Source organism: Anomaloglossus baeobatrachus, chromosome 5, assembly GCF_048569485.1.
Source record: "Anomaloglossus baeobatrachus isolate aAnoBae1 chromosome 5, aAnoBae1.hap1, whole genome shotgun sequence".
NCBI lineage: Eukaryota > Metazoa > Chordata > Amphibia > Anura > Aromobatidae > Anomaloglossus > Anomaloglossus baeobatrachus.
This window is the reverse complement of record NC_134357.1, coordinates 117,216,005-117,504,362: the sequence shown is the minus strand read 5'-3', so window position 1 is coordinate 117,504,362 and position 288,358 is coordinate 117,216,005. Positions and strand designations below refer to the sequence as shown.

General features: G+C 47.7%; 2 protein-coding genes across 3 annotated transcripts in view; one reads left to right on the top strand and one right to left on the bottom strand.

Moving 5' to 3' along the window:
* Window positions 1–45,251: 45,251 nt before the first annotated feature.
* On the top strand, window positions 45,252–234,565 carry CCAR1 (cell division cycle and apoptosis regulator 1). Of its 2 annotated transcripts, none has more exons than XM_075348798.1 (25): window positions 45,252–45,339; window positions 63,020–63,134; window positions 92,907–93,085; window positions 103,942–103,983; window positions 106,049–106,081; window positions 106,184–106,377; window positions 106,709–106,823; window positions 106,909–107,107; window positions 128,806–128,935; window positions 150,107–150,268; window positions 154,110–154,335; window positions 154,467–154,580; window positions 156,094–156,260; window positions 156,851–157,061; window positions 157,727–157,810; window positions 180,312–180,497; window positions 180,584–180,775; window positions 182,075–182,299; window positions 182,875–182,971; window positions 191,162–191,253; window positions 200,240–200,380; window positions 201,846–201,966; window positions 202,091–202,276; window positions 230,293–230,498; window positions 234,378–234,565. In XM_075348798.1, the coding sequence occupies exons 2-25, from the start codon at window positions 63,059–63,061 to the stop codon at window positions 234,429–234,431; spliced, it is 3,432 nt and encodes a 1,143-aa protein (XP_075204913.1). In that variant the 5' UTR covers window positions 45,252–45,339; window positions 63,020–63,058; the 3' UTR covers window positions 234,432–234,565. The 2 variants fall into 2 exon arrangements, with proteins under 2 accessions (XP_075204913.1, XP_075204912.1); XM_075348797.1 differs by having other exon boundaries at window positions 182,875–182,983.
* A 16,853-nt stretch (window positions 234,566–251,418) lies between these two features.
* STOX1 (storkhead box 1) overlaps window positions 251,419–288,358 on the bottom strand; it is an 80,397-nt gene continuing 43,457 nt past the window's right edge. Inside the window, exons 2-4 of the mRNA XM_075352387.1 lie at window positions 258,083–258,235; window positions 253,251–255,570; window positions 251,419–251,885 (exon numbers count right to left, since the gene is read on the bottom strand). Coding sequence (XP_075208502.1) covers window positions 251,729–251,885; window positions 253,251–255,570; window positions 258,083–258,235 — 2,630 coding nt within the window. The 3' untranslated portion in view covers window positions 251,419–251,728. The remainder of the gene's footprint in view (window positions 251,886–253,250; window positions 255,571–258,082; window positions 258,236–288,358) is intronic.

Here is a 288,358-nt window from a genome sequence, read left to right as displayed (position 1 = left end):
GGACCGCGATTTCGCCATGACGTACTGAGTACGTCATGGGTCGTTTAGCACCATGTCACCATGACGTACTCAGTACGTCCAAGGTCGTTAAGGGGTTAAGGGCCGCTTCTATCTTCAGGTGAGAATAGTTGCAATGGGGGCGTCTTGTGTGCCCTCATATGCAAACCACTTTCTTGGCTTTTGGGAGCGTTTCACTTATTTTCCTAACAGTGTATTAGGCGCAATCCACATGTGGTTGTGTTTTATAGACAATATTTTTTTGATATGGCAAGGGGAAAGCCATTAGTTGGACTGTTTCATGAAACACCTTAATGAAAATGCCAATGATATCAGACTTACTTATACTTCAGCTCAGAAATGACTATCTGGATGTGCAAGTATCCAGGGATATTCATGGATCCCTTAATACTGATATTTATCTCAAAACGACCACACTCAACTCACTTCTTAGACTAGGTCCTCACATTCATCACAAGTGATCAAATCAATTCTAAAAGGTCAGTTCTTGCGGGCATGCCGGATCTGATCCAGTGATGGTTTATTCGAGGTACAGGCCCATGATCTTAAGAGACTATTTAAATATCAAAATTGTTTAAAAGAACAGAAAGTCCTCAGTGGTTGATACCTTTTAATGGCTAACTGAAAAGATGGTAATAATTGCAAGCTTTCGAGACTACTCAGGTCTCTTCATCAGGCATAGTATAACACAAAATCTGAAGAGTCACATATTTATACACAACAGGACATAGAATAGTGCAGTAAAAAAAAGAAAACAAAAAAAAAACAACAAGTTATATGAAACAGAACTATCACTATGGCAGGGAGGCAAACTGTTGTGGGGCCATAAATACTGCTGCAGTTCAGTGAGAAAGTTTTATTGTCCTTTGATAAGGGTCTGGTCCGGGCTGTGATGCGCTCGGATGGTCAGAGGAGCACATCTTTTAACTGATGTAAAAAGACATGAATCCATGAGACACATTCATTCCTTCTCTGAATGTGTCAAAGGTCATCATAAGTTTGTACTCCCATAGTCTCCTATCTCTCTGGGACTTGAAATTTCCTTTCAATACCAGCAATTTCATGTCCATGATGCTGTGGTCTGAGTTACAAAAATGTTTGGCCACAGGTAGATCCATCCTTTTTTCTCTAATTGTGTGGCGGTGAGAATTCATCCTTGTCCTGAGCTGTTGTCCTGTCTCCCCTACATACAGACCCCCAGTTGGACATTTGGTACATATAATTAAGTACACCACATTAGTTGTAGTGCAGCTGAAGGTACCTGGGATCTTGTAGTCCTGATGTGATCTGGGAATCTTTATCTTGTCCGTTGTCAATATTAATGGACAGGTCTTACATTTTTTCTGGTTGCAGGGAAATGTTCCTGTTGGTGTTGGAGAGGACAGGGAGCTTCAATCAGAGACCATCAATCCCCCCTAAACAGTCCTAAACCCTGAAAGACTTGATTATTAGGAGTCATTACACACCATAAATTCATAGTGTTTTTGGGCTGGTTCAAGATGTGGCTCATTTCCTTGCGGCGGATGTGGTGCTTGTCCGCAAATGGATTGGGCATTTTAATTTCATGATTCCTCCAACTTCAAGACGTATAAAATTGTTACTTTATGAATTGTAGGTCAAGCGGCATTATATACTGGGTGAATTGTCCCTGTGGATATATTTACGTAGTCCTCACTTCCCGTGGGTTCAGGGTCCGAGCATGAGAGCACATCAGAGATGTCAAAAATGCCGCTAGAAATAAAAAACCTGTGGATATTGCAGAATTAAAAAATATTCCCAAGCATTTTAAAGAAGTGCATAATTGCAATTGGTAGCTATTAAAATTTAGGGTCATTGATAAAGTCCAATTGGGAATGAGAGGTGGTGATCTAAAAAATGTCTTGGCCAAAAAGGAAAGTCACTGGATTACACTACTCAATATGGTCAAGCCCAAAGGCTTGAATTATATTGTTGGTTTTAAACCTTTCCTCATTTGAGTATTCATCTTACTTGCTGTTTCTTGGGCGTGATTGGTTCCTTGTGCTGCATTTCCTTGTTTTTATTGTTTTTTAATATATCTCCTTTTTTCATCTCTTTTTGTACTTATCTAGAATCTAGCTACATAGATTCTCCACTTCATCATAAATGCACAAATGGATATTGACATCTTATGAAAATCTCTTTCCTTGCCACTAGAGGGTAGCACTACAGTACTCCATTGTGAACTAAAAGACTATAAAGTTGTTATACATTATTATTTATTATATTTTGATGTATGGCTTCTCTGTATATTTGTCTATTATAAATATATTGACTGCATGATGTTTGGCATTGTTATTATATTTACTAAGATGTGCCTTGCCCTCTTGTTGTCCCTCATCAAATATGGTGATTTTGGCTTCCTGTGGGTGTGCGCACTGCCAGTCCTGATGCCTCCTCTTTCCCCCTGACTGGTGTCTTCTCGAATTCACTGGCTGCGTGCATGCACATCCTGACCTCTAGAGCGTCAGCTGCGTCGATGGATGGGGCATCGGGCATGCACTGCTAGACACAGGTGAGCATTGATCTACGGCCATATATTCTGCCAGATTCACTATCCATGCACCTCTCGATGAAGCCCAGACAAAACGCGCGTGGAGGTGCAGAGTGGTGTGATCTCTTGTGGGTGCTATGACTGCCACTGGTTGGTGCACTATAACATTGGTCCTTATACTGTGATTTACCACCGATGGGTTCTCTTAGCCTCCTATATATATATATATATATATATATATACACTCTTTCTTATCCCATGGTCTCATAACCTACTGTTTTTGATGCAGATGTATATATCTTTTTGTGGTTATTTTTTTTTATTGATTTAGTTGGTGTGCACAATACAATTGTATACTGCATATTTAATTATACAATTTTGCGCAAGATGGGACATATGTGCAATAACTAGACTCTATGAGCAATGCTTGTTTGTCTTCATGTCTAAACAAGACAACTGTGGGATACTGTAGCGAATCTCAATGATTTTTCTGACCCACCTTTCATCACACTGTCCTGTTTTTTTTGTTCTACTATTTTTATGGGGTACCTTTTGCACTGTGTGTCTATATTGCAATAAAAAAATCATCTTATTGCATATATATGACTATTAAGACATTTATTGAGTATAATATATCAATTCAAGTTGATTATAGGGATAAAAGATTGATGTGTAGTATGCATATTAAACAACTGGTAAAACCTACTCAGACAGAAGAAAAGAGGTCTAGAAGAACTGTGGGCAGAGAGCAAAGAAACTATCACTAAAACTGCTCAAAAGCATGGTTAACTGGAGACACTATCGAGATTGATAGTAATGAGAGAGACACCAAGAAAAAGGGCAGATTGTATGAGGGGAGGAATAAAATATGACACCTTCCAAAGAGAAACCAGGAAAAATAAGAAAAACTCCCTGAATGCCCAACACGTGAACCTCGCAGAAGCCTATAAGCGATACACTAGAGAATTATTTGCCACTTGGATATAAGTGAAGAAACCTTTCTTAGCATGCCAATCAACCCTCAAAGACAGTTAAGGCAATGAAATTAGCGCCCAGTAAGACATCAAGCAGAGATGAAAGGAATACACAGAGATACTACATGCCAACGCCAGCATAGACCGTCATGGAGATGCGGGGGCCAAGATGAATGAAAACCAGATCTATTAGAAAGTGAAGTTAATTGAAACAAAAAAAGCATCTGGCATTAACGGTACCCATGCATAGATGTTTAATAACCCAGTCCCAATTATCAAACTGATAGCACTGTGCCAGACAATCTGGAACACTTGCAGTCTGACCACAATATTAGCTCCAATAGAGTTGGTTCCAGAAATCCTAATATGATGATGAATGGATCTGTATTAGTGACACTAGCAGTATGTTGTGACATGTGTTCGAGATGATGGAGAAATTACCTTGGCAGCAGAAGATCTCTAGTTCATGTTCACAATTAATAACTATTGTCAGATAATGCTGCTATAATATACCGTCGTACCTAGTGACACCTACCCACAAATATAACACAACTGTCCGTACAATAGAGATATAGAGGATACAATATAGAGAAATTATTTGAGTCCTCATCACTGTCCAGCGGATCTGGCAAAATTCTCGTTTGCCGGTTCATGCAGTCTTTCCAAGGAAATACAATTTAAAAAGAAGTTACTCTCTGCAAATTTATTGTCCACTATTGGTTTCTGGGGTTTCACCAAAACCCAGAGCCTACAAAATGTATAAAATAAAAAACACACTTATAATCGTCTTTCTGTTCACTTCTTTGACCCCTACACAACTCATTGTTACCGGTTCGGTCCTCACAGCATCTTCAGATCACCGCTGCTAACGCTGGGCCACATCATCTGGCTTTGAGGAGGCCCAGTAGGGTTATTTGCAAGTTCACAAAGGATCACAATGTCATGACACTGTGACCTTTCATGTGCTTTCACAGAATCCTCTCAGACTACATAATTCCTGGAAGTGCCATCCCATAAGGAAGCAAATTACAAAAAGTTGCTTGTTTGGCAAATGAAGATCTTTGTAAAATTTGAGTTGAATGCTATTACACTCAAATTTATTTGCTCATTTCTAGTGTCCTCACCTAACTATAATTATTCAGGTCAGTTAAGATGTGACATAGATGAGGACCTCCAATAGATGATCAGTTATGTAGTGTTATTTCATGGATTTCTAGTGATGGCCATACATTTAGTATTAACAATTAGTACAGAAGATGATTTGATGTCTATAGACAGACTGTTACTGAGAATTCATTCTAAATCATGGAGCCGTCCACTTAGTGCGCCACAATGACACAAACAAGATGTTTGCTATGAAGAAACTGAACAAGCAGAACCTTTTTTTGTATGAGTAGCTTTGTTATTTTTAACTATTCCATTAGATGAATAATGATTCATATTTTTATATGGGATATTATTTCATTTAATTTATTTGTGCAGCTTTTGCCTATTTGTGGTTTTGCTTTATAGACTTTTACTGTAGTTGTAGTTACTATTCTTGTATGCTCCTATACGGGTTTTTTGCATTATTATACAATATATCTCGGGGTATGACATCCTGACCCAATGTCTCTGCTTATTTCTTACTCACACTCATCATGCAATTTACACTGTAACAAAAGCTCTCCTACCTTATTTTTTTCTGCTGTAGGAGGAGACTGCGACAGTCAAATGAACATCTATGAGCCTTTACCTGTCCCCTTGGCCCGTAAGTACATTGCGGAAACTGTTCTAGCTGTGGAATACCTGCATAGCTATGGTGTAGTGCACACAGACCTGAAGCCTAGCAAGTAAGTGAACCCTGTAGTATAATAAAGGTGAAGAAAGTTAGAACAAGGCCCTGTCACACACAGAGATAAATCTGCGGCAGATCTGTGGCTGCAGTGAAATTGTGGACAATCAGTGCCAGGTTTCTGGCTGTGTACAAATGGAACAATATGTCCATGATTTCACTGCAACCACAGATCTGCCAAAGATTTATCTCTGTGTGTGACGGGGCCTTAAGGCTTATTACTTGGGCCTGACACCATCTTTTTTCTCACAGCCTCCTGGTAACATAAACTGGTCATATTAAAGTTACTGATTTTCGGCTTTCAAAACTCTGCCTCATGAGGCCAACATCAAAGATCTACAAGTCTCCAATTAAGGACATCATCAGAGAGCTCCATGATAATGAGGTAGGCAGGAGCAGGAGCTCGTTCGTCACTGATCTCATCTATTTCTCCTTCTCTGATATTTTCTCATCTAAAAAACATTTCCACTGATGTTATTTGTCACTAATATTTTCACTGACCATCATCTCATTCTTCTGTTGGTTTCCAGATTCATGGCTCCCCTGATTACATAGCCTCAGAAGTCATCTTACAGGAAGGCTATGGAAGGCCTGTTGACTGGTGGTCAATTGGAATCATCCTATATAAATTTCTTAAAGGACGTGTACTATTTCGTGGTCACTTCTTTTTTCAATTTTATGCCCCCTCGTTCTTATCATCCTGTAGAGACTTATATTTCGTTGGTGAAGAAGGATGTGGAAACTTTTATTAATAGAACCAGGAATGGTGATCTACATATTAAACGTAATCTTACTTCGGATGAATTTCAGGCTCTCCGTACATTGAAGCTCAATCCTTCCATTATAATCAAACCTGCGAATAAAGGGGGAGCATTGGTAATCATGGATAAGAGTTACTATATCAAGGAGATCCAGACACAACTTGCGGATCGCACTACTTATACGCCAGTTACTACTGATCCTTCACCTACCATTAGAAATATCATCTTGGATAAAATCGCTTACTATTCCCAACTTGGCGTTATTGATTCTAAATTGGCAACCTTTTTGAATAAGTCCAATCCATTGGTTCCCGTTTTCTATACTTTACCCAAAGTACATAAAAACCTCTGGCATCCACCTGGACGACCCATTGTCGCTTCAACGGACTCTTTGTTATCTCCCTTGGCGATTACGTTGGACCGGATTTTGTCCCCCTTGGTTCCTACTACTGTCTCGTATTTACGGGACACTACTCATTTTCTTGAACATCTACAGTCATTAGGACAGTTACCCTCTGGCTCCGTCCTGATTACTCTTGATGTTAATTCATTATATACCAGTATTGATCATGTCTAAGGTCTCCAAGCTATGGATTGGTTTCTCCGTACATATACTACATTTTCATCGATTCAAATGAAATTTTGCCTTGATTTATTATCCATAGTACTATACAAAATTTTTTTTATGTTTCAGGATCAGTTTTATATCCAGAACAAAGGTACAGCAATGGGCTCGAATGTAGCGCCGCCATACGCAAATGTATTTATGGCCTACTTTGAATCTTTATATGTCTACTCCCATCCAATTTTTCAGTCACATATGGTGACCTGGAAAAGATTCATTGACAATATTTTTCTTATCTATAATGGTCCCATTGCTGCCTTTGATGATTTTTTTCTATTTATTAATCAACAGGTACCAGGCTTAACATTTACCAAACACATTGGTTTTCACACTATTAATTTTCTGGACACTTCAATCACTGTTGACTCACAGGGCAAAATTTCATCTGACTTGTATGTGAAGACAACTGATAGGAACAGTTTTCTACATTATGACAGTTGCCATCCACGTCATTTGAAGCAACCTCTTCCCCATTCTCAGCATAAAAGAGTGGCCAGGATAGTTTCAGGGGTTTCGCAGCGGTCTCTTAGACATCAGGAAATGCAACAAAAATTCATACAGCGAGGTTATCCCCCATCTATAGCCAGCTATAATGAACAGAGTATGATTATTAAGAAAAAGCGACAAGGTCCATTTGTATCATTTGTTAATACCTTTCATCCCTATCACCCCATTATTCGAGGTATAATCTTGAAATATTGGCAGCTTTTACACCAATCATATCCTGAGGTAGATGAGTTCGCTGTGGCTCCCTTATTTAGTTTCAAAAGACCTCCTAATTTAAAAAGTCTCCTTGTTCAGGCTGACATAGGATCTTTGATTCGTAAACCTAGACAGACTTTTTTGGCTACACCAAAGCAAGGGAATTTCCCCTGCCTTAGGTGTCCCCAGTGCTCCAATATGGTGAGGGGTAATACCTTTACACATCCTTATACTGGAAAACTCTTCCACATTAATCATTTTTTTACATGTGATACATCTTTTGTTGTGTATTTGCTTAAGTGTACGTGCAGTCTTGGGTATGTTGGGGAGACTACCCAGCATATCCGAGACCGCATCGGTAAGCATAAATTCACCATTCGGTGTAGATTAATGATTTTACCTATCCCCCACCATTTTTTGACGCTGGGGCACTCCATTTCACAATTACGGTTTCAGGTCCTCGAACATATTCCCCCGATGAGACGTGGTGGTGACAGGGTTAAGAAATTAAAAGAAAGAGAGTCCTTAGTTTCTTTTTGAGTTTCTAATTGATTAGGGAGCTATCTGAGATTGTCTACTACATATTATACCTATATGTGTATACGTGTGCGTATATGCGTGGATTATGTATATATGTGCATGTATAGCGTGTACGTGTGTATGTATATATATGTATATATATATATATATATATGTATGTATATATATGTATGTATGTGCATCATTTACATGTTTGAGATATTTGACGTTTTGCCATGAACATTGTGTAATATTGGTCTCTATATATAATATGCGTATTGCCTTCATTATATACCTCCATAATTCTTTTTCCCTTTTTCCTTATAATTTACTACATATTTAATAGCTACTTTTTTACTATCGGTTAATATATGGTTAATATCTTTTTCAGACTCGTTAAATCACAGGAACAGTTCCTTGGAGCGGTTTCCCGTCCTTCTTCTCTTGCAAAATCTAATGCGCATAAGCGCGTCACCGGGTTCCACTACACACGCACAGCTTGCGTTCCACTTTGATCACTGCTTGCACTCCATCACATGGAAATGTTTGTTTACACCCACCCCTTTTCACTATAAAAGGCTGCACACTTGTACTCCCTCACTCATTCCCTTCCTGGACACTGATGAACACAGGTAATGAATTGACTTAGTGGGAAACAAGCACCGTGTATCTTTGTATGGAGTTATTTATCCTCTTGTTTTTTCTTTTAGTTCATGATGACCTAATTGTCATTTATTACCTATGATGGTTTCACACTTGTTTACCGGTAAATATACCTTGTGATCATTTGGTGCTAGACCCTATATATTTTTTTCTTGGACTTTGTACTACCTGAATCTTCCTTGTTGTACATTATTGTGCCTCCACATTGTAATTAATTGTTTAGTCACTAACATATGGCACCTGTTTCTATAGTTATAGGGGTTGAGATGGAACTTTGGGTTTCATTCGCTGCTTTTTCTGTCCTTGCAAAAAAATTTTTTTTATTACTGTTCCTTTTGTTGTACAATGCTCTTGCCATACGATTTCGATGGTATTATACATTGTTGCATATTATTAATATGTTGTTTCTCTATATAGATGCATACACTATAAGCGTTCTACTATGATGACAACAGAATATGTTCTAGTATGAATCCATAATTATTCTCCTAGGTAAAGGAAAATTAATATTCAGTTTTCTGTAATTTTTATGTAATGATTGTATCAATATGATAATTTTTGTAATATGTTTTTTCTATTACATAGAGTCATATAAAAAACTATAAAAAACTGAAGAAGGCAAACAGCCGAAACGTTTTTGTTGATTCTTCATGTGAAAAAATATGTTTTCATCAATAAAAGAGTTGTCATTTCATTTTTTGAGTGTCGGAGTTTACTTTTCTAATATACTATACAATTTACTCCTGAGCACCTAAATAAACAGTGAGCATAGCTATACTATTGCTTATATTGACTAATATTTTCACTGACCATCATCTCATTCTTCTGTTGGTTTCCAGATTCATGGCTCCCCTGATTACATAGCCCCAGAAGTCATCTTACAGGAAGGCTATGGAAGGCCTGTTGACTGGTGGTCAATTGGAATCATCCTATATAAATTTCTTAAAGGACGTGTACTTTCGTGGTCACTTCTAACATGAGACTTTTTGCTAAGTTGTCATGGGTAAGTAAATAATCTGAATACTATGTGATGTCATTGTTATTTGGTAAGATTGGTTCTTTGGTTTAATACTTCTTGTGTTAATGCAATACATTTTTGCTTTAATAAAGTAAATGAAGAGGTTTAATAATCTGTTATATTTGATTTTTATATTACAGTTGACTTAACTTGGAGATTTGATAATTCCTCTCTTTTACCTGATGCTCAGGTCATCATAACTGAGCTGCTAAGGAAAAATCCAGCACATAGACATGGGACAGGTAATGTGTATAATAGTATTAATAATGAGTATTTACTAGGGATGAGCGAACCCGAACTGTAATGCTAGGTGTCTGAACCGAACATCCGATGCTAAACACTGAGCACAGACTCAGTGATAGATACTGAGCAGCATGGGTGACACACTTCAATTGTAAATGGCTAGGACTGGCAGTAGGAAGTCTAGCTGGAGTACCTCCGGCTTGATTCATTCCCTTGAAAACGAGGTAAGCAGTGTGAACTTCAACAAGTCACCTGTCACTTCTGGTTGTTGGGCACTCTGTTGGATGGGGTTCCATGGCTCAGTTCTGTTTTAATTGGGTGGTGTGTGGTGGATGTTGGGCAAAGAAAGCTGTGAGGGTCAACCGGGTAAACAGGCTGTTTCGGGGCATTTTTAAGCATTGGGTGTTATATGGTGGATCTCGGGCAATTTTGGCTGTGAGAGTTAACCTGGTAAAGAGGCTATTTAGGGGTCTTTTTTTACAATTGGGTGGTCTGTGGTGGAACTCTGTCAATGGCTCTGTGGGGAAATGGGAATACAGGCTACATAGGGCAAATTTGTTAAACTTCTAGCTCTGTGGGGATATCTGGCAATCTTGGCTGTGTGGGGCAATTGTTTAAAGAGGTTCTGTTGTGACCTCAATTTGAAATTTACACTCTTTGGTAGATTGACAATCTTGACTGTGTGGGTGAACTGGGAATACTGGTTATATAGGGGAAATTGGTTAAACGTATTGCTTTGTGGGGGAAGTCTGGCAGTCTTGACTGTGTGGGTGAATTGGGAAAAAAGGCTCTGTAAGGGCCTTTTTTTAAAATTGTTGGTCTGTGGAGAATTTCCAAAATCCATCTCTGTGGGGTCACTGTGAAAATTTGAGTTTCTTCATTTACTTGCAATATAACCATAATTACGAGGGTGACAGAAGCCCTTTTAAGTTATTTACCTATCCACATTTGTTTGCAGTGCAATTGGCATGCTCTTAAACCTATTCAAGTTTCTTTTTCAGACTCCTAGCCCTTACTACAGCCCGAACTTGGGCTCCCCATTGAGTTGTATGGGGTTCGTTGTTAGGTATCAAGTTCGATGGCCAATCCCGATTTTTTTTTCCCTTGTTGGTTCACCAAACATGAATATCCACGGGTTCGCTCATCTTGTTACACCTCTGTGACCGCCATTGGAGGGCTGTGATCCAATATGTAAATTGTCGAACATTACTTACACCCGTTGGTGGAGACGCTGTACTCCTATGTCAGGGACACCTCGGACATCCTGAAGAGAACTGATGGTCTATCTTTGGAAAGTGATTTAGTATTGGCTTCCAATGCAGAGGCCCTATATACTTGTATTCAACATCAAGATGGCCTTAAAGCTGTAAGACCTTTCCACAAAATAAGCAACTGAGGTATACCTCTGCAGAATCTTGTTCTGGACTTTCTTGAATTCATTTTAATACATATTTTTCTGTTCAAGGATCGGTTCTTCCTCCAAAAGCGTGGCACTGCGATGGGTGCGGCGTGCGTGCCATCGCACGCAAACCTCTTTCTCGGTTATTGGGAGAGAAGGTTTTCAGCGATGGCGCCTGCGCCGCTTCCCAGGCGCAGTGCTGTCTTAGATGCATCAATGCTGTTTTCATCACCTGGAGGGGAAGCGTTCCCAAGCTGCAGAATTTTGTGCCCTTTTTGAACTCTTGACAATCGTAATATCAAGCTGACCTTTAAGAGTGACACAGGGCCTGTATAATATATAAAGGTATTAATTACTCCGAATAGCTCTCTCCAGACGGACATTTTTCGAAAGGAGACATCACTAAATAGCCTGTTACATGCTATATCGGCCACCTATTATCTACAATTTAAGTGGTGCCCATTAGACAATGTCTCAGAGTCCGTCGGGTGTGTTCTACGAAAGATTCTTTTTAGAGACAGTTAGTAGATCTTCAGGAATGGTTTAAAGCTAGGAGTTATAGCGCCAGAAATATTAAGCGGGGCTATTTTCAGGCAAGAGCTACCCTTAGGACTCAAGTGTTCTCACGATCAGGGCAGAAAAAGAGAATATACCAAAAAGCCAATAACTAGTGGAATGAAATTCTAAACATCTTGACCAGACACTGGTCAGTCCTCACAACAGAATCCACTTTAAAGAATGCCCTTTCAGATCGGCCTTTATTGACAGCAAGAAGGGGAAACATTTTAAAGACTTATTAGTGCGTAGTCATTTTGTGTGCAAGACAACACTTCCTTGCTATACAGGAGAACCCAAATGGGTCTTTTTCTCATGTGCCTCATGCTTAGCATGTAGAAATATAGAAAGAGCAAAATCTTTTTCCTCGGCGGAGGATTCTAGGGAATTTGAGATTAGACACTACAACTCCTGCAGTGCCAATCATGTCATATATTATGCCAGATGTAATTGTGATTTGATATATGTGGGCCTTACTTCGAAAGAGGCAAAAGATACGGATGATCTTGACTCCCTTAAAACTATCCCTTGACACTTTAAATTGCATCATAACTGTAACCCCCGATGGGTTAAAAGTGAGAGGGATAACATCTGGGTTCTAGGGGTGGTAACCACAAACGGGCTCTATTACAGCTAGAGTGTCGGTGGATTGTGGTACTAGGTACAATGCCCCCAAAAGGCTTGAATGAGAAATTGTCATTCTCTCCCTTACTGTGATTATAGAACTTTAACCTTCATATGTTCGCTCTCTACCTCATTTTTATAGGTACTATTCCTTTTGTCATTTATTGTACTAAATTATAATTTATGTGTTTTTATTGCTTATTTTAGTCTCATTTCTGACTGGCTGGATCTTTATATGGATCTGTGATCAGATGCAATATATTTTGCTGAATTGGACTGTAACAAAAAATCACTACGCCAATCATATCAATGTTGGGGGAGCATTGCTTGTTGTGGAGAAGTACTAAACACCACCCATTTCGGAAAAGCTTTCAATTATATCTTGAAGACCATTTCTGTGTTTCTTTTTGATTTTAGCAATCTTTGATTGTGTGGATAGGTTTTTATTGTCCTTTATATTTTTCTTCTGTACTGTATAGGACTATCAGGTGGGGTACCTATGTTTGTGTGCTTGGGGCTTTAATTGACTGTTCTTTTTAAATATTTGGGTACATTCAATTTAACATTATATGCATGCAGTATGCCCCTAACACAGACTTGTGACCGCACCTGATTATCTTTGCTAAATATATCTCTTTAAAGGGAACCAATCACCAGGATTTTCGTATATAACCTAAAGCCTGGCCTCCGTACAGAGTGACATGGGCCCTGTGTGATGACACAGGAAGTATTTACTTCACCCACGACACTTCTGGGAGTGCCTGATGACGCAGACCGCTGGTCAAGGTCCCGCCCCCCCATGCGGCCACTACAGAGGCGATCATTACCCATAGATTGTATATAAGATGCGACAAACCACACTGGTGTTGCAGCCCCCTGAGGAAGTTTAGCGAAAAGTGCGTCAGCACCACTTGGCGCTTTCAGCAATGGTAAGTGCCTTCTGGCATCAGGACTCACTCTCTAGCTATTGGCCTTGGCAGTCTATGGATGTTTCTGTTCCATACACAATTCCTGGTGGAACTGTTTTTACAACCCTTTAGTACCACCTAGCGTTCTCTGGTGGTGGAATACTTTAATTTGACCTTTTTACTGCTTTGGCTCTATTCATTACTAATGATTATATTGCCATTATTGGGGTTACCTCTCTGCCAGGCGCGCTGACTGGTGCTGGGACTCTGATTTTCTCTCTTCACATCCTTTCTCACTATACTCTATATTTACTGTCAATATGGCTTTTTATTCCATTGAATCATTAGCACAAGCAATAAGACAGAACCCAAACAGGGAATTTTGGTAGAGGGGACATCTCATTGTATCTCCCTCTATGCAGATGATATCATTCTGTCTTTGGAAAACCCGGCGACCTCTCTGATGGAGGTAATGAAGGTGAGTATTATGGGTCTCTTTCTCTATACAAGATAAATACAGATAATTCTCAAATACTCCCTATAAATGTGCCTAATCAGCAGCTGACCAGTCTAAAGCAACAATTCCCTTTAGACTGGAGGGAGAACTACATATCATACCTTGGTATTCGCCTCACAGCAAGAATAGATGCCCTATATCAAGCGAACTACATTCCATTTGTAGCAAGAGTGGAGGGGGAGTTAGCAGATTTTTCGAAACAGGAAATCTCGTGGGTGGGAAGGGTGGCCACCTTTCAAATGTTTACTTTGCCAAAATTTCTGTACTTATTCCGAACCTTGCCAATAAAGATACCAAAATCCTTCTTTCAGAAAACTCAGCGAGCAATTAATAAGTTCATTTGGAATGGGAAAACACCTCGGCTATCCCATTTGTTACTTAAAAAAACAAAGAAATTAGGAGGACTGGGTCTTCCAGATTTGAGGGACTATTTTTGTGCAACAAATTAGAAAATGGTGGTGCGACGAAGGAACAGCTGCTTGGGTTCAGCTAGAAGCAGCTTATCTTAGGTCGGTAAATCTGAAAGCCTTTCTTTTTGCATCCCTTTTATCCATTGACCAACAAATTTCCCCTTTGACCTCTACAGTAAACTCTGCAGCATTGTGGAAGTCCATGCATAAAGAGGGAAACCATCCCAGCACCCTGTTGTACAAAATAGCCCTACTAGAGACTTTGGAGTATTTAATTCAGGATATGGATGTGGGGATCTGGATAAGCAAAGGCCTCACAGACATATCACTGTTGCTGGCTGACTCGGGGATTCACTCTTTTGAAGCTTTACATAAGAAATACTCAATTCCAAATAACGAGTTTACAAATACCTCCGTATCAGACATTATTTGCAATCTTCCCCACTGTTACGGGTGAGAGTTAACACAGGTCTTACCCAAATTCTAGCAAACCAAAGCAACTCAATGAAAGGTTTGAAACCGATCTATTCTTTTATGAATGATAGGGAGGTGTTTGTGAAATCAGCTCCATTTATTTCGTGGGAGGAGGACCTGGGAATAAAGTTCTCAGAGGAAGACTGGAAATGTGCTTTAGCGGTAGCTAATAAAACCTTACGTTGCAGTTCACATATAGAGGCCTATATGAAGACAACACTAAGGTGGTATTATACTCCACAAAAACTTAATACATTCTTCCCCAAGGTCTCAGATCGTTGTTGGAGGGACTGTGGAGGTAGGGGCTCACTATTGCATATATTATGGGATTGTCCAAAGATACACCCAATATGGACATCGATGTTTAATCATTTGTCCTCGGTTATGGGAAAGGAGATTCACCCCTCACCGGCATTAGCGTTATTGCTGTTAAATACTCAATCGAACCTACCTAAAAACAGAGCATTAATAGCACATGTTGTCACAGCGACCAAACTAGCTATAACGAGACACTGGAAGAGCTCAACATTACCAACAATAGATGACATAAAAGCAGACATAAATTCTACTTGCTCTTTTGAAAAAATGTTTGCATACACAAACAACTCTATCCAGTCATATCTTCAGATCTGGGGTCCCTGGCTTGATAATCCGCTGAATCTGATATGGATTTAGAAGTCCGCCGGACATAGGTTTTCGTAGGTCACAGGAATGCTGCCCTTCTTTTTCTTTGTTCTTTCTATTCTCCTTTCTTTACTTGTCTTCTACTCCTATTGTTTAGTTGGTTCATGTTATTGAAAAAAAAATTGTTTACATGATCAGCCATGTAATGGCGAGATGGAAATATTACATTTGCTGTATAGTTGTAAATTTAAAACTTTCTTGAATAAAATTGAATTGTTTAAAAAAAAAAATATGGCTTTTTATTCCCTCTTGATATTAATGTTTTGTGAGGAATAAAGATTACTTTTTTAATGAAAGGGGATGTTTGCTTTTAATTATTTATATGTTACCTCTGGGCTTATATTTGTTCCAATCTGGTTCTATGGTTTCTTGATAAAACTCTGTGTAAGGCTGTGTGCCCATGATGAGTCAAAACCACAGTCTTAGATTTCCAGCAAAGTGGATGAGATTTATAGAAATCTCATGGCCACTGGGCTTCTTTTTTAGACATCGTAAACTGACCTGCGGTGCTTGTTTCAAATCTACAACATTTCAATTTCTCTTGTGGGATCACTGAGTTTTATGTGCAGATTTACCCCATAGATTTACCGCTGCTGAAACCACACGTTTTTAATGCGATTCAGCAGTGGAAAGCCAAAAATAATTGCATGTAATCTACACATGAAGTTCTGTCAAAGCCAAATACTAAGAAATATAAAACACAATACAGCTTAATGTAAAACATGACATATCAAGAGACAAAAAACGTACAGTCAAAACAAAAATCACGTAAAAAAAAATACAAGTAACCAAATTTACACAAGTGCAGAGATGCTGCAAGATCAAAACTCACCAAAAGCTCACTGTGGAAACGTAGCCTGAAGGTACAGTTGTGTTCAAAATAATAGCCGTGTGTTCACAAACATGAGGTTATCTTTATAATAGATAAGTTATTTCCATACATTGAGAACGTTGCACACTGTTTTCTAAATCAAAACATGCAGAGAAATGTATATATATATTTTTTAACGACTTTACAGAAAATATCAAATAATTAACATTGGGCTATTCCAAAAAATAGCAGTGTTTGCATTTGTCTTTACATACTCTAAATCTGTCCTCTTTTTACTTAGGATTTAGCATTCCTGTGAATCACTAACCTTAATTTAGTTGTATAACCAGTTTTTTAGAACTGCTTCACATCTACAGTTAGGTCCAGAAATATTTGGACAGTGACACAATTTTCGCGAGTTGGGCTCTGCATGCCACCACATTGGATTTGAAATGAAACCTCTACAACAGAATTCAAGTGCAGATTGTAACGTTTAATTTGAAGGTTTGAACAAAAATATCTGATAGAAATTGTAGGAATTGTACACATTTCTTTACAAACACTCCACATTTTAGGAGGTCAAAAGTAATTGGACAAATAAACCAAACCCAAACAAAATATTTTTATTTTCAATATTTTGTTGCGAATCCTTTGGAGGCAATCACTGCCTTAAGTCTGGAACCCATGGACATCACCAAACGCTGGGTTTCCTCCTTCTCAATGCTTTGCCAGGCCTTTACAGCCGCAGCTTTCAGGTCTTGCTTGTTTGTGGGTCTTTCCGTCTTAAGTCTGGATTTGAGCAAGTGAAATGCATGCTCAATTGGGTTAAGATCTGGTGATTGACTTGGCCATTGCAGAATGTTCCACTTTTTTGCACTCATGAAATCCTGGGTAGCTTTGGCTGTATACTTGGGGTCATTGTCCATCTGTACTATGAAGCGCCGTCCGATCAACTTTGCGGCATTTGGCTGAATCTGGGCTGAAAGTATATCCCGGTACACTTCAGAATTCATCCGGCTACTCTTGTCTGCTGTTATGTCATCAATAAACACAAGTGACCCAGTGCCATTGAAAGCCATGCATGCCCATGCCATCACGTTTCCTCCACCATGTTTTACAGAGGATGTGGTGTGCCTTGGATCATGTGCCGTTCCCTTTCTTCTCCAAACTTTTTTCTTCCCATCATTCTGGTACAGGTTGATCTTGGTCTCATCTGTCCATAGAATACTTTTCCAGAACTGAGCTGGCTTCATGAGGTGTTTTTCAGCAAATTTAACTCTGGCCTGTCTATTTTTGGAATTGATGAATGGTTTGCAACTAGATGTGAACCCTTTGTATTTACTTTCATGGAGTCTTCTCTTTACTGTTGACTTAGAGACAGATACACCTACTTCACTGAGAGTGTTCTGGACTTCAGTTGATGTTGTGAATGGGTTCTTCTTCACCAAAGAAAGTATGCGGCGATCATCCACCACTGTTGTCATCCGTGGACGCCCAGGCCTTTTTGAGTTCCCAAGCTCACCAGTCAATTCCTTTTTTCTCAGAATGTACCCGACTGTTGACTTTGCTACTCCAAGCATGTCTGCTATCTCTCTGATGGATTTTTTCTTTTTTTTTCAGCCTCAGGATGTTCTGCTTCACCTCAGTTGAGAGTTCCTTAGACCGCATGTTGTCTGGTCACAGCAACAGCTTCCAAATGCAAAACCACACACCTGTAATCAACCCCAGACCTTTTAACTACTTCATTGATTACAGGTTAACAAGGGAGACGCCTTCAGAGTTAATTGCAGCCCTTAGAGTCCCTTGTCCAATTACTTTTGGTCCCTTGAAAAAGAGGAGGCTATGCATTACAGAGCTATGATTCCTAAACCCTTTCTCCGATTTGGATGTGAAAACTCTCATATTGCAGCTGGGAGTGTGCACTTTCAGCCCATATTATATATATAATTGTATTTCTGAACATGCTTTTGTAAACAGCTAAAATAAAAAAACTTGTGTCACTGTCCAAATATTTCTGGACCTAACTGTATGTTCCTTATTATTAGGTGTGCTATGTACAGTATTATTACCTTTAGATACTGAATCTTTTACATATTTATTATTTATATATACAGTTAGGTCCAGAAATATTTGGACAGTGACACAAGTTTTGTTATTTTAGCTGTTTACAAAAACATGTTCAGAAATACAATTATATATATAATATGGGCTGAAAGTGCACACTCCCAGCTGCAATATGAGAGTTTTCACATCCAAATCGGAGAAAGGGTTTAGGAATCATAGCTCTGTAATGCATAGCCTCCTCTTTTTAAAGGGACCAAAAGTAATTGGACAAGGGACTCTAAGGGCTGTAATTAACTCTGAAGGCGTCTCCCTCGTTAACCTGTAATCAATGAAGTAGTTAAAAGGTCTGGGGTTGATTACAGGTGTGTGGTTTTGCATTTGGAAGTTGTTGCTGTGACCAGACAACATGCGGTCTAAGGAACTCTTAATTGAGGTGAAGCAGAACATCATGAGGCTGAAAAAAAGAAAAAAATCCATCAGAGAGATAGCAGACATGCTTGGAGTAGCAAAATCAACAGTCGGGTACATTCTGAGAAAAAAGGAATTGACTGGTGAGCTTGGGAACTCAAAAAGGCCTGGGCGTCCACGGATGACAACAGTGGTGGATGATCGCCGCATACTTTCTTTGGTGAAGAAGAACCAGTTCACATCATCAACTGAAGTCCAGAACACTCTCAGTGAAGTAGGTGTATCTGTCTCTAAGTCAACAGTAAAGAGAAGACTCCATGAAAGTAAATACAAAGGGTTCACATCTAGATGCAAACCATTCATCAATTCCAAAAATAGACAGGCCAGAGTTAAATTTGCTGAAAAACACCTCATGAAGCCAGCTCAGTTCTGGAAAAGTATTCTATGGACAGATGAGACCAAGATAAACCTGTACCAGAATGATGGGAAGAAAAAAGTTTGGAGAAGAAAGGGAACGGCACATGATCCAAGGCACACCACATCCTCTGTAAAACATGGCGGAGGCAACGTGATGGCATGGGCATGCATGGCTTTCAATGGCACTGGGTCACTTGTATTTATTGATGACATAACAGCAGACAAGAGTAGCCGGATGAATTCTGAAGTGTACCGGGATATACTTTCAGCCCAGATTCAGCCAAATGCCGCAAAGTTGATCGGATGGTGCTTCATAGTACAGATGGACAATGACCCCAAGCATACAGCCAAAGCTACCCAGGAGTTCATGAGTGCAAAAAAGTGGAACATTCTGCAATGGCCAAGTCAATCACCAGATCTTAACCCAATTGAGCATGCATTTCACTTGCTCAAATCCAGACTTAACATGGAAAGACCCACAAACAAGCAAGACCTGAAGGCTGCGGCTGCAAAGGCCTGGCAAAGCATTAAGAAGGAGGAAACCCAGCGTTTGGTGATGTCCATGGGTTCCAGACTTAAGGCAGATTGCCTCCAAAGGATTCGCAACAAAATATTGAAAATAAAAATATTTTGTTTGGGTTTGGTTTATTTGTCCAATTACTTTTGACCTCCTAAAATGTGGAGTGTTTGTAAAGAAATGTGTACAATTCCTACAATTTCTATCAGATATTTTTGTTCAAACCTTCAAATTAAACGTTACAATCTGCACTTGAATTCTGTTGTAGAGGTTTCATTTCAAATCCAATGTGGTGGCATGCAGAGCCCAACTCGCGAAAATTGTGTCACTGTCCAAATATTTCTGGACCTAACTGTAGGTTTTCTACATATTTACCCTAATACATACCATATATTTATTAACCCTCATTAATAAGATATATTTTTTTCACCTACTTATTACATGCCAGGTGTCCGCCTGTTTTTCTTTTCTGTTTTTATGTACAGTACTATTTTTTGGGGTCTCTTCCCTATTAATAATAACTTAATAGGGAAGAGAATATTCCCTAATATTAATAAACTTGAATAAAAATTAATATTTTTACTATTCGCGTTTATTATACTTCTTTTGGGTTATTCATACCTGAGGTAAATGCAGCGTCAATAATACAATAAAAAAATGCATGTTTAAAAAAAGCTATGGAAAAAACGCATGTAAACAAAGGTGCAGAACTTTTGCAGCGATATAAACTCCATAAACATTGATCGTGGGAACGTAGCCTAAAAGGATATTTGAAAACCTGGGAACATGTTAGAAGGCGCCACTTACTGACAATATGAATCTGTAGTGCCATCTATTGGAGGAAAGTAAGGTTTATTTCATCAGACCAGTTTCATGAATAGATCTTCCCCAAAATACAAATTTTCACAAGTATAAGAAAGCGCCCATTTCATCTTATCTTTTTTCAAACATTTTTCTAGGGGTTTCCTGTTTTTATGTAAATAAAGCAAAAATGTGATCTCTGCCATAGAATTACAGGAAAAAGTTGTATGTCTTTGTGCAGAGAACCTGCCACATGCATCTACATGATCATCTCTGTAGCAAGCATGGATGGGTTGAAGGTGGTGTTCTTGTACCACAATTTTGTCATTAAACCAAAAGTATTATATTAAAGATACTTTTAATACCCTGTTTCCCTGAAAATAAGACCAACCCTGATAATAAGCCCTTCCATGATTTTTCAGGATTTTGGCAATATGATTTAATCATAAGCCCTACTCCACAAATAAGCCCGTTACAGTTCAGTAAAAAAAGTGTCCAGGCACCTACCGGTATACATGGAAATAGAATACAGCAGGATATATACAGTAAACCCTTCATCAAGAAAAGCAGACATCCCCAAAAGAATTGCATTCAAATGAACCTACAATAATAAGAGTTGGCTAGTGCCGGGCTCTGTCACACAGATGGGGTAGTACCACTGACATTGCGACTTCCCAACCTGAGCATTGGGGCTGCTCCTGGTCACCAGGAGAGCCAACTGCTAAACTTTAGAGGAACGGCAAAGGGCCTTGTAGTGATGCTGATCTGTGTGAGAGACCCCGTCTACCAATGGCACTTGCCAACTCAAATTCTTTTACGTCTAAACAGGGGATTTGGTGAATGTGATTCTTTTCTGGGTGTCTGCTTTCATTGTTGAAGAGTCTACTGTGTCTGTCCTGCTGTACTCTATTTTTTTTACATTGACCATAACAACAATTCAGTAAGCAAAGAGGTGCTTTAGAAAGACGAGAAGTCTTTATATAAATCGTTGAAATCGTATTTCATTCTATCGTGTACAACAACAATCTAAAGTAACCAGTATTCATGAATAAAAATCAAATGTGTCTGGGCAGTGGCTGGTATAAATGTAAAAAAAAAGGCAAAAAAGACCTACTGTATTCACAAATGATATATAGTCATGTACAAATTATGAAAATACATCTTTATTACTTGTATAAAATATCACAAAAGGTTAAAAACAAGAGCAGAACTCCTGTTTAACAGGAAAAACTGGTAGCTATCTAGACACTTTTCAATTTTTATTCATGAATATTGGTTAATGTACACTGTGTGCAGAATTATTAGGCAAGTTGTATTTTAGTGCATTTTTTTTATTATTGATCAACAACTATGTTCTCAATCAACCCAAAAGACTCATAAATATCAAAGCTTAATATTTTTGGAAGTTGGAGTGAGGGTTTTTTTTAAATTTGGCTATCTTAGGAGGATATCTGTTTTTGCAGGTAACTATTACTGTGCAGAATTATTAGGCAACTTAATAAAAACCAAATATATTCCCATCTCACTTGTTTATTTTCACCAGGTAAACCAATATAACTGCACAAAATTTAGAAATAAACATTTCTGAAATGCAATAACAAAACCCCAAAAAAATTAGAGACCAATATAGCCACCTTTCTTTATGATGACACTCAACAGCCTACCATCCATAGATTCTGTCAGTTGCTTGATCTGTTTATGATCAACATTGCGTGCAGCTGCCACCACAGCCTCCCAGACACTGTTCCGAGAGGTGTACTGTTTTCCCTCCCTGCAGATCTTACATTTTATGAGGGACCACAAATTCTCTATGGAGTTAAGATCAGGTGAACAAGGGGGCCATGTCATTATTTTTTCATCTTTTAGACCTTTACTGGCCAGCAACGCTGTGGAGTAGTTGGAAGCATATGATGGAGCATTGTCCGGCATGAAAATCATGTTTTTCTTAAATGATACCGACTTCTTCCTGTACCACTGTTTGAAGAAGTTGTCTTCCAGAAACTGGCAGTAGGTCTAGGAGTTGAGCTTCACTCCATCCTCAACCCAAAAAGGTCCAACAAGTTCATCTTTGATGATACCAACCCATACCAGTCCCCACCTCCACCTTGCTGGCGTCTGAGTCGGAGGGAAGCTCTCTGCCCTTTACTCATCCAGCCTCCGGGCCATCAAGAGTCACTCTCATTTCATCAGTCTATAAAACCTTTGAAAAATCAGTCTTAAGATATTGACCCAGTCTTGACGTTTTATCTTATGTTTCTTGTTCAAAGGTGGTCGTTTTTCAGCCTTCCTTACCTTGGCCCTGTCCCTCAGTATGGCACACCTTGTGCTTTTTGATACTGAAGTAACGTTGCAGCTCTGAAATATGGCCAAACTGGTGGCAAATGGCATCTTGGCAGCTTCACGCTTGATTTTCCTCAATTCATGGGCAGTTATTTTGCGTCTTTTTTTGCCCAACACGCTTCTTGCGACCCTGTTTACTATTTGCCATGAAACGCTTGATTGTTTGGTGATCACGCTTCAAAAGTTTGGCAATTTCAAGACTGCTGCATCCCTCTGCAAGACATCTCACAATTTTGGACTTTTCAGAGCCGATCAAATCTCTCTTCTGACCCATTTTGCCAAAGCAAAAGAAGTTGCCTAATAATTAAGCACACCTTATATAGGGTGTTGATGTCATTACACCACACCCCTCCTCATTACAGAGATGCACATCACCTGATTAACTTAATTGGTAGTTGGCTCTCAAGCCTATACAGCTTGGAGTAGGACAACATGTATAAAAATTATCATATGATCAAAATACTAATTTGCCTAATAATTCTGCACACAGTGTAGATTGTTGTCATACACGAAAAAAAGAAAATCGCATTTCAAGAAATTCACAATGAAATTCAGGGTGTGGAAGAGTTTTGATGATGTTCCAGAATGTGGTGACATGACTATATTTGAAGAAATGTTGATTTTTTTTATTTTTATATTCAAAAAAATAAATGTAGATTGTTGTTCATGGAAAATAAGCCCTAACCCATCTTTTGAAGCAAAAAAATAATACAAGACTGTTTTATTTTCAAGGAAACAAGGTAGTTAGCCAGAAAAATCCAGTTGTAACATACAAAAAGCTTTATCTCAGATGAAGAGAACAGGGTCTGGAGCCACCTAACGGAATTAGAAACTTTACCTTCCTCCCTCCCTTCCTCTCCGTCAAACACTGCTCACCCAACAAACCAGTCTCTTACTTTGCAAGCTGTATGCATATGGAGAGGGATTTTTTTAATATTTTGGTTTTTCTTTATATCCTATATCATGTGACAAGGCTATTTAAAGGGTAAATATTGACTTATATTCAGCTCAACATCGAAATTTCAAAACCAAAAAGAAAAAAGTCATGACGATGTAGAAATGACAGGATGGCTAGACATGCTAGTAGACAGTGAGGTCCACTGCGAATGTCCAGAAATGAAGGAGCCTTCTTCACTTCTGGACATGCGCAGTGCGCCTTTCTTAAGCTTGGACGTGTACACCTAGCTTTAGAGGCGCAATGATGCTGTGAAGAGAGCTGAGGGTAGGCGCGAGACTTCCAGGGAGCTGGCAATGACGCCGCCTTTTGCATATCATGCTATCATGTCCACAAGAGAAATTGTGTAATTTACAGCTTGAAATGCCCTTGTGGCTTAATGTATGAGCTGGCAATGACGCCGCCTTTTGCATATCATGCTATCATGTCCACAAGAGAAATTGTGTAATTTACAGCTTGAAATGCCCTTGTGGCTTAATGTATAGTGGAGAAACAACTCTTAAGATGAAGGAGAGATTATCTAAACATAAATATACTATCTGTCTTAAAATGATGATCCTACCCAAAATACTCTACTTATTTAGATCCATCCCTCTCCATATCCCTATCAAGATCATAAACAAGCTACAAAAAACAATAAACGACTTCATTTGGGGTGGTAAGAGGGCAAGGGTTTCCAAAACTATTCTAACCAAACATAAGGTGAGGGGTGGGATTGGTGTTCCAAGTTTATTGGGATATTACAATGCTAATTTAATCAAACAAAGCCAACGTTGGGTGGGAGACTCATACACATTTCCCTGGGTGGATTTGGAATTATTTTTTAACAACTATCGTCCCCTTAAACATCTTATTTTATCCCATCTTTTCAACCCATCTCTCCCTTCACCTGATCCCCCCATGTTGAGAGCCTCTATACAGGCATGGAAACACCTTGCTAACAAAACTCCTAAAATAAACAAATATAACCAAATTAGAAACTTTAGTCTCAACTTCCTAGCTATTATCGCAAACCAGAAAATACCGACCTCATGGCACAACTCAAAACTAAACAAAATTAGCGACATTCATGATGGTTTGGATTTTATCTCTTTTCTGGATATTAAAATTAAGCATACAATACCCGACTCAGATTTCAAAACTCTTATTTCCATCAGAGAATCCCTGCGTAAAATCCTTAATAATAACAATCCCCTCCCAGAGATAATTGATACATTATTCTGCAACCCAAATAGTGTGCCAATTTGGAAAAAACAAAAAATATATCAAAATTTAATAGAAGATCTAAATTTCGAGAAACTGAAATACATGCTGGATTGGGAGAAGGACCTAAAAAAATCCTTTTCTGAAGAGAATTGGCAGATCGGTTTAAAAGCAACAAATTCCTCAACTATTTGCTCTTCTCTTTTAGAATCCCACTACAAACTTCTCACCCGATGGTATTTTACTCCACTCAGGCTCCACCAAATTAATAAAACAACTCCTCCTCATGCTGGAGGAACTGTAACGGCACCGGTGGCCTACTGCACATTTTCTGGGATTGCCCAATATTAAAAAACCTCTGGATAGAAATATCCAAACTAATTAATCAAATCACCCATTCCAACATAGTTATTACCCCCCAATTAGCTCTCCTCTCTCTAGACCTTGACCAGATTGATCCATCCTTCAAATTTGTTATTATCCACATCTTCCTCACCACCAGATCCCTTATCGCAGCCAACTGGAAAAATCCCCTCCCTCCATCTATTACACAACTTATTGAAGCATTAGCCCAACACAACAATTTTGAGAAACATTATGCCACTATCTATATATATAATTGCCTTATTCTGTCTGTCTGTCTGTCTGTCTGTCTATCTGTCTGTCTGTCATGCTCCAAAATTGTGTCCTTACGGTGACACAAAGCTGATTGGCCGCTGGGCTCGCCATGGCCCCGCCCCCCCACACGGATTGGCCGCTCGCCCAGGCTGCGCCCCCACACGGATTGGCCAGCCGCTCGCCCAGGCTCCGCCCCCCCACAGATTGGCCTCTCGCCCCGGCACCCTGCAGGCATTGGCAATTCGGCCACGCCACGCCCCGCCCCCCTCACGCAATGCACGCTAGCTCTGGCCCTGCCCCCTCCCTCCCCCCGCGCATTCCCCGAACTGACACGGCTGTCACGGAGGTGAGTACTGTACTCCCCCCCACCCCCACCCCCCGGCCCCCGCTCGCACGGGAGTGGTGTGGATACGTTGGTAACCATGCTCGCATGGTTACAAGCGCATCAAGGTCCTGCTGCGGCGGAAGATCCACACGCACACACATAACAGCACACACACAAACATACACACACATCAGATCACACTCACTCTCACACACACCTCACACACACCTCACACACACCTCACACACACCTCACATCGCATCCACACACTCACAGCATCCGGCGATATCGCTTGCTTCTCGGCCTCGATACTGTGCTGTTGTGACCTTCCAGGACCTGACGGAGGATCACATGGCCAGAGGCATGTGGTATCTCCGGATGTTGTGAGTGTGAGCGCGTATGTGCGATATCGTCAGTGTCTGTGTGTGTGAGTGTATGCGATCGGGTGTGTGTGAGTGTATGCGATCGGGTGTGTGTGAGTGTATGCGATCGGGTGTGTGTGAGTGGATGCGATCGGGTGTGTGAGTGTCGGCAGAGGAGCACGGCGTGCTGGAGGAGGCTGGGAGCAGAGAGGCTGATCATGGGGAAGGCTGGGAGGGGGAGGCTGATGCTGGGGGAGACTGGGAGGGGAAGGCTGATGCTGAAGGAGGCTGGGAGGGGGAGGCTGGGAGGAAGGAGGCTGGGAGGAGAGAGGCTGATCCTGGGGAAGGCTGGGAAGGGGAGGCTGATGCTGAGGGAGGCTGGAAGGAGAGAGGCTGATGCTGGGGGAGGCTGAAAGGAGAGAAGCTGAGGCTGGGAGGAGAGAGGCTGATGCTGGGGAAGGCTGATGCTGAGGGAGGCTGGGAGGGGAAAGCTGATGCTAGGGAAGGCTGGGAGGACGGAGGCTGGGAGGAGAGAGGCTGATCCTGGGGAAGGCTGGGAGAGGGAGGCTGATGCTGGGGGAGGCTGGAAGGAGAGAGGCTGATGCTGGGGGAGGCTGGAAGAAGAGAGGCTGATGCTGGGGGAGGCTGATGCTGGGGGAGGCTGGAAGGAGAGAGGCTGATGCTGGGGAAGGCTGGGAGGAGAGAGGCTGATGCTGGGGACAGAGAGGAGAGGCTGATGCTGGGAGGAGAGAGGCTGATGCTGGGATGAGAGAGGCTGATGCTGGGAGGAGAGAGGCTGATGCTGGGGGAGGCTGGGAGGGGGAGGCTGATGCTGGGGGAGGCTGGGACGAGGGAGGCTGATGCTGGTGGAGGCTGATGCTTGGGGAGGCTGATGCTGGGGGAGGCTGGAAGGAGAGAGGCTGATGCTGGTGGAGGCTGATGCTTGGGGAGGCTGATGCTGGGGGAGACTGGGAGGGGAAGGCTGATGCTGAGGGAGGCTGGGAGGGGGAGGCTGGGAGGAAGGAGGCTGGGAGGAGAGAGGCTGATCCTGGGGAAGGCTGGGAACGGGAGGCTGATGCTGAGGGAGGCTGGAAGGAGAGAGGCTGATGCTGGGGGAGGCTGGAAGGAGAGAGGCTGATGCTGGTGGAGGCTGATGCTTGGGGAGGCTGATGCTGGGGGAGACTGGGAGCGGAAGGCTGATGCTGAAGGAGGCTGGGAGGGGGAGGCTGGGAGGAAGGAGGCTGGGAGGAGAGAGGCTGATCCTGGGGAAGGCTGGGAAGGGGAGGCTGATGCTGAGGGAGGCTGGAAGGAGAGAGGCTGAGGCTGGGAGGAGAGAGGCTGATGCTGGGGAAGGCTGATGCTGAGGGAGGCTGGGAGGGGAAAGCTGATGCTGGGGAAGGCTGGGAGGACGGAGGCTGGGAGGAGAGAGGCTGATCCTGGGGAAGGCTGGGAGAGGGAGGCTGATGCTGGAGGAGGCTGGAAGGAGAGAGGCTGATGCTGGCGGAGGCTGATGCTGGGGGAGGCTGGAAGGAGAGAGGCTGATGCTGGTGGAGGCTGATGCTTGGGGAGGCTGGGAGAGGGAGGCTGATGCTGAGGGAGGCTGGGAGGAAGGAGGCTGGGAGAGGTAGGCTGAGAGAAGAGAGGCTGATGCTGGGGGAGGCTGATGCTGGGGGAGGCTGGGAGAGGGAGGCTGATGCTGGGGGAGGGTGGGAGGAAGGAGGCTGGGAGGAGAGAGGCTGATGCTGGGGAAGGCTGGGAGGAGAGAGGCTGATGCTGGGGACAGAGAGGAGAGGCTGATGCTGGGAGGAGAGAGGCTGATGCTAGGATGAGAGAGGCTGATGCTGGGAGGAGAGAGGCTGATGCTGGGAGGAGAGAGGCTGATGCTGGGGGCAGAGAAGCTGATGCTGGGGGCAGAGAGGCTGATGCTGGTGCAGCATGGGGGATGGAGCACGATGGGGGGGTGCGCAGCATCGGGGATGGAGCATGATGGGTGGGTGCGCAGCATCGGGGATGGAGCACGATGGGGAGTGCGGAGTATGGCGGATGGAGCACGTTTGGGAGTGCGCAGCATGGCGGATGGAGCACGTTTGGGAGTGCGCAGCATGGCGGATGGAGCACGTTTGGGAGTGCGCAGCATGGGAGATGGAGCACGATGGGGGGTGCGCAGCATAGGGGATGGAGCACGATGGGGAGTGCGCTGCATGGGGGATGGAGCACGATGGGGAGTGCGCTGCATGGGGGATGGAACACGTTTAGGAGTGCGCACCTCCCCCCAACACACACACACACGCGCGCGCACTGCACAACACACCACACACACACACACTGGGAACCACAAACAACTGCCCTACACAGACACCCACACACACAGACAAAGCTGCACACACACAACACCCAACACACAAACACCGCGGCACACACAAATATACGCGCATACCGCACAACACACACATTGCACAAAACATACCTCCCCCCAAAACACACCACACACACACAAACCGCGCAACACACACACAACGCTACAGACACACAGCGCTCCACAAACAACGCAACACACGCAACACACATACAACACCGCTCTCACCCCCCGTCACACCCAGACAACACCCAGAACATGTACAGCCCCTACACAAACACTTGGTAACTACACACAACAATATATATATATATATATATATAACAAAAATCATACATGAACTACACAATACGTAAATTCTAGAATACCCGATGCGTAGAATCGGGCCACCTTCTAGTTAACAATAATTTCCCTAAATATTTCCGGCAGTGGAATCCATGGAATCAATACCGCCAAGGCGTTACATGAGATCAGATGATCCTACTAATTGAATTCTAACATGTGGTTGTCTTTGTGTTCATCTTATTATTTAGCCTTCAGCTCGGGTTTTCTTATAATATTGAAATCCTCTAGACATTGAAAAATGTGATATATTTCATAGTTCTTAATTATAACTGTTGTATATGTTTAATCCTCATATTCTCTCTCATATTGCAACCAACTTATTAGATGTTCTCCCTTTTACCAGTTTCCCTCCCTTTTTCCTTCCCCCTCTTCCCAGTTTCCCCAATAAAAATTTCACTTCTCTCCTCAACTCCATACTCCTCTTCCTATCCTTACTCCCTTTCCCATTTTTATAGTACTTAAATGGTAAGATTATAGAACATAAGAAAGATTAATGCAATGACAATACAACTCCTTCAAATTTGTACTTCCCCACAAATTTTCAAAATAAAAAATATTTTAAACACATAAATATACTATCTGACAGAAGAATTTACTCTTGCCATTACCAGCACCAGCACATTTGGATAAATTCAAGCATAACATTTCTCAGTTAAGATTTCAGATTTTAGAGCAGGTAAAATTACCAATGAGAGGGGGTAATGGAATAGAAATTTTGAAAAGAAGAGAAATCTACTGGATTGAAAAATTACAGATGCTCGAACCACGTGGTTTAAATAGGGATTTTGATGTATCAATATTTTTATGAATAAGAAAAGGGATCTTTTTGTGATTATACATATGATCTTCTATGCATGTCATTGCTACTCATTGTGTCCTGTATATTGAGAAATAAATGTAAGATTCTAATTGTTCCCATTGTATAATCTTTAAAAGTCAAGGGTACAATTAAAATAGAGACCTAAATTGTGTAGTATATGGTTTAATACGACACATGGAGTCTAGGTAGTTCATGTAACTAAGTTAATTGACGCACAATTTTTTATTTTTTAAGAGCTGGGGACCTTTTCTATTTGAGAGAAGTGTGTGATGAAGTCTTGTAGATTTTATTCTATATTAACAATTTTATATGAATTCAACATCAAAATGTTAGATATATTTAATAAAAAGTAAATTATTCTTTCAGACATTTCATACCCCTGAGTGTAGGGGCGGACTGGCCCACCAGGAGGTCGGGAGAACCCCCGGTGGGCCCCTGCTATTGATGGCCACGCCCCCTAGGCCCCGCCCCCCTACCCCTCCTGGGCCCCTATGGATGTGTGTGAGGCCCCCCCCCGGCCGGTAATTTCACTAATCATATCGGCACATTGCCGATATGATTAGTGACAATCCCATTCCCTCTGGAGCGGCAAGCAGGGAGAGCGATCTCCCCGCTCTCCCTGCTGTCACTGTCAGTGCCGCGCGGCTCTGACTCATCTGCGCAGCGACACTGCAGGAGGAGGCAGTCTCAGAGTGATGACTGCTTCCTTCCTGTGCAGGTGCTGGCAGCATCGCGCTGCGGAGGACGGACCGGCGTCACCCCACTGGCTGCAGCAGCACGTGAGTATAGAAGGCGGGGGCCCCGGGGGGGTGCGGGGGCCCGGAGAGCGAGCAGGGGCCCCGGGGGGAGTGCGGGGGCCCGGAGAGCGAGCAGGGGCCCCGGGAGGGGTGCGGGGGCCCGGAGAGCGAGCAGGGGCCCCGGGGGGGGAGTGCAGGGGCCCAGGAAGGGTGTACGGAGGCCCCGGAGGGGGGGTGCGGGGTCCCGGGGAGTGAGCAGGGGGCCCTCATACTCACCTGTCTGCAGCCTCCCGGTGCCATGTCCGCTCCCTGTACCGCGGCTCCGGCTGTGTGCAGACGGCCAGGACACCTCCGATAGCTGCAGGACCTGGCGCTGATCACCTGATGCGGTCACCTGATGGAATCAGCTGACAGTGATAGTGACAGCGGTGACGCCGGCATTTTACAACCCGGCCGGATAAACTATCAGCTGATGCCGTCAGGAGACTTTATCAGCTGATTACCGCCGGGTCCTGCATTGATCGGTCTGACAGGAGTCTGCACAGAAGTGTGCGGGGTTTTTTTCTTTTTTTTTTGCACTGATGCATCAGCTGATTGTATAAACGGCTTTTATACAATCAGCTGATGTGTGATGTGATTCACATCCTTGATCCTGACACATCATCTGATCGCTCTGCCTTCCAGCAAACGATCAGATGATATTGGATCTGGATTGGACAGCGCGGGACCCTGACCCAGGATTACTGCGGAGGGGGGTTCTTTATTTCAATAAAGATGGAGTCACTAATTGTGTTGTGTTTTATTTCTAATAAAAATATTTTTCTGTGTTGTGTTTTTTTTTTTTATCTTTACTAGAAATTCATGGTGGCCATGTCTAATATTGGCGTGACACCATGAATTTCGGGCTTAGGGCCAGCTGATAATATACAGCTAGCTCTAACCCCATTATTACCCAGCGAGCCACCCGACATCAGGGCAGCTGGAAGAGTTGGATACAGCACCAGAAGATGGCGCTTCTATGAAAGCGCCATTTTCTGGGGTGGCTGCGTACTACAATTCGCAGAGGGGGTGCCCAGAAAGCTTGGGCACCCTGCACTGCGGATTCCAGTCCCCAGCTGCCTAGTTGTACCTGGCTGGACTCAAAAATATGGCGAAGCCCACGTCATTTTTTTTTTAATTATTTAATGAAATTCATGAAATAAAAAAAAAAGGGCTTCCCTATATTTTTGGTTCACAGTCGGGTACAAATAGGCAGCTGGGGGTTAGGGGCAGCCCATAGCTGCCTGCTGTACCTGGCTAGCATACAAAAATATGGCGAAGCCCACGTCATTTTTTTGGAGGGCAAAAAACTCCTGCATACAGTCCTGGATGGAGCATGCTGAGCCTTGTAGTTCTGCAGCTGTCTGCTCTCCTGCATACACTAGTGGAGAATGAAGAACATATTGAAGAAGGAAATGACATTAGATCTTTTTTTTCAACAATCTTTAATGGCATTGTTCACTGATAAAAAACGCATAAAAAAGCAGTGAGCAAAAATGCAGCCAAAAACGTGGTAAAAACGCATCGCATTTTTACCGCGGGTGCATTTTTGTGCGTTTTTCTGCGGCCAAAAACGCACAAAAAACACCTAGTGCGCACATACCCTTAGTGTGCAGAGAGCTGCGGAGGACGGAAGACAGAGGAGAGGCCACCGGTGCTTGGAGCAGATAAGCGCTCAGTGACCCGAAGATGCAGGGAGAGGGGCCACATAAGATGGCAGCTATATGTGGCTATATGGGGAGAGGAGCCGCATTAAGATGGCAGCTATATGGGGAGAGGGGCTACATAAGATGGGAGCTATATGGGAAAAGGAGTACATGGGATGTGATCTGCTGGGGAAAGAGGCCATAATGAGATGAGATCTGCAGGGGAAAGAGACCACATGGATGAGATCTGTATGGGGAAGGTCGTCCATTCCAATTTTAGCAGGGCTCCTTTAGTAATAATTTTAAAAAACTGTAGAAAAATCATTTAATGCAATATGACTGACAGTGTCGGGAACAACTGATGCAGGACAGGAGAGTGACGGTATAGGAGGGGAAGGAGATTTTACTTTAAATTACTTGTATTTTTTGGTTGAGGAAATTGCGTGAAAATGGGTGTGGCTAACAAAATGGGTGTGGTTACAGAATGAGTGTGGGTTTCAAATGGGCGTGGTTTACAGAGAACCTGTTGTTAAAAATTTTAATCCCACCCCTGTCCACTGATCATGGAATAGATCTATACAGTAATTTAAGAGCTGGTTCTTCCATCTTATGTGATACTGATTCTAAACAAAACTATAGGAAAATTCATCCTGTACAAGGTGAAGAGAATATCCTTTTGATCTGAAACTTGTTATCTCCTCATGTAGCTCTTCATGTTCCAGTTTCTTCGAGGTCTGGCCTATATCCATCACCAGCACATCCTACATCGGGACCTAAAGCCGCAGAATCTTCTCATCAGTGTTACCTAGGGGAGTAACTGGCTGACTTTGGTAAGTGCGGTCTGATAAGACCATTTTGTGCACAGCAGCTGAAACAACGGGCTAATCTAATATATAAAGCTCAATGTATGTGTGTGTATATGTGTGTGTGTATGTCCGCTAAAGGAATTCGCACCGTTGCATTTACAATCACGAAATTTTGCACAGACACTCCATGTGACTCAGGGAACGTCATAGACTATGTTTGGCCGGGAAAATTTAACCCCGTGCTTTCCAGTTACGCTACAAAATCCTACAGCCATTAAACTTAATGGAGCTGGGAGCTATAGGCTGCTATAGGCTATAAATAGCAACTGTCAGTGTTTGCTATAGGAACAAATTAAACTTAGTGTAAGATAGGATAGACGGATAGAGAGAGACAGAAAAAGACAGAGACAGACTGGGAAAGAGACAGACTGGGCAAAGAGACAGCCGGAGAAAAAGACAGCCGGAGAAAGAGACAGCCCTGGATAAAGACAGACGGGCAAAGAGACAGCCCGGCAAAGAGACACCCCGGCAAAGAGACAGCCAGGCAAAGAGACAGCCCAGCAAAGAGACAGCCGGGCAAAGAGACAGCCGGGCAAAGAGACAGCCAGGCAAAGAGACAGAGAGAGACAGATACAGAGATTGAGACAGATAGACTGATGCAAATACAGAGATAGAAAGAGACAGACAAGGAAAGAGACACACAGACAACAACACACAGACAGAGACTGGGAGAGAGACAGAGAGACAGTTACTATCCCAGGCAACGCCCGGGTACTACAGCTAGTCTTCTGTAAAAATGCTTGCGTTCCCCATTGACTTACATTATACTTGGGTACTTGAGTCGTGCCCATGTGAGCATCAACTGCTTGTTATCATTAACGAGCATGGTAGTGCTTGTTAGTTATATATAATTTCCAATTACATTATCTGAATTCAATAGGAAGAAGACAGCGCAATGTCTTCAAAAAGAAATTCTGATTCAAAAGACAAGGCAGAAGAGGAAGGTCGCAAAAAAAAAAAATATAAGTCTGGTGCAATAAAGAGACAAGAGACATCAAGGAAGGGACTAGCCAAAGCCGGTTCAGAACCAGGACAGTGGAGGTTATTATGGCAACCAAGAGGTATTGCCAGTGAAACATTTGTGCAGCAAACAGCCTCAACCTCGGAAGCTGCTAGTCAACCAGTTATTGCCAGATGAAGCGACTTCTATAGATACAATATGTGATGCAAAAGAACCTTACACTTTACATACAGTTCAACAGGATTTCAGAGATGAAACTTGTGAGCCAATAAGTGACTCCAATTCAGAGAGTTCTGATTCAGCCTATGATGTCATATCTTCAGATGTGTCCTCATTGCCTGACACTTGCATTGCTTTTAGAGCACCAGATCAGATGAGTATTTTAACTGTAAAGCTGGAATTTATGAAAAAACATGCAATTCAACCATCATCCGACGCAACCCATACATTGCCATTCCATGCACACAAAGTTTACTTCAGAGCTGTACCAGGTGGTAGTGCCATTCAAAGAAAATGGCTTTCTTACTGTGCGAAAAGTAAAAAATTATTTTGCTGTACATGCATGGCATTTTGTAGTAACAGAAGAAGCCATTTTATTAATGGCTGGTTAGTTGAGAAAACACATATTTATGAGCGCATAAAGGAACATGAGGAATCAATCCTACATCAGTCATCTGCAACAGCTTATTTGTCCGCTGTAAAAAACAAAGACATTGAAACAATGATCAATATAAATTTAGTTAATAAAAACAAAGAAAAAATACAACAAAATAGAACAGTTGTTAAGAGTCATTGACATTATACTCTGCATAGCCAAACTAAACCTTGCGTACAGAGGAAAGGATGAAGCTGCTCATTCTTTGCTAAATTCTGATTTAAATCACGGAAATTTTCTGGAGATAGCACTGCTTATTAGCAAGTGTGATAGCACACTGAAAAAACATGTAGATGACGTTGTGGCAATTAGTGAGAAACAAAAAAAGCACACCCACATAGCAAAGGACGTGGTGGTTTGGTGACATTTTTAAGTAAGACTTCAGTCAACCGTCTAATTATAATAATGGGAAAAATGGTGAAAGACCAAATAAGTCAGGATGTGAAAAATGCTGTTAAGTTCAGTGTGGAAATGGACAGCACACAAGATGTTTCTGTTCAAGAACAGTGCAGCCTAATTTTGCATTATGTCAAGGACAGGACAGTCCATGAAAGACTTTCTCTAATTAATGTCAGTAGCACAACTGGGCAAGATCTTTTCTCAGGAATGAAAGAACAATTAGATAACTTTTCTTTGAGTGTTACCAATATTGTTGGTTGTTCTTTTGATGGAGCTGCTAATATGAGTGGATGCTACAATGGTGTACAGGCCCACATAAAGACCATGTCATGCAACTCTGTGTTTACTTGGTGTTATGCGCATATACTTAACCTGGTCATTGTTGATGCTACGAAATCCGCCTATCAGGTAAAATCATTCTTTGGCCTTTTAGAGAAGACAGCTGTCTTTTTCTCAGAATCCTATAAAAGATCTGGTGTATGGACTCAACATGTTAGATCACAGACTGAAGGTCCTGAGAAATTGGCTAGACTTAAAAAATTGCTGACACTCGCTGGTGGAGCAAACCAAGGGCTTTGCATATAATTTTTGGATCCTACCATGACCAATCAAGGCAACTGTACAGCACACTATTGTACTGCTTGCATTACATTTCAACTTGCCCAACTTTTGATGACAAAGCAATAACTGAGGCAACTAATCTACTTCACTGCTGGACAAAGTATGAAACCTTGCTTGTTGCATTTTTGTTTATACAAATTTTTGAAATTGCTAATCCGATTTCAGATTACCTCCAAACTCGTGGACTGGATGTTTTACAGGCATGGCGCATGATCGAAAGTGCCAGAATTCAGATCCTTAGGCTCAGAGATTCCTTCTCTGACCTTATTAAAACAGTCGATTCATTTATTGAAAATGTAGATTCTACACTTGAGGAACACTCAATAAATGTTATTATTGAAAAAGCCTTACCACACAAAAGAATAGGTAGAAAAAAAACTATGCCTGGTGAGTTTGCAAAGGATGAGCCTTCTTCTGACCCCCTGAAAAGTTTTCAGCATCATGTTTTTTATGTTGTCATTGACCAGGCAACAATGAGCATTGATAACAAATTCTCAAAAAACAAAAACCTGATTCAAGATCTAGCGTACTTTGACCCCAGACAGTTTGACCGAATTAGCTATACTGACATTCCATCACAGGGTTTGCAGACTGTAGCTACACTGGCTGAAGTTGATGTTATTCAACTTAAAGTTGAGCTAGTTAGTTTTAAAGAAAACTATTCTGCTCTCAAAAATCCGTGCCCTCCTGTGGATGAAATAGCGCATGAAATAGAGGATGATGAAGAGGAGGTAATTAATACCAAAAAGTTAGCATGTGAAAACTGTCTTTCCTGCTGCTACAGACTTTTATATGACTACAATTTACATTCTGCTGCTTACACAAACCTTTTTGCCGTTTACAAGACACTTCTTACACTTGCTTGCACCCAACTTTCATGTGAAAGAGTGTTTTCAAAGCTAAAAATTGTAAAAAATCGCCTGAGGTCTTCGATTGGACAGGAGCTTTTAGAGTCACTCCTTCTGTTGAACATTGAGTATGACATTTCAAGAAACTTAGACTATGATGACATTATACATACGTATGCAATGTCATCTTCTGTTCTGAAAAAAAAACTTTTGTAATATTGCTGCTGCATGACTGTTAGTAGTGTGTGGTCATTGTTTTTATAGTTCCTTTCACTAACAGTTGAATAGTATTGTATTATAGAGGAGAGGAAAACGTGCAATACAAACTTCCAAAATGCCTATAAAATTCTTTAAGTTTTTCCCAGTGGGGCAAGTTTGGTACTGCTACAATGATGCTGGCTGCTGGGATGCAGATAGATGCAGGTTCAATTTGTGGCACTTATACTTTAAGAGAATGTACCTTGAAAGTATTTATTGTTCTGTTATGGCACTTTATCACACACTGATGTGAATGAGATAACAGTGTTCCTCTTTTGCCAGGAGTTTTTGTTGACTTTGTTATTTATTAATTTTATTGGTTATTTATTGGTTAATAAAGTTGATTCATTTTGAAAGAGTTTGTGGACATATGTAATTCCTATATACAGTACAGTAACTGCATGGTGCTGGCGGGCCCCAAGATTGATTTTTTCCTGGCGGGTCCCAGGTACTCCAGTCCGCCGCTGCCTGAGTCGAATGGATCACTGATCCATGTGGGAGTCGAGCAGATGCGCATCATGCTTCTTGATCACTCAGAGGCAAGTGTGTTAGTAATCTCGGACAATTGTTAATTTATAAGCTCATAATAGTAATGTGTAAACTCCTTTTGAATCAGAAATCCCGATGCGCATTTGATTCTATTTGCTATCATAAGTTTAAAATAATGTCTTATAATCATCAACTTTTGCAATCGCTTTTATCTCACATATAGGAGTAATCCATTTGAATAAATAAAATAAAATCCATTGTAAAAAATGTTTAAAAAATGCATGATAGTGTATGTATGTATGTAAGAATATCGAATTTAATGTTTATTATATGATCAACAAAGAGAAACCAAGAGCTACTCACCACTGGGAACATGCAATGCAGATTTTGGAGAAATGAATGATATGAACTATGCAGTTGAAATAGAATGCGTTACAGATGTGGTTTTAGTTAAGTCCTCAACAAAATCTGAAGCTTGGACTTCTAAATGGATAAGGATCTTTTGAATATATATAGCGCAAAATGAATCTCTTTGGAAATGTGTTTCTGTTAATACATACTTTGGTACTAATTCTTCATTAGAATATATAAGGATGGTGTCATGCGATTTTCGGTTCTGCACACACCTGCTGACAAGGCGTCATCAGACACTGTTCACACCACAGAGACAGACAAACAACCTGAGGCTTCTGGAGTGTTCAGTCAGAGTCAGGCATCGGCTGGTTCAGGTTCTCTGGTCCACAGCTCTGCAGGAGTTTATTCCTGCAGACTTTTGAGCAGGACCTAAGAGCTTAGGTTGCTAATTGTCACATACAGCTGTCTCCTCCCACGGCTTCCTACCAGTAGGCGACAATAATAGCTTCAGCATAAGCTCCAGCAATACCAGTCTTGGTGGTTATCCGGTGATCCGTGTTGTACTTTTGAGTGGTGTGAGCGTTCCCCTGTTGTGCGTTACTTCCTTCCCTTTTTTGTTGCTCCCCGGTACACATATTGTCTCTCCTGTGTCTTTTCAGTGCTGTGTACACGAGTTTCCATTCACCTTGTCTGTGTCTTTTTGTGGGGTTTGTCATTGATTTCCAGCCCGCCTCAAGGGAGTGGGAGAGGGGGGAGTAAGATCAGAGCTCAGACAGGAGTTAGGCGGCCTTTGCACACTGCGACATCGGTAACAATGTGTTACCGATGCTGCAGCAATAGTCCCGCCCCCGTCGCACGTGCAATATCTAGTGAAAGCTGCCGTAGCGATTATTATCGCTACGGCAGTTTCACACGCTCATACCTGCCGTGCGACGTCCCTCTGGCCGGCGACCCGCCTCCTTCCTAAGGGGGCGGGTCGTGCGGCGTCACAGCGACGTCACACGGCAGGCGGCCAATTGAAGTGGAGGGGCGGAGATGAGCAGGATGTAAACATCCCGCCCACCTCCGTCCTTCTCATTGCAGCCGGCGGCAGGTAAGGTGAAGTTCCTCGCTCCTGCGGCTTCACAGACAGCGATGTGTGCTGCCGCAGGAGCGAGGAACAACATCGCACCTGTCGCTGCACCGGCATTATGGAAATGTCGGAGGCTGCAGCGATGATACGATAACGACGCTTTTGCGCTCGTTCATCGTATCATCTAGGATTTACACACTACGACATCGCAAGTGACGCCGGATGTGCGTCACTTTCGATTTGACCCCACCGACATCGCACCTGCGATGTCGTAGTGTGCAAAGCCGCCCTTAGAGTCACGCTGGGGGCTCAGACCTGGCTACCATCAAGCCTACCTCTGAGTTAAGGGACAGCGCAGGGTCTCAAGTCTGAAGGCCAGCCTAGGGGTCCCTGTCCTGTCATTACATACCCAGTGACAGATGGAGGTTTTTTTTATATATCATTTCAATTTGACTCACTGGTGAAAAATGATGTATAATTCTGAATTGAATAATTTTCTAATTGGATTTTATTTTATTTAATATCAAAATTTATTATGTGTTACAAGTAATTTTTTTCTACCATGTACGATGTGTTTAATATAAATATTCACAGTATTTTATTTATACAAAGGGTTAAAATTGAATTGAAGTGAGATTCATTATTGTGATGTTATACACCTGTAAATAGAAAAACGCCTTGAGGAGAGTTCTATAAATCCCCGTTCTATTTTGTACGTTATATTTGAAGAAGGCTATAAGTTGTAAAGCCCAAACGTGTCATAGATATGGAATGGATATCAAAAATTTGAAATAAAGAAATCAGAAGAGAAGTCTATTGTGAGTGCCAGTATTTTCTGAACACTTGTGGAGAGCTCGCTGATCCACTACTGAGACACCACCTGTGGAGAGTGCTCCCTGGTGATATACTGTACATGCGAGTCAGAGACCTGTGAATTTCAAGGTTTTTTTATTCAATAAACTCCAAACATAACCTAAATTTACTAATAAAGAGAAATAGCAAAGAAAAAACTATTTCAGAATGACTTTAAAAATTAAAAGCATTCCAAAGTGATTGTGATAAGGTGACACATGGTGATTTTAAAAATGAATCTGCATCCTAATGTCCTAAATAGATTGCACCATTAAAGAGTTAATATGCTTCAAATAAAATCTGATTTAAATAAAATCTGAATTAATGATAGTACATTCATCTACCTGTGCTTACAGTTAATGTGCAGCTATGGTCACATTTAATAAAACAAAACAAAGTGTTTTCCATCTGAGTTTGGTCAATGTGTCCGTTTCTGCCAGCAGTGTTTCATCAGTGAATTCTCATATATGAAAATATGAAAAAATAAAGTACAAAGCACATTTCAGACACTGATTCATAGACACGTATGGGTCATTTTGATCCGTGACGGACATCTCTCCATGATTTCTTTTTGTTGTAAACGTGATAAACAAAAAAAGACCGTCTTGGAAACTGCTCCATAGATTATAATGGGTATGTTTTCCAACAGTGAAACTCCCTGACAGAATACATAAGTGAAGAATAGACATCTGAGTGAGGCCTTAGGTTGAATTCAGAAGTCCGTGAAATATCTGAGACATTTGTTTAAGACGTGTGGCCGGTCTGTGAATAATGATTCATATACATCTTTGTTTTGTGGTTAAGTTCATCCTTAAACTAAAAAGTCCACATACATACAGAACCTGATGTATTATTCAACAAATTAATGTATAGACATCATGTATAAGCAACATGTGTGCAAACAAGCTTGAGAACATGCATTTTTATTTATCAGGCAAAATATTTTGCACAATTTACACTAACCTGTAGGTGGCACTGTTCACAATACTATCATATTTAGGACTGAAAATTCCACTAGTTTAAAGAGGATCTTTTTATACATTTTATGTACAGTATGTACAAATCATGATGAAGGGGCTGAATATCCGAATATAATGCTGCTTACACACTATACCTCTCATCTGCTTTCACAGTCACGCTGGGAGATAAGAGCTGTAGTCTACGATCACATACAAAACTCTGCATCTACCTCAGGTACCGGGACATTATTCCCTGTATGATATATGATATATTAGTGTAAAGACCCACAAAAATGAGGATCTGTGACGTGGATTGTGGGCTTCCGCACTATGGCCATATTACCTACCAATACCTCATATATTTATTTATTCTTTTGCACAGAACATTTTATACAGGATGCATCAAGGCCTCTTTTTGTCAGGCCTTGCATACTATAGTTACTGTCCCTGCATGGAGCACATATATATTACTGGCACAGCCCGCTTGCATCTATTGGGATGGGCGTTACTAATAGGTTGCTTACCAGATACTGTGAACCTGCATGTGTGAACAGTGACCTATGCAAGCCACAAGTGTGCAATTTTACCATCAAGCTCCTTTTGCACCTGTGATGTCTCCATTTAATGGCGGTCTTGCTGCATCCTGGCAGTACATTAGTTTTTTGGCCAGGGCAATCTTCTGCCATTAGTCTGTGAGTATTTGCTTAGCTTTTGGAGGATTTAATTCCTCTTTTTTTGTTGTTATTATTCCCTGATGCCTGGAATAGATGCAAAGTGATGTACTGTATGTAATAAAACACATCTCTGCCCTCCTCCCTCTGGACAATAATTGCCAACATTGAGATTTGTGTGACCTGGTTAGACATGAGTATTACATAATTCAATTCTGACAATCTGTGAAGTTTTGGGTTTTTTTCCCCTGCATGATGCCTGCTGCTTATGATTGGTCATCATCATATTGAGGAAAAAATATCTTCCCCCAGAAATCTCTACTTAGTTGTAGTGCAAACTGGCACATAAAGGCTACAGGCTAACATGTCCGAAGTGGAGCGGAGAAATACAAAATATGTTTTCTTCAGCCATTTAATCGGAATGTGGCTAGTTTAGAACATAAAATGTGGTGAAGGGTCCTCTTTAATTAAGGGCTAACGTTTCTACTTAAAGAGAGCCAAATTGACTTAAGGAAATTTATCTTTTCAGGTTGCTACTTCCAATACATGAAACAGGAGTCCCTAATCTTTCCCACTGTGAAGAAGACTACTTATGAAGCCCCTCTTCCATTATTACACAGGCTACAGAGTTCAAACAAAATGGGGGGAAAAAAAGAGTCTCTGCTGCCAAAAAGCATTAAATAGTGCAATGCATTGGACAAGGTATGAAAACATTAGATATTTCAGGAAAACTTAAGTGTAATCATCACACTGAAAACATTTGTGGCTAATACACAGCACAGACAGGTTTGATATATTTTGATAAAGTAATGAGGAAGGTTTCTGCCAAATTCATTGGATGAAGAGAGCAGCTGCTGAAATACTATTACAAAACAGCAAACAGGTATTTGAAGCTGTTGAAGCCTCTGGAGTCCCTTGAACCTGAAGATGTAGGATCCTAGAGGCTTGCAATTGTGTGCAAACGTACTCTTCGGACTCCCTTAGACAATGCTCATAAGCAAAAACATTTGCAATGGGCCCAGACATACTTGAAGGCTAATTTTTAAAGTCTTCTTTACTGTTGAGGGCCATGCAACGCTGGATGGTCCAGATGGAGTAGTGGTTGGCCACCATGTCCCAACAAGGCTGCGACATGAGCTAGGAAGTGGCAGAGTCATGTTGTGGACCGGAGTCATGTGGAAAGAGCTGGTAGGCCACTTTGGGGTCCCTGAAGGCTATTCTGACATCTTACAAAGAAATTAAAGCAGAAACTATCCAAAAACTCACAAGTTCAATGGATGCAAGAATTGTGAAGGTGACAACATAGAAGAAGTCCTGTGTTAACATGTAATTTGGCCTGTTAAGGTGTTTTTTTTAATTAGAAAAGCTTTTAATTTCAGTAAATGTGACATTTTAATGCGTCAAAATCAACAAATGACCATTTCCAGTTCCATACAACCTATAAAATGTTTGGAAACCCTTGTGCAACTTGTGGAACAATGCACTTGGGAGTTTTTTTAGTTTTGAAAAATGAACTGTTATCATTGGGAGATTTGGCCAATAAAATGTGATTTATACTCTGACGGTTGATGATTTGAACATTATACTGACTAATTTGTATCAGTCATTTAGGAAAATTAAAGAAAAACAGCATTTGCATAATAATGTGGAACATGACGTAATATAAATATATATATATATATATATATATATATAGATATATATATAAAACACAGTATAACACAAGTTTTTTTCTGGCTGGTGGGTTCTAGGGTGATTAGGAAAAAATAAACTTTGATTTCTGTATTGAGGGTCAGCTGTACTAAACTAAACAGAGCAGGAAGATTGGTTTCCTTTCTGGGAGACTTGACATGACCGTTACATACTACATTTCCCTGCAGTGTCTTTCCCTGGGCATGTTTTCGGGACCCGCAGCTTTGCTCCCATCCGCTGGATGATGAGTTGCAGTAATATTACAGCTGACACCTACCAGGGATATTTCTGTCATAACAAAGTATTATAACAGAGGCTCTCTAGGATAGACATAACTTTTCACTCTGCATAGGTTCACTGTAGAAAAAAAATGCTGCATCTTACAGTCCTGTCAAAGTGGATGGATGTATAGGTGTCTCAGGTTTTTTTTTACGCTGAGTAAACTGCAGTGCGTCAAAAAATTTCATGCCAGATTGGTGTGTCAGTCTCCGCAAGGAGAATAGCTTCCTCTTAGACCCCATCTTAGCCTCTCATACAGCCAGATCAGATCTCATACTTTGTGCTGACGAGGGGCAATCACCCCAAAACACTGTCTGCAAATTGAGGTTCCGATCTGGCATAAATCCTAAGTCATATGACAATTCTCGTGAAAAGGTCACTTTTGACTTTTAAAATTGCTACTTCCAATAGGTAGCACTAGAGTTCGTCGACATCCTTACTGAAGAGACAATTTAAAGGGAACCTGTCATGTCATTTTTCGATATTAAGCTGGCCAGAATGTGTTTGAAATGATGCTGTGTGCATCACTAACAAGGTTTAAAAAAAAATAAAAGAAAAAAAAATACAAAAACAACTATGTAGTTATCTTGAAAAAAGACTTTATATGGTTAGGTAAATGTATCTCATGTTTTTCATAGGGGTTGTGCTGTTGTTGTTCGGAAATTGTCAATGAACATCAGTCATGCTATTTTTTTCAATTAAATCACCCCCTTTCTCCCCGCATTTGTAATGATTGCTGTGTCCGCCCCAATGTCATGGCAATCTCCCCTGTAGTCCTTGAGAACTAAATCTCTTCTGCCCGGGTATGTTCGTCCCCAGAATCATTATTCTCGCACATTTAGTGTGTTTCGATTACTGACGTCCCTAGGTTCTCTCCCCGCTCTGTGTCAGGACATGGTAAGCGTTCGCGCTTCCGCAGTGACGTCAGCAAGGGTGAGCACATATTTAATAGGGATCCATTTAGGATCCAAAAGTGACGTCTCCTTTTGGTGAACGGAGCAACGTGAGCCGGACTGCTTATTACTAATCTGGTCAGTTTCATCAGTGCTTTTCACACATGAAAATATGTATTCACTGACTAAGGCCCCATTCACACATCAGTTTTTTGCCATTAGTCACAATCCGTCGATATGTAAAAAAAATGATACAGCGCTGGATCCGTTTTTTTCTCATTGACTTGTATTAATGACGGATTGCGACGGATGGCCTCCCGTTTTATTAAAATCCATCTAAAAGTATGATGGAGAAAACGTCCATAGTAACGTTTTTTGTGTGCATCGAAAAAACGGACAGCGACTAATCTGTCGGCGTCCGTCGTTTGTTAGAATGGAAGCTTATTGGCGCAGGATCCGTCACCACCCGGTCATCAGACAGCGCCCGGGCTGTATACTGGCGCACTCCTGATTTTCACAGACCTGTGTGGCTGATTTTGATCAATATCAGACAGGTCTATGTGATTTAGGCACAAAGTCTTTCAGATTATAATATGTACTTGTGCTATCCAGGAAACACACACTTATGTGAAAACCTGAAGTCAAACGATGACTAAAAGGAGACCACAGTGGGTGCACTCACTATATAGTACCAGTAATTTAATGTCAGATAGGCTGTGTAACGCATTAATAGGAGTATTTTGTGAGGCCAAGGCTATCTGACAGGGATTCTGTTAAGCACACCAGGCCCGAAGCCCATGTAATGGCGTCTGCAGCTTATAGTGTGCGCTGCTGAATGTGAGGCCCCTACATGGCGCCCTCAGTCCTCACACTCCACCTGTAGTGTCTAGCTACAGAAGAGGTCACCAGTGAGAGACTAACAATAAAATATTAGCCCCGCCAGCTCTTGGCAGATTAGAGTGGGGCGAGAGGAGCTGCTGTGCATATTACACAACCGCCTCTCCTCACAACGTGCGCTGTAATGGCGACTTCATAAGAAGCGCAACCATTTTATAACATTATGTGTGCGAGGTGACGCAAGGACGCACGCTCTGACGTCACGTACCACGTGCGCCCTTGTGTACGGAAAGAACACTGTACGGATGGTAGCCACGGCGTGACGTCGCCTGCGTGGAGTAGCTGGAAGGCTGCGCGCATGCGCACTCGGGCTCTCACGGCAGACCGGGCAGATACCATGGAGTCGGTGTCAGTGTGCAGCGGATCAGGGTGAGTGTGTGATAGCGGCTGCGGGGTACAGCGGCGTGTAGAAGCTGCAAACTCCTCCCATACATAGGCTGTGCTGCGCTCCTGACATTGCAGGCGCCCTCCGTGCGGATATTCGTGCTGTGGCCGGTTTCAGTGTATATATATATAATGTATGTAGGATAATGTCGCACCGAATCTCCTGAGGCTCTTCTCTCCACAATGGGATTTGTTAGGAAGGATTAACCCTTCTGTTCCCTCTTTAGCTTCAGAGCAATTTTTAATTAAATTGTGCACATTTTTTTTTTTATGCAAATTTTCTTAAATCATTTTACATTAGACTGTTCCATCATCCAACAGATCGCTATCCGCACCTCACTTTATTATTGCGCTTATATAGCGCCCTCATATTCCGCAGCGCTGTACACACACTGTCATCACTGTCACAACCTGCATTCCCTATCAGTCTGTGGAGTATGGGAGGAAACCGGGGAGAGAACATACAGATTGTGTGTGGATGTCGTCTTTGGGGGATGTGACCCCAGCGCTGCAGAATCCGGCCAATCTGTGAAACTCTTGAAAACAAGTTATACGTATCCGACTGGTTTCAATATTATATTGTAGCTTTTTATATAAACTGCCTGATCGGATTTGTTGTCAGATACAAAGGTGTCAGTTTTCCTTAAATTTTTAGGTCGGGGACCTGCTGTTGCTGTACGCTTATGTTGCATTACTGGCACAGGGATAGCCATTGTTCTGCCCCCTGCGGAGCCGCCGCTCTGCCCCTTTGCGCTCTCTGTCCCCCTGCGGAGCCGCATTTCTGCCCCTTTGCGCTCTCTGCCCCCCTGCGGAGCCGCCGCTCTGCCCCTTTGCGCTCTCTGCCCCCCTGCGGAGCCGCAACTCTGCCCCTTTGCACGCTCTGCCCTCTGCGGAGCCGCCGCTCTGCCCCACTGCACGCTCTGCCCTGTGCGGAGCCGCCGCTCTGCCCCACTGCACGCTCTGCCCTGTGCGGAGCCGCCGCTCTGCCCCCACTGCGCGCTCTGCCCTCTGCGTAGCCGCCGCTCTGCCCCACTGTGCACTCTGCCCTCTGTGGAACCGCCGCTCTGCCCTCTGCAGAGCTGCTGCTCTACCCCCACTGCGCGCTCTGCCCTCTGCGTAGCCGCCGCTCTGCCCCCACTGCGCGCTCTGCCCTCTGCAGAGCCGCCGCTCTGCCCCCACTGCGCGCTCTGCCCTCTGCAGAGCCGCCGCTCTGCCATCTGCAGAGCTGCTGCTCTGCCCCCACTGCGCGCTCTGCCCTCTGCGTAGCCGCCGCTCTGCCCCCACTGCACACTCTGCTCTCTGCGTAGCCGCTGCTCTGCCCCCACTGCGCGCGCTGCCCTCTGCGGAGCCGCCGCTCTGCCATCTGCAGAGCTGCTGCTCTGCCCCCACTGCACACTCTGCCCTCTGCGTAGCCGCCGCTCTGCCCCCACTGCGCGCTCTGCCCTCTGCAGAGATGCTGCTCTGCCCCCACTGCGCGCTCTGCCCTCTGCGTAGCCGCCGCTCTGCCTCCACTGCGCGCTCTGCCCTCTGCGGAGCCGCCGCTCTGCCCCCACTGCGCGCTCTGCCCTCTGCGGAGCCGCCGCTCTGCCCCCACTGCGCGCTCTGCCCTCTGCGGAGCCGCCGCTCTGCCCCCACTGCGCGCTCTGCCCTCTGCGTAGCCGCCGCTCTGCCCCCACTGCACACTCTGCTCTCTGCGTAGCCGCCGCTCTGCCCCCACTGCGCGCGCTGCCCTCTGCGGAGCCGCCGCTCTGCCATCTGCAGAGCTGCTGCTATGCCCCCACTGCGCGCTCTGCCCTCTGCGTAGCCGCCGCTCTGCCCCCACTGCACACTCTGCCCTCTGCGTAGCCGCCGCTCTGCCCCCACTGCGCGCTCTGCCCTCTGCAGAGCTGCTGCTCTGCCCCCACTGCGCGCTCTGCCCTCTGCGTAGCCGCTGCTCTGCCCCCACTGTGCGTTCTGCCCTCTGCGGAGCCGCCGCTCTGCCCCCACTGCGCGCTCTGCCCTCTGCGGAGCCGCCGCTCTGCCCCCACTGCGCGCTCTGCCCTCTGCGTAGCCGCCGCTCTGCCCCCACTGCGCGTTCTGCCCTCTGCGTAGCCGCCGCTCTGCCCCCACTGCGCGTTCTGCCCTCTGCGGAGCCGCCGCTCTGCCCCCACTGCACACTCTGCTCTCTGCGTAGCCGCCGCTCTGCCCCCCCCCCCTGCGCGCTCTTGTTAGAAGTCACTAGGTGACAGGCATCCTTTCTTCACTGCTCACATCGGTTTTAAGTTAACGTTATATGTGTTGTTTCAGATGGGGAAGGGACCTTTTTCTTTTTCCTCAGTGAGGATTACGCTACAGTATTCTTGTCACAACAAAACTGCACCAAAACGGCATCTTGTCCCAGAAATGTAAAGAATAAAGAACAAAAAACGTTTGTAATAATGGTGCGTTTTTTATGCAATTTTTCAGTAGAATCAAGCCAAAAAAACGCAAGAAGGTAGAACATGCTGCAGAAGTTTGTGACAGATAAACTGCAGACAAAAATACTGCAACGTGTGCACAGCACATCTGAATTCTCATAGACTTTGTTGGGAAGTCAAAAGTCAGAACTTGCTGACATCAAAACTGCACCAAAAATTGCGACAAACTGCAGCGTGTGCACATAGCTTATTTGTAAATGAGCTGTTACGATCTATGGCCCGGACACTGAGCTCCATGAGAATCTGCCTCCGGGGCTTATTCTATATGAAAGAGGGCGTTACCAATGTGAGACATGTAATGACTGACACTCTGATCTCCTGAGTTACATATCTCATACTAGTAATGCTCACTTTAATATAAGATAAATAAAATAAGCTCTAGATGCAGATTCTCGGGAAGATCAGGGTCCAGCCCATAAATCTTAGTTTATTTACATTTAAGAATATATAGACTTCTCTGGATTAAGACATCGGATCGCAGATATCAAGGTAAAATTTTATTCACCTTCCTATGACTTACATGCCCATATATACGGCTTAGGATGGTTGATCCTCCTGACAAACTCCCTTTAGGCTATGTGCGCACGTTGCGTTCTCTGCAGTGCAGAAAAGAATGCCCCCTCTGGCAGACTGGACACTGCGTTTGTAAAAAAAATTGCATCCACGACGCATGCATTTTGGATGCTTTTTCCATGCATTTTGCATGCGTTTTGGATGGATTTTCGACAGTGCGTTCCCCCGGCAATTCAGCCCTGCTACATGCCGGCTGACAGCAGACAGTCACGCGATGATAATGAACTCGGGTGAACTTCACCCGACTTCTTTGTCATACCGCGGCTCTGTCTGTGGCGTCCTGATTGGCGGAAACTGCTAATCCCCTGAGTGACTGAAGTGAGCAGCGCGATTAGCGCTGCCGTCACTCAGGTTACCCGCAGCTAGCTGGAGTCCTCCACCCGAGACCGCAACTCACTTGTGACTTCATCGCTGATCGCGCGGCTCACTTCAGTTGCTGCGTGCAGCTGACAGAGAGCGGTCTAGTCTGTGACCGCTCTTGTCAGCTTCATGTAGCAGAGCTGAGAGTGTTGCGGGACCTCGTGTTGATTACGTCGGACCTGGAGGGGTATTTGAGGATTTTAATAAAGTGGTGAAAGAGGGTGGGGTTTTTTTTGTCTTTTATTCCAAATAAAGGATTTGTGTTTATTTTCTTTAACTTACAGATTAATCATGGAAGGTATCTCGGGGAGACGCCTGCCATGATTAACCTAGGACTTAGTGGCAGCTATGGGCTGCTGCCATTAACTCCTTATTACCTGGATTGCCACCGCACCAGGGCAATTCGGGATGAGTCGGGTAGAGTCCCGGGACACAGGCATCTAAAGGATACGACAATTCCGGACGGCTGCTGGCTGATATTGTTAGGCTGGGGGGCTCCCCATAACGTGGCGCTCCCCATCCTGAGAATACCAGCTTTCATCCGTGTGGCTTTACCCTGGCTGGTATCAAAATTGTGGGGGACCGCACGTCGTCTTTTTTTAATTATTTATTTTATTTATTGTACTGCACGATATAGACCCGCCCACCTGCGGTTGTGATTGGTTGCAGTGAGACAGCTGTCACTCAGCGTGGGGGCGTGTCTGGCTGCAACCAATCATAGGTGCCGGTGGGCGCATCGGGGATCGGTGAGTATGAGAGAGGGGGAGAGACTGACCGACGGACAGAGAGAGGGACAGACAGACCGACAGAGAGAAACAGACAGAGGGAGATTCACCGACATCCACAGACAGAGATTGACCGACATTGACAGAGACTGAAAAGACCTGCGTTTGCTTGTCAAAAAAGCATGCGGAACGCAACAAAAATGCAGTCCAAGTACATTTTGGTTGCGTTTTGACTCTTATTATTGATTTCAATAGGTGGAGAACGCAGCTACAACGCACAAAAGAAGTGACATGCTGCTTTTTTTCCGCAGCGATTTTGGGCATCCAAAACGCTGTGTTTACAAACGCAGCGTGCGCATTGATTTTTCGGCTTTCTCATAGACTTTGCTGGGGAAGCTGAACGCATGCAATTTGGCACTGAAACTCTGCAGTTCTAAACGCAACGTTTCCGCGGAAAAAACGCAACGTGCGCACACAGCCTTAAGGGTATGTACATGGGGAACATATCTGCTGTTGTTGAACCGCACAGTTCACCTGTTTGAAGTACAAATTATAAAGTCCCCTGTAACATCCAGAGCAAAAATGGACACCCTGCAGATTTCAGATCCACAGAACCAGTCAATTTATAAAGCTAATATTCTCCACAGTGGGTGCAGGAGATTACACAGCCCTGCTACTGGAGCCATAGAGAATTTTTTTTTTATCCAAAAACACAAGTAAGGCTGAGGTCACTCGTCCTGTAATCATCCATTAGAACGGATCCTGCAGAGATCCATTGGCAAAAAAATTCTGCAAACACAACTTTTTTTTGTTTGATATTAAATAACCAATGTCTGCTGGATCCGTTTTTTTTTTTTTCCTTGTTTTTTTTACATTGCAGTCTATGGAGATCAGATTCTCCACAGAATCCCATATTAAAAAAACAGATACGGCAAACATCATTTTTCCAATGGATCTCTGCAGAATCCATTCTAACAGATGATTACAGGACATGTGAACTCAGCCTTATATTGTAAACTGTCACATGTATAGGAGTAGACAACAGCTGCAGGCTTATACAGTCATGAAAAAGTTTGGGCACCCCTATTAATAACCTTTTTTCTTTATAACAATTTGGGTTTTTGCAAAAGCTATTTCAGTTTCATATATCTAATAACTGATGGACTAAGTAAGATTTCTGTATTGAAATGAGGTTTATTGTACTAACAGAAAATGTGCAATCTGCATTTAAACAAAATTTGACCGGTGCAAAAGTATGGGCACCTCAACATAAGTGACATTAATATTTTGTAGATCCTCCTTTTGCAAAAATAATAGCCTCTAGTCGCTTCCTGTAGCTTTTAATGAGTTTCTGAATCCTGGATGAAGGTATATTTGACCATTCCTGTTTACAAAACAATTCCAGTTCAGTTAAGTTTGATGGTCGCCGAGCATGGACAGCCGCTTCACATCATCCCACAGATGTTCAATAATATTCAGGTCTGGGGACTGGGATGGCCATTCCAGAACATTGTAATTGTTCCTCTGCATGAATGCCTGAGTAGATTTGGAGCTGTGTTTTGGATCATTGTCTTGCTGAAATATCCATCCCCTGCGTAACTTCAACTTCGTCACTTCAACTTCGTCACTGATTCTTGCACATTATTGTCAAGAATCTGCTGATACTGAGTTGAATCCATGCGACCCTCAACTTTAACAAGATTCCCGGTGCCGGCATTGGCCACACAGCCCCAAAGCATGATGGAACCTCCACCAAATTTTACTGTGGGTAGCAAGTGCTTTTCTTGGAATACCGTGTTTTTTTGCCTCCATGCATAACGCCTTTTTGTATGACCAAACAACTCAATCTTTGTTTCATCAGTCCACAGGACCTTCTTCCAAAATGTAACTGGCTTGTCCAAATGTGCTTTTGCATACCTTAGGCGACTCTGTTTGTGGCATGCTTGTAGAAATGGCTTCTTTCGCATCACTCTCCCATACAGCTTCTCCTTGTGCAACGTGCACTGTATTATTGACCAATGCACAGTGACACCATCTGCAGCAAGATGAAGCTGCAGGTCTTTGGAGGCGGTCTGTGGATTGTCCTTGACTGTTCTCACCATTCTTCTTCTCTGCCTTTCTGATATTTTTCTTGGCCTGCCACTTCTGGGCTTAACAAGAACTATACCTGTGTTCTTCCATTTCCTTACTATGTTCCTCACAGTGGAAACTGATAGTTTAAATCTCTGAGACAACTTTTTGTATCCTTCCCCTGAACAACTATGTTGAATAATCTTTGTTTTCAGATCATTTGAGAGTTGTTTTGAGGAGCCCATGATGCCACTCTTCATAGGAGATTCAAATAGGAGAACAACTTGCAAGTGGCCACCTTAAATACCTTTTCTCATGATTGCATACACCTGCCTATGAAGTTCAAAGCTCAATGAGGTTACAAAACCAATTTAGTGCTTTAGTAAGTCAGTAAAAAGTAGTTAGGAGTGTTCAAATCAAGAAATTGATAAGGGTGCCCATACTTTTGCATCGGTCAAATTTTGTTTAAATGCGGATTGCACATTTTCTGTTAGTACAATAAACCTCATTTCAATCCAGAAATATTACTCAGTCCATCAGTTATTAGATATATGAAACAGAAATAGCTGTTGCAAATACCCAAATTGTTATAAAGAAAAAAGGTTAACATTAATAGGGGTGCCCAAACTTTTCCATATGACTGTACTTCGGACCTGCTGAGCAGGCAGAGGGCAACATGTACTGGATGTTGATATGGATATAGTTCCTCTCCTGACTATAGTGTATGACTTCTCTGGTTTGATGGTGTCAATCCAATCCTGTCCTGGGTGTGATGATGCAGATAACTGTTAATATATGTCTAATATGTCCAAGTTAGAAAGTTCTTCTTGGCATAAGGTGTGAGTGCTGATGATTCTGCCGAAATCTGTAACATAGCGTTTTCTACACTGAATGCTTTACAAGTTATGCCAAGTGCGTGGAGCTATGTACTGAGTGAACACGGCAGCGGCTGACAGATGACTTTGAACAATGCCCTTCATCAGGCTCGCCTCATTAAGCTAGGTGTGTATGGTTAGGTGTGGACACTGTGATTACTAGTAGAAACCAGCTCTAAAGAGCTATGAAGGAGGCTGCAGCTGTAGAGTAATGGCGACGGTCCATACGGCAAACACCGCAAGGGACCCTGGTGAAGCGGCACAGAGTATTTTAGCAGACCGGGTGGCATTGATATTTTCAGCCGAAGGTCTTGTTCATGCTGCATCTCTAGAATTCCAACTAAATCCCCCTTTAAATTGGGATTCTCACAAAACGTAGACCTGAAACTAGACTGTAGTGACCCAAACAGAGTTTAAATACTCTAAATTTATTTATTTATTTTTTTTATCCATGCTTATCACCTCAGCACAGAAAAGTATCACAAGATGTTTTTGTGCCTGTCTGAGCGGATATATGGACCTCCGAGGCTCCTGAGCCTTGAAACGTGTTGTATCCAATAAGACTGTCAATGAAGGCATCTTCACCAACCTGACCAGTAGGTCACCTGTGCCGATCTTTGTGTGCCTGTTGTGTGGAATCCATCAATAAGAAACAGTAGAACAATTCCAGCGGAAAAAGCAAGGATAAAATCTTCATCCTTTATTAGAAACCATTGAAAATATATAGCAACGGCACTGGCAGGAAACAGACCCCTCAATCCATCAATACCCCTACTACTTCTTCAAAGCTTTGTCTCCCCAGTAAGGTTTGGCACTGGGGATACTGGTAACGACAACATCCAGACATTTGTTTCTCTTGTTCCCTTATTGGGATTTGTCCCATTCAGAACAACTGTCTAGGCCTGGGTGAGCTTTATACCTGATATTTATACCTTATCTATCTAGATTGCGCTAACCCTTAGAGCGCCTTTTTTTTTTATTAGTTCCCACACTCTATGAATTTGCATCTGAACAAAGACAAAAAAACCCCAACATGGCGTTCATTTAAAGGGGTAGTCTACAAATCACCATATTTGCCCTCATTAATATAACAACAACTATAGTCCCCTCCGATGCCGCCACTCGCTCTCCCGTTGTTTAATGCAAAGTTGTTGCGGCACACGAGCCCCACGACCAGGCCTCGTCTGCTTCGCTCTTCACCTTTTGTTGTATCAAACATCCAGAGGAAGTCAGAGTTGCGGCCGTTCACTTCCTATTACTATATGGAGAAATTCACTGCAAACTCTTATTTCAAAATTAAAGGGAATTTGTCAGCAGGTTTTTGGTACGTCATCTGAGAGCAGCATGATGTTGGCAAAGAGATTCTAAATCCAACAATGCATCACTTAGGCTACTTTCACACATGCGTTGGACGGCTTCCGTTGCTATCTGCAGCCTTGAGGAATTACAGTAACCGTTGCAGGAAACTGTTATATTCCTCATAGACTTCTATTAGCTACGGATAGCAACGGATGGCCTTGTGTTGCATCCGCTGTACAACGCAGCGTCGTTATTTTGACGCTGCGTCGGGCGGAAGGAACGCTGCATGTAGCGTGTTTTTGTGTCGTTAAAATATTCCGTTGGAATCTGCCACGGTGTCTAATGATTGTCTATGGTGGCGGTTTCCGCCGCTATGCGCTAAGCGACGGAATCAGCTGACTGATTTCGTCACGTTCTACTGCCCATGCTCAGCATGTCCAGCAGAACGATCAAAATCATTTAAAATCACTCCTGGTCTCTCCCCCCCCCCCCCCCCCCGCCCCCCCCCCCCACTCTCTCATACTCACCGATCACGGGCGCGGCGCTGCACAGTTGTCACAAAGCTCCGGCGGCTTTTCCTCTTTTGAAAAAGCCGGCTGCTCATTATTCCATCTAGTATTCACTGCTTCCCCCGCCCACCGGCGCCTATGATTGGTTGCAGTCAGACCCGCCCCCACGCTGAGTGACAGCTGTCTCACTGCAACCAATCACAGCCACCGGTGGGCGGGTCTATATCATGCGGTACAATAAATAAATAATTAAAAAAAAAACGACGTGCGGTCCCCCCCCCCCAATTTTGATACCAGCCAAGGTAAAGCCACACAGCTGAAGGCTGGTATTCTCAGGATGGGGAACCCCACGTTATTGGGAGCCCCCCAGCCTAAAAATATCAGCCATCGGCCGCCTGGAATTGCCGCATCTATTAGATGCGAAAGTCCCGGGACTCTACCTGGCTCATCCCGAATTGCCCTAGTGCGGTGGCAATCGAGCTAATAAGGAATTAATGGCAGCAGCCCATAGCTGCCACTAAGTCCTTGGTTAATCATGGCAGGCGTCTGAGACACCGCATTTCATGATTAACCTGTAAGTGAAAGTAAATAAACACACCCAAAAAAATCCTTTATTTGGAATAAAAGACAAAAAAAACACCCTCTTTCACCACTTTATTAAAGTCCCCAAATACCCCTCCATGTCCGGCGTAATCCACACGAGGTCCCGCAACGCATCCAGCTCTGTTACATGAAGCTGACAGGAGCGGCAGTAGAACACCGCCGCTCGCTGTGAGCTCCACGCAGCAACTGAACTGAATCGCACTGTCAGCAGGGACGTCCCTGAGGTAATGCCGGTGTGTGTGTGTGCAGGCATGATGGGTGCGGTAGTGCCTGCGTGTGCGGGGATGATGGGTGCGGTAGTGCCGGTGTGTGTGCGGGGATGATGGGGGCTGTAGTGTCGGGATGTGTGCGTTGATGATGGGGGCTGTAGTGTTGTGATGTGTGCGGTGATGTAGGCGGTAATGTCGGGGTGTGTGCGGTGATGTAGGCGGTAATGTCGGGATGTGTGCGGTGATGTAGGCGGTAGTGTCGGGGTGTGTGCGGTGAAGATGTGGGCGGTAATGTCGGGATGTGTGCGGGGATGATGAGGGCTGTATTGTCGGGATGTGTGCGGGGATGATGGGGGCTGTAGTGTCGGGATGTGTGCGTTGATGATGGGGGCTGTAGTGTTGTGATGTGTGCGGTGATGTAGGCGGTAAGGTCGGGGTGTGTGCGGTGATGTAGGCGGTAATGTCGGGATGTGTGCGGTGATGTAGGCGATAGTGTCGGGGTGTGTGCGGTGAAGATGAGGGCTCTCTCGTCTAAAGAAAACTTAACGCAACGCGTTATTTCACAGGAATCCGTGGCCTTTATTATCACACTTTTTGCAAGGCATCCGTCACATGTGTTACACAACGCATTGTGATGAATGCCGTTCAACACAAGTGTGAAAGTAGCCTTACATTACTGGGTGCAGCTGTTCTGACACAATCAGAATGTTTAGATTTAGCCATGTGGCACAGCTGAGAAAACTCTATAGCCCACACCAGACTCTCTGTAGAGATTGTACATTGACAGTGAGGTGTCAATCAGAGCAGGGGGGGCGTGCCGGACTTCTGTGCCTGACATTGTAGTCTGAGCAATGAAAAGTCTGCTGCTTAAACAAACATAGCAAATAAACAACAGATCAGACTTGACAAGACAGGCATCCCAGAATTGTATGTGTTAACCCTTAAGGCTGCTTTACACTAGACAATCTATCGTGCGATAGATCGTTGGGGTCACGGTTTTTGTGACGCACATCCGGCATCGCTGGCGATGCCGGCCTGTGTGACACCTCCTAGCGACGCAGTAACGCTCACAAATCGTGAGTCGTGTACTGGTCGCTAGGTTCCATAATATCGTTTAATTTAGTTGTTCATCATTTCCGTGGTAGCACACACCGCTCCGTGTGACACCCCGGGAACAATGAACAGCAGCTCACCTGCGTCACCCGGCCGCCGCCGGCTATGTGAAGGAAGGCATATATAGCCTGGGTCTCAGCGTCCCATACACGGTAAGTTTTTTAACTACATGAGAGGACACACACAAGCTAGGGACCCCAACGTAGAGAAATACTTTGGCGTAGTGTTGGGGCTCTTCTGCATTGATCAATTCAGTAGCTAAATTTCTCTTTATTCATATATTCGTGGCAGTAATGCAGGTTCCATTTTTCACATTTCATTCTTACAAATAGCTATTGAATTTTTCATGTCAGTATTCATACAGCAGTTTCTGCTATTCCATGTATTCCCCTTCCATAGTCACTGGTGTGCATACCTTATCTCCCCATAGTGATGTTTTTTAGGTTTTTTGCACCCAGTTCAGACATAGAATGGAGTTCCAAACGTTATTCCTTAATGTTAGTAGTTTTTCGTTTGTGAACCCTCCCCATACACACCTATTGCCAATCCACATTATACGCATATATAGCCTGGGTCTCAGCGTCCCATACACGGTAAGTTTTTTAACTACATGAGAGGACACACACAAGCTAGGGACCCCAACGTAGAGAAATACTTTGGCGTAGTGTTGGGGCTCTTCTGCATTGATCAATTCAGTAGCTAAATTTCTCTTTATTCATATATTCGTGGCAGTAATGCAGGTTCCATTTTTCACATTTCATTCTTACAAATAGCTATTGAATTTTTCATGTCAGTATTCACACAGCAGTTTCTGCTATTCCATGTATTCCCCTTCCATAGTCACTGGTGTGCATACCTTATCTCCCCATAGTGATGTTTTTTAGGTTTTTTGCACCCAGTTCAGACATAGAATGGAGTTCCAAACGTTATTCCTTAATGTGAAGGAAGGAGGTGGGCGGGATGTTTACGTCCTGCTCATCTCCGCCCCTCCAATTCCATTGGCCGGCAGCCGTGTGACGTCGCTGTGACGCCGAACATCCTTCCCACTCCAGGAAGTGGACGTTCGCCGCCCACAGTGTGGTCGCACGAGAGGTAAGTATGTGTGACGGGGGTTACCGACTTTGTGCGACACGGGCAGCGATTTGCCCGTGACGTAAAAAGGACGGGGGCGGGTACGATCGATTGTGAAATTGCACAATCGGTCGTACCGTGTAAAGCAGCCTTTAGAGCATTATATCTTCGGTTTACATAGCAAAAACCTGCTGACGGATTTCCTTTAATTGTAGCCATGGTACATACAAAATAGGTGAAGGTGATGGGGAACAACTTTCCGATCTACAAAAAAATTATATAATTTCTTAATAATATATACAAAATAACACATGCTATAATAAAAAAATATATAATATAAATAAATACAGAAACACACACACACACACATACAACATGTACAAGACTTTCCGACTTTCCTCATGGGCTTGGAAACAGGAGGCATGTCCTGCAGCAAGGGGTATACAGTAAATGACGAGCATAGTCCTGAAATACATAAATCTGTCACATTCACCTAATATAGTGCTGTTGGCTATGATTTTGGTTCAGCACAGAGGAGTGAATACCAGCGCTGTACACATGGTCACAATCCATCATGTGTATATTTGGAGACATCTCTATACCGTACAGTGTAGATAAAGTACGTCATTTCCAGAGACTAATTTACAAGATACCGTTTAAAGGGAACCTGTCATCAGAAATTTCGCCTAAAACCTAACAGATTCCCCCTCTGCAGCTCCTGGGCTGCATTCTATAAAGGTCCCTGTTATGATTGTGCCCACTTTCTGACCGAAAAAAAGTGTTTATAAAGTTGTACCTTTTTGGCTTCTGATTCTGTAAATCCGTCACGGGGGCGGGCTGCCTGATGGCCGTTATTCTGCCCCCTGGTTCTGTATGCCGCCCCCATCGCTGATTTCAATACTTCTGGACGCCGCCCACTGCTCCAGCCATCCCCGCGCATGCCCAGTGCTCATCTCTCGGGGATGAGCACTGTGCCCAGCGTCACCGCTGGTGACGTGCACGCAGGGTTAAGATTATGGGCGGTGCTGTGATGTTTATTCCTAAGCAACCGCCCATAATCGTGGGGCCGCGCTTTTCCCCTCGGCCTGCTTCGGCCAGCAGCGCGCTTGCGCAGAACGAAGCAGGCCGAGGGGAAAAGCGCGGCCCCGCGATTATGGGCGGTTGCTTAGGAATAAACATCACAGCACCGCCCATAATCTTAACCCTGCGTGCACGTCACCAGCGGTGACGCTGGGCACAGTGCTCATCCCCGAGAGATGGGCACTGGGCATGCGCGGGGATGGCTGGAGCAGTGGGCGGCGTCCAGAAGTATTGAAATCAGCGATGGGGGCGGCATACAGAACCAGGGGGCAGAATAACGGCCATCAGGCAGCCCGCCCCCGTGACGAATTTACAGAATCAGAAGCCAAAAAGGTACAACTTTATAAACACTTTTTTTCGGTCAGAAAGTGGGCACAATCATAACAGGGACCTTTATAGAATGCAGCCCAGGAGCTGCAGAGGGGGAATCTGTTAGGTTTTAGGCGAAATTTCTGATGACAGGTTCCCTTTAAAGCGACACAGAGAAGCAAAACATAACTATGGTAATGAATGAACGCTGTGCGGTTGTAGAACTAATGCCTTTCTCATGGTAACTAGAACAGATCTCCATTTCAGGGGATAACGCTGTAATTAAACAAAGGAATAGAATACTCAGGCAGTGTAAACCCACACAATCCATCGTATAATACAGTCCAATGTATATACAGTATGTGGAGGCAGGGAAGGACAATACAGTGTAGATGAAGTACGGTATATACATTCCATAAACTGATTAACAAGATGCTGGACAACAAGATGAGAATCCTGTCTAGACAATAACAGACGCAGAGATAATAAGCTATTGATTGAAAGCAGCGTATGTAAAGGGAATAAAATCCCTAGGCAGTGTATAGTGACACAGGGAGGGCGATGCAAAGCACATGACTGCGCTGATGAATTTATGCTGTGGTTTGCTGAACAATGCATTACCCTATGCGTTTTATTGTCTAGTCATGATTTTCATCTTGTTAAATTATTAGTCTCTGGAAATGACGCGCTTTAACTACACTGTACGGTATAGGCTGCTTTCACACATCCGGTTTTTGCTGAGCAGCACAATACGGCGCTTTGCAGAAAAAACGCAACCGTTTGTTTTTTGTTTGCCGCCAGTTGCATTTTTTCCGCATAGACTTACATTAGCGCCGTATTGTGCCGCATGGCCTTGCGTTGCGTCCGTTTTTTGCCAGATGCGGCATATTTAGCCCACGCGGCGGCCGGATGGAACGTTGCCTGGCATGTTTTTTTTGTGCGGCAAAAAAAACGCATCGCGCCGGACCGATGCAATGCAGTGCGTTTTACATTGCAAGCCTATGGACACCCCCAGATGCGCTTTTTTGCACTGCGCATGCTCAGTATCAAGCCGCATCCGTCAAAAAACGGGCGGGCCGCATGGAAAAACTTATGCAACGGATCCGTTTTTTTTTTTGCCGCATCAGTTGCATAGGTTTTTGAGCCGGATTGAGCCGCACTGCAAAAACCGGATGTGTTGAAAGCAGCTATAGAGATGTCTCCAAATACATACATGATGGATTGTGACAATGTGTACAGCGCTGATATTCACTCCTCTGTGCTGAACCAAAATCTTAGCCAATAGCACTATATTAGGGTGAATGTGACAGATTTATGTATTTCATGACTGTGCTCATCATTTACTGTATACTGCTTATTACAGGAAGCCTCCTGTTTCTAGCCCTATGTGAAAATATAAAATATATATATATATATATATATATATATATATATATTTATATATTTTTTTTTTTTTTTTTTTTAATATATTGTATATATATTATTTCATTTCCTAGGGACGCTGTGATCAAGATCAGTTAAGTTGCAACGTTATTCCATCGCCTTCACCTATTTTGTATAAACCATGTCTACAATTAAAGGGAATCTGTCACCAGGTTTTTCTACCTAATCAGAGAGCAGCATAATGTAGAGACATAGACCCTAATTTCAGCGATGTGTCACTTACTGGGCTGCTTAGTGTAGTTTTGATTTAAAATCACTGTTTAATCAGCAGTAGATTATCATTAGAGGACTACTTGCTGTACTGCCAAGTAGTCCAGCATACTCATGAGCTCTGTATAACTGCTAGATCTGCAGCAGAGCAAACATTGCTTTTATAAAAAATGACAGCAAACCGCTGAGATAAAGTTTTGGTTTCACTTTCCTGATCTGGAGGGAAATTCTGCTGCTCAGTTTTCTGTGTCCTTTAATCAGTCACCCCAAATTGTATGCTTTTCCTTCCCCAGCAAAGTCTGAGATTTCAGATTTGCTGTGCGCACCTTGATTTTTTTTTGGGAGGGCTGCAGTTTTGTGGTGACCACAAAACTGCAGCATGTCAATTAGTTTTGCATTTTTCACCTGTTGGTATTAAAAAAAAAAAAACAAAAAACGCATGGTCAAAAAAAAGGAAAGAAAATGCATGTTATTTTTTATGCTTTTTTTGCCACTAGATGTGTTTTTGTGGCCACAGGGTGCAGTGTTGTAGTGAACACAAAACTGCAGCGTGCGGACATACCCTGTACATGCAGGTGCCTGATGTGGATAATTACCACAGTGCTGAATACCGTCCATACACATTGGATGAAAGTCGGCCGATTCTGCTGTAATGAGCCAGTTATCTGGTGTATCCAGTTTTGTGCACTTAACCGTCACTTTAATGTTTATTTTAGAAATCAATAGCGCACATGAAAGTAAGCAACTCTGTGATATATCTCATCAGAGATGTCCGCCGCTTTCTCTTGGACTGATCTTTCACACTCAATTTAGGGAATTATCTGAATTTCGTGAAGGCAGACTTTATTACTGAGATAGATGACAGTTGGTGCTTCTAAAATTGTATGGAGGAGGAGCTAGGGACAGAGGCAGATGCTGCACACACTCCTGAAATGACAGTTAGGCTATGTGCGCACGTAGCATTCTGCCCTGCAGAAATTTCTGCAGCGATTTGAACAGCACACGTGCGCTTCAAATTGCTGCAGAAAGAGTCCGTAGTGAAAAAAAAAAAAAGCCGATTCCATGCGCTCTGACTGCAGCCCCTTCCATAGACAGAGCGGGGGCTGCATGCAGAGCGCAGGAAAGAAGTGACATGTCACTTCTTAGAACGCGCGGTTCGGGCAGCAGCCGAAGCGCTGCGCTCTAAAACGCCACGTGCGCACGTCTCCTGCATAATCTTCATAGATTGTGCAGGGGATGCAGGACGCATTCAGTTACGCAACGTGCGCACATAGCCTTACAGTTCTCTATAGAATCTTATGAGCACCAACTGTCATCTATCGCTGTAATAGAAAGTCTGCATTCACTGAACTCAGATTTTACCCTTGAACTTAGAATTTGTGAGAATACATCCAAAGGAAGAAAGAAGTAGCTTTCTCTCAAAATGTATTAGTTTCATGTTTTTACTTGTACTGTTGATTTTCTTGGGAAAAAGAAGACTAAAGGGGGCTTTACACGCTGCGACATCGCTAACGATATATCGTCGGGGTCACATCGTTAGTGACGCACATCCGGCGCCGTTAGCGACATTGCAGCGTGTGAGACCAAGGAGCGACGATCAACGATCGCAAAAGCGTCAATCGTTGATTGTTGACACGTCGCTCCTTTTCATAATATCGTTGCTGCTGCAGATACGATGTTGTTCGTCATTCCTGCGGTAGCACACATCGCTACGTGTGACACCGCAGGAACAACGAACATCTCCTTACCTGCGTCCACTGGCAATGCGGAAGGAAGGAGGTGGGCGGGATATTCCGGCCGCTCATCTCCGTCCCTCCTCTCCTATTGGGCGGCCGCTTTGTGACGCCACAGTGACGCCGAACGCACCTCCCCCTTGAAGGAGGGATTATTCGGCGGTCACATCAACATCGCTGAAAAGGTATGTGCGTGTGACGCTGCCGTAGCGATAATGTTCGCTACGGCAGCGATCACCAAATGTCGCATGAACGACGGGGGCGGGTGCTATCACTCGCGATGTCGCAGCGTGTAAAGCACCCTTTAGTCTTTTATGGGAACCTGTCAAGTAAGAAAACGATATTTGCAGGTATGGGGTTATTCTACAAGTTATTAATTTTCTGATGCCGTGCGGCTGCTGTACTGAGAGCCTGGCTCTTGGGAAGAAATGATCCTTATTCCTCTGATCAGCCTTGGGCTTTCAGCCGTAGAGGTGCGACCGGCACGGTTTCTGTCGCCAGTCAGTGCATAGTGATCAGCGGCTCTAACCATACTCCCAGCACTGACTGACAGCCGGCTCACCATTGCATCAGTACAGCGCCGACTGTCACCCAGTGTCGGGGGCGCGGTTATGGCCACCGCTCACTGTGCACAGACTGGTGACAGAAATCGCGCTGGTCTATGACTGAAAGCCTGAGGCTGCCGAGAGTAATAAAGATCATTTCCTCTAAGTAGCCGGGCTCTCAGTACAGCGGCCGCACAACATCAGAACGCTATTAACCTGTAGATAAACCCCATATCTGTTAATAAAGTTTTTTTACATGACAATCTTTAAATACATTTACTGACACTTTCACAAATAACGATTCTTCATCAAAGATAAGTTGCAGAAAATTTCGCTGACAACTTAAAGGTGTGCTCCAGGTAAGTGTTAATGTTTGATGAAATTCTCCAGTTTTCTGAAGCTTTTTTCATTTTCCCTTTATACATAATGTGACAGATTTGCTTTAGCACCTAGCGTGATAAATGTACATGTTTTTCTTTCAGGTTGCAGGCATAATCCCAGTCTGACGCGCTCCATTCACCATGGCTCAGTTTGGAGGACAGAAGACCCCTCCTCCATGGGCCACTCAATTTACAGCAACTGCAGTGTCTCAGCCAGGTAACTTGTGACCGCTCCTCATGGACGGCCTGATCGTCTCTCCCTATTTATATGTGGCATTTAAATTATGTTGCCAAGCACACATACCTGGATCATATCCAATCTGCAAGAAGTTCAAGTATAGGAATAGGTCTTGCTTGGCTGCAGCCATTAGTGACTTTCGTGGCCTGAACTAATAAGATTATAAGTGCAGCTTGTAATTAAATGGAAAGCGGCATCACCAAGAATATTCATGTGAGAGGAACTCAGGAAAAGAATAGATAAGTTACAGACTCCCTGTCAGGACAGCATAACGGGATGACTGATGGATTCTCTCTTAAAGGGTGTTGTCAGAGAATCTTTGTCTCCGGGCACACTGTTATAGAAAACCAATTCTTTTATACTCGCCCTCCCCGGGTCCAGTGCTGCGTCTCCACTGCTCTTCATATCTGGTGTTGACTGCAGCACTGACACCAACGCTGCAGTCAATCTGAGAGCTCAGCGGCTCTGATTAGGGCATTTGTCTGCACAGGCAGAGCCGCTAAACTCACTGATTGTCTGCTGTGCTATTGACATGATGTCAGTACTGCAGTCAAAACCAATGTGTGCAGTGGCAGAGACTCAGACTCACAGGTGGAGGACCGTGGGAACCTCCAGCTGTGACCGCAACTAACCTGACTGATGAGGCTCAGTCTCTGCCTGATGAGGCTCAGTCTCTGCCTGATGAGGCTCAGTCTCTGCCTGATGAGGCTCAGTCTCTGCCTGATGTTTCAGCGAGCGGTCATGTTCTATGGCTGCTTCCTGTCACTTCAGATGTAGCAGAGCCAGGATCATCGTGGGATCTCATGTGGATTACATCGGACCTTCAGGGGTATTCAAGGGGAGATCCTGTAAGAGAAAGTTGTAATATTCTGGCCATTGAAATTGCAGATGTGTAATTGTTGCTTTTGAATTCTTATGGACTGCAGCACATGGACGACCTATGTAATGTTACATCTCTGTGGTTAGTGCATAGAGCTAACATGTACCAATGTCCTATACAGTGTCAGGATCCTGGAATACATTGAATGGACACTTGTCTAAACAAATTTTGCATCTTTCTTCATCGTTTCTTATGGGAGACCCAGACCATGGGTGTATAGCTTCTGCCTCCGGAGGACACACAAAGTACTACACTCAAACGTGTAGCTCCTCCCTCCGGGCTATATACACCCCCTGGATGACAATCTAACCAGTTCAATGCTTTGTGTTTCAGGAGGTCACACACACACATGCATTCTCTGATTTTTAATTTTTAAGATTTTTGATTTCAAAGACATGGAAAGGTCAATCTGCCGCAAGTGGGGCACTCCGGAAGTGGATCTAATGGCATCCCAGCACAACAACAAGGTTCCGGTTTACGTGGCTCGCTCCCACGATCCTCAGGCCTTCGCAGCGGACGCGCTGGTTCAAGATTGGTCCCAGTTCCGTCTGGCCTATGTGTTTCCCCCTCTAGCTCTCTTGCCCAGGGTTCTGCGCAAGATCAGAATGGAGGGCCGTCGGGTCATCCTCATTGCTCCGGACTGGCCCAGGCGAGCTTGGTACCCAGATCTGCTCCGTCTGTCCGTAGAAATGCCGTGGCATCTCCCGGACCGCCCAGACCTTCTCTCTCAAGGTCCGTTTTTCCGCCAGAATTCTGCGGCTCTCAGATTGACGGCGTGGCTCTTGAGTCCTGGATCCTGACGGCTTCAGGCATTCCTTCTGAGGTCATCTCCACTATGACTCAGGCTCGGAAGTCTTCCTCGGCCAAGATTTACCACAGGACTTGGAAGATTTTCCTGTCCTGGTGTCGCTCTTCCGGCCATGCTCCTTGGCCGTTCTCCTTGCCGACCATCCTGTCCTTTCTACAGTCCGGTCTGCAGCTAGGACTGTCCCTCAATTCCCTCAAGGGACAGGTGTCGGCTCTGTCGGTATTATTCCAGCGGCGTATCGCCCGACTGGCTCAGGTGCGCACCTTCATGCAGGGCGCATCTCACATCATTCCTCCTTACCGGCGGCCTTTGGATCCCTGGGATCTTAATCTGGTCCTCACGGCCTTAAAGAAACCCCCCTTTGAGCCTCTTAGGGAGGTTCCTTTGTTTAGACTTTCACAGAAAGTGGTTTTCCTAGTAGCCATAACTTCTCTCAGGAGAGTCTCTGATTTGGCTGCGCTCTCTTCGGAGTCACCTTTTTTAGTGTTTCACCAAGACAAGGTGGTTCTCCGTCCGACTCCGGATTTTCTCCCTAAGGTGGTGTCTTCTTTCCACCTTAACCAGGACATTTCATTGCCTTCCCTTTGTCCGGCCCCTGTGCATCGCTTTGAGAAGGCGTTGCATACCTTGGATTTGGTGCGGGCGCTCCGAATCTATATGTCACGCACCGCCGCTTTTAGGCGGTGCACCTCACTTTTTGTGCTAACCACGGGTCAGCGCAAGGGTCTCTCGGCTTCTAAACCGACCCTAGCTCGTTGGATTAGGTCGGCCATCTCCGATGCCTACCAGTGTTCTCAGGTGCCCCCACCGCCAGGGATTAAGGCGCACTCGACCAGAGCTGTCGGTGCCTCCTGGGCTTTCAGGCACCAGGCTACGGCTCAGCAGGTTTGTCAGGCTGCCACTTGGTCTAGTCTGCACACCTTTTCGAAGCACTACCAAGTGCATGCTCATGCTTCCGCAGATGCGAGCTTGGGCAGACGCATCCTTCAGGCAGCTGTCGCCCACTTGTGAAGTTAGGTTTTGCCTACTTCTCAGTTTCTTTATTTCCCACCCATGGACTGCTTTGGAACGTCCCATGGTCTGGGTCTCCCATAAGGAACGATGAAGAAAAAGAGAATTTTGTTTACTTACCGTAAATTCTTTTTCTCATAGTTCCGACATGGGAGACCCAGCACCCTCCCTGTTGCCTGTTGGCAGTTCTTGTTCCGTGTGTTTCACCGGCTGTTGTTGTAGACAGAGGTTCCGGTTTTTCCGAGTTTAACTCTATCTCTACTTATGGGTGGATGTCCTCCTTCAGCTTTTGCACTGAACTGGTTAGATTGTCATCCAGGGGGTGTATATAGCCCGGAGGAAGGAGCTACACGTTTGAGTGTAGTACTTTGTGTGTCCTCCGGAGGCAGAAGCTATACACCCATGGTCTGGGTCTCATTACCAATTTATTACCCACAACAAATCCACGGTCCTCCAGCGTCGCATCCAGCTCTGCTGCATGCAGGTGACAGGAGCAGCAGAAGACACAGCCGCTCCTGTCACCTGCACGCAGCTAATGAAGAGAGCCGTGTGATCGGCTGAGCTGTCACTGAGGTTACCTGGATCCAGCGGTGGATCCAGCGGTGGCCGCGGGTAACCTCAGTGACAGCTCAGCTGATCGCGCTACTCACCTCATTTGCTGCGTGGAGCTGACCAGAGCGGCGGTGAGTAGCGCGATCAGCTGAGCTGTCACTTAGGTTACCCGCGGCCACCGCTGCATCCACCGCTGGATCCAGGTAACCTCAGTGACAGCTCAGCCGATCACACGGCTCTCTTCATTAGCTGCGTGCAGGTGACAGGAGCGGCTGTGTCTTCTGCTGCTCCTGTTACCTGCATGCAGCAGAGCTGGATGCGACTCTGGAGGACCGTGGATTACGCCGGACAAGGAGGGCTTTGTTGTGGGTAATAAATTGGTAATGAGGGAATTTGTTAGTGTTTTTTATTTCTAATAAAGGATTTTTCGGGTGTGTGTTTTTTAACTGTAATTTACAGATTAATCATGGAAGGTATCTCGGGGAGACGCCTGACATGATTAATCTAGGACTTATTGGCAGCTATGGGCTGCCAATAACTCCTTATTACCCCGATTTGCCAACGCACCAGGGCAAATCGGGAAGAGCCGGGTACAATCCCAGATCTGTCGCATCTAATGTATGCGGCAATTCTGGGCGTCTGCTGGCTGATATTGTTAGGCTGGGGGGCTCCCCATAACGTGGGGCTCCCCATCCTGAGAATACCAGCCTGCAGCCGTATGGCTTTATCTGGCTGGTATTAAAATTGGGGGGGACCTCACGCCGGATTTTTTAATTATTTATTTATTTATTTTACTGCACAGTATAGACACGCCCACCGGCTGCTGTGATTGGGTGCAGTGACACAGCTGTCACTCAGCGTGTGGGCGTGTCTCACTGCAACCAATCATATTTGCCGGTGGGCGGGGAAAAGCAGGGAATACGAGATTGTTTAATGAGCGGCCGGCTTTTTCAAAAAAGGAAAAGCCGCCGGAGCAGTGTGAACGCCGTGCAGCGCCGGTGATCGGGGATCGGTGAGTATGAGAGAGGGGGGGGGACACTTCAGTCACTCGGGGGATTAGCGGTCACCGGTGAATCCTTCACCGGTGACCGCTAATCAGGACGCTACACAGACAGAGCCGCGGAGTCGCTGTAAACTTTCTAGCGATGCATGCTGCACAGCGGGAAACAAAGGACCTAGGAATGGTCCTGAACGATTTGTAGCGATCACAACTTCACAGCAGGGGCCAGGTCGCTGATAGGTTTCACACACTGCAATGTCGCTGGGGAGGTCGCTGTAACGTCACAAAACCGGTGACGTTACAGCGATGTTGTTTGCAATGTTGCAGTGTGTAAACTCAGCTTAAGAGACCAGGCAGATCAAGCTGCAGTCTCTAGCAAATGTATTTCACTTCAGTGTTGGACTCAGAACTACACTGCTCAGTACTGCTGTGCAATTTCTTTATGCTGCTTTTCAGTGTGCTAAAGAGGAGGCATCCATATGTGTACTCTATACTCGAGATATCACAGCAGCTCGTCTCCACCCACTAGCTCAGAGACAACTGGAAATTAGAGAGAGCGCCTGCAGTGAGGGATATTGGTGAAAATGCATGATACACATCATATAATGGACAGAAATAGTGTTACTCCTAATCTACTCACATGAAAGTCTATTCTAAAGTTACTTGTAATCACAGGTACATTTTACTTTTTTTATATATATATATATATATTATTGCCTCTGTCTGTCTTGCTCCAAAATTGTGTCCTTACGGTGACACAAAGCGGATTGGCCGCTGGCCTCGCCATGGCCCTGCACGGATTGGTCGCTCGCCCTGGCTCCCCCCCCCCCCCACACGGATTGGCCGGCCGCTCGCACAGGCTCCGCCCCCCACACGGATTGGCCTCTCGCCCCGGCACCCTGCACGTATTGGCAACTCGGCCACGCCCCGCCCCCCTCACGCAATGCACGCTCGTTCTGGCCCCGCCCCCCGCACGCATCCCCCGAACTGACACGGAGACACGACTCCCAGGTGAGTACTGTACCCCCGGGAGCCCACACCAGCATACGCCGCCAACCCAGCCGACACAAACCCTCGTATTGCTGGGGTTTGCCGCCGTATGCTGGTGTGGGCTCCCGTGCGAGTGGGGGACGGGATGCGCTGGTAACCATGGTAGCATAGTTACCAGCGCATCAAGGTCCTGCAGCGGCGGAACATCCACACGCACACACATAACAGACACACACACACACACATCAGATCACACTCGCTCTCACACACACCTCACACACACATCAGATCGCATCCACACACTCACAGCATCCGGAGATATCGCTTGCTTCTCGGCCGCGATACTGTGCTGCAGTGAGCTTCCAGGACCTGCCGGAGGATCACATGGCCAGAAGCATGTGGTATCTCCGGATGTTGTGAGTGAGCGCGCGCGTATGTGCAATATCGTCAATGTGTGTGTGTGTGTGTGTGTGAGTGTATGCGATCGGGTGGGTGTGAGTGTATGCGATCGGGTGGGTGTGAGTGTATGCGATCGGGTGGGTGTGAGTGTATGCGATCGGGTGGGTGTGAGTGTATGCGATCGGGTGGGTGTGAGTGTATGCGATCGGGTGGGTGTGTGTGTGAGTGTATGCGATCAGATCTGTGAGTGTCGGCAGAGGAGCACGGCGTGCTGGAGGAGGCTGGGAGGAGAGAGGCTGATCCTGGGGAAGGCTGGGAGGGGGAGGCTGATGTTGGGGGAGGGTGGGAGGGTGTAGGCTGATGCTGGGGGAGGCTGATGCTGGGGGAGGCTGGAAGGAGAGAGGCTGATGCTGGGGGAGGCTGATGTTGGGGGAGGCTGGGAGGGTGTAGGCTGATGCTGGGGGAGGCTGATGCTGGGAGGAGAGAGGCTGATGCTGGGGGAGGCTGATGCTGGGGGAGGCTGGGAGGGGGAGGCTGATGCTAGGGGAGGCTGGGAGGAGAGAGGCTGATGCTGGAGGAGGCTGGGAGGAGAGAGGCTGATGCTGGAGGAGGCTGGGAGGAGAGAGGCTGATGCTGGGGGAGGCTGGGAGGAGAGAGGCTGATGCTGGGGGAGGCGGAGGCTGATGCTGGGGGAGGTTGGGAGGCGGAGGCTGATGATGGGGGAGGCTGATGCTGGGGGAGGCTGGAAGGAGAGAGGCTGATGCTGGGGGAGGCTGATGCTGGGGGAGGCTGGGAGGAGGGAGGCTGGGAGGAGAGAGGCTGATGCTGGGGGAGGCTGATGCTGGGGGAGGCTGGAAGGAGAGGCTGATGCTGGGGGAGGCTGATGCTGGGGGAGGCTGGAAGGAGAGAGGCTGATGCTGGGGGAGGCTGATGCTGAGGGAGGCTGGGAGGTGGAGGCTGATGCTGGGGAAGGCTGGAAAGAGGGAGGCTGGGAGGAGAGAGGCTGATCCTGGGGAAGGCTGGGAGGAAGGAGGCTGGGAGGAGAGAGGCTGATGCTGGGGGAGGCTGATGCTGGGAGAGGCTGATGCTGGGAGAGGCTGATGCTGGGAGAGGCTGATGCTGGGGGAGGCTGATGCTGGGGGAGGCTGGGAGGGGGAGGCTGGGAGGAGAGAGGCTGATGCTGGGGGAGGCTGATGCTGGGGACAGAGAGGCTGATGCTGGGAGGAGAGAGGCTGATGCTGGGAGGAGAGAGGCTGATGCTGGGAGGAGAGAGGCTGATGCTGGGAGGAGAGAGGCTGATGCTGGGAGGAGAGAGGCTGATGCTGGGAGAAGAGAGGCTGATGCTGGGGGCAGAGAGGCTGATGCTGGTGCAGCATGGGGGATGGAGCACGTTTGGGAGTGCGCAGCATGGGGGATGGAGCACGTTTGGGAGTGCGCAGCATGGGGGATGGAGCACGTTTGGGAGTGCGAAGCATGGCGGATGGAGCACGTTTGGGAGTGCGCAGCATGGCGGATGGAGCACGTTTGGGAGTGCGCAGCATGGCGGATGGAGCACGTTTGGGAGTGCGCAGCATGGCGGATGGAGCACGATGGGGGGTGCGCAGCATGGGGGATGGAGCACGATGGGAGGTGCACACCTCCCCCAACACACACACACACCACACACACACTGGGAACCACAAACACCGCCCTAGACAGACACCCACACACACAGACAACGCTGCACACACACAACACCCAACACACAAACACCGCGGCATACATAAATATACGCATATACCACGCAACACACACACATTGCACAAAACATACCTCCCCCCAAAACACACCACACACACACAAACCGCGCAACACACACACACACAATGCTACAGACACACAGCGCTCCACAAACAACGCAACACACATACAACACCGCTCTCACCCCCCGCCACACCCAGACAACACCCAGAACATGTACAGCCCCTACACAAACACTTGGTAACTACACACAACTATATATATATATATATATATGTATGTATATATGTATAAACAAAAATCATACATTAACTACACAATACGTAAATTCTAGAATACCCGGTGCGTAGAATCGGGCCACCTTCTAGTATATATATATATATATATATATATATATATATATATATATATATATATATATATATATATATATATATATATATATATATATATATATATATATATATATATATATCTATATCTATATCTATATCTATATCTATCTCTGTAGGATTTTGACAGAACTCAGTATTATTGTGCAGAGAAAACAACCGCTGTAGGGTATATAAAATATTGGAAATGTATGTTAATGCAGTACCTACGACTAAGGACTAATATCTGAAAAGCATCAGGTGTCCTGTATTTTATGGTGTTAAAAAAAAAAAAAAAAATTCAATAAATTGAGAGTTTTATCTATATTGGTGCTGGGCAAACACTTTTTTGCGTTTTATTATGTGTTTGCTCAGGGGGAAGTGTCTACTGGGCAGCTCCGCTCCAGCTCATCGCTGACGATCTTTGCTTTTTTGAGAGTCCTTTTTCCTGTACACAGATAACTGTCAATCTGAGTTTCATTAACTTCTCTTATAGAAAAGCTTATGGAGAAAAACCCCATAGTCAGTGCGCACTGCAAAAGCCCCAAATGGAAATAAAACCCACTATATAGACTGCACAATAATTTACTAAAAACTTTAAAAGGGTTTTCTGGGATTAGCATTTTTCACCCCATTAGACTGCGTTTGGTTAAGATAGTAATCACTAGGGATGATCGAATACCTCAATTATTCGGCTTCGCGAATATTCAACGAATTGGTCGCCGCTATGCAAATATTGGATGCGCAATGTAAGTCTATGGGATGCCCGAATAGTTCCGAATAGTTGTTATTCGGGCTTCCCATAGACTTACATTGCGCATCGAATATTCGCATAGCGGCGACCTATTCGGCAAATATTCGCGAAGCCGAATATTTTAGGTATTCGATCATCCCTAGTAACCACCCTCCCTAGATCCAGCATTGACTCCTTGCTGCTGCTCTGGTGATTGTCACCGCTGCAGCCAATCCCTGGGCTCACTGGCTGTGCTGACGTCACACAAGCTGCACAGCTCAGTGATCGTAGCACTGATGTCACCACTGCAGCTTGTAAACAATTTCCAGAGCAGCAGCGAAGAGGCAACTCTGGGCCCAGGGGAAGGTCAGTAACAGCTGATTTTATTATTTTAACCAAACAGTGAAAAAAAATTTTTTTTCCAAAAAAACCCTTTAACTAGCTAACGAACAACCACTATCATTTTATGTTGCTTAGTCCTGGGCTTTACACCTGTGCCATTGTAAATTTACAGAGCAGGGTTAAAGCTCCTACACAGCCAGGAACCTTGGTGAAAAGACAGAAGCGGTTTATTACCATTTCTTTTGCTGGATTTATAGCACTCAGCTGCTGATGCTTCTGATGGACCTGGGTGGTCTGGTCAGATGATGGCCACGTTCCTGCCGGCTGGCCCCTATGTATGCCCCAATTATAGTGGAGAAGAAATGTTCCCAGAAATGGTTTAGAATCTCTATGTATTTGGGTTGCAAAGAAAAATTCTATACATTTTTCAATTGTTTTTATGTACTTAAAAATATTACAATTTATCCGGAATAAAACAAAGCATTATACAGATATGTCAATAAAAAATTATTGCTACTGAAAAGGAGAGGCAAAACTGAAAAAAACTGGCCGGTCAGTACTGGCTCCTTCAGGGTTAATAGAGTAATTGACTGCTCAAAAACAACGATGTATGTGAATCCAGTCAAAAAATACTGAGTAGTGGGAGAAAAGCAAAAATCCTTCCCCTGGCAGAATGGATTGTGCAGAAGAATGCGAACATGCGCAATCCAAAAATCCTGAATTAATTTACCTTTTTTTTTCTAGGGACTTTTCCTCTTTGTGCAAACTTGACACAGTTATTGTGCTCTGCCATAATGAAAAATGTAATGAAAATAGGCAGCTTCAGAACATAGTCACATCCCTTAATTATAAACTAAAAATAACAGTGTAATTATATGTGGCTGGCACGCACTGCGAAGTGAATGCCTTCAAGGCTAATCCTAAGGAATACTGAAGGTGTTATTCTGCTATCACAAGATCAGTATACACAAATCACGCACTGTATGGGACATATATAGCGCGGGTATCTTGGATTGTATTTATAAAATGTGTTAGAGAAGCATTACCCTGAGCATTTCTAAATGTTGGTCTGTTATATGGCAATCTACTTATGTCTCATCACATTCTCGTTATCGGCTGTTCTCTGGGCCTCGTCTGCGCCACGTGACCCACATCAGAATCAAGCCACGTCTTCTGCGTGAATGGAGTCACTTTTTCGTTGCTTTACAATCAGCTTCACATCAAAATGATTGACAATTGAAATTTGAACAGTTTGAGCCGTCTCTCCCCAACATCATCTGTTGGAGAAAATGAAGGCAGTCCCCATATACATCAGATGTCGAGCCAGTTTTATGTGTTTGCTCGATTTTATTTAACGTGTATAGACGCCTTTCATCCTCTGATCACTAGAAGAGTGACTGTGATAATCACAGAGGACTCTCCTCTTTAGGACCAGTCACACTAAGCAACTTACCAGCAATCCCAACAACGATAGGGATCGCTGGTAAGTTGCTAGGAGGTTGCTGGTGAGATGTCACACTGCAACGCTCCAGCGATCCCACCAGCAACCTGACCTGGCAGGGATCGCTGGAGCGTGGCTACACAAGTTGCTGGTGAGCTCACCAGCAACCAGTGACAAGCCCCCAGCGCCGCGTGGAAGCTGCTGCGCTTGGTAACTAAGGTAAATATCGGGTAACCAACCCGATATTTACCTTGGTTACCACCGCACGGAGCTACACGTGCAGAGAGCAGGGAGCAGCGCACACTGAGCGCTGGCTCCCTGCTCTCGTAGTTACAGCACACATCAGGTTAATTACACGATGTATGCTGCAGCTACATGTGCACAGAGCAGGGAGCAGCGCACACTGCTTAGCGCTGGCTCCTTGCTCTCCTAGTTACAGCACACATGGGGTTAATTTCCCGATGTGTGCTGCAGCTAAATGTGCACAGAGCAGGGAGCAGCGCACACTGCTTAGCGCTGGCTCCCTGCTCTCCTAGTTACAGCACACATCGGGTTAATTAACCCGATGTGTCCTGCAGCTACATGTGCACACAGCAGGAGCCGGCAGCACAGGCAGTGAGAGCGGCGGAGGCTGGTATCAAAGGTAAATATTGGGTAACCAAGGACAGGGCTTCTTGGTTACCCGATGTTTACATTGGTTACCAGCCTCCACAGAAGCCAGCTCCTGCTGCCTGCACATTTAGTTGTTGCTGTCTCGCTGTCACACACAGCGATCTGTGCTTCACAGCGGGACAGCAACAACTAAAAAATGGCCCAGGACATTCAGCAACAACCAACGACCTCACAGCAGGGGCCAGGTTGTTGCTGGATGTCACACACAGCAACATCGCTAGCAACGTCACAAAAGTTGTTCGTTAGCAGCGATGTTGCTAGCGATGTTGCTTAGTGTGACGGGGCCTTTTCATTGGGTAACACAATCAGGAATTTGGGAACTCTTGTGCAGTTAGAAAATCAAGAAGGGCTTTATCTTTCTGTAGACTAAAGCTGGCTTTACACGCTGCGACATCGCTAATGCGAACTCGTTGGGGTCACGGAATTCGTGACTCACATCCGGCCGCATTAGCGATGCCGTTGCGTGTAACACCGATAAGCGATTTTGCATCGTTGCAAAAACGTGCAAAATCGCTAATCGGCGACACGGGGGTCCATTCTCAAATCTCGTTACTGCAGCAGTAACGAGGTTGTTCCTCGTTCCTGCGGCAGCACACATCGCTGCGTGTGACGCCGCAGGAATGAGGAATCTCCCCTTACCTGCCTCCCGGCCGCTATGAGGAAGGAAGGAGGTGGGCAGGATGTTACGTCCCGCTCAGCTCCGCCCCTCCGCTGCTATTGGGCGGCGGTTCAGTGACGTCGCTGTGACGCCGCACGGACCGCCCCCTTAGAAAGGAGGCGGTTCGCCCGTCACAGCGACGTCGCCGGACAGGTATGTATGTGTGACCGGTCTGGGCGATGTTGTGCGGCACGGGCAGCGATTTGCCCGTGTCGCGCAACAGATGGGGGCGGCTACCCACACTAGCGATATCGGGACCGATATCGCAGTGTGTAAAGTAGCCTTTAGGCTATGTGCGCACGTGTGCGTAATTACATGCAGTTACGCTGCGCTTTGTAGCGCAGCGTAACTGCATGCATCCTGCGTCCCCTGCATAATCTATGGAGATTGTGCAGGGGCCGTGCGCACGTGGCGTCTTAGAGCGCAGCGCTTCGGCTGCTGCCCGATGCGCGCGTTCTAAGAAGTGACATGTCACTTCTTTCGTGCGCTTTGCCGGCAGCGCCTGCTCTGTCTATGGCAGGAGCTGCATGCAGAGCGCACGTTCTCTGCCGGCACCATGCGCTTCAGAACTGAGCTTTTCAGCTGCGCTCTGAAGCGCACCTTTTAGGTGCGGTGCAGAGCGCACACGTGCGCACATAGCCTTAAGGCCACTTTACATGCTGCGATATCGTTACCGATCTCGCTAGCGTACGTACCCACCTCCATCGTTTGTGCGACATGGGCAAATCGTTGCTCGTGGCGCACAAAATCACGCAGACCCGTCACACTACTTACCTGCCTAGCGACGTCGCTGTGACTGGCGAACCACCTCCTTTCTAAGGGGGGCGGTCCGTTCGGCGTCACATTAGCGTCACTAAGCGGCCGCCCAATCAAAGAGGAGGGGCGGAGATGAGCGGGACGTAACATGCCGCCTACCTCCTTCCTTCCGTATTGGCGGCAGCCGCAGGTAAGGAGATGTTCTTCGTTCCTGCGGTGTCACACATAGCGATGTGCGTCACAAAGCGGCCGGATGTGCGTCACAAATTCCGTGACCCCAACAAGATCACTTTAGCGATGTTGTAGCGTGTAAAGCATCCTTAAGGGTATGATTACACTGACAGACTGCAGCTTTAAAGGGAATCTGTCAGCTGTTTTTTGTTACCTCATCTGAGAGCAGCATAACGTAGGTAAAGAGATCCTGAATCCAACGATGTATCACTTACATTACTGTTTGCAGCCATTCTAATACAATCAGAATTGTTAGATTTAGCCATGAAGCAGAGCTGAGAGAGCTGACCCCGCCCACACCAGGCCCTCAATAGAGATTGTACATTCACAGTGAGGTGTCAATTAAAGCAGGGGGCGTACCAGACTGCCTCCCAGCAATGATAAGCAGCAGGGCTTAAACAAACATGGCAAATAAACAATAGATTAGACCTTGACAAGACAGACATCCCTGAATTCTGTGTTTTAATCCTTGCAAGCCTGCTTCAGCTTACATAGCAAGAACCTGCTGACAGATTCCCTTTAAGCCTCTTTCACACGTCCGTGAAAATCACGCACGTTTTTCACGGATGTGTCATTGGTGCATATTGTCGTTCGTGTGCCGTGTTTATGGCACGTGTGTTCTCCGTGATAACACACACAGAGAACTGGAACTTTCTGCTCACCTGTCCCTGGCGTTGCTGTCCATGGTGCTGATCTTCGGTCTCCGGTCCTGCCAGCTCCCTGCTGATGCTGCTTCCAGCTCGCAGTGTAGTGAATATGCAATGAGCATAATGAGCAGAGGTCGTAAGCAAGTGACAGCAACGGCAGAGACAGCAGGATTGGAGAAGGTGAGTGTCCATGTGATGCGAGAGAAAAATGGACATGTCTACGTGTGGAGCACACGGGCACACGTATGCTCCACATGTACACACTGTCCATGGCAAGACACGCATTGATTTTAATGGGTCTACGTGTGCCCATGTCTCCGGCATGTGAGGAAACGGACCAAACACGTACTGGAGACACGGACGTGTGAAGGAGGCCTTAGGGCGGCTTTGCACACTACGACATCGCAGGTGCGATGTTGGTGGGGTCAAATCGAAAGTGACGCACATCCGGCGTCACTTGCGATGTCGTAGTGTGTAAATCCTAGATGATACGATGAACGAGCGCAAAAGCGTCGTTATCGTATCATCGCTGCAGCCTCCGACATTTCCATAATGCCGGTGCAGCGACAGGTGCGATGTTGTTCCTCGCTCCTGCGGCAGCACACATCGCTGTGTATGAAGCCGCAGGAGCGAGGAACTTCAACTTACCTGCCGCCGGCTGCAATGAGAAGGGCGGAGGTGGGCGGGATGTTTACATCCTGCTCATCTCCGCCCCTCCGCTTCAATTGGCCGCCTGCCGTGTGACGTCACTGTGACGCCGCACGACCCGCCCCCTAAGGAAGGAGGCGGGTCGCCGGCCAGAGGGACGTCGCACGGCAGGTATGTGCGTGTAAAGCTGCCGTAGCGATAATAATCGCTACGGCAGCTTTCACTAGATATCGAACGTGCGACGGGGGCGGGACTATCGCTGCAGCATCGGTAACACATTGTTACCGATGTTGCAACGTGCAAAGCCCGCCTAAAAGTGACTGCTAAATCAGTGGTCGTTTAACTGTCTAGACAGGCTGACAGTATTTCCATGCAGAGAGATCGGTGATAAGATCCTTCTGTGCGCATCAGAACATCATTGTTGTTGGCAGCACATCTTGTTTACACAAGTCAATGTGCTGCCGAGACTGATTATTTTTAAGCATGCCTAGAAATAATCTCACCTTGCCTCTTTAGAATGGGTGATAATCATGAAAGTCTTGTTCCTGAGAAAAACATTATAAAATATATGCTGGAAAAATACTGTATAAATATGAAAATCATACGCTCATTTATTTGTACAGCAGGTTGCACCAAAACATACAACTTCCTACATAAAACAAGGCCTCATCCAGCCATCTAATTGCCGAAAAATATTTATGGCTGCTGACCTGCACAGAGGCAAAGAAATGAAGAATTGTAACTGATCGTATAGATGCCACAGCCCGGTGTTATAGGGTTAAGTAAATGTAAAAATGCTCTTGTGACAGTTGTCGTGTAATATCCAGAGAGGATCTGAAGATTATAGCGCACAAGCATGAATGTGTTCAGGAATATTCCCTGCTGAATTCTTCATCAGTCAGCACTTACCTCATGGTCACAGATGTGCCTTGCTGACTAGATTTATGAGTGTTGACTGGTAAGGGGAACAGGTTTGGTGACAGCAATATTCTAGTGTCTGAGAACTGGGCTTGACACGGGGACATTATATCTGTTGATATTAAAGGGAATCTGTCAGTAGGGTCAACCCTCCTATGGCATCTACATGGTCATGTAGGTCATAGGAAGCTAAATAAAATGTTACATTGATATCTGCGATCCGATGTCTTATTCCAGATATAACCGCGTTTTTCTTATATGTAAATGAGCTGTTCCAGGCTATAGGCCAGACACTGCCATAAGAATCTGCCTCCAGAGCCTGTTATTAAAGGGGTGGTTCACCCATATTTATTATTTGCTAGACCGATATTATGTTGTGAAACAATGTTTCTCTCATATGCCTTATGTTGGCAATAGTGCCTGTGAGCGGCACTATTGTGGACCGCTGTTGCCCCATCGCCTGACCCCCGGGCTCCGTGACCTCGGGGATCCAGTGATGTCTTGTCAAGTTACTGATCACGTGACATCACCGCGCCGGCCCCAGTCTCCGTGAGAGATTTTCTGCCGGCGGTGTTTCATCGCTCAGTACAGCCCAAAGTGACAGCCCATCAGCTCCCTGCTCCCTACTCCCTCACAGCAAAGCGCTGCAGGCAGGAGACATGCTGGGCTGTGACGAGCGATGAAATGCCGCCCAGTGACTCAGGAAGACTGCGGCCAGCCACGGTGATGTCAGGTGATCAGGAACTTGACGTGATATCACCGGATCCTTGACGTCACGGAGCCTAGGGGTCAGGCGATGGGGAAACAGCGGTCCGCAATAGCGCCTCTCACAGGCACTTTTGCCAACATAAGGTATTTGAGATAAACCTTGTTTCTCAACGTATCAATCTAGCAAATAATAAATATGGGTGAACCAACCCTTTTTAAAAATAAGTTGGCATTATCAGTGAGATATGTGATGTCCGCTCTCTGTTCTCCAGATCTCACTGCTGAGCTGTGTGTGATTATCACTGACACATATGCAGGCTCCTCTCAGCTTCATCCTCCATCTCACAGGCAGACAGGGTTACTATCTTGTTATAATACAGCAGAGCTGTGAGAGCTACAGCTGCTAGTGTTTGTAAGGAGACAGTCTAAAGCGGGCATTACACACAGCGACATCGCTAGCGTTGTCGCTGGTGAAAGCACCCGCCCCCGTCGGTCGTGCATCACAGGCAAATCGCTGCCCGTGGCGCACAACATCGCTAACACCCGTCACACTACTTACCTGCCTAGCGACGTCGCTGTGGCCGGCGAACCGCCTCCTTTCTAAGTGGGCGGTTCATGCGGCATCACTAAGCGGCCGCCCAATAGAAGCGGAGGGGCGGAGATGAGCGGGCCGAACATCCCGCCTACCTCCTTCCTTCCTCATTGCGGGCGGCCGCAGGTACGGTGATGCTCCTCGTTCCTGCGGTGTCACACATAACGATGTGTGCTGCCGCAGGAACGACGAACAACCTGCAACAGCAACGATAATCGGGATTAGAACGACTGGTCAACGATTAGGTGAGTAATTTTGATCGTTAACGGTTGTTCTTGCGTTTCGCATGCAACGACGTCGCTAATGAGGCCGGATGTGAGTCACGAATTCCGTGACCCCAACGACATCTCGTTAGCGATGTCGTTGCGTGTAAAGCCCGCTTAACTGTTGTGTTGGTTTTATGTCTCGCACTGGAAACGCCTCCTTTTATTTAAGCTCTTGAGGCAAAAATATCTTGCAGATCACTGTTCCGCCCATAGCCTGGAACAGCTCATTTGCATATAAGAAAAATGTGGATTTCTTTGTGATATGATATTGGATAGTAGCTATCAAGGCATCATTTTATTCAGCTTCATTTGACCTACCTGCCTACATAGATGGCTTAGGCAAGTTGATCCTATTGACAGATTACCTTTAAATGGATCTGTTTGACTCTTTCCAGTGATTTTAGGTTTTGTAGGTTCACTCTCCTTGCCCGTATATTGTATAATCCCTGGAATCAGGCAGCTTTGGCACAGTAGGGCTTGAGATCTTGCTTCAACACATGCCATAAATGCTGATGGAGTTTTAAAGAGGGCATGTCACCAGTTCAAAAGTGGCCAGCTTTCCTCTTATGTTATTACTGCTGCTCTTCTGAGTATTCAGTTGTTTTCTTTTTTAAACATCCACCATGTGGTCCTAGAGATATGGGCCTTTTTCTGCTCTTTACAAAAGGGCGTGGCTTACAGGGTAATAATAGAGCTGTATAGAGATGCCCCCTGGGAGTCCTTCGAGCATCACCATAAAAACTAGCAGTAAATAAAAAGGCCCATATTTCTGGAGTCTTATGACGGATTTAAAACAAGAAAAAAGCTGAATACTCGTGGAAGGAGCAGGAATAAAATGAGACAAAAACTGTTTTTGTCCTGGTGATAGGCCGTCTAGTGCTATACGTACAGTAAGGAGAATGTGATCTGTGTCGAAGGACAAGATGTTGTATTCTGCCAAATGCATTCCAAAACCTACGATAAAATGACCGGTCACAAGCTTTATATTACTTTCTTGGCACCACTTGATGCCAGCTGTGATCTAAGATACAAGCAAGCCTCATCTTACATCTTTATCATTTATTACTTACATGCAACATTTTAAAATTAAAAAAGCCTCAAAGATGTTGTGTGAACATTGACAGCACCTTGCTTGGACAACATAATTAGCAATTATTTGTTCACTGAAATGTGATAATTAGTTTTTTCACCTAATATATTACATGATTATATAAAACCACAATGGGCCTGCAAACAGGGCTGTGGAGTCGGTAAGCCAAACCTTCGACTCCAACTCCTCAATTTCCCTTGCACCGACTTAGACTCCACGACTCCGACTCCCACATATATTTCTTATAGTTAAGTGAAAAATTTATTGTAGTACAATGTGAACATCAGACATTTAATCATTTTTATGATACAATAATCAAGATATTCAGATAGAACATAAAATACATTTATTGGAATACAACTTCAGAACACAAACTGTAATAAATTGTAAATATGTAATACACTATAATATACAGTAGATTACATATATATCTTGTGTGTGTATATGTATATATATATCTAAATATCTTGATTATTGTATAATAAAAATGATTAAATGTCTGATGTTCACATTGTACTAAAATAAATTGTTCACTTAAATATAAGCATTATACTAAATGTTATTTCTTTGTCGCTCCTAATTGGGAGACCCAGACAATTGGGTGTATAGCTACTGCCTCCGGAGGCCGCACAAAGTACTACACTTAAAAGTGTAAGGCCCCTCCCCTTCTGGCTATACACCCCCCCGTGGGATCACGGGTTCCTCAGTTTTTTGCTTTGTGCGAAGGAGGTCAGACACGCACGCATAGCTCCACTGTTTAGTCAGCAGCAGCTGCTGACTATGTCGGATGGAAGAAAAGAGGGCCCATACAGGGCCCCCAGCATGCTCCCTTCTCACCCCACTTTCTGTCGGCGGTGTTTGTTAAGGTTGAGGTACCCATTGCGGGTACGGAGGCTGGAGCCCACATGCTGATTCCTTCCCCATCCCCATTAGGGTTCCGGGTGAAGTGGGACTTTACCGGTCTCCAGGCACTGAGACCGTGCTCCATCCGCAGCCCCTGGAGAAGCCGCTGGATATGGAGCTGAGTATCGTCAGGGACAGACCCTGCTCCGTCAAGGTACTCTGTGTCCCCGTGCATACCGCGCGCACACCGCAGCATGGCTGGGTGTGTTAGTGCGCCGGGGACATCAGCGCTGCTGCGCTTGTGCCATTTCCTCACTACAGCTTGGCTGAGTGGGTAGACTTAGGGCGAACGGTCGCGCCGGCCGCTGGGGTCAGTCACACTGCGACGCGGCTGGGACTTGTGGTGCGCCGGGGACGTCCGCGCTGGCCGTGCATATATCACGGCCGCGCTTATTACTACAGTCCCCGGCTTTTGCGGCCTAGTTCGTCTCGTTCCCGCCTCCGCACCTGCCAGTCAGGAGGAGGGCGGGACGCCGTACAGAGCATCAGCGCTGAGGGCTGGAGTCTGTTTTACATACTCCAGCCCTCACACCAGGCACAGTAGGACGCAGTTTCCCGCACTTTGTTTGTGGCACGCCCACGGTCCGCCCCTCTTCACAGGACGCCAGCAGCCATTCCTGCCTGCACGCTGAGCTGGAGAGGGGAGCCTGGGAGACCCAGACACGGGATTCTACGACCTCATACCCGCTTTTCAGTGGGCGGTAAGCAGCCCTCAAGGGCTCACCCCCACTTGTGCCGTTGTGTACTTGGTATTTTGTGTTTGCAAATACTTTTCACTGTACGGTCGCTGGTGATTCTCGGCTATATACCCTCCTAGATTGCAAGGAGGCAACAGCATGTCGTCCGTTAAACGCAAGGGTGCCAAGGCACAGACTTTATATGCTGCCTGTACCGCATGTGGGGCTACTCTACCGGCAGGTTCCACTGACCCCCATTGTGTGCAGTGCTCGGCCCCTGCAGCACTTGCTCAGCCGGGGCCTCTGCTAGACGTGACCCAGGGTGTACCACCTGTGAATGCTGTCCAGGTGACAGGAACGGAGTTTGCAGCTTTTGCTGATAGATTGTCTATGACAATGTCTAAGATTCTTGAAACATTGCAGTCTAGACCAGTAACTCAGACCACGGACACTGTTGAATCATTGCTCCCTGGTCCCCCTCAACTGGAACACTTCCGGGCTCCGGGGGTGTCACATGCACCCCAGGGTGACGGCTCTGACTCGGACGACAGTCCCAGACAGCCTAAGCGGGCTCGCTATGAGGGGCCCTCAACTTCGTCTCACTGGTCAGGATCCCAGCGGGATGAATCTATGGGTGATGAGGCGGATGTAACTGATCAGGATTCTGATCCTGGGACCGCTCTCAATCTGGATACACCGGATGGTGACGCCATAGTGAATGATCTTATAGCGTCCATCAATAAGATGTTAGATATTTCTCCGCCAGCTCCTCCTGAGGAGGAGTCAGCTTCACAGCATGAGAAATTCCATTTCAGATATCCCAAGCGTAAATTAAGCTCTTTTCTGGACCACTCTGACTTTAGAGACGCAATCCAGAAACTCCACGCTTATCCCGATAAGCGGTTTTCCAAACGGCTTAAAGATACACGCTATCCTTTTCCCCCTGACGTGGTCAAGGGCTGGACCCAGTGTCCCAAGGTGGACCCTCCAATCTCCAGGCTTGCAGCTAGATCCTTAGTTGCAGTGGAAGATGGAGCGGCACTTAAAGATGCCACTGACAGACAGATGGAGCTCTGGTTGAAATCCATCTATGAAGCTATTGGAGCGTCGTTGGCGCCAGCATTCGCAGCCGTATGGGCACTCCAAGCTATTTCAGCTGGGCTTACACAAGTCGACACTGTCACACGTACATCTGCTCCGCAGGTGGCACCATTGACCTCTCAGATGTCTGCATTCGCGTCTTACGCGATTAATGCTGTCCTAGACTCTACGAGCCGTACGGCGGTGGCGTCAGCCAACTCCGTAGTTTTACGCAGAGCCTTGTGGTTGAGGGAATGGAAGGCAGATTCTGCTTCCAAGAAGTGCTTAACCAGTTTGCCTTTTTCTCGTGACCGATTGTTTGGTGAGCGTTTGGATGAAATCATTAAACACTCCAAGGGTAAGGATTCATCCTTACCTCAACACAGACAAAACAAACCCCAACAAAGGAGGGGTCAGTCTGGTTTTCGGTCCTTTCGAGGCTCAGGCAGGTCCCAATTCTCCTCGTCTAAGAGGACTCAAAAGGATCAGAGAGGCTCAGATTCTTGGCGGACTCAATCACGCCCAAAAAAGACAGCAGGAAGAACCGTCACCAAGACGGCTTCCTCATGACTCTCAGTCTCCTCTTTCCGCATCCTCGGTCGGTGGCAGGCTCTCCCGCTTTGGCGACATTTGGCTGTCACAGGTCAAAGACCGTTGGGTGAGAGACATTCTGTCTCACGGGTACAGGATAGAGTTCAGCTCTCGTCCTCCAACTCGTTTCTTCAGAACTTCTCCACCGCCCGACCGGGCCGATGCTCTGCTGCAGGCGGTGGCCGCTCTAAAGGCGGAAGGAGTGGTGACTTCCGTTCCTCTTCAGGAACAAGGTCACGGTTTTTACTCCAATTTGTTTGTGGTGCCAAAGAAGGACGGGTCGTTTCGTCCCGTCCTGGATCTAAAGTTGCTCAACAAACACGTAAAAACCAGGAGGTTCCGGATGGAATCTCTCCGCTCCGTCATCGCCTCAATGTCTCAAGGAGATTTCCTAGCATCAATAGACATCAAGGATGCTTATCTCCATGTGCCGATTGCGCCAGAGCATCAGCGTTTTCTACGCTTCGTTATAGGAAGCGAACACCTGCAGTTCGTAGCGCTACCTTTCGGGCTGGCGACAGCCCCTCGGGTCTTCACCAAGGTCATGGCTGCAGTAGTAGCAGTCCTGCACTCGCAGGGTCACTCTGTGATTCCGTATTTGGACGATCTACTTATCAAGGCACCCTCTCAAGAGGCATGCCAACACAGTTTGAACGTGGCACTGAAGACTCTCCAGAGTTTCGGGTGGATTGTCAACTTTGCAAAGTCAAATCTAACCCCGACCCAATCACTAACATATCTTGGCATGGAGTTTCATACTCTCTCAGCGATAGTGAAACTTCCACTGGACAAGCAGTGCTCGCTGCAGACAGGGGTGCAATCTCTCCTTCAGGGCCAGTCGCACACCTTGAGGCGCCTCATGCATTTCCTAGGGAAAATGGTGGCAGCAATGGAAGCAGTCCCTTTCGCGCAGTTTCATCTGCGCCCTCTACAATGGGACATTCTCCGCCAATGGGACGGGAAGTCGACGTCCCTCGACAGGGATGTTTCCCTCTCTCAGACAGCCAAGGATTCTCTCCGGTGGTGGCTTCTTCCCACCTCTTTGTCAAAAGGAAGGTCGTTCCTACCCCCATCCTGGGCGGTAGTCACGACAGATGCGAGCCTATCAGGGTGGGGAGCAGTGTTTCTTCACCACAGGGCTCAGGGTACGTGGACTCGGAAAGAGTCCACCCTTCAGATCAATGTTCTGGAAATCAGAGCAGTCTATCTTGCCCTGCAAGCCTTCCAACAGTGGCTGGAAGGCAAGCAGATCCGAATTCAGTCGGACAATTCCACGGCGGTGGCGTACATCAACCACCAAGGGGGAACACGCAGTCGGCAAGCCTTCCAGGAAGTAAGGCGGATTCTGTCGTGGGTGGAAGACACAGCATCCACCATATCCGCAGTTCACATACCAGGCGTGGAAAACTGGGAAGCAGATTTTCTCAGTCGCCAGGGCATGGACGCAGGGGAATGGTCCCTTCACCCGGACGTGTTTCAGGAGATCTGTCGCCGCTGGGGGATGCCGGACGTCGACCTGATGGCGTCACGACACAACAACAAGGTCCCGGTTTTCATGGCACGATCTCACGATCACCGAGCTTGGGCGGCAGACGCCTTAGTTCAAGATTGGTCACAGTTCCGGCTACCTTATGTGTTCCCACCTCTGGCACTGTTGCCCAGAGTGCTCCGAAAGATCAGGTCCGACTGCCGCCGCGCCATTCTCGTCGCTCCAGACTGGCCAAGGAGGTCGTGGTACCCGGATCTGTGGCACCTCACGGTAGGCCAACCGTGGGCGCTACCAGACCGTCCAGACTTGCTGTCTAAAGGGCTGTTTTTCCATCTGAATTCTGCGGCCCTGAACCTGACTGTGTGGCCATTGAGTCCTGGATCCTAGGGGCCTCAGGTTTATCTCATGAGGTGGTTGCCACCATGAGACAGGCTAGGAAACCATCCTCTGCCAAGATCTACTACAGGACGTGGAAGATATTCCTATCTTGGTGCTCTGCCCAGGGAGTTTCTCCCTGGCCATTTGCATTGCCTATTTTTCTTTCCTTCCTGCAGTCTGGGTTGGAAAAAGGTTTGTCGCTTAGCTCCCTTAAAGGTCAAGTCTCCGCGCTATCCGTATTTTTTCAGAAACGCCTAGCGCGACTTCCTAAGGTACGCACGTTCCTGCAAGGAGTCTGTCATATCGTCCCTCCTTACAAGCGGCCGTTGGAGCCCTGGGATCTGAACAAGGTTCTAATTGCTCTCCAGAAGCCGCCTTTCGAGCCTATGAAGGAGATTTCCTTTTCTCGGCTTTCACAGAAAGTGGCTTTTCTAGTGGCGGTCACGTCTCTTCGGAGAGTGTCCGAGCTGGCGGCGTTATCTTGCAAATCTCCCTTCCTGGTGTTTCACCAGGACAAGGTAGTTCTGCGTCCAATTCCAGCGTTTCTTCCCAAGGTGGTATCTTCCTTTCATCTCAATCAGGATATCACTTTACCGTCTTTGTGTCCGCATCCAGTTCACCAATTCGAAAAGGGTTTGCATTTGTTGGACCTGGTGAGAGCACTCAGGATCTACATTTCTCGCACGGCGCCCCTGCGCCGCTCGGATGCACTCTTTATCCTGGTCGCTGGTCAGCGTAAAGGGTCGCAAGCTTCCAAATCCACCCTTGCGCGGTGGATCAAGGAACCAATTCTTCACACCTACCGTTCTGCTGGGCTTCCGATTCCATCTGGACTGAAGGCCCATTCTACCAGAGCCGTGGGTGCGTCCTGGGCATTACGGCATCAGGCTACGGCTCAGCAGGTGTGCCAGGCGGCTACCTGGTCGAGTCTGCACACTTTTACCAAACATTATCAGGTGCATACCTTCGCTTCGGCGGATGCCGGCCTAGGTAGACAAGTCCTTCAGGCGGCGGTGGCCCACCTGTAGGAAAGGTCTGCTTGACAGCCCTATCACGAGGTATTCTTTTACCCACCCAGGGACTGCTTTTGGACGTCCCAATTGTCTGGGTCTCCCAATTAGGAGCGACAAAGAAGAAGGGAATTTTGTTTACTTACCGTAAATTCCTTTTCTTCTAGCTCCAATTGGGAGACCCAGCACCCGCCCTGTTTTTTCTTAGGGATTTTGTTTTTCGGGTGCACATGTTGTTCATGTTAATAAGTTCAGTTCTCCGATGTTGTTTATCGGATTGAATTTGTTTTTGAAACAGTTATTGGCTTTCCTCCTTCTTGCTTTTGCACTAAAACTGAGGAACCAGTGATCCCACGGGGGGGTGTATAGCCAGAAGGGGAGGGGCCTTACACTTTTAAGTGTAGTACTTTGTGCGGCCTCCGGAGGCAGTAGCTATACACCCAATTGTCTGGGTCTCCCAATTGGAGCTAGAAGAAAAGGAATTTACGGTAAGTAAACAAAATTCCCTTCTTTTTAGTATGTTTTTGTTGAAAACTGTTTTTTGCCACTTACATAGTGTATTACATAGTGCATTACATAGTGTTATATATAACTATGTAAGTGGCAAAAAACAGTTTTCAACAAAAAAATACTAAACAACATTTGTGCAGTCTATGAATTTGTTGTAAGAAATAGAATTGCCTCCATCAGATTCTCCTTCGCAGATGATCTCAAATCTGACCTAATAATTTTCAAGCTAGAGAACAACCTTTCTACACTAACTTTGGTTGGAGGCAAAGCCGTAACCACACGGGCAACATCTCTAACAATTTCCGGGTATAAAGGAATTGCCTCATGCACAGACAGTTTTGATGAACGGTTGAATTTTTCTATTTCTTTGACAGCAAGTGAAAAATTTTACTGAAATCTGGTCAATCTGCTGGTATAGGAGACGGAGTGAAATCTCTTTCCTTGCGGCAACGCTTTGCCTGCTCCGTGTCATGCAAATACTTGTCAAAGTTAAACTCCTCATCTGATGAGGATGATGATATGGCAGCAGTAGCACTGTCAGGCCCCAAGTCCTCTTGCGCCTGGCAGTCCTTTAGCCGCTCATCCTAACTGCTACCTCAGTCAGCTTCTTTTCCTTAAGTAAGCTATTGATGATCAAGCAGTATATGATGACTTGGGTCCACATAAACAGCTGCCAGAAGAATTTATTTTCCAATAGCTGTGTCTCTCTCCGTTTCATTGAAACAGAAATGCCATCTACAATTAAATCTCTTCTTTGGGACAGGCAAAATAGCTTATTCTTCCACTCCCTTATGAAAATGCCAGGAGTTAAATCCTCAGCTTGTACGGTAAATGGGTGATTAAGCAATTCCTTCAATTCAGCCACCTTTGTCCATTGACCTTCATTTAAGGTTACTTGAGGGTTCACCATATCTATAAGAAATTAATTTAGTTTAAGCAATCGCTCAGTCATTAAATAAGTGCTGCCTCACCAAGTGGCTTGATCAACAATTGCCCCTTTCCCAGCACGTCTCTTCAAGCTGGAATCAATTGTAGAGGTTCTGGCGGCAATAACCAATTTCCTCACTTTTCCAATCAGATTTCCAGCATGTCCGCCCAGTTTCACACATCCGGCTTTTCGCCAATTTGGCGGATGCGTCTCATTCCAGTACAGTACGTTACAGTACAGTGGCAGCGCCGCAACTTCCAGATCACATGACAGCATGTGACCGGCGTTTGTCGCGCTGCCACTGTACTGTATACACTGTACTGAAGTGCGCCTCATCCGCCAAACGGGCGAATAGCCGGATGTGTGAAATCCGGGGTCCCTCTTGCAGACTATCTCTTATTGCCAGCTGCAGCGTGTGCACAACACACCGCATGTAATGAATATGAAAGTGTTTTGAAGCAGCTTCAACAATATCATCTAATCCTAAAGTATCATTTTGCTGTTCTGTTGTAATATCTGTTTGTTCCTCAGTTACATGAACAGCACTGGGGCTCCATCTCAAACATACTGAATCCTAAATGTTCTTCTAGCTGTTGTGCATTACTCTCATTCATCAGTTTAATTGTACTTATGTTTGAAGCATTGTCCTTCCAATAGCAAGAAACTGTTCTTTTTTGAGTTTGTAATCTTGCAGAACTTTTTCCACTAAGGCCTGGAGAAACTGGCCGGTGTGATGAGCTTTAGTATCTTTTACTGCCAGTGTCTTGCTAACAATTTCTTTCTTGTCACAAACATATCAAACATTGATGGCAAAATAATTCAGTGAAATGCAGCGACTCTGGTATCCAGCAAAGGCAATGGGTTTCAAGATAGGACATTCAGACACCGCGTTTTGTGAGGATCCGTTTTTGTGCTCAAAAACAGATCCTCACAAAGAATGAGCAGTCAGTTTGTGGCGTTTTTCTAATCTGCTTTTGCTATTGAAAGCATTATCTTTGAGCTCAACAACCTTTCAGGTGATGCGGTTTTTTAAAAAGCTGATCTGCTTTAGGCAGCTGACAAATGTATCCTCAATAAACGCAGCAAAAACATTGTGTGAATGTTGCCTTAGATCAGGAATAGAACAGACATTTATAGGACATTTCATAACTTTCACAAATTCCTATGAAAAATATTCAGCACATCCTGCATTGCACTACCGTCCCCAATTTATTATATATTTTAGGAGTCGGTGCATTTTATAACGACTCCGACTCCACCAAAATGAGCTCCGACTCCGACTCCACAGCCCTGCCTGCAAAGACTGGGCTTATCTCCCACTGCTGAAATGATCTAAATTTTTATTTTTATGCTGACTTGATGTAAGTATCGGCCTGATCAGAGGGCAACCAATCAATTGAATACCTATTAGGGCGGCTAATCAATTGTATGCGTATTATTTTTTAACTGTTCCAAGCATATCTGTGGGATGTTCGTAGTACTCCTTGCCTTTTAATTATTTTGCCCAGCTAGGATCTAAAAACCAAAACTTAGATCTTGGTATCGTCCCAATATTGTTTTTTAAGGCACCATACCCACAATGAGTATTTGGTGAGCGTTTAATGATGCAGATCTTCTATAGCATTTCTGCGCCTATTATGTAAATTAGGTTACACGCATTTTTATCACATTTTTGATGGTGCAGAAAATCTGCACATAACTTGGCGTACCACCGAGAGAGATTGCAGTGTTGCAGATCTCAGAAGCGCATCACAGTTCTGTTTACTCATTATGAAATAAAAGATTTCTATAATCTCGTCCACTTTGCTGGAACTGTAAGACGTTTCGTTTTTGTTTTCCCTTAAAGGGGTTGTCCAATACTTGGACAACCCCTTCTGATCCCACTTGTTTGCCCCATGTTTCCCCTGTGCTGGTGAGGTTCTAACAGTGTCGTGGCTCTCGTTCCCAGGGCTCACGTGACTGCACGCCAGCCGCATGTCCAATCAGCGCCAGCTTCTGTCTCCCCGCCTTCAGACATGAGCAATCAACAGGAAGTGAGAGGCTGCCGTAGCGCTCACTTCCTGTTGATTAACTCGTTTGTCCGAAGGTGATGAGACAGAAGCCCGCACTGATTGGACAAGGGACTCGCGTGACGTCACGTGAGCCCTGGGAACGAGAGCCACGACACTGTTCCAACACTGGAGGCGAGTATAGGCTTTTTATTTGACCTGGGGGAAACATGTGGAATCAGGAGTTGTCGTAGTATTGAGTAAACCATTTAACCGAAATATAGGTGCAATATTTGGGGTTTGCACTCGCTTGATTTTGCGGATCAGCAAGATTGAAACCTATAACTATCAATTCTTCTCGGCTGCAGACTTCAGTGACCCCAGGAACTTTTCTTTATCTCCCCAATAAGTGAGGATAAGTGCTGTCTGATTTAGTTTGAGGGGGTCTTTTCTTCTAGACAAGTATGAGTTACTTTACATGGACCAATCGGCGGCACAAAATGGCCACCAATCAGCAGTAGTTTAAATGCCTATTTGCACAGACAGGTCAACGTAAACAAAGCACACGGCATGATCTATCGTATAATCGTTCAGGGCGCTCAGGCTGCCATAGATCTCATCAGTGCAGGTCCTATTTACACAAAATAATGCCCCGCCAAAAACAATTCTCTTTTTTATGCTCCACAAACGATCATTTCTCCCAATGATTGAGTGTTTTGCTGGTTCCTCAGGCGATCGTCAGTGTGTTTACACAGCAAGGTGATCGTGAAACGTGCGGTTTTAACAGCATTTGTTCACTCTTATCTTGCAGTTTAAGTGCCTCTTACGGATATGAGGAGGTGCATAACAAATCATCCTCTACCCCTTATCGGAGCATTTGTTGCCTGTGACTTGGATGTTTACCAGCAGGCGAATCACGGGGTTCATTTTAGTGCTGATGAATATGATGACCTTTATGAACTCGGCGTAGCTTATACTTTTATTTTTAAGAATTCTTGTGCGTCTTGTGTTGCTTGGGTCACACTTTGACCTGCAAATGATTATTTTATTAAACAAAACTTTACCCTTTGCAAAATTTTATGAAGACGCACCCATTAATGACTGGTGCTGGTTGGCATTCTACTTTCAGAAAATATATGGATATGGGAGGGAAAGTGTCAAAACTGTCTGTCCTGGCAGTGAAAGGGTTACTGTGGAGTAGGTTTAGCTGTGATATGCTCCCCTGAATACTGTGCATCCCAATCCTGTATAGAACGACTGCAGACCCCTGACAGCGCACACGCCCCAATTACTGAATGACCGTTTAGTCAGCTAAACAAATGATGGGAGTCAGCACTAATGCCCGACACACAAAGGGCCGACGAGGGAGCAGCTGGCTGCCCGGGCACGCTAATGAAGGCAGCCATGTGTGCGAAATTGGAATCTGCTCTAGGATTGTGACTCGCCGGCAATCCTGTGCCCTCGGGCTGTGGAAGCTTTCACATCCCCACTCATGAATATGGTTATGGTCAATAAATCCTGTTAATAAGAGAGAACACGCACATTTCCTGAAAACATATTCTCTACAGAAGTCCCTGAGCCCACATTTGCATTTTGTTGCTATTTGAGAGATATAACCCTTTGTTGTACTCCGGCCCGGTGACACGGCAGTATATATAATTATATATATACTAAATGATTTCCTCCATTCGAGCATTGAATATATATATATATAGATAGATAGATAGATACAGGCAATGTATGAAAACCTGGCATTCTTTTTTTTAAACACAAATTTTATTGCAGTTTTCAGAATCATTACAATATATCTAACATTTGAACAAGAATAAATTCACCTGAAAACCTGGCATTCTATAGAACACATAGGCAATGTACGGTATACAATCCCTGTCGTTTTCAGGCAAGGTATGAAATATCTGCGTTCTATACTTTACCTAAACATTACATAAAATGTCTAGGTATTAGAGAATAACAAGAACTGCTCAGGCAAAGTCTGATATAACGCCCAGATTGGAAAATAAACAGTCAAAAAACTAATGAAAGAAGAAATCCTAAATGAACAACAGGATATCTTTACTGGGAAAAACACAAAGAAACAGAAGTGTCATTCCTGACTATTAGTGTTTAGTAACAAACAGTCAAAAACATAAAAGAAGAAATGCAAAATGAACAACAGGATATCTTTGCTGGGAAAAAAAAAAAGGAATCAGAAGTGTCATTCCTGACTATTTGTTGCAGCACGGGAGGCTAGAATGGCATTTTAATGCTAAGGGCAACTAAGCCAGTTTCACAGATCTGCTGCTGCCTGCTCTGTCCACCTACTTTTGGACGGACCACCCCTGTGGTATTCTACACTCCGCCTGTTTGTCATTTAAGTATTCTATAGAATGACTTGGAAATGTATGAACATCTGATGTATTTCATACCTTGACGACCCATTTCCGGCATTGTATACATTGCCTAGGTATTCTATAGAATGCCTGTTTTTACACATTGCCGGTAACATAGATAGAGATATAGATATATTGATATATATCTATCTATATATCTATCTACATGTCCTAGATTCAGTGTTCTTGTATAAATGCGGTGTCATGGAATACGTGCCTGTGTTATTTCTGTACTAACTTGTACTGCTAGTGGTAGTAAAGCCACACCTGACATTTTCCCTCCCTGCCTTAGCTGGTGATGTTTTATGAGCTTGGACACGTTTTATGCAATGCACTAACATTGTATTTTCTCAGCTCCCCTAGGGGTCCAGCAGCCATCATTACTCGGGACGTCCCCCACAATCTACACTCAGCAGTCGGCCCTTGCTGCTGCCGGCCTTAGCACCCCTTCTCCAGCAAACTACCAGCTTACTCAGACTGCCGCACTACAGCAGCAAGCGGCAGCTGCGGCTGCTGCAGCGGCTCTTCAGCAGGTAACTCTATATTCAGTCAAACTTTGAGTAATTTGTTTGGTTTCCCTAATAATCCTGCTGATCTTGTTCACTTACCGTGCAGTCATTATGAGCCGGCCAAGCAAATGTGAATGCTGCAGCCAATCACTGGCGTCGGTGGCGAAGTCAGAATATACAGCACATATTTTTATTTATTTTTTTTATGATGCGCATTAAATAATGTGGCCATTTAACAGATGTGGTCATTATAGATGCAACTAGATCAATCATGTAAAAGATTTTAACTTTTTTTTTCCTTGTTTGTCCCAGTAAAAACACTTTAAAAATTATTTAGAGTACATGGGAATTATTGATCTTTTATTTATTTTTGAGTGGGTAGGGGTTATTGAAGAAAATCTATCCTGTTACTGCAGTAGACTGGAGAAAATGTAAGTATTCTATGTACAGTGCCTACAAGTAGTATTCAACCCCCTGCAGATTTAGCAGGTTTACACATTCGGAATTAACTTGGCATTGTGACATTTGGACTGTAGATCAGCCTGGAAGTGTGAAATGCACTGCAGCAAAAAAGAATGTTGTTTGTTTTTGTTTGTTTTTTTTTTTTTTAAATTGTGAAAAGTTTATTCAGAGGGTCATTTATTATTCAACCCCTCAATCCACCAGAATTCTGTTTGGTTCCCCTAAAGTATTAAGAAGTATTTCAGGCACAAAGAACAATGAGCTTCACATGTTTGGATTAATTATCTTTTTCCAGCCTTTTCTTACTAATTAAGACCCTCCCCAAACTTGTGAACAGCACTCATACTTGGTCAACATGGGAAAGACAAAGGAGTATTCCAAGGCCATCAGAGACAAGATCGTGGAGGGTCACAAGGCTGGCAAGGGGTACAAAACCCTTTCCAAGGAGTTGGGCCTAACTGTCTCCACTGTTGGGAGCATCATCCGGAAGTAGAAGGCTTATGGAACTACTGTTAGCCTTCCACGGCCTGGACAGCCTTTGAAAGTTTCCACCCGTGCCGAGGCCAGGCTTGTCCGAAGAGTCAAGGCTAACCCAAGGACAACAAGGAAGGAGCTCCGGGAAGATCTCATGGCAGTGGGGACATTGGTTTCAGTCAATACCATAAGTAACGTACTCCACCGCAATGGTCTCCGTTCCAGACGAGCCCGTAAGGTACCTTTACTTTCAAAGCGTCATGTCAAGGCTCGTCTACAGTTTGCTCATGGTCACTTGGAGGACTCTGAGACAGACTGGTTCAAGGTTCTCTGGTCTGATAGACCAAGATCGAGATCTTTGGTGCCAACCACACACGTGACGTTTGGAGACTGGATGGCACTGCATACGACCCCAAGAATACCATCCCTACAGTCAAGCATGGTGGTGGCAGCATCATGCTGTGGGGCTGTTTCTCAGCCAAGGGGCCTGGCCATCTGGTCCGCATCCATGGGAAGATGGATAGCACGGCCTACCTGGAGATTTTGGCCAAGAACCTCCACTGCTCCATCAAGGATCTTAAGATGGGTCGTCATTTCATCTTCCAACAAGACAACGACCCAAAGCACACAGCCAAGATAACCAAGGCCTGGTTCAAGAGGGAAAAAATCAAGGTGTTGCAGTGGCCTAGTCAGTCTCCTGACCTTAACCCAATTGAAAACTTGTGGAAGGAGCTCAAGATTAAAGTCCACATGAGACACCCAAAGAACCTAGATAACTTGGAGAAGATCTGCATGGAGGAGTGGGCCAAGATAACTCCAGAGACCTGTGCCAGCCTGATCAGGTCTTATAAAAGACGATTATTAGCTGTAATTGCAAACAAGGGTTATTCCACAAAATATTAAACCTAGGGGTTGAATAATAATTGACCCACACTTTTATGTTGAAAATTTATTAAAATTTAACTGAGCAACATAACTTGTTGGTTTGTAAGATTTATGCATCTGTTAATAAATCCTGCTCTTGTTTGAAGTTTGCAGGCTCTAACTTATTTGCATCTTATCAAACCTGCTAAATCTGCAGGGGTTTGAATACTACTTGTAGGCACTGTATATGGATGGCACAGGATTAACCATTTGCAGTACACCGTCACAGCTCCTCTCCTGATAAACTCTATGGCTGCAGATAGACTCTGTTCTTCCTGGTGACAGCTTCCTTTTAAAGGGAACCTGTCACCAGATCAGCCCTTATATACACCATTGCAGAATACATCATACAAGAGCCCAGGCCGCTCTGTAGAAGGTAAAAATTACTTTTATAGTACTCACCTAGGGGGTGGTCCGGTCCGATGGGTGTTGCTGCCCTCCAGTCCGCGCCTCCTCTCTGCTGCAATTCCCGTCATCCTTCTTCCCAGCATGGATGACGCTTCCTACGTCATCCACTCAAGCCGGCATTGCAGTCTTGTACAGGCGCACTTTGATCTGCCCTACTCAGGGCAGAACAAAGTACTGTAATGCGCAGGCACGAGGAAAGGTTAAAGACCGCCTGAGCAGGGCAGATCAAAGTGCGCTTGCACAGGACTGCAATGCTGGCTTGTGTGGATGACGTAGGACACATCATCGATACTGGGCTGGATGGAAATAGGACGGGAATTGCAGCAGAGAGGAGACGCCGGACAGGAGACCAGCGACACCCATCGGACCGGACCGCCCTTTAGGGGAGTATTATATAAGTGATTTTTACATTTTACAGAGTGGCCTGATCTCCTATATGCAGTATTCTTTTTATCTATCCATCGATAGTCATCACAGGTCCTTAACACCTTTTAGCCGCCGGGCGTTTTGCGTTTTTCCGGGGTTTTTTTGTTTCAAGAAGGGGAGCAAAAAAAAAGAGAGCCGTAACTTTTTTTTATTTTTCTGTCAATCTTGCCATATGAAGGCTTGTTTTTTGCGGGACAAGTTGTACTTTTAAATGAAACCATACGTTTTACCATATAGTGTACTGGAAAACAGCAAAATAAATTCCAAGTGTGGAAAAACTGGGAAAAAAAGTGTGATCGCTCAATAGTTTTTGGGATATTTTATTCACCATGTTCACTATATGGTAAAACTGATGTGTGGGTGTGATGCCTGAGGTCTGTGCGAGTATGAAGGCACCAAACATGTATAGGTTTACTTGTATCTAAGGGGTTAAAATTCACAAGTCTATCCAAAAAAAGCGGCACACGTTTTGCGTCATTTTCCAAAATCTGTAGTGTTCTCATTTTTCGGGATCTATGGCTCAGCGATGGCTTATTTTTTGCATCTCGAGCTGACGTTTCTAATGGTACAATTTCTCTGACGCCTCATTGGGGGGCACAGGACTATGGGTGTTATGCTGCCTATCTATAGGAGGACACTAAGTAGATGCTAAAGCATAGCTCCTCCTCTGCAGTGTACACCCCCTGGCCGGGCCAGGCAGTCTCAGTTTTAGTACACAAGCAGTAGGAGAAAAACCAGTAAAAGTTGGTTTCATGATATCAAAGTGTGAACAGCATGACGAGGAGGACTGTGTAAATACCAATTCTAATTGAACCCCCAAATTTATTGCTTGAATCCATGGATCAAACACCTATTGTGTATTTTGCCATTAAGCTTCTTCTTAGGCTGCTTTCACACATCAGTTTTTTGCCATCAGGCATGCTCCGGCGAAAAAAGTGATGCGACGGATCCGGGGAAAAAATGGATCAGTTGCATCAGTTTTTCCATCCATTTCTTCAGTTTTTTTTGACGGATCCATTTTGATACTGAGCATGCTCAGTTAAAAAAAAAAAAAACTGATCCGGCGTCCGTAATCCGTTTTTCTCTGACGCCTCATTGGGGGACACAGGACCATGGGTGTTATACTGCCTTTCCATAGGAGGACACTAAGTAGATGCAAAAGCATAGCTCCTCCTCTGCAGTATATACCCCCTGGCCGGGCCAGGCAACCTCAGTTTTAGCTTAGTGTCTGTAGGAGACACTTCCTTTCAAGGTTTGTTATTTTTTGAGGGCGACGGTTTCATTTTGGGACCGATCTCCCACCACCATCAACGGGCGGGAATGTGGAGTGTCGCCTCCACGTACCCCCTCCTGCGACGCTGGATCCTGGGCTGGACGACGGGTTCCACAGACACCGATTTTCCAGAGCCCAGGGCAGAGGCACAATTCCTCAGCCCCTCTTTGCAGGCTCTGAGTTGAATATGGCACCTGTGTGACCGGACACAGCAAGCTGACTCTATTTCCACTGCCTGGACTGAAACAGTGTTTAAGGTGAGATCCCCCCTGACTCGTTTCCCAGACAAAGAGAAAAGATGGTGCAGGGAAGGCTCCCAGTACTGCTGAATTTACAGCATTTATTATGAGAAAGTCCCTTGCTGATTGCAAGGAGGAGAGCCCCAGGGATCCTGAACACACAGTGTTAACTTTTCTCTAGCTTGCTGGCTGGAGGAGGGGGAAGTCCCTCGCTGTTTGCAGAAAGTCTTGCACTGATCATTTACCGGTGGCAGGGGGAGGGCCCAGAGCTCAGGAACTCACACTGTTTATTTGCTCTAGCAGAAAGGTCGGCTGATAACCACCAGTGACAAGCTGTGTGCTGACTGGAGGGAGAGGGAGGAAAACTGTCAGAAGCTCCCTTCCCGCCGTTTTTTACTACCCACAGCAGGGGGGGCACACTGACTACTTCTTCGCGCTCTTTTAGCGCTAAGCCCCAACCCCGGCGGCAGCAATAAGCCCCCCTTCTCCAGGAAAGCGTGCGAAGATCTCCACAGAGCTTACTCCTTCCTGAGGACAGGGGCATCGGCTAATTTTGGTGAGGTGCTTGCTTCACTTGTAGCTTTGCTGACCATTGCTCCCCCTCCTGGCATACTCCTATTAGGAACATGCAGAATTCTAAGGGCACTAAGAGTGCTAAGGCCCACATAGTCTATTATTCAGCCTGCACTGCCTGCCACGCTGAGCTACCACGTAAACACACCTCTTCTCTCTGTGAGTCCTGTGCCCCTATAGCCCCCCAAGACCCTCCTGCCACCACCGCTGCAACCGTCAGCCCAGAGCGTAGGGCTCCCAGCCCACCGAAATGGGCACAGTTTCTGTCCCAATCCATGGAAAAACTGTCACAGAACCTGGTGCTGGCTATGCAATGTCGTCCACCACACCCTTCTGGGTCCCTGGACGGAATGCAGCCTGAGGATACCCCTATGGAGGATCCTTCTGAGGTAATCTGGGCACATGCTTCACCGGTTGCAGGGATCAGGAAAAGAGCACCCGGCCGGGTTTCTCCAGCACTCTCTCATGGCCCCCATGACTCTCCCTCGGGAGCACACAGGGCAGGCTCTCCAACACGCTCCACGGCTTCTGAAGAGCTGGAGGAGGGAGAATGCTGTTTGTACCAGGAGGATTCCTTGGTTTCATCCTCCCCAGATGATCAAACTGCAATAGACTCCCTTATAGCAGCAATCAACCAAACTGTGCATGTGGAGGATCCCCCATCCACTACCACTGACCATGCGGCCTCCTTTAAGAGGGCAAGGAAACCCCAAAAGGTTTTCGCTGATCACCCAGAGTTTCAGGATATCCTCACAAAGCAAAGGGTGAAGCCTGACAGGCGCTTCGGTAACCGAAAACTCATGGAGTCCCGGTACCCTTTTGCCTCACCTGCCCCTAAGGGCTGGGCCGATCTGCCCTCGGTCGAACCCCCCCCCCCCACCCCGGTCTCCCGCCTTACCACAAAGATGCTCCTGTCTTTACCCAATGGTTCCTCCATCAAAGACCCAACAGACAGGTGGAACAGGTGGAGCACCTCGTCCGCTCTGCTTTTGAGGCTGCGGGTTCCTCCCTCTCGCCCTCCTTTGCCTCTGTGTGGGTCGCTAAGGCGATCTCGGTCTGGGCAGAATCCCTTAACACTTCGCTTGAGGAATCCCAGTTCACTCATACCTTCACAGACGTAACAGCTCAAATTGCCGCTGCGGCGGAGTACCTCATGCAGGCCTCCATGGACGCTGCTACCTGCGCAGCGTTTGCCACCTCAAATACCATAGCCATCCGTAGAGCTCTCTGGCTCCGACAATGGCGAGCGGACTCTGCCTCCAAGAAGTTTCTCACAGGCCTTCCCTTTTTTCCAGACCGATTGCTTGGCGAACGTCTGGACAAGCTCATTTCTGACGCCACGGGAACAAAGAGTACCTCCCTCCCCCAGCTGAAGTCCAGGATGTCCTTCACCAGACGTCCACAGTCCTCGTTCCGCTCCTTTCAGAACTCATTTGGTTGGTGGACATCCCGTGCTGTCCCCGCCACCAGCCGCGGACTACGCAGGGACCAACCTTCTCAGCTCTCCCCAAAACCCACTTCGTCATGGCAGCCTAGACCGAAACAGTCCGGGACTAGGGAGACTCGTCCACAACGTTTTCCCCCCTCATGACTGCTTTGGCGCCCCGGAAGACACACTCATTGTAGGAGGTCGACTGCGGCTCTTTCATCACATCTGGGCTGCCGCCTCAGACGACAAATGGGTGCGAGACCTTGTGTCTTACGGTTACCACATAGAATTCGGACTCGACCCCCAAGTCTGTTCTTTCTCTCAAAACCCCCAAAGACTCGAAAACGATGCAAAGCTTTTTTCTCAGCAATCCACTCGCTCCAAACAGCAAGAGTGATAATACCTGTTCCAGACGACGAGAAGTTTGGGGGTTTTTATTCCAACCTCTTTGTGGTCCCCAAAAACGATGGGTCAGTTCGACCCATCCTGGACCTCAAACACCTAAACAAAAATGTGCACGTACAGAGATTCAGAATGGAGTCCCTAAGGTCCATTATTGCATCCATGGTCGAAGGGGAATTCCTCTCCTCCATAGACGTCAAGGACGCGTACCTGCACATACCCATCGCCCCAGATCACCAAAAGTTCCTACGCTTCGCAATTCAGGACTCCCACTTTCAATTCGTAGCTCTACCCTTCGGCCTTGCCACCGCACCAAGGGTCTTCACCAAAGTCATGGCGGCCGCCATGAGCGTCCTTCACGCCAGGGGAGTAGTCGTTCTCCCTTACTTGGACAACCTCCTCATCAAGGCCCCCTCCTTCCGCGACTGCTCAACCAGTGTACAGATCACTGTGGACACCCTATCCCGCTTAGGGTGGCTAGTGAATCTAGACAAATCATCCCCGATCCCATCACGATCCATCACCTTCCTGGGCATGTCCCTGGACACCCGTCGGGGCTTGATCTTTCTCCCTCAGGACAAGGCGATCGCTCTTCAACGAGCGGTACGCTGCCTTCTACGTCCTCCGTCTCGCTCCATTCGATTCAGCATGAAAGTGCTCGGCAGGATAGTGGCAGCTATGGAAGCAGTACCCTTTGCTCAACTGCACCTCCACCCACTGCAGCTAGCCCTTCTAGCGGCCTGGGACAAGAGCCCCTTCTCCCTGGACAGACATCTTCACCTGACGCCTTCAGTCAGGTACGCACTCCGCTGGTGGCTTCGGTCCTCATCCCTATCGAAGGGTAGATCTTTTCTCCCAGTGAACTGGCTGGTCCTGACCACGGACGCCAGCCTCCTAGGCTGGGGAGCAGTGTACTGGCACCACACTGCTCAAGGATGTTGGACACCCCATGAGTCTTTCCTACCCATAAACATCCTGGAACTCCGCGCGATCTTCCTCGCGCTCAGAGCGTTCTGCCCTCTGCTAGCGGGTCGTCAGATTCGAGTCCAATCGGACAATGCGACAGCTGTAGCCTATATCAATCGGCAGGGGGGCACCCGCAGCAAAGCGGCTTATCTCGAGGCCCACAAGATCCTCAGCTGGGCCGAATCGACGGGATCAGTGATATCAGCGGTATACATACCGGGGGTAGAGAACTAGGCAGCAGACTTTCTAAGTCGCCAAGGCCTGGCCGCCGGAGAATGGTCTCTCCACCCAGATGTGTTTCTACACATCTGCACTCGCTGGAGCACACCAGACGTGGACCTAATGGCCTCAAGGTTGAATGCAAAGGTACCCGCGTTCATAGCCAGGTCACGCGACACGCAGTCCATCGGCACGGGTGCTCTAGTCTGCTCCTGACACCACTTCCGCCTGCCTTACATATTTCCACCTCTACCCCTGCTGCCACGGGTAATCAGGAAGATCAAGGCAGAGGGAGTCCCGGTGATACTGATAGCACCGGACTGGCCCAGGCGCGCCTGGTACGCCAAATTAGTACAAATGCTCACAGACGCACCGTGGCGCTTTCCAGACATCCCAGACTTGCTGACCCAAGGGCCCATTTCCCATCAGAACTCCTAGCCCTGAAGCTGACGGCATGGCCATTGAGACCTGGGTATTAACAAGAGCGGGATTCTCCCCCGCGGTTATTTCCAACATGATCAGCGCCCGAAACCCTGCTTCATCCCGCATTTACCACCGTACGTGGAAAATCTTCCTTTCATGGTGCAGGGAAACTAACGTCCAGCCTATGACTCTGGCCATCCCCAGAATTCTCGACTTTCTACAGTCTGGCTTGCAAGCGAGGTTGGCTCTCAGTTCCCTTAAAGGGCAGGTCTCAGCGCTCTCAATCTTCTACCAATGCCTCCTGGCTCAAAAACCGCAAGTCAAGACCTTCCTCCAGGGCGTTTTCCCATCTAGTTCCCCCGTACAAACGGCCGCTGGACCCATGGGACCTCAACCTCGTTCTGGACGGTCTTCAGAGGTCTCCCTTTGAACCCCTCAAGGAATCCTCCCTTGCTTTCTGTCCTGGAAGGTAACATTCCTGGTGGCAATTACGTCCATCAGACGGGTTTCGGAGCTAGTAGCACTCTCTTGCCGTGAGCCTTTTCTGATCTTTCACCAGGACAAGGCGGTTCTGCGCCCCCTTCCGGATTTCCTTCCAAAGGTTCTTACCCCGTTTCATTTGAACGAGGACATTGTTCTGCCTTCCTTTTGTCCACACCTAGTTCATAGGGTGGAAAGGTCTCTGCATTCGTTAGACCTCGTCAGAGCTCTCAGATATTACATATCCAGGACAGCCCCCTTTAGGAAAACGGACTCCTTTTTCGTCATTCCTGAGGGGCCTAAGAGGGGACAGGCAGCTTCAAAGGCGACTCTGGCTCGCTGGATTCGCTCTGCGATCCAGGAAGTCTACCGCTTGCAACTCAAGCCCATTCCTAGTGGGCTGCGGGCTCATTCCACGCGAGCAGTTGGCGCTTCGTGGGCCATTCGGCATCAGGCTTCAGTGGAACAGGTCTTTAAGGCTGCGACCTGGTCTAGCCTACATACTTTTTCAAAGCATTACAGAGTCCATACCCAGGTTTCAACTGAGGCAAATCTGGGTAGGAAAATTCTGCAAACTGCAGTAGAGCACCTCTCTCAGTAGGCGCTCCAGGCTGTCTGGGACTGGTTCCTAGTCCTTGGGTTTTGTTGTCTTCTTTTATGTTTCCCACCAATGGACTGCTTTAGGACGTCCCATGGTCCTGTGTCCCCCAATGAGGCGTCAGAGAAAAACGGATTTTTGTGTACTCACCATAAAATAATTTCTCTTAGCCATCATTGGGGGACACAGCACCCACCCTGTTGGGCCTTGGTTCTCTCAGTACCTTATTTGGTTATGACTTTTCTTTTCTCATATTCCTCTGTTGAGAAGTTTTTACTGGTTTTTCTCCTACTGCTTGTGTACTAAAACTGAGACTGCCTGGCCCGGCCAGGGGGTGTATACTGCAGAGGAGGAGCTATGCTTTTGCATCTACTTAGTGTCCTCCTATGGATAGGCAGCATAACACCCATGGTCCTGTGTCCCCCAATGATGGCTAAGAGAAAACAATTTTACGGTGAGTACACAAAAATCGATTTTTTTTGCACAGATGCTACATTTTGATCGCCTGTTATTGCATTTTGCGCAAAACTTGTGCCGTTTTGAATTTGTTTGCCGCTACGCCGTTTACCGATCAGATTAATTGATTTTATATTTTGATCGGGCATTTCTGAACGTGGCAATACCAAATGTGTATTTTTTATTTTTTTATCCCTTTAGTGTGCAATTCGGCGAAAGGGGGTGGTGATTTCAACTTTTAGGTCTTTTTTGTTTTTTTATCATTTTTTAAAACTTTTTTCAAGTTTTGGTTTTTTTTTTTTTGTTTTTTTTTTTTTTTGATTTTACTAGCCCCCTTAGGGGACTATATGGATCGGCAATCTGATCGCTCTTCCATATCTTCGGATCTCAGCTACATTCTGTCTATGCACTATGCCGCCACTGAGAGAAAGTGACTCATGTTAGCTACAGGCGGCATCACATGACCCTGTGCTACCATGGCAACCACCGGAATGCACGTGATCATGCACGTGACTTCCGGAGGGGGCGGGGTAAGTAAAAGTAATGGCCGTGCGCATATACATCTCGCTGCCAGATTTTGGCAGCAAGATGTAAGGGATTAAAAGTTGTGAGTGGAAAGCGATTCCACTCGCAACTAGCAGGCACACTTGTCAGCTGTTGAAATCACCTGATATGTATGCCGCAGCGATGATAGTGACACGATCCATGACGTACCCAGTACGTCATGGGTCGTTAAGGGGTTAAACAATCTTAACCCCGGAATATCCTGCTGGGGTCCCTAAGAGAGTGGGGGTCCTGAGAAATTGCACAGTTTGATTCCCTGTAACACTGGCCCTGACTTAACTAGGACTTATTCTTGGAGTAGGGTGTATTTTCCCCCTCGCCCATGACAGCACCCTTAGTTAGGTGGTGCTGTCATGGGCTCATGAAAATCCTGTTACCGGTAAGTAACGAAGACTTTTTCAAGCATACTCCAAAAATCCTGTAAAATCATGCTAGTGCTTATTTTTGGGGAAACGCGGTACTCGACATAAAAAGACAATACAATTTATATCTGTGGGACCCTGAATATAAAGGCTTGGTTTGTGAGTGTCGCTGTAAAATGCATTTATTTTCTTTTTCTTCCAGCAATATTCCCAGCCTCAGCAGATTTACAGTGTGCAGCAGCAGGTTTGTGACCATTTTTTTTAATTTTTCAATACTAGTTTTGTCATCCGCTACAAATGAATTGCAGCAGGGGTGTAGGTAAAACACGGCCAGCCATTGACTTGTAAGGCCGCGTGCACACATTGTGCATTTGGAGAGGTTTTTACATCAGTATTTGTAGCCAAAACCGAGTGGAGCAAACAAAGGACAAGTATAATAGAAATACGGGCACCACTTCTGCATTTTTTTTTTTTTTACCCACTCCTCGTTTTATGATAAATCTCTTTTTATTGAATTTTTTTCATCAAAATATGATTACATAAAGAAAGCAACAAAGAGTATGAATAAAAAACTGAATAATACATTAGCCACATCCTCCTTATATTATCGACCCGATGACTGAATATGACGGTCGCAACGGTTTATCTCGATATCGTATCGCACAACCACATATTACTTAAGGGAAGCCTCCGGGTCGGTTTGATATTTTCCAACCTAACCTGAATCTCCTCAAGATATGGCTAACTAGACTTCAAACAACAAAGAAAAATAAGTATTCCAAGAGTATTAAAAACAGAAGAAAAGAGGGGGGGAGAAGGACAGAGTAAAATAAGAGACCAAGAGGGATTGGACAAAGGGTTGGAGGGGAAGGTAAGGAGAGTGTGTGGGTATGTGCTGTTACTGAAACAAGGCTTGGAAGTCCGAGGACACCTTGAACAACACCCAGGGTTGCCAAACCTTAATACATTTGTCGTTACTTCCCATCACCATTGCTGAAAATTCCTCCATGTGACAAATATGTGACAGCTCCGTTTGCCATTCCCCGATACCCACTCCTGGTTTTAGCTACAAATATTGAGGTAAAAAACCCACCACATACTCAACATGTGCATTACATTTTACACATAAAGTATATAAATACAAAAAATCCACTTGACAATCAAATTTTCTGTTCATATACACAACAGATCGCACATGGATAGCAGGCTGTCCATTGTAAGCCAATGTACAAGTGCTACTGCAGTTTCCACATGGGCTGTCACAGCAGGCACTAGTCTGGTCAGTTTCGCAGACAATATATTGCTGTTTTAATGATGGCGAGTTCCTCTACCTGTCCACAATGTGGACGAGTGCATGGAAATTCACCTGAACCCAGTCACTTCCTCATTTCTCCGACCTGTCAAGTCCGAGAATGGCGACCTTCATCTGAGCATAGCCTAAAGCTTCGTTCTGAATTCCAGTTTTTTATTTTGTTGTCCGTAAAGGAAACCTGTCAGGTGTAATATTAACCCAGGACCAAGACCAGTTCTGGGTGCATATTGCTATTCCCTGCCTAACCATCCCTGTATACACTAGCATAGATAAAGAGATCTTTAGAAAAAGTATTTCTTAAGATCCCATATGATATGTTAATGAGCGCAAGGACTAGTCACAAGGGCGTTATATTCCCCCAACTAGTCCACCATCTTAGCATGTTGGCACACCCACATGCTATTTAGTGCCCATTGCCCAGCGTCCTCAGTGGTGACGCACGTACCTGTGTCCATTGTCACCACCTCAGACATCGGGTGTAGGCTCAGTGTGCTTCCCTCGGCACTTTTGCTGATGCGCACGTGACCTTTCTGGAGCCGGGACACTTACACCCAGCATCATAGTGCGCATGACCCGAAGTGACTGGGGAAGCGCACTGAGCCTAAACTCTGCATCTGAGGCGGTGATAGCGGATATAGGTACACATGTCACCGCTGATAATGCTGGGCAATGGGCATTGAATTGCATGCCCCTGTGGGTGTACTAACATGCTAAGAGGGCAGACTAGTTGGGGGAAGTAACGCCCTTGCGACTAGTCCTTGCACTCAATCTTCAAGGATCTTTAGAAATACTTTTTCTAAAGATCTCTTTAAGTATGCTTCTAGATGCTGGGACAGTTAGGCAGGGATTAGCAATATGCACCCAGAACTGCTCGTGGGTCTGGGTGTATATTTCACCTGACAGGTTCCCTTTAAGCAAATGGTGCCTATTTTAACATTGTGTATTTACATATTTACTCGCTAACTTTTTTTTTTTTTTTTCCTTCATCCTTTTCCAGTTACAGCAGCCCCAACAGACACTGATAACTCAGGTGAGGCCATGGAGTCGGAAACAAATGTAGGGTGTAGACACCATGACTTGGACTTTTCTCTGGTGGGTTTTTTTGCACTGATCATCCCTTCTTTATCCTCAGCCTGCTGTCGCCCTACCTACAAGTCTTGCCCTATCTACCCCCCAGCAAGCCGCACAGATAACAGTCTCTTACCCCACCCCAAGGTCCAGTCAACAGCAGACTCAACCCCAGAAGCAGCGTGTGTTCACTGGGGTTGTAACCAAGCTTCATGAAACGTTTGGCTTTGTGGATGAAGATGTGTTTTTCCAACTAACGTATGTATTGCGCCATGTTGAAAGAAGAGTACAGAAATATTATAGCATGCTGTAGTTTCTCAACACTATTACTTCTTATGGTGGAGAACCGTGCTTGTTTCTAAGATGTATATTGGTCCTCATCAATGAAATTGTAGTAAAATCCTGGCATTACCGTGAATTGCGGGCAAGTTCAGTGTATTTGTATGGAAGGAAGAGTTGCCTGTAATATTGAAGTCACCTGCAAGTTGTGGCAGTGACATGATTTACCCTGAATTACTGGTGACCAGGTGTCAATAGTCTGTGGGTATAGGTTCTGTTATTTATTCTATACATTTTCTTTTCTCTACAGCGCTGTAAAGGGTAAATCCCCACAGGTTGGAGATCGTGTTTTGGTGGAAGCCACTTATAATCCTAACATGCCCTTTAAATGGAATGCACAGAGGATCCAGACCCTCCCTAACCAGGTGAATGCACGGGATATTAATGCTAACTTCATCTTTCTGTTTCTTTAATATTTTTTTTCAGTATTAATGTTTGTCTACATTGCAGAATCCAGCTCCAGCACAACCTTTAATAAAGAACCCCCCACCAGTGATGCCGCCTGTCCCACAGCAGCCTGCTTTTGGGGTGCAGACTCAGCCCCCGCCACAAGCACAAACTCTGTTGCAGGCCCAAATATCTGCTGCATCTTTAAATCCATTGCTTCAAGCACAACCATCTCCTCTATTACAACCGCAGCCTCCTAAAGGTACTTGTTACATTTACTACACTACAACATTCTGCTTATCCTTAAAGGGAACCGGTCACCAGTTTTTTCACTATTAAAACAAAAGTGTCACCTTCTGCAGCTCCTGGCCTGCATTCTATGAAGGTGCACCTTGTTGCTGGCCCCCCCCTTGCAGACCCCAAAAAGAACTTTATAAACTCTAACCATTTTCTATGCAAATGAACTGTGTTGGCCAGATGGGCAAGCTCTATTTCGGCTCCTGTCCCCCCCTCCTGCCGCTGTTCGCCGTCCTGTCATGATTGACATGGATGACGCCGCAGCCATCATAATCGGCATTGCTGGCGAAGTCTCGCGCAGTACGCTGTGCCCCTATCGTGGGCCGAGCATAAAAACAGTTTATCGCTCGCCGGTGATGTATTTGCGCAGGCGGGTACGAGGATGATGGTGAGGTCAGGCACAGCGCCGCCCTTAATCTCGCGCCTGCGCAAATACATCACTGGCACGCAGGAAACTGTTTTTATGCTCGGCCCGCGATAGGGACACAGAGAACTGCGCCTGCACGAGATTTCGCCAGCAGCGTGGATGATGATGGCAACGGCGTTATCCATGTCAATCATGACAGGAGGATGACGAACAGCAGCAGGAGGGGGGACAGGAGCCGAAATGGAGCCCGCCCAGCTGGCCAACACGGCTCATTTGCTTAGGAAACAGTGAATGTTTATAAAGTTCTTTTTGGGTCCTCTTTGGAGGCCAGCAACAAGGTGCACCTTCATAGACTGCAGCCCAGGAGCTACAGAAGGTGATACTTTTGTTTTAATAGTGAAAAAACTGGTGACAGGTTCCATTTAATACTGTCCTCAAAAATGTAAATAATCCTTTTTGCAAAGCTAAAATATTTTTCAGCATGCATTAGGTTGGCCTTGCCTTACTACGTAGTATGTTACATTGAGCACCACCCAAACTGCTAAAAATAAAAAAAAAACAATATAGGAAACAAAAGGGGAAATTCTTGGTGTAACAGCATCAATATAGGTATACAAGACAATCAATTAGAAAACTGAAAAATAAAAATATAAAGCTATATTAACCTCTTCACCACCAAGGACGAATATATACGTACTTGGCCGTGTCTGACCCTTTATTGCGGGCTCAAGGGGCGACCTTCAATTATTCCCCACACATGTTTGGTGATCTGATCAGCAGGCATGTGCAACTAACAGGCACGAATGGATCCCGTACCCAGTGGGTGACTGCTTTAACTAACTTCCTGCTGTAATACAAATTTACCTACTTAGTTGCCACAGTCAATAGCAAATGCAACTTTTTAGATATTTAACAAAGAATAGAGGCTTTCCTTGTAACCCCATAGCCATCTGTCCTTAAAGGAAATTTGTCAGCAGCATTCTCCCCCCACCTTTTTATATGTGCATGTAGCTTTTTCAAAGGCAAGTCCAGCAATACCATTACATGGCCAGTCCGTTCCTTCATTACTGAGAAATCAGAGTTTGAATTGATATCTAAATGAGGCTGAAGGTTTGTAGATCTGAAGCCTCTGTCACTCGGCTCTATTCCCCGCTCAGCACTGCCGCCTCCTGCTTGACTGACTCTCCTTTGCCTGAAGTCACACAGCATAGAGGTTGTCAGTCAAGCAGGAGAGGGCAGTGCTGGGTGGGGAATAGAGCTGGAGTGACAGAGGCTACAGATCTACAAATACTTCAGTTTCATTTGCGTATCAATTCAAACTCTGATTTCTTTGTCGCTCCATTGGGAGACCCAGACAATTGGGTGTATAGCTTCTGCCTCCGGAGGCCACACAAAGTATTACACTTTAAAAGTGTAACCCCTCCCCTCTGCCTATACACCCTCCCGTGCATCACGGGCTCCTCAGTTTTATGCTTTGTGTGGAAGGAGGCACACATCCACTCATGCATTCTCATTTTATTTATATCGGTTGGAAGAAAAGAGGGCCCCCACGGGGCCCCCGGCATGTCCCCTTCTCACCCCACTACGTCGGCGGTGCTGTTAAGGTTGAGGTACCCATTGCGGGTACAAAGGCAGGAGCCTCATGCCGTTTCCTTCACCATCCCTTAGCGGCTCTGGGAGAAGTGGGATCCTGACCGGTCATCCATTTACTGGGACCGTGCTCCCTCCGCAGCCCCTGTGGGAATCTGCCGGACAGGAGTCTATTCATCCTCAGGGACCGGGCCCTGCATCTATAAGGTACTCTGTGTCCCCATGGGGACTGTGCATGGAGCGCCTTTTTCCCGGACGCTGCAGCAGCTGCTGATTTGTGAAGACCGGCGGACTTCCGCGCCGACCGCGCCTGCTTGTCGGCCGCGGTCTTAAATTTAGTCCCCGGCTTCATCGCGGCCTAGTAGCAAAACTCCCACCCCCGGGCCTGCCTGTCAGGGGTAAGGGCGGGACTGCCGACCTGACGTCGGATGTGAGAGGCGGAGCATCCTGTATGTTTCCTCCCCCTCACTGATCACTGTGGGGACCCCAGATTCCCGCACTTTCCTAGCGCCGCCCACGGCTCCACTCCTCCCCTGAGAGCTCCGGCAGCCATTTTTCTGCCATTCTGCCGGTGGAGGATTATCAGGGAAGAGCTCTGCAGCTCTGGGAGACCTAAGGCAGGGAATCTGGAGGACACACACTCCGCTTTTTAGCGGTCGGTAAGCCACACCGGTCACCCGGTGCTGGTCCCCCTAGGGTGCCGGAATAGATACGTATTCTATATATATATTTCTGTTCGGCCGGGCTGTATACCCTTTCCCATATACCCTCAGTGATCACTCTCCTAGGAGACAACAGCATGTCGTCCACAAGGAGCAAGGGCGCTAAGGCACAGGGTTTTTTTGCAACCTGTACCTCTTGTGCGGCTATGTTACCTGCGGGTTCCACCTACCCTCACTGTGAGCAATGCTCGACCCCTGTTTCTCTTGCTCAGCCGGAGCCTCGGTCACTAGTGGGCCCCTCGGCTCAGGTAGACACCCCTGCTCCCCCTGTCCAGGCGGCAGGGACAGAGTTTGCAGTTTTTGCTGAGAAACTCTGAGTCACTTTCACAATCCATGGCTCAGTCTATGGACAAATGGTCTGCCAAGCTGCTAGAAGCCTTGCAGTCCAGACCGGTCCTTACACAGGCCCCGGGCCCTGTTGGATCGTCTCCTCCAGGTCCCTCTCGGTCCGCGTCACAGTGCGCTCCCGGGGTGGGCCCTATGTCTCACGTGGAGGACTCCTGCACGGACCACAGTCCCAGACCGGCTAAGCGGGCTCGCTGGGAATCTTCCCCGACTTCTTCACGCTGCTCGGGTTCCCAGCTTGAGGACTCTCTGGAGGACGAGGCGGACGGCGCAGCTCAGGGCTCTGACCCTGACGTTGCCCTCAATCTCGATACACCTGAAGGGGACGCCTTAGTAAATGATCTTATCTCGTCCATCAACCAGGTGTTAGATCTATCTCCCCCGCCTCCACCTATAGAGGAGTCGGCTTCTCAGCAGGAGAAACACCAGTTTCGGTTCCCCAAACATACACGGAGTGCGTTTTTCGATCACTCTAACTTCAGAGATGCTGTCCAGAAGCCCAGAGCGGTTCCGGACAAGCGCTTTACTAAGCGTCTTACTGACACACGTTACCCCTTCCCCTCTGACGTAGTTAAGGGTTGGGCTCAATGTCCCAAGGTGGATCCTCCAGTCTCTAGATTGGCGGCTAGATCTGTGGTATCGGTTGCAGATGGCTCATCGCTAAAAGATGCCACTGACAGGCAGAGCTCCTGGTGAAATCCATCTATGAAGCCACGGGCGCGTCTTTTGCCCCGGCTTTTGCAGCCGTGTGGGTACTCCAAGCTATCTCAGCTTGTCTGGCTGAGATTAATGCGGTCACACGTACTTCTGCTCCGCAGGTTGCGTCTTTGATTTCTCAGGCGTCTGCATATTCTTCCTACGCCATGAACGCAGTCCTAGACTGCTAGCCGTACAGCGGTGGCATCCGCTAATTCTGTGGCAGTCCGCAGGGCCATGTGGCTGCGCGAATGGAAGGCCGACTCTGCTTCCAAGAGGTTCTTAACCGGTCTGCCGTTTTCTGGCGACCGATTGTTTGGCGAACGATTGGATGAGATTATTAAGGAATCCAAGGGAAAGGACTCCTCCTTACCCCAGTCCAAACCGAAGAGACCTCAGCAACGGAAAATACAATCGAGGTTTCGGTCCTTTCGTCCCTCCGCCAAGTCCCAATCCTCTTCGTCCAACAGGCCGGAGAAAGGCCAGAGGAACTCCTATGCGTGGCGGTCTAAGTCACGCCCCCAAAAAGCCGCCGTAGGCACTGCCTCCAAGGCGGCCTCCTCATGACTCTCGGCATCCCCGAACCGCATCCTCGGTCGGTGGCAGGCTCTCCCGCTTTTGCGACGCCTGGTGGCCACATGTTCAAGACCGATGGGTGAGAGACATTCTGTCTCACGGTTACAGGATAGAGTTCAGCTCTCGTCCTCCGACTCGTTTCTTCAGAACCTCTCCGCCCCCCGCTCGGGCCGACGCGCTTTTTCAGGCAGTGGACGCTCTGAAGACAGAAGGAGTTGTGATTCCCGTTCCCCCTCAGGAACATGGTCGCGGCTTTTACTCCAACTTGTTCGTGGTGCCAAAGAAGGACGGATCATTCCGTCCCGTTCTGGACCTCAAACTACTCAACAGACATGTGAGCACCAGATGGTTTCGGATGGAATCTCTCCGCTCGGTCATCGCATCGATGTCACAAGGAGACTTCCTAGCATCGATCGACATCAAGGATGCTTATCTCCATGTGCCGATCGCACCCGAACATCAACGCTTCTTGCGTTTCGCCATCGGGGACGAACACCTTCAGTTCGTGGCATTGCCTTTCGGCCTGGCGACAGCCCCACGGGTTTTCACCAAAGTCATGGCATCCGTTGTGGCGGTCCTACACTCTCAGGGCCACTCGGTGATTCCCTACTTAGACGATCTCCTAGTCAGGGCACCTTCTCGGGTGACGTGTCAACACAGCCTTACCGTCGCTCTGGCGACTCTCCAGCAGTTCGGGTGGATCATCAACTTCCCAAAATCCAAGTTGACACCGACCCAATCACTGACTTACCTCGGGATGGAGTTTCATACACAGTCAGCGGTAGTCAAGCTACCGCTGGACAAACAGCTTTCTCTGCAGGCAGGGGTGCAATCTCTTCTTCGGGGTCAGTCACACCCCTTGAGGCGCCTCATGCACTTCCTGAGGAAGATGGAGGCAGTGCCCTTCGCGCAATTCTATCTGCGCCCACTCCAATGGGACATCCTCCGCAAATGGGACAGGAGGTCGACTTCCCTCGACAGGAACGTCTCTTTCTTTATCGTTCCTTATGGGAGACCCAAACCATGGGTGTATAGCTACTGCCTCCGGAGGACACACAAAGTACTACACTAAAAGTGTAGCTCCTCCCTCCGAGCATATACACTCCCCGGATGACAAATCCAACCCAGTTTCATGCTTTGTGTTCAGGAGGTCACACACACACATGCATCCTCTTTTGATTTTTCATTTTTTCTAAAGATTTGGAAGAAAAGCGGGTCCACTGGACTCCCGGCATGTCCCTTCTCACCCCCCTGGCGGCGGTGCTGTTAAGGTTGACTTCAGGGCAGGAGCCCTTCATGCCACGCTCCTTCACCATCCCTTAGGGGCTCTGGCTTGAAGTTAGAGCCAACACGGTTCTCACTGCCTTGCAGGAGACCGGCCTCCATCCGCAGCCCTTTTGCAGGACCCTGCTGGACGGAGCACTGAACCCCCACCCCACCCAGGGACTGGGCCCTGTGTCTCAAAGCTAAGTATAGAGACGTTATTCAGAGGGTCCTTCTGCAATGTGGGGCACTTTTATTGGGGGGGACAGTGATGTACTTTAATAATGCTGCTTTTTACTGTGTTTCCGGCCGGTTCCACGGTTTTTACTGAGAACCGCGCCGATGATGCCTGATTGTCGGCCGCATGCATAACTCTAGGCCCCGGCTTCAGCCGCGGCCTAGTTTCGTTTCGTTCCCCTGCATGTCAGTCATGCAGGGGGACACTGCAGCGTCGCCCGCCGGCCGCTCTGCACAGGGGAGGACACTCCTATCTGAGGAGATGATTCCCTCCCCTGTACATCTCCTTTGCCCTCCGATTCCCGCTCCTGGGTTAACCCCCGCCTCTCCCTCACTCTGGCGCCATTTTCTCAGCGTTCTTAGTACGCTGGTCGGCGCTGGCTGCTCTGCAGAAGGAGTGAATATCTGGCTGGGGGTCCAGGCTTGGTATCCGGAGGGCACACTTAATTGCGGTCTGATAAGTCACAACCTCTGGTTGTGCACTTTTATACACTTTCAGGGCATTCTGAAGGAGTTAATTCTTTATTATAGAACCTCCTCCTCAGCAGCATGTCTCACACTAGGAGCAAGGCTCCAAGGCTCTACATACTCTGCATGCAAGCTCGTATTGCAGACCCACACTGTAATGCCTGTTCTAATGTGGTGGTGCCTCAGCCTGGAGTCTCCCCAGGCTGCACCCCCGGCTTGGGTAGCATCTTTTTCCAATGCTATTTCCCAGTCCTTTGCAGACTCCATTGGACAGTTGTCTCGGACGCTGCTAAGCATGCATCAGCCCCCTTCTCAGGGTGCCTCTGCTGCTCCAGCTCGCTCTGCAGAGCTCACAGAGTCTGTTTCACCTAATCCCAGACCCCGTCCTCCTAAACGGAGACGCAGGGACTCCTCTCCTTCCTCGTCCCACGGCTCTGCCTCACGGGCCGAGTCACAAGGCGAGGAGGATGCCCTTATTGTGGGCTCAGACGCTTCGTCTATGTACCCCATTGATACCGATGGTGATGCAGATGTTAGCGTTTTGATAGCGTCCATTAACTCCGTTCTGGACCTTAACCCTCCAGTGTCAGAAGAACAGGCTTCTCGGGTAGAAAAACACCAGTTTATCTCACCTAAGAGAGCAGGCCACTGTGACTAAACCCAGGGCCTGTCCTGACAAACGCTTTAAGCGTACTTCTGACTTACTGGGGGCTCGGACGCTCTCCATGTACCCTGTTGATCTGTCCGAAAGTGACGCAGATGCTAATGATTTGATTGCGTCCATTATATTTGTACTGGACCTCAATCCGCCTGTTTAAGGGGAGCGCCCCTCTTTGGCAGACAAGCATCAGTATACCTTGCCTAGGAGTACAAGGAGTGTGTTCCTTATCCACTCCAGCATTCAGGTCACTGTGACCAAGCCCAGAGCCTGTCCTGACAGACGCTTCCCAGAGCGTGGTTCTGATGACTGTTTCCCCTTTCCACCAATGGTGGTCAAGGAGTGGGCTCATTCACCAAGGGTGGACCCTCCGGGGTCTAGACTTTCAGCCCGGACAGTTGTATCAGTGGCTGACGGCTCCTCTCTGAGGATCCCACTGTCCGCCAGGTTGTCCTTCTGGCCAAATGTATATATAGGCGGCAGGGGCCTCATTCTCCCCATCTTTTGCAGCAGTGCGGGCTCTCAAAGCCATCTCTGCTTCTCGGGAGGAGATGCATTCCCTCACCAGGGCCTTTATGCCCGAATTGGTTGCCTTAACTTCCAGGCTTCAGTCTTTTCATCCTATAGCTGGAGACTGTCACCGCACTGCAGTGGCCTCGGCTACTTCCCTCGCTATCCGCAGGTTCCTGTGGCTTCGAGAGTGGAAGGCAGAGGCTTCTTAAGAAGTTCCTTGCTGGACTCCCTTTTGCTGGGACCAGTCTATTCGGTGAACAACTGGATGAAATTATTAAGGAAGCTTTTGGCAGGAAGAGTACTTCCATGCCACAACCCAGGAAACCTTCCAGGGCAGGAACCAGTCGAGGTTTCGTTCCCTTCGTTTCCTCTAACTGGTCGTCCTCTAAGCCCTCGGCCTCGTCCACTAACTCAGCCAAGGTCCGTAAACCAACTGGCGCAGGAAGCCGTGTCCTAAGTCGGCAGGAGCTGCTACCACCAGGGCAGCCTCCTCTTGATTATCTGGCCGCGCCAATAACGTACTTGGTCGGTGGCAGGCTCTCCCTCTTGGGCGACGTGTGGTTGCGACACGTCTTCGATCAGTGGGTGTGGGTTTCCCTCTCCCACGGCTACTAAACAGATTTTTTTCTGACAACTCCCCCCTGCTCCAAGGCCGCCGCCTTCTCACAGGCCGTGGCATTCTTGCAGGCCAATGGAGTAATTGTACCAGTTCCCGACTGGGAACGGTTCTGAGATTTCTACTCAAATCTCTTCCTAGTCCCCGAAAAGGACGGTGCTTTCCGACCTGGATCTCATCTCAACAAGCATGTTCAGGTGCGGCAATTTTGCAGAAATCTCTGCGATCAGTCAATGACCCAAGGAGATTTCTTAGCATCCATCGACATCAGAGATGTCTCTCTGCTTGTGCCATTCGCAGTTTCCCACCAGCGTTGGCTACGTTTTGTAATCGGAGAGGAACATTTCCAATCGTGGCTCTCCCCTTGGGTTAGCCACGGCCCCTCGTGTATTCACCAGTTGCGGTTCTGCTCCTCCAGGGGTTGGTAGTGATTCCTTACCTGGACGCCCTTCTAGTCAGGGCTTCATCCAGTGCAGACTGTCAGCGCTCACTCTCAGCGGAGTGTCTCGCTCACTCTCAGCGGAGTGTCTCGCTCACTCTCAGCGGAGTGTCTCGCTCACTCTCAGCGGAGTGTCTCGCTCACTCTCAGCGGAGTGTCTCGCTCACTCTCAGCGGAGTGTCTCGCTCACTCTCAGCGGAGTGTCTCGCTCACTCTCAGCGGAGTGTCTCGCTCACTCTCAGCGGAGTGTCTCGCTCACTCTCAGCGGAGTGTCTCGCTCACTCTCAGCGGAGTGTCTCGCTCACTCTCAGCGGAGTGTCTCGCTCACTCTCAGCGGAGTGTCTCGCTCACTCTCAGCGGAGTGTCTCGCTCACTCTCAGCGGAGTGTCTCGCTCACTCTCAGCGGAGTGTCTCGCTCACTCTCAGCGGAGTGTCTCGCTCACTCTCAGCGGAGTGTCTCGCTCACTCTCAGCGGAGTGTCTCGCTCACTCTCAGCGGAGTGTCTCGCTCACTCTCAGCGGAGTGTCTCGCTCACTCTCAGCGCAGTGTCTCGCTCACTCTCAGCGCAGTGTCTCGCTCACTCTCAGCGGAGTGTCTCGCTCACTCTCAGCGGAGTGTCTCGCTCACTCTCAGCGGAGTGTCTCGCTCACTCTCAGCGGAGTGTCTCGCTCACTCTCAGCGGAGTGTCTCGCTCACTCTCAGCGGAGTGTCTCGCTCACTCTCAGCGCAGTGTCTCGCTCACTCTCAGCGCAGTGTCTCGCTCACTCTCAGCGCAGTGTCTCGCTCACTCTCAGCGCAGTGTCTCGCTCACTCTCAGCGCAGTGTCTCGCTCACTCTCAGCGCAGTGTCTCGCTCACTCTCAGCGCAGTGTCTCGCTCACTCTCAGCGCAGTGTCTCGCTCACTCTCAGCGCAGTGTCTCGCTCACTCTCAGCGCAGTGTCTCGCTCACTCTCAGCGCAGTGTCTCGCTCACTCTCAGCGCAGTGTCTCGCTCACTCTCAGCGCAGTGTCTCGCTCACTCTCAGCGCAGTGTCTCGCTCACTCTCAGCGCAGTGTCTCGCTCACTCTCAGCGCAGTGTCTCGCTCACTCTCAGCGCAGTGTCTCGCTCACTCTCAGCGCAGTGTCTCGCTCCCTCTCAGCGCAGTGTCTCGCTCCCTCTCAGCGCAGTGTCTCGCTCCCTCTCAGCGCAGTGTCTCGCTCCCTCTCAGCGCAGTGTCTCGCTCCCTCTCAGCGCAGTGTCTCGCTCCCTCTCAGCGCAGTGTCTCGCTCCCTCTCAGCGCAGTGTCTCGCTCCCTCTCAGCGCAGTGTCTCGCTCCCTCTCAGCGCAGTGTCTCGCTCCCTCTCAGCGCAGTGTCTCGCTCCCTCTCAGCGCAGTGTCTCGCTCCCTCTCAGCGCAGTGTCTCGCTCCCTCTCAGCGCAGTGTCTCGCTCCCTCTCAGCGCAGTGTCTCGCTCCCTCTCAGCGCAGTGTCTCGCTCCCTCTCAGCGCAGTGTCTCGCTCCCTCTCAGCGCAGTGTCTCGCTCCCTCTCAGCGCAGTGTCTCGCTCCCTCTCAGCGCAGTGTCTCGCTCACTCTCGCCACGCTTCCAAGTCCACTCTGACCCCGACCCAGGAACTTACGTACCTGGGGATGCAATTCGAGACTCTGCTGGCACTTGTGAAGCTGCCCTTAGTCAAACAGCAGTCTCTTCATCTGGCGGTCCGCTCTCTGCTGAGGCTCCGCCGTCATTCCATCAGGCACCTCATGCAGGTGCTGGGTCAGATGGTGGCGTCAATAGAAGCGGTTCCCCTTGCCAGTTCCATCTGCGTCCCTTGCAGCTGGACATTTTCCGCTGTTGGGGCAAGGGACTTCTTCCTTGCACAGACTGGTGGCTCTGTCGCCACAGACCAGGAGCTCTCTAAGTGGTGGCTTCGGCCCCTCTCTCTGTACCAGGGACGCTCCTTTCTGGCCCCGTCCTGGGTGATTCTCACCACGGATGCCAGTCTATCCGGCTGGGGAGCAGTTTCTCCACCACCGAGCACAGGGCACTTGGACTCCGTCCGAATCAGCCCTCTCGATCAATGTGCTAGAAATCAGGGCTGTAGTCCTTGGACTCGCAGCCGCCTAGCAATGTTGGAAGTTCAACATATCCTTCAGTGGACGGAGGACTCCTAGTCCACCATATCCGCAGTCCACATCCCAGGCGCAGAAAACTGGGAGGCAGATTATCTCAGCCGTCAAACCGTGGACAGCGGCGGGTGAGCCCTGCATCCGGCAGTGTTCCGGTCAATTTAGCAGGCAGGGCACTCCGGAAGTGGATCTAATGTCATCCCGGCACAACAACAAGGTCCCGGTTTACGTGGCTCGCTCCCACGATCCTCAGGCCTTGGCAGCGGACGCGCTGGTTCCAGATTGGTCCCAGTTCCGTCTGGCCTACGTGTTTCCCCCTCTAGCTCTCTTGCCCAGAGTCCTGCGCAAGATCAAAATGGAGGGCCGTCGGGTCGTACTCATCGCCCCAGGCCCAGGCGAGCTTGGTTCCCAGACCTGCTCCGTCTGTTCGTAGAGGTGCTGTGGCATCTCCCGGACCGGCCAGACGTTCTCTCAGAGGGTCCGTTTTCCACAACAATTCTGCGGCTCTCAGATTGACGGCGTGGCTCTTGAGCCCTGAATCCTTACGGCTTCAGGCATTCCTTCCGAGGTCATCTTCATTATGACTCAGGCTCGGAAGTCTTCCTCGGCCAGGATTTACCTCAGGACTTGGAGAATTTTCCTGTCCTGGTGTCGTTCTTCCGGCCATGCTCCTTGGCCGTTTTTTCCTTGCCGACCATCCTGTCCTTTCTACAGTCCGGCCTGCAGCTAGGTCTGTCCCTCATTCCCTCAAGGGACAGGTCTCGGCTCTGTCAGCATTGTTCCAGCGGCATATCGCCCGACTGGCCCAGGTGCGCACCTTCATGCAGGGCGCATCTCACATCATTCCGCCTTACCGGCGGTCTCTGGATCCCTGAGACCTTACTCTGGTCCTCATGGCCTTACAGAAACCCCCCTTTGAGCCTCTTAGGGAGGTTTCGTTGTTTAGTCTTTCACAGAAAGTGGTCTTTCTGGTGGCCATAATTTCTCTCAGGAGAGTCTCTTATTTGACTGTGCTCTCTTCGGAGTCACCCTTTTTGGTTTTTTCACCAAGACAAGGTGGTTCTCAGTCTAACTCCGGGCCTTCTCCCTAAGGTGGTGTCTCCTTTCCACCTTAACCAGGACATTTCATTGTCTTCCCTTTGTTCGGCCCCTATGCATCGCTTTGAGAAAGCGTTGCATGCTTTAGATTTGGTGCGGACGCTCCGGATCTCTGTGTCACGCACCGCTGTTTCTTAGGCGGTGCACCTCTCTTGTGTGCTGACCACACGTCAGCGCAAGGGTCTCTCGGCTTCTAAACCGACCCTAGCTCATTGAATAGGTCGGCCATATCCGATGCCTACCAATGTTCTCAGATGCCTCCCCCGCCGGGGATTAAGGCGCACTCGACCAGAGCCGTCGGTGCCTCTTGGGCTACGGCTCAGCAGGTCTGTCAGGCTGCCACTTGGTCTAGTCTGCACTCTCTTTCGAAGCACTACCAAGTGCATGCTCATGCTTCGGCAGATGCGAGCTTGGGCAGACGCATCCTTCGGACGGCTGTCGCCCATTTGTGAAGTTAGGTTTCGCCTACTTCTCGGTTTCTGTTTTTCTTCGTCGCTCCATTGGGAGACCCAGACGATTGGGTGTATAGCTACTGCCTCCGGAGGCCACACAAAGCATTACACTAAAAAGTGTAAGGCCCCTCCCCTTCTGGCTATACACCCCCAGTGGGATCACTGGCTCACCAGTTTTCGGCTTTGTGCGAAGGAGGTCAGACATCCACGCATAGCTCCACTGTTTAGTCAGCAGTAGCTGCTGACTATATCGGATGGAAGAAAAGAGGGCCCATATGGGGCCCCCAGCATGCTCCCTTCTCACCCCACTGGTGGTTTGTAAGGTTGAGGTACCTATTGCTGGTACGGCGACTGGAGCCCACATGCTGTTTTCCTTCCCCATCCCCCTGAGGGGCTCTGAGGAAGTGGGATCTTACCGGCCCCAAAGCCCTGAGGCCGGGCTCCATCCACAGACCCATTGAACCTGCTGGATGTGGAGCGGGAGTGCCGTTCAGGGACATGGCCCTGCACCATTCAGGTACTCTGTGTCCCCGTACACACAGGCACAGCACACTCCAGACTTGCTGGGTGTGCTAGTGCGCCGGGGACAGTAAAGGGTTACAGTCACTGCAGCCTAGCTGAGTGACTTTATTTATGGGGAACTACCGCGCCGGACGCTCCGGGAGCGGCGGCGCGGCTGGGACTTGTAGTGCGCCGGGGACTTAGCGCCGACCGCGCTTTTACGGCGGCGGCGCTTATAAATCCAGTCCCCGGCTTTTGCGGCCTAGCTCCGCTTCGTTCCCGCCCCCACCCTGTCAATCAGGGTAGGGGAGAGACGCTGTACAATCAGCAGCGCCGAGGGCTGGAGCCTTATTTACATGCTCCAGCCCTCTCACTGGACACTGTGGGACGCCGGTTTCCCGCTCTGACTTGGGGCACGCCCACGGCCCGCCCCTACTCACACGAGCTGGAGAAGGACGCCGGCAGCCATTCCTGCAGTCCGAGCTGAGAGAACGGACTCTGGGCAAACAGGCACAGGACTAGGGCGACCACACACCCGCTTATAGGCGGGCGGTAAGCGGCACCTGAAGTGCTGACACTAAATACCGCAGTTTGTCCATTTGTATTTTATGCTTACACTGCATAGGTCGCTATTTTTGGCTATATGCCCTCTTAGATGGCGACACATCAGCAGCAGGAAAGCATTGGTGCTAAGGCACAGGCTTTCTATGCTGCTTGTATTGCACGTACTGAAGTGTTCATGTGTATTTATGCTTGTATGCTATACACTGCACTGTACGGTCGCTAGTCTTGGCTATATTCGCCATAGAATGGCTAGACTACAGCAGCAGAAAAGCAAGGGTGCTGAGGCACAGGTTTTTTTCTATGCTGCTTGTATTGCAGGTGTTGCAGTGTTCATTTGTACTTATGCTTGTATGCTATACATTGCACTGTATGGTCGCTATTCTGGGCTATATTCCCCTAGATGGCTAGTCTACAGCAGCAGAAAAGCAGGCTTTCTATGCTGCTTGTATTGCATGTGCTGCAGTGTGCATTTGTACTTTATGCTTGTATGATATACATTGCACTGTACGGTCGCCATTCTTGGCTCTATAAGTCGGCAGCAGCATATAAGCAACACAGGCTTTCGATGCTGTTTTTACTGCATGTGATACTGTTCCACGGCACTGAACCCCATTGTGTGCAATGCTCCCCTGTAGCACTTGGTCAGCCGGGGTCTCTACTAGACGTGGCCAAAGGAACCACCTGTCAACCCTGTCCAAGGACAGGGATGGATTTGCAATGGGATAGAGACTTGCAGTCCGGACAGGCCATAGGCAATCTGGATCATTGCTCCCTGGCCACCCTCATTGGGAATAAAATCGGTGCTCCGGGGGGGTCCCAGGAGGCTCTCTGTATGATGAGGCAGACGTAGCTCATCAGGACTTTGATCCTGACACCGCTCTCAATCCGGATACACCGGATGGTGACGCCATAAGGAATGATCCTATAGCGTCCATCAATGGAGTGTTGGATCTTTCTCCCTCAGCTCCCCCAGCGGAGGAGTCAGCTTCACAGCAGGAGAAGTCCCATTTCAGTAGCTCAAACGTATATTGAGTATTGTTCTGGCCACGCTGACTTCAGAGAAGCAGTCCAGGAACACCACGCTTCCCAGATAAGCGTTTTCTCCAAACGTATTAAGGATACACGTTATCACTTTCCCCCTGACGTGGTCAAGCGTTGGACCCAGGGTCCAAAGGTGGATTCTCCAATCTCCAGGCTTGCGGCTAGAGCATAGTTGCAGTGGAGATGGGACTTCACTTACAGATGCCATTGACAGACAGATGGACTCTGGTTGAAATCTGTCTATGAGGCTATCGGCGTGTCGGTTGCTCCGGCATTCACAGCCGTATGGGCACCCTAAGCTTTTCAGCTGTTCTTGCGCAGCTGGTCTTGAGCACATGTACATCTGTGCCGCAGGGGCGTCCGTAACCTCGCAATGTCTGCATTGCGACTTACCCTATTAATGCTGTCCTGGAAGGACAGTCGAGGTTTCGGTCCTTCCCAGGCTCGGGCAGGTCCCAATTGTCCTCGTCCAAAAGGGCTGAAAAGCCTCAGAGGGGCTCAGCTGCCGGCCGGGCTCAATGACGCCCAAGGAAGGCAGCCGGAGGAACCGCTACCAAGACGGTCTCCTCATGACTCTCAGCTCTCTCATCTCTCCGCATCCGCGGTTGATGGCAGACTCGCTCGCCTTTGGCGACATTTAGCTGCCACAGGTCACAGACCGGTGGGTGAGGTACAGTGTGCCCACGTGCACAGGACAGAGTTCTGTTCTCGTCCTCCGACTCGATTCTTCAGAACGTCCCCACCTCCCCACCGAGCAGATGCTCTTCTGCAGGCAGAAGGAGTGGTAATCCCGGTTCCTCTTCAGGAACAAGACACGGCTTTCCTCCAATCTGGTTGTGGTGCCAAAAAAGGATGGCTCTTTCCGTTCCGTTCTGGACCTAAAACTGCTCAACAAGCACGTGGAGGCCAGGCGGTTCCGGATGATACCCTCCGCTCCGTCATTGCCTCAATGTCTCAAGGAAATTTCCTAGCATCAATAGACATCAAAGATGCTTGTCTCCACGTGCCGATTGCTACACAGCACCATTGTTTTTCTACGTTTCGTGATAGGAAACGACCATCTTCAGTTCGTAGCTCTGCCATTCGGGCTGGCGACAGCCCCATGGGTGTTCGCCAAGGTCATGACGGCAGTGGTAGCAGTCTTGCACTCACAGGGACACTCTGTGATCCCTTACTTGGACGATCTACTTGTCAAGGCACCCTCTCAAGAGGCATGCCAACTCAGCCTGAATGTTGCGCTGGAGACTCTCCAGACGTTCGGGTGGATCATCAACTTCTCAAAGTCAAACCTGTCACGACCCAATCACTAACGTATCTTGGCATGGAGTTTCATACCCTCTCAGCGGTAGTGAAGCTTCCGCTGGACAAGCAGAGGTCACTACAGACTGGGGTGCAGACTCTCCTTCAAGGTCAGTCGCACTCCTTAAGACGCCTCATGCACTTCCTCGGGAAGATGGTGGCGGCAATGGAGGCGGTTCCGTTTGCGCAGTTTCATCTGCGTCCACTTCAATGGGACATTCTCCGCCAATGGGACGGGAAGTCAACATCCCTGAACAGGAAAGTATCCCTTTCACAGACGGCAAGGACTCTCTGCAATGGTGGCTTCTTCCCACCTCATTATCACAGGGAAGATCCTTCCTACCACCGTCTTGGGCGGTGGTCACGACAGACGCGAGTCTGTCAGGGTGGGGAGCGGTTTTTCTCCACCACAGGGCTCAGGGTACGTGGACTCAGCAGGAGTCCACCCTTCAGATCAATGTTCTGGTAATCAGAGCAGTGTATCTTGCCCTACTAGCCTTCCAGCAGTGGCTGGAAAGAAAGCAGATCCGAATTCAGTCGGACAACTCCACAGCGGTGGCATACATCAATCACCAAGGAGGGACACGCAGTCGGCAAGCCTTCCAGGAAGTCCGGCGGATTCTGATGTGGGTGGAAGCCACGGCCTCCACCATATCCGCAGTTCATATCCCCGGCGTAGAAAACTGGGAGGCAGACTTCCTCAGTCGCCAGGGCAGGGACGCAGGGGAATGGTCCCTTCACCCGGACGTGTTTCAGGAAATCTGTCGCCGCTGGGGAAGGCCGGACGTCGACCTAATGGCGTCCTGGCACAACAACAAGGTCCCAACCTTCATGGCACGGTCTCGCGATCAGAGAGCGCTGGCGGCAGACGCCATAGTGCAAGATTGGTCGCAGTTCCGGCTCCCTTATGTGTTTCCACCTCTGGCACTCTTGCCCAGAGTGCTACGCAAGATCAGATCCGATTGCAGCCGCGTCATACTCGTCGCCCCAGACTGGCCGAGGAGGGCGTGGTATCCGGATCTGTGGCAGCTCACGGTCGGCCAACCGTGGGCACTACCAGACCGACCAGACTTACTGTCCCAAGGGCCGTTTTTCCATCGGAATTCTGCGGCCCTGAACCTGACTGTGTGGCCATTGAGTCCTGGATCCTAGCGTCTTCAGGATTATTCCACGGGGTCGTTGCCACCATGAGACAGGCTAGGAAGCCCACGTCCGCTAAGAACCACAGAACGTGGGGGATATTCTTATCCTGGTGCTCTGCTCAGGGAGTGTCTCCCTGGCCATTTGCATTGCCTACCTTTCTTTCTTTCCTGCAATCTGGGTTAGAAAAAGGTTTGGCGCTCGGCTCCCTTAAAGGTCAGGTATCGGCGCTATCCGTCTTTTTTCAGAGGCGTTTGGCACGCCTTCCTAAGGTGCGCACGTTCCTACACGGGGTTTGCCATATCGTTCCCCCGTACAAGCGGCCGTTAGATCCATGGGATCTGAACAGGGTACTAGTTGCTCTCCAGAAGCCGCCCTTCGAGCATCTGAGGGAGGTTTCACTTTCTAGACTATCCCAGAAAGTGGCTTTTCTGGTAGCGATCACATCTCTTCGGAGAGTGTCTGAGCTGGCAGCGCTGTCATCCAAGACTCCCTTCCTGGTCTTCCACCAGGACAAGGTAGTGCTGCGCCCCATTCAGGAGTTTCTCCCGAGGGTGGTATCCTCTTTTCATCTTAATCAGGATATCTCCTTGCCTTCGTTTTCTCCTCATGCAGTTCATCGGTATGAGAAGGATTTACATTTGTTAGATCTGGTGAGAGCACTCAGAATCTACATTTCCCGCACGGCGCCCTTGCGCCGTTCGGATGCACTCTTTGTCCTTGTCGCTGGTCAGCGCAAAGGGTCGCAGGCTTCTAAGGCCGCCCTGGCTCGATGGATCAAAGAACCAATTCTTGAAGCCTACCGTTCTGCTGGGCTTCCGGTTCCATCAGGGCTGAAGGCCCATTCAACCAGAGCCGTGGGTGCGTCCTGGGCATTACGACACCAGGCTACGGCTCAACAGGTGTGCCAGGCAGCTGCCTGGTCGAGTCTGCACACTTTCACCAAACATTATCAGGTGCATACCTATGCTTTGGCGGACGCCAGCCTAGGTAGAAGAGTCCTGCAGGCGGCAGTTGCCTCCCCGTAGGGGAGGGCTGTCTTCGCAGCTCTAACATGAGGTATTTCTTTACCCACCCAGGGACAGCTTTTGGACTTCCCAATCGTCTGGGTCTCCCAATGGAGCGACGAAGAAGAAGGGAATTTTGTTACTTACCGTAAATTCCTTTTCTTCTAGCTCCTATTGGGAGACCCAGCACCCGCCCTGTTGTCCTTCGGGATTTTTTGGGTTGTTTCGGGTACACATGTTGTTCATGTTGAACGGTTTTTCAGTTCTCCGATGTTACTCGGAGTGAATTTGTTTAAACCAGTTATTGGCTTTCCTCCTTCTTGCTTTTGCACTAAAACTGGTGAGCCAGTGATCCCACTGGGGGTGTATAGCCAGAAGGGGAGGGGCCTTACACTTTTTAGTGTAATGCTTTGTGTGGCCTCCGGAGGCAGTAGCTATACACCCAATCGTCTGGGTCTCCCAATAGGAGCTAGAAGAAAAGGAATTTACGGTAAGTAACAAAATTCCCTTCATTTCCCACCCATGGACTGCTTTGAGACGTCCCATGGTTTGGGTCTCCCAAAGGAACGATAAAGAAAAAGAGAATTTTGTTTACTTACCGTAAATTCTTTTTCTTGTAGTTCCGACATGGGAGACCCAGCACCCTCCCTGTTGCCTGTTGGCAGCTTTCTTGTTCCGTGTGTTTTCACCGGCTGTTGTTGTAGACAGAAGTTCCGGTTGTTCCGGGTTTTACTCTATCTCTACTTATGGGTGGATGTCCTCCTTCAGCTTTGGCACTAAACTGGGTTGGATTTGTCATCCGGGGAGTGTATATGCTCGGAGGGAGGAGCTACACTTTTAGTGTAGTACTTTGTGTGTCCTCCGGAGGCAGTAGCTATACACCCATGGTTTGGGTCTCCCATGTCGAAACTATAAGAAAAAGAATTTACGGTAAGTAAACAAAATTCTCTTTTTCCCTTGCAACCAAGACGTCTCTTCAGTGGTGGCTTCTTCCCACTTCTCTATCGCAGGGAAAATCCTTCCTGCCCCCAACCTGGGCTGTGGTCACCACGGACGCGAGCCTGTCAGGGTGGGGAGCGGTTTTCCTCCACCACAGGGCTCAGGGAACCTGGACTCCGATAGAGTCTTCCCTTCAGATCAATGTTCTGGAGATAAGGGCAGTGTATCTAGCCCTATTGGCCTTCCATCGGTGGCTGGAGGGCAGACAGATCCGTATACAGTCGGACAACGCCACTGCCGTCGCATACATCAACCACCAGGGCGGCACGCGCAGTCGTCATGCCTTCCAGGAAGTCAGGAGAATTCTGCAGTGGGTGGAAGCCACAGCCTCCACGATCTCCGCAGTTCACATCCCGGGCGTAGAAAACTGGGAAGCAGATTTTCTCAGTCGTCAGGGCATGGACGCGGGGGAATGGTCTATTCACCCAGACGTGTTTCGAGAGATCTGTCGCCGCTGGGGAACGCCGGACGTCGATCTCATGGCGTCACGGCACAACAACAAAGTCCCGGCATTCATGGCACGGTCTCAAGATCACAGAGCTCTGGCGGCGGACGCATTAGTTCAGGATTGGTCGCAGTTTCGACTGCCTTATGTATTTCCTCCTCTATCGATGCTGCCCAGAGTGTTACGCAAGATCAGGTCCGACTGTCGTCGCGCCATTCTCGTCGCTCCAGATTGGCCGAGGCGGTCGTGGTACCCGGATCTGTGGCATCTCACGGTGGGTCAGCCGTGGGCGCTTCCAGACCACCCAGACTTGCTGTCACAAGGGCCGTTTTCCATCTGAATTCTGCGGCCCTCAACCTGACTGTGTGGCCATTGAGTCCTGGCTCCTAGCGTCTTCAGGGTTATCTCAGGATGTCATTGCCACTATGAGACAGGCCAGGAAACCAACGTCCTCCAAGATCTATTACAGGTCTTGGCGGATCTTCTTGTCCTGGTGCTCTGATAATGGTTTTACTCCCTGGCCTTTTGCCTTACCCATTTTTCTTTCATTCCTTCAATCCGGAATGGACAAGGGTTTGTCACTCGGCTCTCTCAAGGGACAAGTATCGGCGCTCTCAGTATTTTTTCAAAAGCGCCTGGCCAGGCTTCCGCAGGTCCGCACGTTTTTGCAGGGAGTTTGCCACATAGTCCCACCTTACAAGCGCCCGCTGGAACCCTGGGACCTTAACAGGGTGCTAACGGCTCTTCAGAAACCACCTTTCAAGCCGCTGCGGGATGTCTCTTTATCACGTCTTTCGCAAAAGGTGGCATTTCTAGTGGCAGTTACATCACTCCGAAGAGTGTCGGAGCTTGCAGCGCTGTCATGCAAAGCCCCCTTCCTGTTTTTTCACCAGGATAAGGTGGTTCTGCGTCCTGTCCCGGAATTTCTCCCTAAGGTGGTATCTCCTTTTTATCTCAATCAGGATATCTCCTTACCTTCATTTTGCCCTAATTCCAATTCACCAATGTGAAAAGGATTTGCACTCATTAGATCTAGTGAGAGCACTCCGGTTCTACGTGTCTCGCACGGCGCCCCTGCGCCGTTCAGATGCGCTCTTTGTCCTTGTCGCTGGCCAGCGTAAGGGTTCGCAGGCTTCCAAGTCAACCTTGGCTCGGTGGATCAAGGAACCGATTCTCGAAGCCTACCGTTCTTCTGGGCTTCCGCTCCCTTCAGGGCTGAAAGCCCATTCTACCAGAGCCGTGGGTGCGTCCTTGGCATTGCGGCACCGGGCTACGGCTCAGCAGGTGTGTCAGGCAGCTACCTCGTCTAGTCTGCACACTTTCACGAAACACTATCAGGTGCATACCTATGCTTCGGCAGACGCCAGTCTAGGTAGGAGAGTCCTTCAGGCGGCGGTTGCCCACCTGTAAGAGGGAGTCGTGTCGGCTCTTTTTATCGAGGTATTCTTTTACCCACCCAGGGACTGCTTTTGGACGTCCCAATTGTCTGGGTCTCCCAATGGAGCGACAGAGAAGAAGGGAATTTTGTTTACTTACCGTAAATTCCTTTTCTTCTAGCTCCTATTAGGAGACCCAGCACCCGCCCCTGTTCCCTTCGGGCTGGTTGTTCTTTTGTGTACACATGTTGTTCATGTTGAATTGTTCTTTTGGTTCATGGTCTTCAGTTCTCCGAACATCCTTCGGATTGAATTTACCTTAGACCAATTTATAAGTTTCCTCCTTCCTGCTTTTGCACCAAAACTGAGGAGCCCGTGATGCACGGGAGGGTGTATAGGCAGAGGGGAGGGGTTACACTTTTAAAGTGTAATAATTTGTGTGGCCTCCGGAGGCAGAAGCTATACACCCAATTGTCTGGGTCTCCCAATAGGAGCTAGAAGAAAAGGAATTTACGGTAAGTAAACAAAATTCCCTTCTTCTCAGTAACGGGTGGAGAGATTGGCTATGTAATGGTATTGTTGGACTTTTGTTTGAAAATGTTACATATGCATATAAATAGTTGAGTGTAATATCCTGCAGACAGATTCCCTTTCAAAGGAGTAAATGAGAATCTGGTCATTAGGCCAGAGACAATTACCTTCTTAGTTAATCCAACTATATCGGCAAGTTCAGTCACCTTTTATTTAATGCATTTTGCCAAAGGTGTAAAAGCTGTCTTGTCATGGAATCCTATGCAGATATTTGCAAAGCATTTACTTAATAGTCATCCTGCAATTACTGCCCTGAAAATTACTTATGGGAGGTTGGAGTACTGTTCTTTTGGTTTAATTTTATGTACTATGTTATAGAACCTATTGTATTGTTGTAAATGCTGTTTTCTCATCTGCATCACATACTCATTTTATTAGATTTTTTTAATGAGTTTTAGTAAATATTTCTGAAGGATTTTACACCTTATAGAAAATACCTGCATAGGTTCACTCCTTGTTGATTGAAATCATCTGCATGAAAATGTGTTAATGAGATAAGAGAGATCAAAAATACCCTTCCTCCCCTATAGCCAATGTCATATATTTGTTTCAGCTGCCTTATTGCAGACCCCAGTTCGCCTTGTATCCCAGCCCCAGCCAGTTCGCAGAATTGAACCACCATCAAGATTCTCTGGAAGAACTGATAGAGGAGACTCTCTATCCATCAGAAAAGATGAAAGAAAGTAAGTCATTGGAGATATCTGTAGAAAAGAGCTGGATCGAAGTACATGTAAGGCCAGATGTAGATGGCCGTATATTCTCTCATCTGAGAGAATTGTTTTCATTGTTTATATCACACCTTGATGAAACACTGATAAGAGTTTGATCAGTGTCAGCATAGTGTGATCTGATCATTTTCTCCATTGTGTCAGTCCATCTAAACCGGACTGCTATCAGATGTCATCAGAGTGTAGTCCAATGGTTTCCACGAATATGTTGACTTGCATGGCCAAGTGCAATCCAAATCTTTTTTATTATTAATAATAATATTTATTCACATATATAGCACCATTAATGTCATAGCACTTTACTTACATCAGCAACAGTATCTCACTTGGGGCTCACAATCTACATTCCCAGTATGTCTTTAGAGCATATCTGATCAAACTCTGGCATGCAGCCAGTTCGATGAATATTATATAATATATAATATTATGCTGATTATATGCAGCTGCAGACAATGGAACGAAGCATTGTGTATTCTGAACACTACTAATGTGTGTTTTGTGATAGTGTGTAAGAATACTGAAGTGACGATTAGGGGAAAATATTATGACTTTACAGACTGTATTTTGGAACGTCACACGGATGTCATCTGTGCGCTGTACATGTTTATGACAGACCCATTGACTTGTATGGGTCCATGTGTCCGCGCTGCCGTTTAAAAATGAACATCTCTGTGTGGATCATATGGACACGTGGTCCATGTGAAAACACGAAGGTTTGAAGATCCTCATAGATCTTTATTAGTATGGATGTGAACACGTCTCCAGTACATGTGAAAACAGACACTACACATACTGTAAACACGGACTTGTGAAGGAGGCTTAATGCATTGTTGGAAGCATTCATCCAAATTTGTATTTTACACATATACTCTAAATGCTTGTTAGCAAACGTCAGGTCAGACCTTTTTTGTCTGCTGGTTCTTCAAGGCCAAGTGAGCTCAATGGACACCACTGTACATAAGTATTTAGTATGTGAAGCAGTTTGGCCCTCGAGATCTGATCTCTGACTAACTAAATACACATATTGCATTACATGTGGGCATTTATTGAGCTCACTTTAACAAAACTTAATTTGTAAATCCCCCTTTGTATTAGATGCTTTTTTGAACTGCGAGCCTGACACCTTTGATCAATGAGTAGAAACATTAGTGGAGCAGAACATCAGTACTCTGCTGAGGACTGAAGCCAAGTGCCGCAACACAGACAATGCATAAAGCTGCCGTCTCAAAAGTGTGATAACCTGATTGTTTTGCTTCCTTCTCCTTTAAAATCTTACGTTGATGAAAGTATGTTGTGGCCTTATCCCCGGAAGCCGCGGTAGTTCCGTCCGCAGTTTTTTTCGGCGGACTTCCGCGCCGACCGTGCCTGCTTGTCGGGCACGGCCTTAAATTTAGTCCCCGGCTTCGCCGCGGCCTAGTCGAGCAAAATCCCGCCCCCGGGCCTGCCTGTCAGGGGTTAGGGCGGGATTACCGACGTGACGTCGGCTCTGAGGGCTGGAGCATCTTTGCATGTCTCCCCCCACCCTCATTGACCACTTGGGGACTCCAGATTCCCGCTCTTTGCTGGCGCCGCACCCCCCCTGAGAGCTCCGGCAGCCATTTTTAGCATTCTGCCGGTGGATGCTACTCAGCGGCAAAGCTCTGCAGCTCTGGGGGATCCACGACAGGGAATCTGGAGGACACACTCCGCTCGTTAGCGGTTGGTAAGCCACACCGGTCACCCGGTGTTGGTCCTCCTAGGGTGCCGGGATATATTTAGAAATATATATCTGTTCGGAAAGGCTGTATACCCTTTTCCCATATACCCTCAGTGGTCACTCTCCTAAGAGACAACAGCATGTCGTCCACAAGGAGCAAAGCTACTAAGGCACAGACTTTTTTTCGCGGCCTGTACCTCTTGTGGGGCTATGTTGCCTGCGGGATCCACCTACCCCCACTGTGATCAATGCTCGACTCCTGCCACGCTTGCTCAGCCGGAGCCTCGGGCACTTGTGGGCCCCTCGGCTCATGTAGATCCCCCGGCTCCCCCTGAGCAGTCTGCAGGGACAGAGTCACCGACGTTGGCCTCTTTCGCTGCAACACTCTCCCAGTCACTTTCTCAATCCATTGCACAGTCTATGGACAAATGGTCATCTAAGCTCCTTGAGGCTTTGCAGTCCAGACCGGGCCCTTCACAGGCCCCGGCCCCTGTTAGTTTGTGTCCTCCAGGCCCCTCTCGGTCCGCGCCGCAGTGCGCTCCCAGGATAGCCTCTAGGTCCCAGGCGGAGGACTCCTGCCCGGATCGCAGCCCCAGGCCGGCTAAGCGGCCTCGCTGGGACTCTTCCCCGGCCTCCTCACGCTGCTCTGGATCCCAGCTTGATGACTCTCAGGAAGACGAGGCGGACGTGGGAACTCAGGGCTCTGACCCTGACTTCACCCTTAACCTTGATGCCCCTGAGGGGGACGCCTTGGTAAATGATCTTATCTCGTCCATCAACCAGGTGCTGGATCTCTCACCCCCACCTCCTCCTGCAGAGGAGCCGGCTTCTCAGCAGGAGAAACACCAATTTCGATTCCCCAAACGTACGCGCAATACGTTTTTTGATCACTCTAACTTCAGGGACGCTGTCCAGAAGCCCAGAGCGGTCCCGGACAAGCGCTTTGCTAAACGGCACACTGACACGCGTTACCCCTTTTCACCTGAAGTCGTTAAGGGCTGGGCACACTCTCCCAAGGTGGATCCTCCAGTCTCTAGATTGGCTGCTAGGTCCGTTGTGTCTGTTGCCGATGGCGCATCCCTGAAGGATGCCACTGACAGACAGAGCTCTTGGTGAAGTCTATTTATGAGGCCACGGGCGCGTCTTTCGCCCCGGCCTTTGCGGCCGTGTGGGCTCTCCAAGCAATCTCGGCATGTCTGACTGAGATTTATGCCGTCTCGCGGAATTCTGCTCCGCAGGTTTCTTCCTTGACCTCTCAGGCATCAGCATTTTCGTCCTACACCATGACCGCCGTCCTGGACTTCGCTAGCCGTACGGCTGTGGCATCCGCTAACTCCGTGGCAGTCCGCAGGGCCATGTAGCTGCGCGAATGGAAAGCAGACTCTGCTTCCAAAAGGTTCTTAACTGGTTTGCCTTTTTCTGGCGACCGTTTGTTTGGCGAACGGTTGGATGAGATTATTAAGGAATCCTCGGGAAAGGACTCCTCCTTACCCCAGTCCAAACCTCAGAGACCTCAGCATAGAAAAATCCAATCGAGGTTTCGGTCCTTTCGTCCCTCCGCCAAGACCCAATCCTCGTCGTCCAACCGGCCGGAGGAAGGCCAGAGGAACTCCTATGCGTGGCGGTCCAAGTCACGCCCCCAAAAGGCCGCGGGAGGCACTGCCTCCAAGACGGCCTCCACACGACTCTCGGCCTCATCTAACCAGATCCTCGGTCGGTGGCAGGTTCTCCCGCTTTGGCGACGCCTGGTGGCCACACGTTCAAGACCGATGGGTGAGAGACATTCTGTCTCATGGTTACAGGATAAAGTTCAACTCTCGTCCTGCGGCTCGTTTCTTCCGAACCTCCCCACCCCCCGCACAGGCCGACGCACTTTTTCAGGCAGTGGACGCTCTGAAGATAGAGGGAGTTGTGATTCCCGTTCCCCTTCAGGAACGTGGTCGGGGATTTTACTCCAACTTGTTCGTGGTGCCAAAAAAGGACGGGTCATTCCGTCCCGTTCTGGACCTCAAGCTGCTCAACAGACATGTGAGAACCAGACTGTTTCGGATGGAATCTCTCCGCTCGGTCATCGCCTCGATGTCACAAGGAGACTTCCTAGCATCGATCGACATCAAAGATGCTTATCTCCATGTGCCGATCGCACCCGAACATCAACGTTTCCTGCGTTTCGCCATCGGGGATGAACACCTCCAGTTCGTGGCATTGCCTTTCGGCCTGGCGACAGCCCCACGGGTTTTCACCAAAGTCATGGCATCCGTCGTGGCGGTCCTGCACTCTCAGGGCCACTCTGTGATCCCTTACTTGGTCGATCTCCTAGTCAGGGCCCCTTCTCTGGTGGCGTGTCAACAAAGTCTTACCGTCACTCTGGCGACTCTCCAGCAGTTCGGGTGGATCATCAATTTCCCGAAATCCAAGTTGACGCCGACCCAATCACTGACTTACCTCGGGATGGAGTTTCATACCCAGCCAGCGTTAGTCATGCTACCGCGGGACAAACAGCTTTCTCTGCAGGCGGGGGTGCAGTCACTTCTTCGGAGTCAGTCACACCCCTTGAGGCGCCTCATGCACTTCCTGGGGAAGATGGTTGCAGCTATGGAGGCAGTGCCGTTCGCGCAATTCCATCTACGGCCACTCCAATGGGACATTATTCGCAAATGGGACAAGAGTGCTGCTTCCCTCGACAAGAACATCTCTCTTTCCCTCGCAACCAAAACATCACTTCAGTGGTGGCTCCTACCCACATCTCTGGCCCGGGGAAAATCCTTCCTACCCCCAACCTGGGCCGTGGTCACCACGGACGCGAGCCTGTCGGGTTGGGGAGCGTTTTTTCTCCACCACAGGGCTCAAGGAACCTGGACTCCAATAGAATCGTCCCTTCAGATCAATATCCTGGAGATAAGGGCAGTATATCTAGCCCTATTGGCTTTCCATCGGTGGCTGGAGGGCAGGCAGATCCGAATCCAGTCGGACAACGCCACTGCCGTCGCCTACATCAACCACCAAGGCGGCACTCGCAGTCGTCAAGCCTTCCAGGAAGTCCGGCGGATTCTGCAGTGGGTGGAAGACACAGACTCCACCATCTCCGCAGTTCACATCCCGGGCGTAGAAAACTGGGAAGCAGATTTTCTCAGTCGTCAGGGCATGGACGCGGGGGAATGGTCTCTTCACCCAGACGTGTTTCGAGAGATCTGTCGCCGCTGGGGAACGCCGGACGTCGATCTCATGGCGTCACAACACAACAACAAGGTCCCGGCCTTCATGGCACGGTCTCAGGATCACAGAGCTCTGGCAGCGGACGCTTTGGTCCAGGATTGGTCGCAGTTTCGACTGCCATACGTGTTTCCCCCTCTGGCGATGCTGCCCAGGGTACTACGCAAGATCCGGTCCGAATGCCGTCGCGCCCTTCTCGTCGCTCCAGACTGGCTGAGGCGGTCGTGGTATCCGGATCTGTGGCATCTCACGGTGGGTCAACCGTGGGCACTTCCAGACCGCCCAGACTTGCTGTCACAAGGCCCGTTTTTCCATCTGAATTCTGTGGCCCTCAACCTGACTGCGTGGCCATTGAGTCCTGGCTCCTAGCGTCTTCTGGGTTATCTCAGGATGTCATTGCCACCATGAGACAAGCCAGGAAACCAACGTCCGCCAAGATCTATCACAGGACTTGGCAAATCTTCTTATCCTGGTGCTCTGATAACGGTTTTCCTCCATGGCCGTTTGCATTACCCACATTTCTTTCATTTCTACAATCTGGAATGGACAAGAGTTTGTCCCTCTGCTCTCTCAAGGGCCAAGTGTCGGCGCTCTCCGTGTTTTTTCAAACGCGTCTAGCCAGGCTTCCGCAGGTCCGCACGTTCCTGCAGGGGGTTTGCCACATGGTTCCACCTTACAAACGTCCGTTGGAACCTTGGGATCTTAACAGGGTCCTGACGGCTCTTCAAAAGCCGCCTTTTGAGCCGCTGCGGGATGTCTGTCTCTCCCGTCTTTCTCAGAAGGTGGCCTTCCTGGTGGCAGTCACATCACTTCGCAGAGTGTCTGAGCTTGCAGCGCTGTCATGCAAAGCTCCCTTCCTGGTTTTCCACCAGGATAAAGTGGTTCTGCGTCCTGTCCCGGAATTTCTCCCTAAGGTGGTATCCCCTTTTCATCTAAATCAGGATATCTCCTTGCCTTCCTTTTGCCCTAATCCAATTCACCAGTGTGAAAAGGATTTGCACTCTTTGGATCTAGTGAGAGCACTCCGGGTCTATGTGTCTCGCACGGCGCCCCTGCGCCGTCCAGACGCGCTCTTTGTCCTTGTCGCTGGCCAGCGTAAGGGATCTCAGGCCTCCAAGTCAACCTTGGCTCGGTGGATCAAGGAACCGATTCTCGAGGCCTACCGTACTTCTGGGTTTCCGCTCCCTTCAGGGTTGAAAGCCCATTCTACCAGAGCCGTAGGTGCGTCCTGGGCATTGCGGCACCGGGCGACGGCTCAGCAGGTGTGTCAGGCAGCTACGTGGTCTAGTCTGCACACTTTCACGAAGCACTATCAAGTGCATACCTACGCTTCGGCAGACGCCAGTCTAGGTAGGCGAGTCCTCCAGGCGGCGGTTGCCCACCTGTAAGAGGGGGCCGTTTTCGGCTCTTTTTATTGAGGTATTGCTTTACCCACCCAGGGACTGCTCTTGGACGTCCCAATTGTCTGGGTCTCCCAATGGAGCGACAAAGAAAAAGGGAATTTTGTTTACTTACCGTAAATTCCTTTTCTTCTAGCTCCTATTGGGAGACCCAGCACCCGCCCCTGTGCCCTTCGGGCTGGTTGTTCTTTTGTGTACACATGTTGTTGATGTTGATTTGTTCTTTGGGTTCATAGTCTTCAGTTCTCCGAACATCCTTCGGATTGAATTTACCCTAGACCAATTTATAAGTTTTCTCCTTCCTGCTTTTGCACCAAACTGAGGAGCCCGTGATCCACGGGAGGGTGTATAGGCAGAGGGGAGGGGTTACACTTTTTTAAAAGTGTAATACTTTGTGTGGCCTCCAGAGGCAGAAGCTATACACCCAATTGTCTGGGTCTCCCAATAGGAGCTAGAAGAAAAGGAATTTACGGTAAGTAAACAAAATTCCCTTTTTTTTACCGCTGTAGAATCTGCACAACCCCTGTTTACAATAGGCTGTGCTGTTGCATCTTGCATAGTTTCAGCTGCTTACTGCTTCTGACTGTTGACAGACAGTTCAGGGCTAAAATGATCTGCTCTGTTCAGAGTTCTTGGTGTTAGAGACACCAGCGGAAGGCAAAGAAGGTTGTTGTATAGAGCAGAAAAACTGTATTGAAGTAGGAGGGCACACAGGGGCAGGAGAGAAATTACACGAGTCGTATGAGTATAGGGAGAAGAAAAGACAGCAGAATCAGAAGGATGAGAGATCACATGTACACTCTCTCTTTATGGTTGAGTAGATCACACTGGAACGCCAGTAATTTAAAGGGGTTGACTGTGACTATAACAATAGGTGATTGGGGTCTGACCAGTGAAACCCACACTGAATGGTAGAGAGGTGCAATTTGTTCTATCCCTGTTACAATGAAGCGGCAGTGCATTTTCAATGGGGCTGCTTAGCGCCATGCTCAGCATCTTATATCAGCACCATAGCGAGTGCATAGAGCGCCAGTTGGGAATCTGACCTGCTTCTCAATTTTGCAATAAAAGTTCTTCAATGGGGATAAAAATTACCCCGTCTGCAGGTTAGTGCGGGTCCCAGATTTGCCAATTTAACTCATTTATCGCCTATTTAGCAGATTGTTGAGTAAAAACAAGCTATCACCTATCTCTGTACACCCAAACAGGAATGAAGCTGTTGTATTTGTTGAGATGTAGTAAAGGCAGCAGCATCCATTTCTTTTTTCTTTGTCGCTCCATTGGGAGACCCAGACAATTGGGTGTATAGCTTCTGCCTCCGGAGGCCACACAAAGTATTACATTTTAAAAAGTGTAACCCCTCCCCTCTGCCTATACACCCTCCCGTGGACCACGGGCTCCTCAGTTTTATGCTTTGTGTGGAAGGAGGCACACATCCACTCATGCATTCTCATATTAGTTATATCGGTTGGAAGAAAAGAGGGCCTTCACGGGGCCCCCGGCATGTTCCCTTCTCACCCCACTACGTCGGCGGTGCTGTTAAGGTTGAGGTACCCATTGCGGGTACAAAGGCCGGAGCCTCATGCCGTCTCCTTCACCATCCCTTAGCGGCTCTGGGAGAAGTGGGATCCTGACCGGTCATCCATTTACTGGGACCGTGCTCCCTCCGCAGCCCCTGTGGGAATCTGCCGGACAGGAGTCTATTCATCCTCAGGGACCGGGCCCTGCATCTCTAAGGTACTCTGTGTCCCCATGGGGGATGTGCAGGGAGCGCCTTCTTCCCGGACGCTGCAGCAGCTGCTGATTTGAGAAGACCGGCGGACTTCCGCGCCGACCGCACCTGCTTGTCGGCCGCGGTCTTAAATTTAGTCCCCGGCTTCATCGCGGCCTAGTAGCAAAAATCCCGCCCCCGGGCCTGCCTGTCAGGGGTAAGGGCGGGACTGTCGACCTGACGTCGGATGTGAGGGCCGGAGCATCCTGTATGTTTCCTCCCCCCTCACTGATCACTATGGGGACCCCAGATTCCTGCACTTTCCTAGCGCCGCCCACGGCTCCACTCCTCCCCTGAGAGCTCCGGCAGCCATTTTTTGGCATTCTGCCGGTGGAGGATTATCAGGGAAGAGCTCTGCAGCTCTGGGAGACCTAAGGCAGGGAATCTGGAGGACGCACACTCCACTTTTTAGCGGTCTGTAAGCCACACCGGTCACCCGGTGCTGGTCCCCCTAGGGTGCCGGAATAGATACGTATTTATATATATATATATTTCTGTTCGGTCGGGCTGTATACCCTTTCCCATATACCCTCAGTGATCACTCTCCTAGGAGACAACAGCATGTCGTCCACAAGGAGCAAAGGTGCTAAGGCACAGGGTTTTTTTGCGGCCTGTACCTCTTGTGGGGCTATGTTACCTGCGGGTTCCACCTACCCTCACTGTGAGCAATGCTCGACCCCTGTTTCGCTTGCTCAGCCGGAGCCTCGGTCACTAGTGGGCCCCTCGGCTCATGTAGACCCCCCTGCTCCCCCTGTCCAGGCGGCAGGGACAGAGTTCGCCTCTTTTGCTGAGAAACTGAGTCACTTTCACAATCCATGGCTCAGTCTATGGACAAATGGTCTGCCAAGCTGCTTGAAGCTTTGCAGTCCAGACCGGTCCTTGCACAGACCCCGGCCCCTGTTGGATCGTCGCCTCCAGGCCCCTCTCGGTCCGCACCGCAGCGCGCTCCCAGGTTGGGCCCTAGGTCTCACGTGGAGGACTCCTGCCCGGACCACAGTCCTAGACAGGCTAAGCGGGCGCGCTGGGAATCTTCCCCGACTTCTTCACGCTGCTCGGGTTCCCAGCTTGAGGACTCGCTGGAGGACGAGGCGGACGTCGCAGCTCAGGGCTCTGACCCTGACTTCGCCCTTAACCTTGATACACCTGAAGGGGACGCCTTAGTAAATGATCTTATCTCGTCCATCAACCAGGTGTTAGATCTCTCTCCCCCGCCGCCTCCTGTAGAGAAGTCGGCTTCTCAGCAGGAGAAACACCAGTTTCGGTTCCCCAAACGTACACTGAGTGCGTTTTTCGATCACTCTAACTTCAGAGATGCTGTCCAGAAGCCCAGAGCGGTTCCGGACAAGCGCTTTACTAAGCGCCTTACTGACACACGTTACTCCTTCCCCTCTGACGTAGTTAAGGGTTGGGCTCAATGTCCCAAGGTGGATCCTCCAGTCTCTAGATTGGCGGCTAGATCTGTGGTATCTGTTGCAGATGGCTCATCGCTAAAAGATGCCACTGACAGGCAGATAGAGCTCCTGGTGAAATCCATCTATGAAGCCACGGGCGCGTCTTTTGCCCCGGCCTTTGCAGCCGTGTGGGCACTCCAAGCTATCTCAGCTTGTCTGGCTGAGATTAATGCGGTCACACGTAATTCTGCTCCGCAGGTTGCGTCTTTGAGTTCTCAAGCGTCAGCTTTTCTTTGTCGCTCCTAATTGGGAGACCCAGACAATTGGGTGTATAGCTACTGCCTCCGGAGGCCACACAAAGCACTACACTTAAAAGTGTAAAGCCCCTCCCCTTCTGCCTATACACCCCCCGTGGGATCACGGGCTCCTCAGTTTTCATGCTTTGTGCGAAGGAGGTCAGACATCCACGCATAGCTCCACTGTTTAGTCAGCAGCAGCTGCTGACTATGTCGGATGGAAGAAAAGAGGGCCCATACTAGGGCCCCCAGCATGCTCCCTTCTCACCCCACTTTTGTCGGCGGTGTTTGTTAAGGTTGAGGTACCCATTGCGGGTACGGAGGCTGGAGCCCACATGCTGCTTCCTTCCCCATCCCCCTTAGGGCTCTGGGTGAAGTGGGATTTTACCGGTCTCCAGGCACTGAGACCGTGCTCCATCCACAGCCCCTGGGGATTCTGCTGGATATGGAGCTGAGTATCGTCAGGGACAGGGCCCTGCTACGTCAAGGTACTCTGTGTCCCCGTACAGACCGCGCGCAGACACACTGCAGCATTGCTGGGTGTGTTAGTGCGCCGGGGACAACAGCGCTGCGCGCTTGTGCCATTACTAGCTACAGCTCTGCTGAGTGAGTCAATGTATTGGGAAGTGCCGCGCCGGCCGCTGCTGTCAGTTCACGCTGCGGCGCGGCTGGGACTTGTGGTGCGCCGGGGACTTCCGCGCTGGCCGTGCATATATGACGGCCGCGCTTATTACTCGAGTCCCCGGCTTTTGCGGCCTAGTTTCGTTTCGTTCCCGCCCCCAGGCCTGCCAGTCAGGGGAAGGGCGGGACGCTGTACAGAACGTCAGCGCCGAGGGCTGGAGTCTACTTTACATACTCCAGCCCTCACACTGGGCACAGTGGGACGCCAGTTTCCCGCACTTTGTCTGAGGCACGCCCACGGTCCGCCCCTCTTCACAGAACGCCGGCAGCCATTCCTGTGTGCAGTCTGAGCTGGAGAGGGGAGACAAGTTCTGGGAGACCCAGACACGGGATTCTGGCGACCACACACCCGCGTTTGAGCGGGCGGTAAGCGGCACCTCTGGTGCTGACCCCACTAGTGCCGAAGTGTACATTTGTATTTTTATGCTTACATGCTATACATTGCACTGTACGGTCGCTGGTGATTTTTGGCTATATACCCTCCTAGATTGCTCAGAGGAGACAACAGCATGTCATCCGCAAAAAGCAAGGGTGCCAAGGCACAGGCTTTCTATGCTGCTTGTACCGCATGTGAGGCTACTCTACCGGCAGGTTCCACTGACCCCCATTGTGTGCAGTGCTCGGCCCCTGTGGCACTTGCTCGGCCGGGGCCTCTGCTAGAGGTGACCCAGGGAGAACCACCTGTGAATACTGTCCAGGTGACGGGGACGGAGTTTGCAGTTTTTGCTGATAGATTGTCTGTGACTATGACTAAAATTCTAGAAACTTTGCAGTCTAGACCAGTAACTCAGACCATGGGCACTGTTGAATCATTGCTCCCTGGTCCCCCTCAGTTGGAACAGCTCCGGGCTCCGGGGGTGTCCCATGCATCCCAGGGTGAAGGCTCTGACACGGACGACAGTCCCAGACAGCCTAAGCGAGCTCGCTATGAGCGGCCCTCGACTTCATCACACTGGTCAGGGTCCCAGCAGGAGGACTCTCTGTATGATGAGGCGGAGGTAGCTGATCAGGCTTCTGATCCTGAGACCGCTCTCAATCTGGATACTCCTGATGGTGACGCCATAGTGAATGATCTTATAGCGTCCATCAATAGAATGTTGGATATTTCTCCCCCAGCTCCTCCAGTGGAGGAGTCAGCTTCACAGCAGGAGAAATTCCATTTCAGGTATCCCAAGCGTAAATTAAGTACTTTTCTGGACCACTCTGACTTTAGAGAGGCAGTCCAGAAACACCACGCTTATCCAGATAAGCGTTTCTCCAAACGGCTTAAGGATACACGTTATCCCTTTCCCCCTGACGTGGTCAAGGGCTGGACCCAGTGTCCCAAGGTGGATCCTCCAATCTCCAGGCTTGCGGCTAGATCCATAGTTGCAGTGGAAGATGGGGCTGCACTTAAAGATGCCACTGACAGGCAGATGGAGCTCTGGTTGAAATCCATCTATGAAGCTATCGGCGCGTCGTTTGCTCCAGCATTCGCAGCCGTATGGGCACTCCAAGCTATTTCAGCTGGTCTTACACAGATTGACACGGTCACACGTACATCTGTTCCGCAGGTGGCATCCTTAACCTCTCAAATGTCTGCATTTGCGTCTTACGCGATTAATGCTGTCCTGGACTTTACGAGCCATACGGCAGTGGCGTCCGCCAACTCCGTGGTTTTACGCAGAGCCTTGCGGTTAAGGGAATGGAAGGCAGATTCTGCTTCCAAAAAGTGCTTAACCAGTTTGCCATTTTCTGGTGACCGACTGTTTGGTGAGCGTTTGGATGAAATCATTAAACAGTCCAAGGGTAAGGATTCATCCTTACCTCAGCCCAGACAAAACAAACCCCAACAGAGGAGGGGACAGTCGGGGTTTCGGTCCTTTCGAGGCTCGGGCAGGTCCGAATTCTCCTCGTCCAAAAGGACTCAAAAGGATCAGAGGAGCTCAGATTCTTGGCGGGCTCAGTCACGCCCAAAAAAGACAGCCGGAAGACCCGCTACTAAGGCGGCTTCCTCATGACTTTCGGCCTCCTCTCTCCGCATCCTCGGTCGGTGGCAGGCTCTCCCGCTTTGGCGACATTTGGCTGCCACAGATCAAAGACCGTTGGGTGAGAGACATTCTGTCTCACGGGTACAGGATAGAGTTCAGTTCTCGTCCTCCAACTCGATTCTTCAGAACTTCTCCACCTCCCGACCGAGCCGATGCTCTTCTGCAAGCGGTGTGCACTCTAAAGGCAGAAGGAGTGGTGACCCCTGTTCCTCTTCAGGAGCAAGGTCACGGTTTTTACTCCAATTTGTTTGTGGTGCCAAAAAAGGACGGGTCTTTCCGTCCCGTTCTGAATCTAAAACTGCTCAACAAGCACGTGAAAACCAGGCGGTTCTGGGTGGAATCCCTCCGCTCCGTCATCGCCTCAATGTCTCAAGGAGATTTCCTAGCATCAATAGACATCAAGGATGCTTATCTCCACGTGCCGATTGCTCCAGAGCACCAGCGTTTTCTACGCTTCGTTATAGGAGACGAACACCTTCAGTTCGTAGCTCTGCCTTTCGGGCTGGCGACAGCCCCACGGGTCTTCACCAAGGTCATGGCAGCAGTAGTAGCAGTCCTGCACTCTCAAGGTCACTCTGTGATCCCGTATTTGGACGATCTACTTGTCAAGGCACCCTCTCAAGAGGCATGCCAACACAGCCTGAACGTTGCGCTGGAGACTCTCCAGAGTTTCGGGTGGATCATCAACTTTTCAAAGTCAAATCTGACCCCGACCCAATCGCTAACATACCTTGGCATGGAGTTTCATACTCTCTCAGCGATAGTGAAGCTTCCACTGGACAAACAGCGTTCACTACAGACAGGGGTGCAATCTCTCCTTCAAGGCCAGTCACACCCCTTGAGACGCCTCATGCACTTCCTAGGGAAGATGGTAGCAACAATGGAGGCAGTCCCTTTCGCGCAGTTTCATCTGCGTCCACTACAATGGGACATTCTCCGCCAATGGGACGGGAAGTCGACGTCCCTCGACAGGAACGTCTCCCTTTCTCAGGCGGCCAAGGAATCTCTTCGGTGGTGGCTTCTTCCCACCTCATTGTCAAAAGGAAAGTCCTTTCTACCCCCATCCTGGGCGGTAGTTACGACAGACGCGAGTCTTTCAGGGTGGGGAGCAGTTTTTCTCCACCACAGGGCTCAAGGTACGTGGACTCAGCAAGAGTCCACCCTTCAGATCAATGTTCTGGAAATCAGAGCAGTGTATCTTGCCCTACAAGCCTTCCAGCAGTGGCTGGAAGGCAAGCAGATCCGAATTCAGTCGGACAACTCCACAGCGGTGGCATACATCAACCACCAAGGAGGAACACGCAGTCGGCAAGCCTTCCGGGAAGTCCGGCGGATTCTGACGTGGGTGGAAGACATGGCATCCACCATATCCGCAGTTCACATCCCAGGCGTGGAAAACTGGGAAGCAGACTTCCTCAGTCGCCAGGGTATGGACGCAGGGGAATGGTCTCTTCACCCGGACGTGTTTCAGGAGATCTGTCGCCGCTGGGGGATGCCGGACGTCGACCTAATGGCGTCCCGGCACAACAACAAGGTCCCGGCTTTCATGGCACGGTCTCACGATCACCGAGCTCTGGCGGCGGACGCCTTAGTTCAAGATTGGTCGCAGTTCCGGCTACCTTATGTGTTCCCACCTCTGGCACTGTTGCCCAGAGTGCTGCGCAAGATCAGGTCCGACTGCCGCCGCGCCATCCTCGTCGCTCCAGACTGGCCGAGGAGGTCGTGGTACCCGGATCTGTGGCACTTCACGGTAGGCCAACCGTGGGCACTACCAGACCGACCAGACTTGTTGTCCCAAGGGCCGTTTTTCCATCGGAATTCTGCGGCCCTGAACCTGACTGTGTGGCCATTGAGTCCTGGATCCTAGCGTCTTCAGGATTATCTCAAGAGGTCATTGCCACCATGAGACAGGCTAGAAAACCATCCTCCGCCAAGATCTACCACAGGACGTGGAAGATATTCTTATCTTGGTGCTCTGCTCAGGGAGTTTCTCCCTGGCCATTTGCATTGCCTACTCTTCTTTCCTTCCTGCAATCCGGTTTGGAAAAAGGTTTGTCGCTAGGCTCCCTTAAAGGACAAGTCTCAGCGCTATCTGTATTTTTTCAGAAACGCCTAGCACGACTTCCTCAGGTACGCCTTTCACAGAAAGTGGCCTTTCTAGTAGCGGTCACGTCTCTTCGGAGAGTGTCCGAGCTAGCAGCGCTGCCATGCAAATCTCCCTTCCTGGTGTTTCACCAGGACAAGGTAGTTCTGCGCCCGATTCCGGAGTTTCTCCCTAAGGTGGTATCCCCCTTTCATCTCAATCAGGATATCGTCTTACCTTCTTTGTGTCCTCATCCAGTTCATCAATGTGAAAAGGATTTGCATTTGTTGGATCTGGTGAGAGCACTCAGAATCTACATTTCCCGCACGGCGCCTCTGCGCCGCTCGGATGCACTCTTTGTCCTTGTCGCTGGTCAGCGTAAAGGGTCGCAAGCTTCCAAATCCACCCTGGCTCGGTGGATCAAGGAACCAATTCTTGAAGCCTACCGTTCTGCTGGGATTCCGGTTCCCTCAGGGCTGAAGGCCCATTCTACCAGAGCCGTGGGTGCATCCTGGGCATTACGGCACCAGGCTACGGCTCAGCAGGTGTGCCAGGCGGCTACCTGGTCGAGTCTGCACACTTTTACCAAGCATTATCAGGTGCATACCTACGCTTCGGCGGACGCCAGCCTAGGTAGACAAGTCCTTCAGGCGGCGGTTGCCCACCTGGAGGAAAGGGCTGTTTTTACGGCCCTATCACGGGGTGTTATTTTCCCCACCCAGGGACTGCTTTTGGACGTCCCAATTGTCTGGGTCTCCCAATTAGGAGCGACAAAGAAGAAGGGAATTTTATTTACTTACCGTAAATTCCTTTTCTTCTAGCTCCAATTGGGAGACCCAGCACCCGCCCTGTTTTCTTAGGGATTTTTGTTTTTTCGGGTACACATGTTGTTCATGTTGAATGGTTTCAGTTCTCCGATGTTTCTTCGGATCGAATTTGTTTTTAAACCAGTTATTGGCTTTCCTCCTTCTTGCTCTTGCACTAAAACTGAGGAGCCCGTGATCCCACGGGGGGTGTATAGGCAGAAGGGGAGGGGCTTTACACTTTTAAGTGTAGTGCTTTGTGTGGCCTCCGGAGGCAGTAGCTATACACCCAATTGTCTGGGTCTCCCAATTGGAGCTAGAAGAAAAGGAATTTACGGTAAGTAAACAAAATTCCCTTCTTTCTTCCTACGCCATGAACGCAGTCCTAGACTCTGCTAGCCGTACAGCGGTGGCATCCGCTAATTCTGTGGCAGTCCGCAGGGCCATGTGGCTGCGCGAATGGAAGGCAGACTCGGCCTCCAAGAGGTTCTTAACCGGTTTGCCGTTTTCTGGCGACCGCTTGTTTGGCGAACGATTGGATGAGATTATTAAGGAATCCAAGGGAAAGAACTCCTCCTTACCCCAGTCCAAACCTAAGAGACCTCAGCAACGAAAAATACAATCAAGGTTTCGGTCCTTTCGTCCCTCCGCCAAGCCCCAATCCTCTTCGTCCAGCAGGCCGGAGAAAGGCCAGAGGAACTCCTATGCGTGGCGGTCCAAGTCACGCCCCCAAAAGGCCGCAGGAGGCACTGCCTCCAAGGCGGCCTCCCCATGACTCTCGGCATCCCCGAGCCGCATCCTCGGTCGGTGGCAGGCTCTCCCGCTTTTGCGACGCCTGGTGGCCACATGTTCAAGACCGATGGGTAAGAGACATCCTGTCTCACGGTTACAGGATAGAGTTTAGCTCTCGTCCTCCGACTCGTTTCTTCAGAACCTCTCCGCCCCCCGTTCGGGCCGACGCACTTTTTCAGGCAGTGGACGCTCTGAAGACAGAAGGAGTTGTGATCCCCGTTCCCCCTCAGGAACGTGGTCGCGGCTTTTACTCCAACTTGTTCGTGGTGCCAAAGAAGGACGGATCATTCCGTCCCGTTCTGGACCTCAAACTACTCAACAGACATGTGAGCACCAGACTGTTTCGGATGGAATCTCTCCGCTCGGTCATCGCCTCGATGTCACAAGGAGACTTCCTAGCATCGATCGACATCAAGGATGCTTATCTCCACGTGCCGATCGCACCCGAACATCAACGCTTCTTGCGTTTCGCCATCGGGGACGAACACCTTCAGTTCGTGGCATTGCCTTTCGGCCTGGCGACAGCCCCACGGGTGTTCACCAAAGTCATGGCATCCGTCGTGGCGGTCCTACACTCTCAGGGCCACTCGGTGATTCCCTACTTAGACGATCTCCTAGTCAGGGCACCTTCTCGGGTGGCGTGTCAAAACAGCCTTACCGTCGCTCTGGCGACTCTCCAGCAGTTCGGGTGGATCATCAACTTCCCAAAATCCAAGTTGACACCGACCCAATCACTGACTTACCTCGGGATGGAGTTTCATACACAGTCAGCGGTAGTCAAGCTACCGCTGGACAAACAGCTTTCTCTGCAGGCAGGGGTGAAATCTCTTCTTCGGGGTCAGTCACACCCCTTGAGGCGCCTCATGCACTTCCTGGGGAAGATGGTGGCAGCGATGGAGGCAGTGCCGTTCGCGCAATTCCATCTGCGGCCACTCCAATGGGACATTCTCCGCAAATGGGACAGGAGGTCGACTTCCCTCAACAGGAACGTCTCTCTTTCCCTTGCAACCAAGACGTCTCTTCAGTGGTGGCTCCTTCCCAATTCTCTATCGCAAGGAAAATCCTTCCTACCCCCAACCTGGGCTGTGGTCACCACGGACGCGAGCCTGTCAGGGTGGGGAGCGGTTTTTCTCCACCACAGGGCTCAGAGAACCTGGACTCCGGTAGAGTCTTCCCTTCAGATCAATGTTCTGGAGATAAGGGCAGTGTATCTAGCCCTATTGGCTTTCCATCGGTGGCTGGAGGGCAGACAGATCCGTATCCAGTCGGACAACGCCACTGCCGTCGCATACATCAACCACCAGGGAGGCACGCGCAGTCGTCATGCCTTCCAGGAAGTCAGGCGGATTCTGCAGTGGGTGGAAGCCACAGCCTCCACCATCTCCGCAGTTCACATCTCGGGCGTAGAAAACTGGGAAGCAGATTTTCTCAGTCGTCAGGGCATGGACGCGGGGGAATGGTCTCTTCACGCAGACGTGTTTCGAGAGATCTGTCGCCGCTGGGGAACGCCGGACGTCGATCTCATGGCGTCACGGCACAACAACAAGGTCCCGGCATTCATGGCTCGGTCTCAAGATCACAGAGCTCTGGCGGCGGACGCATTAGTTCAGGATTGGTCGCAGTTTCGACTGCCTTATGTGTTTCCTCCTCTGGCGATGCTGCCCAGAGTGTTACGCAAGATCAGGTCCGACTGCCGTCGCGCCATTCTCGTCGCTCCAGATTGGCCGAGGCGGTCGTGGTACCCGGATCTGTGGCACCTCACGGTGGGTCAACCGTGGGCGCTTCCAGACCGCCCAGACTTGCTGTCACAAGGGCCGTTTTTCCATCTGAATTCTGTGGCCCTCAACCTGACTGTGTGGCCATTGAGTCCTGGCTCCTAGCGTCTTCAGGGTTATCTCAGGATGTCATTGCCACCATGAGACAGGCCAGGAAACCAACGTCCGCCAAGATCTATTACAGGTCTTGGCAAATCTTCTTATCCTGGTGCTCTGATAATGGTTTTACTCCATGGCCGTTTGCCTTACCCACTTTTCTTTCATTCCTTCAATCCGGAATGGACAAGGGTTTGTCACTCGGCTCTCTCAAGGGACAAGTATCGGCGCTCTCCGTATTTTTTCAAAAGCGCCTAGCCAGGCTTCCGCAGGTCCGAACATTCCTGCAGGGAGTTTGCCACATAGTCCCACCTTACAAGCGTCCGCTGGAACCCTGGGACCTTAACAGGGTGCTAACTGCTCTTCAGAAACCACCTTTCGAGCCGCTGCGGGATGTCTCTTTATCACGTCTTTCGCAGAAGGTGGCATTTCTAGTGGCAGTTACATCACTCCGAAGAGTGTCGGAGCTTGCAGCGCTGTCATGCAAAGCCCCCTTCCTGGTCTTTCACCAGGATAAGGTGGTTCTGCGTCCTGTCCCTGAATTTCTCCCTAAGGTGGTATCTCCTTTTCATCTCAATCAGGATATCTCCTTACCTTCATTTTGCCCTAATCCAATTCACCAATGTGTAAAGGATTTGCACTCCTTAGATCTAGTGAGAGCACTCCGACACTACGTGTCTCGCACGGCGCCCCTGCGTCGTTCAGATGCGCTCTTTGTCCTTGTCGCTGGCCAGCGTAAGGGTTCGCAGGCTTCCAAGTCAACCTTGGCTCGGTGGATCAAGGAACCGATTCTTGAAGCCTACCGTTCTTCTGGGCTTCCGCTTCCTTCAGGGCTGAAAGCCCATTCTACCAGAGCCGTGGGTGCGTCCTGGGCATTGCGGCACCGGGCTACGGCTCAGCAGGTGTGTCAGGCAGCTACCTGGTATAGTCTGCACACTTTCACGAAACACTATCAGGTGCATACCTATGCGTCGGCAGACGCCAGTCTAGGTAGGCGAGTCCTTCAGGCGGCGGTTGCCCACCTGTAAGAGGGGGCCGTTTCGGCTCTTTTTTTATCGAGGTATTCTTTTACCCACCCAGGGACTGCTTTTGGACGTCCCAATTGTCTGGGTCTCCCAATGGAGCGACAAAGAAGAAGGGAATTTTGTTTACTTACCGTAAATTCCTTTTCTTCTAGCTCCTATTGGGAGACCCAGCACCCACCCCTGTGCCCTTCGGGCTGGTTGTTTTTTTGTGTACACATGTTGTTCATGTTGAATTGTTCTTTTGGTTCATGGTTTTCAGTTCTCCGAACATCCTTCGGACTGCATTTACCTTAGACCAATTTATAAGTTTCCTCCTTCCTGCTTTTGCACCAAAACTGAGGAGCCCGTGATGCACGGGAGGGTGTATAGGCAGAGGGGAGGGGTTACACTTTTTAAAGTGTAATACTTTGTGTGGCCTCCGGAGGCAGAAGCTATACACCCAATTGTCTGGGTCTCCCAATAGGAGCTAGAAGAAAAGGAATTTACGGTAAGTAAACAAAATTCCCTTCTTTTACTTTATTTTTATTGTTCGATGCAAACTGAATACTGGAGGATGTGAAAATATGAGATGACTGAAGATTGCCGTCTAAAACTTAGTGCAACTTTAGCTCAAGATGACCACAAATATATGTAAAAATCCAGTTGTGAATGTGAAAGAAGTCTATAGCTTTTAAATTGTTGCATCTGTTGGTGATGCAAGAGTACATGCTACAAAACTTGTGTGCTCAGCCTCACTTTGTTGTATAGTCAGCCGTATTTTCTGGTCAGCCACATTGTGTGGTCGGACACGCTTTGCTGCGTGCCGAAGGACGAGCCTTGTTGCATGCCAACGTGCGCACCTTGCTGTGTACAACTGGCGTGAAGTGAAATCTTTTAGTGAGGTGGATGTCATTCTAGAGTACTGTAGCAGTTGTCACATAAGCCGGAGCTCACTTGTACCACTTTCTAAGCTTTGATCATGGCTGGATTACAAGGCCTTGTGGGGCCGGCTGGGAAGAATTTGCCATCTCTAAAGTACATTGCAATAAGGCTGCTTTACACGCAGCGACTTCGCTAGCAATGTCGCTGGTGAAAGCCTCCGTCCCCGTCGATTGTGTGTCATGGGCAAAACGCTGCCCGTGGCGCACATCGCTAGTACCCGTCACACGTACTTACCTGCCTAGCGACGTCGCTGTGGCCGGCGAACCGCCTCCTTTCTAAGGGGGCGGTTTGTGCGGCGTCACAGTGACATCACACGGCAGGCGTCCAATAGAAGCAGAGGGGCGGAGAGCAGCCGAAAGAAAGTGACGCCCACCTCGTTGCCGGAGGACGCAGGTAAGGTGGTGTTCCTCGTTCCTGGGGTGTCACACGTAGCGATGTGTGCTGCCTCAGGATTGACGAACAACCTGCAACAGCAACGATATTTGGGATTAGAACAACGTGTCAACGATTAGGTGAGTAATTTTGATCGTTAGCGGTCGTTCGTACGTTTCACACGCAATGACGTCGCTAACGAAGCCGGATGTGCATCACGAATTTCGTAACCCCAACAACATCTCGTTAGCGATGTCCTTGCGTGTAAAGTGGCCTTTACTCTTCATATCTGTATATACCAAACATCTCTAATATTTCCGCCCATTCATTCAGTCTCTTCTTACAGATCTTTGATAACGACATTCTCTTCCTCATTACTCTGCCTTTTATATATAATAATTCAGCTTCAATTTATTTTGGTATAAACATTTTAAAAACAAATTTGATTAGTGAAAGTTAAAGTAACTAAACCTTCACAAGGTTTTCTGAGTTTACAAGCGATTGATGTGGGTCCAGATTCTAAGAACTTCGTAGCCTATGCTTTCAATTGGATGCATATACCTGTCTGGGAGCGCATTCTGCCAGGTGCTCCAGTCTGCTCAGCTGCACCCCTCTAATGAGGTGTTTTGAGTGAATAGTGGGGGGCCTCAGGACCTTTTACCCCCATAAACCTGCTTGTAATTACTAGGCCTCTCAAATATATACACTTTATAAAGTCTTAGTCACGCTTTAATATCATTTTGCTCAAAATTGAAGTTGCTGTAATTTCTGAAAACCTTAGTCGAGAGAGAGACCGGGACAGACGCAGATCTCGAGACCGATCACCTCAGAGGAAGCGCTCAAGAGAGAGATCTCCACGACGCGAGAGAGAGCGGTCACCTCGCAGACCTAGGCGCGTGGTGCCCCGCTACACTGTACAGTTTTCCAAGTTCTCCCTGGACTGGTAAGAGTGATGGACGCTTATTCCTTTATATGTTTGTGTTTTAATTTGACTCTGTGCAGTTTTGAGTAGCCGAAGGCTAGGCTTATCCGTACATGTGGCTTATAGCAATTTTACTTTTAACAGTGTGTTTGGTTTGTTTTTTCAACCTCTGCTGGGGGTTGGGGTTGTACAGTGCAGATAATGGGGGAATTTATGGTGTAAGCGAGTGCAGTGCTCTCAGATTGAGGAGGAAAATTATCCTAAACACTTCCCGACATGGGACATGTACGTCAAGTTATCTTCCTGTCTTTCAAGCAGGCCGAGCAGCTGAGCCTGAAATTTTCTCTGCAGATTATGGCTGTGTTAGTCAATGTAAAGAATAAGCTTGCTCAAACTGCCAACTTAGGTGCTTTGAAGAAAGGCTTGAGACCAGGGAGATAAAAAAAACTTGAGTACACAAATGAAGAAAACAACATTGTTTTTTGTTGTTTTTTTTTTTTTATTTTTTTCTGTGCCAAAGTTTTTCTTATCTACCTGGCTGTGTTAGGGTCCCGTTACACATAGCGATGTACCAGCGATCCCACCAGCGATCCGACCTGGCAGGGATCACTGGAACGTCGCTACATGGTCGCTGTTGAGCTGTCAATCAGGCAGTTCTCCACAGCGATCAGCCACCAGCGACCCATGTAACGACTGCTCCCTGGACACTCAAAACCGGCGCTCGTTGGTCTCCCGCCATTAAACACGCCGATGGGTGCTGCACAGTGGGAGACCAACGAGCAAAAAATTATCCTGATCGTTGTTGCGATCAGCAACCTCGCAGCAGGGGCCCGCTCGCTGCTGCTTGTCACACAGAGCGATATCGCTGGCAAGGTCGCTGATACGTCACAAAACCTGTGATGTTTTAGCGATCTCGCTAACTATCTCGCGATGTGTGACGGGGGCTTTAGTCAGCCATCATCTGTCAGGAAATAGAGCTGAACTCTGTCCGCTGCTTTTAACTTCTTTAAATGCAGCTGTCCAGTTCTGACAGTGGTATTCACATCGTGTGGTCCAGGGGTGTGCCATTCTGAGCAGCTATCGGGCCCGCCTGTGACGTGAGTTGCCAGTTAGTTGCCATGACAGCCATGGGGGACTTCATCAGACCATGGCTTTCATGATGGTTCTTCTATGAAAACCAGCTCATGACTAGTGTTCATAGGAGAAACTTTTGATTTTTACTATATACTCCAATAGCAAAAACAGCAGAAAGGCACCAGTGTAACTATTTGGAATAGAGTATCTGTGCCAAAATATATACAGGAAACCAATACATACGGTTTAGTACACCATTAAACATATATTCTACAAAAAATAAATGGTACATTAATACATATCTAAATATAAAATGCAAGATCAACATTTATTGAATACATAAATTACATGTTGATAAAAATAATTAAAAAGTGTGAAACCTGCAGTTAGCACCACACCACAAACATTGTGTAACAGGAGGAACCTATGCCTATGTCAAGTGTCCATAAAAGAGGAGAGAATATATAGGCCTAGATACATGCAATGTTATGATTAGTATGAAGCTATGTGAATGCCTATGTAAAGATGTATATACACAGAAATGTATTCAATTTTACATAGTGCATGTGTCCAAAGTCATAAAAAGGTGTATAATTTACAAAGTTGAATAACAAATACAAATAAAAAAATGCAAAGTAATTACTTCCTGCCGAGTGTGGTGCCAGGCCCCGACGTATGTTTCATCATACTTGCCTTCTTTTTTTTCTATTTTGTTTTTTCTGCTGTTGATGAGTCCGTGCACCTCCACCCTAGATGAGCTGGCTGCTCCACCTGCTTCTGCTGTGCTTATTGCATTTGTCTAGACCTATATATTCTCTCCTCTTTTAACACCTCTTTACCTAGGAATATGTCCTTTTTATTTTTTGTTATAATGATTGTACACTTACCTCCTGCTACACAATGTTTGTGGTTTCCCACTTTTTAAATAATTTTTAATAATTTGTAATTTACACTATTCACAAAAAGTTAGGGATATTTGGCTTTCTGTTAAACTTTATGGAAAAGGTCAAATGTTCACACAACGGTGATATTTTATCATGTAAGTTGACATTTAAGTAGAAACTTGCAATGGTGATTTCCTCAACTCAAACAATTTATTGAAAGAAAAGCCAACAGTGGTGAGTGAGTATACCCCCAAAAAATATAAATGTCTCAACTTGTCATGTGGCCTTGAGGATCACTTACAGCTTCACCACGACATCTCATACTGTTTACAAGTGGAGTTATTGTCTGCCGAGGCATGGCAACCCTGTCTTCTTGAAGAGCAGTTCTGAGATCATTGAGGTTCTTCGGTACAGAATTATGAGCTTATACACTGTGACTCAGCTTATCCACAGGTTTTCTATGAGATTCTGAAGAAAGTGCAGGCTACTCCATTTGAGGTCCCCCAAACTCCAGCGACTGCTCCCTAGTGATGCGACCTTGATGAGCTGGAGCATTGTCATTCATGAAATGAAAAAGGCCTGTGTTGTTCATGCAGAGGCACAATGACTGGATTAATGATATTATTCGCTGGGGCTTGTCACTGTACCATTCACAAAGTGTAGAGTAGTTCTCTATCGCCTAGACAATGGCCCACACTGTAACACCAGCACCACCTAAGGCTTGTCTGATGACAACAGTGACTAATGAATAGTGCTCTCTTTGACGTCTCCAACATCGTCGGTGGCCATCATTTCTGCTCAGTATGAATAGACGTTCATCAGTGAACAGCACTGAGGCCCACTGGTCCCTCATCCAGCAAGACGATGACTCCTGCTTCTGGTGGCGTGGTCAGTTACCCTTGCAGGTAGACCACGCTGATGTAAACGGTTTCGAATAGTCTGTGGTGACACTTAGGTGCCTCTCACCTCCCATAAATTTGCCTGGAGTTGTGTGGCAGTCATCATCCAGTTCCGAACGACAATGTTCACAATGAAGCGGTCATCAATATGGGATGTGGCCAAAGAACGTTCACTTCTATGCCTCTCTGTGACTCTTCCAGTCTCTCGTATCTCTGTTGTAACCTCCTGATGACACTCTGACACTCTACGTTCAGTGGTCACTTCCGACTGACTACATTCTGCTTGAAGCCTCACAATGGTGAGGTGCTGTTGATCATTTGTTAGGTGTTGTCTTGGTTTCATGATATCAAAGGGTGAACAGCATGATGAGGAGGACTGTGTAAATACCAATTCTAATTGAACCCCAAAATGTATTGCTTGAATCCATGGATCAAACACCTATTGTGTATTTTGCCATTAAGCTTCTTAGAGAACAGCAAGTTGTGCAAAAAGTACTGAAACGTTGGACAGTTGCGTTAAAGAGTTTAGAGAAGGTCACATGAAGTTCACTTTAAACTTTTTACATTTTACGATCATTGTGAAATTTCACCCGAAAGCCCAAATACACCACTTACATAAGGTTAGGGTTAGCTATTCAGTACAGCTTTACCTTGCATTTTATATTTTTTTTTTTATGTACAATTTTTTTTTGTAGGGTATATATAGTATACTGCAATACTGTAGTAGGGCATTATAAAGTACAAGCCATCAAACTAACTAATTAAACCAATTGATAAATGACATGAGAATAAAAAGAAATGCCAGAATTGCAGGTTTTTGGTCTCCACAACACAGCAAAAAATATAATAAAATATTAAAATGTCATATTTACAACAAAATGGAATCAATAAAACCATCAGCTCGAGATGCTACAAAACGCAGACAGAAATTTTAATTCTAGGAAACAAAAAATATTTTCAATGTGTAAGGTCCATAGTCTTTAAAGTTTTCTTCTTGTAATGCAGCCCTGGATGTGACATGATGGAGCTAAGGCGGCGCTATCAGAACCTGTACATTCCCAGTGACTTCTTTGATGCCCAGTTTACTTGGGTGGATGCTTTCCCTATCTCTCGACCATTCCAGCTAGGAAGTTACAGTAATTTTTATGTCATGCACAAGGAAGTGGATCCACTTGAGAAAAATACTGCGGTTCTGGATCCTCCTGATGTAGACCATACGTACAGTGCAAAGGTATGCTACATATTTTGTTTATCAATCGCCAATGTCCTCTGCTGTGCAGTAAAGTTACTGGAGCTGCTTTGTAGATAGATTTTGGTTTACTGTTAAACAGAAATTATTTTCTTCGGACCTCATTTAACTAGGTGATGTTACTGGCAAGTCCAGCTTTGGAAGATTTATATCATAAATCCTGTGCCCTTGCAGAGGACCCACTGGACATTAGAGAAGGTTTCCAGCACCCAGCAAGACTAATAAAGGTAAACCATTTGCTGGTGTATAGGTGAGGAACTTCAAATTGTGTGATATTAAGGTGCCCATACATAGTAAATGAATGTGAGCGACAATTTTCGGGAGACAGTCCCACCAACTGATGTGTATGAAGGTCTCCTGCCACATCAAGAGGTTGACAAATGGATGGAGTAAGGGACTCTCAGCACAGAATGACTGATCAAACCAAGTACAGGCGCTCGGTGGATCATGGCCAGGCCAATAATTTAATTGCACCTTCCCACCTGCTTGTTTTCCTACTGTCTCCCCACACACCTCTATGATTGACAGCTCTGGCTTCATATAGCTAGAGAAGGGCAGAGATAAATGGAAAACAAAAAGCTGGGAAAGTGCACTTAATGTGGTTTCCACTACTCGGGCAAACCTCTTTCAACCCGTATTATTCCCCCATTTACAGTGATGAAACAAATACTATCCTCCGGCGTCGATGTCTTTCCAGCGTTGTCGGCACTGTCTTTCCTGGTATCATGTAACTGTGGTCACATGATCACAGCAGCCGCTTCACTCTCCCCTCCTTTAGACAAATAGCTTACATACAAGGGAAGTGAGCGCTGCTCTGTCTTCCCCTAGATGTATGTGATACGTCCAAAGGAGGGGAGTGTGAAAGCGGCTGCTGAATAGCTGCTGGGAGCACGTGACCTCACACAGTTACACGATACCAGGAGAGACAGTGCCGACACCACAGGAAGACATCAACACCGGCGGCATTCGTTTTAGTATTTTAAATGGGGATATTTACGGATTGAGAAATGGTTTGTCCTAGTAGTGTATAACCCCCTTTAAAAGATTAGTCCCGCCACAATGCACCAAGCACCTGTACTTGGTTTGAACAGTCATTCCGTGCTGACAGAGTTCCTTTAAGCACAAAGGCATAAATAAGGACTTTAAGGGCTAGGACACATGGCGAGTAAAATGGCCTGAGTGGAACGCTATAAAAAAATGGAAGTCCACTCGGACCCATATTACTATATGGGGTCGTTCCCATCTGCAATTATTTTCTCAGCCCTAATCGGACCGAGACAACAGTTGCAGCATGCTGTGGGTGGAATCCAATCCATATCCATAGACTTGTATGGGTGTAAGTGAAACACCGAACTGCACTTGGATGACACCGGAGTGCAGTGCGATAATCGCATCAGCTGGCAATGGAGGAGCTAAGGAAATTAAGCCCTCCCTTTCCTCTGCAGCGCCTGCCTTCTCCTCCGCAGCTGTGATCCGATCGCAGGATTGGATCAAAGTGGCACGACACTCGGCTCACACTTGCACCACAGCGGGAGCCGTGGGTCATTAGCATATCGCATCCGATACAATTGCATGGGATGCCATACACTTGTGTGGCCCCAGCCTAAGTATAATACTAAGATGGAAGCACTGAGCATTATTTTCTAGTCACCTCAATCTTTAATAGTCATGAAATATTACATATTCCACTGGTAATTGGTTAGTGTATTTTCTGTAATTTTTTTTAATTATTTTTAAAAGTTTTTAGTGGGAATGAAGGGTAAAGATGAGGCTATGGCAATTGGAGGACACTGGTCTCCTTCCCTTGATGGTCCAGACCCTGACAAAGACCCTTCTGTGCTCATGAAAACCGCAGTTCGATGTTGTAAGGCTCTGACTGGCATTGACCTGAGCTTGTGTACGCAGTGGTAAGTCCAGTTCTCACATCTCGGCATGTGTCCTATTTTATCTTCACTTTTCTAGAACCTTGCAGTTACTCTAGTTTCACTAAATGTTGTGTTTCTGTCACCCACGAAGATCAGGTTTGTTGTTTCTCTGAATTCTTAATGTTTTCTGTACATTTTGAAGACTTGTTTTTTTTTTCTTCATGTTCAGCTACAGATCGTCCAGGAGAGACTCATCTTAAACTGTCCTAAATCCAAGTTGTCTTGCCGTGTTTTCTAATGGTATTTCGAGCTTTGTTGAAAATAAGAAAAATCGATGTGTAATTAGTTTATATACTATAGTTTTATAAGAATTTTCATTAGATTCTGTATCCACACTAGCAATTTTTTTATTTTTATTTTATTTATTTCTTTTCCTCTGCTCAAAACAATGCTTCGACTTACCTGAAGAAAATCATTGGCCTTTCTATAATTGTGTTTTTATTTTTTTATTTTATTTTATTTTATAGACCAACCTGAGCTAGCTGTTCATGATGTGCTACAAGAGAACTAGGCTCTTATATTCTATGCATTCTAGATTTTGGTTTTCCAACATGCTTCTTCCCTTGCGACAGGTACCGTTTTGCAGAGATTCGCTACCATCGCCCTGAGGAGACCCACAAGGGGCGTTCGGTTCCTGCTCATGTGGAGACAGTGGTTTTATTTTTCCCGGATGTTTGGCATTGCCTTCCCACCCGCTCAGAGTGGGAAAACCTGTGCCGAGGATACAAGCAGCAGCTGGCCGACAAGCTTCAGGGTGAACGCAAGGAAGCTGATGGAGAACAGGCACTGAACGCTAATCCCTTTTTCTATTTCCGCTTCTCGCAGGCACAGGAACACAGGCACAATGCACTGCACACACTAAACACCACCCCCCAACCCCCTTTAAAAGAACACTTGTTGCGACGTCTGCAGTGTAGTGAATCTCACGTATTCCAGCCTCCTAACATGGAAAATTTAGATTGTTTATATAATTTATTTTATTTCTTTTTTTTTTCTTTGCTTTGTATTAACTTAGAACTAGCATGTTGGGTCAGTTGGATTTACTGATTTTTAGCCCTTTTAACCATCTACCCATCAAAAGGTTCACATTTATCATTTTTCATATTTAAGATGGCAAAAAAAACATACCCCTAAACTTATAAACCATTTTATTTGTAGTAATTTGGAAAGAACACTGGGGGGGGTCTTTAATTACAGACTTGTGTCTTTATAGACGAACAATGTCTGTATATACTGTTATTACTTCTTCTATTTATCATCCCTTTATTTCACAGATCTGGCTTTGATTGACTTAGTGGTCTGTGAGAGTGCTAGAATGTGTGTTTGTGCCTCAACAAAGCTTTAGGAGAAGACAATGAAAATTTGTGACCTTGCTACTTGCACGGACCTGCAGCAGTCATATCATTTGCCAAGGTCTCTTTCCAACCATATTTTTATGTTTGTACTAGGAAGAAGAGGATAAAGATGCCCTAGATGCAAAAGAAATCTGCACTCCGACTCACTGGTCAAAGCTTGATCCAAAGGTGATGAAGGTAAGTCACTTATCTACTAAATGTACTAAACCCAATATGACAATTTCTTTGTCGCTCCATTGGGAGACCCAGACAATTGGGTGTATAGCTTCTGCCTCCGGAGGCCACACAAAGTATTACACTTTAAAAAGTGTAACCCCTCCCCTCTGCCTATACACCCTCCCGTGCATCACGGGCTCCTCAGTTTTATGCTTTGTGTTGAAGGAGGCACACATTCACGCAAGCTCCACATTTTAGTCAGCAGCAGCTGCTGATTTTATCGGATGGAAGAAAAGAGGGCCCCCTACAGGGCCCCCGGCATGCTCCCTTCTCACCCCACTAATGTCGGCGGTGCTGTTAAGGTTGAGGTACCCATTGTGGGTACAAAGGCTGGAGCCACATGCCGTTTTCCTTCCCCATCCCTTAGAGGCTCTGGGAGAAGTGGGATCCTAACCGGTCACCATGCACTGGGACCGGGCTCCCTCCGCAGCCCCTGGGGGAATCTGACGGACAGGAGACTGGGTATCGTCAGGGACAGGCCCTGCTTCTAAGAGGTACTCTGTGTCCCCTTGGGGACGGCGCATGGAGCGCCTGTGTAACAGACGCTGCAGTGGCTGCTGTGTTTTTTTGTGACGCCGGGACTACCGCGCCGACCGCGCCTGTTTGCCGGCCGGCGTTATTAACTTTAGTCCCCGGCTTCTGCGGCCTAGTACAATAACTCCCGCCCCCGGGCCTGCCAGTCAGGGGTAAGGGCGGGACGCTCGACTGGACGTCGGCAGTGAGGGCTGGAGCATACTTAGGTATCCTCCTCCCCCCTCACTGAGCACTGCGGGGCACCAGATTCCCGCACTTTATTAGTTACGCCCACGGCTCCCTCCTCCTCTGAGAACGCTGGCAGCCATTGTTATAATCACTGCTGCCGGTGGAGGAATACAGAACGAGCTCTGTAACGCTGGGAGGCCCAGGCAGGGAATCTGGTGGACACACAACCGCTTTGGGCGGTCGGTAAGCCGCACCAGTTACCAGGTGCTGGCCCCCTTGGGTGCCGAAGTGTATATATATATATCTATATTGTATACATTTTCTCTGTTCGGCCGCATTATATTGCCCTTGGCTATATACCCTCACTGATTACTCTAAGAGGAGACAACAGCATGTCGTCCGCAAAGAGCAAGGGTGCCAAGGCACAGGCTTATTTTGCAACCTGTACCTCTTGTGCGGCTATGTTACCTGCAGGTTCCACCTACCCTCATTGTGTGCAATGCTCGGCCCCTGTGGCACTCACTCAGCCGGAGCCTCAGGCACTGGTGGGACCCTCGGCTCAGGTAGAACCACCGGCTTCCACTGTCCAGGTGGCAGGGACAGAGTTTGCAGTTTTGGCTGAGAAACTCTCTGAGTCGCTTTCACAATCCATGGCTCAGTCTATGGATAGATGGTCTGCTAAGATACTAGAAGCCTTGCAGTCCAGACCGGTAACACAGGCCCAGGGCACTGTGCGTTCATCGCCCCCAGGTCCCCCTCGGTCGGCGCAGCAAAGTGCTCCTGAGGTGACACCTAGGTCCCACGGTGAGGACTCCGACTCGGACCGCAGTCCCAGACCGGCTAAGCGGGCTCGCTGGGGACCTTCCTCGACTTCATCACGCTGCTCAGGGTCTCAGCATGAGGACTCTCTAGAGGATGAAGCGGAGGTCGCAGCTCAGGGCTCTGACCCTGACGTTGCTCTCAATCTTGATACACCTGAAGGGGACGCCATAGTAAATGACCTTATAGCGTCCATCAACCAGGTGCTAGAACTTTCTCCTCCAACTCCACTTATAGAGGAGTCGGCTTCACAGCAGGAGAAACACCAGTTTAGGTTTCCCAAACGTACACGGAGTGCGTTTTTCGATCACTCTAACTTCAGAGATGCTGTCCAGAAGCACCGAGCATTTCCGGACAAGCGCTTTACTAAGCGCCTTAATGACACACGTTACCCTTTCCCCCCTGACGTAGTTAAGGGTTGGGCTCAGTGTCCCAAAGTGGATCCTCCAGTCTCTAGACTGGCGGCTAGATCCGTAGTATCAGTGGCAGATGGCTCATCGCTCAAGGATGCCACTGACAGGCAAATAGAGCTCCTGATGAAATCCATCTATGAAGCCATAGGCGCGTCTTTTGCACCGGCCTTTGCAGCCGTGTGGGCACTCCAAGCTATCTCAGCTTGTCTGTCTGAGATTAATGCGGTCACACGTACCTCTACTCCGCAGGTTGTGTCTTTGACTTCTCAGGCGTCGGCTTTTTCGTCCTACGCCATGAACGCCGTCCTGGACTCTGCGAGCCGTACAGCGGTAGCATCCGCCAATTCGGTGGCAGTCCGCAGGGCCATGTGGCTACGCGAATGGAAGGCAGACTCTGCTTCCAAGAAGTTCTTAACCGGTTTGCCATTTTCTGGCGACCGTTTGTTTGGCGAGCAATTGGACGAAATTATTAAACAATCCAAGGGAAAGGACTCGTCCTTACCCCAGTCCAAACCAAACAGACCTCAGCAGCGAAAGATTCAACCGAGGTTTAGGTCCTTTCGGCCCTCAGCCAGGTCCCAATCCTCCACGTCCAACAGGTCACAGAAGGGCCAGAGGAACTCTTCTGCATGGCGGTCTAAGTCACGTCCTAAAAAGACCGCCGGAGGAACCGCCCCCAAGGCGGCCTCCTCATGACTTTCGGCCTCCCCAAACCGCATCCTCGGTCGGTGGCAGGCTCTCCCGCTTTTGCGACGCCTGGTGGCCACATGTCCAAGACCGATGGGTGAGAGACATTCTGTCTCACGGTTACAGGATAGAGCTCAGTTCTCGTCCTCCAACTCGTTTCTTCAGAACATCTCCGCCCCCCGAGCTAGCCGATGCACTTTTTCAGGCGGTGAACACTCTGAAGGCAGAAGGAGTGGTGATTCCCGTTCCCCCTCAGGAGCATGGTCACGGCTTCTACTCCAACTTGTTCGTGGTGCCAAAAAAGGACGGATCATTCCGTCCCGTTCTGGACCTCAAACTGCTCAACAGACACGTGAGAACCAGACGGTTCCGGATGGAATCTCTCCGCTCTGTCATCGCCTCGATGTCCCAAGGAGACTTCCTAGCATCAATCGACATCAGGGATGCTTATCTCCATGTGCCGATTGCACCAGAGCATCAACGCTTCCTGCGTTTCGCCATCAAAGACGAACACCTTCAGTTCGTAGCACTGCCTTTCGGCCTGGCGACAGCCCCACGGGTCTTCACCAAGGTCATGGCAGCAGTAGTGGCGGTCCTACACTCTCAGGGCCACTCGGTGATCCCTTACTTAGACGATCTTCTAGTCAAGGCACCCTCCCGGGTGGCATGCCAACACAGCCTGACCATTGCTCTGGAGACTCTCCAGAGGTTCGGGTGGATCATCAATTTCCCAAAGTCAAAATTGACACCGACCCAATCGCTGACTTACCTCGGGATGGAGTTTCATACTCTCTCAGCGATAGTGAAGCTACCGCTGGACAAACAGCGTTCACTACAGACGGGTGCACTCTCTCCTTCAATTCCAGTCACACCCCTTGAGGCGCCTCATGCACTTCCTAGGGAAGATGTTGGCAGCAATGGAGGCAGTTCCCTTTGCGCAGTTTCATCTGCGTCCACTTCAATGGGACATTCTCCGCAAATGGGACAGGAGGTCGACGTACCTAGACAGGAACGTCTCCCTTTCACGGGCAGCCAAAACCTCTCTTCAGTGGTGGCTTCTTCCCACTTCTTTGTCGAAAGGAAAATCCTTCCTGCCCCCATCCTGGGCTGTGGTCACGACGGACGCGAGTCTGTCAGGGTGGGGAGCGGTCTTCCTCCACCACAGGGCTCAGGGAACCTGGACTCCGACAGAGTCCTCCCTTCAGATCAATGTTCTGGAGATAAGGGCAGTGTATCTAGCCCTAAAGGCGTTCCAGCGGTGGCTGGAGGGCAGGCAGATCCGAATACAGTCGGACAACGCCACGGCGGTTGCGTACATCAACCACCAGGGCGGCACACGCAGTCGTCAAGCCTTCCAAGAAGTTCGGCGGATTCTGCTGTGGGCGGAAGCCACAGCCTCCACCATCTCCGCAGTTCACATCCCGGGCGTAGAAAACTGGGAAGCAGACTTTCTCAGTCGCCAGGGCATGGACGCAGGGGAATGGTCTCTTCACCCGGACGTGTTTCAAGAGATCTGTTGCCGCTGGGGAACGCCGGACGTCGACCTAATGGCGTCTCGGCACAACAACAAAGTCCCGGCATTCATGGCACGGTCTCAAGATCACAGAGCTCTGGCGGCAGTCGCATTAGTTCAGGATTGGTCGCAGTTTCGACTGCCTTATGTATTTCCTCCTCTGGCACTGCTGCCCAGAGTGTTACGCAAGATCAGGTCCGACTGCCGCCGCGCCATCCTCATCGCTCCAGACTGGCCGAGGAGGTCGTGGTACCCGGATCTGTGGCACCTCACGGTGGGTCAACTGTGGGCACTCCCAGACCGTCCAGACTTGCTGTCTCAAGGACCATTTTTCCATCTGAATTCTGCGGCCCTCAACCTGACTGTGTGGCCATTGAGTCCTGGCTCCTAGCGTCCTCAGGGTTATCTCAAGATGTCATTGCCACTATGAGACAGGCCAGGAAACCAACGTTCGCCAAGATCTACCACAGAACTTGGAGGATCTTCTTATCCTGGTGCTCTGATCAGGGTTTTACTCCCTGGCCGTTTGCCTTGCCCACTTTTCTTTCTTTCCTTCAATCCGGAATGGACAAGGGTTTGTCTCTCGGCTCTCTCAAGGGACAAGTATCGGCGCTTTCCGTGTTTTTTCAAAAGCGTCTAGCCAGGCTTCCGCAGGTCCGCACGTTCCTGCAGGGGGTTTGCCACATAGTCCCACCTTACAAGCGTCCGCTAGAACCCTGGGATCTTAACAGGGTGCTGACGGCTCTCCAGAAGCCACCTTTCGAGCCGATGCGGGATGTCTCTCTATCACGCCTTTCGCAGAAGGTGGCCTTCCTAGTGGCAGTCACATCACTTAGGAGAGTGTCGGAGCTGGCAGCGCTGTCATGCAAAGCCCCCTTCCTGGTGTTTCACCAGGATAAGGTGGTTCTGCGTCCGGTCCCGGAATTTCTCCCTAAGGTGGTATCCCCTTTTCATCTCAATCAGGATATCTCCTTACCTTCTTTTTGCCCTCATCCAGTTCACCAATGTGAAAAGGATTTGCACTTGTTAGATCTTGTGAGAGCACTCAGGCTCTACATTTCTCGCACGGCACCCCTGCGCCGTTCTGATGCGCTCTTTGTCCTTGTCGCTGGCCAGCGTAAGGGGTCGCAGGCTTCCAAGTCAACCTTGGCTCGGTGGATCAAGGAACCGATTCTTGAAGCCTACCGTTCGTCTGGGCTTCCGATTCCTTCAGGGCTGAAAGCCCATTCTACCAGAGCCGTAGGTGCGTCCTGGGCATTGCGGCACCAGGCTACGGCTCAGCAGGTGTGTCAGGCGGCTACCTGGTCGAGTCTGCACACTTTCACAAAACACTATCAGGTGCATGCCTATGCTTCGGCAGATGCCAGCCTAGGTAGGCGAGTCCTTCAGGCGGCTGTTGCCCACCTGTAAGAAGGGGCCGTTTTTCGGCTCTTTTTATCGAGGTATTCTTTTACCCACCCAGGGACTGCTTTTGGACATCCCAATTGTCTGGTTCTCCCAATGGAGCGACAAAGAAGAAGGGAATTTTGTTTACTTACCGTAAATTCCTTTTCTTCTAGCTCCTATTGGGAGACCCAGCACCCGCCCCTGTTCCCTTCGGGTGTTGTTCTTTTGTGTACACATGTTGTTCATGTTGAATTGTTCTTCTGGTTCATGGTTTCAGTTCTCCGAACATCCTTCGGATTGAATTTACCTTAGACCAATTTATAAGTTTCCTCCTTCCTGCTTTGGCACCAAAACTGATGGGCCCGTGATGCATGGGAGGGTGTATAGGCAGAGGGGAGGGGTTACACTTTTTAAAGTGTAATACTTTGTGTGGCCTCCGGAGGCAGAAGCTATACACCCAATTGTCTGGGTCTCCCAATAGGAGCTAGAAGAAAAGGAATTTACGGTAAGTAAACAAAATTCCCTTCTTTGTAAAGCACCATACCTAGTTAAAAACCCATGACTCCAAAACTCAGTGTATCACTGTGCTCATCAATCAAGATTTAAAGGGGTTGTCCTATGAATAACATATATTACATGTTCACAGGACAGTTGATAACTTATTTGGGTGGTGGTCATTCATCAGAGCCCTTTTGGGGATAAAAAAAAAATCCCCATTTTACCAATCTGTGCTGGTCTCATAGGTCAGACAAGCATAAATCAGTAATGTATTATCCATAACATGAAGGGGTGATCATTTATTTTCACCAGACAACACCATTATTGACATTTGTCAAAAATCCACAAAATTGATGTTTAATGTATGATTGCTGCTAAAATTTTCAGACTCTGAGAACAAGAGCCCCAAACATGCCCTGTGTGTCTGGAGCTGTAGTACTTGTACGACCACCATACTGTACAGAGGAGCAATGGTCACACACATGCTCACTACTACTCCAGTCATACATATTTAGGATTCCCATTTTCATGAACAGTAAGGTCCCAGCAGTTAGTCTTCCCAGGTATCATATATTATTGAGCTTGTCCCCTACTTTTACATTGATGGCCTTTCTTTAGGATACATCATCAATAATGATGAGCGAGTTTCAAAACACTCGGATTCGCGATACTCTTAACGATTACTGTCTAATACTCACGTATAGCATTCCGAATAGTGTGTGCAATGTAAGTCAATGGGGAATATTCGCAATGTAATGAGTAACCCGATTCACTACTCGCATGAATGGTGCGGCGATCGGGTTACTTGTTACATTGCGAGGTATTTCCCATTGACTTGCATTGCACACACTATTCGGAATGCATACGCGAGTATTAGACAGCACTCGTTACGAGTATTGCGAATCAGATTATTTTGAAACTCGCGCATCATTAGTCATCAATGTCTGATTGGCCGGGGTCTGACACTTTACACCCCTTCCGATCAGCTGTTCTCAGTTCCAGCAGCAGTAGCCTGAGGCTGGAAATGCTCAGTTCCGGAACGGCTCTGTCTTCTGATAGTGGCCGAGGCCGGGTGTCACAAACCACCGGGGGGGGTCACTCAGAAATCCCCCGCGCTGGCTACCAGTACGTCACAATCGGGGGGTAACAAGTGGGGTCACCCCTCCTTTATACCTCCCGACCGACAGACAGAGCACGTGACGCGCTCTCTAGCGCCCCTCTTATAGTCAGGCCAATTATGGAATTGCCCGACAATAAGCAAGGAGGCCGCTATACTACTTATGCCGATTATTGAAGGGTCCCCGGTGAGAGTAGGGTATATATTCCCCCGACCTCCGCGGGCGGAATATATAAAACCTCCCCGAATCTCACTGGCCTCCCCACAATAATCCTTGGCACAACTCGCTGCCACCAACCGCTTCACGGTAACTATTAGCCGAACACACAGACGTGGGATTCAAGATCGAGATAACAGAACAGCCCAAGATTAATTATATAATTTAATCAGCCTAAAGCACACTAGAAACTACAATATATACAATAGGGAATCTACAGAATATACATATGTCAGAGTACAGTTACAGATAAAGCATGGTTTACAAACAGGTATGCAATTCAATCAGTTACCTTGTGCGTCTGGCCACAGGGGGGCGCTGTAGACCAGGTTTCTAGGAACTCCCACAGATGTTTCCTGCACGTGACCCCCAGCGAAAGAACCCTGGAAAATGGCCGAAGTAGGGTTATCAACCTGGGCAAATCCAGGTCCCCTCCTACCTTAGTGACCTCAGAGGGAGCACTGCTCCACCCCTGGCTGGAGTTATGGACAATCCACAACATGGAATATGGGCCATAACTTTGCCTGGGAGCGTCGTAGGCGGACGCCAATGCTCTCATTGTGACAGTTATGAATTTAGCTACAGAATGAGAGGACTCATGACTCGTCTACTAGTTCCACATTGGCTGATATCACGCCTGGGGTATTTCCCAAGCTCCCGCTCCCATAAAAAGGGTGTGCCAGCATCGTCCGCATGCGGAGACACCATTTTTATGGTTGCCATATTTATCGGAAATATGGCTTGCGAGATATGAACCATTTTTTACTGGAGTCGTTCTGTCTGGATACTTCCAAGCTTGCTAATTAGATAGCAGCTCCTACCACAGGGTCACGGCAGGGAGTCCTCCTGTGTCCATTGTTCCCACATCATCTCATCTCCATATCACAGGAGATGGCCATGGAGGTGTAACACCTTCACAGATGCTGGACATTGAGAACAAGAAGGGAGGGGGGCACTGCCAGGGAGTGATGAGCGATTATGACTGGAAGTCATAATTCATCTTCATATCCCGGGATTTGCCTCACACCTCCCCCCTTTTGAGGGCGCTAGGGGGCAGCACACTCCGGTGTTCCCCCGTGCGCCCGTCCGCGACCTCTCCTTGTCGGGACAGCCCGTCTGCGTTACCGTGGTCACGGCCCCTTTTGTGGCGAATGGTGAAGTTGTATTGCTGGAGCGCAAGGCTCCATCGCAACAATCGCCCATTCGTCCCAGAGACGGTGTGCAACCAGCTGAGGGGATTGTGGTCCGTCTCCACGATGAAGTGGCGCCCGTATAGATAGGGTTGCAGACGCTGCAGGGCCCACACTATGGCCAGGCACTCCTTCTCCATCGTGGAATAGGCCACTTCCCTTGGTAACAGCTTCCTGCTCAGGTACAAGACTGGGTGCTCTTGGCTCGCAGAGTCCACCTGGCTGAGCACCGCACCGAGGCCGAAGTCACTGGCGTCGGTCTGTACTACAAACGGCCACGTGAAGTCGGCTGCCTGTAGCACGGGCGGGCTGGACAGGGCGTCCTTTAGGGCCTGGAAGGCTGTCTCGCAGTCCATTGTCCAATCGACTGCAGAGGGCAGCTTCTTCTTGGTGAGGTCCGTCAAGGGCTTTGCCAGGCTACTATAGCGTGGAACAAACCTCCTATAGTACCCGGCGGTCCCCAAGAAGGACATCACCTGCTTCTTGGTCCTGGGGGTGGGCCAGGATGCGATGGCCTCCACTTTCTCAGGCTCGGGCTTCAGTGTTCTCCCGCCTACCCGGTGACCGAGGTACTGGACCTCGCTCATGGCCAGCTGACACTTTCCCGGCTTGATGGTCAAACCTGCCCGGTGGATCCGCCTGAGCACCTGTGCTAGATGCTCTAGGTGGTCCTCCCAGGTGGGACTGAAGACGGCAATGTCATCCAGGTATGCGGCCGCGTACCCTTCAAGTCCCTTGAGCAGGGTGTTGACCATCCGCTGGAAAGTGGCAGGGGCATTCCTCATCCCGAATGGCATCACCGTGGACTCGTATAGTCCAAATGGGGTAATAAAGGCAGAGCGTTCCCTGGCCTTGCGAGTCAGGGGGATCTGCCAATATCCCCGGCTCAGGTCCATGATGGTCAGGTACTGAGCCCCGGCCAACTGATCGAGCAGGTCATCGATGCGTGGCATTGGGTACGCATCGGCGACCGTGACAGCATTGAGCCCCCTGTAGTCCACGCAGAACCGAGTGGTTCGGTCCTTCTTAGGGACGAGGACTACAGGCGAGGCCCAAGCGCTGTTGGATGCCTGGATCACCCCCAGCTTCAGCATCTCGTCAATCTCCTGGCGCATGTGTTGCTGCACCTCCAGGGAGACCCGATATGCTGAACGCCGGATCGGGGGATGATCCCCAGTGTCCACGTGATGGACAGCCAAGTCAGTCCTTCCGGGCTGGTTGGTAAACAACCCCCGGAAGGGGAGGAGGGTGGCCCACAGCTGGGACCGTTGGTCCTCCAAGAGCTGGTGGCCAACCTCCACATCCTCAATGGATCCACCGGCCCTAACCTGGGCTAGCATATCCAAGAGGGTTTCCGCTTCTCCCTCCTCGGGCAGGTTGCACACGGGGAGCGCACACGCCTCCCGCTCATGATGTGCCTTCATCATGTTCACATGGAAGGGCTTCCGCCTTCCACGGGCAGGGTCCAGGGTGACCAGGTACGTCACAGGGTTGAGCTGCTGGTACACGAGGTATGGGCCTTCCCAGGCTGCCTGAAGCTTGTCCTGTGGTACGGGGACCAGTACCCACACCTTTTGACCCACTTGGTAGGTCCTCTCACAAGCGTTCTGGTCGTACCAACGCTTCTGATCGGCCTGGGCTTGAGCCATATTGTCGTGTACCAGTTGCGTCAAGGCCTGCATTTTGTCCCGGAAGCGCATGACATACTCGATAACCGACACTCCAGGGGTGGCCAAATCCCCTTCCCAAGCCTCTTTCACCAGAGCCAGGGGGCCCCGCACACGTCGCCCGTACAGGAGCTCAAACGGTGAGAATCCTGTTGAGGCCTGTGGAACCTCCCGGTAAGCAAATAACAGGTGTGGGAGATACCGCTCCCAGTCACGCCCATGGGAGTCGACCAACATCTTAAGCATCTGCTTTAAGGTGCCATTAAACCGCTCGCACAGGCCATTAGTCTGTGGATGGTACGGGCTGGCCACCAGATGTCGCACCTGGACTTGCTTACAGAGGGCCTCCATCAGCTGGGACATGAATTGGGTCCCCCGGTCAGTGAGCATTTCCTGGGGAAAACCCACTCGGGAGAAAATCTCCAGCAATGCGGTGGCCACCTTGTCAGCCCGAATGGACGACAAGGCCACTGCTTCTGGGTACCGGGTGGCATAGTCCACTACCGTCAGTATGAAGCGTTTCCCGGAGCTGCTGGGGATGGCCAGCGGGCCGACCAGATCCACAGCCACCCTCCTGAAAGGCTCATCGATGATTGGCAGAGATACTAGTGGGGCTTTGGGGTGTGGCCCCGCCTTCCCCACTCTCTGACAGGTTTCACACGAACGGCAGTAGGCAGCCACATCGGCCCCCATTTTTGGCCAGTAGAAATGCTGGTTTAACCTGGCCTTGGTCTTAGCGATCCCTAGGTGTCCGGCCATCGGAATCTCATGGGCGATCCGCAACAACTCCGTCCGGAACGGATAGGGTACCACCAACTGTCGGTCCCTGGGCCACGCCTCCGGTGAACCCTGCTGGACCGTGGCCCGGTACAGCCGTCCTTGGTCCCAGACCACTCGCTCCGGGTCCGAGTCCGAGGGAGGCTGTGCCGCCTGCTCCTTAAGAGCTTTCAGGCTGTCGTCAGCTTCTAACGCTGCCTGATACCCCTGACTAGATGTGGCCAGAATCGACGAGACTGTCACATCTTCAGTCAGTACCCCGGGACCTGTGTCCTGGCCTCCACCTGACTCGGCTGCCACTTGGTCAGAAGGGGAAGAGCTATCGGACCTCCGGGAGGCCCCTTGGCTTCCAGCACTCCCACTGCGGGTGACAGCGGCCACAGCCGCTGCGACCGTGGGTCGTGCCTGCTCCTCCTCCGTTCCTGACCAAGTCACCGGTTCAGGCAGACCTACCTGGCTTCCTGACACCCCGGTTGTGGGGGAACCATGCACCGAGATCTTACCTGGGAGCACTTCCGCTCCTGGACCGGCCCCAATCTCACCTGCCTGTTCCCCTCCTGCAGCAACAGAACCCCGCTGTGAAATCTCTGGGGACCCCACATTTGCTGTGGTAGCCCCCACCCCACACACTGGTCCTCCCCCTGCAGCACCCTGCTCTCTGCTTATCCCTGCAGAGGGCAACAGATCCCAGCTCACTGGCTGGTTACTTGTAGAGGCATTGTCACACCTTTCTCTGACCCCCTCCCCTGTCACAGCTGCAGCTGAGTGTGTGTCTATGGTGTCTATGCAAGCAGAAATATCAGAGTTCACTCCCTCCTCCCTTACATCATTCATAGATAACACATTAACATTGTTAGGAGTCATGTCAGTACGGGCTGAAGGTTCAGCCCTTGGGGGGGGCCCAAACTGGGAGGTTATCTGCCCCAAATCTGTCCCAAGTAGCACGTTTGCAGGGATCCGATCAGTTACCCCCACCTCCCTCACCCCTCGCCCTGCGCCCCAGTCCACATAAATGTCAGCAACAGGCAGCGCCGGGTCAATGCCTCCAATCCCGGAGACAGCGAGGGTTTTTCCCGGGATCAAGTCTTGGGGGACACCATGTCAGGCCGCACCAGAGTCACCTCCGAGGCGCTGTCTCGCAGTCCTATGGTCACAGACCGGCCGACGGTGACAGGTTGGAAGCTGTCCAGGGACCTACCACCACCCCCACCCACACAATACACCTTGGGCGGCCCTTGGGACGGGGACGGAGCCGGGGCCTTGGGACGCTGAGGGCACATGGCCTTGAAGTGTCCAGGTAGGTTGCACTGGTGGCACCGTCTTGGCTCTGCCACGGGCCTGGAGAGGGGAGTTGAGGGGGACACCCCCTGCAGTCTAGGGGCAGGTGGGGCAGTCGCAGAATTCATCTTACCCCCTCTCCAGGTGCTGCTGGTGGCTGCTCTCCTGGCCTCAGGAGCCCGATTGTTGGTGTAGTCATCGGCCAGGGCAGCTGTAGCCGTGGACCCCTTTGGCTTCTGGTCTCGGATGAACTGGCGGAGATCCTCAGGGCAGTTCCACAAGAGTTGCTCCGTGATGAACAAGTCCAGGATCTCCGGTCCGGTGGAAAGCTGCAGGCCTTGGGTCCAGTGGTCGGCAGCTCGGGCAAGTGCCCGCCGGTGGTCAGCCCAGGAGTCCTTTGGTCCCTTTTGCAGGGTCCGGAACTTCTTGCGGTAGGACTCCGGAGTGAGGTTGTACTGTTGGATCAGGGCCCGCTTGATGGTGTCGTAGCCCTGATCTGCCTCAGCAGGCAAGTCCCCAAGGATATCCAGGGCCTTACCCCTTAGACGGGGGGTCAGGTATTTGGCCCACTGATCCTTGTCCAGATGGTGCTGCAAGCAAGTCCGTTCAAAAGCAGTCAGGAAAGAGTCCAAGTCTCCATCCTTCTCCAGCACTGGGAAGTCCTCAACACGGACCTTTGGAAGTTTGGTGTCTTGAAGGTCACGTGTGGCTGATGAGGGCCGGAGCTGAGCTAGCTGCAGCTGGTGGTCACGGTCTGCCTGTTGCCGTCGCTCTTCACGTGCTGCTTGCCGCTCCGCAGCCTCACGCGCTGCTTGCCGCTCCGCAGCCTCAGCGTCACGCGCCGCCTGCCGCTCTGCCCTGCGCTCTGCCAGGAGTTCCTTGTAGCCCTCCTGGTCTCCAGCCTGGAGAAGGGCCATAGCCATTTGAAGAAGGCTATCCGAGCCTCCCAGGCTCGGTGGAATGGCACGTGGTGATCTGCGGCCCGCTGCGGAGCCTGGTGATTCACTGTCCATTGCAGAGCGGAGGGCTGGCATCTGGCTCGTTGAGGACCCTTGGGTGAGCTGCTCCTCATCTTGTCCAGCAGTGTCAGGTTGTGCAATGTCCTCTGCAGAGCTGTTTTCTGGCGTCGAGCTCCTGGAGGACTCGTGGGCAACCTCCTCATTACTGTCCACAGCACCGTCCTCCCTCTCTTCGGCTCCTGCTTTAGCATTGGCCAGTTGCATAGCTCTGCTCCTGGTGCCATCAGCCATTCTTGCAGACTTTTGGTCACTGACACAGAACTGACACCTGATGCCTCCACACACCTTACAGTATCTGCACTCTGACACTCTAGTGTTGAGCTAGTCTGAAGACCCCAGCAGCCACAGCTGCTGCAGGCAGTCTTTAGTGTCTGGGAGTATGGGTCTCACACTCACACACACTATTATCTCGATCCCACCGCTATGCCACCAATATGTCACAAACCACCGGGGGGGTCACTCAGAAATCCCCCGCGCTGGCTACCAGTACGTCACAATCGGGGGGTAACAAGTGGGGTCACCCCTCCTTTATACCTCCCGACCGACAGACAGAGCACGTGACGCGCTCTCTAGCGCCCCTCTTATAGTCAGGCCAATTATGGAATTGCCCGACAATAAGCAAGGAGGCCGCTATACTACTTATGCCGATTATTGAAGGGTCCCCGGTGAGAGTAGGGTATATATTCCCCCGACCTCCGCGGGCGGAATATATAAAACCTCCCCGAATCTCACTGGCCTCCCCACAATAATCCTTGGCACAACTCGCTGCCACCAACCGCTTCACGGTAACTATTAGCCGAACACACAGACGTGGGATTCAAGATCGAGATAACAGAACAGCCCAAGATTAATTATATAATTTAATCAGCCTAAAGCACACTAGAAACTACAATATATACAATAGGGAATCTACAGAATATACATATGTCAGAGTACAGTTACAGATAAAGCATGGTTTACAAACAGGTATGCAATTCAATCAGTTACCTTGTGCGTCTGGCCACAGGGGGGCGCTGTAGACCAGGTTTCTAGGAACTCCCACAGATGTTTCCTGCACGTGACCCCCAGCGAAAGAACCCTGGAAAATGGCCGAAGTAGGGTTATCAACCTGGGCAAATCCAGGTCCCCTCCTACCTTAGTGACCTCAGAGGGAGCACTGCTCCACCCCTGGCTGGAGTTATGGACAATCCACAACATGGAATATGGGCCATAACTTTGCCTGGGAGCGTCGTAGGCGGACGCCAATGCTCTCATTGTGACAGTTATGAATTTAGCTACAGAATGAGAGGACTCATGACTCGTCTACTAGTTCCACATTGGCTGATATCACGCCTGGGGTATTTCCCAAGCTCCCGCTCCCATAAAAAGGGTGTGCCAGCATCGTCCGCATGCGGAGACACCATTTTTATGGTTGCCATATTTATCGGAAATATGGCTTGCGAGATATGAACCATTTTTTACTGGAGTCGTTCTGTCTGGATACTTCCAAGCTTGCTAATTAGATAGCAGCTCCTACCACAGGGTCACGGCAGGGAGTCCTCCTGTGTCCATTGTTCCCACATCATCTCATCTCCATATCACAGGAGATGGCCATGGAGGTGTAACACCTTCACAGATGCTGGACATTGAGAACAAGAAGGGAGGGGGGCACTGCCTGGGAGTGATGAGCGATTATGACTGGAAGTCATAATTCATCTTCATATCCCGGGATTTGCCTCACACCGGGTATTGCACATCCGCCTCCTTTTGATTAGAATGGGAGGGGGATGTGCAGTACACGGCTGCAGCCGCTCTCAGATGACTGAGCATCTCCAGAACTGAGTATTTCTTTGTCGCTCCATTGGGAGACCCAGACAATTGGGAGACCCAGACAATTGGGTGTATAGCTATGCCTCCGGAGGCCACACAAAGTATTACACTAAAAGTGTAAAGCCCCTCCCCTTCTGCCTATACACCCCCCGTGCTCCCACGGGCTCCTCAGTTTTCATGCTTTGTGCGAAGGAGGCAGACATCCACGCATAGCTCCACAGCTTAGTCAGCAGCAGCTGCTGACTATGTCGGATGGAAGAAAAGAGGGCCCATAACAGGGCCCCCAGCATGCTCCCTTCTCACCCCACTCTTGTCGGCGGTGTTGTTAAGGTTGAGGTACCCATTGCGGGTACGGAGGCTGGAGCCCACATGCTGTTTTCCTTCCCCATCCCCTTAGGGCTCAGGGTGAAGTGGGATCCTAATCGGTCTCCAGGCACAGGAGACCGTGCTCCATCCACAGCTCCTGGGGACTCTGCTGGATAAGGAGCCGAGTATCGTCAGGGACAAGGCCCTGCTACTTTGAGGTACTCTGTGTCCCCGTAGGGACAGCGCACAGAAACACTCCAGCATTGCTGGGTGTGTTAGTGCACCGGGGACCGCAGCGCTGACCGCGCTTGTGCCATCACACACTGCAGCGTGGCTGGGTGTGTTAGTGTTACTGGGGACTACCGCGCTGACCGCGCGCTGCCATTTCACACTGCAGCGCGACTGGGAATGTTAGTACGCCGGGGACTACCGCGCCGACCGCGCTTATAACTCTAGTCCCCGGCTTTTGCGGCCTAGTCTCACTTTTTTCCCGCCCCCAGGCCTGCCAGTCAGGGGAAGGGCGGGACGCTGTACAGGACGTCAGCCCTGGGGCTGGAACATGCTTTGCATACTCCACCCCCCTCACTGTGCACAGTGGGGCACCAGATTCCCGCACTTTCTAGGGCACGCCCACGGCCCCCTCCTCTCCTCAGGACGCCGGCAGCCATTCCTGTCAGCTCTTCTGACGCTGGAGAGGGGAGACAAGCTCAGGGAGACCCAGGCAGGGATTCTGGTGACCACACAACCGCTTTGAGCGGGCGGTAAGCAGCACCTGAGGTGCTGGCCCCACTAGTGCAGAAGTGTACTTATAGATTATATGATTATAGGCTATACTTTACACTGTATGGTGCACGGTTGATTTTTGGCTATATACCCTCCTGGATTGCTCAGAGGAGACAACAGCATGTCGTCCACAAGAAGCAAGGGTGCCAAAGCACAGGCTTACTATGCTGCCTGCGCCGCATGTACGGCCATACTGCCGGCAGGTTCCACTGACCCTCATTGTGTGCAATGCTCGGCCCCTGTGGCACTTACTCAGCCGGAGCCTCTGCTAAGGGTGGCCCAGGAGGAACCACCTGCTAACACTGTCCAGGTGACAGGGACAGAGTTTGCAGTTTTTACTGAAAGACTTTCTGAGACTATGGCTAAGATATTAGAAGCTTTGCAGTCCAGACCAGTACCTCAGGCCATGGGCACTGGGGAATCATTGCTCCCTGGTCCCCCTCATTCGGAACAACAATGGGTGTCTCATAGATCCCAGGGTGAGGTCTCTGACACGGACCGCAGCCCCAGACCGCCTAAGCGAGCTCGCTGGGAATTTCCCTCGACATCATCACATTGTTCAGGGTCTCAGCGGGAGGACTCTGTATGATGAAGCGGAGGTAGCTGATCAGGATTCTGATCCTGAGGCCGCTCTCAACCTTGATACTCCTGATGGGGACGCCATAGTGAATGATCTTATCGCGTCCATCAATCAAATGTTGGATATTTCTCCTTCAGCTCCTCCAGTAGAGGAGTCAGCTTCTCAGCAGGAGAAATTCCGTTTGAGGTTTCCCAAGCGTACGAGTATGTTTCTGGACCACTCTGACTTCAGAGAGGCAGTCCAGAAACACCGAGCTTGTCCAGATAAGCGTTTTTCCAAGCGCCTTAAGGATACACGTTATCCCTTCCCCCCTGACGTGGTCAAGGGCTGGACTCAGTGTCCCAAGGTGGATCCTCCAATCTCCAGACTGGCGGCTAGATCCATAGTTGCAGTTGAAGATGGGGCTTCACTCAAGGATGCCACTGACAGACAGATGGAGCTCTGGTTGAAATCCATCTATGAAGCTATCGGCGCGTCTTTTGCTCCAGCATTCGCAGCCGTATGGGCACTCCAAGCTATCTCTGCGGGTCAAGCGCAAATTGACGCACTCACACGTACGTCTGCGCCGCAGGTGGCGTCCATAACCTCTCAAATGTCGGCATTTGCGTCCTACGCTATTAATGCTGTCCTGGACTCTGCGAGCCGTACGGCGGTAGCATCCGCCAATTCGGTGGCAATACGCAGGGCCTTGTGGCTACGGGAATGGAAGGCAGATTCTGCTTCCAAAAAGTGCTTAACCAGTCTGCCATTTTCTGGCGACCGTTTGTTTGGTGAGAGATTGGATGAAATCATCAAACAATCCAAGGGAAAGGAAACATCCTTACCCCAGGCCAAACCAAACACATCCCAACAGAGGAGGGGACAGTCGAGGTTTCGGTCCTTTCGGGGTGCGGGCAGGTCCCAATTCTCCTCGTCCAAAAGGCCCCAGAAGGATCAGAGGAACTCCGATTCATGGCGGTCTAAGTCACGCCCTAAAAAGACCGCCGGAGGTGCCGCTACCAAGGCGGCTTCCTCATGACTTACGGCCTCCTCACACCGCATCCTCGGTCGGTGGCAGGCTCTCCCGCTTTTGCGACACCTGGCTGCCACAGGTAAAAGACCGTTGGGTGAGAGACATTTTGTCTCACGGTTACAGGATAGAGTTCAGCTCTCGTCCTCCGACTCGATTCTTCAGAACATCTCCGCCTCCCGACCGAGCCGATGCTCTTCTGCAGGCGGTGGGCACTCTGAAGGCAGAAGGAGTGGTGGTCCCGGTTCCTCATCAGCAACAGGGTCACGGTTTTTACTCCAACCTGTTTGTGGTTCCAAAGAAGGACGGATCTTTCCGTCCTGTTCTGGACCTAAAACTGCTCAACAAACACGTAAAGACCAGGCGGTTCCGGATGGAATCCCTCCGCTCCGTCATTGCCTCAATGTCCCAAGGAGATTTCCTTGCATCGATCGATATCAAAGATGCTTATCTCCACGTACCGATTGCTCCAGAGCATCAGCGCTTCCTGCGCTTCGCCATGGGAGACGAGCACCTTCAGTTCGCGGCACTGCCGTTCGGCCTGGCGACAGCCCCAAGGGTTTTCACCAAGGTCATGGCTACAGTAGTTGCGGTCCTCCACTCTCAGGGTCACTCGGTGATACCTTACTTAGACGATCTGCTGGTCAAGGCACCCTCTCAAGAGGCATGCCAACACAGCCTCAACGTTACTCTGGAGACTCTCCAGAGTTTCGGGTGGATCATCAATTTTCCAAAGTCAAATCTGACACCGGTCCAATCGCTGACATATCTTGGCATGGAGTTTCATACTCTCTCAGCGATAGTGAAACTTCCGCTGAACAAACAGCGGTCACTGCAGACAGGGTTGCAATCTCTCCTTCAAGGTCAGTCACACCCCTTGAGGCGCCTCATGCACTTCCTGGGGAAGATGGTGGCAGCAATGGAGGCAGTCCCTTTCGCGCAGTTTCACCTGCGTCTTCTTCAATGGGACATCCTACGAAAATGGGACAGGAAGCCGACGTCCCTAGACAGGAACATCTCTCTCTCTCAGGCAACCAAAGCTTCCCTTCGGTGGTGGCTTCTTCCCACTTCATTATCGAAGGGGAAATCCTTCCTACCCCCATCCTGGGCGGTGGTCACGACGGACGCGAGTCTGTCAGGGTGGGGAGCAGTCTTCCTCCACCACAGGGCTCAGGGTACGTGGACTCAGCAAGAGTCCTCACTTCAGATCAATGTTCTGGAGATCAGGGCAGTGTATCTTGCCCTAAAAGCGTTCCAGCAGTGGCTGGAAGGCAAGCAGATCCGAATTCAGTCGGACAACTCCACAGCGGTGGCTTACATCAACCACCAAGGGGGAACACGCAGTCGGCAAGCCTTCCAGGAAGTCCGGCGGATTTTGATGTGGGTGGAAGCCACGGCCTCCACCATCTCCGCAGTTCACATCCCGGGCATGGAAAACTGGGAAGCAGACTTTCTCAGTCGCCAGGGCATGGACGCAGGGGAATGGTCCACTCACCCGGAAGTGTTTCAGGAAATCTGTTGCCGCTGGGGGATGCCGGACGTCGACCTAATGGCGTCCCGGCACAACAACAAGGTCACGGCATTCATGGCACGATCTCACGATCACAGAGCTCTGGCGGCAGACGCCTTAGTTCAGGATTGGTCGCAGTTTCAACTCCCTTATGTGTTTCCTCCTCTGGCACTGTTGCCCAGAGTGTTACGCAAGATCAGGGCCGACTGCCGCCGCGCCATCCTCGTCGCTCCAGACTGGCCGAGGAGGTCGTGGTACCCGGATCTGTGGCATCTCACGGTCGGGCAGCCGTGGGCACTACCAGACCGACCAGACTTGCTGTCTCAAGGGCCGTTTTTCCATCTGAATTCAGCGGCCCTCAACCTGACTGTGTGGCCATTGAGTCCTGGATCTTGGCGTCTTCAGGATTATCTCAAGAGGTCATTGCCACTATGAGACAGGCTAGGAAACCAACGTCCGCCAAGATCTACCACAGGACGTGGAAAATATTCCTGTCGTGGTGCTCTGCTCAGGGTTTTTCTCCCTGGCCATTTGCCTTGCCCACTTTTCTGTCCTTTCTTCAATCCGGATTGGAAAAGGGTTTGTCGCTCGGCTCCCTTAAGGGACAAGTCTCTGCGCTCTCTGTGTTTTTTCAGAAGCGCCTGGCCAGACTTCCACAGGTACGCACATTCCTGCAAGGGGTTTGTCACATCGTCCCTCCTTACAAGCGTCCGTTAGAACCCTGGGATCTGAACAGGGTGCTGATGGTTCTTCAGAAACCACCGTTCGAGCCAATGAGGGATATTTCTCTCGCACACCTTTCGCAGAAAGTGGTTTTCCTAGTAGCAGTCACTTCACTTCGGAGAGTGTCTGAGCTAGCAGCGTTGTCCTGCAAAGCTCCTTTCCTGGTGTTTCACCAGGACAAGGTGGTTCTGCGTCCGGTTCCGGAATTCCTCCCTAAGGTGGTATCCCCCTTTCACCTCAATCAGGATATCTCCTTACCTTCTTTTTGCCCTCATCCAGTTCACCAGTGTGAAAAGGATTTGCACTTGTTAGATCTGGTGAGAGCACTCAGAGTCTACATTTCTCGTACGGCGCCCCTGCGCCGCTCGGATGCACTCTTTGTCCTTGTCGCTGGCCAGCGTAAAGGGACACAAGCTTCCAAATCAACCCTGGCTCGGTGGATCAAGGAACCAATTCTCGAAGCTTATCGTTCCTCGGTGCTTCCGGTTCCCTCAGGGCTGAAGGCCCATTCTACCAGGGCCGTGGGAGCGTCCTGGGCCTTGCGACACCAGGCTACGGCTCAGCAGGTGTGTCAGGCAGCTACCTGGTCGAGCCTGCACACTTTCACGAAACACTATCAGGTGCATACCTATGCTTCGGCAGATGCCAGCCTAGGTAGGCAAGTCCTTCAGGCGGCGGTTGCCCACCTGTAGGACGGAGCCGTTACGGCTCTATTATGAGGTATTATTTACCCACCCAGGGACTGCTTTTGGACGTCCCAATTGTCTGGGTCTCCCAATGGAGCGACAAAGAAGAAGGGAATTTTGTTTACTTACCGTAAATTCCTTTTCTTCTAGCTCCAATTGGGAGACCCAGCTCCCGCCCCTGTTTTTTTGTGTACGCATGTTGTTCATGTTGAATGGTTTCAGTTCTCCGATATTCCTTCGGATTGAATTTACTTTAAACCAGTTTATAATTTTTTCCTCCTTCTTGCTTTTGCACCAAAACTGAGGAGCCCATGGGAGCACGGGGGGTGTATAGGCAGAAGGGGAGGGGCTTTACACTTTTAGTGTAATACTTTGTGTGGCCTCCGGAGGCATAGCTATACACCCAATTGTCTGGGTCTCCCAATTGTCTGGGTCTCCCAATTGGAGCTAGAAGAAAAGGAATTTACGGTAAGTAAACAAAATTCCCTTCTTCCGGCTGTCTGGTGCTGCCACTGGGACCTAGAACAGCTGATCAGCAGGGATGCGAGGTGTCAGGCCCCAGCCGATCAGACATTGATGACCTATCCTAAGGATAGGCAATCAGTGTAAAAGTAGTGGACAACAACCCCTTTAACACCTATTCAGTGGATAAGCGATATGTTTTTTGCACAGCTTCTTTAACACAATACTAATAAAATCCTGATTCGCAGCTACAAAACGTCCTCTTATTACTGTCAGCTTATTTTAAGTTAGCCGGCTGTCTAGTGATAGTTCTGCCCTCCGCTTTCTCTCATATTCATAGTATATAACTAGTGCTAAAGATTCAAGTAACAGTCTAGTTAGACATGTGAAGTTATATAGGGACTTTGTCATCTGCAACTTTTTGATATATTTTTTTTTCCAATATCTTACCATTTGGTAAGTTGGATTTTTTTTTTTGTGCTCTTCCAGAAACTGAAACAGAACATTTCATACTATTATACCCTGTCTATACCCCATATAGTTTACCAACACTTTACACATTGTATCAAATTATCAGAACAAGAAAGATTTGCGATTGTCTAAGCTAGATAAAATGTTAGTAAACTCCACTTTTGCACTGGTTTTTCAATGTCTAGGTGTGAACAATGGTTCAGTGCCACTGCTCTCCGATGCTGCAACTATGCTGCTGGTCCGGACTGTCAATCAGGAGTGTACCTTTCCCCTCTGGCAAGCAGGAAGCTGTGAGGCAGGGGAGTGGTGCGCTCCTGAAGACAAGTTCAGGAAACACACTAAGCTTTGTTTCCTACATCTGAATGAGTCCTAAATATCTCTCCAGCTTACTGGTTAGTGAAGACATGGAAATGTCAGTCAGAAAACAAGAGAAATAACTGGGTGCTGTTTCACACCAGTGTGAATGGGGGTTCAGTGGATGCCCCCATGGAGATTGGTCGGCATTTCATCTTTGTGATCTGCACCTATTAGACATTTATGGCAGATCCACTGCAGCGCCATAAATGTCTTGTGAGACAAACCCTTCTATTCCCATAGACTTTAATTAGAGAAACCTGTACAAAAATACTCTTATCTTCAAAGAGATTCCTTATGGTTGAGTAGCTCTGGCATATATTTGTTTTCTTTTGTGACCTGGTTTTACCTGTATTGTCTGCTTCTGTGCCCACTAGTGAAGAACTATCCCATTGTCTGAAACAGCGTTAAGAACTATAAATCTCCACGAAGTTCTTTGATTTTTAGTTTGTGTTTCTCTGTGGATGACTTTTACATTTTTTTTAGGTAAATGATCTGCGTAAAGAGCTTGAAAGTCGCAATCTTAGCTCAAAGGGACTAAAATCTCAGCTAATAGCACGATTAACAAAGCAGCTGCGCATTGAAGAACAAAAAGAAGAGCAGAAGGAGCAAGAAAAATGTGAAAAAGAAGACGAGGAGGAGGAAGAGCGTAAATCTGAGGATGACAAGGAGGTTTGTATCCCATTTTATTCAGTGGCATTTTGGTTTTCTGAATTGAAGGTGTACATTGGCCATAATATTCTCTATCTTTTTACCAGGAAGAAGAACGGAAACGGCAAGAAGAAATGGAGCGTCAGCGACGAGAAAAAAGATATTTATTACCTGATGAGCCAGCAATTATTGTACATCCAAACTGGTCTGCCAAAAATGGAAAGTTTGACTGCAGTATCATGTCTCTAAGCGTTCTCCTGGATTACCGGATAGAGGACAATAAAGAGCACTCATTTGAGGTACAGCTGTTACACAGTGACTAGCATGGTTCCGCCAGGCACACTGGAATCCCCAGCGAGTGCCACAACGCACGGTACATCGGGAACACAATACAACGGAAGGCTCTGGTGCTAGAGAAACTCAGATGAGGCTGATCCCTGCACTCCTTCGTGTCCCTGTACAGGTTCTTTCACCCGGTCGCTGATCACGTGCCTATACCAGTCTTTCCCTGGACTCAGCCCTGTCTAGTGAGCAGGGTAGCGGGAACGCTAGTCCCGCTGTAGGTTAATGACAGAGAGGATTAGACTGGGTAAAATAAACAGCAATCATACAAAGCACTCAAAACAGGCAAAAGTAATGAGGAACGTACCAGAGTGGTAAAACCAAAGGGGAATAAGGAAAGGGAAAAAAAAACAACACTGGTTTCACACAGCAAATGATCTCTGAATGACTTCCTAGTCAACAGCTCACAGGTTCCCTCTACAGGCAAGCTAAGCGGAAGCTATCACTGGCATTTACCTGGTCTGTGAGAGGAGTCCTTCTAGCAGAGATAATTAGCAACACTGAACAGCTGGCTCTAGCTTTCATCCACAGTTTAGGAGACAAGAGAAACTGCTTAAACCTAGCAGCACTGGATAAAGTAGACTCTGCACATTCGGCAGTATTAACCTGGGCACGTGTGTATGTAGCCCTGCACAGTGATCTCCTGACACCAGAAATAGGAGGGACCATTCTCCGTCGTGGTACCTTCGTGATAAAAGCTCCTCTTACTCTGTCTTTTGTCAGGCTCACACACACATGTGTAAAAAAAATTGTCCTTTTTCTCATTTGTAATCTGTATGCAATTCATTTTTATACAGCAGCAGTTTTTAATAATTTACAAGTCTAAATACAATTTCCTATGTTACGGCATTGATATCTATTTATAAAAATCATATGCTGTATTGTGGCCCTATATGAAATCCGTTTTTTTTTTGTTTGTTTTTTTTTTTATCCGGCAACCAAATGCCTCAATGGGCGAGTCTCATTCAAAACTGAAAAAAACGTGCTCATGCTGCGATATATATTTCTTTTTTTGTTTTTTTATTAAGTATGACAAAAAAATCACTCATCTTCAATGGTTTGAGTGTTGTCCGTCTTTTCACGCTGCTTTACATGGAAAATCGGTGAACATACCGCAGCACTTAACTGGCTTTGGATTGATGGGGGGGCTTTACAGATTGGATTACCGCAATCTAAAAGTAATAGGATACTCTAGTAATATGCCGTATAACAGATCTTTGCAAATTTTAACTTTTATATCTCGTACATCTTATCAGGTGTCACTATTTGCTGAGCTATTTAACGAAATGCTTCAGAGAGACTTTGGAGTCCGCATATACAAGGAGCTTTTAGCTCTCCCTGAACGTGATGAGAAAAAGGAGAAGAAAATTAAAAAGGAAGAGAAAAAAGAAAAGAAAGATGATGAAGACGATGAACCAAAAACCAAGCGAAGAAAATCTTCAGATGAGAAAGTTAGATCAGAGGAAAGAGATGAAAGAAAGGTATAGACATGCATAGTTTCTTTCTGTAGATAGAGAATGGATGACACAGCAGACCCTGCACAGTGCTTACTAGCTCTTTAATATTCAGCTTGTAAGCACTGATTGGGAGCTGGTTGGCACTGCTGCAGCATGCTGGTACTTGTAATCCCTACCAGTTTTAGCACAGCGCCTACAAGCTAGATAACAGAGGTAGTCGGTCTCCTTGACAACAAAATGTATAGAGAACTGTTAATATCTCAAGAGTGGCTTGAAATTTTAATAAGCAGTAAATTGCAAAAGTGTTTGTTTTTAAAAGCGCTATTTAACAACAATATCCATCTGTGAAGATGCCCTTTAAGTGGGCACAATGTAACCCTAAACTGCTACAGAGCTCTTGGTATTCAGAGCAGTTTAATTCTATAAAACAGATACAGACTAAAAACAATAGTGCCTTATATTAAGATCGAATAGCCCATACCAGCGCACCTTTCATTATTTAGGTGTTTCTTCATTTTTGTGTATGTAATTGTATTCTTTAGGCTTGGCTGTGTCATTTTGTTTGTTCACCACATATAGTAACTATAGTTATTTTATAGAAGGAGGACCGGAAAAGAGAAGATTACCACGACGATGAAGAAATGGATGATGATAACCCAGAAGATTATGAACCCATAGGAGCAGAAGAGGATGATGGTGACTATGAGGGTCAGATTGAAATGATGATGAAGATGGTCATTTTACTGCTGGGTTTTTGGAATTATTGCAGACAGAGTCTGAGGTGTAGATCGTTAACGTTTCCATATGTCATTTCTATTGTCCACCTGATGTGGTTAGTTATTGTGAATAATTTACACATACGATCCTGCAGCAGAAGCGATTGTCTTCTCCATAATTTCCCTTCTTCTTGCTGTGTCTGTTTACTTTAAAGAGGTGGTTCACTACTCTGCAGTAGTGACCACATCCCTATAAAACTGATTTAGGAAGGCTTTTTCCAAATACCTTGTTCAGCCAATTCTGCCTCTGAGCGGCACTATTGCTGTCCACTCTTCCCCATGAAGTGACCCTCCCCCAGGCTACGTAACCTCTGAGATCCATTGATCTCTGGTCAACTTCCAGTTGACCTGAAATCACCGAGGCTGACCCCAGTATTCCTGAGTGACTGGGCTGTGGGCGGCGTTTCACTGCTCATCACAACCCAGCGTCGCTCCTGCTTGGCGCTTTGCAGTGAAGGAGAGAGCGCGCACGAGATGCTGGGCTATGATGAGTGGTGAGGCTCCGCCCACAGCCCAGTCACTCAGGAAGACTGGGGCCACCGAGGTGATGTCAGGTCAACTGGAAGTTGAAAGGACATCATTGGATCTCAGTAGTAACGGAGCCCGGGGGTGGGGGGGGGGTCACTAGATGTGGATGAGCGGGACTACAAGAGCGCCGCTCAAAGGCAGAATTGAATGAACAAGGTATTCCCTATCAGTTTTACAGGGATGTGGCCACTATTGCAGAGTAGTGAAGCTACCCCTTTAACGGTTTGCAATCTCCATTTAAAAAAAAAAAAACGTAGAATTTTGGAGTCGTTGCTGTTCCTAAGTTAATCCTCCTGGAAATGTATGACTAGGTTGGTAGGTTCATACAAATCAGAGTGAAGAGGGGGTTAATGCCGCGCATCAGCCAAAATGAAGATGTAGCACGTTGATGTTATAAACGTATTCTTTTATTCCATCTGTCTACGCGTTTCGAGGACATACCTCCTCTTCAGGACCAGTGCATCAACATAGTATACTATGGAATAAAAGAATACGTTTATAACATCAACGTGCTACATCTTCATTTTGGCTGATGCGCGGCTTTAACCCCCTCTTCACTCTGATTTGTATGCACATCCACGTGGGGCTGCAGCAGACGCCATCATCCTATGCTCTATCAGTGGTTGTGACTATTACAACCTTTTCAGGTGAGTGTATTTTTCCTGATCTACCTCACTGATCTGTTGGTATTACACTATCAGCGCTCCTTATTTCTTTGTCGCTCCATTGGGAGACCCAGACAATTGGGTGTATAGCTTCTGCCTCCGGAGGCCACACAAAGTATTACACTTTAAAAAGTGTAACCCCTCCCCTCTGCTATACACCCTCCCGTGCATCACGGGCTCATCAGTTTTTATGCTTTGTGTTGAAGGAGGCACACATGCACACAATGCTCCACATTTTAGTCAGCAGCAGCTGCTGATTATATCGGATGGAAGAAAAGAGGGCCCCTAACAGGGCCCCCGGCATGCTCCCTTCTCACCCCACTGAGTCGGCAGTGCTGTTAAGGTTGAGGTACCCATTGCGGGTACACAGGCAGGAGCCACATGCCGTTTTCCTTCCCCATCCCTTAGGGGCTCTGGGGAAGTGGGATCCTAACCGGTCATCCAGCCACTGGGACCGGGCTCCCTCCGCAGCCCCTGGGGGAATCTGCCGGACAGGAGACGGAGTATCGTCAGGGACATGGCCCTGCATCTACAGGTACTCTGTGTCCCCGTTGGGACGGTGCATGAAGCACCTTGGCCTCAGACGCAGCTGCGACTGCGGTGTGGATTTTTTGTCTGGAACTACCGCGCCGACCGTGCCGGTTTGTCGGCCGCGATTTATACTTTAGTCCCCGGCTTTTGCGGCCTACTGTGTTAAACTCCCGCCCCTGAGCCTGCCAGTCAGGGAGAAAGGCGGGACGGTCGGTATGATGCCGACAGTGAGGGCTGGAGCACACTTCCCTGTCCTTCGCCCCCCTCACTGATCTCTATGGGCCACCAGGTTCCCGCACTTTTGCGGTGCCGCCCACGGCTCTCTCCTCCCCTCGGAACGCCGGCAGCCATTGTTATAATTCTGCCGGTGGAGGATCTCAGAATCTACAAAGGTTTCCCACTGCTCTGGGAGAGGGGGATCCTAACCGGTCGCCATGCAGGGACCGGGCTCCATCCGCAGCCCCTGGGGGATTCTGACGGACAGGAGACTGGACATCATCAGGGACAGAGCCCTGCATCATAAGGTACTCTGTGTCCCCTGAGGGACGGTGCATGCAGCATCTGTGTTACAAATGCCGCAGCGGTTGCTGAGTGGTTTGTGAGACTGGGACTACCGCGCCGACCGCGCCATGTTTGCCGGCCGCGTTTTTAAATTTAGTCCCCGGCTCTTGCGGCCTAGTACCATATACTCCCGTTCTCAGGCCTGCCAGTCAGGGGTAACGACGGGACGGCCGACTGGACGTCGGCAGGGAGGGCTGGAGCATACGTTGGTATCCTCCTTCCCCCTCACTGAGCACTGTGGGGCACCAGTTTTCAGGTGCTGACCCCCCTTGGTGCCGCAGTGTATATATATATATGTTTATTTATATGGTATATGATCTCACTGTCTGGCAGCATTATTTGCTTTTGGCTGTATACCCTCACTAAATACTCTGCGGACGACATGCTATTGTCTGCTCTTAAAGAGTAAGGGTGCCAAGGCACTGGCTTATTTTGCAACCTGTACCATATTACAGGCAGGTTCCACATACCCTCATTGTGTACAATGCTTGGCCCCGAGGGCACTCACTCAGCCGGAGCCTCCGGCACTGGTGGGACCCTCGGCCAGGTGGTACCGCCGGTTTCCACTGCACAGATGACAGGGACAGAGTTTGCATGTTGGAATCAGCAAATCTCTGAGTAGCTTTCACATTCCAGGACTCAGTCTATGGACAGAGGGTCTGCTAAGATACTGGAAGCCTTGCAGTCCAGACCGAGAACACAGGGCCAGGGAGCTGTGAGTTCATCGCTCCCGGGTCCCTCTGGGTCGGTACAACAAGGGGCTCCTGGGGTAACACCCAGATCCCACGGTGAGAACTCCGTCACGGACCGCGGCCTCTGATAGGCTAAGCGGGCCCGCTGGGAACCTTCCCCGACTTCATCAGGGGTGCGTGTTTCGATCACTCTAACTCCAGAGGGGCCGTCCAGAAGCACAGAACTTTACGGACAAGCGCTTACTAAGCGCCTTATGGACACGCGTTACCCTTTTCCCCCCTGACGTTGTTAAGGGTTGGGCTCAGTGTCACAGGGTGGATTCTCCAGTCTCTAGGCTGGCGGCTAGATCCGTAGTATTAGTGGCAGATGTCCATCTCTCACGAATGCCCTGACAGGCAAATAAAGCTTATGATGAAATCCATCTATGAAGCCATAGTCGCATCTTTTGCTCCAGCCTTCGCAGCCGTGAGGGCACTCCAAGCTATCTCAGCTTCTCTGGCTGAGATTATTGCGGTTGCACATACCTGTAATACTTATATATGTTCTGAGGATTTCGATAGCGTAGGGCAATGACAATCAGAGATGAGTTCCTGGTACAAGATGTTTTATAATATGTAACCACGGTAGATACACAACGGAAAACACAGCAGTACAAATACACAAAATACCTTTCCGAAACGGAGCGAAGGGAATTCCCGGGGCCACGCACCGGACTCCCCCAGGGAGACCACCAGAGCGAACCCCTATACAGGGACTGTCCGGCAATCACCCTGGAAGGCCTAAATGCGCCGCAGCCGGGACACAAGGGGCAAGCGGTAAAAGTCCAGGAGTGTCCGTACGGAATGATTGTCCAGAGTGATTACGAACCAGAGAGAACCGGGCAGAGTGCTGACCGAAGATGGCAGACGAAATCCGGGCACAGCTTAGAGAAACCGGGTAAGGTCCAGAGTCGGTCGGTCGGTAGTCTTTAGGAGGATCCAGAGGCAATCAGGATTAGCAGCAGCAAAGCAGGAGCACACAGCAAGCAGTATACTCAGGCACTGGACTAGGCTTAGAGGCGGCCTTTTAAGCAGCTGGACAGGAAGTAGGGCAACAGAACAGTAACCTCCATGTTAACCGAGGGCAAGCTCATTCAAAAGAGAACTGGAAAACCTGGAAACCTGACAATACCTCTGCCCCGCAGGTTGTGTCCTTCACTTCTCAGGCGTAGGTTTTTTCGTTCTACGCCATGAACGCCGTTCATGGACTCTGCGAGCCGTACAGCGGTAGCATCCACCAATTCGGTGGCAGTCTGCAGGGCCATGTGGCTACGTGAATGGAAGGCAGGCTCTGCTTCCAAGAAGTTCTTAACCGGTTTGCCATTTTCTGGCGACCGTTTGTTTGGCGAGCAATTGGATGAAGTTACTAGACAGTCCAAGGGAAAGGTCTCGTCCTTGCCCCAGTCCAAAGGTTTCGGTCATTTCGGTCCTCAGCAAAGTTCCGTTCCTCCACGTCCAACAGGTCAGAGGAGGGCTAGAGGAACTCTTCTGCATGACGGTCTAAGTCACAAGGCGGCTTCCTCATGACTTCGGCCTCACCAAGACCGCGTCCTCGGTCGGTGGCAGGCTCTCCCGCTTTTGCGACGCCTGGTGGCCACATGTCCAAGACCGATGGGTGAGAGACATTCTGTCTCACGGTTACAGGATAGAGCTCTGCTCTCGTCCTCCGACTCGTTTCTTCAAAACATCTCCGCCCCCCGAGCGAGCCGATGCACTTTTTCAGGCGGTGAACACTCTGAAGCCTCGATGTCACAAGGAGACTTCCTAGCATCAATTGACATCAAGGATGCTTATCTCCATGTACCGATCGCACCCGAGCTTCAACGCTTTCCGCGTTTCGCCATCAGGGACGAACAAATTCAGTTCGTGGCACTGCCATTCGGCCTGGCGACAGCCCCACGGGTCTTCACCAAGGTCATGGCAGCAGTGGTGGCGGTCCTACACTCTCAGGGCCACTCGGTGCTCACTTACCTAGACGATCTTCTAGTCAAGACACCCTCCTGGGTGGCATGTCAACACAACCTGACCATTGCTATGGAGACTCTCCAGGGGTTCGGGTGGATCATCAAATTTCCAAGGTCAAAACTGACACCGACCCAATCACTGACTTGCCTCGGGATGGAGTTTCATACTCTCTCAGCGATAGTGAAGCTTCCGCTGCATAGTCAGCGTTCACTACAGACAGGGGTGCAATCTCTCCTTCGGGCCCAGTCACCCCTTGAGGCGCCTCATGCACTTTCTAAGGAAGATGGTGGCAGCAAGGGAGGCAGTTCCCTTGCGCAGTTTCGTCTGCGTCCGACTCTATCGGACACCGCAAATGGGACAGGAGGTCGACGTCCCTAGACAAGAACGTCTCTCTTTCCCTTGCAGCAAAACCTCTCTTCAGTGGTGTCTTCTTTCCACTTCCTGGGCGAAGGAAAAATCCTTCCGGCCCCCAGCCGGGGCTGTGGTCACGACGGACGCGAGTCTGTCAGGGTGGGGAGCGATCTTCCTCCACCACTCGGCTCAGGGAACCTGGACTCCGACAGAGTCCTCCCTTCAGATCAATGTTCTGGAGATAAGGGCAGTGGATCTAGCCCTAAAGGTGTTCCAGCAATGGCTGGAGGGCAGGCAGATCCGAATTCAGTCGGACAACGCCACGGCGGTTGCGTACATCAACCACCAGGGCGGCACACGCAGTCGTCAAGCCTTCCGAGCAGTTCGGCGGATTCGGCTGTGGGCGGAAGCCACAGCCTCCACCATCTCCGCAGTTCACATCCCGGGCGTAGAAAACTGGGAAGCAGATTTTCTCAGTCGCCAGGGCATGGACGCAGGGGAATGGTCTCTTCACCCGGACGTGTTCTAGAGATCTGTTGCCGCTGGGGAACGCCGGACGTCGATCTAATGGCGTCTCGGCACAACAACAAAGTCCCGGCATTCATGGCTCGGTCCAAGGATCACAGAGCTCTGGCGGCAGACGCGCTAGTTCACGACTGGTCGCAGTTTCGACTGCCTTATGTATTTCCTCCTCTGGCACTACTGCCCAGAGTGTTACGCAAGATCAGGTCAGACTGTCGCCGCGCCATCCTCGTCGCTCCAGTCTGGCCGAGGTGATCGTGGTACCCGGATCTGTGGCACCTCACGGTGGGTCAACCGTAGACACTCCCAGACCGACCAGACTTGCTGCCTCAAGGGCCATATTTCCTTCTGAATTCTGCGGCTCTAAACCTGACTGTGTGGCCCTTGAGTCCTGGCTCCTAGCGTCATCAGGGATATCTCCAGATGTCATTGCCACCATGAGACAGGCCAGGAAACCAACGTCCGCCAAGATCTATCACAGGACTTGGAGGATCTTCTTATCCTGGTGCTCTGATCAGGGTTTTACTCCCTGGCCGTTTGCCTTGCCCACTTTTCTTCTTTCCTTCAATCCGGAATGGACAAGGGCTTGTCTCTCGGCTCTCTCAAGGGACAAGTATCGGCGCTTTCCGGTCCCACCTTACAAGCGTCCGTTAACACCCTCGGATCTCAACAGGGTGCTGATGACTCTTCAGAAGCCACTTTTCGAGCCGATGCGGGATCTCTCTATCTCGCCTTTCGCAAAGGGTGGCCTTCCTAGTGGCAGTCACATCACTCAGAAGAGTGTCTCAGCTAGCAGCGCTGTCATGCAAAGCCCCCTTCCTGGTGTTTTCACCAGGATAGGGTGGTTCTACGTCCGGTCCCGGACTTTATCCCTAAGGTATCCCCGTTTCATCTCAATCAGGATATCGTCTTACCCTCTTTGGGTCCGCATCCAGTTCACCATTGTGAAAAGGATTTGCATTTATTAGATCTGGTTAGAGCACTCCGGCTCTACATTTCTCGCATGGCGCCCCTGCGCCGGTCTGATGCGCTCTTGTCCTTATCGCGGGCCAGAGTAAGGGATTTCAGGTTTTCAAGTCAACCTTAGCTCGGTGGATCAAGGAACCGATTCTTGAAGCCTACCGTTCTTTTAGGCTTCCGATTCCTGCAGGGCTGAAAGCCCATTCTACCAGAGCAGTCGGTGTCCTGGGCATTGCGACACCAGGCTACGGCTCGGCAGGTGTGTCAGGCGGCTACCTGGTCGAGTCTGCACACCTTCACGAAACACTATCAGGTGCATGCCGATGATTCGGCAGATGCCAGCCTAGGTAGGCGACTCCTTCAGGCGGCAGTTGCCCACCTGTAAGAGGGGGCCGTTTTTCGGCTCTTTTTTTATCGAGGTATTTTTTTACCCACCCAGGGATTGCTTTTGGACATCCCAATTGTCTGGGTCTCCCAATGGAGCGACAAAGAAGAAGGGAATTTTGTTTACTTCCTGTAAATTCCTTTTCTTCTAGCTCCTATTGGGAGACCCAGCACCCGCCCCTGTTCCCTTCGGGCTGTTGTTCTTTTGTGTACACATGTTGTTCATGTTGAATTGTTCTTTTGGTTCATGGTTTCAGTTCTCCGAACATCCTTCGGATTGAATTTACCTTAGACCAATTTATAAGTTTCCTCCTTCCTGCTTTGGCACCAAAACTGATGAGCCCGTGATGCACGGGAGGGTGTATAGCAGAGGGGAGGGGTTACACTTTTTAAAGTGTAATACTTTGTGTGGCCTCCGGAGGCAGAAGCTATACACCCAATTGTCTGGGTCTCCCAATAGGAGCTAGAAGAAAAGGAATTTACGGTAAGTAAACAAAATTCCCTTCTTTTCAGTTTATTAGGTTGGTAGTTTGGTGGTGATAGGTGCAGATGTTTCCCTACTCACTGCTGATGTCCAATCAGTTCTGACCGTATCACACAATGCAGAGATAATAGTAATGTACCATTGACAATGAATTCAGGTATTTCCCGGAGGAATAAGAATCAGAATTCTAATAATCGGTGCTCTGACATATTACTTCATGCTGGACCAATGCACTTTTAGGTGGTTTGGTATCTCAAGTAGGTTTTACTGAATTTTTGATCACTGGTATGTCGGCAGGAGAGGACCGACTAAAGCACAATTGTCTTAGCTGGTTCTGGGGTTTCTGTAATTAAAGGACTCAAGCGTATAATGTGTGCAAGTGACTAAAGACAAAAGCTGAAGATGTTTTTTTTTTTTCTTTCTTCTAGATAGAGATGATGACGATGATGACTCTAGCACCAAAGATAAACGTGATGACAAAAGAGACCTCAAATGTAGCAAAGAATGGCCGAAGGATAAGGTACATAATACTGACTTTGGTTATACAGGTATAGAGAAAAAGGTATGGCACCAGGTGACCTGTGAGAACGCGTCTGAAGACGCTAAACAGCTGCAGGCTAAGTGCTGCCCTACCTGTTTCTCCACTGGACGCCATAAAATAAGACATTTTCATTATTTAGTGAGTGCTATAACGTTTTCTCTCTACCTGGTTTGCTATGCACTATTTCATTTTATTATAGAGCAACACGGACACTCATAAGTTATTGCAGCTTATTCCCTGAAATGTATGTATAGTGGCTGACACCAGAAAGTAGTGCCTACCTGTCTTTCTTTGTATTGGTGTTACAGCTGGAGTATAGATGCTTACAACCTATACATTGTATAGATCCTTACAGCCTATACATTGTATAGATCCTTACAGCCTATACATTGTATAGATCCTTACAACCTATACATTGTATAGATCCTTACAACCTATACATTGTATAGATCCTTACAACCTATACATTGTATAGAGCCTCACAACCTATACATTATGAACAGTAAACATTACTAAGATGTATGTAAACATTTTAGATATATTGATAATGTAATTGCATAGTTTGGTGAATATATTTTATTGACTTAGATACTTTACTATATTCTACTTTTGGTTTTACTTCTAACAAACTAACATCAAGACTTCTGCATATTACGGAAAAATGAAAATTTACCTAGAAACTTATTCTCAGGTGTCACCCAATATCCTTCCCTTTGTTTTCATTTTTGCCAAATGGCTTTAGGCAGGGTGGTAACTTGCTAATAGGGGGTCTGTCCACAAGGACCCTCGCTTGCCACAGCAGCAATGTAACGGGACCTCACAAGGCAATTTCTGATTTCTTCAGCGCTCTATTGGGAGACCCAGACGATTGGGGTATAGCTACTGCCTCCGGAGGCCACACAAAGCACTACACTAAAAAGTGCAAGGCCCCTCCCCTTCTGGCTATACCCCCCCGTGGTATCACGGGTTCTCCAGTTTTCAAGCTTTGTGCGAAGGAGGTCAGACATCCACGCATAGCTCCACAGATTTTAGTCAGCAGTAGCTGCTGACTATTTCGGATGGAAGAAAAGAGGGCCCATATAGGGCCCCCAGCATGCTCCCTTCTCACCCGTTGATGGTGTTGTAAGGTTGAGGTACCTATTGCTGGTACGGAGGCTGGAGCCCACATGCTGCTTTCCTTCCACATCCCCCTGGGGGGCTCTGAGGAAGTGGGATCCTGCCGGCCTCAAAGCTCTGACGCCGGGCTCCATCCACAGACCCATTTGAACCTGCTGGATACGGAGCTGGAGTACCGTTCAGGGACATGGCCCTGCACCATTACAGGTACTCTGTGTCCCCGTACACACAGGCACAGCACACTCCAGACTTGCTGGGTGTGCTAGTGCGCCGGGGACAGTAAAGGGTTACAGTCACTGCAGCTTTGCTGAGTGACTTTGTGTATTGGGAACTACCGCGCCGGACGCTCCGGGAGCGGCGGCGCGGCTGGGACTTGTAGTTCGCCGGGGACTGGGCGCCGACCGCGCTTTTACGGCGGCGGCGCTTATAAATCCAGTCCCCGGCTTCTGCGGCCTAGTGCCGCTTCGTTCCCGCCCCCTCCCTGTCACTCAGGGAAGGGGACAGACGCTGAGCAATCAGCAGCGCCGAGGGCTGGAGCCTTATTTACATGCTCCAGCCCTCTCACTGCACACTGTCGGACGCCGGATTCCCGCTCTGACTTGGGGGCACGCCCACGGCCCGCCCCTCCTCACACGAGCTGGGGAAGACGCCGGCAGCCATTACTGCAGTCCGAGCTCGGACTTTCGGCAACCAGGCAGGACGGTGGCGACCATACACCCGCTTATAGGCGGGCGGTAAGCGGCACACATAGTGCTGACCCCAATATATACTGCAGTGTGTACATGTGTATTTTAACTGCATAGGTCGCTATATGCCCGCTTGGAGAGCGACACATCAGCAGCAGGAAAGCAGGTGTGCTAAGGCACAGGCTTTCTAGGCTGCTTGTATTGCACGTACTGAAGTGTTCATTTGTGTTTCTGCTTGTATGCTATACACTGCACTGTACAGTCGCTAGTCTTAGCTATATTCTCCTGGAATGGCTAGACTACAGCAGCAGAAAACCAAGGGTGCTGGGGCACAGGTTTTTTTTTCTATGCTGCTTGTATTGCATGGGCTGCAGTGTGCATTTGTACTTGTGCTTGTATGCTATACATTGCACTGTATGGTCACTCTTCTGGGCTATATTCCCCTAGATGGCTAGTCTACAGCAGCAGAAGAGCAGAGGTGCCAGGGCACAGGCTTCTATGCTGCTTGTATTGCTTGTGCTGCAGTGTTCATTTGTACTTTATGCTTGTATGCTATACATTGCACTGTACGGTCACCAATCTTGGCTATATACTTCTAGATGGCTAGTCGGCAGCGGCAAAAAAGCAACACAGATTTTCAGTGCTGTTTTTACTACATGGGATGCTGTTCATGACACCGTCCCATTGTGTGCATGCTCCCCTGTAGCACTTCGTCTGCCGGGGTCTCTAGCACTTCGTCTGCCGGGGTCTCTACTAGTCGTGGCCAAAGAAACCACCTGTCATCCCTGTCCAAGGACAGGGACGGAGTTGCAGTTTCGACAGATATATTGTCATAAGATAGAGACTTGCAGTCCAGACAGGCCATGGGCAATCTTCCTGACCAACCTCATTTGGAACGGGGGGGTCCCAGGAGGACTCTCTGTATGATAAGGCAGCTCTCCAGGACTTTGATCCTGACATCGCTATCAATCCGGATACACCGGATGGTAACGCCATACGGAATGATCCTATAGCGTCCATCAATGGAAGGTTGGATCTTTCTCCCTCAGCTCCCCCAGTGGAGGAGTCAGCTTCACAGCAGGAGAAGTCCCTTTTCAGTATCTCAAACGGATATTGAGTATTTTTCTGGCCACGCTGACTTCAGAGAAGCAGTCCAGAAACACCACGCTTACCAGATAAGCGTCTTCTCCAAACGTTTTTAAGATACACGTTATCCCTTTTCCCCTGACGTGGTCAAGCGCTGGACCCAGGGTCCAAAGGTGGATTCTCCAATCTCCAGGCTTGCGTCTAGAGCCATAGTTGCACTGGAGATGGGGCTTCACTTAAAGATGCCATTCACAGACAGATGGACTCTGGTTGAAATCTGTCTAGGAGGCTATCGGCGTGTCGGTTGCTCCGGCATTCACAGCCGTATAGGCAACCTCACCTTTTCAGCTGTTCTTGCGCAGCTGGCCTTGAGCACATGTACATCTGTACCGCAGAGGCGTCCGTAACTCCGCAATGTCTGCACTGCGACTTACCCTATTAATGCTGTCCTAAAAGTACAGTCGAGGTTTCGGTCCTTCCCAAGCTCGGGCAGGTCCCAATTGTCCTCGTGCAAAAGGGCTACAAACCCTCAGACGGGCTCAGATTCCGGCCGGGCTCAATCACGCCCAAGGAAGGCAGCCGGAGGAACCGCTACCAAGGCGGTCTCCTCATGACTCTCAGCTCTCTCTCTCTCTCCGCATCCGCGGTTGATGGCAGACTCCCCCGCCTTTGGCGACATTTAGCTGCCACAGGTCACAGACCGGTGGGTGACGGACATTGTGCTCACGTGCACAGGACAGTGTTCTGTTCTCGTCCTCCGACTCCATTCTTCAGAACGGCCCCACCTCCCCACCGAGCAGATGCCCTGCTGCAGGCGGTGGACGCTCTAAGAGCAGAAGGAGTGGTGATCCCTGTCCCCCCTCAGGAACGAGGGCGAGGGTTTGTACTCCAATCTCTTTGTGGCTCCAAAAAGGGACGGCTCCTTCCGTCCTGTTCTGGACCTAAAACTGCTCAATAAGCATGCGAACGCCAGGCGGTTCCGGATGGAATCCCTCCGATCCGTCATTACCTCAATGTCTCGAGGAGACTTCCTTGCCTCAACAGACATCAAAGATGCCTATCTCCACGTGCCAATTGCTACGGAGCACCAACGTTTTCTACGTTTTGTGATAGGAGACGACCATCTTCAGTTCGTAGCTCTGCCATTCGGTCTGGCGACAGCCCCACGGGTGTTCACCAAGGTCATGGCAGCAGTGGTAGCAGTCTTGCACTCTCAGGGACACCCGGTGATCCCTTACTTGGACGATCTACTCGTCAAAGCACCCTCCCTCGAGACATGACAACGCAGCCTGAATGTTACGCTGGAGACTCTCCAGACTTTCGGGTGGATCATCAATTTGGCAAGGTCAAATCGGTCACCGACTCAATCACTAACGTATCTCGGCATGGAGTTCACACTCTATCAGCGATAGTGAAGCTTCCGCTGAACAAGCAGCGTTCACTGCAAACAGAGGTGCAGTCTCTCCTTCAAGGCCAGTCGCACCCCTTAAGGCGCCTCATGCACTTCCTAGGGAAGATGGTGGCAGCCATGGAGGCAGTTCCCTTTGCGCAGTTTCATCTGCGCCAACTGCAAGGGGACATTCTCCGCCAATGGGACGGGCAGTCAACCTCCCTGGACAGGAAAGTCTCCCTTTCCCAGACGGCCAAGGACTCTCTGCAATGGTGGCTTATTCCCACCTCATTGTCACAGTGAAGATCCTTCCTACCCCCATCCTGGGCAGTGGTCACGACAGATACGAGTCTGTCAGGGTGGGGAGCAGTTTGTCTCCGCCACAGGGCTCAGGGGACGTGGACTCAGCAGGAGTCCACCCTTCAGATCAATGTTCTGGAAATCGGGGCAGGGTATCTTACCCTACTAGCTTTCCAGCAGTGGCTAGAAAGAGAGCAGATCCGAATCCAGTCGGACAACTCCACAGCGGTGGCATACATCAACCACCAAGGAGGGACGCGCAGTCGGCAAGCCTTCCAGGAAGTCCGGCGAATCCTCATGTGGGTGGAGGACACAGCATCCACCATCTCCGCAGTTCACATCCCGGGCGTAGAAAACTGGGAAGCAGACTTCCTCAGTCGCCAGGGTATGGACGCAGGGGAATGGTCCCTTCACCCGGACGTGTTTCAGGAAATCTGTCGCCGCTGGGGGGTGCCGGACGTCGACCTAATGGCGTCTCGGCACAACAACAAGGTCCCGGCATTTATGGCACGATCGCGCGATCACAGAGCTCTGGCGGCAGACGCCTTAGTGCAAGATTGGTCGCAGTTCCGGCTCACATATGTGTTTCCACCTCTGGCACTCTTGCCCAGAGTACTGCGCAAAAAATCAGATCCGATTGCAGCCGCGTCATACTCGTCGCCCCAGACTGGCCGAGGAGATCGTGGTACCCGGATCTGTGGCATCTCACGGTCGGCCGACCGTGGTCACTACCAGGCTGGCCAGACTTACTGTCCCAAGGGCCGTTTTTCCATCGGAATTCTGCGGCCCTGAACCTGACTGTGTGGCCATTGAGTCCTGGATCCTAGCGTCTTCAGGATTATCCCAAGGGGTCGTTGCCACCATGAAACAGGCTAGGAAGTCCACCTCTGCTAAGATCTACCACAGAACGTGGAAGATTTTCTTAACCTGGTGCTCGGCTCAGGGAGTGTCTCCCTGGCCATTTGCATTGCCTACTTTTCTTTCTTTCCTGCAATCGGGGTTAGAAAAGGGCTTGTCGCTCGGCTTCCTTAAGGGGGAAGTCTCGGCACTATCCGTGTTTTTTCAGAAGCGTCTAGCACGTCTTTCTAAGGTGCGCACGTTCCTACAGGGGGTCTGTCATATCGTACCCCCGTACAAGCGGCCGTTAGATCCATGGGATCTCAACAGGGTATTAGTTGCTCTCCAGAAGCCGCCTTTCGAGCCTCTGAAGGAAGTTTCCTTTCTCGCCTGTCACAGAAGGTGGCGTTTCTCGTTGCGATCACATCGCTTCGGCGAGTGTCTGAGCTGGCAGCTCTGTCATCCAAGGCTCCCTTCCTGGTGTTCCACCAGGACAAGGTAGTGCTGCGCCCCATTCCGGAGTTTCTCCCTAAGGTCGTATCCTCATTTCATCTTAATCAGGATATATCCTTGCCTTCCTTTTGTCCTCATCCGGTTCACCGGTATGAAAAGGACTTACGTTTGTTAGATCTGGTGAGAGCACTCAGACTCTACATTTCCCGCACGGCGCCCATGCGCCGTTCCGATGCACTTTTTTTGTCCTTGTCGCTGGTCCGCGCAAGGGGTTGCAGGCTTCTAAAGCCACCCTGGCTCGATGGATCAAAGAACCAATTCTAGAGGCCTACCGTTCTGCGGGGCTTCCGGTTCCTTCAGGGCTAAAAGCCCACTCAACCAGAGCCGTGGGTGCGTCCTGGGCATTACGACACCAGGCTTCGGCTCAACAAGTGTACCAGGCAGCTACCTGGTCCAGTCTGCACACTTTCACCAAGCATTATCAGGTGCATACCTATGCTTCGGCGGATGCCAGCTTAGGTAGAAGAGTCCTGCAGGCGGCAGTGACACCCCCGTAGGGGAGGGCTGTTTTGCAGCCCTAACATGAGGTATTTCTTTACCCACCCAGGGACAGCTTTTGGACGTCCCAATCGTCTGGGTCTCCCAATAGAGCGCTGAAGAAGAAGGGAATTTTGTTACTTACCGTAAATTCCTTTTCTTCTAGCTCTTATTGGGAGACCCAGCACCCGCCCTGTTGTCCTTCGGGATGTTTTTGTTGTTTGCGGGTACACATGTTGTTCATGTTGAACGGTTTTTCAGTTCTCCGATGTTACTCGGAGTTAATTTGTTTAAACCAGTTATTGGCTTTCCTCCTTCTTGCTTTGGCACTAAAACTGGAGAACCCGTGATACCACGGGGGGGTATAGCCAGAAGGGGAGGGGCCTTGCACTTTTTAGTGTAGTGCTTTGTGTGGCCTCCGGAGGCAGTAGCTATACCCCAATCGTCTGGGTCTCCCAATAAGAGCTAGAAGAAAAGGAATTTACGGTAAGTAACAAAATTCCCTTCTTTACATTATACATAAAATCCATGGCTCTCAAGGTTAATTATCAACTTCAGCACCTTATTTTTCTAAGGAGGCGGAACATGAACATAAATTGTGACCAGTAATAAGTCCTTGGAGAAAATCCTACAGTGAAACAATACAAATCTGCCATTTCTATCAAAATGGCTTGAAAGAGAAGTGACTTAAGTGCTAAAATACTGTCTCCTCTGGAATAACTGGTGGAGGTTGAATGGAAACTATGGCTCTTCCACGAGCAGTTAACTATTATGGATCTATCTTTTTCTAGATGGGTTTCTTGCGGACACACAATTGCGGGTGAATGAGCCCTGATAAACTCCATGGCCGCCATCCTTTTCGAAGCATCCCCTAACCCTCTAACATTCTATGAAAGAAATTTGACATTAGCCATTACTAATCTTTGTATAAGCTAAAAGTATAGTGGGAATATACACTAGCCACCGTCTCATGTACCAGCACAAACAGACAGTAATTTGTCCATTTGTATATAAAATAGTTAACAATAGTATGGTATTTAGAGCCGTGCAGAACATCTTGTTTAAAACATTAATACCCAGAAGACAAACAAATAGCGTGAAATTACAACTCCATCTGACAACAGCAGATATGGAGTAAGGCACAAGACCATCCTGTACCTGGGCTGAGAACAGATGAACCAGCTAGTGAGTAACTAAGCGTTTCTTAGGAGTCTGCTGTAATAGGATGTAGGACAGAATGTGAGAGTCCACTGGGTCATAGAGCTCCAGAAAAAGCGAAAGCGCCAGAAATCTATCGGAGTAACACAGATGGCGCTTGACTTGAATTATGAAGGGTTAACACTACTGGCTGCAGGAAATTCTTTGCTCATTTAGATCCATCCATCTTCGTGCCTATATAGGATGCTGAAAAAAAGGCGGCCTCTCCCAGAGCCGCTACTCCTAAGGTCGCGTTTAGTATCCACAAGTTGGGCTTTTTTCTTTTAGACTTCAACAAAATAATCGGGGTAAAAGGAGACGTTATGGCCATTGAGGGAAACATCCTCCATATTGTGGGCAGCCCTGAGGATGGTATCTGTGTCGTAATGGAGCGGATTGATTATAACTGGACAGGGGAACCTGGTGGCAGCGGCCTAGTGGGCACCCTGTGCGCTCTCTTAACTGCATACAGTGAGGACAGGGAATGCAGAAACTGCCAGTGCAGCCATTTTTTAAAATGCTCAGTAGGATTGTTTCCCTCTGTCTTTTCAGGAATGTCAGCAACCCTTACATTTGTGTAATAAATGAAAATAAGGCGGAGCTGCTTCGTGACACCGCAATAAACACATCCCTCAGTGTGGGCTCAGTTGCACTGGTGAGGATTAATGATGGCAGGTCGCTTCAGGCTGCAGGGCAAGTGGATTATCACAGCAGGCAGTGACCGTTCCCACTGATCACCCACTTAGTTTTAGGAGTTTTCCAGCAACAATGTCCGGCTGTGTATGCGATGCCTCTGCGGAGCAGTCCTTCCCACCCAAGTACCTGCTGGCAGTGCGATTCCAACCTATGTGCACACTGTAACCTCCCGACGCCTCCTGGCCACTCCTCCAGCCATTCCTTCGCTGTCAATGTGCATGAGAGCTTCACATTCCTGATGACCTGTATAATACTGCTGCGTTGGCCCATTGGGGTTACAGGCAGGCGATCCACCCCCCGAACTCTCCTGCTCTGTAACCCCTCACAAGCCTGGCCAAGCCAGCAACTAGATTTATTGCATTTATGACCAATGTTCTGGCTTTGGGGTCTAGTTTGATCCCCATAACTTAAAAAATTAAATGAGGAAACTGTAAAAAATCATAATAAAAAGTATCCTACCACATTTATCATCTACACAAAGTATGTTACCTAACTATGAAGCCAATTTTCTAACAACAAGCTAGACCGAGATCTATCTGTATATTTCTTTTTAGAGGAGCATGCTTTTTTTTTTTCTTAATTCTAAACTCTTGTCACCAGGGCTTATAAAAGTTACTAAGAACAGAAAACTTTATAATTTTTGCCTGACTTGTGATTCTTTTCTCAGGAGAAGAAACTAATGGTTACAGTGAATAAAGACCTGCTCATGGCTTTTGTATATTTTGATCAAAGTCACTGTGGCTATTTATTGGAGAAGGATTTAGAAGAAATCATCTATACACTTGGACTGCATCTGTCTCGGGCTCAGGTACTGATCTCTGCTATACTCTGCACTACATTACAGTGGACTGGGAGAGCCTGCCAATGACCCCACCATCAGCCATTAGGGGGTTATTGAACAGGCTACTGAGTACTCGCTTTTTTCCCTGCAGCATTTAAGCATTACATAGGCAATTTAAATAATTTTGTTCTCTGTATAATGCACAAATGTGCAAAATCCTTTGGAGCTGAAGATGCTGTTTGCAGCAGTTTGATTGTCTGGCTGATAGAGGGGGTTTGTTCTGGAAACACCGGATACTGTCACTACATGTCCTAAAGTAGCTTAGGAATAGCGGGCAATCCCCCCCCCCCCCCCGCAAGAATCTGTATTAAGCATCCATATACATTAACTGAATGTACAGGTTGCAGGTTTGCCCTATTTTTATTAATTTTATTTTTCTGCGCCTATTTTGTGTTTGCACCAACTTCATCTTTGAAGTCTATTTTTTGCGTTCGCCTATTTTGTTCTCTCCTCCTGTTCGCCATTGTGGACAGGATTTAGATAGGTGTCGATTCACATTGAATTGATGATGCCCTACAACTTTGTAATTCACTTTTTTTCTCTATCTCGTTCCGTTTTCGAGATAAAAATGCTAACTCCATTGTTTTCCACCAGGTGGCGCAATAGGTGGTTTCATTGCGTAGTGCATGGCTACTTTACTATACCTAGACACCTCTTCTATGCCTATAGCTGCCTCCGTTCTCAAGTTAATGGCGGTGGACAGGATATGGGTGGACACACTGTATAGATTGAACAGTGTGTGTATATGTCTGTGTATGTTCATGTACGTATATGAGTGTATATATAGTGTGTTTATGTACAGTATGTAAACACTTTGCAAAATTCATGAACCACATGTCTGCATCCTTAGTTATTCGATTCAGCGTCTCTAGTGCCTACACCATATTTAAGAAAGCTCCTTTTTCTGATGTCTGTGCATAGATGCCATAGAGTGCTTTCACACTGCGTTCCTCTCTCCGTTCAGTGGTCCCGTTAGGCCTTCCGTTCGATTTCCCTTCAAAACAGGATTTGGACGTATGCGCTGATGGGGCCACTGACTATAATAGTGCAGGCAGTTACCATTTGCTTGGTCGTGCACCATTTTCGGAAGTATACGCTTACTAGAGGCTGCGTCTGGGTGTCCACCTCCAGTAAGCATTTACATCTAAAAATGGTGCACGACCGAGCACACGGTGATTCCGTCTCCACCATTATAGCCAGTGGCCCCGTCGGCACATACGTCCAAGTCCCATTTTGCGGGGTGTTTGGACGGATGCTCCAATGGAACCACTGACCGGGAAGAGTACTGCAGTGTGAAGGCGCTCTCAGAGAATAGAAGGATGTATGGATACCGGTACCTTGTGCTAGATGTGTTTTCAGAGCAAAGGGAAACCATGCACTAACAGAAGACAAGAAGCATAAGTGATTCTCAAATTTTATTTTTCTTGTGCAGGTAAAAAAACTGTTTTGTAAAGTAATGCTGAAAGAATCCTGTTACTACCGTAAATTAACGGACACATGTACGGATGACGGAAGCCACGAGGAGCTGGAGTCCAACCAGGAAGATATTCTAGGTACTTATAGTGCCCTACAGTGCACAGATCTGCTGTATTTTTTTGTCTTGTTTTCATGGGGTTTTTTTTTCTTTCTTAATACATGTTTCAAGCTCTGTCTAATATTGCATGACTTCTTGTCTAGGAAATCGATTGCTTTTGCCATCAAAAATTGCAAGATCCGGAGTGCCGACTGTAGAAGAGAAAAGTGGCCTTATTGTCTATAACGGTGCAATGGTTGATATTGGAAGTCTTCTACAGAAATTAGAAAAGAGCGAAAAGGCCCGAGCCGAGCTAGAACAGAGGCTACAGACCATTCAGTCTAAAACAGGTACTAGAGGATGGTAACATGGGTAGATGGAAACTATGTATAAGAACCGTTCAATCTGGCCCCTAATTTAGGAATCGCATTGAATAATGAGAACTGTTGCTGGCCATACATTTGCAGACTCTGCCATTTATTGTAATCAGTTTTTGATTTTAAATCGGTTGACCTCCCTTCGAAAACATTTTTTCTTTTTCGCTCTATTGGGAGACCCAGACAATTGGGTGTATAGGCTATGCCTCCGGAGGCCGCACAAAGTACTACACTTAAAAGTGTTAGGCCCCTCCCCTTCTGCCTATACACCCCCCGTGCTCCCACGGGCTGCTCAGTTTTTTGCTTTGTGCGAAGGAGGTCAGACACGCACAGCACAGCTCCACAGATTGGTCAGCAGCAGCTGCTGACTATGTCGGATGGAAGAAAAGTGGGCCCATATAGGGCCCCCAGCATGCTCCCTTCTCACCCCACTCTTGTCGGCGGTGTTGTTAAGGTTGAGGTATCCATTGCGGGTACGGAGGCTGGAGCCCACATGCTGCTTTCCTTCCCCATCCCCCTCTGGGCTCTGGGTGAAGTGGGATCTTACCGGTCTCCGGGCACTGAGACCGTGCTCCATCCACAACTCCTGTGGAGCCTGATGGATAGGAGCCGAGTATCGTTCAGGGACATGGCCCTGCATCTTGGAGGTACTCTGTATCCCTGTGGGGACCGCGCACGGAATCACCTCAGCTTTGCTGGGTGTGCTAGTGCACCGGGGACCGCGGCGCTGACCGGGTCTATATGTGCCATTACACACTCAGCGTCGCTGAGTGTGTTTATATGTAAGGGCTACCGCACTAACCGCCGCTGCCATGGGACACTGCGGCGCGGCTGGGACTTGTAGTTCGCCGGGGACTTTCACGCCGGCCGCGCTTTTACGGCGGCCGCGTTTATTACTAGAGTCCCCGGCTTCCTTGCGGCCTAGTTTACTTTTCTCCCGCCCTCAGCCCTGACAGGCAGGGGGAAGGGCGGGACGCTGCACGGAGCGAGCAGCTCTGAGGGCTGGAGTATGATTTACATACTCCACCCCCCTCACTGTGCACGGTGTGAGCACCAGTTCGCGCTCTTTCTCGGCCACGCCCACAGCTCCCTCATCTCGTCAGGACGCCGCAGCCATTCCTGTCAGCTCCACCGACGCTGCAGAAGAGGGATAAGTCCTGGGAGACCCAGACACTGTCTCTGGTGGCCTCACAACCGCTTTAGGCGGCTGGTAAGCAGCACCTGTTGGTGCTAGCCCCATGGTGCTGTAGTGTATTGGTACATTATTTGTGTATCATATATACTTTACACTGTATGAGCACAGTGCATTCTGGCTATATACCCTTTTGTGTAACTCAAGGAAAACTATAGCATGGCGCCCACAAAAGGCAGGGGTGCCAAAACACAGGCTTATTATGCTGCCTGCGCCGCTTGTAAGACCCCACTACCGGCAGGTTCCACTGACCCTCATTGTGTGCAGTGTTCGACCCCTGTGCCACTTCTTCAGCCGGAGCCTATGCTAAGAGGGGCCCAGGGGGAGACACCTGTTGACACTGTCCAGGTGACGGGGACTGAGTTTGCTAAACTCTCTGAGACTATGGCTAAGATACTAGAAGCCTTGCAGTCCAGGCCGGTATCTCAGCAACGGGACCCTGTTGAATCGTTGTTCCCGGGCCCCCCTCAGTTGGACCAACAATGTCCTCCCGGGGTATCTCCTACATCCCAGTCTGAGGGTTCTGACTTAGACCCCAGCCCCAGATTGACTAAGCGGGCTCGCTTAGAATTTCTTCAGCGCTCTATTGGGAGACCCAGACGATTGGGGTATAGCTACTGCCCTCTGGAGGCCACACAAAGCACTACATTAAAAGTGCAAGGCCCCTCCCCCTCTGGCTATACCCCCCCGTGGTATCACGGGTTCTCCAGTTTTAGCTTTGTGTGCGAAGGAGGTCAGACATTCCATGCATAGCTCCACAGATTTTAGTCAGCAGTAGCTGCTGACTATTTCGGATGGAAGAAAAGAGGACACATATAGTGTTCCCAGCATGCTCCCTTCTCACCCCTGGATGGTGTTGTAAGGTTGAGGTACCTATTGCTGGTACAGGGCTGGAGCCTGACATGCTGTTTTCCTTCCACATCCCCTGGTAGGGCTCTGTGGAAGTGGGATCCTGCCGGCCTCTCAGCTCTGATGCCGGGCTCCATCCACAGACCCATTAGAACCTGATGGAGACGGAGCAGGAGTACGATCAGGGACAGGCCCTGCATCATACAGGTACTCTGTGTCCCCGGCAGGCACAGACACACTCCGGGCTGGCTGGGTGTTGTAGTGCGCCGGGGACCGCAACGTGGAGTTGGTGTCCCTACAGATTACTGGGGGATTGTTTGTGTTTGGGAACGCAGCGCCGACCCCCTCTGGACCGGGCGGCGCTGCTGTGACTTGTGGTGCGCCGGGGATCCGCCGTCCGCGCTTTTACGGCGGCGGCGGTTATAAATTTAGTCCCCGGCTTTTTGGGCCTAGGACGCCGGCAGCTCCGTTTCGTTCCCGCCCCCACCCTGTCATTCAGGGTAGGGGAGAGACGCTGTTCGTTAGCAGCGACGAGGGCTGGAGCCTGATTTACATGCTCCAGCCCTCTCACTTGGCACAGAGGGAAGCAGGCTTCCCGCTCTTGGCCAGGAACGCCCAGGGCCCGCCCCCCTTCCTCTCTAGAGACGCCGGCAGCCATTACATGCATGCCTGGCTGGAGGAAGGACGCAAGGCTCTGGGAGACCTGGACTAGGGGCTATCTGGCGACCACACACCCGCTTTTTAAGCGGGCGGTAAGCGATTTGTCTGTGCTGGTCCCTCTAGTGCCTCACTGTGTATCAGTGTACTGGGTACATATATATAGATATTGTATTTCTTGCACTGTGAGGTGCGCTTCTGGCTGCATATCCCAGATCGCTCTGTGGAAGCAGCAACATGTCATCCTCAAAACGCAAGGCGGCCAAGGCAAAAAGGGCTGTGTATACTGCGTGTGCTGCATGTGGGGCTAATCTACCAGTAGGCTCCGATGACCCCCATTGTGTGCAATGCTCCGACCCGGTGCTGCTTCGCCAGCCGGAGTCAGGAGAGGTAGTGACCCAGGCTGAGACGCTTGTAAGTTCTGCCCCGGTGACAGGGACGGACTTTGCAGTTTTTGCAGATAATATGTCTGTATCTATGGCAAAAATCCTTGAAACCTTGCAATCTATGCATGGGGCTCAGTCTCTGGGCACGGAGAGGCCTCTGTCCTCAGGTCCCCCTTACTTGGAATGTATCCAGCCCACAGGGGGGTCCCCGGCTTCACAGGCCGAGGATTATGACTCAGATGATGGCCCCAGCCACCCTAAGCGAGCTCGCTGGGAAAGACCCTCGACGTCTTCACACTGCTCAGGGTCTCAGCGCAATCAGTCTCCCTGTGATGTGTCGGATGAGAGTGATCAGGAATCCACTCCTGGAACCCCTCTCAACCTGGATACCCCGGATGGGGATGCCATGGTAAACGACCTTATCTCAGCCATCAATAGGCTGTTGGATATTTCTCCCCCAGCCCCTTCAGCAGAAGAGGCGGCTGCGGAGCAGGAAAAGTTTCGTTTCCTTTATCCCAAGCGTAAATTGAGTGCTTTGTTAGATCACTCTGACTTCAGAGAATCAATCCAGAAGCACGACGCTCACCCAGAAAGGCGTTTCTCTAAACGATCTAAAGATACGCGTTTCCCTTTCCCCCCTGAGGTGGTCAAGCGCTGGACACAGTGTCCAAAGGTAGACCCCCCGATTTCCAAACTTGCAGCTAGATCCATAGTTGCAGTGGAGGATGGCGCTTCACTTAAAGATGCCAATGACAGACAGATGGACCTTTGGTTAAAATCTGTCTATGAAGCTATCGGCGCGTCGTTTGCTCCGGCATTCGCAGCCGTATGGGCACTCCAGGCTATTTCAGCTGGCTTAGCAAAAGTGGATGCTATCATGCATCCAGCAGTGCCGCAAGTGGCGCACCTTACCACGCAGATGTCGGCGTTTGCGTCTTACGCTATCAATGCGGTCCTAGAATCTACCAGTCGCACCTCAATGGCGTCCGCCAATTCGGTAGTTTTGCGCAGAGCCTTGTGGTTAAAGGACTGGAAAGCAGATGCTGGTTCCAAAAAATGTTTAACCAGTTTGCCTTTGTCTAGAGATAGACTGTTTGGCGAGCCATTGGCTGACATCATTAAGCAGTCCAAGGGTAAAGACTCCTCTTTACCACAACCCAGAACATCCAAACCTCAGCAGAAAAAGTGGCAGCAGAGGTTTCAGTCCTTTCGAGGTTCGGGCAAGACACCGTTTACCTCGTCCAAAGGGACTCAGAGGACGCAAAGAAACTCAGATTCGTGGCGGACTCACACACGCCCCAAGAAAGCAAATGGAGGTACCGCTTCCAAAGCGGCTACCTCATGACTTCCAGCCCCCCCCCTCCGCATCGCCGGTCGGGGGCAGGCTCTCCCGCTTTTCCGGCATTTGGATGTCACAGGTCAAAGACCGGTGGGTGACGGACATTTTGTCTCGCGGGTACAGAATCGAGTTCAATTCTCGTCCTCCAGCTCGGTTCTACAGAACCTCCCCACGTCCAGACCGAGCAGATGCTCTGCTGCAGGCGGTGGGCTCCCTAAGAGCGGAAGGAGTGATTATCCCAGTCCCTCCTCAGGAACAAGGGCAAGGATTTTACTCCAATCTCTTTGTGGTTCCAAAAAAGGACGGCTCGTTCCGTCCTGTTCTGGACCTAAAACGGCTCAACAAACATGTGCACGCCAGGAGGTTCCGGATGGAAACCCTCCGCTCTGTCATTGCCTCAATGTCCAGAGGAGACTTCCTTGCCTCAATAGACATCAAAGATGCTTATCTCCACGTGCCAATTGCTACAGAACATCAACGTTTTCTACGTTTTGTGATAGGAGACGACCATTTTCAGTTCGTAGCTCTTCCATTTGGTCTGGCGACAGCCCCACGGGTCTTCACCAAGGTCATGGCGGCGGTGGTAGCAGTTTTGCACTCTCAGGGACACTCGGTGATCCCTTACCTAGACGACTTATTGGTCAAAGCTCCCTCTCAGGAGGCATGTCAGCACAGCCTGAATGCTACGCTGGAGACTCTACAGTCTTTCGGATGGATCATCAACTTTCCAAAGTCGATCCTATCACCGACTCAGTCACTAACGTATCTTGGCATGGAGTTTCATACTCTAGCAGCGATAGTGAAGCTTCCGCTGGACAAGCAGCGGTCACTACAGACAGGGGTGCAATCTCTTCTGCAGGGCCAGTTGCATCCCTTGCGGCGCCTCATGCATTTCCTAGGGAAGATGGTGGCAGCCATGGAAGCAGTTCCCTTTGCGCAGTTTCATCTGCGCCCACTTCAATGGGACATTCTCCGCCAATGGGACGGGAAGTCAACGTCCCTGGACAGGAAAGTCTCGCTTTCCCAGACGGCCAAAGACTCTCTACAATGGTGGCTCCTTCCCACCTCATTGTCTCAGGGAAGATCCTTCCTGCCCCCATCCTGGGCAGTAGTCACGACAGATGCGAGTCTGTCAGGGTGGGGAGCAGTATTTCTCCACCACAGGGCTCAGGGGACGTGGACTCCGCAGGAGTCCACCCTTCAGATCAATGTTCTGGAGATCAGAGCAGTGTATCTTGCTCTACTGGCCTTCCAACAGTGGCTGGAAGGAAAGCAGATCCGAATCCAATCGGACAACTCCACAGCGGTGGCATACATCAACCACCAAGGAGGGACGCGCAGTCGGCAAGCCTTCCAAGAAGTCCGGCGCATTCTAATGTGGGTGGAGGACAGAGCATCCACCATATCCGCGGTTCACATTCCAGGCGTAGAAAACTGGGAAGCAGACTTCCTCAGTCGCCAGGGCATGGACGCAGGGGAATGGTCCCTTCACCCGGACGTGTTTCAGGAAATCTGTCGCCGCTGGGGAGTGCCGGACGTCGATCTAATGGCGTCTCGGCACAACAACAAGGTCCCGGCATTCATGGCGAGGTCGCGCGATCAAAGAGCTCTGGCGGCAGACGCCTTGGTTCAAGATTGGTCGCAGTTTCAGCTCCCATACGTGTTTCCGCCTCTGGCGCTCTTGCCCAGAGTGCTACGCAAGATCAGATCCGAGTGCAGCCGCGTCATACTCGTCGCTCCAGACTGGCCGAGGAGGTCGTGGTATCCGGATCTGTGGCATCTCACGATCGGTCGACCGTGGTCACTGCCAGACCGACCAGACTTACTGTCCCAAGGGCCGTTTTTCCATCAGAATTCTGCGGCCCTGAACCTGACTGTGTGGCCATTGAGTCCTGGATCCTAGCATCTGCTGGATTATCTCAGGAAGTCGTTGCCACAATGAGACAAGCTAGAAAGTCGAATTCGGCTAAGATCTACCACAGAACGTGGAAGATTTTCTTGTCCTGGTGCTCTGCTCAGGGAGTGTCTCCCTGGCCATTTGCATTGCCCAAGTTTCTTTCCTTTCTGCAATCGGGGTTAGAAAAGGGTTTGTCGCTCAGCTCCCTTAAAGGGCAAGTTTCGGCACTATCCGTGTTTTTTCAGAAGCGTCTAGCACGTCTTCCTAAGGTGCGCACGTTCCTGCAGGGGGTCTGTCATATTGTGCCCCCGTACAAGCGACCGTTAGATCCATGGGATCTGAACAGGGTACTAGTTGCTCTCCAGAAGCCGCCCTTCGAGCCTCTGAAGGAAGTTTCCTTTTCGCGGCTGTCGCAGAAAGTGGCGTTTCTTGTTGCGATCACATCGCTTCGGCGAGTGTCTGAGCTGGCAGCTCTGTCATCTAAGGCTTCCTTCCTGGTGTTCCACCAGGACAAGGTTGTGCTGCGCCCCATTCCGGAGTTTCTTCCTAAGGTCGTATCCTCTTTTCATCTTAATCAGGATATTTCCTTGCCTTCTTTTTGCCCTCATCCGGTTCACCGGTATGAAAAGGCCTTACGTTTGCTAGATCTGGTGAGAGCACTCAGAATCTACATTTCCCGCACGGCGCCCATACGCCGTGCCGATGCACTTTTCGTCCTTGTCGCTGGTCCGCGCAAGGGGTTGCAGGCTTCTAAAGCCACCCTGGCTCGATGGATCAAAGAACCAATTCTAGAGGCCTACCGTTCTGCGGGGCTTCCGGTTCCTTCAGGGCTAAAAGCCCACTCCACCAGAGCCGTGGGTGCGTCCTGGGCATTACGCCACCAGGCTTCGGCTCAACAGGTGTGCCAGGCAGCTACCTGGTCCAGTCTGCACACTTTCACCAAGCATTATCAGGTGCATACCTATGCTTCGGCGGATGCCAGCTTAGGTAGAAGAGTCCTGCAGGCGGCAGTGACACCCCCGTAGGGGAGGGCTGTTTTGCAGCTCTAACATGAGGTATTTATTTACCCACCCAGGGACAGCTTTTGGACGTCCCAATCGTCTGGGTCTCCCAATAGAGCGCTGAAGAAGAAGGGAATTTTGTTACTTACCGTAAATTCCTTTTCTTCTAGCTCTTATTGGGAGACCCAGCACCCGCCCTGTTGTCCTTCGGGATGTTTTTTTGTTGTTTGCGGGTACACATGTTGTTCATGTTGAACGGTTTTTCAGTTCTCCGATGTTATTCGGAGTTAATTTGTTTAAACCAGTTATTGGCTTCCTCCTTCTTGCTTTGGCACTAAAACTGGAGAACCCGTGATACCACGGGGGGGTATAGCCAGAGGGGGAGGGGCCTTGCACTTTTAATGTAGTGCTTTGTGTGGCCTCCAGAGGGCAGTAGCTATACCCCAATCGTCTGGGTCTCCCAATAAGAGCTAGAAGAAAAGGAATTTACGGTAAGTAACAAAATTCCCTTCTTCCCTCGACATCATATTGTTTAGGGTCTCAGCGGGGGAAATCTTTGGTTGATGATGCGGAGACAGCTGATCAGGATTCTGATCCTGAGAGCGCTCTCAATCTTAATACTCCAGACGGGGACGCCATAGTAAACGATCTTATTGCGTCCATCCATCAGTTGCTGGATATTTCTCCCTCAGCCCCTGCGGCGGAGGAGTCGGCTTCTCAGCAGGAGAAATTTCGTTTCAGGTTTCCCAAGCGGACACAGAGTATGTTTCTAGACCACTCTGATTTCAGAGAGGCAATCCAGAATCACCATGCTTGTCCAGATAAGCGTTTTTCTAAGCGCCTTAAGGATACACGTTATCCTTTCCCCCCGGACGTGGTTAAAGGTTGGACTCAAGTCCCAAAGTGGATCCTCCAATCTCCAGACTGGCGGCTAGATCCATACTTGCAGTGGAAGATGGGGCCTCGCTCAAAGATGCCACTGACAGGCAGATGGAGCTCTGGTTGAAATCCATCTATGAAGCTATCGGAGCTTCTTTTGCCCCAGCATTCGCAGCCGTATGGGCGCTGCAAGCTATCTCAGCAGGTCAAGCGCAAATTGAAGCAGCCACTTGCACGGCCGCGCCACAAGTGGCATCCATTACCACCCAGACCTCGGCAATTGCGTCTTACGCTATTAATGCTGTCCTGGACTCTGTGAGCCGTACGGCGGTGGCGACCGCCAATTCGGTGGTACTCCGCAGGGCCTTGTGGCTACGGGAATGGAAGGCAGATTCTGCTTCCAAAAAGCGCTTAACCAGTTTGCCAATTGTTGGCGACAGGCTGTTTGGCGAGCGTCTGGATGAAATCATCAAACAATCCAAGGGAAAGGATACATCCTTACCCCAGCCCAAACAGAACATTCCCCAACAGAGGAGAGGGCAGGCGAGGTTTCGGTCCTTTCGGGGCGCGGGCAGGTCCCAATTCTCCTCGTCCAAAAGGTCTCAGAAAGAACAAAGGAACTCTGATGCATGGCGGTCTAAGTCACGTCCTAAAAAGAACATTGGAGGCACCGCTAACAAGGCGGCTTCCTCATGACTTTCGACCTCCTCTAGTAGCATCCTCGGTCGGTGGCAGGCTCTCCCGCTTTTGCGACGCCTGGCTGCCACAAATAAAAGACCGCTGGGTGAGAGACATTCTGTCTCACGGTTACAAGATAGAGTTCATCTCTCGTCCCCCGACTCGATTCTTCAGGTCTTCTCCGCCTCCCGAGAGAGCCGAGGCTCTTCTGCAGGCGCTGGGCACTCTGAAGGCAGAAGGAGTGGTGGTCCCTGTTCCTCTTCATCAACAGGGCCACGGTTTTTACTCCAACTTGTTTGTGGTCCCAAAGAAGGACGGGTCTTTCCGTCCTGTCCTAGACCTGAAACTTCTCAACAAACACGTAAAGACCAGACGGTTCCGGATGGAATCCCTTCGCTCCGTCGTCGCCTCAATGTCCCAAGGAGATTTCCTGCATCGATTGATATCAAAGATGCTTATCTCCACGTTCCGATTGCCCCAGAGCACCAGCGCTTCTTGCGCTTCGCCATAGGAAACGAACACCTGCAGTTCGTTGCACTGCCATTCGGCCTGGCAACAGCCCCACGGGTTTTCACCAAGGTTATGGCTACTGTAGTAGCGGTCCTCCATTCTCAGGGTCACTCGGTGATCCCGTACTTGGACGATCTGTTGATCAAGGCACCCTCTCAAGAGGCATGCCAACACAGCCTCGACGCTACCCTGGAGACTCTCCAGAGTTTCGGGTGGATCATCAATTTTCCAAAGTCAAATCTGACACCGGCCCAATCGCTCACATACCTTGGCATGGAGTTTCATACCCTCTCAGCGATAGTGAAGCTTCCGCTGATCAAGCAGCGGTCACTACAGACAGGGGTACAATCTCTCCTTCAAGGCCAGTCACACCCCTTGAGGCGCCTCATGCACTTCCTGGGGAAGATGGTGGCAGCAATGGAAGCAGTCCCTTTCGCGCAGTTTCACCTGCGTCCTCTTCAATGGGACATCCTACGCAAATGGGACAGGAAACCGACGTCCCTCGACAGGACCGTCTCCCTCTCTCAGGCGACCAAAGCTTCCCTTCGGTGGTGGCTTCTTCCCACTTCATTATCGAAGGGGAAATCCTTCCTACCCCCATCCTGGGAAGTAGTCACGACGGACGCAAGTCTGTCAGGGTGGGGAGCGGTTTTTCTCCACCACAGGACTCAGGGTACGTGGTCCCGGCAAGAGTCCTCGCTTCAGATCAATGTTCTGGAAATTCGGGCAGTGTATCTTGCCCTGAAAGCGTTCCAGCAGTGGCTGGAAGGCAAGCAGATTCGAATTCAGTCGGACAATTCCACAGCGGTGGCATACATCAACCACCAAGGCGGCACACGCAGTCGACAAGCCTTCCAGGAAGTCCGGCGGATTTTGATGTGGGTGGAAGCCACGGCCTCCACCATATCCGCAGTTCACATCCCAGGCGTGGAAAACTGGGAAGCAGATTATCTCAGTCGCCAGGGCATGGACGCAGGGGAATGGTCCCTTCACCCGGACGTGTTTCAGGAGATCTGTTGCCGCTGGGGGGTGCCGGACGTCGACCTCATGGCGTCCCGGCACAACAACAAGGTACCAACGTTCATGGCACGGTCTCAAGATCCCAGAGCTCTGGCGGCAGACGCCTTAGTTCAGGATTGGTCGCAGTTTCAGCTCCCTTATGTGTTTCCTCCGCTGGCACTGTTGCCCAGAGTGTTACGCAAGATCAGGGCCGACTGCCGCCGCGCCATCCTCGTCGCTCCAGACTGGCCGAGGAGGTCGTGGTACCCGGATCTGTGGCATCTCACGGTCGGCCAACCGTGGGCACTACCAGACCGACCAGACTTGCTGTCTCAAGGGCCGTTTTTCCATCTGAATTCTGCGGCCCTCAACCTGACTGTGTGGCCATTGAGTCCTGGATCCTAGCGTCTTCAGGGTTATCTCAAGAAGTCATTGCCACTATGAGACAGGCTAGGAAACCAACGTCCGCCAAGATCTACCACAGGACGTGGAAAATTTTCCTGTCGTGGTGCTCTGCTCAGGGTTTTTCTCCCTGGCCATTTGCATTACCTACTTTTCTGTCCTTCCATCAATCTGGACTGGAAAAGGGTTTGTCGCTCGGTTCCCTTAAGGGACAAGTTTCAGCGCTCTCTGTGTTTTTCCAGAAGCGCCTAGCTAGACTTCCACAGGTACGCACGTTCCTGCAGGGAGTTTGTCACATCGTTCCACCTTACAAGCGGCCGTTAGAACCCTGGGATCTAAACAGGGTGCTGATGGTTCTTCAGAAACCACCATTCGAGCCAATGAGAGATATCTCATTCATTTCATTTCATTTCATTTCGCAGAAAGTGGTTTTTCTAGTAGCAGTCACTTCTCTTCGGAGAGTGTCTGAGCTAGCAGCGTTGTCGTGCAAAGCCCCTTTTCTGGTTTTTCACCAGGACAAGGTGGTTCTACGTCCGGTTCCGGAATTTCTCCCTAAGGTGGTATCCCCCTTTCATCTCAATCAGGATATTTCCTTACCCTCTTTTTATCCTCATCCAGTTCACCAATGTGAAAAGGATTTGCACTTGTTAGATCTGGTGAGAGCACTCAGACTCTACATTTCTCGTACGGCGCCCCTGCGCCGCTCGGATGCACTCTTTGTCCTTGTCGCTGGCCAGCGTAAAGGGTCACAGGCTTCCAAATCAACCCTGGCTCGGTGGATCAAGGAGCCAATTATCGAAGCTTACCGTTCGGCTGGGCTTCCGGTTCCCTCAGGGCTGAAGGCCCATTCTACCAGAGCCGTGGGAGCGTCCTGGGCTTTGAGGCACCAGGCTGCGGCTCAACAGGTGTGTCAGGCGGCTACCTGGTCGAGCCTGCACACTTTCACGAAGCACTATCAGGTGCATACCTATGCTGCGGCGGATGCCAGCCTAGGTAGACGAGTCCTTCAGGCGGCGGTTGCCCACCTGTAGGAAAGGGCCGTTTTACGGCTCTCTTACGAGGTATTATTTTACCCACCCAGGGACTGCTTTTGGACATCCCAATTGTCTGGGTCTCCCAATAGAGCGAAAAAGAAGGGAATTTTGTTTACTTACCGTAAATTCCTTTTCTTCTAGCTCTAATTGGGAGACCCAGCACCCGCCCCTGTTTTTTTGTGTACACATGTTGTTCATGTTGAATGGTTTCAGTTCTCCGAGTTTCCTTCGGATTGAAGTTACTTTAAACCAGTTTATAATTATATTTCCTCCTTCTTGCTTTTGCACCAAAACTGAGCAGCCCGTGGGAGCACGGGGGGGGGGTATAGGCAGAAGGGGAGGGGCCTAACACTTTTAAGTGTAGTACTTTGTGCGGCCTCCGGAGGCATAGCCGATACACCCAATTGTCTGGGTCTCCCAATTAGAGCTAGAAGAAAAGGAATTTACGGTAAGTAAATAAAATTCCCTTCTTGCAGTGGTAATAAAGAAAACAAACTTGAGTATTACTTACCATGCTTGTGTCTACCACCGTAACTCTTGTTTGTCTGCAGCGGTGATGTCAAGTTGGCAGTGCTTTAGTAAATCACTGAACTCAACGACTCATGACGTCTACACTGGCAAAGTCTCTGAGCTCAGTTGTTGGCTGCAGCTTTGTCAACATCATGTTATTGCTGCAGCCAAACAGAGACCTGGGCCGGATAAGTGGTACTAAGTTCAGTTTTTTGTTATAACTATTACAGCTTAGATCATAAAGGATAGGCACATTTCTTTTTGCTGAGTCTTCGGAGCAGAAACTGAGCAAAAAGTCAAGGTTTTGAGATTTAAAGGAAGATATGGAGAATTTACGCTCCGTTTATGCTTGATAAACTGTGGGTACATACCGTATTTTCTTTATCGTTCCTATGGGAGACCCAGACCATGGGTGTTTAGCTTCTACCTCTGGAGGACACACAAAGTACTACACTTAAAAGTGTAGCTCCTCCCCCTGAGCTTATACACCCCCTGGTGAGCAGACCCAGCCAGTTTATCGCTTTGTGTTCAGGAGGCATACATCCACACATGCATTCTCATATGATTTTTTCCTTTTGGAACGAGATGAAGAAGTGCGGGTCCACGTCTGGACCCCCGGCATGTCCCTTCTCACCCCACTGTGTCGGTGGTGTTGTAAGGTTGATTTCCAAGGCTGGAGCCTTACATGCCGTGCTCCTTCACCATCCCTCCTGGGCTCTGGCTTGAAGTGGGAGCCAGCACGGTCTCCATGCTTGGCAGGAGACCGGTCTCCATCCGCAGCCCTTCAGGACCCTGCTGGAACGGAGCGCTCATCCCCAGGGACCTGGCCCTGCGTCTCAGAAGCTAAGTACCTGAGACGTTTATATTTCGGGGTCCCTGTACTTTATTGTTGGGGGAGAGTGTGCTTATTATGTTTTCTGACATTTCCGGCGGGTTCTCTAGCTGTCGCCTGAGAACCGCGCCGATGGTGCCTGCGCGTCGGCCGCGCTGCTCAAATTTAGTCCCCGGCTTCGCCGGAGGCCTAGTTTCTGTTTCACTGCCCTCGCATGTCACTCATGCAGAGGGACAGGCTCGGCTCCTCCCGGCGGCCGTGCTGTACAGGGCAGGGACACTCCCCACTGCAGTGTGTGTCCCCTCCCCTGTAGGTCCCAATGGCCCTCCAGATCCCTCTCTCAAGCAAGTCCCGCCCCCTCTCTTCGCTCCGGCGGCCATTTTTTCAGCGTTCTCTCTGCGATCAGTCATTGCAGCGCTGGTCTGCAGCATCCCTGCTGGGGTGCTGTGCCTGGGGGTCCGGGCTTCGGGATCTGGAGGGCACACAACACCGCTCCAGCGGTCTGGTAAGCCACAACCGGTCTCCGGTTGTGGACCTCTGTATATACTCTCTGGGGGTCATTCTCTGGCAGAGCCCCCACTCCAGCAGCATGTCTCACACGAGGAGCAAGGCCCCAAAGCTTTATGCTGTATGCGCTGCATGTAAGCTCCTGCTGCCTGAACCGAGCACCTATCCACATTGTGATGCCTGCTCTAACTTGGCGGTGCCACAGCCTGGAGTCTCACCCCCAGTGGTCTCTCAGGCTGCTCCTGCTCCTGTGGCTGAACCCCCGGCTTGGGTAGAATCCTTTTCTAGGTCTATTTCCCAGTCCTTTGCTGAGTCCATGGGACTTCTGTCCAGGACTCTGATGAATATGCATCAGCCCCCTTCACAGGGTGCCTCTGCTGCTAGGGGTCTCTCAGGACCGGAGCTCACAGGAGGATTCATCATCAGGGCCCAGACCCCGTCCTCCTGAGAAGAGACGCAGGGTTCCCTCTCCCTCCTCCTCCCGTGGCTCTGATTCCAGAGCTGACTCGCAGGATGAGGAGGATGCCTTTACAGGGGGCTCGGAGGCTAACTCCATGTACCCCATTGATCTGTCCGAAAGTGACTCAGATCTTAGTGACTTGATAGCTTCTATTAATTCTGTACTGGATCTCAATCCGCCAGTATCAGAGGAGAAACCCTCTCTGGCAGAAAAGCACCAGTTTACCTTGCCTAAGAAAGCAAAGAGTGTGTTCTTTAGCCACTCCAGTTTTCAGGCCGCTGTGACCAAACCCAGGGCCTGTCCTGACAAACGCTTCCCAAAGCGTGGTTCTGATGACCGTTTTCCCTTTCCACCTGAGGTGGTCAAGGAGTGGGCTCACTCCCCAAAGGTAGACTCTCCGGTGTCTAGGCTCGCAGCCCGGACCGTTGTGTCGGTGGCTGATGGGACTTCCCTTAAGGATTCCACTGACCGCCAGATTGACCTTCTGGCCAAATCCGTGTATGAAGCGGCGGGGGCCGCGTTTTCTCCGACTTTTGCAGCAGTGTGGGCTCTCAAAGCCATCTCTGCTTCTCTAGAGGAGATGCATTCCCTCACCAGGGAATCTATGCCCGAAATGGATGCCTTAACTTCCCAAGCTTCGGCCATTTCATCCTATGCCATGTCAGCCATGCTGGAGGCTTCTCACCGCACTGCGGTGGCTTCGGCTAATTCCCTCGCTATCCGCAGAATCTTGTCGCTTCGAGAGTGGAAGGCAGATGCTTCTTCAAAGAAGTACCTTGCTGGGCTCCCTTTTGCTGGGTCCCGGCTGTTCGGAGAACAGCTGGATGAAATTATTAAGGAAGCAACTGGCGGGAAGAGTACTTCCATGCCACAAACCAAAGCCAGGAAACCTGCCCAGGATAGGAATCAGTCGAGGTTTTGCTCCTTTCGTTCCTCCAACTGGTCGTCCTCTAAGCCCTCGGCCTCATCCGCCAACTCAGCCAAGGACCAGAAATCCAACTGGCGCCCAAAACCGCGTCCACAGAAGACCGCAGGAGCTGCTGCCACTAAGGCAGCCTCCTCGTGACTATCTGCCCGCTCCAGCAACGTCCTTAGTCGGTGGCAGGCTCTCCCACTTTGGCAACGCTTGGTTTCAACACGTGTCCGATCAGTGGGTGAGAGATATCATCTCCCACGGCTACAGGATAGAATTCTCTTCCAGTCCGCCAAACAGATTTTTTCTCTCAACTCCTCCCTGCTCCAAGGCCGCCGCCTTCTCACAGGCCGTGGCAGCCTTGCAGGCCAATGGAGTAATTGTACCGGTTCCCGCTCGGGAACGGTTCAGAGGTTTCTACTCAAATCTCTTCCTAGTTCCCAAAAAGGACGGTACCTTCCGGCCCATCCTGGATCTGAAGCTTCTCAACAAGCATGTTCAGGTGCGGCACTTTCGCATGGAGTCTCTGAGATCAGTCATTGCCTCAATGACCCAAGGGGATTTCCTGGCGTCCATCGACATCAGAGATGCCTATCTGCATGTGCCAATTGCAGTTTCACACCAGCGTTGGCTACGTTTTGCAATCGGAGAAGATCATTTCCAATTTGTGGCTCTCCCCTTCGGGTTGGCCACAGCCCCTCAGGTATTCACCAAGGTCATGGCAGCAGTGATTGCGGTTCTGCACCTACAGGGGTTGGCAGTGATTCCTTACCTGGTCGACCTTCTAGTCAAGGCTTCATCCAGCGCAGACTGTCAGCGGAGTGTCTCGCTCACTCTCGCCACTCTAGCCCAATTCGGGTGGCTGGTCAATCTGCCCAAATCCACTCTGACTCCGACCCAGAGTCTCACGTACCTAGGGATGCAGTTCGAGACTTTGCCGGCACTTGTGAAGTTGCCCTTAGTCAAACAGCACTCCCTCCAACTGGCGGTGCGCTCTCTGCTGAGGCCCCGCCGTTATACCCTTAGGCGTCTGATGCAGGTGCTGGGTCAAATGGTGGCGTCCATGGAGGCTGTTCCCTTTGCCCAGTTCCATCTGCGCTCCCTGCAGCTGGACATTCTCCGCTGTTGGGACAAGCGGCCTTCCTCCTTACACAGGTTAGTGGCTCTGTCGCCACAAACCAGGAGCTCTCTTCAGTGGTGGCTTCGGCCTCTCTCCCTGTCCCAGGGACGCTCCTTCCTGGCCCCGTCCTGGGTGATTCTCACCACGGATGCCAGTCTATCCGTCTGGGGAGCGGTATATCTCCACCACAGAGCGCAGGGCACTTGGACTCCGTCCGAGTCAGCCCTTCCAATCAATGTGCTGGAAACCAGAGCTGTGCTTCTAGCTCTCCTAGCTTTTCACCACCTGTTGGCGGACAGGCACATTCGAGTCCAGTCAGACAACGCGACCACCAAGGCGGGACACGCAGCCGCCTAGCAATGTTGGAGGTACAACGCATCCTTCAATTGGCGGAGGACTCCAAGTCCACCATATCCGCAGTCCACATCCCAGGCGTGGAAAACTGGGAGGCAGATTATCTCAGCCGTCAAACCGTGGACGGTGGCGAGTGGTCCCTGCACCCGGCAGTGTTCCAGTCAATCTGCCGCAAATGGGGCACCCCGGACGTGGACCTAATGGCATCCCGTCACAAAAACAAGGTTCCCGTTTACGTGGCTCGCTCCCACGACCCTAAGGCATTCGCCGCGGACGCACTGGTTCAAGACTGGTCCCAGTTTCGTCTGTCCTACGTGTTTCCCCCTCTAGCTCTCTTGCCCAGAGTTCTGCGCAAGATCAGAATGGAGGGCTGTCGAGTCATCCTCATTGCACCGGACTGGCCCAGGCGAGCTTGGTATCCAGACCTGCTCCATCTGTCCGTAGAGATGCCGTGGCATCTCCCGGACCGTCCAGACCTTCTCTCACAAGGTCCGTTTTTCCGCCTGAATTTTGCGGCTCTCAAATTGACGGCGTGGCTCTTGAGTCCTGGATCTTGACGGCTTCTGGTATTCCTCCTGAAGTCATCTCCACTATGACTCGGGCCCGTAGGTCTTCCTCCGCTAAGATCTATCACAGGACTTGGAAACTTTTCCTGTCATGGTGTCGCTCTACTGACCATCCTCCTTGGCCATTCTCCTTGCCGACCCTTCTGTCTTTTCTACAGTCCGGTCTGCAGCTAGGACTGTCCCTCAACTCTCTCAAGGGACAAGTCTCAGCTCTGTCAGTACTGTTCCAGCGGCGTCTCGCTCGGCTGGCTCAGGTCCGCACCTTCATGCAAGGCGCGTCTCACATCATTCCGCCTTACCGGCGGCCCTTGGATCCCTGGGACCTTAATTTGGTTCTCACGGTTTTGCAGAAACCCCCCTTTGAGCCTCTTAGGGAGGTCTCTTTGCATCGTCTTTCTCAGAAAGTGGCTTTTCTGGTGGCCATAACTTCCCTCAGGAGAGTTCCGCGCTCTCTTCGGAGTCACCTTTTTTAGTGTTTCATCAAGACAAGGTGGTTCTCCGTCCGACTCCGGACTTTCTTCCTAAGGTGGTCTCCCCTTTCCACCTTAACCAGGACATTACCCTACCTTCCTTTTGTCCGGCTCCTGTTCATTGCTTTGAAAAAGCGCTGCATACTCTGGATCTGGTGCGGGCGCTCCGGATCTATGTGTCTCGCACCGCTTCTATTAGGCGGTGCACTTCTCTTTTTGTGCTAACCGCAGGTTGGCGCAAGGGTCTCTCTGCTTCTAAGCCGACCTTAGCCCGTTGGATCAGATCGACCATTTCGGACGCCTACCAGAGTTCTCAGGTGCCTCCCCCGCCGGGGATCAAGGCACATTCGACCAGAGCTGTTGGTGCCTCTTGGGCTTTCAGGCACCAGGCTACGGCTCAACAAGTCTGTCAGGCTGCCACTTGGACTAGCCTGCATACCTTTTTGAAGCACTACCAAGTGCATGCTCATGCTTCGGCAGATGCGAGCTTGGGCAGACGCATCCTTCAGGCGGCTGTCGCCCATTTGTGAAGTTAGGTTTTGCCTACTTCTTACTTTGTTCGGTTTATTTCCCACCCAGGGACTGCTTTGGAACGTCCCATGGTCTGGGTCTCCCATAGGAACGATAAAGAAAAAGAGAATTTTGTTTACTTACCGTAAATTCTTTTTCTTATAGTTCCGTAATGGGAGACCCAGCACCCTCCCTGTTGCCTGTTGGCACTTTTCTTGTTCCGCGTGTTATCACCGGCTGTTGTCGTGGACAGAGTTTCCGGTTGTTCCGGCTATTGCTCTGTTCTACTTGTGGGTGGCTATTCTCCTTCAGCTTTTGCACTAAACTGGCTGGGTCTGCTCACCAGGGGGTGTATAAGCTCAGGGGGAGGAGCTACACTTTTAAGTGTCGTACTTTGTGTGTCCTCCAGAGGTAGAAGCTAAACACCCATGGTCTGGGTCTCCCATTACGGAACTATAAGAAAAAGAATTTACGGTAAGTAAACAAAATTCTCTTTTCTTCGGCGCTCCATTGGGAGACCCAGACGATTGGGTGTATAGCACTGCCTCCGGAGGCCACACAAAGCATTACACTAAAAAGTGTAAGGCCCCTCCCCTTCTGGCTATACACCCCCAGTGGGATCACTGGCTCACCAGTTTTCTGCTTTGTGCGAAGGAGGTCAGACATCCACGCATAGCTCCACTGTTTAGTCAGCAGCAGCTGCTGACTATGTCGGATGGAAGAAAAGAGGGCCCATACTAGGGCCCCCAGCATGCTCCCTTCTCACCCCACTTTATGTCGGCGGTGTTTGTTAAGGTTGAGGTACCCATTGCGGGTACGGAGGCTGGAGCCCACATGCTGTTTTCCTTCCCCATCCCCCTGAGGGGCTCTGAGGAAGTGGGATCTTACCGGCCCCCAAGCCCTGAGGCCGGGCTCCATCCACAGACCCATGGAACCTGCTGGATACGGAGCTGGGTACCGTTCAGGGACAAGGCCCTGCGACATTAAGGTACTCTGTGTCCCCGTTTGTACAGGCCGCGCACACTCCAGACTTGCTGGGTGTGCTAGTGCGCCGGGGACAGTAGCGCTGCGCGCTGGGGTTACAGTCACTACAGTTTGTCTGAGTGACTTTATGTGTTGGGGACTGCCGCGCCGGCCACCCCTGGAGCGGCGGCGCGGCTGCGACTTGTAGTGCGCCGGGGACTTAGCGCCGACCGTGCTTTTACGACGGCGGCGCTTATAAATCTAGTCCCCGGCTTTTGCGGCCTAGCTCCGCTTCGTTCCCGCCCCCACCCTGTCAATCAGGGCAGGGGAGAGACGCTGTACGTTTATTCAGCGCCGAGGGCTGGAGCCTTATTTACATGCTCCAGCCCTCTCACTGAGCACAGGGGGACGCAGGTTTCCCGCTCTTTGTCTGCACACGCCCAGGGCCCGCCCCTCTCCACAGGACGCCGGCAGCCATTCCTTACATGCAGTCTGGCTGGAGAACGGACACAGGCTCTGGGAGACCCAGACAAGGGATTTCTGGCGACCACACACCCGCGTTTAGCGGGCGGTAAGCAGCACTTAAGTGCTGGCCCCACTAGTGCCACAGTGTGATATTTGTGTACTTTTTTCTCTGTACCATATATATATATATATTTTGCACTGTAAGGTCGCTTCTTGGCTGTATACCCCTATTGCTCTGAGGAGACGACAACATGTCATCTGCAAAACGCAAGGGTGCCAAGACACAGGCTGTGAACGCTGCTTGTGCCGCTTGTGGGGCTAATCTACCGGCAGGTTACAATGACCCCCATTGTGTGCAATGTTCGGTCCCTGTGCCACTTCGTCAGCCGGAGCCTATGGTGGTAGTGGCCCAGGCAGAGTCGCCGGTGAACCCTGTTCCGGTGACGGGGACAGAGTTTGCTGTTTTCTTCGGCGCTCCATTGGGAGACCCAGACGATTGGGTGTATAGCACTGCCTCCGGAGGCCACACAAAGCATTACACTAAAAAGTGTAAGGCCCCTCCCCTTCTGGCTATACACCCCCAGTGGGATCACTGGCTCACCAGTTTTCTGCTTTGTGCGAAGGAGGTCAGACATCCACGCATAGCTCCACTGTTTAGTCAGCAGTAGCTGCTGACTCTATCGGATGGAAGAAAAGAGGGCCCATATAGGGCCCCCAGCATGCTCCCTTCTCACCCCACTTGCGGTTTGTAAGGTTGAGGTACCCATTGCGGGTACGGAGGCTGGAGCCCACATGCTGCTTTCCTTCCCCATCCCCCTGAGGGGCTCTGTGGAAGTGGGATCTTACCGGCCCCCAAACCCTGAGGCCGAGCTCCATCCACAGACCCAGAGACCCTGCTGGAGGAGCTGAGTACAGTCAGGGACAAGGCCCTGCAACGTTCAGGTACTCTGTGTCCCCGCACAGACAGGCCACGCACACTCCAGGCTTGCTGGGTGTGCTAGTGCGCCGGGGGCACTAGCGCTGCGCGCTCGGGTTAGAGTCACTGCAGCTTAACTGAGTGATTTTATGTCTTGGGAACTACCGCGCCGGCCGCTCCGGGATCGGCGGCGCCGCTGGGACTTGTGGTGCGCCGGGGACTCGCGCTGCCCGCGCTTTTACGGCGGCAGCGCTCATAAATCTAGTCCCCGGCTTTTTGCGGCCTAGCTCTGCTTCGTTCCCGCCCCCACCCTGTCAATCAGGGAAAGGGAGAGACGCTGTTCTATAGCCAGCGCCGAGGGCTGGAGTCTTATTTACATACTCCAGCCCTCTCACTGGGCACAGTGGGGACGCAAGTTTCCCGCTCTTGGTCTCAACACGCCCAGGGCCCGCCCCTCTCCACAGGACGCCGGCAGCCATTCCTGCATGCAGTCTGGCTGGAGAACGGACACAGGCTCTGGGGGACTCAGACAAGGGACTCTGGCGACCACACACCCGCGTTTATGCGGGCGGTAAGCTGCACATAAGTGCTGGCCCCACTAGTGCCACAGTGTTACTTGGTGCATTTTTTCCCTGTACCATATATATTTATATTGCACTGTACAGTCGCTTCTTGGCTTATACCCTCATTGCTCTGAGGAGACAACAACATGTCATCCGCAAAACGCAAGGGTGCCAAGGCACAGGCGGTATGCACTGCTTGTGCCGCATGTGGGGCTAATCTACCGGCAGGTTCCAATGACCCCCATTGTGTGCAATGTTCAATCCCTGTGCCACTTCGACAGCCAGAGTCTATGGTAGTAGTGGCCCAGGCAGAGACGCCTGTGAACCCTGCCCCGGTGACGGGGACAGAATTTGCAGTTTTTGCTGATAAGATGTCTGTGACTATGACAAAAATCCTGGAAACCTTGCAGTCCAGGCCAGTTTCTCAGACCATGGACACTGCTGTGTCTATGCTCCCCGGTCCCCCTCAGTTGGAACTAATCCGTACTTCAAGGGGGTCCCAGGCATCACAGGCTGAAGACTCTGACTCGGATGACAGTCCCAGGCAGCCTAAGCGGGCTCGCTGGGAAAGACCCTCGCCGTCATCACACTGATCAGGGTCTCAGCGAGACGAGGCTCTGTATGAGGAGACAGAGGTGGGTGATCAGGAATCTAATCCTGACACCGCTCTCAATCTAGATACCCCTGATGGTGACGCTATGGTAAATGACCTTATAGCGGCCATCAATAGACTGTTGGATATTTCTCCCTCAGCCCCTTCAGCAGAGGAGGCAGCTGCACAGCAGGAGAAGTTCCATTTCCGGTATCCTAAGCGTAAATTGAGTACTTTTCTGGACCACTCTGACTTCAGAGAATCAGTCCAGAAACATCATGCTTATCCAGATAAGCGTTTCTCCAAACGTCTTAAGGATACACGTTATCCCTTTCCCCCTGACGTGGTCAAACGCTGGACCCAGTGTCCAAAGGTGGACCCCCCAATCTCCAGGCTTGCGGCTAGATCCATAGTTGCAGTGGAAGATGGGGCTTCACTTAAAGATGCCAATGACAGACAGATGGACCTTTGGTTAAAGTCTGTCTATGAAGCTATCGGCGCGTCGTTTGCTCCAGCATTCGCGGCCGTGTGGGCACTCCAAGCTATTTCAGCTGGCCTGGCACAGGTGGACTCTATCATACGTCCAGCAGTGCCGCGAGTAGCGTCCCTAACCTCGCAAATGTCTGCGTTTGCGACTTACGCTATCAACGCTGTCCTGGACTCTACGAGCCGTACCTCAATGGCGTCTGCCAACTCTGTGGTTTTGCGCAGAGCCTTGTGGTTAAAGGAATGGAAAGCAGATTCTGCTTCCAAGAAATGTTTAACCAGCTTGCCACTATCTGGAGACAGACTGTTTGGTGAGCAATTGGCTGAGATCATTAAACAGTCCAAGGGTAAGGACTCCTCCTTACCCCAGCCCAGATCGAGCAAACCTCAACAGAGGAAGTGGCAGTCGAGGTTTCGGTCCTTTCGAGGCTCCAGCAAGACCCAATTCTCCTCGTCCAAAGGGACTCAGAAGGAGCAAAGGAGCTCAGATTCCTGGCGGGCTCATTCACGCCCCAAGAAAGCAACCGGAGGAACCGCTTCCAAGGCGGCTGCCTCATGACTTTCGGCCTCATCCCTCCGCATCCTCGGTCGGTGGCAGGCTCTCCCGCTTTTGCGACATTTGGCTGCCACAGGTCAAAGACCGGTGGGTAGCAGACATTTTGTCTCACGGGTACAGGATAGAATTCAGTTCTCATCCTCCGCCTCGGTTCTTCAGAACCTCCCCACATCCCGACCGAGCAAATGCCCTTCTGCAGGCGGTGTGCTCACTAAGAGCAGAAGGAGTGGTGATCCCTGTTCCTCTGCAGGAACAAGGACAAGGTTTTTACTCCAATCTCTTCGTGGTTCCAAAAAAGGACGGCTCGTTCCGTCCTGTTCTGGACCTAAAGCTGCTCAACAAGCATGTGAACACCAGGCGGTTCCGGATGGAATCCCTCCGCTCCGTCATTGCCTCAATGTCTCAAGGAGATTTACTTGCATCAATAGACATCAAAGATGCTTATCTCCACGTGCCGATTGCTACAGAGCACCAACGTTTTTTACGTTTCGTGATAGGAGACGACCATCTCCAGTTCGTAGCTCTGCCATTTGGTCTGGCGACAGCCCCACGGGTTTTCACCAAGGTCATGGCGGCAGTGGTAGCAGTCTTGCATTCTCAGGGACATTCGGTGATTCCTTACTTAGACGATCTACTTGTCAAAGCACCCTCTCAAGAGGCATGCCAACACAGCCTGAATGTTGCGCTGGAGACTCTCCAGACTTTCGGGTGGATCATCAACTTTTCAAAGTCAAACCTGGCACCGACTCAATCACTAACGTATCTTGGCATGGAGTTTCATACTCTCTCAGCGATAGTGAAGCTTCCGCTGGACAAGCAGCGGTCCCTACAGACAGGGGTGCAGTCTCTCCTTCAGGGTCAGTCGCACCCCTTAAGGCGCCTCATGCACTTCCTAGGGAAGATGGTGGCAGCAATGGAGGCAGTCCCGTTCGCGCAGTTTCATCTGCGCCCACTTCAATGGGACATTCTCCGCCAATGGGACGGGAAGACAACTTCCCTAGACAGGACAGTCTCCCTTTCTCAGATGACCAAGGACTCTCTGCAATGGTGGCTTCTTCCCACCTCATTATCACAGGGAAGATCATTCCTGCCCCCATCCTGGGCAGTGGTCACGACAGACGCGAGTCTGTCAGGGTGGGGAGCAGTTTTTCTCCACAGGGCTCAAGGGACGTGGACTCAGCAGGAGTCCACCCTTCAGATCAATGTTCTGGAAATCAGGGCAGTGTATCTTGCCCTATTAGCCTTCCAGCAGTGGCTGGAAGGAAAGCAGATCCGAATTCAGTCGGACAACTCCACAGCGGTGGCATACATCAACCACCAAGGAGGGACACGCAGTCGGCAAGCCTTCCAGGAAGTCAGGCGGATTCTGATGTGGGTGGAGGAAAGAGCATCCACCATATCCGCAGTTCACATCCCGGGCGTAGAAAACTGGGAAGCAGACTTCCTCAGTCGCCAGGGCATGGACGCAGGGGAATGGTCCCTTCACCCGGACGTGTTTCAGGAAATCTGCCGCCGCTGGGGGGTGCCGGACGTCGACCTAATGGCGTCTCGGCACAACAACAAGGTCCCGACCTTCATAGCGCGGTCTCGCGATCAAAGAGCTCTAGCGGCAGACGCCTTAGTGCAAGATTGGTCGCAGTTCCGGCTCCCTTATGTGTTTCCACCTCTGGCACTCTTGCCCAGAGTGTTACGCAAGATCAGATCCGATTGCGGCCGCGTCATACTCGTCGCCCCACACTGGCCGAGGAGGTCGTGGTACCCGGATCTGTGGCATCTCACGGTCGGCCAACCGTGGGCACTACCAGACCGACCAGACTTACTGTCCCAAGGGCCGTTTTTCCATCGGAATTCTGCGGCCCTGAACCTGACTGTGTGGCCATTGAGTCCTGGATCCTAGCGTCTTCAGGATTATCCCAAGGGGTCGTTGCCACCATGAGACAGGCTAGGAAGCCCACGTCTGCTAAGATCTACCACAGAACGTGGAAGATATTCTTATCCTGGTGCTCTGCACAAGGAGTATCCCCCTGGCCATTCGCGTTACCTGTCTTTCTTTCCTTCCTGCAATCTGGGTTGGAAAAGGGCTTGTCGCTCGGCTCCCTTAAAGGGCAAGTCTCGGCACTATCCGTGTTTTTTCAGAAGCGTCTAGCACGACTTTCTCAGGTGCGCACGTTCCTGCAGGGGGTTTGTCATATCGTACCTCCGTACAGGCGGCCGTTAGATCCGTGGGATCTAAACAAGGTCCTTGTTACTCTCCAGAAGCCGCCCTTCGAGCCTCTGAGGGATGTGTCACTTTCTCGACTCTCACAGAAAGTGGCCTTTCTGGTAGCGGTCTTGTCTCTTCGGAGAGTGTCTGAACTAGCAGCGCTGTCATCCAAAGCTCCTTTCCTGGTGTTCCACCAGGACAAGGTAGTGCTGCGCCCCATTCAGGAGTTTCTCCCTAAGGTGGTATCCTCTTTTCATCTTAATCAGGATATCTCCTTGCCTTCCTTTTATCCGCATGCAGTTCATCGGTATGAAAAGGATTTACATTTGTTGGATCTGGTGAGAGCACTCAGAATCTACATTTCCCGCACGGCGCCCCTGCGCCGCTCGGATGCACTCTTTGTCCTTGTCGCTGGTAAGCGCAAAGGGTCGCAGGCTTCCAAAGCCACCCTGGCTCGATGGATCAAAGAACCAATTCTTGAAGCCTACCGTTCTGCTGGGCTTCCGGTTCCATCAGGGCTGAAGGCCCATTCTACCAGAGCCGTGGGTGCGTCCTGGGCATTACGACACCAGGCTACGGCTCAACAGGTGTGCCAGGCAGCTACCTGGTCGAGTCTGCACACTTTCACCAAACATTATCAGGTGCATACCTATGCTTCGGCGGACGCCAGCCTAGGTAGAAGAGTCCTGCAGGCGGCAGTTGCCTCCCCGTAGGGGAGGGCTGTCTTTGCAGCTCTAACATGAGGTATTTCTTTACCCACCCAGGGACAGCTTTTGGACGTCCCAATCGTCTGGGTCTCCCAATGGAGCGCCGAAGAAGAAGGGAATTTTGTTACTTACCGTAAATTCCTTTTCTTCTAGCTCCTATTGGGAGACCCAGCACCCGCCCTGTTGTCCTTCGGGATTTTTGGTTGTTTTTCGGGTACACATGTTGTTCATGTTGAATGGTTTTCAGTTCTCCGATGTTACTTCGGAGTGAATTTGTTTAAACCAGTTCTTGGCTTTCCTCCTTCTTGCTTTTGCACTAAAACTGGTGAGCCAGTGATCCCACTGGGGGTGTATAGCCAGAAGGGGAGGGGCCTTACACTTTTTAGTGTAATGCTTTGTGTGGCCTCCGGAGGCAGTGCTATACACCCAATCGTCTGGGTCTCCCAATAGGAGCTAGAAGAAAAGGAATTTACGGTAAGTAACAAAATTCCCTTCTTTTCGGACTAGACGACACACCCTGGTTTTAGAGGAGGAAAATAGGAAAATAAAATTTTAAGCAAAAAATGTGGTCATGACACACTTATGGGTCGAGGATCTGCTGACACTATTATGGGGGTAATGTCCCCAAATTCTCTACTAAGATACCCCATCCTGGTAATGATCCTCCTGTTTTGTATATATTCCCATCCTGCTATATACCGCCATCCTGGTATATATTCCCATCCTGCTATATACCGCTATCCTGGTATATATTCCCATCCTGCTATATACCGTCGTCATGGTATATATTCCCATCCTGCTATATACCGCCATCATGGTATATATTCCCATCCTGCTATATACCGCCATCATGGTATAGCCCCCATCCTGCTACATAGCGCCATCCTGGTATATGCCCTTATCTTGCTATATACCCCCATCCATCCTGCTATATACCCCCATGCATCCTGCTATATATACCCCCATCCATCCTGCTCTATACCCCCATCCATCCTGCTCTATACCCCCATCCATCCTGCTCTATACCCCCATCCATCCTGCTCTATACCCCCATCCATCCTGCTCTATACCCCCATCCATCCTGCTCTATACCCCCATCCATCCTGCTATATACCCCCATGCATCCTGCTATATACCCCCCCATGCATCCTGATATATACCCCCATCCTTCCTGCTATATACCCCCATCCATCCTGCTATATACCCCCTCATGCATCCTGATATATACCCTCATCCATCCTGCTATATGGCTTGTATCAAGTGGCACACAAAAAAAATAAACGTTTATACTCCCCTTTCCTCACTCCAGGCAACATCGCTCCTCCTCCTGTCAGTGCCGGCAGCAGCGCCGCTGGAGTGTGGAGCTGTCACCGTTGTCTGCAGCATCGCTCGTCCTCCTGTCTGCCTGTCAGCTGACCTGTGTGGAGACTAGCGCTGCACACAGCGATGTGCTCACCGCTCTCTACACAGATCAGCTGGGAGGAGATTGCGATGCTGCAGACAACAGTGTCTGGTGAGTATACTTATTCACTGCCCCCCGCGCTGATGATGATGCGCAGGGAGCAGTGAATATAGCCACACATGATCACTCCAGGCTGTAGTTGCCAGAGGTGATCATGCGGGCCGGCTGTTAATTATGCGCGCACCCCCGCCCATCATTCTGCCCACCTGTCCGCGCCCCGGCTTCAGCGCTGAGAGATGATGGGCGTGCATATGAAATGAGCAGGCCAACATGGTCACGGCAGGCTGCTACAGCCTGCTCATGCCACCGATAACCCGCTCCACCGCAGCACCCTCATTCCCTGCAGCCACATTCAGACTATAAGACGCAAGCCCCACTTTTCCCCAACGTTTGGGGAAAAAAAGTGCGTCTTATAGTCCGAAAAATACGGTAGCCTAAAAAAAGACCACTCTCTTTAGAGCATAAAAATATTATCTGCAGAATACTAATTTGTAAATCTGGAAATTTTATGTTTTATATTTATGATATTGAAGTGTTCAATATATTAGCATTTAAAGGAAATCTATCATCCGCTTTTTTATCTGTAATCTGAGAGCAGCATGATGTTTGGTAGAGACCCTGATTCCAGTGATATGTCACTTATTTGGCTGCTTGCTGTCATTTTCATAAAATCACTTTATCTGCTGCAGTCCTAGAATGATGAGCTCTTAATAACCACTCCCACACCACTAATTCTGCCAATCAGTGATGAGGGCGTGGTTACACAGAGCAGGAGGACTATATGGCACAAGACAACTTTAGTCCTCTAGTATTAATCTCCTGCTGATAAAACAGTGACTTTACTGGGCTGATTGTTGCAGTTTAAAAAAGTGACACATCACTGGAATCGGGCTCTCAGTCCCTACGTTATACTGCTCTCAGATTACGTAGCAAAAACCTGGTGACAGATTCCCTTTAAATCTAATATATATATTTTCATTTAACATTGTTTTTATATTTAATTTGTTACAGAGGAAGATGAAAAATTAATGTCCCAATTAGAATCCACTAATAAAAGTTTGTCTGGAGAGTTGAAAGATACAAAATGTGATCTGAGCCACTTACGTGAGAGCTTGAAGGCCCTGGAAGACTCAAACTGCAAATATGAGGACCAACTAAACAAGACCATGAAAGAACTGTCTGCTAGCATGGAGGGGCTCCAGAGTGTACTCAACAAGGTATGGAAAATCTACCACTGTATAACATTTACATTTTGCTTCAAGATATCCGCTCCTGGTGGTTTAATGTTATAATTAATGGGGGTCGCCCAATAATGTACAACCTCCCAAACAAATCGCCTTGGGGTGGTGCATAAAATAAAAGAAAAAAGTATTCTTACCTCATCTATAGATGCTTCTCCTCCACTCTCCGCCCTGTCACCTCTGATGGAATTGTGAAGGCTGCATCTGATCAGCAGATGCTGATTGCCTGCAGCGGTCACACGACATTATGAGGAGGTAGCAAGGGACACAGCGCTCAGAGTGAAAAATCGAGCGTGGTCCATGGGGTAAGTATACAGGCCATTCGTTACGGGCTTTCTAGAAGTAGATAACCCAATTTATGCCTTCCTGCAAGTGAAGGTCTTTATGCTAATCCATATGATCTGTCTGTTGGGCACACCATTATTCTGGATAAGAGTACATGACCCCCAATCCAAACAGTGCTTTGGACATTATGGCATGTGAATGAATGTCCTGGGAAGGGGTCTGCATGTGTGCAGGGGGCTCATGAGCTTTGCTCTTGCTACACACAGCAGATGCTGGTTATATTGCATAGCTGGTATCAGTCTCTAGCAGCCCGAGCCAAGTTACAGCCGCAGTGATCAATCATTTAAACACCGCTGACCATTTGTAAATGGAAAAGCACATCGATGATCGTGTGACCCGCCTCCCACCACACAATCACTGGGTGCCAATGGCTTATTATGACGGCCGGGGGTCCGCTGAAGACCTCATCGCAGTCCCCTCTGTACTCCTGTGAAGTTCATGCATAGGCTGAGCTCCCTAGGACACCCAGATTTTCACTATACATTGCAATTCTCTGTATTGCAGTACCTAGTATAAGGGATCAAATGATCGCAGGTTCAAGCCCTCAAAGCAGACTAGAAAAAATAATTTTAAAAAGTTTTTAAAAGTATACAAATATTATCTAAAAATTAAAATTGCCTCTCCGTTTTCCTGATAAATATAAGGGGGAATATTTAGCATTGCTGTGTTCGTAAAAGTTTGATCTACTAAACTATGGCATTAATTAACTCGATAAATGTTATAAAGAGAAAATCATAACGCCATAATCGTGTTTGTGATCCCCTTATCTCCTTAAAAACAGTAATACTAAAGCAATCAAAGCATCGTATGTAGATGAAATTGGTGTCAATAAAAACGTCCGCTCACTGTGCAAAAACCAGCTCCATCAGCTGTAACATTTCTATTTTTCTGGTCTCAGAAATTGCAACAATTTTTTATTTATTTTTTTTTTAATTACTTAAATAGGAAAAAAAAAATCAATGAATCAACTGAAAAGGGTTGTCTATGCTAAATTAAAATTTCCTGACAGTTGGTCCAAGGTCTAAAATAAATAACTCAATATTTATCAAGCTAACTCCCCATAGATGGAGAACGGGCCCTCTGGGGCTTTCAGCCAGAATCAGAAAAGATGACGTCTAGTGTTGCATGAGTAGTTGACTATTCGTACTTGCTATGATGTTAGCGAGTACTGTCTGCTACTCGCATATTTGTTACGAGTAGCGGGTGCAATGTAAGTCAATGGGAAATACTCGCTAAGTAGTGAGTAACCCGAAAGCTGCACTATTCGCTACTCTTATAAAAAGTACATCTTTCGAGTTACTTGCTACTCATCGAGTATTTCCCATTGACTTACATTGTGCCCGCTACTCGTAATGCATATGCGGACAGTACTCGCTAATTGCATAGTGAGTATGAATAGTCAGCTACCCACTCAACGCTAATGACGTCCCATTCTTTGGTCACCTGACTGCTGAGGCCTGTGATTGGCTGTGTCAGTCAAGTGACAGGAATGGAAAATAATCAACTGTGCACCTGATGACGTTGCGCTCCAGATCACTGCGGGCAATCACAAGCATCAGCAAACACATGGGTGATGGCTATGTTTAATTTTTTGGACGATTAGAGGCATGTTGGTGTATTTTCTTTCTTTAACATGGACAAACCCTTTAATTTTAAAAAAAATATATAACATTTCAAGCTTCTTGTTAAAAGGAGAACTGTTGAGGTGGAAAAAAATATATATTATATTTTTTTTTTTTTAGTGAGATGCATAATTGCCTACAGTATTTTTTGCATTTTAAAGATCCAAGTAATAATTCAACAGAATGTATTAATACATTTTGTAGGATTATTATCATGCTACTGGGTGTCACCTGCAGGTGTCGCTGTTTTCCCAACCCTCTTTCTACTTTTCATTTTACATTTATTCCTAAAGGGAGGCAGCAAGTTTTTACTGTAGGACAAAGAATAACCTAATCAGGGTCTCACAGCAGATGTTACTGTTAGCACCCTATTGTGTCTTTATAGTTACCTACAGGTCATTAAAGCTGTCAATGACCCGCCACATTTCATCACTTTCACATCACAAATGGGGCATCTACTTACACGTGAATTGACCCGAGTGTCATAGACACTACAACCTGCACTGATCTCCCCTGATGATTTAATGAGACCTTTAATCAGTATTTGGTGACTATTTATCCTGTCACTATGATGATTATGTGGCTCCATATGTCTGATAAACTTGCATGTCCCGGCCTTACTGTCTGTACCCGACCCTGATCAGTGGCCAATGATATACAACAGTGTGCAAAATTTATTTTTTAAAAGCCTGTATAATTTATTGTAACCAAAGTCCAGTCACTAAAGTGCATTAGTCTTAGACAAGATTCAGGTGCCCATATTAAAAATCGTGGCAGCCGCAAATTGTGCACGTGACTGGCTCCATGTGCTCATCCACATGACAAAGGGGAGCTGGAGCTGCCTTGCATTGTTTGCACTATTCTGGTCCATCTTATGGACCCAATTACTGCATGCTGCAACTTTTTCAACGCAATCAGTCCATGGGGGAATTCAGCCAAGTACACTGGTTATAATGTGTTCTTAGTTCTCCATCTTCAGTCTATGGCACACGTGGACGAAGCGTACTCTCATGTAAACAAGCCCTTAGGCTATGTGTGAACAGTGCGTTTTTTCGCGGCGTATTTTGCGTGTTTTTCGGGTGCGTTTTTGGCCTCAAAACTGCATGCACTTCCTTCCCCAGCAAAGCCTATGAGATTTCAGTTTTGTTTGGCTGCATTTTTGAGCTAAAAAAAAGACGTAAATTGTTTTCTGCGTTTTCCTGCGTTTTTCCACCCATGCAATGGAAAAACGCAGCAAAACGCAGTGATCAAAAACGCATGCGTTTTTGCCACATGTGCGTTTTTTGCGGCCAAAAACGCTGCATCTTTGTAGTCACAAAAAATGGCAAGGTGCTCACATAGCCTTAGGCTTGATACACGCACGCATCAGTTTTTTCTTGCACCAAAAAAATGATCAATTTTGATAATGGATCTTTATTTGATTTTCATCTATTTTTGATCTTTGTGTCCATTTTTACCATCAGTGTAGCGTTTTGGGTTTTTTTGTTTTTTTTTCTGGCATTGAAAAATAATAGTAAAAAAAAGTTCTAAGATTAGACAGTAAATCAAACAGCATTATCATGCAGCATGGATGGCATCCATGTACTGTCTGTTGTGGGGGGTTTTTTGACCCACTTACTTGAATGGGATTCTAGAAATCCCGTCCACTGTGCTTGTACTGTACAACGCAGCGGTTTGGACGCAGCTGAGGTAGGCTGCATCCAAACGGCTGCGACTACTGATCGTAGGCACGAACCCTAAGACTGCAAATCACACATGAATGAGCGGTCACATGACAACTACTCACATCGTATGATGGGGAGGGGGGAAACTTTAATTGAATTCTTGCCCTGGGTGCTGGAAAACCTAGATACACTTATGTCTTACTGATTATTTCTGGTGTTCACAGAATCCAGGAACATCTGAAGATCACAAATCTAAGGAGAATGGAGCCAGCTTTTGATGCATCTTTCACTCCTGTCTTGGAGGAAGAAGAATAATGTTAAATAATGTAATTGCAAATTATGTTTTTGGACTCGACAGGCAGAGATGTAGTTTTACGTATTATTTAATGAAATAAAGTTGTATATAGTTTTATGAATGTGTGATGAGCCGCCTCTCCATCATTGACCAGATTAAGCAGAATATACATATTTTGGAAATGTTTAGGATAAGTTAAATAGCAAAATAACAATACAATAGATTGTAATAAAATGGATCCTCTATATATATTTTTTTTCCTTTTTGTTATCCCTTATGCTTTTTATGTACATATTAAAAAGAATCTAATTGGGAAAGATTGACATTTATTTTTATTTGGTCTCTTATTATGTTGAGTAGCTTATGCCCTACTGATGTTAGAAGACTAAGCAATAACACTAACGACATAAGAAGGTGTGTAGCAGTGAGATTACAAGTCCAAATGAGTGATTCAGACTTATCTTTCCATGGAGCAATAGCCAAGTGTATGCTTTAGAGTAAAAGTCAGTAAAATGCCACTCAATATGTACATCTGGCTTCAATTAAAGATTTCTCCCCCTCAGTGCGCAGGCGTCTTTGTTACCTGGATGTTACTCATCTGTGTGTACTCTGTACATACTTTCCGCAAATTACAGTTTGTGATCAATGTAATCATTTAACCCTATGATAACTTGCAGTAAATAAGCCTCACTTATTTAACCCTTTAGCTGCTAGTTTTGCAAATGATTTACCGCAGGACACCTGGACAGCTTTCACATTCTGACCTGTACAAATAATTTCAAAATATAGGTTTCATACAAATCCCCCACTCCCCTAAATCGTTTTCTGAAATCAACACTGCATGGCAAATGGTGAAATCACTGTAAAAATTCTGCAGTGTATATTAATATGCTGTAAATTGAAAATCCACAGCTTTAGCCAATTTAGATTGCAGATTTTGTTTACCCTGTGTAGGGTAAAGATTTCATAGAATTTCCCTGGGTATACACTTGTGCATATGTACCTAATCTGCAAATAACAAATATATATATTATACCGTATATACTTGAGTATAAGCTGACCCGTGCTCTCAACCATGGTCTGACCAACACCATATCCGGGAAGGTTTACCTAACAGACACATGGACAAGTTGTTTTGTATAGGGACGATGCATAACTGTCACGACACACTGGGTCAACCTGGTGGAGGCTGTGACAGTCGCAAACTGTAACATCACACATCCTACCCACGCCAACAATAGCGAGCCCAACATCTATCTGGGTTTCCGCCCCATCATATGCCACTTCCTTTCTCCCCTCCTCATGCTCCTCAGCCTCTGTTGAATTACCCTCCCCATCACTGCCTAGCTGGGAGCTGTGCAGCAGCACATCGGCAAAGCGGCAACATTCTCGCTGAAGCTGATCTGTTTAGGTCACAAACCACACACTGCAGCAGAGCTGTGCCAAGGTATAAAAGAACAGACCAATCAGTGGCTCTCCCCACTGCACCTCCAACCCAGTTTGGTCATCTGCGATCATGAGTGTAACCTGGTGGTGGCTTTAAAGGTTGGCAAGCTGGTACACGTGCCATGCATGGCTCACGTGCTGAGCCTAGTTGTTCAGAAATTTCTGAGAACATACCCTTATTGGCCGTGCCTAGTTGAGAAGGAGTGTCATATTAACGCCCATTTCCGCCTTTCCTCTTGCGCTTTTGATGGTCTTACAGGCCTGCAAAAGCTCTTGAATTTGCCAGGTCACCTACTCATTTGCGACCTGCCCACGCGATGTAATGCTACATATCATATGTGGGTGAGGATTAGTGAGCAGAGCAGCAGCTCAATACCAGCTTCAACATGCCCGTCACACTGAGAGTCTGCCACCACACAACTGTCCAGTGGGTGTGGATCACTGACATTTGTGAGGTTCTGGAGAAGTTTGAGTACTGCCCCAAGCTCGTGAGCGGTGATCAGACTTATCAACTTAACCATCCTGCTGCTATGTCTGTGGAAACAGTCACTGCATAATCTCAAAGAGGAAGCTTTGAGTACCCAGCATGTGGCTATGGAGCCAGATTTCCCAATGGGTGATACTACCCAGCCCAGCCAATATTCTGAGGCAACATTGGGTGATGATGAGAAGGGAGAGAACTTGTTGTTCTGTGCTACCAAGGGCACTCCCAATGCTACACAGGGGACTCTCAACCACAGCTTCATGTCTGTCCAGCATAGATGGGCTGGAGAGGAGTAGGTGGAAGAGAAGGAGGAGGCGAGTCAGCATGAGGACAGGATGGTTATTGTTCCTCCTGGTGGGGACACAGAACCTTTTGCCTGTGTGCAGCTTGGCCCAAATGGCACAGGTCATGTGTAAATGTCTGTGGCAAGACCCTCGCATGATACACATTTATATCTAACAACCTATACTGGTTGGCCACCTTTCTGGACCCATGATACAAAGAGAAATATCCTTCTCTCCTTTTGGAGTCACCAAAGAGTTGCACAATGGAATCCTTCAAGAGGGTCGTCGTAGATTGGTTGCTGAAAACATCACCCTCAGACAATTCTGGTAGCAGGGTTACCGGCCCTTTTCAACACCAAGGATGAATGGGAAGAGACACAAACAGGTCCAACAGAGGTGGGGACAAAATGTGCGCAAACTGGGACATTTTCAATAAATCAGCACATCAGCAAGAGCTATCTGTGCCTGTAACAATGCCAAGGAGGGAGAAGTTGCACAACATGGTGAAGGGGTTCTTAAGTGACCATACCTGCGTCCTCTCTGACGCTTAAGTTCCCTTTAATTATTGGGTGTCCAAGCTGAACACTTAGCCTGACCTTTCCTTATACGCCTTGGAGGTGCTGGCCTGCCCGGCTGGTAGTGTGATGTCAGGTGGTTTTTAGTTCTGCTGGGGCAATAATCACTGATAGGCGAGCACACACACCTTTGCATAGAAAATGCAGACAGGCTTGCTTACTCTGAACAAGGACTGCATTTCTCCACTATTCCTAATCCCTCCACAAGAGCAAGCCAAACTAAATCCCCCCAAAATGTTTATTTTGACTACTGCTGCTGAAGTCCACCCCTTCCTATAAAGCAGTTTCCTTCCTGCGTCAACAATGACTTGGACCATAGGGCTAATTTTTGTAAACAATGGACATTGTGCAGTGAACAGACTAGGGGAGTAGTCATACCAAACTAATATTTGTCATTGGAGACCCTTGTCATGGGTTGTCCCACATTGTGACTGAGCTAAGAGCAACATATTCAATAGCAATTTTACAATTACTGTTGATGACCAACTGATGGCCCTCTGAAAACTTGAATTGAGGGCTGCAGAATTACATGGAGGAGGAGGAGGGTAAAGCCCAACACTACAATGGACACATTGTAAACTTCTAAGGAATATGTATTCCACTATCTGAGTCTTAGTTAGAGAATGACCACCCAAAACATATAAGTAAAAGCAGTCACTCGCAAACGAATGTTACTGGGCCGCCTATGGCCCAGCTGAAATCACACTCGACATCACAGTAGCAGACGGGCAGGCCTGCACCTCCAAGGCGTTTAAGGAGAGGTGTGTTTAGTGTAACAGGCAGCACAAAATGCTAGTAGTACTGCTTTCTTTTGTAAAACGCAACCAGCAACGTATTCATGTGGATGGACAGCACAAGTCAGGCTGTGAACCCCTAAATATTCTGGAAACAGGAACAGTGTGTTTACTGTATCAGGCAGCACTGAGTGCTAGAGTACTGCTTTGTAGTTATTTGCAACAGCCACTAGCAACATATTAATGTGGCTGATCTGTACGCCGCAAGGCAGGCTGTGAACCCCTAAATATTGTGGAAACCAGTGTCAATTCCCTACCTAATCCACAATCTATCCCTCCCTGCTGTGATTTTGTTCAGTGCTATCAGATCTTAAAAAAGCTATTCTATTCTAGTTTCTGGACGGTACTATGGAGGAAGTGACACACACTGCTTTAAACACACTCCCTGCTCGGAAATCTGTCCCTCACTACACTACACTTACCTACACTGCAGGTAGCCCCGAAAAGGGCTTTTTGTGTTGAAACCTACACTCTCCCTAGCAGCTGCTCACTCTATCCCTACACTGATACAATGCCGGCTCCGGACGCAATGTGCACAAAATGGCGGCGGAAGGTCTTTTATAGACCCTATGACGCGGAGCGGCCAGCTAATCACAGTAGTGCCACAACCAAGATGGCTGTGGCATTACTGTGATTAGTTAAGAAGCCCAGCATGTTTAGTGGCTGCAAATCAGGCGCCAAAACGGCTGGGCGGGACATCCGAATATAGCAAGGTGAATACACCATTACTCGCAATAGAACGAATAGCCCGAATACTGCACTATTTGGTACGTCATGGATCGTGTGCAGTTAATCCCTGCCCCCTGTCGTGGGCAGGCTGCGGCGATCCGCGCACATATCAGCTGTTTTCAACAGCTGACGTGTGCCTGCTAGTCGCGGGTGGAATCGCTTCCACCCACGGCCATTAACCCCTTACATCTCGCTGCCAAAATCTGGCAGCGAGATGTATATGCGCGCCCCCATCGGAAGTCACGTGACAATCACGTGACTTTCGGTGGTTGCCATGGTAGCACAGGGTCATGTAGCCTGTAGCTAACATGAGTCACTTCCTCTCAATACAGTCGGCATTGAAAGTAAAGCACTAGATCTGCAGTTCTCAGCTCTGTAGCTGTGATGAGCAGATAGGGCAGAGCGATCGGATTGCTGATCGCTATAGCCCCCTAGGGGGACTAGTAAAATAAAAAAAAAAGTTTTAAAAAAATAAAAAGCCTAAAAGTTCAAATCATCCCTCTTTCACCCCATTGAAAATTAAAGAGTTAAAAAAATATACACATTTGTTATCGCTGCGTTCAGAAATGCCCGATCTATCAAAATATAAAATCAATTAATCTGATCAGTAAACGGCGTAGCGGCAAAAAAAAATCCAAACGCCAAAATTACGTTTTTTGGTCGCCGCAAATTGCAATAACAGGCGATCAAAACACAGCATCTGCGCAAAAATGGTATCGTTAAAAACGTCAGCTCGGGACGCAAAAAATAAGCCATCACTGAGCCATAGATCCCGAAAAATGAGAACGCTATGGGTTTTGGAAAATGGCGCAAAACGTGCACCACTTTTTGTGGACAAGCTTGTGAATTTTTTTAAATACAAGTAAACCTATTCATGTTTGGCGTCTACGAACTCGCACTGACCTCAGGCATCACATAGATATATCAGTTTTACCATATAGTGAACACTGTGAATAAAATATCCCAAAAACTATGGTACGATCACACTTTTTTTTGCAATTTTTCCGCACTTGGAATTTTTTTGCCGTTTTCCAGTATACTACATGGTAAAACTTATGGTTTCATTTAAAAGTACAACTCGTCCCGCAAAAAACAAGCCCTCATATGGCAAGATTGACAGAAAAATAAAAAAGTTACGGCTCTCGGAAGAAAGAGGGGAAAAAAACAAAAAGGAAAAACAATGCCCGGGGGCTGAAGGGGTTAAAAGAATCATGGAGGTTATATAGTAGTTTTTGATGTGAGGTGTATTCCTTTTTGTATCAACCAATTTGAGTGAAACTAAAGATTTTTTTTTAATACAAGATATATTAACCTTTTTATATTATGGGTTAAAAAAAATGTTCTGAGACTACATCTTGTAAAAATTTTTGAATTTGTGCTTGTTTTCAGTGAGCTATTGATTAAAGCCTTAGTTTTAAAGGAGGGTGTACTCATTTATGCAGAGCACTGTATTTCCAAACTGGGGGTGCATTATGTATTTTAAAATGTGTTTCTTTACATCATGGAAACTGATCACAAACTTAATCATTACAAAGCTACATGAACCAAAAGTCTCAATTCTAGATCTTTGCTGGCTGAAACTACTAAGATTTTATGACTAAACCAGATGGTTTTCTTATGGACATTCTATCAAGTGTGGATGCCCACTCAACCATTCATTAGGACAGAGACTCTCAGTCTATGCATGCAGCTCCATGAAGTGCATCTTTTAAGTCCACACTTGAACTATACCAGAATTGAACCAGAAGGTAAAAGCTACAAACTATTACTTGCTGCACATTCCCTTTAATTTTTCCTCACTTTTTAATATGCTTGTATATGCCCTTATAGACTTGACTCCACTAATCCTTACTCAACTTCACTATCCCCAAACCCCATCACACATTAAACATTTATTTCTCTTTTCCTTTTATCCCTTGCCTGATGGTGGCGCATCTCTGACAGAAGACCGTGTCCGTTGTGCGTGGCAAAGGTGTGAAAGGGTGCAAAGATCTGTCCAGCCCTTGAGAGGTTACACCTACCGGAGTGCTACGTCAGGAAATGCTAACCATGTTGCAGTGTCCGCCTTGTAGAGCAAAGTGGAGAGAGAAGGTTCACCCATTGCAACGTGACAGCGAGAATCGGGCATTAAGGAATAACGTTTGGAACTCCATTCTATGTCTGAACTGGGTGCAAAAAACCTAAAAAACATCACTATGGGGAGATAAGGTATGCACACCAGTGACTATGGAAGGGGAATACATGGAATAGCAGAAACTGCTGTGTGAATACTGACATGAAAAATTCAACAGCTATTTGTAAGAATGAAATGGGAAAAATGGAACCTGCATTACTGCCATGAATATATGAATAAAGAGAAATTTAGCTACTGAATTGATCAATGCAGAAGAGCCCCAACACTACGCCAAAGTATTTCTCTACGTTGGGGTCCCTAGCTTGTGTGTGTCCTCTCATGCAGTTAAAAAACTTACCGTGTATGGGACGCTGAGACCCAGGCTATATATGCGTATAATGTGGATTGGCAATAGGTGTGTATGGGGAGGGTTCACAAACGAAAAACTACTAACATTAAGGAATAACGTTTGGAACTCCATTCTATGTCTGAACTGGGTGCAAAAAACCTAAAAAACATCACTATGGGGAGATAAGGTATGCACACCAGTGACTATGGAAGGGGAATACATGGAATAGCAGAAACTGCTGTGTGAATACTGACATGAAAAATTCAATAGCTATTTGTAAGAATGAAATGTGAAAAATGGAACCTGCATTACTGCCATGAATATATGAATAAAGAGAAATTTAGCTACTGAATTGATCAATGCAGAAGAGCCCCAACACTACGCCAAAGTATTTCTCTACGTTGGGGTCCCTAGCTTGTGTGTGTCCTCTCATGCAGTTAAAAAACTTACCGTGTATGGGACGCTGAGACCCAGGCTATATATGCGTATAATGTGGATTGGCAATAGGTGTGTATGGGGAGGGTTCACAAACGAAAAACTACTAACATTAAGGAATAACGTTTGGAACTCCATTCTATGTCTGAACTGGGTGCAAAAAACCTAAAAAACATCACTATGGGGAGATAAGGTATGCACACCAGTGCATATATTCATGGCAGTAATGCAGGTTCCATTTTTCACATTTCATTCTTACAAATAGCTATTGAATTTTTCATGTCAGTATTCACACAGCAGTTTCTGCTATTCCATGTATTCCCCTTCCATAGTCACTGGTGTGCATACCTTATCTCCCCATAGTGATGTTTTTTAGGTTTTTTGCACCCAGTTCAGACATAGAATGGAGTTCCAAACGTTATTCCTTAATGTTAGTAGTTTTTCGTTTGTGAACCCTCCCCATACACACCTATTGCCAATCCACATTATACGCATATATAGCCTGGGTCTCAGCGTCCCATACACGGTAAGTTTTTTAACTGCATGAGAGGACACACACAAGCTAGGGACCCCAACGTAGAGAAATACTTTGGCGTAGTGTTGGGGCTCTTCTGCATTGATCAATTCAGTAGCTAAATTTCTCTTTATTCATATATTCATGGCAGTAATGCAGGTTCCATTTTTCACATTTCATTCTTACAAATAGCTATTGAATTTTTCATGTCAGTATTCACACAGCAGTTTCTGCTATTCCATGTATTCCCCTTCCATAGTCACTGGTGTGCATACCTTATCTCCCCATAGCGAGAATCGGGCAGACACCTGAAAGTAACCCGACCTTGTCTAAGGCGGTGCTATGCAACTGGCCACCGAGGGGTGAGCACGATGGGGCCAGTTTGTGAGAAGTCTAAGAAAAGGGGGAGTGAGCAGTGCTTCATAATGATGGAGCTGAGGTCTGAAAAGATGAATAGCCAGGATCAACAATCTATGGGCATTTGAGGGGCTGACATCTTTCACTCATCTGAGCCGGGTTTGCCCACAAATCAATTTAAGGATGGCGGGAGCAGTGGCTGCGACAAGCAAGGCTCAGCTAGGGCGCAACGCCATGGCAAATAAAAATGCACTGAGTGGCTGAAAAGCCCAAGTGCATCTCTTGTGTCTGATGCCTTATGCGGCCCTCACTCCTAAATTTTGGACGGCCATTAGGCAGCGTTCATACATTTCAGAGGACCATGAGGTAGCCCTCAAATACATTTTGGAGGGCTATCAGGCAACTCCTACTGTTAAATATTGTAGGCCCTCACAGGCATTTCAGAGAGTCATCAGGTGACCCTCACATGAATTTTGGAGGTCCATCAGGTGGCCCTCACTTCTAAATTTTAGAGAGCAAATCAGGCGGCCTTCACCTGTCATTTTTGGAGGGCCATAAATCCATGCTCAAAATTCCTGTTCGGGGATACATATTTTCTTTTCCCTATTAATACCAAAAAGTTTGCAAGTATATATAATACTAGTTGGATGGCAGATAATGCTTCCAGTATGTTTCCCAGCCCCACCCTGTCTTCCACACGGTCTGGTGTCACTAGCCAAGAGGCTGCACCACGTAATCCTCTCCCTGACCCTCCTTCCTCCCACCATGGCGATTACCAGGTGACACATGATCCCATACTCAGATATACCGAGGAGCCCTTTACATTTACATTTATTGATTCTGGCTTCCCGCACATCAGAATATTATTCGTAGTGATGCCCAAATATTTGAACAGCCACGGACAGCAGACAACGGTGTGGAATATCAATTATTGTCTCAAGAAATACATGATGATGAGACGCCGTTGACAACAAGTGATGATAAGTCAACAAGTTAGGAGGACCAGAGTGAGGAAGTGAAGATGAGGTGGTGGATGATGAAGTCACGCATCCAACTTAGGAAATTGTCATGCAAAGCTAGGACAGCGACACAGAAGGCGAGAGATTTGCAGCACTGCAACAGACAGGAAGAGGCAGTGAGGTGTCCAGAGGGAAAAGGCTGGCAACCTTTTTTCAGTGCACTCACATGTGGCAAGCTCCCAGGCCAATGGATAGGTGTTCCTTTTTTCTCTAGTGTATTCCCACACACCCTTCCCTCCCCCCCCCCCAAAAATAAAAAAGTATACGGTTCATGGTTTCTTTGTCTCATCACCATATCAACAGTCATGATGCGGCCCTCACTCCAAATTTTAAGAGGGTATACAGGGTGAAAATCTTTAGAGCAGGGATAACCAAATTGTAGCTAGGGAAGCGCATGTAGCTTGCGGGCCTGTGATGTGTTTCTATTGGCTGTCTGCCAGCTTGATGCAGTAGCACCAGGTTTACAGCTATTAAGAGCAAATCTCTAGATGGACATTTTTATGTGTAGCCCTGCACATGACACTATGCAGTCGGCCAATAACAGTAATGGCAATATCCAACATGGCTACCGCATTACAATGATTGGCATTCAGTCTCTGCCTGTTTAGTGGCTGAAAAACAGCCGTGAAACATGCGGGATGAGGACTAGAGCATGGCGCCTAAGCACCCAGACACTCGATCAAGTACGCAACACACTTGCTCACCCCTACTGACACTTTCTGTCACACTGTTATCGTGGCATTTACAGTGCCTCGTGAAAGTATTCGGCCCCCCTTAATTTTTCAACCTTTTCCCACATTTCAGGCTTTAAACATAAAGGTAAAAATTTTAATTTTATGGTGAAGAATGAACAACAAGTGGGACACAGTTGTGAAGTTGAACGAAATGTATTGCTTATTTTAAACTTTTTTAAAAAATAAAAAACTGAAAATTAGGGCTTGCAATATTATTTGTCCTCGATGTGCAAAACTGGTAAGACATACCCCAAGCGACTTGCAGCTGTAATTGCAGCAAAAGGTGGCACTACAAAGTATTAACTTAAAGGGGCCGAATAATATTGCACGCCCTAATTTTCAGTTTTTATTTTTTACAATAATTTAAAATAAGCAATAAATGTTGTTCACCCTCAATTGTGTCCCACTTGTTGATTCTTCACCATAAAATTTTAATTTTTATCTTTGTTTGAAGCATGAAATGTGGGAAAAGGTTAAAAAAAAAAAAAAAAAAATCAAGGGGGCTGAATACTTTTGCAAGGCACTGTACTTCACCCACAGTCTTTACTCTGGCAATACTCTGGCAATAATCATGGTGAAGGAGTTGGCTTTCTCCTAATAACTGCAATTTGAACCTATTCCCACCTCTGCACTCCCCCATCCTTCCTTCTTTTGAAATGCACTGTCTGTATCCATTCTCCCTCAAACCTCCAAGTGTATTTCTTAGGGTCCGTTCACACGAGCGTATAAATCGGACGAGTGCAATGCGAAAAAAATCTCGCATTGCACTTGGCCCCATGTTAGACAATGCTGCAGCTCAGATCAGCGATTTTTTTTGTCAGCCCTAAACGGAGTGAGGAAAAAAAAAAAATCGCAGCATGCTTCAATTTTCTGCGAGAAACATATCACTCGCACCCATTCAAGTGAATGGGTGCTAGAGAAACATCAGACTGCACTCGGATGTTATCCCAGTGCAGTGCGATATACGCACAGGCTGACAATGGAGGAGATGGGGGGGATTAACCCCTCCCTCTCCTCCGCAGCGCCCACCCTCAGCTTCGCAGCTGTGACTCGATCGCAAGATCCAGTCACAGTTGCATGACACTCAGCTCACGCTCACAGCAGCGCCTGAGCTGAGGATCATTAGCATATTGCATCGGATGCTATACTCTAATGTGTCTGCAGCTATATACCGACCTTCAGGCCCTGCCACCGCCTATCTATCACTTCTACACCTTCTCTCTTCTGAAATTCACACTAACATCATGGGAGACTTCAACATCTCCATTGCCAACCCCAATCGGCACTTCATTGTTTTGGTTTCACAAAAGGGTCCTACACATCCATGGACACAGGCGGACATACACTAGACCTCATCTTCACCTCATCTCACCCTATCTAACCTCACCTCTCCCTATCTGACCACCATCTACTTGCTTTCCCTTCCCTGACCTCTTTACCTGCCCCACAAGTGTAGCAACTCGCATACCCCTGCAGGAACCTCTTACACCTCAACTCTCTCTTGCTTTTCGACTTTTCTTCCACTGTCAACCATATGGTCACTTCATGACACAGACACCATTTTCTACAATGCCATACTGGCATCAGCTAATTACTCGGTCACGCCTCTTGTACATGGCAAAGAGCAACGATTTAAGAGACAACCCTGGCACATCAACCAGGGATGCAGAGCAGAGCTGGAAGAAAAAGCACTCCTAGCAAGACTTGACCTCATTCAGTTAATTCTCACATACAAGTTGACCATCACGTCTGCTAAACATTAATACTTCACAACCTTCATATCTTCTTTCTCCCATAACCCCAAACAGTTATTTGACACTTAGAGAACTAACTAACTTAGAGATTTTGTGATATGAACTTACTGCTTGTAAGGTATTGTCATACTGGCACAAAGATGCTGAATCCAGCCATACCTGTTTTAAAAAGATGGGAAGCTTGGTTGCAGAATCAATCAGAATTTAATCAAAGCTGCAGAAAATCACTGCACTTTGACGGGTTCAATGAGGCGGGCCTTTGTGGGTCGGGTCCTCGACATTTATTCCTCCTTCGGCGTCCTCTTGGCTTGCCCCCTTTTCTTTATTTGAATATTGCTCCGCACCGCCAATTCTGTTGCTGTCGGCGTGTGCGCTTTGCCACAGTAATTCTGTCTTTATGAAAATGGTATCGGAGTCCATGCAAGCACGAACTGCGATCTCGGGCGCCATTGTATTTAAGATACTGTGGTGAAGACTATGAGAGTCATCAGCGCGTGTGTAGATTTATTTAATTTTTTTTATATATCTGCGCATGTGCACCTGCCGCTCAGTCTTCACTGAAGACTCCTAGTCCTGCACCAAATCTGCATCTTCTAGCAAAAAAAATACATCTAAATGCAATGCGGTTTTGATGCGCTTTTTTGCCAGTAGATGCATATTTGGTGCTGGAATTAAGTGTATACATTTCAGCACCAAATCTGGTTTTCTTGGCAAAAAAAAATGCACAAACATGGTTTTGATACAGTTTCAGTGTAGTTTTCTGCCAGAAGATGCAGATTTGGTGCTGAAATTTGTACACGAAATTCCTGCACCAAATCTGCATTTTCTGGAAAAAAAACATGCTGTGACTACAGGGACCTCGTGTGGATTATGTCGGAACTGGGTGTTTGGTATTAATAAATTGGAGAAAAAGGGTGTTTTTTTGTATTTTATTTCAAATAAAGGATTTTTTTTGTATTTGTTTGTTTATTTTCCCCTACAGTATTAGTAATGTGGGGGGTCTCAGATGCCTCACATTACTAATCTAGGGCTTCGTAAGAGCTGTGAGCCTGATATTACCCCTTATTTTAGTCAGATTGCCACCGCGCCAGGGCAATCGGGATGAGCCGGATTAAGTGCTGGGTATTTTGCATCTAATGGATGCAACAATTTTGGGTGGCTACAGGCTGCTATTTTTAGGCTGGGGGTGGGTCTAATATTCATAAACATCCCCAGCCTGAGAATACCAGCCCCCGGCTGTCGGCTTTATCATGGTTGGGTATCAAAATTGGAGGGAGGGGGACCCTCCAGAACACACTGTTTCCCTATTATACAATATGTTCCTGGAGGTTCGGACTGCTCGGGTGGACCCTTCCAATTTCATCTCAAGATGGGAGTCCGACCTGGGTAGACCTCTGCTTCCTTAGGATAGGGCTAAGATCTTGCTCTTCACGCAGAGGTCTTCCATGTGCTATCTGACACAGGAGAGGGGGTACAAGATTTTATACAGGTGCCCATCGGCTGTTCATGTGATGTTCCCCTCAACCCCAGACACCTGCTGGAGATGCTTACAAGAAAGAGGTTCGTACATACACATATGGTGGTCCTGTGAACATATTAAAGCCTTTTGGAGGGCAGCATTTGACCTCATTAACCTGATCTCGACATTTAGGATTACCCCTTCTCCTGAGCTTGCTCTTCTGTCACTCTGCAATCTTTCAATTTCACAGTTTAAAAGGGGTTTGTTCCATCACATCTTAGCAGCAGCGAGGCTCTGATTCCCAGATTTTGGAAGCAGACCCAAGTCCCTTCCAGGGCGGACCTGCTGACAGAGATGAACGACATATTCCAAATGGAGGAACTGGTGGGACAGACCACTGATACTTCGGGTAAGGTCCTTGATTCTTGGTCCCCCTGGATCCTTTTTAGGGATTCCCCAGACCGGGATGCTTGGTTAGCTGGTGATGACTGAGTTGAGATATCTGTGGCACTGCCGCATTGGGGAGGGGGCCTCCTGGGTTGGACGAGACGCGCTTTCCCCCCTCTGACTCTCCTCGTGGTTTTCCCTTTTGAACTCAATCTATCCCTCTGAACTTCCCTCTCATGTCCAAGTGTATCCCCCTTCCCTTCCTATGCTTTTTCTTTGTGTATGTTTTTTTTTTCTGCTGATCCAAATTTTTTTTTTGTTTCTTTTCTTTTGAAGTTAACCACGGTTCTTAGCGGTAACCTATTTCATTACTTAGTTGCTGTGATTATTACGACAATACTGCATTATCTAAATTGATTTTAATTTACGTGTAGAGCATTGTTGTTATACTAAGTAATTACATAATCTTTGTCATGGTATACAATATTGATAATAAACTTCCATTTGAACTAAAATTGAGGGGGGGCTTCATGCCATTTTTTTAAATTATTTAAATAATTAAAAAAAAACAAAAAACGCAGGGGTCCCTCTTATTTTGATACACAGATAAGATAAGCACACAATTGGGGGCTGCATCCTGTAGCCATATGCTTTATTTGCGCTGGGTATCACAATATGAGGGGACCGTAAACCAATTTATCTACTTATTTTTACACTATAGGTATGCAGACAGGTTGTTTCCAACCAATCACAGACGCTGTCACACATGGTGGTGGTGTGGTCTGACTGCAACCAACCGGGACAGTGAATATGTGTAAGTGTAATGACCAGCAGCCCGGAAGTGGTGTTACAGCTGGGTGGGAGATTCAGTAAGTATAACGCTTCTGCATTATTCCCTATTTTCTTTCTTTTTTCCTTTATTTTATTTATTTATTTTTTTTTTTTATTATCCGGGTGGCCGAATCCGAACAGTTACACGGAGTTACCCGAGATCTCAATGTTCGGTGTTGTAGAACGGATACTAGGTATCCAGTATGAATCCTGAACTTTACAGTCTGAGTTCTCCCATCACTACTTGTAAGCCAAAATCAGGTTAGAAAAATGCAAAAGTGGTGCACATATTTCTGTTATACTTTTCCTCCTGGTTTTAGTTGACAAATAGGGAGTTAAAAACTCAAAAAACTCAATGTGTCCATGCGGCTTAAGAGAAAAAAAAATTGCAAAGAAATAAATATAATACTGCAACATCCATAAATCATTTTGTATCTTGACAGTATTTCCTGCATTACTTTAATCTTTCAGTCACTACAGTAACAATAAAAACCGTATTACAAAAATTATATTTTATATACTATTTACAAATCATTTACATGAAAATCAAACCCAAAACTAAAGAAACTAATCTGAATTTACATTACATTTTTTAAAAAATATAAATATTTTCATTTTAAACTAATTTATCTTTGGAGTCATGCATCATGAAAATATACGGCTAATATTTCAGTTTAGTTTTTGTGGAAGCAATATCATTTGGGGTTTTTTTTCTTTTGTATTAGAAAGTGGCAGTGGCATGTGGGATTTGGATTCTAGGCATCACTATAGGCACTTGGGTAAAATCAAAGTGTGTAAGTGTGTGTGTGTGTGTATACGTGTATGTGTACCCATGTGTGTCCATATAATGTGTACGAGTGTTTGTTTGTGTATGTATGTATGTATGTATGTATGTATGTATGTATATATATGTGTGTGTGTGTGTGTGTGTGTGTGTGTGTGTGTGTGTGTGTGTACAGGTGTATATGTATATGAATGTGTATGCATGTGCCTGCATGCGTGTTAGAAGTAAATGGTTATTTTCACCCATAATAAAGGTATATTCACACGTGGTGTTTTTGCAGCTGTTTTGTTTTTTGTTTTTGTTTTATAGAACTAGCAAAGCAAATTAGATTTAAAAAATCTCATCCATACGATTTTTTTTATTTTTTTTCTTTGCGTTTATTTTTGTGTTAAGCTGCTTGGCCGTTTTTGAAATGTGCAGCATGTCAATTATATCTGTTTTTGCAGCATTTTTCACCCATTCGTATGTATGGGAAAAAAATTAGAGTAAAAATGCACAAACTATACACAGGGTTTTTTTCTGCCATGTCATGATTAAGGGCCGAAGATCTGCCTGAAACACGTAGAGGACATCTGGTCTACTCATGCTGTAATTATGGACTTTTTTCTCTGTTTTTAATGTTTTTCTATGAAAAGTCAGGTTTTAATTTTTTTTTTTTGCGGTTACTGGATTCCTTTCATTTGTGTTCACTTATATACAGTATTCTGGAATGCTGTATATAAGGGCTCACTGGTGCTGGCCGCAGCTTATAAAAGGAAAAAAAACCTGGTGCCAGGTTCCTTTTAAAGCAGAGCTTACAAGCTGGGTCTCTGATGCTTCTGGTTTTCTACACATCTAGATCGGAGGCTTCAGGTTTTGCAAAACTGTAGACACCTTAGTGCAGAGCTTGTACTAACTAACCCTGCCTTGCTAATGTTTGATGGGTCCCAAAAAAGTAAATGGTGTCTGTCCTGCAGGGGATCAGGAACTGCAGTCCTCATTTCCTTTTATAATGAAAATCATGACACAGATGTGAACAGAACCTTATACAGTGTGTCCACCTATATCCTGTCCACTGCCATTAACTTGAGAACGGCAACAGCTATAGGCATAGAAGTGGTGTCTAGCTATAGTAAAGTAGCCATGCGCTACGCAATGAAACCACCTATACCGCCACCTGGTGGGAAAGAACGGAGTTAGCATTTTTATCTCGAAAACTGAAAGAGATAGAGAAAAAGAGTGAATTACAAAGTTGTAGGCATCATCAATTCAATACGAATCGACACCTTGCATACAGAAATGCTATGATAAGAACATGTAAAACTCACAAGGCTGCGGACGTGAAGCAATACCTCATAGAGACCTTCCTACAAGTCATTGGGTATGGTGGCTGCGTGGAGTGGCCTCCACGTTCACCTGACCTGACCCCATTGGACTTCTTTCTGTGAGGTCACATCAAACAGCAGGTGTATGCGACCCCTCCACCAACATTGCAGGACCTACGATGACGTATCACAGATGCTTGAGCAAACGTGTCCCCTACCATATTGCACAACGTGCAGCAAGATACAGTATGCTGTCCAGAGTTCAGATGTGCATTGCAGCTGACAGTGGCCACTTTGAGCATCAAAGTTAAATGAGCGCCATATGCGTGACCAGCAATTCAATGGGGTTTTTTTGGGGGGGGGATGGGGTCATGGGTTTCATATCATAGCATTTCAGTATGCAAGGTATCGATTCGTATTAAACTGATAATGCCCTACAATTTTTTTATTTACTTTTTTTCTCTATCTCGTTCCGGTTTCGAGATAAAAATGCTAACTCTGTTGTTTTCCACCAGGTGGCGCTATAGGTGGTTTCATTGTGTAGCGCATGGCTACTTTACTATACCTAAACACCACGTCTCTGCCTATTGTTGCCGCCGTTCTCAAGTTAATGGCGGTGGACAGGATATGGGTGGACACACTGTATATGTCTAAGGAAAACTGATTATCTCGGCAGCCTCCAAAGAGGGGAAATGCTGACATTTCTTTGGAATCCATGAGACGGTAATAGGTAGTTTCTATTGGCTTTAAGAACTGAAATGCTACTTTGTATTTGAGGCACTTAAATTTAAAAAAAAATAATGACAAAAGTCATCATTGTTACTATACATAAAACCAGATTTGGATGTAATCATTATTTTACACAAGTAGAATCCTGAATATTTTGGTAGTTAGCTACAGGTCAGCCGCCTCTTCCTTGGTGTACGGTCTACACATTCATAGCAGGGGTCAACTGCATTAGGGAGCTTGATGCAAGCAGTCCTTCGTTCTTGTTCACAACATTGACGTCAAGGTTCTGCAGAAATGTTCTTTTCTTTAGTTTCTCAAAAATCACAGAATTATTAGATGCCAGACTTATCCGAGTTCTGAGGGAAAAAAAGAAGGACACAAAGTAAGAAAATATTTCTTCAATAACAGAGACTTCACACCCCTTCCACCAGGGGCAGACACAGACAGAAGAGGTAGTTTTGATAAATTATTATTTTGATAGATTGGAGTTTTATGGACACAGTGATAACATAATTTTATGAAGGATTTTTTTAAACTTCTTTATTTTTAATGGGGGAAAAAGAGATAACTCAAAATTTTATATATATTTTTTAAACATTTATTTTAATTTTAGTCCCTTTGACTAAAAGGGGACTTATACTGTGAATCGAACAACCGCACAGTTTATAAAGAAATCACGGTTCTCCAATGGAGCGAAGACTGCAGCTGAGCATGATAGAAAGACTAAGATGGCAGCTATGGTAGCCTTCAGGAAGCCCCCAGCTACCATGATCCCCCAACAGATCCCTGTGGTCGCTTCTTGGGAAGCCAAAAGATAGCCATGGCCATGATATAATTTAATTGTCACTGTAAGAGATGGACAGAGGCATTTAAATTGTTAAAAGGGAACTGGTCAAATGTTTTTTAGTCTCTCAACACATACCACAACCTTTATCTGCTGCTATGCGTTCCACAAGTAATTACATGGTCTCTCCCTGGATCCCCCAAAAGTACCATTTCACTAGGTCTCATGCTGTATTTAAATAAAGATTGTCCGGTCCAATGAGATTCATCGTTGTGATGTCTGTTCCTCTTCTCTGCTCCTAAAAGCCGTACTCCAGCTCGGACTGATGTGAATGACGCATTTCTGTGTCATCCACACAGCAGAATGAATTCTTGTGCCTGCACAGTAGCATCGCCAGCCGCAAAGGCACACTTTGCTCTGCCCTACTGAGGCCGGAGGGCGGCATTTAGGTTAAACAGCAGTGATCGAAAGAAGCTCCCACCACAGGCAGATACCGGCTATTTAACACAGCCGGCATATGCCTGGTATAAAGCAAGCTCAGGTCCTGAACCAGCTTTATAGATCTATTGTATCATAAATCAGTAATATTTTAAAACCTAAAATGTGGCTTTTCTAGTAGTAAGCTGATTTTTTTGGGATTAGTATATAAAGTTGTATGAAAATGTTGTTCTGCATTTGCCCACCTGTACATCAGATGCCATACTGCTGGGAAGTACTTATCTGTGTTAGCCACTTTAAGGCCAAGTTGACACAATACATGCCTGCGGTACAGCTGCTATAACCAACTCCAAGGGCGAACTGAGCATACAAACTTGGGAACTAAATGGTGGCCATACAATGGTGCATATGACAGCTACACTGTCAGCCTAAAAATACTACTACAAATACAATACAACAAACTAAAAGTTTATGGAAGCGAAAACAGTTATTTTCTTACCGTGGAGATTCAATTCCACTGTCTCCGGTAGTGCTATGGTTTTCATTTCGGCTAGCTTCCAATGGATTACTTTTTGCATTGAATAACTTTAAGGTGTGCTCATAACACGTCCTTCCGTCTCCTGATTGTTGCCCTGAGTTCTTCATATGTTTCTCATCACTTCCTTTAATGGAAGTCTGGACAGTCTCTGCCATAGAGTTACAGTCACTGGAATTGCAGTAATCAAATATACTTTCTTCACAAAGCTCAGGTTGGACACATTCTGCAGGATTGGCCTCTACTTCCTGATGATGGAGAACATACTGAGGCAATGGCTGACAAGAACTTCCCTTTACATGCACAGGCCTTTTATAACTTTGGGAACTGTCAGAAGAGAAAACAGATGATGTATAGTCTTCTTGCTGATGGTTGGCTGAAGAAAATTGATGTACTGAAGGTCTGTTTGGGTCCCAGTGACTTGGAGATGCTTCTAGTGCTACATGGTTTTCCTCATGGAGATCATACAAACTGTGCATATCCAGATTATTTTTTTGCCTGCATGTCTCAAGGTTCTGACACATTGCAATATGTTCATCGGTGTCTCCTTCAAAGTAGAAGGAACTTGAGGCATCATCATTGTCCTCCTTCTTGTAAAACATCTGATCTTCCTCGACAAGCTCTTCATTTTGATGAGAATTGGAAAATGCTGTGTATTTTGGTGAATCTTTACTGTTCATTTCACTTGCGGAATAACTGCCATGGGATTCGGACTCATTTTTCTCCAATACACCAATGATGGACCTACTAAAACTTTTTGAAGAACTTACACTTCTACAAAGACTTGCTTGTGTGTGTTGTAATGATTCGTTGATTGAGGTCATCTTGTTACAATAAGACACCGCAGTATAAAGATTCCCAGCTTCATGTTCCCAAGTCCTTTCGGATTTTACCAATAACTTTGTTTGATTGTCACTAAAAAGAGAATTTCCGACTTCCGGCGAACCTAGTACCGAGCTGTGTTCTTTAATGTGCTTAAACTTATCATCTATCCTTAGGGTACTACATTGAGGATAACTTAGAGGATATTCTCGCAGATCATCTTTTTCATTGATCGGCACAATCTGATCAGGGAACAAATCCTCACAATATTCATCTTGAGGTCTTTCAGCTTTTAGATGTCTGGTTCCAGCTTCAACATTGAAGCCTGAACAGTCTAGTGACTTTGGCCGTGGCATATATTTCCTGCCCTTCCCGGATCTGCATTTCCTATCCTCTTTTGTAGACTTGCTTGCACCAACATTAGCATTATCTCTGTAGGAAATACCCTCAAATGGATTGCAGATTTGCTTTTTGTACATAACGCCAGGCTGGTTACCATCTTCGTTACTGGCAGTCAATACATCTGGAACCCGTAAATCATCCATCACAGTGGGCTGGTGCTCTGACTTCCTTACCGCATCTACTTCTACTTGTGTGGTCAACCTTGGGCCACCCATGTCTTTCTTGTTTTTTTCTTTGCTAGCTTGCACTTTTCTGTGGTACTTTGATATTCTATTGTTTTTCTTTTTGCTACTTCCTTTAAGATTATGAGGATTTTTTATTTTTATTATCTCGGTTGAGGTTCCTTTACTATAATACTTTTTCTGATCCTCCGATTTTTGCATCAACATTGTATGTTTCATCAAGTTGTCCACAGTTAGAACAGGGTTAATGCGCTTAATGATCTCATGTTCAATGTCACGAGGAATATTATCTATATTATCTTCATCCCGGACAGGCCATTCTTCAGGTGGAAATTGTGCTGCAAAGCTTACTAACTCTTTTTTGGATTTTTCTTTCTTGGCAACATTTCGCCAGAACAGACTGATTCCAAATTTCTTGCTGCATTTTTCTTTTTCTTTTAGTGAATGTTGTGGCTTAGCTTTAATACACGTGTGGTGGTCCCTTGAGGTGGATGTTGCCTGATTATGGACAGAAGGTTTTGAATCTTTTACTGACTTGTGTTCCTTTCCATTACCCTCGTTGATTGACTGTTGCCCCAGTATATTATGTGTGGAGCTCTCGGAGAAGCAGCTGCAGGACCTGCAGTGCGATACGGACGGAACATTAGCTTTGGTCAGATCAGCACAACTCTCCATGCTGACGAGATAAGTGATGGCTGGGGGAGAGATGGAAATATCCTCAGCTGCCCCACACTTACTGTGAGGCATGGTTTTCCTAGTGATAAAGTACGTCTGAGGTGTCACTATAAAGTAGCCTTCTCCTGTGTGGTATATTTTCCTTTCTTTGATGAGTGTACCGAGAGTAGAATACAGAATCTCCTGGGATGGTGTAGCTATACCTAGAAATGCAAATATTAGCAGTTATATGATGCCTAATATAATAAAACATCGCAAGTGAAGAAAAAAAAAAAAACAACAACAACATTTTAGAAGCTGACACCCAAGAATAATCAATAGCAAAAGTTACCCATCATTGCCTTTTTTCCAAGATAAAGCATGTACTGATGACTTAAAGGGAATCTATCAGGTTTTTGCTATGTAAGCCGAAGGCAGCATGCTGTAGGGGTTAAAAAACAAAATCAACTATGCTTCTCTTATCAGGCTGTGTGCTGTTGTTTACTAAAGGCTTAATCACTTGGTGATTATCATTTCTGTGGCTAGGTGGCTTGTGCCCTCTTGTCCAGCACATCCCCTCCTCTGACATCTCACAGTCAATGTACAATCTCTATTGAGAGCCTCGTGTGGGCGGGGACCGTTAACTCACCGTGCTGCGTTGCTAAATCTAAAACCTCAGATTATATCAGAACGGCTGCAGCCAGTAAACTAAGTGATACATCATTCGATTCAGAGTCTCTATGCCTACATCTGGCTGGTCTCAGATGAGGTAGCAAAAAACTGTTGACAGATTCCCTTTAATGTGTTCTTCTCATCTTGTTAAATGGCTAAAATTGAAAATCTTTATATAAATAAGCAACTTTGCATTTTACCTCTAATTAAAAATTATTTCATTTTCGAGAAAAGCAAGGATTTGTAATTCTATAGTTTACTATGCATTGCCTACATTTCCTATACTTTAGAGCCTGCAGGCACTGCCCTGAAGATGAATGTATTGCTGGATCTAACCAGTTCCAGTAGTGCTCCACTCCTCATACGCTGCAGAAAAAGAGCTGCCTTTGCTTGCAGCACCTGAGAGCAGTCAACTCGATCTGAACTGTCAATCTTCAGGAGCGCACCATCCCATGGCCAGCAGGAAGTAAAGAGGCAATAGAGAAGTGCGCTCCTGAAGAACGACCATGAAACATATTCCCTACTTGTGCTGGATCTCTATAGCACTTAAGGCTGCTTTACACCAGAAGATCTATCGTGCGATAGATCGTCGGGGTCACGATTTTTGTGACGCACATCCGGCATCGCTGGCGATGCCGGCCTGTGTGACACCTCCTAGCGACGCAGTATTGCTCACAAATCGTGAGTCGTGTACTGCTCGCTAAGTTCCATAATACCGTTTAATTTAGTAGTTCATAGTTTCCGGGGTAGCACACGCCGCTCCGTGTGACACCCCGGGAACGATGAACAGCAGCTCACCTGCGTCACGCGGCCGCAGCCGGCTATGTGAAGGAAGGAGGTGGGCGGGATATTTACGTCCCGCTCATCTCCGCCCCTCCCCTTCCATTGGCAGGCGGCCGTGTGACGTCGCTGTGACGCCAAACGTCCCTCCCACTCCAGGAAGTGGACGTTCGCCGCCCACAGCGTGGTCGCACGAGAGGTAAGTATGTGTGACGGGGGTTACTGACTTTGTGCGACACGGGCAGCAATTTGCCCGTGACGCAAAAAGGACGGGGGCGGGTACGATCGATTGTGAAATTGCACAATCGGTCGTACCGTGTAAAGCAGCCTTTACTCTGCAGATTTGCAGTTTTTGAAAAGTATTCGGAACGAAAGCAATGCGTAGTCTCACTGTATGATGCAAACTGTTTAAAGGGGTTTCCCAAAATTATACAAAATTTGCCCTCACGTATGAAATGTAGATCAAATAACAAAAATAATAAATCACTTACCCCTTGAATCCCTGGCCGCCTCAGCAGTAATTGTGTCCCATCTATCTGTCCCCTGACAGCTACTGCAAATCACTGGATTTATGCATGCACTGTGCATACAAACATCACCACGAATTGGCAGTTGTGGCCAGGGAACGATGGAAGGCATCAATTCCAGTACCGGTAGGGACCAGAGGAGGTGGCACGAGATTCAGGGGTATTTGGATTTTTTTATTTTATATTTCCTACCTTAAGGCAAATTTGAAATACTTGGCGAAACACTACGGCCACTTTGGAAGTCAATAAGGAAACATTAAATGCAAAGTATAAATAAACGTATTAATTAAAAAAAAATGCACATTAAAAATACAAAAACCCGGGTCAGTTTTGGACTGCTGAGAAAATAGTGTATGAGTCAGACGGTCATCTAGGTCCTATACCAACCAGAAAATCATGCATGCAATGTTGCTGTATAATAGAGGAGTAAAGCAGGATCAGTACAACATGAATTATTCATTGCATTAATATTTAACTCAGCTATGAGACTGAAATCTGCATAATTGTCTTAGGGCCCATTACATGCATTTTTCAAGGCACTGTTGAGCAGTATGTGGTCTGGAAAAAAAAAATTGTTTTTTCCTAATTAACACAGGTCTATCGCCATTACAATCCTCGCAATAATTATGTAGTGTATCTAGGACACGTTACACCACAAATGTACGTGTCATAAAGACACCACTTCTCCATTCCTCAAGTACATTGCCACGGATATAGATTACACATATTCTAAATACAGATGACAAATGGTCGGCACCTGGATAATGTTTTATCAGCTGCTCCATTAGGGATTCCTGTGTCACCAGAATCTGGGCAGCATTCATATCAGATATAGCACAGCACAATACTTCTGCCAAGGGAATGAACTGAGACTGCGACACGGGATTCATCTGCATGGGAGACACATCACCTGCAAGAAGAGAAGACATAGTAAGGGGGTGTGAAATAAGAATGGAAATAACATTGTGTAATGCAATACACACCTAGTATTGTACCATCATCATACATTCCTAATGTGATCCTATGATCCTATAGGCCAGGGGCAACAAATTACGCTTCATCTACAAACCATCATAGGAAGATATTGCACTAATACTTTTTAGTCAGCAGGCACAGACACAACATACAGCACCATCTGATGGTGTGACTGCAATATACTCCTTTACCTCCTCTACATTCAGTTCCTACTTGTCATCTTAGATGACTTTTTAGAATTAGATGCTCTTTTCCCACCAGAATTACCTTTTGGTGGCTTTAGCTTTAGTTTTGCTAATTCTCTCTGAGATGGTGTATAGAGACTAGCTGCCAAGATGTCTCCCATACACTGCACACACAGACATGAGAGATTCCTGCTCTGTTGGCTCTATAAAAAAAACCTGAAAATAATATAAATATATACCCTGCTGTAACTTATTAAAAGTATAATGCATATAAATAAACATAGGGTACTTAGTAAACACTATTTTTGATCAAAAAAGTGTAAAGCCATCCCACCGCGACAAGGTGTACCCAATCGGGACAGTACCTACACTCTCTAATAATAAAACCTCACCATGTGTCAACAGACATCAATCTTAATAAGGGCAGAGAGTGGACCCAGCCACTCTCTGCCCTTATTCAGATTGATGTCTCTGGACACATGGTGAGGTTTTAATATTAAAGAGTGTAGGTACTGTCCCGATTGGGTACACCTTGTCGCGGTGGGATGGCTTTACACTTTTTTGATCAAAAATAGTGTTTACCAAGTACCCTAAACAGGGTATATGTTTATATTATTTTCAGTTTTGTATTTTTATGCCTTATGGCCAGTGTGAAAAAGAGCTTACAAGCTGCATGCACACCAACTCATACTCAGGCTCACTTGTTTGTTTTCTCTTGTCTCTATATAGAACATATTCAGAGAGAGCAGGTGCAGATGAATACACTGCCGCACTGAGCAGTGTAGCTGCGAATCTAGCCCCAGGATGGGAGAAACACTGACTACAAAGCAGCACTGAGTGTGTCTGGCTGTGCCGCTCTCTTTCATTGCTTTTTACGTTACTCCACTCATTTCTCACTTCATACACTTTAATAACAGTAAGCTGATCCTTCTGTCAGTTTAGTGTCAGGATGGATTTTAGCTGTTTTTCAAAATGGATGACGAGCTCTGGAGACAGTTGGGAACGAGAAATAAAGTGGTGAAATAAGCAGACATCCCTGATGATATTTATACATTACAAGAGTTTCTTGCTTGAACTTTCAATTCAATTCTTCATGTAGGTAACAAAAAAACTACAAAATAACCTTAAATATCTCCCTATAGCCAAATTTCTGTTTAGTAATTCCAATAAAGAAAACACCAGAAAAAATGCACAAATAATTTCTTGTTCCCATTTTGTCATTTAAGGATTTTTAGGATTTCTACCCAGGAGCTGTGGTATGATCAGACCATGTCCCTGTACGGTCAGACACGGCCATTACACAGTACATAGCAGGGGCACATATATAAGAATATCTCAGCACTGGAACATTTTTTATTTTATTTTTTTTTTTAAACACGTCCAATTGTGGAACTTATTATTCCAGGATCTATTGAATAAAATGAGCTTTGCTTGTGGGACAATCCCCTTAAAAGTGAACCTGCCTGCACACAACTTTTCAGGTACCAGTGACTAGACAACCCACTCCGGTGATTAATAGGGGGTCTAACCGATAAGATTTCTGCAGAATATTTGTTAAATCTCCCATACTAACCAATAATAGAAAATCTTCCTTTAAAGGAGAGCATTCACTAGATGTTCAATTTAACCTGAGTACCTGCTCCTATTGGCACTTCTCCACTGAATCCGGAATAGTTTGCCTTTTTCTTCTATGCCAATTTGTTCCAAACATAAGCCTTTCCCTGGCGATAATGGTGCAAATTTTTCTTTCAGCCATGAGACGTATACCACAGAACTTCTTTGCGGGTGCGACCGGGTTTTGATTGACCAAGGTCACTGGAATAATAAAACACCTACAGAGAAGTTCTGTGATATATGCTTAGTTAGTGAAAGAAAAATTTGCACTGTTATCGCCAGGGAAGGGCTTAAGTTTGGAACAGAAGATAAAGAAAAACTATTCCAGAATCAGTTGATCAATGCCAATTGGAGGAGATACTTGGTTTAAATGTAGAGCGGACACTTCCTTGGATTTTAAGTGACTCCTATGATTGATTCTAGAATAGAATTTTTTTCCTCTGTTCGAACGTTAGGCTCCTCTCTGGTAAAAATAGGGCAAATGTTTCTTTCAGACACTAGGCGTATATCAAAGAACTTCTGTGGGCGTTTGCATTTTCCACAGTGACGTTGGTCAATCAAAACACGGCCGCACCCACAGAGAAGTTGTGGTATACGACCAGTGGCCATTATCGCCAGGGAAGGGCTTATCCTTGGCACAAGGGGCACAGAATAAAAACAAAAACTATTCTGGAATCAGTGGAGCAGCGCCAATTGTACGAGGTTCTCTTTTTAAACTTTAAAATATCCAGTGATAGGTTTGCTTTAAGTAATAAAATACAGTTGTAGCGGAAAAATGTAAGAAAACTGTGTTCCCCGTGTGGCACCAGGAGTATATGGAACAGGTCTGATCGTGACAGAGCCACATCTTAGTGGAGACTGGTAAATTACGCTTGACCTTTGTTTTACAGTTTGCCATTGTCAACTTCAACAAAGCCTGTGTATAGAGAGCTTTCCCCGAGCCTTTTATCCCAGGTAGTTGCCAAGTTACCACTTTCAGGTGTATAAATCAGGGAAATGTCTTTGTAAGGAGTAAAGAAAGACAAACTGCAGATCCCTTCCCTCCTGAGCGAGCTTATGTCAGCTCTGAAACCTAATCCTCACCTCTGTGAGACAGGAATGTCCTGAAAAAGCCACTTAACGTAGGTGAAAGGGTAAACGTCAGTCATAACAAGCGTATCCGGCTGCAACTTACTTCACTATATACAATCCATCACTTCCCATCAGAAAGCTCATGGATATGTTCGGTACTGACAGCAAGGCACAATAGAGCTAGGCCCTGACCAGCCACATGCTTTATTTATGGAAACAAAAAATCCTTTGCCCTTAGAGGAGTCTAAGTATAGGTAATGGGCAGGAAATAAAAAAAAATCTATTTCTGTATAAATACTGGTAAGATGAATTTTGGGTTTCCAAAGATTGTGCGCTAAAGAAGAGACTGACATGAAGGTTCAGCTCAAGAATTTTATTGGACTTGTACACACATTGAGTTGTCGTCTCTTTTCTGCAGCATTTTAGAGTACCAACAAAGTATATGAGATTTCTAAAATCTCATGCACATGCTGCTTAAAGGGAACCTGTCAGGTGCAATATGGACCCAGAACCACGAGCAGTTCTGGGTGCATATTGGTAATCCCTGCCTAACCGTCCCTGTATACACTAGTATAGATAAAGAGATCTTTAGAAAAAGTATTTCTAAAGATCGTATATTATATGCTAATGAGCGAGGGCACTAGTTGTTACTCCCAGTGTGCGCCATTGAAATACTGAAAGCGTCTAGCCCTGGGCCAAGCACCGAGCGTACCTGAGCACCCCGATGCTCGCTTGAGTGGTTTTTGTAAACTGTGTTCAGTACGAACGACGAACTTTAAAGTTCATCTGCTCATCTCTCCCCTTTAAAGGCTGTATGTTCACAGCCCAACCATAGCAGATAAATGACTGCCGATCAATTAGCAAGAAGCCAATCTGCAGCCACTTTCCATGCACATAGTAGTATCACTATTATAGGCCCATTATAGGGAAATGATTATTGCTTGGGGCAATTGGTCCTGATAACCAACTATTTTAAATGCACTTAAGCCCCCAATATTTGTTAGGCTAATATTGGCCAAACATGGCTATATCGACAGGTCACATAGGTAAGGATGGTTGACCTCGGGGAGATCAACATCCAACACTGCGGAGACACCATCACATGTTTCTCAACGCAGTGACACTAGAACAAGGCCCCCTGGGAAAATATGCAAAATAAGAATGCAGCAGAGACACCATCACATGTTTCTCAACGCTGGCCGGAAACTAGCCAGGTCTTTCACCGGGAAGGAACAACCACGGGAAGGGCAGTCTCCAGTCAAGGAAACTGCCTATACCAAAACATGGTATCCATCCACAGACAGCTGTTTCATGGTATTTGCCCCTTCATCAGTGTGGAGTAGGAAACTGGATAGTGGGAGCAATGCCTAGTAGAAGACTACATAGGTAAGGATGGTTGACCTCAGGGAGATCAACATCCAACACCGCGGAGACACCATCACGTGTTTCTCAACGCAGTGACACTAGAACAATGCCCCCTGGGAAAATATGCAAAACAAGAATGCTGCGGAGACACCATCACATGTTTCTCAACGTCAGCAGGAAACTAGCCAGGTCTTTCACCGGGAAGGAACAACCACGGGAAGGGCAGTCTCCAGTCAAGGAAACTGCCTATACCAAAACATGGTATCCATCCACAGACAGCTGTTTCATGGTATTTGCCCCTTCATCAGTGTGGAGTAGGAAACTGGATAGTGGGAGCAATGCCTAGTAGAAGACTACATAGGTAAGGATGGTTGACCTCAGGGAGATCAACATCCAACACCGCGGAGACACCATCACGTGTTTCTCAACGCAGTGACACTAGAACAATGCCCCCTGGGAAAATATGCAAAACAAGAATGCTGCGGAGACACCATCACATGTTTCTCAACGTCAGCAGGAAACTAGCCAGGTCTTTCACCGGGAAGGAACAACCACAGGAAGGGCAGTCTCCAGTCAAGAAAAAAGCCTATACCAAAACATGGTAAACATAGGTAAGGATGGTTGACCTGAGAAACATGTGATGGTGTCTCCGCGGCATTCTTGTTTTGCATGTTTTCCCAGGGGGCCTTGTTCTAGTGTCACTGTGTTTAGAAACACGTGATGGTGTCTCCGTGATGTTGGATGTTGATCTCCCTGAGGTCAACCATCCTTACCTATGTAGTCTTCTACTAGGCATTGCTCCCACTAGCCAATTTCCTACTCCACACTGATGAGGGGCAAATATCCCGAAACAGCTGTCTGTGGATGGATACCATGTTTTGGTATAGGCAGTTTCCTTGACTGGAGACTGCCCTTCCCATGGTTGTCCCTTCCCGGTGAAAGACCTGGCTAGTTTCCTGCCAGCGTTGAGAAACATGTGATGGTGTCTCTGCGGCATTCTTCTTTTGCATATCGACAGGTCAGGCCATCAGCCCAGCGTATGGGGGTCTCGAAATAGTGATTGCTGGGGGTGTTAAGGATCCGGCATGACTGATCTCAGACGGTGGATCCTTTTGTTCTCCCTCCGAAGCCACTACTAGAGTGGCTTCACCAGATGGCTATGTCACTGGGAACATAGGCGCACTCGGTTGAGCGCTTTTATGAATGGGAGAAACGTCAGAGATGGCTGTCGGACGATTTTTCTAAGAGAACTTTAGACAACAGACACTAAAATGCCGGTCTCTTATCAGTGTAAAAGTCAAGGATGTTTGTATAATCGGTACATTTCAGAACCCATTTCTCTCCTGAGGATATTCTAGTAATCCATACTTGTGATCCGATATAAGCCTATGTGGATCATCTTTTTAACCAGGGTTCATGCTCGGGTTTGTTTTATCTGAGATTAGTACTGATAACGATGAATACAGACAGAGATGATGTAGCATCTGTATTAAGATATAAATAACAAATAATAAATAATGTAATGCAATATCTTTTCATAGTGAAATTTAGTGTTTTGTGTCCGGTGGAGACGCCTTGTGTCAGTCTCTCCCTGATGAAAACACAACAGAGTTTAACCCGACCTCACCCCATCTGCTCTTCCATAAGTGATCTCAGTACACACAGGAATTTGTAAGGTGATCACTTATTTAAAGTGACAGTGCAGACATTAAGTAGTCTTAACTTTTCTCATCCAATTGATAGGAATGCAGAATCATACATCAAGCTGTGACCTGACATTTACTGAAATGTAGTAAAATAGTTGCAGAAACCCTGCCACGGTTCCATCCATTATGTGATTTCATTTATGTTTTTATTATTGACCTTTAAGAATTTTCCTTGAAGGAATAATCTAAAACATTTGTTCCAGACACTTGTTCTAAGGGTTCATTCAGACGTTCGATCTTCTCGTTTGATGGACCGGGCCTGCAGAAAACTGCAGAGATATGTCCGATTTTAATCCGAGGGTCAGATCAGAATAAGCAATGCAAATCTAAGGGTCTGAAAAAATAAAAATAAATTAAAAAAAAAAAAAAAAAAAAAAAATCTGATGATGTCCCAGCTCTGGCTGCCCATCTCCCATGACAATAACCTTTAGTTTGAGTCTGTTCATCGTCGCTATGTACATGTGATTCCTGAAATTACAGGAAACTAGAGTTAAAATTGGAAGATTTTTATTTGAAATACAGAAAGTGATAGCTTCCCTTTAAGAAATATTAGTGACAGAGTAAGGGTGGGTTTACACAACCTGACTTGCTGTGTTAAATGACAGCCAATTAAAGATGAGAGAACTCAAACTGTAAAGGTCGGAGTTGTACCGAACACTCGGTGTCTAGGGCTTGAAGCCGAACATGGAATTCAGGTGCTGTTCGTATGCTAACCACTCGATCAAGCATCGGGGTGATCGGGTATGCGGAGTGCTCAGCCCAGTGAGAGCCGCTTGCAGTCTCTGAATGGCTCTCGCTGGGGGTCAAAACAAAGTTTTCGGATGCTGTGTGTTATGGATGTATCACGGCCTGTTACATACATAGGTGTCACAGCCAGCTGACAATCCAGTGACAGCGATTAGAAAATCTAAGAGATTGGTAGCACATGTTGTAATCTGGTAAAACTGTCAGATTTTCCTCTCAGTTGTCAGCCCCTGACTTCCTTTATAAATCTCACCCTGGAGTGGTTTAGGTGTGGTTTGTAGTTATACCTGACTGTGGTCTGCAGTGGTCGTCTCCTCTTGTTGTTCTAGAGACTTCTGTGGTAGCTGCTCCTAAGATAACGGTTTGACTTTTATTATCTACCTGTGCTCAGGTGGTAGCATTTGTGTTTCACCTGTATTGTTTTCTTTTCTCTCCCTTAGCATTAGTGGTATTGAAAGGTCCTCATACCTGCCATCCTTACTTAGGGACCAGATCAATGTATGGCCAGGCTGAGGTATTCCTGCTTGGCGACAGGTGAGGAACCTGTACAGGGTTGGTGAGGGTGAGCCCCAGATTGTTGTCTGAAGTCACCACTTCCCCCTTTCCCTAGCGATAGGGCATTCCTTTCTCCTTCCCTTTCTATTGTACTATATGGCCGGTATAGTTTCTATCCCCGGCCATGACACTGTGTGTCCAAAAAAACCCTGCCCCAACGCCCTTGGAAATTCTGTGTTTATGGCTGGCTTTATGTGGGCAGAGAGACGAACTGCCCAATTATTGACTTCCATTATACTCGTTACTCAAGTCAAGCCAGTTAGTTCAGGTCCCCATTGATTATATGGGGTTCGGGGTCCAGGAAAACGTTCAGGTCAAGTCTCGGTCCCGAAACAAAACTTTTAACTAAAGTCTGGCTGAACTCGGCGAACCCCAACATCTAGGGGTCCGCTCATCTCCACTGCCAATCAGTGGTCGTATAATAGCCAATTTCGACAGGCAGACTACATTTCCTATACTCTATGTGGAGAGACTGCCATTGTTCTCAGCAGCACGCCCTGATTATACAAGGCATGTGCTGCCAAGAATCAGGATTTTTAAGCCTGCTTAAAAATAATTTCACCAGAGGAACAACAGTTTTGCTGGTTCTTCGGCTGATTGGTAGCCTGCTTACTCTGAATCCTTCACTGCACTCTGCCTGGTGTATTTTCAGTACTGCCAACCCAAGGATTGCATCGCAATCATTGGCGACTCTCCTCAGCTGAGTGTGACAGCTGCATAGACATGCACACTGTCACATCCAGCTGAGGAGAGTCACCGATGATTGCGATGTGATCCTTGGGTTGGCAGTACCAGTATTACAACAGACATAGTGCAGTGCAAGATTCAGGGAGGTGGGCAAGATTTTGGGAGAGGTGAGTGAATATTCATTCTCTTAATTAGCCGGGGCTTAGAGCAACACAAAGGGATGATAAAATATATGTATCCTGAAATAGGGCTGTACAAACCGTATTCCAGGACACTGTTAGTTTGAGTAGACAACTATGGCTATTTTGGAGTAAGGCTTATATTTCAAGCCTACTCTAAAAACGCTAAACATCCCGCTAGAACTTATTTTAGGGGTAGAGCTATGTTTTGGAGAAACACTGTAGTGAGGAAGTTGGTTGTTCCGGCATTACTTAGTTTCCTAGTGTATTAATTGCAAACGCAATGAGACAGCATAGTGAGCTATAAGATTAAGATTGTTTTTGGTTTTTTTTTGTAGTTTTCTACAAGATTAGTAAAGGAATTCAAAAAATTAAGTCTCAATCATGTATGAAAATATATAGAAAAGATGTGCATGTTTGTTTCACTGTGTTCCACTTTTGTGTTTCCATATTTTTTTGTTCCCTATTGAGTTCGGAGTGGTCCGTTTTTCATCTAAAGTGCTTGGTAGTAAAACCATGATAACTAAGGGTTAACAATTTTTTAAAAGCGGTTTTCGTTATACAGTACAATGTTTTCCAAGCAACAATAACTGGAATTAATTTTGAATCTAATATCCATCCGTGGTCTTCTTTCTCTTGAGAATTACCTCTAATTGTAATCTTTGGACAAATGCTATAAGTTGTTGCATGAAGGCAACCTTTCACCATCTGGTTACCATTGTATGATTCATGCTCCGTTCAGATCTAGTCGTCTGGCTCTATCAGAGGGGCTCCTTGATGTATTTTCCGTTTGTGACTTCCCCATTATAAAATGTATCTGTCATCATCTGATGTCAGTTTTATTTGCTCTGGAAAAATATGACAGCCTACACTGCTATGGTATACAGAAAAAAATGTGTCAGGGAGATCGGGAAGATATTCCACCGCTGCCACCAATTGTCAGGACAATCACACGATTGATGGATGAAGCAACAGCTACTACTGCTACTAGGCAGGTTTTTGGGCACTTTCATAGTAAACGTATACTATATATATACACATCTGGTAACACCCTTGACCAGCAACCATCCAGGGAGAATCCAACACATGTATAGATTATTCTTTGGTACAGTCACTACCAAGCTTCGAAAAACCGAAGAATAACTTTCCACCTCCAATAGTTTTACTACAGGCAGATATGACGCTTGTTACTGGTAACATTGAACCTCACGAGGCTTCATGGGTGCGGTTTATAGAGCAAGAGGAGCAAAGCTATTAAATTTTATATATTTAAGTCATCAATTAGGCAGTGCTTATAGAAATATACAAAACATGTTACAAAGGGGACAAACGCATACACACACAACTCAACTACCCATACCGACCAAGCTTATGCCAAAGGGGCATTCTACAAATACTTGGTACATGGGCACCTATCAACATGCTGAGATGTGAACAGAGCCTTCTTACACACGAACATATATTACTGACCTAGGGAAGGCCATTTGGATCCTGTTTATCAAACAAACTGTAAGGTTGTGGTTAGTGGGGTCTCAATGTGGCTTCTGAAGTTAGAAGGCCCATTTTTGAAGTTGTGAATATGTCCCTGGAAACACGGGCTTAATTGCGAAACAAAACTCCAGTCTGTGAGATGCTGAATGTCCAACACATGAACTAGTTGTATTCAAGTATCTTGTGTTTACCAGCCGAGGCCAACTAACATGCAGAAGCTCGTCATCTGGAGATCTTCCTCTCCTTCAAAAGAAAATAGCCACCAATGCTACCATTCATTCCCATCCTCCTTGATGCCTCCTACCAGTAATCATAACAAGGTTACTCGCATGTCCCTGGACCAAGCTGCCACATGCTTTACATTTCTGCAAATGAGAAAACAGCTGTAGCCCAAATTATGCCTTTTCCTTCCGGACTATACTTCAGCATCTACTGCCTCTGTTTCTACAAGGAACTCTGCACATTTAATTTTTGTTTTGAGAAGGAAAGACATCCACAATCAATACGGATACACACAAACAATGATGGCCTTATTCTGTATGAGAGAGAATATGGCCTCATCAAGACATACCTGCCCACCGTGAATGGCTGCAATCAACTAATGACCAGACCGCCTGGTTGGTGGGATTACCAGGACATGTTTCTCTTCTGCTATCTTCAAACTGGCAGGTGTCAACTTTTTACAAGTTGAAACATCAAAATACATCAACATGACAGTGGTGTTAATGTGTTTCCCAGATGCTGTCGCTGTGAGTTAAGATCTGGTAACCTTTCACCCCCAGTATATGTATGTTTAGCAAACTAATGACCTATATATCAGACTTTTACTGGTCAGGAAAGTCCTTTTTGCAACATTACAGCAGCAGGACACTTCCTAATAGGTAAGAGTCATAAAAAAACTGTTACATTTGTATTAGCGTGAAACCTGGTCATGTAAAATAAAATAAAAAAAACATCGGACAATCAAGATTCTTTTTAAACAGTGCAGGCATTGTGGCTGGTAACAAGGTTTGTTAAAAGCCCTCAAATGTACAGCTGAAAACCCACTGCTCTTATTCCATATCTGGTACAGATGAACCAATGTGACAATGGAGTAAAGAAAAAATCCTCAAACATAACGATACTACGATAACTGAGATTACACTGATTAGTATCCTGGATATTGAACCCAGGAGTAAAGTTGGCCACATGCACACACACACAGACACACACAAGCGCATACACACACACACACACACACACACACGCATGCGCATACAAACACAGACACACAAGCACAGACACACACAAGCGCATACACACACACAAGCGCATACACACACACACACACACACACAAGCGCATACAGACACAAGCGTATACACACACACACACACACAAGCGCATACACACACACAGACACACAAGCGCATACACACAGACACACACAAGCACATACACAGACACACACAAGCACATACACAGACACACACAAGCACATACAGAGAAGCGCATACACACACCCGCGCATGCATACACACACACACAGACACAAGCGCATACACACAAGCGCATACAGACACACACACAAGCGCATACACACAAGCACAGACACACACACACACAAAGCACATACAGTCACACTCAAGTGCACAAACTCATGTGCGCACACACACCACACACACGTGCGCACAAATAAATGCAAACGCAGACATACATGCACACAAACACGCACGCACAAACATGTACACACTCATTAACGCACATACACAAACATATGCAGGTGCACACACAAACTCACAAAAACACACACAAGCACACACATACAAACATATGCACATATACATACACAAACATACACACAGAAGCAGACACATACGCACTCACACAAACGCATCCGAGCTACTTTTGAACCAATAAACATCTGGTGAATCAGCCATACACAATGAAGTCCATATTGTCCGATGGCTTTGAATATCTATGGTCCGCTTGAACAGTCGTTCATGGAAAGATCTGTTGTGGAATAGTGACTGGCAACTGCTTTCAACACAACAATGATTTGTCATTTGTCGGCTAAAACAATTGTTTATTAAATATAATGCAAAAAATGTTTTGATCAACTTTACACTAATTTATATTTGAAACAGGATAAAACAGTTGGAGTAAAGCCGGACGGCATGGATGTGACAAAGCTGTGAAAAAACTGAGTGGAGTGTTAGCTTTAGACAAATGTACATTTTTTGATTGTATGTTGTTTATCAGGGTCATTATTACAAATATTCCAGGTTGATTAAATTAGTCTATTATAGCGACCCTCCAACCTGGAACTGAAAAATAACTAGAGATATCTCATGTATAGTAACCAGAGATGAGCAGATCGATTTGCGTGACTCCAGTCCAGGTCAGTGGTACTTGGTGGCTGGTCAGGAGGCAGCAAATCTCTTACCTTACGGCATCCTCTGCGTGCCATTTGATTTGTCAGGGTTGGCATAACGGCATCTGTGCATCACAACGCGTAAATTACATCGTGCCAGCCCTGGCTAATCAAAACCATGCTGGTGACGACGGAAGGCAAGAGAATCGCGAGCTTCCGATTCAGCCAGCAGTTTACACTGAGCTGGACGCTGGACCAGAGTTCTGCGAATCAAACTGCTCATCTCTAATAGTAACTCTACCTGGTGCCCACAATTTAACTTTTGCTGCCTCCTTGGTCTAAATCAAGCCTACCATGTGCTGGGGGATATGAAAGGCAGGCAAGGCGTGGTGTAGACATCCGCTGCACTTACCAAGCAATTGTGGCAGACTTCAGGTAGGGTGACTATACATGAGAAGTATATACTCATTTTTCAGTCTACGGGCAGAGAGTCACTTTAAATTGTGCTGTCCACTGTCAAGTCATATTTATTTATATGAAGACTGCATTATATATATATATATATATATATATATATATATATATATATATATATATATATATATATATATATATATATATATATATATATATATATATATATATATAAAATTGCCTTATTCTGTCTGTCTGTCTCCAAAATTGTGTCACCGTGACATTGTGTCGTTACAGTGACAACTGTCGGATTGGCCGCTGGGCTCGGCCTGGCCCCGCCCCCCGCATGGATTAGCCGCTCGCCCCGGCCCTCCGCACGCATCGCCCGCTCCAGCGTACACCGGCCCCCGGTACACATGTGCAGGGAGCCGGCATACGCTGACGCCTCGCCCGCTCGCCCCCGCCATACGTTGGCACACTCGGCCCCGCCCCCAGCGGACATAACCTTGCGATGCTGGGATCATGACGGAGCCGGTGTACGCTGGTAACCATGATACACATCGCTTAAGTATAGGAAGCGTTACCCGATGTGTATCATGGTTACCAGCGTCCACCGGCTCCCAGTACACATGTGCAGGGAGCCGGCATACGCTGACGCCTCGCCCGCTCAACCCCGCCCCCGGCACACGTTGCCACGCTCGGACCCACCCCCGGTGGCCCCAGCATGGGGGATGGAGCACGATGGGGGGTGTGCAGCATGGAGGATGGAGCACAATGGGGGGTGCGCAGCATGGAGGATGGAGCACGATGGGGGGTGTGCAGCATGGAGGATGGAGCACGATGGGGGGTGCGCAGCATGGAGGATGGAGCACGATGGGGGGTGCGCAGCATGGGAGATGTAGCACGATGGGGGGTGCGCAGCACACACACCGCCACACGCGCACCGCACAACACACCACACACACACTGGGAACCACAAACACAGCCCTACACAGACACCCACACACACACACACAGACAACGCCGCACACACACAACACCCAACACACAAACACCGCGGCATACATAAATATACGCACATACCGCGCAACACACACACTGCACAAAACATACCTCCCCCAAAACACATACACGCACTCCACACCCACACAAACCGCGCAACACACACAGCACCACACACACAGAATGCTGCAGACACACAGCGCTCCACAAACAACGCAACACACATAACACCGCTCTCACACACCCCCCACCCAGACAACACCCAGAACATTTACAGCGCCCTACACAAACACTTGGTAACTACACACAACATCTATATATAACAAAAATCATACATTAACTACACAATACGTAAATTCTAGAATACCCGATGCGTTAGAATCGGGCCACCTTCTAGTCTATATATATATAAAATATATATAATACAGAGAAATCCACATTTTTCTTATTATGTATATTAGCTATTAAGGTCTATGGCCGGACCCTGATCTCCCTCCAGATATTATAAATAGAAAGGGGTGTTACCATTGTGAGACATGTAGATCAGGAGAGCAGACTGTCAGTCATTACATGTCTCACACTAGTAACGCTACCTTTCATTTATAATAAGTTCTGAAGGCAGATGCTCAGGGAGATCTGTTTCCGGCCTGTAGTTTTTAACAGGAAAATATGGATTTCTCATGAATAAGAGACAGCTTAGGGTATGTGCGCACGTTGCTTTTTACCTGCTTTTTACCTGCTTTTTACCTGCTTTTTCTTCTGCGCTGTTTAATGCCAAAATGGATGTGTTCTTCTATTCAAGCAAAGTCTATGGGAATTTGGGTTTCTTGTTCACACTATGCAGTTCAAACTGCTGCCTTTTTGTGGCAGAACTTTGGTCAAAAACTCAGCTTTGCAGTGCAAAACCCAAATGGCAAAAACAATTGACATGTTGCTTCTTTGAAAAGCTGAGTTTTTGACCAAAGTTCTGCCTCAAAAAGGCAGCATTTTGAACAACATAGTGTGAACAAGAAACCCAAATTCCCATAGACTTTGCTTGAATAGAAGAACACATCCATTTTGGCATTAAACAGCGCAGAAGAAAAAGCAGCAAAAAAGCAGGTAAAAAGCAGGTAAAAAGCAATGTGCGCACATACCCTTAGGAAGGTTGATCCTACTGACAGACTCCCTTTAACCCATGCTGGGCCTTTCATTCAAGAGAGTCCCAGGGATTGTACCTTGTTCCTTGCGTAACCAGCAGACTTCCCCGGTAGCATCTTATCTCCGACTCACTGCATAAATCATATTGCATGCCACACTTACACCGGTGTAGGGGCATATAGATTTTTGGCTGAATATCTCATGCACATATATTTATCTTACTTGCTTATATAGCGCCATTGATTTCTGCAGCGCTTACCAGACGTGATCATCGCTGTCCTCACTGGGGCTCACAAACTAAATTCCCTATCATTATGTCCTTATAGTGTGGGAAGAAACTGAAGAACTCGGAGGAAACCCACACAAAAATAGGGAGAACATACAAACTCCTTGCATTACATGGCCGGCTTCATGCTTTTAAGTCAGTCAGGTGTCCCATTTACTGATCTGCAAACACCATAGATGACAAACGGGATGTGTACAAGCCAAGAACATGAAAGTAATCAGCAGGTTGTATACTTTGTAGTGCCCCTTATCATACTGTCCCTGCAATTGCAGTACGTGAAAGCTGCTAATGACTTCTACTGTTCTTCACAAACGATACCAGAGTGTGAAAAAGACGCTGACCCATCATAAAGGGCAATTACACCGCAGACCTTACATCGGGACATCACATGGACGCCTCACGTTCCCACGCACAACAACGGTTCTCTACGTTTTGGGTCTAATACAAAATACTAATAGGGTCCTTCTATAACAGCCATTAGGAAATGAAAATGAACCCAAACAGACTCATTTATTCCACTATATGTCCTGTCTTAGATTAAGGGGTACTTCACACACAGCGAGATCGCTGCTGAGATCGCTGCTGAGTCACGGTTTTTGTGACCTCATTAGCGATCTCGCTGTGTGTGACACTGATCGGCGATCTAGCCCCTGCTGTGAGATCGCTGCTCGTTACACACAGCCCTGGTTCGTTTTTTTATTGTTGCTCTCCCGCTGATAAGCACACATCGCTGTGTGTGACAGCGAGAGAGCAACAATCCTGAATGTGCAGGGAGCAGGAGCCGGCGTCTGACAGCCTGCGGTAAGCTGTAACCAAGGTAAACATCGGGTAACCAAGGTGGTTACCCGATATTTACCTTCGTTACCAGCCTCCGCAGCTCTCACGCTGCCAGTGCCGGCTCCTGCTCCCTGCACACGCTAAGCTAAGCGGTGTGCGCTGGTAACTAAGGTAAACATCGGGTAACCATACCCGATGTTTACCTTAGTTACCAGTGTCCGCAGCTTCCAGAGGCCGGCTCCGTGCAAGCGCAGCGTCGCTTGCACGTCGCTGCTGGCTGGGGGCTGGTCACTGGTGAGATCTGCCTGTTTGACAACTCACCAGCGACCATGTAGCGATGCAGCAGCGATCCTGACCAGGTCAGATCGCTGGTCGGATCGCTGGTGCATCGCTAAAGTGTGAAAGTACCCTTAAGGTAAAAGGCGAGAACCATCTAGAATTTTTAGAAATCCAATAAGTTCCTGACAAGAGGGCTACAGTTTAATGTGGTGGAGGACTCCAATCTTCCGGGATCGCGGGGATTATTGAAAAGGGGTTATCCACTTTTGTCTAATAATCATTTTTGCAATTGGGTTTCATACAAATAATAAAAATTGCACTATTTGCCTTCCGCACTGGCAACTGCTGGGAGTAGAATGAGTTAACTGAGATTGTGTCAAGGAGCTTGTTTTGCTGGGCAGACAGGAGCGTTATGTTTTTTTCTGAGCCGATTTATGACCATATAAAAGTTGAAAGTGAAGGGAAACAAAGTTTGTCAAAGTCAAATGCAACATTTTTACTGAAATCCTTCTGCAAAAATGCCTTTTAGCCCTGGCTTCATCTGTTAAGGCCACGTCACACTAAGCAACATCGCTGCTAAAGAACAACTTTTGTGACGTAGCAGCGATATTGCAGTGTGTGACATCCAGCAACAACCCGGCCCCTGCTGTGAGGTCGTTGGTTGTTGCTGAATGTCCTGGGCCATTTTTTAGTTGTTGCTCTCCCGCTGTGAAGCCCACATAATAATAATAATAATAAAAGTTTTATTTCTATAGCGCCAACATATTCCACATGTCCTGTTGTGTATAAATATGTGACTCTTCAGATTTTGTGTTATACTGAGCCTGATGAAGAGACCTGCGTAGTCTGGAAAGCTGCTATTATTACCATCTTTTCAGTTAGCCATTAAAAGGTATCAACCACTGAGGACTTCAGTTCTTTTAAACAATTTTTTTATCCCTACTGGCTAACACGGTACAAAGATATATTTTACTTGTAACATATTCCAAAGCGCTTTACAATTAAGAGGGGACATGTACAGACAATATGAGACAATACAAAATAACAAAATTAAGATACCAGGAGGAGTGAGGGCCCTGCTCGTAAACTTACAGTCTATGAGGAAATAGGGGAGACACAAAAGGTGAATGGGGGGGGAGAAAAGCTTGACATATACGGTCCACATATACATCACTGTGTGTGACAGCGACAGAGCAACAACTAAATGTGCAGGCAGCAGAAGCCGGCTTCTGAGGACGCTGGTAACCACGGTAAACATCGGGTAACCAAGAAGCCCTTACCTTGGTTACCCAATATTTACCTTTGTTACCAGCGTCCGCCGCTCTCAGCTGTCAGTGCCGCCTCCCTGTTCTCTGCACACGTAGCCAGACTACACATCGGGTAATTAACCCGATGTGTACTGTGGCTAGGAGTGCAGAGAGCTGGCACTGACAGCTGAGAGCGGCGGATGCTGGTAACGAAGGTAAATATCGGGTAACCAAGGAAAGGGCTTCTTGGTTACCCGATGTTTACCGTGGTTACCAGCGTCCGCAGAAGCCGGATCCTGCTGCCTGCACACATAGCAGAGTACACATCGGGTAATTAACCCGATGTGTACTGTGGCTAGGTGTGCAGGGAGCCAGCGCTAAGCGGTGTACGCTGGTAACCAAGATAAATATCGGGTTGGTTACCCAATATTTACCTTAGTTACCAAGCGCAGCATGCTTCCACACGTCGCTGCTGGCTGGGGGCTGGAACACTCGTAAAGGTGAGATCTGCCTGTGTGACAAGCTCACCAGCAACCCGTGTAGCGACGCTCCAGCGATCCCTGCCAGGTCAGGTTGCTGGTGGGATCGCTGGAGCGTCGCTAGTGTGACATCTCACCAGCGACCTTCTAGCAACTTACCAGCGATCCCTATCACGTTGTATCGTTGTTGGGATCGCTGGTAAGTTGTTTAGCGTAACTGGGCCTTTAGAGCAGAAATTACTAAGCAATTATACCTGTACAAATATTAACTTGGGCAGGCTACGCATGAGACTCTTCCAGGACTACACACACAGATGGCTAGCCGCACCTGTGCCGCAGTCAAGGAAAGCGCCGAGTGTCGGAAAATACGTCGTCTTTAGAGGCATAGCGCTCTTGAACTACACATGACGCGTCTTTTTCAGGGACTCCGCTGCTTGCAGTGCTGTTTGTTCACCCTCATAGCAAAAATATAGTGCACTGGGGCTATGCGGTGTGAGCTGTAGATTGGGAATTACAGCTTTTTGTGTGAATTCATCTAGGTGTACAGACACTCATTTAGTAGCTGCACCATTTTCTTGGATTGGTGCTCCTGGTAGTGGCAGATTGGTAGGCATTATTGCTCCGACTGGGGTGCCCCTGGTGAGTGCTATTGGTGGGGTTAGTATGGCGCTTGCAGCAGCTGTTGTTCTAGCTGGGGTTAACATGAAGCTGGCATGTGCTGTTGTCCCAGCTGGGGTTAGCATGGCGCTGGGGGGTCCTGGTGCTCTAACTGGGGTTAGCGTTCAGGTGGCACTGGCTCAGGTTTGCATAGCCCTGGAGAAGCCATTGTTCGTGTCTGGAATTTTGTTGGCTCTGGTTGGGGCTATTACCCTGGCTTGAGTTTAGGTAATCCTGCCAGGTGCCATCAGCCTGGCATATATGATCTAGCTGGCCTGACCTAAATGTGGTGGCCCTTTGTAATTTGCACCTAGTAAAGAACTGTACCCTCTTGGTTGGGAACCAAAAAGTTCAGTTTTTATATTTCAAAATATACACATGATCGGTCATTACAAGGTACAATGTATGATTCGTATAGAAGTATGGAAATTCTTTTTTTGTGCATGGAGATGGAAATGATTCTTCCTCCTACACCAGAAAAGTAAGTCAATTCAAAAGTGGTGTAAACTTTAGACAGTCCTAAAATCTGATATATAAAGCTGAGTGTGTGTATATGAATGTGTGTGTATATGAATGTGTGTGTATATGAATGTGTGTGTGTGTGTGTGTGTGTGTATGTGTGTATATGTGTGTGTGTGTGTGTGTGTGTGTGTGTCCGCTAAAGGAATTCGCACTGTCGCATGTACAATCACAAAATTTTGCACAGACACCCCTTGTGACTCAGGGAACGTCATAGACTATGTTTTGAGGGGAAATTGTACCCCCATGCTTTACAGTTATTTGCCAAAAAACCTGGTTACATTAAAGTCATTGGATCTGGGAGCCACAATGCACCAAGAACTTCAGAAGAATGTGCAGCCATGCCTTTGAATGGAATGTTGGCATGTCACAATGCAGCCAGGGAAAGAGACAGACAGGGAAAGAGGCAGACAGAGAGGGAAAGAGACAGAAAGACAGAGATGGGCAGACAAAGAGACAGACAGACACAGATAGACACAGGGAAAGAGACAGACAAAGAGACAGAAAGAGAGAGACAGACAGACACTGGGAGAGAAACAGTTACTATCCCGGGCAACGCCGGGTGCTACAGCTTGTCTAAGATATATAAAGCTGACTGTATGTATGTAATGTATGTACGTACAGTACAGACCACACACACACACACACACACACACACACACACAACAGACCAAACGTTTGGACACACCTCATTCAAAGAGTTTTCATTATTTTCATGACTCTGAAAATTGTAGATTCACATTGAAGGCATCAAAACTATGAATTAACACATGTGGAATGAAATACTTAACAAAAAAGTGTGAAACAACTGATAATATGTCTTATATTCTAGATTCTTCAAAGCTCATCAAGAGAATGCCAAGAGTGTGCAAAGCAGTAATCAAAGCAAAAGGTGGCTACTATGAAGAACCTAGAATATAAGACATATTTTCAGTTGAAAATAAAGAAAACTCTTTGAATGAGAAGGTGTGTCCAAACGTTTGGTCTGTTGTGTGTGTGTGTGTGTGTGTGTGTGTGTGTGTGTGTGTGTGTATGTATGTGTGTATGTATGTGCATGCGTGCTAAAGGAATCCGCACCATCGTATTTACAATCACAAAATTTTGCACAGCCACCTCATTTGACTCAGGGAACATTATGGACTATGTTTTGGGGGGAAATTTGATCCCGCACTTAACAGTTATTTGCAAAAAACCTTCTTACATTAAAGTCAATGGAGCTGGGAATTGATCTGTTATTATAGACTCCTATTATGGACAAAGAAAGAGAGAGAGACACACACACACAAACACAAACACAGAAAGAGACACTTTGAGAAAGAGATAATATTTTGGCTGTTTTGACAGTTAGCCTGGATATTTATCAGGTGGCCTATAGCAACTAAGCACAGCTCTCCTTCTAATTTTGCTACAGGTCATTAGTAGGAGCTGTGATTTCTTCCTATAGGCAATGAAGGACATTCTTTAGTATAAGAAGCTTAAAGGGTGCTTTACACGCTGCGACATCGCTAACGATATGTCGTCGAGGTCACGTCGTTAGTGATGCACATCCGGCGTCATTAGCGACATCACAGTGTGTGACAGCTAGGAGCGACGATCAACGATCGCAAAAACGTCAAAAATCGTTGATCGTTGACACGTCACTCCTCATAATATCGTTGGTGGTGCATGTCGCTGGTTGTTTGTCATTCCTGCGCCATCACACATTGCTGTGTGACACCGCAGGAACGACAAACATCTTCTTACCTGCGTTCACTGGCAATGAGAAGGAAGGAGGTGGGCGGGATCTTCCGCCTGCTCATCTCCGCCCCTCTGCTTCTATAGGACGGCTGCCATGTGACATTGCTGTGACGCCGCACAAACCGCCCCCTTAGAAAGTGTGACGGGTGTAAGCAATGTTGTGCGCCACGGGCAGTGATTTGCCTGTGACGCACAACCGACGGGGGCGGGTTACGCTCGCTAGCTATATCGGTACCGATATTGCAGCGTGTAAAGTGCCCTTATGTGTGAGGTAATATGATTTCTGTGGATAGAGGAAGAGAGAGCGGGAGAGAGACAAAAAGAGAGGCTTAGTTACTATCCCAGGCAACGATGGGTCCTACAACGAGTATATAATATCTATCAAACAGCATGAACCACTAGGATACATTTCGTACATATTATATAGTCTAAGTTTTTACTAAGAATTAGATATTATTAATAAACCAGCTCCAAAGTATCAATCTGTGTAACAGCTATCAGTGTAAAATCCTAGTTATTTACTGTCACTGAGCAGTACAAAATACATGGTTACAAAACTTCGGCTGTAAAAGGTAATAGGTCTTTGCAGATTTTCAGCCTTTGGTGTAAAAAAAAACGGAAACCCCAAGTAACCCCAATATGCATAACTTGTATTTACACAATGATTTATGTTGCTTACATAATCCTAGATAACCCCAATAATTATGGTTTAGCCAAGAAAGCAGTGACTATAAATACATGCGGCCGGAGCCCCCCACACGTGTTCAAGAATGTATCCCAGCTGGAAATAACTGTGAAAAGAAGCAGACGCTGCACTGGAGGGTCTTTAGTGGGTGATATTAAACTCTAGGAAAGGGTTAAAGCGACAATCTAGAACGTTTCCAAATTTCAAAAGAAAAAGTGGCATTACCACTTACACCCATAAAACTGCTACAAAGCAGCAAGGACCAATGCCGGCAGCTCCAGCTTTACAACATGTGGGAATGGCAACTTTTTACTGCAGTTTGTTTAAACTTCTCAACCGGAGCCATTCAGAAAGATTATTATAAAAAAAAAAGAAAACACCGCATGGAAGTGGAACGTCTCCAATGTGTAGTAATTTCATTTGAAACACATGCTCACAGCTAATGTATCCTAAGGAATTCCAGCCGCAGCAGCTCCCGGGCTATCCCTAGCCACACTCACATGAAAGATGCCAAACGAGCATGGAAACAGCAGAGAAGAGGCCTCCTGTGGATTTACCACCCCAGAGAGGTTTAGAGGTTCCTCCCTATCCCCAAACCACACCAAATGGCTCAGAGGGACTGTGGTTGGGGCTCAGTATGTGGGGGATGTGAGCGCTTATGGAAAACATTATACAAGTATAGCAAAAAGAATAGGCATATAGAAGAGAGAAAAAAGGATCCAGAACACAAAAGCCACAAAAAGAACCATGGAAAAGAAGGCGGCGGAATAGAACGGGAAGATTTGGGTTGGAATCACTTTACATAATGTAATATGAGCAGCTCCCTAATATATGCTATATTTTATATTAATACTAGCTGTAATACCCGGCTTCGCCCGGGTTAATAACAGCTGTTAACAAAATAGAATGTATTAACAAAAATGTATTCTGCACACAAAAACCACAAAACAAATAGATATAAATGTAATTATAATGTCTGTCTCCCCTTCTGTATACATCTCTCTGTCTCTTTCCCTGTGTCTGTCTCTTTCCCTGTGTCTGTCTCTTTCCCTGTGTCTGTCTCTTTCCCTGTGTCTGTCTCTTTCCCTGTGTCTGTCTCTTTCCCTGTGTCTGTCTCTGTCTCTTTCCCTGTCTGTCTCTGTCTCTTTCCCTGTCTGTCTCTGTCTCTTTCCCTGTCTGTCTCTGTCTCTTTCCCTGTCTGTCTCTGTCTCTTTCCCTGTCTGTCTCTGTCTCTTTCCCTGTCTGTCTCTGTCTCTTTCCCTGTCTGTGTCTGTCTCTTTCCCTGTCTGTGTCTGTCTCTTTCCCTGTGTCTGTCTCTTTCCCTGTGTCTGTCTCTTTCCCTGTCTGTGTCTGACATATACACACACACACACACACACACACACACACACACACACACACACACACACACACACATACATACATACATACAGCTTTATATATTAGATTAGTTCCAGGGCAAATGAAATAGGCTTCAACTGTAGGGAGACCAAGGGGGTCTCCACCTCTGCACTCCCCTCACTCATAGTGTTATATGAGGGGATTGCTCCACAATGCAATTCTCAGACATAATCCGGATGGCCTCTCACCATCAGAGGGTCATTGACAAGTCACCTAATATTAAATTGTGGGGATCAAAGTCTTGGCATGGCTCCATCAAGAGGTCACAGCACTCACTCTATTGCTTCCAGGCACAGCGCCACACTTTTCATAGTGGTTGTGTCTGGTAATGCAGCCTAGTCCCATTTATTGTACTGAACAGGTAAAATATATATCTTTGTACCGTGTTAGCCAGTAGAGATAAAAAATTGTTTAATAGAACTGAAGTCCTCAGTGGTTGATACCTTTTAATGGCTAACTGAAAAGATGGTAATAGCAAGCTTTCCAGACTACTCAGGTCTCTTCATCAGGCATGGTATAACACAAAATCTGAAGAGTCACATATTTATACACAACAGGACATAGTTCTGCTTCACATAACTTGTTTTATTTACTGTACTGTTCTATGTCCTATTGTGTATAAATATGTGACTCTTCAGATTTTGTGTTATACTGAGCCTGATGAAGAGACCTGCGTAGTCTGGAAAGCTGCTATTATTACCATCTTTTCAGTTAGCCATTAAAAGGTATCAACCACTGAGGACTTCAGTTCTTTTAAACAATTTTGTAGTGAACAGTACTAGCAGACATAGTCGGATGGATGCGGCACTCACCAGCTGCAGAAAGCAGGACCCTCAACAATCTGATATTGATTACTTAACCCAAAACTAGGTCATCACTTAGTCCTGATAAAAGCATTTAACAAGGAATTACCCAATCTTGGTTCATCTATAAAAAATGGCTGAAGTGTATGATCGGTAAGATCATAAGAAAAGTGATCCTCTTGATACCCTCATACAAAGACTAACATCCCACCAGTCCAAAAAGTAGAAAACAATCCGGCACTACAACATCCCACCAGTATTGGCAGGTCCGTCTGGCTGTCTGATGTGTATAGGATTCACCTGATTATCCCCAAAAAGATTATGAGGATGAGGGAGAAGAGGATCTGGCACATTAGATTTCCAATGGTTCAATCCTTTTATCTTTTTTACTCACTTATATAGTGCCATTAATTCCACAGCGCTTTACAGACCTCATCACTGTCCCCATTGGGGCTCACAATTTAAATTCCCTACCAGTAAGTCTTTGGCATGTGGGAGGAAACCCACACAAATACGGGGAGAACACACAAACTCCTTGCAGATGTTTTCCTTGGTGGGATTTGAACTCAGCATCCCAGCACTGGAAAACAACGGTGCTAACCACTGAGCCACCTGGAGAACGATCAAGGACATACAGGTTTGGCAGCGGTTCTCACACAGAGAACACAGGAGCACTTGGCTGAGCCAATTAATCTAATGCAAAATGGGCTTTAGTCTTGTTCTCCACAAAGACGCACTCTGCATTAAAGCAGCAGTCATGCATGCGTGTCTCTTTCCATTATAACACACGCACACAGTTTTTATAAGGAACTTGGCAAGGAAGTTGTTCTAAACATCTTGGAGAACCGAACACAGATCTTCTGATTATGTAGGTTTGTGCAAATCTTTGCCTCTTCATGTAATCCCACATAGACTTGATGTTGATATCAGGGCTCTGTGGGAGCCATACCATTTCCAGGACTCTTTCTCTTGTGTTTGCCTATAGTGCATAGCTTCTGATGCTAGAGGATCGGAAACAATATGCTAATGACCTTCTGCTGCTGGTGTCAGCCGAGGGTCATGAGACTGTGATGCGATCGGGTCACAGCTGCACAGCTGCGGAGAAGAGGGATGGAGCACTCTCTCCATCTCCTCCGTTGCTTGTCACTGGGTATATCGCACTGCGGTCGGATGACATGCGAGTGCAGTGCGGTGTTTCACACGCATCCATAGCCTTGTATGGGTGTGAGTGAGCCGAGACTCGCTGCCAAACACCGCAATTCAGTTCTCATGCCGATATGGCATGAAAATTCAATCGCAGATGGACCCTGCCCCATAGTTTTGCACTAGAGAGCAATCCGATGATTTATTGAATTGCACTCATTCGTGCAAAACGCAAGTGTAACCGAGGCCTACAGTTAGGGCCAGAAATATTTGGACAGTGACACAAGTTTTGTTATTTTAGCTGTTTACAAAAACATGTTCAGAAATACAATTATATATATAATATGGGCTGAAAGTGCACACTCCCAGCTGCAATATGAGAGTTTTCACATCCAAATCGGAGAAAGGGTTTAGGAATCATAGCTCTGTAATGCATAGCCTCCTCTTTTTCAAGGGACCAAAAGTAATTGGACAAGGGACTCTAAGGGCTGCAATTAACTCTGAAGGCGTCTCCCTCGTTAACCTGTAATCAATGAAGTAGTTAAAAGGTCTGGGGTTGATTACAGGTGTGTGGTTTTGCATTTGGAAGCTGTTGCTGTGACCAGACAACATGCGGTCTAAGGAACTCTCAATTGAGGTGAAGCAGAACAACCTGAGGCTGAAAAAAAAGAAAAAATCCATCAGAGAGATAGCAGACATGCTTGGAGTAGCAAAATCAACAGTCGGGTACATTCTGAGGAAAAAGGAATTGACTGGTGAGCTTGGGAACTCAAAAAGGCCTGGGCGTCCACGGATGACAACAGTGGTGGATGATCGCCGCATACTTTCTTTGGTGAAGAAGAACCCGTTCACAACATCAACTGAAGTCCAGAACACTCTCAGTGAAGTAGGTGTATCTGTCTCTAAGTCAACAGTAAAGAGAAGACTCCATGAAAGTAAATACAAAGGGTTCACATCTAGATGCAAACCATTCATCAATTCCAAAAATAGACAGGCCAGAGTTAAATTTGCTGAAAAACACCTCATGAAGCCAGCTCAGTTCTGGAAAAGTATTCTATGGACAGATGAGACAAAGATCAACCTGTACCAGAATGATGGGAAGAAAAAAGTTTGGAGAAGAAAGGGAACGGCACATGATCCAAGGCACACCACATCCTCTGTAAAACATGGTGGAGGCAACGTGATGGCATGGGCATGCATGGCTTTCAATGGCACTGGGTCACTTGTGTTTATTGATGACATAACAGCAGACAAGAGTAGCCGGATGAATTCTGAAGTGTACCGGGATATACTTTCAGCCCAGATTCAGCCAAATGCCGCAAAGTTGATCGGACGGCGCTTCATAGTACAGATGGACAATGACCCCAAGCATACAGCCAAAGCTACCCAGGAGTTCATGAGTGCAAAAAAGTGGAACATTCTGCTATGGCCAAGTCAATCACCAGATCTTAACCCAATTGAGCATGCATTTCACTTGCTCAAATCCAGACTTAAGACGGAAAGACCCACAAACAAGCAAGACCTGAAGGCTGCGGCTGTAAAGGCCTGGCAAAGCATTAAGAAGGAGGAAACCCAGCGTTTGGTGATGTCCATGGGTTCCAGACTTAAGGCAGTGATTGCCTCCAAAGGATTTGCAACAAAATATTGAAAATAAAAATATTTTGTTTGGGTTTGGTTTATTTGTCCAATTACTTTTGACCTCCTAAAATGTGGAGTGTTTGTAAAGAAATGTGTACAATTCCTACAATTTCTATCAGATATTTTTGTTCAAACCTTCAAATTAAACGTTACAATCTGCACTTGAATTCTGTTGTAGAGGTTTCATTTCAAATCCAGTGTGGTGGCATGCAGAGCCCAACTCGCGAAAATTGTGTCACTGTCCAAATATTTCTGGACCTAACTGTATGTCCCAGAATTGAAGATATCATTAATCCTGACCAAATTCCCAATTCCACTTGCTGAAATCCAGCCCCAAACGTCCAGGGACCTTCCACCATGATTCACTGTTGCCTGCAGACACACATTATTGTACTGGTCTCCAAGCTGCCTTCTGTTACTGCCAAATATTTTAGATTTTGACTTATCATTCCAGAGAAACAGCCGTCACTTTTCTTCATCCCAGTTTCTAAGTTTTGTGCATAGTTGAGTTACTTGGCTTTGTTTCCATTTTGAAGATTTGTTTTTTGGCTGGAATTCTTCCATGAAGACCACTTCTAGCCAAACTTTGATGAACAGTAGATGAGTGTTGCTGGGTCCCTCTGGTTTCTGACAGTTCTGAATTGATGGCACTGCTGGACATTTCAGATTTTAAAGGTAAGTAAGCATAATGTGTCTTTCATCTGCTACACAAGCTTGCTTGGGTGACCTGTGTCTAATGTCCTCAATGTTGCCATTTCTTTGTGTCCTCAATGTGGAGAAATACAGACCGATACTTATTGCAATGCAATACCAATTTATGGAGGCATCCGATTGGCTCCAAATTTAATCTGCAGCAAGATAATGTCTGCAAACATACAGCCAATGGCATTAATAATACTCTTCAGTGTCAAGAACAAGAGTCCTGTAAGTGATGATATGGCCACCACACAGCTCTGATCTCATCATGAAGAGAAGGAAGGATTTGCAGAAGATCTGTGGTTAGTTCTCAAAGATGTTTAGAACAACCACCCTGCTAAGTTTCTTCCAAAATTGCGTGCAAGTCTACCTAGGAGAAAAGACACTTTGAAGCAGTTTTGAAGGCAAAGTTCGATGATTAATGTGTTAATTTTCTCCACAGTGAATCAAAGACGAAGAGAAGCAACGGCACTGTCCCAGGCCCAAGCATAAAATCCGGTTTATTGCAAATTGCGCATTAAAGAGCGGGGAAGAGACCGGGTGCAGGTGCTCCTCAAGGACCCATAGAAGCGCAAGCTTGCGCGAAACGGCGGTTGTCCTGAGAGCACCTGCACCCGGTCTCTTCCCCGCTTTTTAATGCACAGTTTTCAATATACCGGATTTAGTGACGTTGCTTCTCTTATTCTTTGATTCACTGTGGAGCAAAGTAATGTTTCCTTGATACGTGCACCCTAGGACAGCATTTTTACCACAGAGGACTCAGCAGACCTCCTCCTTTAACAGCCATGAACTAGGGTAACCCCGCAGTAGTGCAGGATCTTTCCTTGTATGGTTAATGTATTCATTTAGATCTCTTTTTTTCAGTAATTTTATATTTTGTTAATTAACACAAATGACCACTTCTATTACTTTTGTGGGGAGGACTCAGGAGAAATTGTTACTTTTGATAAGGAATTGGTGGATTAATTGTAGAGAGGTAGCTCAGAGGACATTATGTTCTTTGAGTTACTAAGAAGCAATTTTTTCTTCTTTTGGGGACACTTAGGCCATTATTCTTTGTTAAAAGGGACAACAGAAGGCATTATTACCACTCAAGGGAATTAAATGTCAAGTATTGGACACCTAAAAGGGAACCTGTCAGATGCAATATGCAGCTAGAACCACGAGCCGTTCTGGGTGTATATTGCTATTCCCTGCCTAACTGTCCCTGTATCTAGGAACAAACAAAGAGATTGTTTTTTATAAAAAAAAAAGTATTTCTAAAGATCTTTTATGATATGCTAATGAGCGCAGGGACTAGTCACAAGGGTGTTAGTTCCTGCGCTCGTTCCGCCCTCTTAGCGTGTTAGCACACTCACAGCGGTGTACTAACATTCTATTAAATGCAGCATTGAATAGCATGCCCGGCATTCTGATCAGCGGTAACAGCGAACACAGGGACGCACGTCACCGCTAATGATGCTGCAGTAAATAACACAGTTAGCACACTCCTGTGGGAGTACTACCATGCTAAGAGGGCGGAATGAGCACAGAAACTAATGCCCTTGTGACTAGTCGCTGCGCTCATTAGCATATCATAAAAGATCTTTCCAAATACGTTTCCAAAGATCTCTTTATCTATGCTACTAGACATAGACACTTAGTGTACCGTCACACTGAACGACGTACCAGCGATTCCGACCACGATACCTGGTCAGGATCGCTTGTACGTCGCTACAGGGTCGCTGTCAAAAGTCAGATCTTCCCAACGACGCAGCAACGATACGGTGGTCGCTGGGACCCTGTCACATAGCACGATTCAAATCTTGATTAGTAACATAGGTGTGCATCTACATTGCCTTTTCCGCGCCCCCTCTGCTCCGATTGGTGGTCGTAACTGCGTTGTGACTGGGCGGCCTTGCCTTTAGAGAAGGCAACATAATAGCGCTTCCATCCTTCTCCATTCTTGTCCATCCTACAGTCCAGATGCAAAATGGACTGTATTACGATCTGCTGCTACAAGCGGTCCGGGACAAGTGAATTCAGCCCTCTGAAATATACTGCGATCTACAAGCCAGAACAGAAGATGGCAGCGGCCAATCCGAACGCAGTAGCAATCACCAATCGGAACAGAGAGGGCGCAGAAAACAACGAAGATACACGCCTACGTGAGTCACGAAAGAGGTCATTGGGTAAGGTGTCAAACACACCAATGCGTGCTGCCCTGCGGGAGCCCGATGACCAAAAAATAAGCCAGAACAGTGTGTAACAATCAGCGATTTCACAGCAGGGGCCAGGTCGCTGCTTAGTGTCACACACAGCGAGATCGCTAATGAGGTCACTGGTACGTCACAAACCTGTGACTCAGCAGCGATCTCGCTATGTGAGAAGTACCCCTTAGGCAGGGATTAGCAATATGCACCCAGAACTGCTCGTGGCTCTGGGTGCATATTGCACCTCACAGGTTCCCTTTAAGAGGTATTATAATTTTAAAGCGGGCACTCGGTATACTATAACCATCAAAGGGCTACACAGGAGGCATGATGTGTGTGTGTGTGTGTGTGTGTGTGTGTGTGTGTGTGTGTGTGTATGTGCGTGTATGCGCATGTGTGTGTGTGCGCAAAATAATAGATGCTCTTACTTAAGGAATCTATCCAGTTATCTCATAGCTATAGGGCGAGTGCCCACGATCCGGATGGTTGACTGTTCTGGATGCAGCGTGTTTTCTCTTTTGGAGACACTAGTGTCCTGGGCAGGAGAATGCGCTGTCCATGCCCGTGATCAGGGTTACTGACACAGAGTACTTTCATGGTGTTCCCCGGTTTAGAACACTAGCGTCTCTGCAAGCATAAACTGTCACGCCTGTCAGCTAGAGTTGAGCGGGAAGGCAATAATCCGGGGCCGGCGGGTCGTTAACAGACTTAAAAATAAGTCCGATCCACTCCGGAATCCGGTGCCCATATAAGTCAATGGGGACCGGAATCCGGAGGGTTAAAACGTTTGTGGAGGGGCTAGGAACGAGCGCGGCATACTCACCGAGGCGCTGTCATGGCGACACACTCCTTCCGGGTCACGCTGTTACCTTCCGGAGCCGACAATTCAATATTCATGGTTTCCCCGCCCACCGGCGTGTGTTGGTTGCAGATAGACACGCCCCCATCCTGAGTGGCAGCGTGTCAGCTAACTACAACCAATCACAGGCGCCATGACGGCCGGTGGGCGGGGA

Bases quoted from the DNA above. Each gene is read 5' to 3' on its own strand.
- CCAR1 (XM_075348797.1), top strand. From the start codon at position 63,059: ATGGCTCAGTTTGGAGGACAGAAGACCCCTCCTCCATGGGCCACTCAA. The intron at 106,824-106,908 runs GTGAATGCACGG...TCTACATTGCAG, and splicing joins TCCAGACCCTCCCTAACCAG to AATCCAGCTCCAGCACAACC. The intron at 180,498-180,583 runs GTTTGTATCCCA...TCTTTTTACCAG, and splicing joins AATCTGAGGATGACAAGGAG to GAAGAAGAACGGAAACGGCA.